The sequence below is a fragment of the Rhodnius prolixus genome, unplaced genomic scaffold, assembly GCF_049639745.1.
Source record: "Rhodnius prolixus isolate KJV_2025 unplaced genomic scaffold, Rpr scaffold_9, whole genome shotgun sequence".
Taxonomy (NCBI): Eukaryota; Metazoa; Arthropoda; class Insecta; order Hemiptera; family Reduviidae; genus Rhodnius; species Rhodnius prolixus.
The window spans coordinates 17257722-17523149 of record NW_027411604.1 but is presented as its reverse complement, the minus strand read 5'-3'; the positions used below and the strand labels follow the sequence as shown (position 1 = coordinate 17523149).

Here is a 265428-nt window from a genome sequence, read left to right as displayed (position 1 = left end):
CACTTTTAGTATCGGTATATGACTTTATGTATTTATATGACTGACTGCCAAGGACTCTATACTTTACACTACAAGAACAGAACAGACTGACTGACGTGGCTAAACGATGTGTACAACTGAAGTGTAAGACTTTGAACAGAATTACAGAATCTCCGAATCTCCGAATTGAATATATATCTCACTGAATTGAACATCTAATTGAATCTGAATATGATGATTTTAATTGAATCCTCTTTGACTTTCCTCTTGTTCTTATATACCTTCGCCGAGCCTCCCTTCTCTGTGTGCCAAGGGGGTCTGTCCCTTTCTCTCTGGCTAGAGTGGGTGAGTGGTGGGGTTTCACTACCCCTACGCTAGAGTGGATGAGTTGTGGGGGTTCACTACAGAGAAGGGAGGCTCGGCGAAGGTATATAAGAACAAGAGGAAAGTCAAAGAGGATTCAATTAAAATCATCATATTCAGATTCAATTAGATGTTCAATTCAGTGAGATATATATTCAATTCGGAGATTCGGAGATTCTGTAATTCTGTTCAAAGTCTTACACTTCAGTTGTACACATCGTTTAGCCACGTCAGTCAGTCTGTTCTGTTCTTGTAGTGTAAAGTATAGAGTCCTTGGCAGTCAGTCATATAAATACATAAAGTCTTATACCGATACTAAAAGTGTTATTTTATCCGTCAACATCCACAACCAACATCTCTCTCTCTCTCACATCTGAACCCATTACAAAACACTCCTCCATCAATAAAAGAAACAGCAGAAAATGTAATAAGTAATGTAAATACGTAAGTAATGTAAATAATTGTAATATGACAATAAATGTTTATAATAAATAAATTACTTTTTGTAGACTGTAAAAATGAAATTTTTAATTTTATTAGTTAATAAATGGTTGCAGAAAAAATATAATATTTAACTCGAGTGTAAAGTATTTTCCTCACACTCGGCAATTTGCACTTGCACTCGCCTAGCTTCCCTCGCTTGTGCGTGCAAACCCTACCTCGCGTGAAGAAAAGTACTACTTTCCACACTTGTTAAATAAATAACTATTAAACAAGGAAACGAAACGAAAAATATTAAAAATTTGGTTGGAACACGCAGTGCTAGGCAATATTGTTGAAACGTAGCTGGAATGTCTTTCCTATATTTCTGAACGGTTTCAGATTTTCAAGTACCATCAGAGGTTGCTAAGTCAGTTTGGCTTAGAGAATTCAACTTTTTTTTGAGTGCAGTGTAGTTGTACAGATCTGATGCTATATAAATGTAGACTGACAACTTTTGATGATTAAAATGGGTGAAAAAAATATTAATTTTTATTATAATTGTAATTATATTCTGTAGATTTGCTTAGGAGTAAACCAATTTTAATTGGAAGTAAGATTTTGTACTAAAGTTTTCGAAATTGTCTAAAAAAAAAAAAAAATGGCGTTTATAAGACTTGTAGTTTAATTGCTTTTATAAAATGCACTTATATATGCACTTCAGTTTCCTAATTAGTGCAATCTAACTTGGACGGATCAGTGTACCTAAAAGAAAGGTAATAATACTGTTATTAGGTAAGGGTTGAAATTAATGGGTGATAGATTATAAATAATAGATCTTAAGCAGCAATGCAATAACAATGGCGGAGTAACAATAACTGTTTGCTTGAACAACACTAGGATAGTGGCTACTGCAAACAGACTGGCTTGTTCAATTATTTACCAAACAATTTTGTACATAAGCCAGGGTGTTGTAAATAAAAATGTGAATTCCAACTTGTTCTACTGGTAGATACATTGTTAGATGTGAGATTTTGTACGGCATTTTATGTTGGGTACCACTTTATCATTCCAGCTTCCAATTTAATCTGGCTCCGTCAAACTGCCACCTCGTCTACTTCCTTTAGTTTCATTGAACGTTATCTCAAGGCCTTCTTTGAAGCTGTTATTCCATTCTTTATAACTATAATTTTGTTGCAACAATACAGATCTTACACATTTCGAGAAAAAAGTTACTGAAAATGAGCAAATACGGCATTTTCAGAAATTGTTCTTGTTGTTACCATTTTTGTAAAAAAACGTAGCTCCTAAATGCACGAACTGATTTTCATGAATGAGGTGTCATTCGATTCGGAATTTTATGTAGATGTGCATTTTGAGAATCATGACGCAGTAGTCGAGCGGGAAAAGAGTTAGCCCTATGTATTAGGTTCCCTCCAAAATTATTATTGCAAAACTTCAAACTCTTATATACCTTTTCATAATGATCTGATTTTAATGAACTGTTTACAATATTGTAGAGAATAGTTAGCTGCATAATCGGTATAAATAGCATTTCTCTAATTGTACGAGTAATAGTAAGTGAGATATAGATGGTTAAAGTTTGGATGTTTTCGATGTAAGGGTTCAAAGTCCTACCAATTTCAAACGTTTATATCTCTTTTCGTACAGTTGGGATTTAAATGAATTCTTCACCAAATTGTAGGGAAAAGATGGCTGTATAAGAGGTATAAATTGCGTTGTTCTAGTCCTATCAGTTATTGTGATAATTAAGGTTAAAGTTTTAAGCTTTTCATATTCGTTCAAAACTTCAAATTCTTATATCTCTTTTCATATTGATCAGATTTCAATGAACTCTTTACCATATTTTAGAGAATAGTTAGCTGCATAATCGGTATAAATAGCATTTCTCTAATTGTACGAGTAATAGTAAGTGAAATATAGATGGTTAAAGTTTGGATGTTTTCGATGTAAGGGTTCAAAGTCCTACCAATTTCAAACGTTTATATCTCTTTTCGTACAGTTGGGATTTAAATGAATTTTTCACCAAATTGTAGGGAAAAGATGGCTGTAAATGAGGTATAAATTGCAATGTTCTATATAATTAAAATAAGCCGCATTAGTGTCTGTGTCGCCTAATAAATTCTAAAATATATCAATGAAAAGTTATTACAGCAAAATTACTCAAATGATATCAATGACTCGTATTAATGAAATGTTAGATACTTGCTGATCTGCGTACTTTTTAGCGTTTAATCTACTATTGAAGCTGTAAGTTTTTGTTAAAGAGATTATAATATACAAAGATGCTGCTATTCGTAATTTACAAAAGATTTTCGTAAATTATAGACTACAAAGTAGCTTCCGTTAGCTTGTTTGTTTGTTTTTTAATGGATTACGACCTCTTATTTGGAAATGGTTTTTTTTCATTCATTAACTAATATTAAACAGGCAGACATTTATTTCAATGAAAAGAAAAAAAAAGTAAAATAAAATTGAAATTAAAAAAATATTCCAACGGCGAACATTGCTGCATTCTGATGAGTGCATCTAAAAGACAATATTCATTTAGCAATCAAAATTTCTAAAAGAGTACAATGCAACCATTTGTATGCACATCTGCTCAATCGCTAAGTTAGTGAGGGGGTTAAACGTACGTTGCATACTGTACGCACAATTTAATTATATTATCACAAAGTGAAAGAATGCGCCAGATACATTATGCACTTTTAATTTATTTTATTTAATTATAATAAAAAAAATCTTTAAATTCTGTCCAGAATGTAGAAATAATATCTTTCTTCAGAAGGCATTCCTCTCCCAAATGCTTATGAAGCTAGGAAAGTAAATAAAAATATTTGGGTCGCATCTACCAAGTCTTCATCAATGGACGTTTGCTTTAGATCCTAAGTATTGAAATGGGCAATGAAGGCCCTCACAAAATAACCTAAAAGTATTCGCAGAATAGTGCAACGCAAATTATATTAAAACTAGTGAATATTAGATAATATTATTCCACAGACTAGGAAACACTACACTGCGTAGATATTCACTTTACAATATAAACCAACTACTATTTATGGAAAAAGAGAAAAAAATTGTCAAAGTTGGGTGTTTTTCAACGTTACGCTTTTTCGTGCACTTTTTGACGATCAACCCTTATACAACTATCCTACCGGACCAAAGAATTTAATCATATTTGACATAGATTTGTCTGATATGTTACTCCTTTTTCAACTGTCCGGGAAACAAACTAATTCTTTACTTAAATATCTTCAATCTTGACCAGAGACTAATATTTTGAATACATTCATCTTATCAGAGGTTACACACTATACTGAAGACCACAATTATATTTTCGTTCGATCCGCTACTTGTCGAGGGCCACATAGGTAAGGTTATACGAAACCTTAATGCGACCAGTCCTGACGTACGGCGCCGAAACGTGGACCCTTATTGCTGCGTTGCAGTCTGAAGATATACGAACGGAAAATATTTGGTCCAGTTTATGACAATGATACTGATAGTTGGAGAATTCGAAAAAACTGCGAGCTCTATCAGTTGGTACAAAGACATCTGCTTAACGCACTTTATAAGAGTCCGGACGAATGGAGTGGCTGGGTCACGTGGAAAGAATGGGTGAAAACAGAATGCCGCGCAGATTACTGTTTGGGCAAAAAAAGAGTTGGAAGACCACGTAGGCATTGGCTCCAGGAGGTTGAGGAAAACTTGAAGACCGTTGAAGTGGATGACTGGAGAGGAAAAGCAAGAGATAGGAATCTCTGGAGTGACATTATTAGAGAAGCCAATGCCCACACCGGGCTGTAGAGCTACTGCAAGAATAAGAAGAAGTCAAGTATATGTTCTACAGTTCAAATTGATAAAATAATCTGTCAAATTCATTGACCATAGAAGAATTAGAATTCTAGATGGGACGGGACCTAAGCCCCACGGCACCGCAGCCACAAAAGACTTGTTGTGCCAGCCCCTTCTTAGTTCTAGTAAGCGAACCCTCCTCTCCTAAAGAGGTTGAGGATTTTCCCTACTAGTTCTTTTTTGCGCTACTATCTCCTTCGGCCTCAGCGTTCCAAAGGTTTCATAGCGCAAACGCTCGATTGCAACGCAATCGAACAACAGGTGAGAGGCCGTTTCCTCCTCTTCCTGACATAATCTGCTCCGAGCTGATAAGCCCCACCTTGCGCAGATGCTTCTTGAACCTACCGTGCCCCGTGAATAGGCCTGTAATCAGAGTAATCTGATTTCTACCCAAGCTCAGGGTCTCTTTGGTTCTCATTGACCATAAACCACCATAAACATTAGTTTTGTTTTCAATGATAACTATACTAAATCAAGAGAAAATTATGGAGCTTAATAATAGGTAATAAATTGAAATTCAAAATAAAATTCGCGGAGATCCTGGGTTCGAATCCTTAGATTTTTTTTGCTTCTGAATTGGAGGCTGGAAGCCAATCGCTGGAACAATGCTCTGGGCGCCAAGCCTCAGATGTTAACGCACTTTAAATTAGGAGAAAGAAGTATTATTGGATTTTACATCCATATCTGTTTCGAATTTTATTTCAATTTTTCTGATTATTATTCTGTATATTTTCTATTTTCAGGCTCCTTTCTCACAGCATTCCAGGATTCTAGGGCACGAAGATGTCGATGAGGCACATATTTGAATCCTAGGTTTATTACACCAAGAAATTTGTTACAAAGAGTGGATGATAAGATTTTGAAACTTGGATTAATATTACAGCATTAGATCAATTGATTTTGAAGTTGGTAAACAAAATGTAAGCTAAAATTAAACATTCTCTGAAATAATATTCTACTGTTTGTATAAAATTAATATTCATTGTCAAGTTTTAAAACTATATAATTAATTTAATAAAGTTTTGGAAACTAAAACTTGTGCACTCTAAATACAGCTGCACAAGATTTAATTCGTTCAGACTTAACTTCTTATATGTTATTGTTTGTTCAGCTTCTGGGATGATTCTCACAGATTATGGACGTAGGAGTGGTGATACTAGTGCTACTGTATATGTAAATTACTTTGTTGGAAGCAATTTTCTTGCTCTATTATTAAATGTTTTGTTATTAACGTGGAAATTGTAAAATAGATAATTCTGTATAATTTGGTCACATTTAAATACATGGCATTTAACTGGGTTCAAACGCTCAATGCTAACCCTTTACCGCGATATTATTCTATTGTTACAAACAAATAGATAAGATTGTGATTTGTTCAGTATTGGACAAAAAGTAGGTTACGGTTTGAAGATCTAATATAACCTAACAAACCGTCAGCTTAAAATGAACTACCCGAAGAATTAAATAATATTAATTTCCAGTGTTTATTTCACTAATACCTACTTACCTGCGCTAAATTTAACTAGCCCTTTTCCCTTAAAAAGTCAGGATCCAATAAAGCAGCAATTTTAATTTTATTGTATTTTGAGAGCCACACACATCTTTTTAAACGAGAAGTCAGTTTAAGTAATTGAACTTACCAATTTGTACAAAGATATAGGAACCACTTTCGAAGAAATTTCTGCAGTAAATAGCACTTTAGATCACCTACGTTTCTTCAGAATTGATATTTTGATACATATTTAAACCTAATTAATATTTAAGAGCCACTGTAGCCGAGCAATTATAGGCGAGGCCTCGTATAGCTAAGTATGTTTACAGAAATCAGTACTAATTTTAGTACATAATTAAACTTTAAAGAATATTTAATTAGGGTGAAGGGACCAGTAATTGACTGGGCACCAGTAATTGACATACCAGAAATAGACTGGTATTATAAGGGATATGAGCCGTTTTTAGTGGTGATTCTTTCAGTTTCGTTATTAAGAAGCCTTTGGGCAGCAGTTCCAGAAAAAAATTAATTATTGGAAGGTTCCTTGGTATCAGTGGAAGGTTATTTGTGTTAAAAGTTCAAAATCAAGGAAAAAACAAGCCGTTGCTAAGGAGGATTGATAAGAAAATAATTTTTCTTTTTTCTTATTTTTCGTTTATTTGTTCATATATTCGTGAGGTTATCAATGTTCTGTTATAATTAGTATTACTTGTAGATTTCATTTATGTAGTTTTTTTTTTAATTATAAGAAGCATTGAGGATTAAAATTGGGCTGTCAATCACTGGTCCTTGAAACGGCAATCTGCCCAGTAATTGACATGTATGTCAATTACTAGTCCTACAGCTTTTTTGTTTGAGACCAGTGATTGACTTCCTGGGAAAATGATAAGATAGGTTGATAAATTTTATTATAATTAAAAATTCAATACATTGTAAAATAAAATCATTGATAAAAATCGGCAAAATAAATAGTAAAACTTCCAACAAAATATGTTTAAATTAATGAATTAGCAAATGTACGCCTTATTTCAAGAGGGCATGCAGAATGATTATTCTGTAGAGAACAACAATCTATGAACAACAAACTGGAATAATCGTGATCGCCGAACAGCTTCCGAGGCCTACGTGATTGATAAAAACGACGCCCACTTATCGGAGTTGGAAAATCTCTCATTCTCCCTCAGTTTTGGGTCCTAGCCACATGACAAAGAAGAAAGGGAGGAAATGGCTAAACCATAGAATTCCTTCAAAGGAAACGGCCAGAGGAAAAGTGAAGCTTCCTCAAGAGAAGTACCAGGTGCGAAATCAAACATACGTGGAGAGTTGGTGACTTTGTGATGTTACACATTAATAACATAAAAAAGATTGTAAGATCTATTGTATTTACCAATTGACAGACATTTTGACCGAAGACGAATATATAGCATCCCATAGGCTAAATAGGCTAAACTGTATTTTAAAAAAATGAAATCGGTATGAAAACCATTTTTAATTTCTAAACACGTGAAGGTTGGATCGCCCTGTACTACTTTATGGAGAACGTTACCAATTTAATAAAACCGTTGATGTGTGAGGTTTTCAAATGGCTTGTGATTTCAAGTGGCTAATTATCAATTACATAAGATATATTATGATGTTCATTTCCTTATGGATTCCGAAAAAATATTTTGTTTTTTCATTCATTTTTTCTTTTATGGTGTGCCTATTTTAGTAACACATATTTTTGTCAATTGGTTACCTAGTTATGTGAATATCAGTGGTTTATTTGTAGGTATGTGTATATTAATACCTATCCTTTCCAAGTTAAAGAGTCAATAACAGATATATATTTTTTAATCTAGTTTTTTTTTCATTGACGTTTCATTTATTTATTACTGTTATAAGTGCGAATGCTTACAACCTGTGGCGGGGCGCGATGAACGTGCACACAATGTATATATACATGTGCCCAAGAGGTAACTCAGTAATAATAAACAATAAAATACTGAATAGATGCAGAAAGTAAGAATGACTTACATTCAGATAGTTTGGTTTCGAAGCAAATGACACTGGCAGCACAGATTGTGGAAAATATTAGCGAAGCGCTCCAAAAGAAGGGAAGTGTAGGAGAAATTTGGTTTACTAGAAGGCACCAACAACTCGAACTCAAAGACGCGTAGATACGATCGGTAGCAGCGTTATAGGCGGAATGAATGAAACAAGGATGTGACCACATAGTCTAATCGGAAGTAGAGAGTTTGGTAAAGTGAGAACCAAAAAAGTTCCCAAAAAAAGGTTTAAGTAACAAAATATTTAGCGGAAACTTGAAAGGATAAGAGAGCGGAGAGAAAGAGATAAAAGCGAGCCGACAGACATTGTGTGCGATCTAACAAGTAAGTTAGCTAATATCTCCTTGGTACTATTGAAAGTAAGGGCTGTTATTCAAATTACCTGTCTTGGTTTGGACTTAATTAAAACTGTCCAGTAGGAGAGTTGTGTTAGGGTTGATCGTCAAAAACTGCATAAAAAAGGGTAACGTTGAAAAATATTAGATTATTTAGGTTTGCCTATTTAAAAACTGATTGTAATGAATTATGAATAAGACTGATTTTTGTTATAAATCTAATTGAAAAAGTGATTTAGGTGATTTAGTGATTTATTTAGATTTAAAAGTGATTTTGAATGCATACCTTATGTCGTTTCATGAATATATTTGTATGTCAATTACTAGTCCCACCCCATGTCAAACACTGGTTCCACCGAAAATTCGGTATGTCAATTACTGGGTCATTGACATATTTTCAAAAAAAATTATTTTTGGTTGACATAAAGATCGAATTTACTGCTTTTAAAATATTAATAAAATAAAATACATCCTACTGGAGCGGTACAATTTTACAAAATACACCTGGAGTCAAAATAACGGAAGTTATTCTATCTTAAACTCGAATTTTTTCTTAAGCAGTCAATTACTGGTCCCTTCACCCTAGGTAAACATAGGTGAGAGAAAATCGTGTGAGTGTTCACACCAAATTGTTATATTTGCCTGAAAACTGTTCAATTTTTCTTACTTTTCTTTTTTTTCCCCAAAATGGTTATAAAAAAAAAAGATACAAACAATTGGTAAGTTTAGAGAGTGTTAACATTGTTAACCAATAATTGTTAACATTTCAGAAAAAAATTAGGCGATATCATCATTTCTTGATAGATTTGTGTTAATAAAGAAGGCATACTGTAAACGTATGTGCATCATGATCTAAATTGCCTAATTAGTTTTGTTGGGAGTATCTGGGTATTGTCCAGACTCACTTGGAAGGCGCAGTTAGATAGAGTTACACTAAGGGCTAAACAGGCTCTTAGTGGAATAACTAGAACCTGTGGGAAGACATGGGGTCTTAGCCCAAAGATGACCCACTGGCTCTACACACGTTCAGTCATACCGATCATCACCTATGGTGCAGTGGTGTGGTGGAGGAAGACTGAACAACAGACGGCCATTAAGGCTCTAGCAAGGGTGCAGAGACTGGCCTGTTTGATGATCACGGGGGCCTTTAGTAGTACCCCTACTGCTGCGCTGGAGGTACTGCTGGGGTTGCCTCCGCTTCAGCTTGTTATTCAGGCGGAGGCAAGGGTCAGTGCGTACAGAATGGAGGCGTATCAGCTCCTGCATTGGCCATATGAGTATTTCAGATAAAGTCGACCCTGGGCCGGTTATTGACATGGCAGGGGACAGTATCTGTCCTAAATACAGTTTCGAGACTCCTTTTCAGGTGTGTATTAGTCCGAGGGCTGAATGGACCAGTACCGGACGAGAGGCATTTGGTTTACCGATGGCTCCAAGATGGACTGTGGGACTGGGTCTGGAGTGCATGAGGTTAAACCCGAGGTACTCATTGAGAGTTCTTCCAGGCCGAGGTTTTTGCTATTAAAATATGTGCTGAGGAAAATCTGCGGATGGAACCTAGAAATAGGGAGATTCGTATCTTTTCGGACAGCCAGGCTGCACTGAAGGCTCTTGTATCCTTCAGAATGACCTCTTCCCTGGTCATTGCAGGAAGGCCCTAGAACTACTGGCGCGGCACAACAAAGTTCGGTTGGAATGGGTGCCGGGTCTTGTGGGTATTGAAGGGAATGAAAAAGCTGATCATCTGGCCAGGAATGGAGCTAACACTCCTTTCATCGGTCCGAAGACTGTCCTGGGGATCACCAGGGATTCGGTTCGTGCGGCTCTCAGAGATTGGATCTGGAGGGAGCACGAAAAGAACTGGGTGATGTGTCCTGGGGTTAAACACAGCAAGACTATGATGCCTTGGCTGTGTAAGCAAAGAACCAAAGAGACCCTGTGTTTGGGCAGAAATCAGATTACTCTGATTACAGGCCTATTCACGGGGCACGGTAGGTTCAAGAAGCATCTGCGCAAGTTGGGGCTTATCAGCTCGGAACCATTGTGCAGATTGTATCAGGAAGAGGAGGAAACGGCCTCTCGCCTGTTGTTCGACTGCGTTGCAATCGAGCGTTTGCGCTATGAAACCTTTGGAACGCTGAGGCCGAAGGAGATAGTAGCGCAAAAAGAACTAGCAGGGAAGGTCCTCAACCTCTTTAGGAGGGGAGGGTTCGCTTACTAGAACTAAGAAGGGGCTGGTACAATAAGTCTTCTGTGGCTGCGATGCAGTGGGGCGTTTCAAAATGAAATGCTACTGACATTTAGTTATTCCTTACTAAAACACATTATAACAAAACAGAAATAGTTAGCAAACAGCTTTAATTTTCTCTTTTGGTTGTAAGCGAACTTGTTTGCTCACATTAAATTTCCCTTGAATATGAAAATATTCTAGTTGTTATGGAATCTGTAGCTATAGCATTTATTATTTTATTTAACGACAGCAGACTAAATAGAGAAAATACTTGAAAGCTCAATGCCAACTAACATTAAATGTAAGCACACATTCACAATACTTTTGTGTACAAAGTTACTCTTAACATTCAAGCGTATGCATACTAACCAGGTCAGAAATAAGTTTCAACAACCAAGCTAATATGTATTTCAACGAATGAAGTGAAATTAAATTATTCACAGGATAGAATAAGCAAATTAGTCTGCAAGCACTCAGCTATCCCTTTACCTGTTCGCGAGAATGGAGAAGAAAGAACAAGAACAGGTTTCAAAATGAATAAAGAAAAATGCTTGAAATCGAAAAATAAAGGCTTTTTCGTTCATCATGAATCTGCATATCATTACCAATAAGCTGAATTGCAAGCTCTTAATATTAAAGTAAAAAATATTTAAGAACGAAAATTAGCGTTCATTAGAGAAAACCATCCACTTATAAATGCATTGCTATCAATTGTAAATTAAATGCAATAATACTTTGTTCTAATTATTGCAACGCTGATAAAATTAGACTTAACGTGCTTCCCCGTAATTAGTGCAATCTTTTCAATAAATGGTTATTAAAATTTATATTTATTTAAAATTTCCCACCAGCAATACAATAAATATATGTGTACAATAAATCGAGAAAAAAATCTCAAATAATTTTTGCTATCAAAAGATTTTCACAGAAACGCTACTATGATCAAATTTCTCACGCAGTAAAATAACTGTCATTGCAGCTAGCTACAGGCTTTGAAAACATCAGGAACAACAATGTATTTATTTTCTTCTTAACGATCTTTTACTCATACAATACAATGCATATTGAATGCAGTATTTTAGAAATTCTCTCAAAAACTTAATAAGTAAATTCAAAATCAAATTATACTTACAGTGTACTTTATGGGTACTTATACGAAGGTTTCAATTCCAGCACCACATTTGAGGATTTAATTTTGGTAACACTAAATTTATAGAGAAAAAAGTTTTTTATTACCAATTTTACACATTTATCAACTTACAATCAAAGCGTCTAGATCTTAAATATATAAGTACAAGTGTTTTATCAGTGCAGAAGGCGATGACGTCATTAGAAAATACCAACGAATCTGGAACAAAGTATGTATTAGAAAATATAAATAATTACAATTATTACTATTATTATATCAATTAATTAAACATTTTAATTGATATTTAATTTTTTAAATTACTCAAAAAGAAATTAAAAATCAAGATGTATTCAACTAATTTCTAGCTAAATTTTAATATATTGTACTTTTTTATTTTATTTTAAGGAATTAATGAGTAAACACTAAAAAATTTAATATTTAAATTTACAATATTTAAATTAATCCAACAAATAAATTAATAGAAATAGTAGGATATCCGGATTGATGGACCATAACATAAGTATGGCGTCTGACGTGATCTGTGGAGATGAATGTAAACCAAGTTTTCGTAAGTACAATTAAACTTAATTAAATTAAGAGAACATCAATTTACATATAATTTTTAGTTAGAATTCATTTAACTGCTGTTACACATTGCATCTTTATCATAGTTATCAGCTTTTATAGCGGGATTAAGTATTATCAACATTAATGGGATTTGGGATGCTGCATGAACAATGCGGTAAAGAGGGGCAAGAGAGAAGATTAGAATTAATATAATTTTAGGATTAATACTAGTAAAGTATTATTAAAAAATGTATGGATTTTGAAGTAATTAGATTTATTAAATTTTCATTCATGAACAATTGGAACTGCCTTAAGATTCAATATGTCTTAGTAGATCTTTTACCTTATTTCTATAACAATTACATTTAATGGTTTTATTAATTTATTAAATTTTGAATGTAAGAAATGATTTATTGGGTTTGCAAATTTTTCTATTATAAAGTGAAACGCATACAACTATGTTTAACGAACTTGTAAAATAATATTTTGGATTTGTATAAGGCTTTAATGGTGTTTCTATGCACAGTTTTGATTCTTTAAGTATTCCAGAATTCTATTAATAATAAATTATTTATTACACATACCTTATAAATTTAATCTGCAATTTTTTGATCACTGCACTTGTGCTGATCTAATCCTCTTTATTTCTTTCAAACAAGCAACTTTGCTTAAATACCATTAATTATAATCAATTAACTCTTTGGGTCTGTATTGTCTATTAAAACAAAAATGTTCTAATTTCAGGCGAGTGATTGTGACAGTGTCCTGTAAGGGGAATATACTTAAGAAGCCTAAAAAAGATTGTCAAGGTAAGCCATTAATGTTTTAATTTAAGCAATAAACAAATTCATTTACGTACTGCTTTTTTTGAGGCATACATTTCAGTTTATTTGGTCATCCAACAACAGTATTTGGAAGTGCTTTAAACTTAGTAAACCCATGAATTGATAAGCATTACAATTATTTTTTCAAAACATTCCACCACATTTGAACACTCATAACCTGAACCTAACCTTTCCCACTTAAACTTAGGTCACACGTAATGAAAGATGTTCTCCCCACTTCTAAGTAACAATACTGCATGTTTGGTTAGAATTGAATTATTTGTAAACCAAGCAAAGGTTCTATTCCTTTAAAACCGAAGTGAACGTTCTTTGGTGTAACTTCGCCAACCAATTGTTTTTTTATGCCTACAGCCATTACTGTTTCAGTAGGAGAAATTATTATTTTGAACATATCAAAAGCTCTAGATTTCCATTTTGAATGTAAAGTATTTGAAGTTTTTTTTTCATTTCTTGGATGATATCCATTATCCTGGATTTCCTTTCATCCTCAAAGTTTACTTCAACAGGTTTATGCTAAGGTAGGGAATACAGGTGGACTACAATATATTGAACTTTATAAGTTGAAGTCATATTTTTTCAGACCTTAAGACACAACCTCTAAAGGTAATTAATATCCAAAGCTGGTTAGAAATAGTGAATAAAAGAATGTTGATGGACAAATAGGTGATGCCCCTTAGGGAGTGGACCACTGTATTCCAGACTGCGTTTTTGCTACCTTCTGTTTCAAATGAGAGACTTACAATTCCCCTGATGAAACAGGTTTATATTTGTTCGGTTAGTCTGTGTTGGGAGGCGCTAAACTCTTGTGTTTTCTCCTCCAGATATGTTGGAATGTTCTATCAGATTATTTTTGGCTGGGTCATATGGGGATTTTGGGTAACAAGAAGCTGGATTGGGCCAGCCCAATCGGGTGTTTTACCCCTTCATGGGGGTCTCGAATCAGCTTATTACCGTGTCATTTGTTGCATGTATGTTGTTTTCAGGCTTGGACATCATTCATTTACATACTTAAGTTGTGTCGGCTGTTTACAGACCAAAATTTTGATTCGAGGCCCGTCTGACGTCGTTGGGAGATGATGTAGAATTGTATTGTTGGCCTCTTTAGTTGGTTCCCTCACAGAACATTGTGGTTTAAGGAAACATCTCTACGAAATGAAGCTCATGGCCGATCTATTCTATAGTTTGTAAGACAAAGTAGGTAACTTCCATCCTTCTTGTGACTGATTGTTAAGAGATTGAGGAGGCTAGGTTTAAGATCTTTGATAGGAATAGGTTGACGTAGGGAGAGCTTGGGATGATCCCCTTTGAGGTATAAGACATATTAATATTCCCCTTTTTTTTTGTAAGAGCTTTACTTAATTAATAATTGAAGAGCTTTAAAACTTGCATTAAATGAATACTTAAATAACAAGCAGTTATCAGTTTTGGGGTTTTTGAGCGTAATACTCTTGAATACAGTAAATTTAAAGCTTAAATCGTTAATGAAATTTAAAATAAGTTTTTATAACCTGTACCAGTGCTTTCAGTACCTGAATATTTTAAAACAAGAATTAAATTAAAAAGCGATTCCCAGCAGCTTTTACTGATGTTACAGTTTATAAAATTTTAGTAGTAGTCTTTTTGTCTACCGATTTGTCTAATTTTTTTTTTTGGATTTCTGGATAAAGTGATATTTAAATTCTGGGCATGGCCTTTAATGAAATGAATTTTTAGAAGTTATGGGACTCCGAAATTATATTAAAGAAAACAAAACACCTTAAGACTGTAGAAAAATTATATTAAAAGTGGAGGGTTTACATATTGACCTTCTTTTTGGAAATCTTTGAAAAATTAAAATCAACACAGGGAGGAAAATATTAAATATTAATACCCTTCCATGCGGGATAAAACTGATTTTCCTATTATCAGTTTTCAAATTATGGGTAGATAAATTCTTCGACTACTTTTTCGAGTTTATTTTTATTTTATTTTTAAATAAAAAACGGATCAAAAATCCAATTTACAGAAACAATAATAATAATAATAATAAAGGGAAGGGATTAGCTATGAGGTTACCATACTGGACTCCACGCGGAGGTCCCGGGTTCGAATCCAGCAGCTGACCCTTAGATTTTCTCTTCCTAGGAGCTTCTTACAGCTCACTGTCCGGTGATGGACAGTGTTGTCTGTAACGAGAGAACACTGTCCGGAGGCCGGCAGTGCACTGGAAAAAGCTCCGGGCGCTAATGACCTCAGCTGTTGATGCGCCAAAGAAAAAAAAAAAAAAATAATAATAAACACTTTTATATTACTTATTTTTTACTGATGTTCTATGTTACTGATTCTCTAAATTGTTTGTATTTGTGTATTTGTAATATCCAGGCCCTGAAGAAGACAATATATTTGTCGAAACGTTGGCAAAAAAGACGAGTTGTTCTTTATTTGACCGATTCCTCGCCAAGTTTGAATCTTTAATTGAATAATTTACGGTCACGAAACTTTTATATTCATGTTTATAATTAGGCTTTAGCATTTTATTTTACCTTTTAGAGGTTATTATAAAGATTTATAGGAGGGTCGTTTGAAAAGTCCGTGCAAAAATAAAAACTACTTAATTTTTTGGGGTAAACCTTTTTTATTTTTCAACATAGGCTCCTTTTAGGCTTATACACTTCGTCCAACGCTGCTCTAGTTTGTTGATCCCTTCCGAATAATTGGATTTGTCCAAGTCTGAAAAATAGCCATTCGTTTCTGCAATCACCTCCTCGTTTGAATAAAATCTTTTTCCCGCCAGCCATTTCTTCATATTGGGGAACAAATAGTAGTCCGAGGGAGCCAAGTCTGGAGAATAGGGGGGATGTGAAACGAGTTGGAACCCTATTTCCATTAATTTTGCGACCACAACTGCTGAGGTGTGAGCTGGTGCGTTGTCGTGATGGAAAAGGACTTTTTTGTGGGCCAATCGTGGGCGTTTTTCTTGCAGCTCGGTTTTCAAACGGTCCAATAACGATGAATAATATGCACCTGTAATAGTTTTACCCTTTTCCAGATAGTCGATGAGGATTATTCCTTGCGAATCCCAAAAGACAGTCGCCATAATCTTTCCGGCCGAAGGAACGGTCTTCGCCTTTTTTGGCGCAGATTCCCCCTTGGTAGCCCATTGTTTAGATTGTTCTTTGGTCTCAGGAGTGTAGTGATGTATCCATGTTTTATCCACAGTGACGAAACGACGCTTAAAGTCCTGTGGATTCTTCTGGAACAGCTGCAAACCGTCCTTGCAACACTTCACACGATTTCGTTTTTGGTCAAGCGTGAGCAATCGCGGCACCCGTCTTGCGGATAGCTTTGTCATGTCCAAATGTTGATGCAAAATATTATGTACCCGTTCATTCGAGATGCCCACAGCACTAGCAATCTCACGCACTAGCACTCTTCTGTCATCCATCACCATATGATGGATTTTATCAATGATTTCTGGAGTAGTAACCTCAACAGGGCGTCCAGAACGTTCAGCGTCACTTGTGCCCATATGGCATATGGAACTCCGAAAATTTTGAAACCACTTATAAACTGTTCTAATCGAAGGTGCAGAGTCACCATAATGTTTATCAAGCTTCTCTTTAGTCTACTCAGGCGTTTTGCCTTTCATAAAGTAGTGTTTAATCAACACACGAAATTCTTTTTCGTCCATTTTTTGAAAATCACTCGACTTCCTCGATTCAAACGAATGCCAAACACAAAGAAATAGACCGATCTGGCTGAAACATGGTGTGTGTTCTTCCAAGAGATGCTACTAACTAAACATAACCTCGATACGCGCCAGTAGTGCTATCTCTCTGACTTTGCACGGACTTTTCAAACGACCCTCGTACAATACAAATAATTTTAAAGAAATCTAAGTTAAAATGATTGGCTGACCGCATCATACGAAAGATAGGGAAGTAAAAAACGTAATTATGCTTGCAGTACGGTACATTGAATGGAGAAGAATGTAAAGTAAAGTAATCGCCTATTTTTTCAGGCCGGGCTTAACGTCCAACTACCATTTACTAGGTGTCGTGGACGGAGGCGACTAGCAAACATACTTTACTATTACTCATTTAACCATTAATTAAAATCCAAGGCAGTGACCGGGAATCGAACCCAGTACCACAATGCAAATAAGCTTTGCAGGTCTCGCCTCTTAACCCGCTCGGCTACCGTGACGCCTAGAATGTAGAAGAATGTCGTGTAGTATGGGATGAGATATTAAAAGAAATTAGAGAAAGAAGGTCTACTTGAGAATGGAGAAGTTTGCTGAGGAAAGAGAGGTCATAATAAATTACATCCAAATCCAATCTCAAAAAAGTATCTTTCTTTTCAAATACTTTATCATAGCCTTCTTCTGATCCTGTTTCTTTTCAATTCTAATCAGCTGCTGGATTCGAACTCTGAATGAAAATCAAGTACTCATCCCTTTTTTAAAAAAACTATTGTATTGAATACTGCATCTATAATAAATATATATTTTATTCAATTGAAATATTTTCAAAAGTAGGATGGTACAATTATAGTGCTCTTTAATTAGGTTATAGAAGGTCGCCATTAGTTTATTTTGAACTCAATTCAGATTTTGACAAATTATAAGTTGTAGCTTATGTTAAACATTTATAAATTCAACTAATTACACATCAACTTTAAATTTAGCCAAGAATAAGATCTGTAAAGGTCAAAAATTAATTACCAATTTGTTACTAATTGAGCCTATTTATTTAAACTAATAATTTAATAATAATAGCTCCAGAGGGAAGGGATTAGCTATGCGGTTAGCGTACTGGACTCCCACGCGGAGGTCCCGGGTTCGAATCCAGCTGCTGACCCTTAGATTTTCTCTTCCTAGGAGCTTCTTACAGGTCACTGTCCGGTGATGGACAGTGTTGTCTGTAACAAGAGAACACTGTTCGGAGGCCGGCAGTGCACTGAAGAAAGCTCCGGGCGCCAATAACCTTAGATGTTGACGCGCCATAATTAAATAATAATAATAATAATAAATAATGGTTCCATTTGGCAGCTCCTAGGGACCAGATATAACCTTTTACTCGAATACAGTATTTTCTTTCAACCATCTGAGTACCTCCTTGATGATAATCAATTTTCTCTGAACACTGCATTTTCTCTTTAACATGAGAATAAAATAGCGAAAAAATGAATGAATTTTTCAATACTTTAGTCCAAGGCTACCAATGCCCTAATACTCCCTAGGACTTGCCATAATTAAAAAGCAAAAAATCTACTCACCTTACATGATACTAAGTTTTTAATTTTTAAGATGTACAACTAATAAATCCATTGATATATATATCCATTGATTCCAATACCTCAAAAACCTTCAAATTGTCCCTTACGTATAATACATGGTCATCTTACAGATAGTGAGGAAGGCACTCTATTAGTGACTGCTAATTATAACAGTTTTTAACTTGCTGGCTAACTACCAATAACGTCTGTGCACGTATGTCTGGCAAACAGTGTTGCACCTGAGTTCCGCATTGAAAATATTTAATACTTTCGTTTGCAAAAACATATTAATTTTACTACAGATTCATTTCTAATTTTAAATTTAAACTATTATTTTAACCATTTAGTTATTTATTTATTTCTCTGTTTTGTGTTTTTCTTTTTTTAATTAAGACTTTTAATTGTATTATTGCGGCTAAAACTGAAACTAAAAGCCCCTTACTGGGAATCGACTTTATTAAATCGATTTTTCAGTTTTTTTTTTATAATATTTTCAAAAATTGTTTTTTGGATTTTCATTAAACTTGGTATTCTTAGCATACTTCTAAATCTAAAACTTTTGTTCAATACATTTTTGGATTATAAACCACTTTAGGTCACAAAATTCTGGGGGAATAGAGTAATTAAAGTTCAGCTTAGTGGTAAGATACACTATTAGCTGGCACCGGATTTAGATTTACGAGGGTCGTTTGAAAAGTCCGTGCAAAGTCAGAGAGATAGCACCACTGGCGCGTATCGAGGTTATGTTTAGTTAGTAGCATCTCTTGGAAGAACACATACCAAGTTTCAGCCAGATCGGTCAATTTCTTTGTGTTTGGCATTCGTTTGAATCGAGGAAGTCGAGTGATTTTCAAAAAATGGACGAAAAAGAATTTCGTGTGTTGATTAAACACTACTTTATGAAAGGCAAAACGCCTGAGGAGACTAAAGAGAAGCTTGATAAACATTATGGTGACTCTGCACCTTCGATTAGAACAGTTTATAAGTGGTTTCAAAATTTTCGGAGTGGCCATATGGGCACAAGTGACGCTGAACTTTCTGGACGCCCTGTTGAGGTTACTACTCCAGAAATCATTGATAAAATCCATGATATGGTGATGGATGACAGAAGAGTGAAGGTGCGTGATATTGCTAGTGCTGTGGTCATCTCGAATGAACGGGTACATAATATTTTGCAACAACATTTGGACATGACAAAGCTATCCGCAAGATGGGTGCCGCGATTGCTCACGCTTGACTAAAAACGAAATCGTGTGAAGTGTTGCAAGGACGGTTTGCAGCTGTTCCAGAAGAATCCGCAGGACTTTAAGCGTCGTTTCGTCACTGTGGATGAAACATGGATACATCACTACACTCCTGAGACCAAAGAACAATCTAAACAATGGGTTACCAAGGGGGAATCTGCGCCAAAAAAGGCGAAGACCGTTCCTTCGGCCGGAAAGATTATGGCGATTGTCTTTTGGGATTCGCAAGGAATAATCCTCATCGACTATCTGGAAAAGGGTAAAACTATTACAGGTGCATATTATTCATCGTTATTGGACCGTTTGAAAACCGAGCTGCAAGAAAAACGCCCACGATTGGCCCACAAAAAAGTCCTTTTCCATCACGATAACGCACCAGCTCACACCTCAGCAGTTGTGGTCGCAAAATTAATGGAAATAGGGTTCCATCTCGTTTCACATCCCCCCTATTCTCCAGACTTGGCTCCCTCGGACTACTATTTGTTCCCCAATATGAAGAAATGGCTGGCGGGAGAAAGATTTTATTCAAACGAGGAGGTGATTGCAGAAACGAATGGCTATTTTTCAGACTTGGACAAATCCTATTATTCGGAAGGGATCAACAAACTAGAGCAGCGTTGGACGAAGTGCATAAGCCTAAAAGGAGACTATGTTGAAAAATAAAAAAGGTTTACCCCAAAAAATTAAGTAGTTTTTATTTTTGCACGGACTTTTCAAACGACCCTCGTACATGCGGGTGCCCCCTCTTAACTCTTAATCGCATTCATTTGAGTTATTCCTTATACTACATCGTTTTAAATCCGATCTCAATTAGAAGGAACTGTTTTTGATTTATCGCCAGTATTGGTGCAATAACCATGAAAGATTTTGTGAGAATCCGAATGAAGGATGCTGTGGAGAGGAACAGGAGATGATCACTAGGATCTATTAATGAGCGAAAGATATTTTAGAGCAGCATTTTCCAACTATCTTTGACCGCATGACCCAACATACTTCACTGAAGTCGTGTCGCTACTCAATTGTTTAGTAGTACACTTATAATAAGTAAAGTAAAGTAATTGCCTATTTTTTCAGGCATGCTTTACGTCCAACTACCAAGTAGGTGCTGTACCATTAAAATAAAATCCAAGGCCCAGAGACCAGGAATCGAACCAACAATACATCTTAGCTCTTTACAGGTCAGAGCCTCTAACCTCTCGGCTACCATGGCGCCTTAGACTTATATTTTATAATTTAAGAGTTCAGTTAAACCATGATTTTGTAATAAGCAATACATCATTTCTATTCAACCAAAAAATTATAAAAAGAAATTATTCAGAATTTAATTAAAGGTATATACAGGGTGAAGCAGTAAGTATTGTCTATAGGCTTACTGTGTGTAGTACATCTAAAGTGGAGTTCAATGACGTATTGGCCAACTTCACATTTTCCACTGTTCTTGAGTGACGTCGCTTTTAATTTTTTTTCTAAAATCATTACTTTTTGCAATAAAAATGTTATTACTCAGAAAGTTTTAGTCCGAATTCGATTCTGATAACACGGTTAGAAAGACAGATAAATTAAAAAAATAAAATAAAATAAATAAATTAAATAAATAAATAAATAAAATAAATAAATAAATAAATAAAATAAATAAATAAATAAATAAAATAAATAAATAAATTTAAGTGCAATTTGTAACCTTTGACTTCCTTATTTTATGACAGCCTACATTAAATTGACTATTGGTCCATCCAAAAGGGTTTTCAATGACTTAAACTATTTGATAAACTAACACTTTTGAGTGCTTGTGAACACGTTTTCTTGTAAAACAAACGTAATTTCTCATACAAAGATAAAAAGAATCCTGGAAAATGATATACCGTTTGAAAGCCCATTAAACAAGGAAAACTTTTACTAAAAAGTGCCAGCACCTAGGTCTGATAATGATCACGTAAGGGCCTAATGAGTTTTCTTCAAAAAAGTTCGATTAATTTTAATTTTTCCAGCATCCGGAGGAAGATTGAGGCTGTTTGGAGAATAACTTATGCTTTGAAATGTTATCAATTTTTAGAAAATTTATCTGTCTCTCTAATCGTGTCATCAGAATCGAATTCGGACTTAAACTTTCTGAGTAATAACATTTTTATTAGGAAAAAAGTAATGATTTTAGAAAAAAAAATTTAAAGTGACGTCACTCAAGAACGGTGGAAAATATGAAGTTGGCCAATACGTCATTGAACTCCACTTTAGATGTACTTCACACAGTAGGCCTATGGACAATACTTACTGGTTCACCCTGTATATGAAAAATAATATTAAATATTAGCATATTTTTTCCCATATCGGTAACGTTGCTTTGTACTCTTCAAACAACACACATTTGTCACATAGTGTCAAGTTGATATCTACATTTATCTGAATCACATTTCAATTACCAATTTAAGATTAAAAAAAAAAAAAAAAATACTCGTTATTCCCTCTTAATCCACGAACTGTAAAATGAAATCCATTTTCCCTCTTCATCAAAAATGAAATTTATTAAAAAATAAGCTTTTAAATAGTTGGTTTTTTTAATTTTATAGCCGAGAAGATGATTGAATAAACAATCAAATTGAGTAAAAATGCAAGACTAACTATAGTAATAAATAAAATAGGCTATTAAAGAAAATGATGAAAAATTTGAATTACATTTATTAAATACTTTAAATTTGAATTAAGAAAATAAAAATGCCACATAAATATTTTATGGCTTTGTTATTGTTGCTTATTTCCCATTAAATTATAGGTTTTTGTTTAAATTAATAAAAAGCTAAATTCATTGTTGAACTAACATTCAGTCGTTTTATAAATTTATTGACAAATTGTTGAAAATCCTCTTTTAGGTAAATAAGTTTTACAAATGAAAAATAATTTTATAGCTTTTCCATTTGACGTTAATAATATATTTAACCTGAATTTTTAATAAAAATTTAGGCAGATCCTTCATCTTTTTTAAAACTTTATTTCTAATTTTTTTTTTTTACGAGGGTCGTTTGAAAAGTCTGTGCAAAGTCAGAGAGATAGCACTACTGGCGCGTATCGAGGTTATGTTTAGTTAGTAGCATCTCTTGGAAGAACACACACCAAGTTTCAGCCAGATCGGTCAATTTCTTTGTGTTTGGCATTCGTTTGAATCGAGGAAGTCGAGTGATTTTCAAAAAATGGACGAAAAAGAATTTCGTGTGTTGATTAAACACTACTTTATGAAAGGCAAAACGCCTGAGGAGACTAAAGAGAAGCTTGATAAACATTATGGTGACTCTGCACCTTCGATTAGAACAGTTTATAAGTGGTTTCAAAATTTTCGGTGTGGCCATATGGACACAAGTGACGCTGTACGTTCTGGACGCCCTGTTGAGGTTACTACTCCAGAAATCATTGATAAAATCCATGATACGGTGATGGATGACAGAAGAGTGAAGGTGCGTGAGATTGTTAGTGCTGTGGGCATCTCGAATGAACGGGTACATAATATTTTGCATCAACATTTGGACATGACAAAGCTATCCGCAAAATGGGTGCCGCGATTGCTCACGCTTGACTAAAAACGAAATCGTGTGAAGTGTTGCAAGGACGGTTTGCAGCTGTTCCAAAAGAATCCGCAGGACTTTAAGCGTCGTTTCGTCACTGTGGATGAAACATGGATACATCACTACACTCCTGAGACCAAAGAACAATCTAAACAATGGGCTACCAAGGGGGAATCTGCGCCAAAAAAGGCGAAGACCGTTCCTTCGGCCGGAAAGATTATGGCGACTGTCTTTTGGGATTCGTAAGGAATAATCCTCATCGACTATCTGGAAAAGGGTAAAACTATTACAGGTGCATATTATTCATCGTTATTGGACCGTTTGAAAACCGAGCTGCAAGAAAAACGCCCACGATTGGCCCACAAAAAAGTCCTTTTCCATCACGACAACGCACCAGCTCACACCTCAGCAGTTGTGGTCGCAAAATTAATGGAAATAGGGTTCCAACTCGTTTCACAACCCCCCTATTCTCCAGACTTGGCTCCCTCGGACTACTATTTGCCCCCAATATGAAGAAATAGCTGGCGGGAAAATGATTTTATTCAAACGAGGAGGTGATTGCAGAAACGAATGGCTATTTTTCAGACTTGGACAAATCCTATTATTCGGAAGGGATCAACAAACTAGAGCAGCGTTGGACGAAGTGTATTAGCCTAAAAGGAGACTATGTTGAAAAATAAAAAAGGTTTACCCCAAAAAATTAAGTAGTTTTTATTTTTGCACGGACTTTTCAAGCGACCCTCGTAATCTCTAAAATTCCATTAATTTCTAATTAAATTATATGTACGGTTCTATTAAAGGCAGTATTATTTCTTTATTATTCTATGAATAAAAAAAGACAAAAATCATTATCGTTAAAATCTTCTTTAAACGCCATCGCGAACCATTAACTATTGTAACATTATCGAAAGGTTTAGAAACACTACTGTAGAACACTAGGGGACGGACCTAAGAGATATTTCTTTCACGCATACCGACCCTGTCTAAAATGTTCGATGTGTTTTTAGAATGAAGGACTGCCATACTAAATGGTAAAATGGTAATGAGTACTGTTTCAAATGAACGTGACAGTGAAGTCAGTAAATTTTGGCAACTTATTTAGTAACTAATGTTAGTTTAAAGTTTATTTTTATATTTAAAATGCCTTCAAATGATTTTTTTAAAAAAATGTTATTACCTTCAACATAAAGTGACAATATCTTTAAGATTATAATCATCTGCCTCCTGTTTGTGGTGCGTTACTAATCTTGAATAATTAACTAATAATAATTAAATTAATAATATTAATAATTAACTATCTGGAATAACGTAACATAAAAAATCCATAATTAAATGTTTTTTCCTCACTTCAAGATTAAACCCAATCTGATGTGAACACTAGCATTATTACTATTATTATTATTATTACTTTTTTTTTTATGATTTAAGGCGCGTCAACATCTAAGGTTATTGGCGCCCGCAGCTTTTTTTCAGTGCACTGCCGGCCATTACCGGACAGTGAGCTGTAAGAAACTCCTATTATTATATTATTATTATTATTATTATTATTATTGCTATTATTATGATTGCTATTATTATTATTTTATAATATTTTCAATATTGCACAAGTTCACTTCAATAAAACATTACTATTTAAAGAATACTAATATGATTGCATCTTTAGGATCACAGCCTATTCTCAAACAAAACTTTTCAAACCAAGCTGTAGATGGACGTTTTACATACGTTTAGCCCTCGTTTAAGTAAATCTCTTTGGTAATTGCAAAGAAAATTATGGAAAATCTTTCTGTAGAGATTTTTCCGGAGTTGTGATGTTCTTTTTAGTGAGAATTTTGAATCCTTTTCCACATCTTACTTAATATAGTTATTGTCTAGACCAGAGGTCGGCAACGTTTTTAATTTAAAGAGTGAAATACTAAATTAAAAATTCATGGCGGGCGCCAACTATTTTTCGAAAAATGGAATTACTGATTCTAACGGTAGAAAATTTTGAAATCTCGAGGAAAATTCGATTATTAATGTATCAATGGTTTTTATGTACGATGTAGTGTCAAATTCATCAACACTCAAATTTAAATTAATTTTCAATTATTCGTTTGACATTTTGAAAGTGAGACAAGGAATTTTTCAACAAATGCGCTTTTAACAATTCCAACTTACATTTGAAAGAATTAACTGCGCTAATCATATCAGCAATATGGGAACTCTTTTTTTCACTCGGCATTGAAATAATAAGTACGTTTTCTTTTCGATGAGTCCATAATAGGGATGGCATAAACCTGTGACAAACTCTCTTGATCTATGCTCTCTTGTGTACTGACTACTACTGACATGATTGCTCAGTTCATTTCAGTTCAACGCGTAAGCGCGTCACCGTTGACGTACAGTAGATTCAAGGAATTTTAAAATTTACGTTTTGAATTTCTTGTCTAAATTAACAATAGTTTAAGGGCGCACTAAAATTTATTGAAGGGCGCCGCGTTGCCGACCTCTGGTCTAGACGTTTAGTATTATTATTATTATTATTACTACTACTACTACTATTATTATTATTATTATTATTTTTGAATGATTTAAGGCGCGTCAACATCTAAGGTTATTGGCGCCCGGAGCTTTTTTTCAGTGCACTTCCGGCCTCCGGACAGTGTTCTCTCGTTACAGACAACACTGTCCATTACCGGACAGTGAGCTGTAAGAAGCTCCTAGGAAGAAAAAATCTAAGGGTCAGCCGCTGGATTCGAACCCGGGACCTCCGCGTGGGAGTCCAGTATGCTAACCTCATAGCTAATCCCTTCCCTTACTACTACTACTATTATTATTATTTAGAAACATAGAATACCTGCTTCTAGTAAACTACCTACTTAAGATATTCTTGAAAATTCACCTAGGAATTGCTTTAGAAGATGGCGAATTCAATTCAACTTTTTTCGATCTTTATAGATTTTAATTTATTAATTTTTTGGGGAAAAACAAATATATTTCTAAAGACGGTCTTTTGGTTCTTTAATTGGGTAACAAGAGCGATTGACGAGGAGCAATGGACTTAACGCACGGTACCCTAACTGGCACCCGCCTAATTTGGATCATACCATTAATTTTAGTGGACTGAAATAATAGTGGCGCCACAATTACTCATTTATTTGGATTTAATCCAATCTGGAATAATTGTTTTATTAGCAAAATAATTAGTTAATTTTTATTTTAGTTTATTTTTTTGTAAAAAGCTATCTTGAAATTAAGAAAACCGTGGCACATACTAGAACTGTTTGCTTATATTTTACAGTTAATTAAAAAAGAAATCGTAATTCAATTTTTCAAGGCAACATCTTCGGCCATTATTAGTCCCCACCTCTCAGGTATTCTATCTCGTTTTGGAAACCTCTAGCGTTGGATTGGTAAAAAATAAACGATTCCAAATTTTTTAAAAATGTAATAAAAAAATTATTATAATCACGTCTATATTGTATTTCACTTGAAATAACATGATTCTCTTGCCCGTATATTAGGATACCCTAAGTTGGCAGTACTGTATTTAACACTCTCCGGTAAAAACTTCGAAAATTTGTTACCAGTCCTGACTCCAAGGTTTTCAATGAGTAATTGTGCTCTAAATTGTGTTGGCAACAATAACTTGACTAGGAAGCAGTTGTTAATCTCATGAATTTATAGCATCTCTCTAGCATAGACGGTGGCCACCATCTGTTTTAAACCCAATTCTCTGTTAGTCTCTCAGTATGGCAATCGTTTTTTTGTACTGAATGTCTGGTCTATTTTGGCTGAAAAACGGTCTTCACATGTCTTGTAGCCTTTTCACTCATTCCATTTTGTAACTAGTCTTGCCCAGTTACACGTCAATTACTCGTATTATCGTTATGTTGCTAAATTGTGTATCTTTACACCTGCTTTCTAACGTAATATCTGTGTTTACCCAAAAGAGTAACTACGTACTGTCCTGAAATAATGTAATTAATGCCCAGAATCGAATCATATAAAAATTCATTTCACCAGAATGCTTAGGTTCTAACTCGTAAATATTTGGGAATTTTATAGAAAAAGAGAAACAAATTATCACTTATTCGTGCAGTTTTTGACGAACAGCCCTTAAACAACTGCTCCTACCGGACAGTTTTAACACTTTAATTTTAAAAAATTTGAGTCATATTTAATAATTACCAACTTCATATAGTTTATAAAACCATACATTACACTCAAATGTAATCTTACAGAGAAATACTTCCTTTTTATTTCGAGAATTTCCAAAACTGGAAGAATAATCGTTTTGCTAGAAGTTATCTACTTCCATTAAATCGTGCATTCTAAGGACCGAAACCATTCTTCCTTGCAAATTATCGATTCTATCGGGAAAGTTTTATTGGTTAGTCTTAAAAATTAAATGACAATATTTATACAATTGCTACTTCTTTACTCGGGCAACGCCAAAGATTGCTTTTTGTATGGGTGATAATAGTGGCAACTAGATATTAAGTAAAAGATTCAAGTTTGAAAATAAATGGTTAGTTAACTTCACAATAATTAAGGCGCCACGGTAGCCGAGCGGTTAAGAGGCGAGACCTGCGAAGCTAATATGTATTGTGGTGCTGGGTTCGATTCCCCAGTCTAGGCATTGGATTTTATTTAATGGTTAATAAAAGAAATTTACAATAAAGTATGTTTGCCAGTCGCCTCCGTCAACGACACCAATTGGTAGTTGTGAACGTTAAGCCCCACCTGAAAAAATAGGCGATTACTTCACTTAGTTCACAATAATTAAAGTAATGGAAAAAGACATGGCGGTTTCTGGGCAGGTGATTATTTGAATGGAATGCGAACAAATGATTTTATAAATAAACTGGATAAACAAATAAATAAGCAAACAAATTTTAGTCAGCTGTTTTGTTGTGACAAGTTGCCACAGCCAGCCAGATATGTGTTGCCAAGTTTTTGTATATTATATATATATAAATAATTCCCACAAGCCAACTTAACACACCTCTTATCATTATTTTAATAGCACCTGGCACCTTTTAAGTTTTGATAATTTTCCTTACCTTTGATAACTATTTCTGTTAAATTTAATCGCTGTTATAGTCACTTTTTCTATGGTTTGTTGTAATTATTTCTTTGTAACTTCAAAAAAAATGTACTAAACCTTTTTCTAACGAATATACAACACACAGAAAATGACTTGGTCTTGGGTAATTAAATAAGACAAAAATACTATTATCTTCCCACCACCTTTGAACATTGTAATTCTTCGCCAAACAAAACGATTCTAATGAAATAATTCATACTTATCTTAACATTCCATTCATCAAACTCAATTACACTGCAGGTGTAAATTTCAAATCAATCAATCAACCAGAAGTAAACAAAAAAAAAGTATTGATTTTTACAAACAGGAAAAAAAAATGATAAAAACATTTACTGGACTTTCCTCAAAGTTTTCTTTAAATTACAAATAATATTAACATCAATAATTAAGAAAACTTAATTGCATTTATGTGTATTTATTTGTAATTTACAAATCATAAACTCTAGGACTGTGTACATAAATAATCATCAAACATCTTTGGAACATTGTTCCAGTAACTTTACATTCATATTAATTACCATTAAATGAAAATAAACTACTAAATCATAGCAATTACTATTACGTAATAAATCTATTTAAATACTAAAGAAATAAAACTTAGTAAACAAAAAAAAGAGTGTAGAATACAAAATGTAAATAATTTTAAAGAAGAGTGTTGTAATTGGTAGTTTAGTTGTAAACATGGCAATAGAGATGAGCGGTCGGTCTGTTTTCATTATTTCTAACTAATTTACCTACTACAGCTACTTTTACGCTCACTTGAACACATATTGTGGCGCGTCTGTATGTTCTCTTTCTAATATTACCTTTCTTAAACACGGCCACAAATAAAGGGGGTATTAAATAGATATACTCTTTAAATGAAACATATTTTTATGTAGCATATTTTAATGCTACATACTATTTACAGCTATTACATTACAAATACCAACTAATTCAAATAAAAATGCTCAATGAATATGAATTAAAGTAGAACATCCGGTAGGCTAGTTTTTTCCTCTAAGGTAGGTCATGGTCAGTATTACGTCACTAGCAACAAACTTGGCCAATTTTTCTTCTATATTTATGTTTACTATTCCCCCTCCACCAAACTTTTTGTAAATGATATATTTATGATAATTTTATTATTATTCAAAGTTTATGACCTTCATCTAGTTTTGCTCCCTAATTAAAAGTGACACAAATCAGTTAAAAATCTCCTTTCATTCAATGTTCACTTGTTTCGCAGAAATATATTTATTTAGCGAATACTAGATCCTAACGCGGAGATCATGGGTTCGTATCCAGCTGATGGTGTTTAGATTTTTTTCTTTCTAGGAGCTTCTTTCAGCTCACTGTAAGGTGGCGTATAGTTTTGCTTGTAACGAGAGAACACTTTGCGGGGACCGGCAGTGCACTGAAAAAAAGTTTCGGGCGCCAATAGGCATAGATATTGACAAGCTTTAAATAATATTATTTTAAAAATTTATTTCGTTATTTACATTCTGTATAATATAATATACAATAAGTAAATATGTAGAATGAAGGATAAATGGACGCGTGAAAGGCAAGAGGAAAGAAACTGCCCAACGGTAGCACTCTCTACAGGATATGATGTTTAGGCCTTCAGACTGCGAGGGAGTCGCGGGGCCACTGGCGATTCAGTCGGCAAGGAGGATTGTTAGAAATGTCAGAGGAGGTGAGAGACAGTGCAAGAGGATTAGAGCTAGTCGAGAGAGCAGTATGGAATTTTTGGTATTTAGTCTTGGCGAGTTGGTCTATGAAGGGAATGTTGAGGTCGGTGTGAAGAGTGAGGTTAGTCACATAGAAAGTAGCATCAGCTATCTGTCAGAGTAGTTTTGACTGAAATGTCCTGCACAGTCCGTATGTTCGTAGGTTTGGCTGAACCCCACAGCTCTAGTCCGTAAGTCCACATAGGTTTGAGAATAGTGTTGTACATTAAGCGTTTGTGTTCTAAGGGTAATTAGGTGCGTCGTCCAAGTAGTTTGTAAAGCAGTTTCGCACGATTCGTCATTGCTTGTCTTTTAAGTTTAGTATGTGGGTTCCACGTGAGTCTTTTGTCCTATAAAGAGCCCAAGGTAGCGCACCAGTTCTGTACAAGGAAGAGGATTGCTGTTGAAGAGGATCAGGTGGACAGGAGCACCACCGGAGCTTTAAATAAATAAATAAAAAAAATGATAATTTCATCTCAAATATTAGGCCTTACGGTATGAGTCTAAAGGAGCTCACAAAAATCCCTGTAAAAACCGTTTCTCAGCATCCCCGAGCTTCTAAATCCCCAAATCATTCCACATAGACGCAGCTGAGCAAATCTCACACATGTTTAAACTTGCATGTTGCATGTTTTACTGTTTTCTTTGCAAGATTTTACTTATTTACGAATTTGTTAAATTATTAGAATATCACATATTCATTAATAAGTTTAATAATTTTTGTTTTCTAGTTCAAATGAAATGAGTATAATTTCGTGTTTTCTGCTTGACTTTACGCGCCTCACTCCTAAAGTATAGAGTACGAGGGTCGTTTGAAAAGTCCGTGCAAAAATAAAAACTACTTAATTTTTTGGGGTAAACCTTTTTTATTTTTCAACATAGTCTCCTTTTAGGCTTATACACTTCGTCCAACGCTGCTCTAGTTTGTTGATCCCTTCCGAATAATAGGATTTGTCCAAGTCTGAAAAATATCCATTCGTTTCTGCAATCACCTCCTCGTTTGAATAAAATCTTTTTCCCGCCAGCCATTTCTTCATATTGGGGAACAAATAGTAGTCCGAGGGAGCCAAGTCTGGAGAATAGGGGGGATGTGAAACGAGTTGGAACCCTATTTCCATTAATTTTGCGACCACAACTGGTGTGAGATGGGTCGTTGTCATGATGGAAAAGGACTTTTTTGTGGGCCAATCGTGGGCGTTTTTCTTGCAGCTCGGTTGTCAAACGGTCCAATAACGATGAATAATATGCACCTGTAATAGTTTTACCCTTTTCCAGATAGTCGATGAGGATTATTCCTTGCGAATCCCAAAAGACAGTCGCCATAATCTTTCCGGCCGAAGGAACGGTCTTCGCCTTTTTTGGCGCAGATGGTAACCCATTGTTTAGATTGTTCTTTGGTCTCAGGAGTGTAGTGATGTATCTATGTTTCATCCACAGTGACGAAACGACGCTTAAAGTCCTACGGATTCTTCTGGAACAGCTGCAAACCGTCCTTGCAACACTTCACACGATTTCGTTTTTGGTCAAGCGTGAGCAATCGCGGCACCCATCTAAAATACTTCGAACTATTGTAAACGCTCCATTTTATGTCTCCAACCTGGACTATACACACTGACCTTAACATTCCTTTTGTCACACTAGTTGCTGAAAACACGATACAGAAACCCCCAATTCCGCCTGCAATCCCATATAAATCCTCTAGCTCAAAAATCTTGCTTCAAGAACTCTTCCTGACAACCCGGACAAGACGTCTTAAAAGACAGTGGGCCTCGTGATCTCCTCTCCAGTGAAGAGTAGTCCAATATTTTGGAGTGTAACCACTGGGTAACTTCTCCACTCGTTACCTTATCATTTGTTACTCGGTTATCGCTGCTACTTATAGCGCCAGCGCGCTAATTGTAGCATAAATAAACGCAAAAAAAAAAAAATTAATTCGAGGTAGTGAAATCAAAGCACGAGTCACCACTAGGTATATGTTTTAATATTTTGCAAATTGTGTGTTTAAGATTCATAGCGTAGCAAAATCAATAATACATTCTAATAAATTTCGGTAGTGTTTAACATTTGAGAAAGAACAGTGAACAAAATTTAAAATAAAAGCAACCAAAATCAGAACAAAATCAGAACAAAAACAGAAAATTGAAATACATGAATCTCATCAACATTCAATGTAAGGAAAATACATTTGAAATTCTCTCGCGTTCATAAAAAAGAGAAGAAAAAATCCAAAATGTGAGTGAAGTAAGTCTTTGGTTATTGTAAGGGACTGGGGGGGGGGGGGGGGTAAGTTTTCAAAGTAAAAAAAACTGTGTGAGATAGGGCGTGGCTTGTTGTAAGAGAAAGGGCAAAAAGTGCGACCTAAAGTGCGGAGAGATTTGTTAGGAGAGTCACGTTGCTACGTGATCCGCCCACGCGACGACCTACTCTTTACGACATGAGCTTCGAATCTTTAGTCTAAAACTTCTTAAATAATTTAACAAGTTTCAGGCCATAATAACAGAATTTTCACTTAAAAAAGAGGGCGGAGAAGTACGAGTATAATAAGTTTTTTTTTTTGCATTATTTATTGAATTCTCGACTTACACGCTAGAAGACAAGAACTCAATAGACGATACGGACAACTACGAAGACTGCTTGGGCGGAGATCAGCCATGAACGTATAGAACAAACTGAGTCTACACAAGACACTACCAAGACCCATCTGGACTTGCGGAGCTGAACTGGGGGGCTTTGCGAAGCCATCCAACATCCAAAGAATCCAATCCTTTCTATTCCTAAAGTCCTTAGACATATCATCAACGATCCTTATTAAGTATCCAATATAAACCTCCACACAAACCTCAATATCCCTTTTGTCAATGATCTAATAAATCCCACAGCACAAGCCTTACCTACAACAACTCCTCCACAACGCCTGAAACGACATTGGCCCCACGACCTTTTATCACATTCCTAACCTTCCATACAACCTCCAGAGAGTTCCAGCATTGGCTGGCTCCTCTCAACATGGCTTCTCGATTGTGGCGCTGAATCCATCACGATTTAGCAAACAATCTGTGTTTACTCGAAATAGACCACTTTACATGTTGTAGATTATACAGGTTGTAAATAAGTAAATAATAACAATAAAATTTATTGAATTATTTTTAAAAATTAACATTTGATTAAGAACTTTTAATGGAACTAATTTTTGAAGCAGGCGCTGAGCAGGCGTAGCCGAGGCGAGACCTGCAAAGCTAATATGCATTATGGTACTGGGTTCGATTCCCGGTCTTAGGCCTTGGATTTTATTTAATGTTAAATATGAGAACTTTACAGTAAAGTATGTTTGCTAGTCGCCTCCGTCCACCGACGCCTAAGTGGTAGTTGGACGTAAAGCCCCGCCTAAAAAATAGGCAATTACAAAATAATTTTCGGAGCGTTTGGGCGAAGAATCTGGGTTCTGGGATCCAAAGGAGAAATTTTCTAGCACCTTCCAAGCGGAAATACACGCAATAATAATGCAATAATGTTCAGTTTAATCTTGTCCAGGAACTATAGAAAAAAGGTGAATGTAATCGCTTAGTTCCTGTTCTTATCAGATGGAGAATGATTTGGAAGTAGTTTTTTTTTTTTGCAAAGTCAACAGCCTAGAGAAGATAAAAGTTTCCTTATTTTGGGTGCAGGGGAATGTTGGCGTGAAAGGGGAATGAAATGGGTGTTAGTTACCACAAGCTCTTCTTTGCAAGGAAAACGATGGTTTCCTCCGGAGGCAATTCAAAAAGGAAGATGAGATCTGAGGCAGCCGAAGATCTGTCTGGATGAGTTTTGTTTCCACCTCTTTTGATTTATAAACAATAATTTCATTTAAAAATGCATGGTTTAATGCATTCATTCCTAAAATGCACTTTCACGTAATAGGTACCTTCTTCTTCTGATTTGGCGCTTCAGTCTATTAAGGACTTTGTCCTCCTCTAAAATCTTCTGCCATTTCTTGGCATCCTGGGCATTTGTCTTCCATTTTTCACCTTCACTATCTTCCATATCTGCTCAAATAAACTTCCAATATCCCAAGTAAATCCGTACAGTTCGTTCTTAATTGAGATTTCGTTACAGTTGAGGATAATCTTGTGGGGAATTGTTCATTTATTTCAATTTATAGTGAGGTTATTTATTTATTTCAAAAATATATAAATTTTAAGGATATTTTTTAAGGACTACATTTTTACTTCCTTTTGTGCATTTACTTTAAGAAGCTTAAACTTCCTGTCCTTTACTGTGTCAAAATAGATTGAACCCTTCAAAAGATTTGACAAAAATATTCCAATTTTAATTCTGTGTCATTTATTGGTGGTTATATTTATTTTTATCATAAAATTTTATTATTAAAAAAAAATAAGTATTGCTATAACAGCCAGCGAATAGAGAGGTGGTATTGTATACATTGTGGGCACATTCTTTTGGTAAGATGACACCCCGAGGGGCGCTTCTGAAGTGGGCGTCTTTTTATGACGTGAAGAATCACATTTATCTTAGGACCAACATGGTGTCAACAGCCTCTAGGATCAGAGTCGCTAATAAAAACAATAATAAAATACGTAACTCTCCATAAATCTTGGTAGTGATAGCCTAATTCATTTTTATCTCAATATCAAATTTAAAAATTTCATTTAATCCAAAAAAAAATGTGTACCAATTTTCGTTGACCATGAATAAAGATTGTGTTTCATATTGTGTAAGTAATTAACACTGCATTGTCATTCCGAAGTTTCCCCAAATCTCATAGCTATCCAGAAATGCTCTTTAGATTATTGCCTAAATGCTTATTTGATAAATTTACATAGTTTTCATAGAAAGTATCAAGGCTCCAAAAAAAGCCTCTTTCTAGAATTGATTTTCTGTCCGAATTGCAGCAAAAACTTGCAGCTAATTGGGTAATTTCCTGATCCGTGTCAACAGCGCACTGAAAAAATGAAAATGTCCCTGATCAGAAGGCAGTCCAGTCAGGGTTCTACAAAATACTGAAATTACTGCGATCTTAAGTTGAAGTTAATTCCTTCTGCGTCGATTTGTGGACAAAATTCTGTTTTTTCGTTCTTAATTCCTATTCTTTCTCATCCTTTAATGCAAATTTTATTATTAAAATTGAAATCAATGTAAAAAAAAGATAAAAATAAATTATGGAGGCAAAATGAATCCACATTGGCAATAACTGGACTAAGTTCGAGCATTGGCAATGCAGTGTTAATAACCATTGAAAGGTAGTGGGAACATCTTAAGTCAAGTGTTCTTAAATTCCAGAATTTCTGGTTTAATATAAAGTAAAGTAGTTGCCTACTTTTTCAGGCGGGCTTTACGTCCAACTACCAAATTAGGTGTCGTGGACGGAGGCGACTAGCAAACATACTTTACTGTAAATTTCTTTTATTCCGGCCTCTAGACCGGGAAACGAACCCAGTACCACAATACATATTAGCTTCGCTGGTCACGCCTCTAAGCGCTTGGCTACCGTGGCGCCAACAATACAACAAAACCAACTTTTATTCATCGAATCCCAGTTGTTGTCCCTTAGATTTTTTCTCTTCCTAGAAGCTTCTTACAGTTCACTGTCCGGTGATAGACAATGTTGTCTGTAACGAGAGAACACTGTCAGGAGGCCGGCTGTGCACTGGGAAAAAAAAGCTCCGGGCGCTAATAACCACAGATTTGTTGAGGGAGCCTTAAATACAAATAAAATTTGTAAAAAAGTAAATTAAAATTACTATAATATTTACTAAGTAGTTGTTCGTCCATTTTGTTTCTCAGTTCTCAAGGAAAAATAATGTCCAGAAATTGCTACCATTTATAGCTTTACAGTGAGTTCTGTAGTATGGAGTGTCTCCCAAACTCATGGGCTAATGATCTGTATGATTACAGATAAGTCCTCGATATTTGAAAAGAATTAGAAGTCTTAAGAGAAGTAAAAAATCAATAGTCACTCGGCCCACAATCTACTTAGATAAAATACCACGCTACGCTACAGCCCTCCTCACAATCGTTTTGCCAGCTTTAGCCCTTCAAGGAATTTATCCTTATGATTTTATTTTCTAAAAACCCATTTCGCTGGTGGGTTATGAGAAAAATAAATTGTTTCAACGAGAAGATTGATTTCAAACAATGAAAAAACCCAATCCATACAGCAGCGTTGGGTGGCCTCCCAGTGCTTCTCTGTGATGACGAGACTCATGTGCCAGGTTGACCCAATTTTATTGGTTCTGCAAGCTCGCGCATGACCATGGAAGCTAATCGCGTTTTGGCGTACGGAAAAAGGAAACAATAAAAAAATTCATTCTTAAAATCCATTTTGAACATTAGTTTACATTATTACCAAGTTTTGTTTAAAATAGTAAAATAAGACCATTCTCTAGGCAATAAACCCCAATTCTAACCTGATCATTAAGTGGCAACGCCCTTTCTAACCATTAAGTTAACCTTCACCTACATCCTAACAGACCTTTCTGAACATACACTTAAATATTATATACTGTAACCATTGATTTAATTATTAAATGCATTAGGAAAAGTGCATTACTCAATAATATCTCATAAAGAAATCATAAGACCTTGAGGAATGATGCGATATTTAATTGTTCGTTATGGTTGTGAAATAGAAATGTTTACCATTGTAAATCACGTAACAAGAGAAACCATCTTTTCTATTTTGAATTTACGTGCTTTATCTGAATAATGTAAACATTTGGATGATTCCAAAATGTGCATTTATGAAGCAAATATTTGCATGCGGTTGATTTTTTTTTATTATTAAAAAATTTCCATACAACTATTACTTGTGTTAACTTTTGTTTAACATGACGCTAACAAGTGTTTCAGTTACGTCATGCCTGGTTTGTTCTTGTGTACAAAACTTAAAAAACAAATCTTAATACGACAGAATGCCTCTAAAAATCAATTTTTCATTTTAGAAAAAGACCCTACGGGAGATTGATATTAAACAAAAATTTACATTTAAGACTTTGAAAGGATTGGGGAGGAAGACCTCAGGGCTTGCTAGCATTTAGTTGAATCCCTTAGACAGAAATTTCTAAGTGCAATACTTAAGAACTAATTTTGAATTATTAAAATTTTTATAGTTTTAAGAAAATCTTTAAATTAGAATTACTGCTTCAATTGTAGTAAGATTTAAAGCAGGGGTCGCCAAACGTTTTTGATCATGGACCCCTATATAATTTTTCGAAATCTCCATCGACCCCCGATAAAAGTAATTTTCAGATAATTAAAATAAAACTGTCTATTAGGTACTGTGTTTGTACATTTATTAAAGTAATTTTAAATTGTGTAACAATAGTTTTATGAAAAATACCTTAAAGATGAAATTTAAATACTTTCATATTTATTAAAAAATAAGTAATTATAAATAAGTAAAGTTACCACAGCTTCTTAATTAACACTGCATTGCCAATCCGGAGTCAATTTGACTCCAAAAAAATAGGAATGGTCTCTGTTTCCCCACATCTCATAGCTATCCCGGAATGCTCTTAGATATGCTATCCCCACTCTCTCACCATTTGATAGTCACGAGCTGAAGACCATGGAATTGTTAGTTTCTTTTTGCAGAATAGTTTACTTGAATCATAAAGAGTCATTTTGACCACAGATTGGCATTGCACGTAAATATATCGGTGTCATTTCAACTCCTGATTGGCAATATAAGTAGATTTTCTGTTATTAACTTAACTCCCAGATTATTGCCTAAATGCTTATTTGATAAATTTATATAATTTTCATAGAAAGTATGAAGGCACAAAAAAAAGCCTCTTTCTAGAATTGATTTTCTGTCCGAATTGCAGCAAAAACTTGCAGCGAATTGGGTAATTTACTGATCCGTGTCAACAGCGCACAGTAATTGAGAAAACAGTGAATTTAATTAAAAAAAATGAAAATGTCCCTGATCAGAAGGCAGTCCAGTCAGGGTTCTACAAAATAATGAAACTACTGCGATCCTAAGTTGAAGTTAATTCCTTCTGCGTCGATTTGTGGACAAAATTTGTTTTTCCGTTCTTAATTCCTATTCTTTCTCATCCTTTAATGCAAATTTTATTATTAAAATTGAAATCAATATAAAAAAAGATAAATTATGGAGTCAATATGACTCCACATTGGCAATAACTGACTTAAGTTCGAGCATTGGCAATGCAGTGTTAATGAGATGGGTGTGCCTGGTGTTTCTGTGTAAGGTTTCGCTATATTGGGTTCGAAATTGTTAAACAATTTCGAACCCCCTGGCTCAGATCGACCCCTACTTTTGTTAAATAGACCCCTGGGAGGTCTATACAGGGAGGAACCGGATAAGTGACGAAAATGTTTTTCTGTTAAACTACATTCAAAATGTAGTAGAACGCCGCCTGAACGAGTGTTCTATCTCTATCTGTTAGAAAGTTATGATTTTTTCAGGTTTTTTTCGACTAAACCCGACCTTACGTCATAAAAACACTATTTCTCAACTGCATCATGTTCTCAAAATGCCGACCTCGATTCCTGACGCATAACCGAGCGCGTTTTTGCATTGCTCCCACTGTTGTTGAACCTTCCTCACAACGTTAGCAGAAATTTAATTTATTGACAAGATGGAGCTCCACCTCATTATTCGGTGAACGTCAGAAGATGGTTGTCTCAACGTTTTCCTGAGTGGATAGGGCGAGGTGGAACTACCGCGTGGTTACCGAGATCTCCTGACCTCAACCCTATGGACCACTTCGTATGGGGTTTTCTTAAGAGTGAAGTCTACAAGGTTGAGGTCAACAATGAAGAAGAGGTGAGAAGTCGGGTAATTGCTGCTTCAGAAAAACTGAAAGAACGATTATCATTTTCAGCAACAGTGGGAGCAATGCGAAAACGCGCTCGGTTATGCGTCAGGAATCGAGGTCGGCATTTTGAGAACATGATACATCAATAATTACTAAGTAATTATGTATTTTACATGCTTAAAGAAATGATTTTGTTAATAAATAATCATTTTGATATGCGAGTACGCTTCATCCAGTCCCCTTTGCTTCCTTCGCTAACACCGTGTTTTTCAGCACTTTCTCAGTAATAGACCAAAGAAAACAGCTATTATTCAAACTGATTATTATACCATTGGAAAGAGTATTAAAAGGAGCAGTTTTTGGGAAATTTGACAGCCTCTAAGACCAATTTTGTCGAAGAGGCTAATTTTTGAAAATTCATGAAAATTCTAAATTCCTAAAAAAAGTAACGTTCTTATTGTAATAAATGAATCTGATTAAAGTTAAATAACTACGAAATTGATCTATTATTACAGGAAATTTAATGCTGAATCCGAAAATGAGGTGAAAAATGTAAATAAGTGAGGTACAAGTTGAGAAATAGTGTTTTTATGACGTAAGGTCGGGCTTAGTCGAAAAAAACCCTGAAAAAATCATAACTTTCTAACAGATAGAGATAGGACACTCGTTCAGGCGGCTTGTACTGCATTTTGAATGTAGTTTAACAGAAAAAAATTTTCGTCACTTATCCGGTTCCACCACTTACTCTGATTTAAAGTAAGTGAGTGTTTCTTGTCAGATTCACAACTTGAAATTTTCCATCCTTTGATCCTCTGGTGATGAATGAAAATCCAAAACCGGTCTGAAATACTAAAAAAAAAAATGCGTGCTACAACTGATAAAATTAGCGATTTTATTATTTTTTTTGAAACCAAAACCAAACTTAGAACAAGATGAACAATGACGTTAAGGCCATCTAGAAATTGACTCATCTATTATTGTCACTATTAACGACGAAACGACCAGAAGCGTTTTTATTCCTGTTTTGGCCAAAACACCAACAAAAAAATAATTAAAATATACGAGAATTCGATATTAACATTTTTATTAATTTTTCGCCATTGTTATATGTTCCTTGAATAATCTTTTGTTAGATACTTCTTTATAAAATGATTATAAACTTCCATAATGAATGTAACATTTTTTTTTCTTTTGTAAAGATATTAAGAACATTAATCGAGAGCATGCGTAACTAATAGCGTCATATGTAAACTCATCACTGTTTGGTTTATATTTACGTCTTTATTTTCTGGTTTATTATCAGACTGGAGATGTTTTTACAGTTCTATATATTTATTTTATTTTTATAGTATTTGATTTCTGGTTTCTCTTACGAGGGTCGTTTGAAAAGTCCGTGCAAAGTCAGAGAGATAGCACTACTGGCGCGTATCGAGGTTATGTTTAGTTAGTAGCATCTCTTGGAACAACACACACCAAGTTTCAGCCAGATCGGTCTATTTCTTTGTGTTTGGCATTCGTTTGAATCGAGGAGGTCGAGTGATTTTCAAAAAATGGACGAAAAAGAATTTCGTGTGTTGATTAAACACTACTTTATGAAAGGCAAAACGCCTCAGGAGACTAAAGAGAAGCATGATAAACATTATGGTGACTCTGCACCTTCGATTAGAACAGTTTATAAGTGGTTTCAAAATTTTCGGAGTGGCCATATGGGCACAAGTGACGCTGAACGTTCTGGACGCCCTGTTTGAGGTTACTACTCCAGAAATCATTGATAAAATCCATGATATGGTGATGGATGACAGAAGGGTGAAGGTGCGTGAGATTGCTAGTGCTGTGGGCATCTCGAATGAACGGGTACATAATATTTTGCATCAACATTTGGACATGACAAAGCTATCCGCAAGATGGGTGCCGCGATTGCTCACGCTTGACCAAAAACGAAATCGTGTGAAGTGTTGCAAGGACGGTTTGCAGCTGTTCCAGAAGAATCCGCAGGACTTTAAGCGTCGTTTCGACACTGTGGATGAAACATGGATACATCACTACACTCCTGAGACCAAAGAACAATCTAAACAATGGGTTACCAAGGGGGAATCTGCGCCAAAAAAGGCGAAGACCGTTCCTTCGGCCGGAAAGATTATGGCGACTGTCTTTTGGGATTCGCAAGGAATAATCCTTATCGACTATCTGGAAAAGGGTAAAACTATTACAGGTGCATATTATTTATCGTTATTGGACCGTTTGAAAACCGAGCTGCAAGAAAAACGCCCACGATTGGCCCACAAAAATGTCCTTTTCCATCACGACAACGCACCAGCTCACACCTCAGCAGTTGTGGTCGCAAAATTAATGGAAATAGGATTCCAACTCGTTTCACATCCCCCCTATTCTCCAGACTTGGCTCCCTCGGACTACTATTTGTTCCCCAATATGAAGAAATGACTGGCGGGAAAAAGATTTTATTCAAACGAGGAGGTGATTGCAGAAACGAATGGCTATTTTTCAGACTTGGACAAATCCTATTATTCGGAAGGGATCAACAAACTAGAGCAGCGTTGGACGAAGTGTATAAGCCTAAAAGGAGACTATGTTGAAAAATAAAAAAGGTTTACCCCAAAAAATTAAGTAGTTTTTATTTTTGCACGGACTTTTCAAACGTCCCTCGTATTAGCTAAGCCAAAAATATTGGGATCAAGACGATATTTTCAAAATACTGAGTTTCAACCAAAAAATACCCGATTTGAGGTCCCGAGAGTTCTAAAAAATGATTTTAGAAATGGTCTGTGTGTACCAGGACTTTTCTATTGACAGAATTTACAACTTCTAAGAGTCTATTTTGATTAATAAATACGAAAAGCAGAATATGAGAATATAAGTAGAAGATAACTTTAAATAAATATCAGAATATCAATTCTCTGACTATAAAGATCAGACATACTTAAATAAAATTTTGCTTAAAATAACACCTGAACTTGACTGAGTGACGAAATATGGAAGACTGACTTTTTTGGCTGGGGCAGTTCCTTCCTTTTATGTTTTTGCCCGCGAATGCGACAAGTGGCCACCTTGATAGCAGCTTTTATGCGGGGTTGTTAAACTTTACCCTTTTTCTGATATCATGGTCACCTCTCTTGCTTTATATCTGTTTTAAAAATGACAAAAAAATATATAAAATAATTGTTCTTACATTTACTAATTAAATTTTATAATTTCTGCTAATGTCTTCATTAATTGATTGGCTAATTGAATGTTTGGTGCAATGACCTACGTTTCAAGATGATAAAATGGGTCTTTTTATTTTTTATTTTAAGGCGCGTCAAACATATTGAGGTAATTGGCGCTTTAAACTTTTTCCAGTGGTGCACTGCTGGTTTCTAGATAATCTTCTCTTGTTACATTGTCGATCTCCAAACTCTCTGCAGCTAAAAGTTAGTAGGAAGAAAAAATCTAAGAGTGATAGCAGCTGCATTCGAATCTGCGATCTTTGCGTTAGAATCCAGAATACGCTAACAACTGAGCTACTCTTCTACCTTTTATATTGCGTATTTTAGTCTATCTGAAAATATTCTTAGCTTATCCAAATAGATAATGATTGAGACGTAATAATTCTCTAAAGATTCAAAGCTGACTGGTTTTAAACCGAATTTCAGGCGCCACGGTAGCCGAGCGGTAAGAGGCGAGACCTGTAAAGCTAATATGTATTGTGGGTACTGGGTTCGATTGCCGGCCTTAGGCCTTGGATTTTATTTAATGATTAATAAAAGAAATTTACAGTAACTTTACTTATGTCTACTAGTCGCCTCCGTCCACTGACACCTAATTGGTAGTTGGACGTAAAGCCCGCCTGAAAAAATAGGCGTTTACTTTACTTTACACCGGATTTCCGTCCGTAAATGAAATTATATGGGTGGCAAACTTGCAGGTGGTTAGTCTGCTTCATCAAGAACTCAGGCTTTTCTGCAGCTAACCCCTATGCTTTTCTGCAGATAACACAGGCCTAAAAATACAAACAACTTTTATATATTGACGGAGCGCCTCAATATAGGTTGATGTTTTGTGTGTAGCGTGCGTAAAGAAGCCGAGTACAGAATTCCTCCCCTTAGAAACAATAATACTTGACTCCAATGTTTATGATATATAAAGGTTATTTCGTTATTCTGACTTGCACGAAGGGTTCCATTGACCCAGTGGGTCCGAGCGGTCCTTGTGTCCATTGTCTTCGTGTATAATATTATGATTAATCACATTGTGGTATTTATTACTGATTATTACGATATTACCATGTTTACGATATATAAAGGTTATTTCGTTTCGTTCGTTTCGTATTACTTGACTTCCAAATACTTCGGCCTTCACTTTTTTTTTAATGGTTTAAACCAAAATATTATTAAAAAACAAAAATGTTAAAAACAAAACACCATAAAAGTGTATACTAACTTACACACAGAGCAGATGTCATTGTCCCACATTGTTATCAATTTTATTTATGGGAGAATGACCGGTCGGTGTCATTTATTAATCACCGAACGGGTCGCCCGTGTAATTGTATGGGACAAAAAGCGACAATAATGTCATTCTCATTCAATCAAACGGAGCTATCTATCCTATTGTTTTATTTTACTCAATAACAAAACACGATCCAGTCAATTTTGCAAAATTTACTTATTCAATCCATATTTTGAGATTCACTGAATACGCAGAATGTAGTCTCTGGCGTGAAGTGCATTTTATTAATTTTCTCTTATTTCTTAATATTATTGAACTTACTAAATCGACCTTAGTGTATTTCTCTGGCTGCCGTTGTTGGAGGAAGTATTTTGAACTTGCGTTTTTCTATTGGGTATTCACCAAATGTACAACTCTGAAAAACTAGCTGTTGAGAAGGGGATTGGATGAATAATAGCAAGCATAAGGGAAGGGATTAGCTATGCGGTTAGTATGGATTCCCACGCGGAAGTCCTGGGTTCGAATCCAGCTGCTGGCCCTTAGTTTTTCTCTCTTTCTAGGAGCTTCTTACAGCTCTACTGTCCGGTGATGGACAGTGTTGTCTGTAATGAAAGAATTCTGTCCAGAGGCGGGCTGTGCACTGAGAAAAAACTCCGGGCGCCAATAACTTCAGATGTGGAGGCGTCTTAAATCATTAAAAAAATATTTTAAAAATAACACGTATTAATCAATATTCCAGCATGGAACAATCATTTTAAAAATTAATCTAATTTGATATTTACTAACTGCTAGAGGAGTTGATCTCCTGCAACCGGTAAAGAGGGTTATCATGCTCTGATATGTGAGGAGCCATCTCCAGGTGCGGTATTTATTTAATGGTTCCCATCGCCGTGGAAATCATAGGGCTAATGCCTCTACAATCGTCAAATAGGGTTGCTACGAAGGGATACAGAAGGTAGTGGATGAATTAGAGAATTGGAATGATCAGAAGGGAAGAATGAATTTTTTTCTTTTGTAACAAGCTGAGATAAATGGTACGTTTAGATCCTAGTGGATAACATTTGCAAATTTAACGAAGTATTTCGGAATTTAAAGATTAAAGACGAATCTACAAACCTACAAACATACGGACTGTGCAGGACATTTCAGTCAAAACTCCTCCGACAGATAGTTGACGCTCCTTTCTACGGTGACTAACCTCACTCTTCACACCGACCTCAACATTTCCTTCATAGACCAACTCGCCAAGACTAAATATCAAAAATTCCATACTACTCTCTCGACTGGCTCTTGTACTGTCTCTCGCCTCCTCTGACATCCCTAATACTCCTCGCCGACTTAATCGCCAGTGGCCCCGCGACTTCCTTGTAGGCTGAAGAACTAATCTCTCCTCTCTCCCACTCATATTCTCCTCTTCACATTCTTTTCTCTCCTATAGAGAGTGCTACCGCTGGGTAGCTTCTCTCCTCCTGCTCTCCTTCCGCAACAGTTCATCTCATTCACCTCCTATTTACTTTTTGTATATATTTATACAGATTGTAAATTACAAAATAAATTTAAAAAAATTAATTGTAGTTTAAAGGGAAGTTATGCCATTGTTTCACACTTATTCAATTAATCTCTTTTTACCAGCAGCCCAACTCCACTGTGTCCATCCTTGACAGGGACCAGAAGCCATGTATCCCGCAATTCTGTCGCTATACCATTCTCTTTTTATTAAATTGAGAGACAATTGCCTCCAAAGAGCATCCTGAAGAACCTCCTGCTGGCTTCTTTGGCGCACATCCAGCTTGTCCTCCTCCACCTACTTCTGTAACCAATGATGACACTAAACCTACTGTTCCCCCATGGCCTTATCTTCTGTCATTGAAATTTATCTACCTTTTTTCTTTTTTGGCCCCGTGCCCTATATCTGGAATCTACCTCATTTCCGATATCGATAGTAGGGTGTTGATTTATATTTCCTCAGCACAAGTGCAAAGTTTGATTTTACGGTGATTTTTGGCAGAGGCATTAAATAAGTATTAAGTAGATGTTCAACAAAAAATAAAAAAAATGTGGATACTTGATTTAAATAAGTGCAGTGTGTGCATTTAATTTTTATTTTAAAAATTACTGGGTAATATTTTTGATAGTTGAGCTGATTGAACGCAATGAAATGCATCATCTAAAATCGGTTATCTAAAAAATCTAAAAGTCAAAAGTCGTGTTGGAAATCTGATTAGATCCTCAGTACTGTATAGTATAGTTTACTTTAGTCCTTGTAGTACGCATGCGCTAACATCGGTTGTGATTAACCGAACTGACAAATTAATATGATAAAACAAAATAAAATCTGAAAAAAAGTCAATTAATATTGTTTGTCTGTTAAAATTGATCAATTTAGACACATGAAGCAGTAAATATATGATTTTTTTATCAATTATCACAAAGCTTTCTTCATCTTAAAACTGCTCTAAAAATTGATAATTTTGATCTGATATAGTTTTGTTTACATAATATGATGTTTTATATGTTTTCATTAACAAATATCTTATTGTGGTAGAGATGTAATTAAATAATGAAAATCAATTTAGTACAAAGTCTAGCGACATTAAATAAACTGTGAACTACTCTTTCAATTCTGTGTTAAAATATTGGAAATTTCCATTTCAGTTATTGATTCACACTACTCTGTTGTTTTCTTTGCATTTTTAATTAATTATTTATTGTTTTTCGATTTCAATATTTATTTAAAACATTATTAAACTGTAGTTTTATGTAATCGCGCTGATTTTGTACGAGGGTCGTTTGAAAAGTCCGTGCAAAAATAAAAACTACTTAATTTTTTGGGGTAAACCTTTTTTATTTTTCAACATAGTCTCCTTTTAGGCTTATACACTTCGTCCAACGCTGCTCTAGTTTGTTGATCCCTTCCGAATAATAGGATTTGTCCAAGTCTGAAAAATAGCCATTCGTTTCTGCAATCACCTCCTCGTTTCAATAAAATCTTTTTCCCGCCACCCATTTCTTCATATTGGGGAACAAATAGTAGTCCGAGGGAGCCAAGTCTGGAGAATAGGGGGGATGTGAAACGAGTTGGAACCCTATTTCCATTAATTTTGCGACCACAATTGCTGAGGTGTGAGCTGGTGCGTTGTCGTGATGGAAAAGGACTTTTTTGTGGGCCAATCGTGGGCGTTTTTCTTGCAGCTCGGTTTTCAAACGGTCCAATAACGATGAATAATATGCACCTGTAATAGTTTTACCCTTTTCCAGATAGTCGATGAGGATTATTCCTTGCGAATCCCAAAAGTCAGTCGCCATAATCTTTCCGGCCGAAGGAACGGTCTTCGCCTTTTTTGGCGCAGATGGTAACCCATTGTTTAGATTGTTCTTTGGTCTTAGGAGTGTAGTGATGTATCCATGTTTCATCCACAGTGACGAAACGACGCTTAAAGTCCTGCGGATTCTTCTGGAACAGCTGCAAACCGTCCTTGCAACACTTCACACGATTTCGTTTTTGGTCAAGCGTGAGCAATCGCGGCACCCATCTTGCGGATAGCTTTGTCATGTCCAAATGTTGATGCAAAATATTATGTACCCGTTCATTCGAGATGCCCACAGCACTAGCAATCTCACGCACCTTCACTCTTCTGTCATCCATCACCATGTCATGGATTTTATCAATGATTTCTGGAGTAGTAACCTCAAAAGGGCGTCCAGAACGTTCAGCGTAACTTGTGCCCATATGGCCACTCCGAAAATTTTGAAACCACTTATAAACTGTTCTAATCGAAGGTGCAGAGTCACCATAATGTTTATCAAGCTTCTCTTTAGTCTCCTGAGGCGTTTTGCCTTTCATAAAGTAGTGTTTAATCAACACACGAAATTCTTTTTCGTCCATTTTTTGAAAATCACTCGACTTCCTCGATTCAAACGAATGCCAAACACAAAGAAATAGACCGATCTGGCTGAAACTTGGTGTGTGTTGTTCCAAGAGATGCTACTAACTAAACATAACCTCCATACGCGCCAGTGGTGCTATCTCTCTGACTTTGCACGGACTTTTCAAACGACCTTCGTATTTGCCGTAGTGCTGAACTATGAATTAGATCGACTTTTGGCAGTTATTAACTTAAAATAGCGTAAAAAAAGTAGGGTGAATGAAACCAAAGATTGGTGTTGTGAACGAAACCGGATTTTGACCATTAATTATTAAATATAAAATTTAAATTGAATCACAAACTGACAATTTACAAAACACTGTTAAGACCCATATGGACATACGGAGCAGAAGTGTGGAGCTCAACCAAACCCTCTAACTCCAAACGCCTGCAGACACTACAGTCTAAAATCCTACGGAAAATCCTGAATGCTCCTTACTACATTTCTAATCTTACCATACACACCGACCTTCAAATCCCTTTTGTAACCGACCTAATAAAGTCTCGCTACTGCAACTTTCACAGCCTCCTAGCTCTCTCAATCCTAATCCTTTTGTGCAACAACTCTCCTCACCTCACCTTTCCGACAATCCTCCTCGTCGTTTGAAGCGGAGGTGGCCTAGGGATCTACTGTTGTGACTGAGAAAGAGTTCCACCAATGGGTGGTTGCTCTTACATGTCTTTCATGTGAAAATTTAACCAGTTTCATCAAATTTACTTGATGCAACATTTATTGTAGGTGTAAATATGACAAATAAATTGAAAAAAATAAAATTTAAATCTCTTTTTTATTTATTTATTTTGTAATTTACAATCTGTATAAATATATACAATAAGTAAATAGGAGGTGAATGAGATGAACTGGTGCGGGAAGAGCAGGAGGAGAGAAGGTACCCAGCGGTAGCACTCTCTATAGGAGAGAGGAGAATAGGAGGAGGAGAGAGGAGAGATTTATTTCTTCAGACAAAGTCGCGGAGCCACTGGCGATTCAGTCGGCGAGGAGTATTAGGGATGTCAGAGGAGGCGAGAGACAGTACAAGAGGATTTGAGCTAGTCGAGAGAGTAGTATGGAATTTTTGGTATGTAGTCTTGGCGAGTTGGTCTATGAAGGGAATGTTGAGGTCGGTGTGAAGAGTGAGGTTAGTCACCATAGAAAGGAGCTATCTGCCGGAGTAGTTTTGACTGAAATGTCTGTACAGTCCGTATGTTAGTAGGTTTGGCTGAACCCCACAGCTCCAGTCCGTAAGTCCACATAGGTTTGAGGATAGTACTGTATATTAAGCGTTTGAGTTCTACGGGCAATTTGGAGCGTCGTCCAAGTAGTCAGTAAAGCAGTTTCGCACGTTTTGTCATTACTTGTCTTTTAAGTCTAGTGTGTGGGTTCCACGTGAGTTGTTTGTCTATAAAGAGCCCAAGGTAGCGCATCAGATCTGTACAAGGAAGAGGATTGCTGTTGAAGAGGACAGATGGACAGGAGCTCCGCCGGAGAGTAAACTGCTGGCATTTCTGTGGGTTCATTTTAATCCGCCACTACTTTGTCCAGCAATTTAAATAACTTAATACAAAAATAATAATTATAAAATCTAGAACCGTCGTACACTATTTGACATTTCCAACCCTTGTATTGCCTTCGAGATTTTGAATGAGACCCGCCCACAGACGTCTGGATATAATGCGTATGTTGTGACTTAGGATGTCCGCTTGCGTATCCTTATGAATGAATCCTTTTCCATTTTTCTTGGTCAGCCAATTTTTCTAGTCCTTGAGGTCTCTGAGGCGGGATAGATTACTTGCTAATGTTTTGTTCTAGTTTTGATACTGTAAATGTTCCATAAAATAATTGGGCAATAGATAATATTATTAAATAGCAACTTTAGGTTTAAAAGATAACATTTGATCTAGTATTTTAAATTTACTGTAAAACTGTCTTTAATGGTGTTTTTTTTTTTCTACAAGATTACGATTAAACAAAATATATCATCTTTTTTCTTTTGAAACAGACTTGCGATTAGTGTAATTAATATGATGGTTCATTTTATTATATTTTGATTATCTTTCATTGATTTGTACGAAGTGTTATCTGTTTTAAAAATACTGGTTAATCACTGATGTTGTAATCACGCGATCTGGCCGGATATCACAATATCATTCTTTTGAGTTAATAATTTAATACCCTGATGCCAACGATACAGTAGTTTTTTTTACGTGTTAATCTTGACTCGTTTTAAAAAAAAATCTTCTAAAAATTGTAATTGCAATTGGTGGCTCCATATAATTGTGGCTCCATATAATTGTGGCTCCATATAGTTGTGGCTCCATATAATTGTGGCTCCATATAATTGTGGCTCCATATAATTGTGGCTCCATATAATTGTGGCTCCATATAATTGTGGCTCCATATAATTGTGGCTCCATATAATTGTGGCTCCATATAATTGTGGCTCCATATAATTGTGGCTCCATATAATTGCTTGAAACAGCCTTGAAGTTAGGCCACAAATTGAATTTTTCAAATAAGTGGTATTATTTATTTTGAAAATTTTGAAACCAATCTAACAGATAAGTTTTCAACAGAACAAATTTTCTATTGTACCATATTTGAAACTAAGCAAATTAACCTTCGATTATAAAAATAGCACTTGTTCGAAAAATATTTCCTAACATTTTCTCAAATATTTCAGAGAGTTTAGAATTTTTTTTTTTTGCAAGTGCAATTTGTAACCTTTGACTTCCTTATTTTAAGACAATCTACTGTAAAAATTGACTACTGGTCCATCTAAAAGAGTTTTCAATTAATTATTTAACTTAAATTTATTTATTTATTTTATTTATTTATTTATTTTATTTATTTATTTATTTTATTTATTTATTTATTTTATTTATTTATTTATTTTATTTATTTATTTATTTTATTTTTTAATTTATCTGTCTTTCTAACCGTGTCATCAGAATCGAATTCGGACTAAAACTTTCTGAGTAATAACATTTTTATTGCTAAAAGTAAAGATTTTAGAAAAAAAATTAAAAGTGACGTCACTCAAGAACAGTGGAAAATATGAAGTTGGCCAATACGTCATTGAACTCCACTTTAGATGTACTACACACAGTAGGCCTATGGACAATACTTACTGGTTCACCCTGTATACGAGGGTCGTTTGAAAAGTCCGTGCAAAGTCAGAGAGATAGCAGTACTGGCGCGTATCGAGGTTATGTTTAGTTAGTAGCATCTCTTGGAAGAACACACACCAAGTTTCAGCCAGATCGGTCTATTTCTTTGTGTTTGGCATTCGTTTGAATCGAGGAAGTCGAGTGATTTTCAAAAAATGGACGAAAAAGAATTTCGTGTGTTGATTAAACACTACTTTATGAAAGGCAAAACGCCTCAGGAGGCTAAAGAGAAGCTTGATAAACATTATGGTGACTCTGCACCTTCGATTAGAACAGTTTATAAGTGGTTTCAAAATTTTCAGAGTGGCCATATGGGCACAAGTGACGCTGAACGTTCTGGACGCCCTGTTGAGGTTACTACTCCAGAAATCATTGATAAAATCCATGATATGGTGTGATGGATGACAGAAGAGTGAAGGTGCGTGAGATTGCTAGTGCTGCGGGCATCTCGAATGAACGGGTACATAATATTTTGCATCAACATTTGGACATGACAAAGCTATCCGCAAGATGGGTGCCGCGATTGCTCACGCTTGACCAAAAACGAAATCGTGTGAAGTGTTGCTAGGACGGTTTGCAGCTGTTCCAGAAGAATCCGCAGGACTTTAAGCGTCGTTTCGTCACTGTGGATGAAACATGGATACATCACTACACTCCTGAGTACAAAGAACAATCTAAACAATGGGTTACCAAGGGGGAATCTGCGCCAAAAAAAGGCGAAGACCGTTCCTTCGGCCGGAAAGATTATGGCGACTGTCTTTTGGGATTCGCAAGGAATAATCCTCATCGACTATCTGGAAAAGGGTAAAACTATTACAGGTGCATATTATTCATCGTTATTGGACCGTTTGAAAACCGAGCTGCAAGAAAAACGCCCACGATTGGCCCACAAAAAAGTCCTTTTCCATCACGACAACGCACCAGCTCACACCTCAGCAGTTGTGGTCGCAAAATTAATGGAAATAGGGTTCCAACTCGTTTCACATCCCCCCTATTCTCCAGACTTGGCTTCCTCGGACTACTATTTGTTCCCCAATATGAAGAAATGGGTGGCGGGAAAAAGATTTTATTGAAACGAGGAGGTGATTGCAGAAACGAATGGCTATTTTTCAGACTTGGACAAATCCTATTATTCGGAAGGGATCAACAAACTAGAGCAGCGTTGGACGAAGTGTATAAGCCTAAAAGGAGACTATGTTGAAAAATAAAAAAGGTTTACCCCAAAAAATTAAGTAGTTTTTATTTTTGCACGCACTTTTCAAACGACCCTCGTACTTATAGAGAACTTTTGAAATAACTAATTTAATAAGAATAATACAAATACAGAAAACAGGTACGATAGTCGAGCGGTTAGAGGTGAAATGTATTTAAGTAATAGGTTCGATTTTGGTCTCAGCTTTAAATTTTAATTAATGTTTAATATAAGAAATTTATAGTAAAGAGCGTTTTCTAGACACGCCTCCTTCTTGACATCTACTTTGGTAGTGTAAATCCCAGCTAAGGAAAAAAAGCATTGCTTTAACATTATTCAAATATAAAATTAGTTAAACAAAGACAACGGCTAGACAAATTGGCAAAGATACAGCGTAGTTTTAGCATTGAATTTTAGACTCTATCTGCAGGCAGTTTTCTGGTTTTTAAACAAGTTGGTATTTTTGGTTTCTTCTTTTGTGGTTACACCCTTGGAAAAACGCTCAGGTTGTTGGGTAAATCCATTTTGTCTTTTGTCTCTTTAATAAAAGCATCAAAACTTTATGTGATTTGTGATTTTTTTTTTTTTTTAAATTATTTTCAATCTCTAAAATCCCATTTCAAATTCTCAGCTTTTCATTTGAGTTTGTTACTATCGCACGATTAAAAGGGGTGATGCTGCAAACATCTTTTAAGAGTGCTCTTTTATCCAAAAAGTTTTCTTGGACAAATTAATATCTATAAAACTGTATCATTTGCGTGATCCTGTGTAGTAAAGTTCAACAAAAATTTACTTTGCAATATTATGCATTTTTATAATCTCGTACAATATGTTTCAATAGATATAATAATTTCTGTACTTACATAGATTTGTGATAAGAAAATCGAAATGTTCGTACAGTAATAGCATTCTAATTTGGATCAGGTTCTTTTTTATTCTTCAAAAAAATAATTAACAATAATAATTCAAACTTTAGTAATAATATATAACTTAAACTTTCATCTGTATGAATCACCAGTTAAATTTTGTTTTAAAAATATTTTGGAAGCCCGCCGAATTCTCTGGTGTAATTTTAGTTTGGTCAATTAATTTTACAACTCTAAGCGCACTTAATATTTTACAAGATTTATTTATTTTTTGAAATAAATATACGTAGATTTTGTTTGTGTATTAAATATTTCTAAATGTTTTTATTATGCACTTCTTATTCTACACTGTGCACAATTTGAACAGCCTGTTAGTCAGGCGTATCTACCATTTATTCTGGATCTGTTATCTAATAGTCATTTGAGCTGTCTGTACCATGTGTTCATTTCTTGCCGATTAAGTCGAGTGTAAGGGTTTCGATGTTAGTCTTCTATCGATGAACAGCCCAAGGTAGCCGACAACATCATAGAGGAGGCAGTATTGTTTTTCGTAGAGGGAAAGAAATATGCAGATACTTCCTTCCGGTTAGGTTGGAAACGTAATACGGAAATGTGTGGTATAGTGCTGCAAGAAGTTATTGGCCAACAGCAGACTGGATTTCAAAAAAGAAAAAAGTAAAGTAATTGCCTATTTTTTCAGGCAGGCTTTAAGTCCAACTACCAATGTCAGGATGGAGGTGACTAACAAACATACTTTACTATAAATTTCCTTTATAACTATAAAATAAAATCCAATACCTAAACCGGAAATCGAACCAAGTACCAAGCTTAGTGGCCCTCGCCTCTTACCGCTCGGTCGTCGTGGCGTCTTGCAGATTAGTTTATTTAATAATAATGACCTTTGATGAGGAAAATGGTCAAATTAGCAGAGAAAAACCTTGTTGCTATTGGTTGGTTCAAAAGGAAGTTTCCAGACACTTTGTTGATGTGGAAAATTTGTAAAGAAGTCGGATTTTAAGCTTACTGGAAAAATTGTGAAATTTTGAACTTGAATTCGTTCCAAATGTTGTCTTTACTTCCTACAAATTGCTTTAATGGACGCAAAATTGGCCCAGCATAAAGTTTTTCTTTGCTTCCAACTAAAAAAAAAATTAAAACTGTCCTGTAGGACAGTTGTATAAGGGTTGATCGTCAATTAAAACTGTCCGGTAGGACAGTTGTATAAGGGTTGACCATCAAAAACTGCACGAAAAAGCGTAACGTTGAAAAACACCCAACTTTGACAATTTTTTTTTCTCTTTTTCTATAAAAGATAAAATTCCCAAATTTTCTTTAAATCTTACTCCAAACCCTCCTTTATAACTGTAATTTTTTTGCAACAACCCAGATCTAATAGGTTTCGAGAAAAAAGTTGCCGAAAATGAGCAAAAACGGCTTTTTCAAAAATTGTTCTTGTTCTTCTTCTTGTTACTTTTTTTTGTAAACAACGCAGCATAATGTTCTATGGCATGTAATCAATTCTAAAAAATATTAATGATAATTTTTTTTTATTTTTTTTTTGTTTATTTATTTTGCAAAAGAGATGAGTGATAAGGATAGCACAAATACACATGCACGCATATATATATGTACATACATACACGCGCACATGCATGTGCGCCAAGGGCGTGAGGGAAGCGAAACGACGACCATCCAGTGATGGAAGCCGTTAGTTTGCGACGGTGGCAAGCTTACACAGCAACCATCCTAGGAGGTCGGCTTTATATGTTGAGATGATCGCGTGGACACCGCCGCTTTAGTCTGCGTTGAGGATTAGAAGGAAGTGTTGTGGTAGACATGTTGTGGGTTAGAGGGTTGTAATGACTGTAGATTTGAGTGGAGTTTTGTGTATCAAGATTGGGCTATTTCCAGAAACGAGAGGAATATTTAGATCAGTGTGTATCGTATTGTGTGATTGGAGACGTAGAAGGGAGCGTTAACTATTTTCCTTAGAATTTTTGATTGTAAGGTCTGAAGTCGATTTTTTAGCACTTCCGTAGAGCTGTATTCCGTACGTCCGTATTGGGGCAAGTAGAGCGGTATATAGTGTTCGTTTGTTCAGTCAGGGTCAGTTTTGATCGCTTGTCGAGTAGTCTTTAATAATAATTTAATACAGTAAAATTACTTAAATGATATAAATTGTTATAATACTCGTAATTCCACTAAACACATGCTTTTTCGAATGTTTCTATATGACTGAAATTACGAGCTGAAGTATAAATGAAAAAGTAGGTACTTGCTGATTTGTGTACCTTTAGGCGTTTAATCAACCCTTATACTTAACTTTTTTAACTACAAGTTTTTGTTAAGGAGATAGATTAAAGTATTTCATGACGTGTACTTTAAGTATGCCATGATCTTCTTTGACTCGTAAAGACCAACATCCTGTAGCTACTAATTGCTTGAGCTATAGTAATTAAGTTTGAAAATTTTACAACTTCACTGAAGTTGAAGCAGGAGAACAATAGAATATACCAATTTCTATCTACAATTATTCAAATTTTGGTAAATTTATAATTAAATTTAAACACTCATACTTTGTGAATCATCGGTTAAATTTATACATAAAAGTATTTTGGAACTACGCCGAATTCTCCGGTATATTTTTGGTTTTTGTGAACATCCAATTCCAAGCGTACTAAGAGACTAGCACAAATAGAGAATCTAGGTGGGTGTATACACGAACTAAACTAGCTTCAATGCCACCACACACCTTCAAGGTTTTTCTATCTAAATAGCGGCGGGTATGGGTTTGCAGCTGGTCTAGGGTGAGATTACTGCGAAAGGGAAGATCCAGTTGGCGTGGTTTACGCTGTCGCTACCAAAAATCGATACTACCGGAAGTCATGGGATATATCATTGTCAGGAAGCGAACAGCTAACACTGTGGGCCTTTAAAATAGACATTCTGGCGGGAACACCTCACAAGACTTCAATTTTCGAGTAAAAATTAATTTTCCCTCAAAAAAAGTATTCAAATAACAACTGTTAAAGTAAACATAAATTTTAGTAAAAATGAATAAAACATTCGAAATCTACGGTTTAATTAAAAACTGGAAAAACGAAGTAAAATAAAGGAAAAATATGTTTTTGTAATGAAAACTTTCTCATCATGAAAATATATTTCCTTTAAAATAACAACTTTTCTCACAGACTCCAGTTAGCGAACTAAAATGGAAAACGTTAGCGAGAGATATGGGTCAATCGTTTTCTGCCTAACCAAACTGGGAATGAATTCTGTTTGGGAAACTACACAGCCGCCAGGGGGCGTAATGAAACAAGAGCGGGTAGTTTACTGTATTTGCCGTGTATCCAGAATGTATTTCTGTAGGTTTGTATGTATGCAGGTGGGCGGTACGCTGGATAGATCAATATAGTGCTACTTTAACTTTTCATCTAGAAAAGTTATGTTTTTTTTAAAAAAAAATAATACCGTCTCTGTGGTAATAATTTCATTTTTGTTTGCGGGGGTATACTGCACTGTATCTTCTTAGATCATCAGAGCCCTTGATGATCAACTGCTCTGCCCGTCAGTCATTAAGGGAATTGGTGTCTCCTATATCCCCGCCACAAAATGTCGCGTACCAGATCGAGCTTATACAGGGTGTCCATCAAGTCGAAGTGCTCCGTATGGAAAATGAGCAGTCTACTTTTACTCACGCTGAGGTAAGACTTAGATCAAATCGTGTAATAATTGCCCATTGCAGATCCGCTGCTTTAGTCCTTTTTAAGATAACTAACGTGTTAATATAAATTATCAATTTAAAGATAATAGAATAGAGCTGTGGGGTTCAACCAAACGCTCCAATCTCCAAAGGATTCAATCTCTACAATCTAAAATATGTACTTCGAACTTATTTAAAACGCTCCATTTTATGTCCCAACCTGACTATACACACTGATCTTAACATTCCTTTTGTGACCCAAGTTGCTAAAACAAGATACAGAAAACTCCACTTCAACCTGCAATCTCATATAAATCCTCTAGCTAAAAATCTTTCTTCTAAAACTCTTCCTGACAACCTAACAAGACGTCTTAAAAGACAGTGGCCTCGTGATCTCCTCTCCAGTGAAGAGAGCGACTAATAGCCTATTTTGGAGTGTTACCGCTGCGGTAACTTCTCCGGTATTCTTCTGTTATTTGTTGTTACTGTTATCGCTGTTACTTATAACGCCAACGCGCTGATTGTAGCAAAAATAAACGCAAAGAAAAGAAAAAGAAAGATAATTTAATTGCGTCAACTATCTAAAGACAACGTCGTTCTTATACTTCGTTTCTAATTCTTTAATATTTTAAATATGAATAATATTTCTCACAGACAATGTAAAATATTACATACTATATACAGGAACCAATTTGTAGCAATAAGAGAAGCTGTAAATGACGTAGGAGAAATGGAAGTTTGGTACCATCATTTTGTCTACTGGCTTACTCTGCTTTCATTGGTCATGGGCGTGGCCTATTTGATCAGGTCGTGGTCAACTAAGTCCGCCTACATTTCACGTATCACGCAACTCTATTGTAATTGGTCAATTGTTTATTACAAATTTTATCTACCAAAAACTCTAGTTAAATTTTTCTTAATATTTTTTCTCCTAAATTATCGAACTACGCAATAAATTTTGTTGTATAAATAATATACATTACTTGATGATCAGATCATGTTACGAACAACTGTACAAATAGAGATGCAAAAAAAATTGATAATAAAAAAATTGGTAAATTATGAATATTGTAATTAGAAAAATACTTGTAAATTTGCACATAATGATTCTACGGTGTCAAAGTTTACTTATTGTGTCTAACAAATTTAGACACAAACTTCTGAGTTGATATTTAAATTTCTTTTTGTAATTTACAAATCTCATAAATATCTTATTTTCTCTTACCCCCTTTCAAATTTTTGAAATTAAGTTGTGTTCCAAAGTTTGTTTTGTGTATTGTACAGTATTATAATAGCTCTCCTTGGTACCCATTTCGAGTTGGTTTCCGTTGGTCGAATTGTCACATCTAAATCACATAATGTTTGTATAAAGAATTTTTTTTTTTTTTTTTTTTGGCATTGGCTTTCGCCATACAGCCAGCATCGTCCAGGTGCTTATCACTAGAATATCACTTACTCTCCATTCTTACCTACAAATACATTCGCTTCACACATTCATCCCTCTACTATATACAACTATTTACATAAACTACTGCTAATGGATGGAGCAGCACTCTGTGCTCCTGCCATCCTTATAGCTTAACCAAAATTAAAATCACGTAATCCTTCTCTAAGCATTTTCTTCCATTCATTCTAATTCGGCTATAGCTTTTAAATACATTCATATTTCATTGCTAGCTCTGCTATCGACTTAAGCACATAAATGTTGGTGGAGAATATAATGTCTTCGTAGCGAAATGGTGCATCTAAATACCTGTATATATCGTCAAACATTCGTTTCCTTTCTACCACATAACGTGGACATATCATTATTACATGTTTGAAATCCTCCTCCTCATTGCAATCTACGCAAAGAGGAGAGGACCTTTTGTTGATCCTGTGTAGATACGATCCGCACCTAAATAATATACATTACTTGATGATCAGATCATGTTACGAACAACTGTATAAATAGAGATGCAAAAATTGAATAGATTCACGCTGTTCTGGCCGAAAAGTATGACGATTTAGTGAACAGAAAAGTGTTTCCCAATGCGAGTCCGCATTCTGCGGCAGAATACTTAAAACAAAATTAATGAGCCGTCGTTTATTCTTCGTCCCAACCTCACCAGACCTCGCACAATCTGACTACATCTTATATTGAAAATTATTCACTTCTTACGAGGGTAAAGATTGTACTATTGGAAAGGAGATGAAAGCGAGTAATATTCAATTCTTTGCTTCCAAAAACAAAATTGGACCACACAGAGGAATTACTGGCAAAAAGATTGATTGATTGATTGAAGTGACTAATAACAATTGATTGTAGTTCAAAGAAGGAAGTGGAATGACCACATTCCGCATGCATATTGATTTCGCGTTTAAAATTATATTGCTATGTCATGGTTTACTCAAATCTATTAAATTTATTTCCGCTTTTTTTTAAATTTCTGCAGAAATCTTCACAAAATGTTCGGTTTTAGTTGATTGATTTTGGCCCCGTTCTCTACACAGACATACCTGTACAACCCTCTACACTACTCTGTATGCAGACGATACAGCCATACTAGCCACAAGTACACATCCTTCATCAGCTTCATACAAGTTACAGATACACTTACATAAAATAGAATCCTGGGCCAAGAAGTGGCGGATCAAAATAAACCCACAGAAATGCCAGCATACCAGGTTTACTCTCCGGCGAGGCTCCTGTCCACCTGCCCTCTTCAACAGCAATCCTCTTCCTTGTACAGATCTGATGCACTACCTTGGGCTCTACACAGACAAAAGACTCACGTGGAACCCACTCGCTAGACTTTAAAGACAAGCAATGACAAAACGTGCGAAACTGCTTTACTGACTACTTGGACGACGCTCCAAATTGCCCATAGAACTCAAACGCTTAATATACAGTACTATCCTCAAACCTATGTGGACTTACGGACTAGAGCTGTGGGGTTCAGCCAAACCTACAAACATACGGACTGTACAGGACATTTCAATCAAAACTACTCCGACAGATAGTTGACACTCCTTTCTACGGTGACTAACCACGCCCTTCACAACGGCCTCAACATCCCCTTCGTACACCAATTAGTCAAGACTAAATATCCAAAATTCCATACTGCTCTCTCCAGTTGCTCCAATCCTCTAGTACAGTCTCTCACATCCTCTGACATCCCTAACAATCCTCCTCGCCGACTGAATCGCCAGTGGCCCCGCGACTTCCTTACAGCCTGAAGAACTAAAAATCATATCCTATAGAGAGTGCTACCGCTGGGCAGTTTCTTTCCTCCTGCCTTTCACGCATCCATTTATTCTTCATTCTCCATATTTACTTATTGTTTATTACAATATACAGATTGTAAATAACAAAATGAATTTAAAAAAAAAAGTTGATTGATTTTACCAAAACAGCGATGAATCTTGACTTTGCCAAGTCACCTTATTGTTTTATGGAATTAATGAGAATTATTACAAATTAAGAGGCTTTGTATGTTAAGTAATGGTCAGGGTGGGTTTAACTATAAATTAGGTATCGTGAACGGGGTTGAAAGTACACATTTTATTATTGATATTTATTCTAAATAATCAAAAGTAGCCAAACACAGGATTTGATTCTGCTATTTACTATTCACGCTTCTTAACTCGCCCTAATTTTGTGTGTTAATATTTGACTGCTGACGTTTTCTTTCTTATTGAATCAAATCTAATCCGCACTCGGAAGAAAAGAATCAATTCCTTAGAGTCATACAAACAGTTATTGTAACACCCAGTGGTGTGAATGCTTCATATTTGCACATCAGACGTAAAGTCTCTAATTTTAATTAATTAAAAACTCTTTCTGTGATGAATAGGAAAGTTTAAAAAAAAAGATAAAGCCCAGCTGAACGCCCGATAACTACGTGCAATAACTCAAAACTAAATAAAGAAAAGTAGATTAGCAAGTATGTCTAGATAGGGAAATTGGAATAGAGCTGCAGAACTGGAGTTGGCGGAAAGGGGAAGAAATTTATTCCAGAATAGGACAAGGAAGGGCGGCAAGAACTGGAGGGATGGTAAAGTGCAGCCCACGTTCTGGCTGGGCCTGGTACAGATTGGAAGAGTTATATCGACCCGACACCCCGTTACAAACTGTCCGTCTATCTTGCTAGTTCCCAATCCTATTTATTATATCACCATCTAACAGTGTCCCTTATTGAAACCTAAAAAAATAATCCACTTATACCAAAATGGCTGAAAATATTTGGGTTTGGGTTTGAGTTCAATTAATAACTGCGTAGTGTTATGATTTTCAGGACTAATTGGCTCTGTGTTCGATGGGAAGAGGATAATGTTAACACCGCTCTTTATTAAGGATATGGAAGGATAATCAGACAAGCTCCAACTAGATTCAATCAGCTTCTACAAAAAGGTTGTCCAGAAAGCCAATGCCACCACGACATAGAGGCACCAAGTTGGAGCTCCCGCTACAGTCCTATCTGTTTGACTGAAGATACAGGAGTCTCTTAGTGAGAAGCTCCTAAGCAAAAAGGGGTCCATTTTACCTCCCTGGAGCTTCTGCTGGCCCTTCGATTTTTCTCTTCCAAGGGGAGCTTCTTACAGCTCGCTGCCTGGTAATGGAAAATTGTCTGTAACGAGATAACACTGCGCAATTCCCGGTATTGCACGGAAAAAAGCTCCGGGCACCAATATCCTCAGATATTGATGCACCTTAAATAAAAAAAAAAAACAAAAACCAACAGTTCAAGAAGAAATTAATGAACGAAGTTTGATGAACAATTTTGACGTGTCAAACAAAATCTCTATTACGGTGCGTTCGACGTGTATTGTCGTTGTGAAAAATATAAAATTGCCATCAACTATAAAAACTCGAAATTTTAATAAAAAAACAATAAGAATATTATTTGGTGGGATGTTTCCTTTATCTTACCAATAGAACTGCCAAGTATTTTATACGGAGGGAGGTGGAGGGAGCCAGCCAAATGATAAGTGGTTGGTACATGTTTGGTCTCTGCATTAGAGATTGGGAATTAGGCACACAAATAGAAGCTCTCAACCCTTGTGCAATGCCGTTTTTATCTTGGATAGAGATTCAGACCTCTCATTAGGAGCATGATTTCATTTTACACAGAATTCAAAGCTCTTTTCTTCCTTGTAAAAGCTCTAGCGTCCCTAGTTAACTAGAGCAATGCATACGTGAAGCTGTGCATGATTTTGAAAGAGCACAGAATGCTCTGGTAATCTCAAGCCCCAGAAATTGCAGAAAAAGTCGCTTGCAGTGACTATTATGACTATTGTAAACTTTTAGTTGTTTTGCCCTGCGTTCGACGTGTATTTTAATTCCGCACACTGTGTTTTTTTTTTTTTTTTTTAACTAAATTCCACGCTTAACTGGTTAAGAAAGCTCATTTCAGCTTACTGCTGGTAACGATGCGGATCCCATTGAATTTCTAGCCGACCAAGTCCAGACATCTGAAATGGCAGCCCTCTAAACACAAATAAGTTTTTGGGCAGATAATAGCAGCAAAAACGACCTGATTAAAATGCCTGCACCTTCTTGATGAGCTATGATTCTGCAAAAAGTTAAGACTTCTTTTACTTTTCAGTAAGAATTAAATCTAAATTCTTGCTCAATTTTCTAATCTAATCTCTTACCTAATTCAACATACTTTTTTCACTTAGTAAATAATCTAAAATATGACCTTTTTGTTGCAGGAGTATTATAAAGAGGAGCAACTCAAAACAGCATCAGCCTCGGTGTTAAACTTCACTTCAGCAATACACAAGGTAAGCTGAACGTCAAGTAAAATTAGCTTAAAGCAGAATAAAAACAAATTATCTAATTATGTTTGAAGGGGGATACTTTCTTTTATATCTGTACATGATTCTCCGGAGTTAACTTATCCTTCGTGTTGTGGAGTTTAAAGTGTAAAGAAATAAATAATTCCGTTTATTTGATGTTGTCTTCTTGCTTATTATCAGTTCGGTTGGCAACATCTGATCTAAAGATGGAATTTATGAAATTTTTCATTTTTGAATCATTCTCGTCATACCATAAGGAATAATTTTGTTTCGCTTTTATTTCTGCTCCAATCAGCGGATTGGCGCTGTAAATAACAACAGTGGACAGTAGAGGTAAACGAGTGGAGAAGTTACTCAGTGGCAACACTCCAAAACACTGAACTATTAGCCCACTCTCTTCACTAGAGAGGAGATCACGAGGACAATGGCTTTAAAGACGCCTTGTTGGGATGCCAAGAAGGGTTGTAGAAGAAATAGTGGACAGTAGAAGTAAACAAGTGGAGAAGTTACTCAGTGGTAACACTCCAAAACACTGAACTATTAGCCCACTCTCTTCACTAGAGAGGAGATCACGAGGACAATGGCTTTAAAGACGCCTTGTTGGGATGCCAAGAAGGGTTGTAGAAGAAATAGTGGACAGTAGAGGTAAACGAGTGGAGAAGTTACTCAGTGGTAACACTCCAAAACACTGAACTATTAGCCCACTCTCTTCACTAGAGAGGAGATCACGAGGACAATGGCTTTAAAGACGCCTTGTTGGGATGCCAAGAAGGGTTGTAGAAGAAATAGTGGACAGTAGAAGTAAACGAGTGGAGAAGTTACCCAATGGTAGCACTCCAAAACACTGAACTATTAGCCCACTCTCTTCACTAGAGAGGAGATCACGAGGACAATGGCTTTAAAGACGCCTTGTTGGGATGCCAAGAAGGGTTGTAGAAGAAATAGTGGATAGTAGAGGTAAACGAGTGGAGAAGTTACTCAGTGGTAACACTCCAAAACACTGAACTATTAGCCCACTCTCTTCACTAGAGAGGAGATCACGAGGACAATGGCTTTAAAGACGCCTTGTTGGGATGCCAAGAAGGGTTGTAGAAGAAATAGTGGACAGTAGAGGTAAACGAGTGGAGAAGTTACTCAGTGGTAACACTCCAAAACACTGAACTATTAGCCCACTCTCTTCACTAGAGAGGAGATCACGAGGACAATGGCTTTAAAGACGCCTTGTTGGGATGCCAAGAAGGGTTGTAGAAGAAATAGTGGACAGTAGAAGTAAACGAGTGGAGAAGTTACCCAATGGTAGCACTCCAAAACACTGAACTATTAGCCCACTCTCTACACTAGAGAGGAGATCACGAGGCCACTGTCTTTAAAGACGCCTTGTTGGGATGCCAAGAAGGGTTGTAGAAGAAATAGTGGACAGTAGAGGTAAACGAGTGGAGAAGTTACTCAGTGGTAACACTCCAAAACACTGAACTATTAGCCCACTCTCTTCACTAGAGAGGAGATCACGAGGACAATGGCTTTAAAGACGCCTTGTTGGGATGCCAAGAAGGGTTGTAGAAGAAATAGTGGACAGTAGAGGTAAACAAGTGGAGAAGTTACCCAATGGTAGCACTCCAAAACACTGAACTATTAGCCCACTCTCTTCACTAGAGAGGAGATCACGAGGACAATGGCTTTAAAGACGCCTTGTTGGGATGCCAAGAAGGGTTGTAGAAGAAATAGTGGACAGTAGAGGTAAACGAGTGGAGAAGTTACTCAGTGGTAACACTCCAAAACACTGAACTATTAGCCCACTCTCTTCACTAGAGAGGAGATCACGAGGACAATGGCTTTAAAGACGCCTTGTTGGGATGCCAAGAAGGGTTGTAGAAGAAATAGTGGACAGTAGAAGTAAACAAGTGGAGAAGTTACCCAATGGTAGCACTCCAAAACACTGAACTATTAGCCCACTCTCTTCACTAGAGAGGAGATCACGAGGACAATGGCTTTAAAGACGCCTTGTTGGGATGCCAAGAAGGGTTGTAGAAGAAATAGTGGACAGTAGAGGTGAACGAGTGGAGAAGTTACTCAGTGGTAACACTCCAAAACACTGAACTATTAGCCCACTCTCTTCACTAGAGAGGAGATCACGAGGACAATGGCTTTAAAGACGCCTTGTTGGGATGCCAAGAAGGGTTGTAGAAGAAATAGTGGACAGTAGAGGTAAACGAGTGGAGAAGTTACTCAGTGGTAACACTCCAAAACACTGAACTATTAGCCCACTCTCTTCACTAGAGAGGAGATCACGAGGACAATGGCTTTAAAGACGCCTTGTTGGGATGCCAAGAAGGGTTGTAGAAGAAATAGTGGACAGTAGAGGTAAACAAGTGGAGAAGTTACCCAATGGTAGCACTCCAAAACACTGAACTATTAGCCCACTCTCTTCACTAGAGAGGAGATCACGAGGACAATGGCTTTAAAGACGCCTTGTTGGGATGCCAAGAAGGGTTGTAGAAGAAATAGTGGACAGTAGAGGTAAACGAGTGGAGAAGTTACTCAGTGGTAACACTCCAAAACACTGAACTATTAGCCCACTCTCTTCACTAGAGAGGAGATCACGAGGACAATGGCTTTAAAGACGCCTTGTTGGGATGCCAAGAAGGGTTGTAGAAGAAATAGTGGACAGTAGAGGTAAACGAGTGGAGAAGTTACTCAGTGGTAACACTCCAAAACACTGAACTATTAGCCCACTCTCTTCACTAGAGAGGAGATCACGAGGACAATGGCTTTAAAGACGCCTTGTTGGGATGCCAAGAAGGGTTGTAGAAGAAATAGTGGACAGTAGAGGTAAACAAGTGGAGAAGTTACCCAATGGTAGCACTCCAAAACACTGAACTATTAGCCCACTCTCTTCACTAGAGAGGAGATCACGAGGACAATGGCTTTAAAGACGCCTTGTTGGGATGCCAAGAAGGGTTGTAGAAGAAATAGTGGACAGTAGAGGTAAACGAGTGGAGAAGTTTCTCAGTGGTAACACTCCAAAACACTGAACTATTAGCCCACTCTCTTCACTAGAGAGGAGATCACGAGGACAATGGCTTTAAAGACGCCTTGTTGGGATGCCAAGAAGGGTTGTAGAAGAAATAGTGGACAGTAGAAGTAAACAAGTGGAGAAGTTACCCAATGGTAGCACTCCAAAACACTGAACTATTAGCCCACTCTCTTCACTAGAGAGGAGATCACGAGGACAATGGCTTTAAAGACGCCTTGTTGGGATGCCAAGAAGGGTTGTAGAAGAAATAGTGGACAGTAGAGGTAAACGAGTGGAGAAGTTACTCAGTGGTAACACTCCAAAACACTGAACTATTAGCCCACTCTCTTCACTAGAGAGGAGATCACGAGGACAATGGCTTTAAAGACGCCTTGTTGGGATGCCAAGAAGGGTTGTAGAAGAAATAGTGGACAGTAGAGGTAAACAAGTTACCCAGTAGTAATACTCCATAACACTGAACTGTTAGTCATTCTCTTCACTGGAGAGGTCACCAGGCCATGTCTTTCAAGACGTCCTGTTGGGTACAAGGAAGAGTTCTAGAAGAAATAGATTAAGCTAGAGTATTTGCGTGTGATTGCAGGGGGAGTTACCTGTATGGGGTTTTTGGCGACTTGGTTGATAAAAAGAATGTTAAGATCTGTATGTACAGTCCGGTTAGAGACATAAAATGAAGCGTTCACTATGGATCGAAGTATTCTAGATTGATGAGATTGAATCCATTCGCCCAGATGGTTCTTTTAAAATAGAAGCACAGTTTAGATCTATCGTCTAAGAAGTCTTTTATGTTGTCAAAAGCGCTTGATTAGTCTGTCTGTCTTTTGAGTTTTAATTCGTAAATAGCATTTTTTCTTTATCCTTTTTGCTCTCAGATCAAAAACTCAGCGCTACTGCAATATTTCATTACATTTAAAAAAAGAATTTAAAAAATTATTTTAATATTTTAATCAGAATCGTAATAAATCCCGTAAAGTTATGGGGAAGTCTAATGGCAATATCTGGCAAAAATGCAGTTCTTTATATATTACTGGCTGTATTAAAAAAAATTAAATGGGGTTGTCTTTATAAAAAAAGTTATCGCAGTTAATCTGAAATTCTAATTTTATGTTCTTGGAATGATAAAAAAGAAAATGTAAATTTAATATTTTTATAAATTTAGTGGCAATATTGGAGGAGGGAGATCCTTTTTAAATGGGTAATGTAAGCTCGAGATCGCCACAAAATGGTGCCTAATATGGCGCTAAAATGGTGGGGAAGGAGAGGCTTTAAAGAGTTTCTTCAGGAGCAAAGAAGTTACTGGCGGTCTCCTTGGAAACAGATGGAGAACTCTACATTATTATACTATGGGCTGGCTTTTTTTAAATAAACATGAGTGTAATACCAATGCTGTGTGAAGCAAGGTCGGCGAAGGAGTAAATCGAGGTTGCCAAATTTAGCTAGAAAACTGAAATTGCCTTTGGAAAATTGTAACTCGTCAGCCATGAATTTAAAAATAAATTTCCCTAATTAATGATTAAATATTTTTAATGGTAAATGAAAACTATAATTACACGATTTAGATAACTGAGGAAGTAACTCTTCAACTATTCCTTATCTTCTTTTATTTCCGTTTCCTCATCATTACCTTCATTATCAGGTTATAAATTTAAAACAAAAATTTGGCCGTAATTTCCTCTTCCATTGAGCGAACACTAATTGATAGCGATGTTCCCAAATAAAGTTCCTAATTGAAACTTAGCGTAGATAAATTTTTATCCATTATTTATGGTAGTATGTTACTCTGAAATTATTTCTCTGAGTTAGGGAGAGTTTGAACCAAATACCTATACTTTTGCGCAGCTACTCTGAGCCTATTTGATGAACCCTGGAGGCAAAAAAAGTTTGGTTAATATGAACAAAATTCTATGGCACAACCCAATAATCTTTATAAGATTTCGGTTTGTAACGAATTCAGATTTAGGAAGCCATGTGAAGTGATAATTTCCATTTCAAAAAAGAAATGTCCAGTGTGCATTCACAAGGCTGTGTCTTACTAAATAAACGATTGTTTCTGACAAAAATCGGAATTTAGATTTAGAATCAGGTTTCGATTTAGATTAGAACGCTGAGCAGAAGTGTACAGTTCCACTCTGAGTCTTAGTAAGAAGATGGAAAACAATCCATTGTGGACGTAAATTAGGATTTTCTACAACTTTGTTGTATTATTATTATTATGATAGCACAATAGATTTTTTTCTAAAAATAGTTCCATTTGAATGTATTTTGTAATTTAAGGTAACTACTATTTGGTAAACATTTTAGTTGATAAGAAAACCCAACTACATTGGTAGTGGTTAGAGAAAGTCGTGTGAGTGTGCATAGAAGATGTTAAATATTAAATTGGAAATAAAATTAATAATCATAGAGCCAAAAGTTGCCGACAAAAACCGACCGCATTCGGTTTGCTTGAAATAAAGTAAAAGAAAGTCGTATGAGTGTGCATATTAGATATTAAATATTAAATAGGAAATAAAATTAATAATTATGGTCAATAGAGCCAAAAGTTGCCGACAAAAACCGACCGCATTCGGTTTGTTTGAAATAAAGTATAAGAAAGTCGTGTGAGTGTGCTTAGAAGATGTTAAATATTAAATTGGAAATAAAATTAATAATCATAGAGCCGAATGTTGCCGGCAATAACCGACCGCATTCGGTTTGTTTGAAATAAAGTAAAAGAAAGTCGTGTGAGTGTGCATATTAGATATTAAATATTAAATAGGAAATAAAATTAATAATTATGGTCAATAGAGCCAAAAGTTGCCGACAAAAACCGACCGCATTCGGTTTGTTTGAAATAAAGTATAAGAAAGTCGTGTGAGTGTGCATAGAAGATGTTAAATATTAAATTGAAAATAAAATTAATAACCATAGAGCCGAATGTTGCCGGCAATAACCGACCGCATTCGGTTTGTTTGAAATAAAGTAAAAGAAAGTCGTGTGAGTGTGCATATTAGATGTTAAATATTAAATTGGAAATAAAATTAATAACCATAGAGCCGAAAGTTGCCGACAAAAACCGATCGCATTCGGCTTGTTAGAGAGAAATATAGTATTAAAAAGCACGGCTAAGGCTGGATGGGTTACAGATCCAGTGATTCCTGGAATTCTGCTCTTTTTCTAACTAATTTGCTGTTCTCTAACCCATCGGTCTTTAAATGGCATAGGTTTGGACTGACTTTACTGCTCTGCAGTCAGTTTATCCACTATATCTCGGGAACGGATGATCGCAGAAACTTCAAATTTGATATTTCCTTCAAGTGCCACCAGCGGAAGCGACAATAAATTTTTGGTCAAAATAGCTCTAACGGAAGTACCACTTTACTGAATAGATTTTTCACTTTTTTAACTTTTTCTCAAAAACCACTTCTTGGATTTTCTTGAAACTTGGTATAATTATAGCTTACAAATAGTTCTACAACTTTTATAGGAAACATTTTTCTGAAATAGTTCGATTAAGGGCACTTTTGGGGGGAGGGGGTGGTTGGTTAAGCCGGAAGAATGCCATTTGGCTGTAATATATGGACTTACTTCCTATTAAACATTAATTACAATTAATTAAACAAAAATTCTATATTTGAAGAAAATGGTAAACCGGAAATACGATTTCATTAAATCGATTCTGTACCTATAGTACATAAACTGAAATCGATTCTGTAGCTTTTGTTATAAAACCTTTTTTTCTGAAAAACTTCGGCCCTTTCGGTGGGAAAGGATTGATGGCCATTCTCGTAAAGCTCCATCTACTGTAATCCATGGACTCACCCGTTAAATATTAATTTTAATTAAATTTTTAGCAAACATTCCATATTTGGATAATTTCGTCACCGGAAATACCACTTTATGGTACAAATTTTTCAAATTTTACTTTTTCTTTTTCTATTAAGAGTATTATTTGTTTTTAATTTGTATACTAGTTGCATGTGTATAGAAGGCAATTTTAAATTAGAAACATTTTGCCTTCGACTAAGGTGTAATTTTTAAAGAAAATTAATTGTTTGGAGCGTTTCCCAGCCTGTGGTACGCGAGTTGCTGGTTGGTGGCACGCGAAAAATAATCAATAATGGCGGACATTAAAAATTAAAGAATAAAAATATCAAAGAAACCTTTTTTTCCTTTATAATACATAAAAATTATTTTAATTAATAATATTATACAGTAAAGTTGTTAATATGTACAGCAATAAGGTTGGTCTGTCTCAAGATAAACGAGAATATACAGGGTGACCAAAGTTATATGCTCCACCCACTTTTTTTTTAACGGCGGGAAATTTCGAAAAAATAAAAAACACGTATTTAATCATTTTTAGTCTAGTTTATTTTCAGTGATTGACCCATTTTTTTAAACCCCTGTATCTCGAGATACAGCATCCAACTTTTGTTTTTCAAATGGAACGTTATATTTTTTGTTGCATATTTTTATAGTATTTGGGCTCCTAAAAAAAACAACAAATTTTTTTTTGAAATCGGTTAGGTTTTTCAAAAGTTATGGTAATTTAAATTATGAAAAACAAATTTCAGTTTATTGTCAAAATTACGTTATTTTTTTTTAAAGAATCTGTTCAAACTGGGCACAATTAACGGATAGGCAAGCCAAAACTCTGGACTACCACGCTTTGCTTGTAGCAGCACTTATGGTGGCGAAGTCAAGATCCAAGGTAGGCTAGAATTATTCGACGTTTCAGATCATCGACTGAAGCCACGGGATTAAGGTTACTGTACACTTTATTTTTTAGATATCCCCACAAAAAATAGTCCATTGGGGTTAAGTCCGGAGAACGAGGTGGCCATTGGATGGGACAATGAGTTCCTAAGCACTTTTCAGCATATAACTCTGGTCACCCTGTATAATAGCAAATTTAACAGGATTAAAATTATCTTTCAAGAAGTATTTTCCAAAACCCGAAAACACAATTGATAATTGGATTTCAAACCCCTCCTATAAAGAAAATTTAGGAAAGCTACATCATTATCGATAAAAGATAAAGAAAATTTAATACAATTATCATGTGACAGAACTTAAATGATAACTATGTAAAGATCTGCCTAAACAGACTGGATTGTAATGGGTAAGTTCTATCCAAGCAACATTAAATTTAATTGGTACTTACAGGTAGCTGAATGCTTAAAAGAAATTAATTTAGAAGATTTGGGCACAAATATAATAATCCTAAAGAAGAACTTTGTAAATTAATTAATAATTTTGAACAGAAAAATATGTACGCAATTTTTAATTATTTAAAAAAGGTTTTAAAACTAAGAGATCTTACACTTTACTAAGTTTATAAAGTGAAGAACATGAACTTGGAACTCCTTTGTAACAGATACATTGTATCTCTATACAAATAAAGGTAATAATAGTAAAATAGCACACTCGGATTAACAAATTTCACGAAATACAATCATTTTTACGAAGTGGTACAATTTAGCATGATGTACTACCAAGTGGTACACGAGCCAAAAAAGGTTGGGAAACGCTGCTCTAGAGGATTGATTTTGAGTAAAATATCTATTAACGAAAAATCCAATATCTGAAAAAGTGTAGTACGAGAATTTTTTTGGAAATTGTAATTGAAAAGCTTCGTACGAAATATTATCAAAAAAAAACTTATGTAGCAAAAGCTCTGAAAAAATTAATTTAATAAAATTATAAAATTGTCAGACAAAATGTTTATATTATTTAAAATTGGTGTCTGGCAGGACAGGCTTCAACCTGGCTACATGTATGTCAAGTAGGTTAGTATTGAGCACTGGCTGCACAGTCCTGGCCTCCCACTCTTGAGTACTGATCAACGCCACCAATCTAGCACGAAGCCCTTAGCGTTGTAAATTGTAAAATATGATGTTATGTTTTACTAGATTTGCACGTCCAGTAAATCTTAAATTTTGTATATTAAATAGATTTAAAAGAAAAATAAATAAATAATACAAAAAAAAAAAGTTACAAAAGAGGGGGGTAGGCCCTAACGTAGGTGGATGGGTTTAGCTGTAGTGACGTCACTACGGCAAAGAGCTTTAACGTTGATGACGTCAAGCTTGGAAGCTTGCTTTTCGTTTGGTAGTGAGGTGGTGGTGGTGGTAAAAACTGGTGGTCGCTAAGCAACGCTACGTCATCGCCTATAACCATATATACCCCCCACCAAAGGCCGGCCGTGAACACAGTCATACAGCAAGCCTAGCCCGCTGCGCACCAAAATTTTTTTCTATAAATTACACGTTTTTTGAACGTATTTTTATTTTTTCATATTTTTTTACCATTTTTTTATTATACACGGTAATTGTTAGAATAATATAATACATATATTAAAAGAAACAGTTTTTTATATGAGTAATATTTTTATAAAAGTCGTCTTAAAAAATAAAAACACTTTTGCTTCATTTTTTTGTACTTTTATATTTTTATACTTTTATAATTTTATGTTTTGTTTTCAACTTTTATAAATAAAAAAATAGTATTTTATACTTAAGCGTGCATAGAAAGAAGTTTTAAGTTTACCGATTTAATTTTAGTTTTCATTTTTTACCGTTTTTAATCTCATCACACGTATCGTATTGTGGAGTTACGAAGACGACATCCAAATTTCACGACAAGTTTTCTATTGCTTTCATCCAAGTGTCAAAATTTTGGTGAGTAGAATATACTTTATATATTTTTATTTTTAAATTTTACTAAATAAAATTAGGAGAAAAAAAATAGTGTTAAATATTATGTTTGCGATAAGCATTGGAAGCTATTTGGGAAAGGATATTGTCTCCTTTTTACAGTAGCGCGTCAGTTGGTTTCAATTGCATATTTCCGGGGATGAATTTAATCGCAAGGTTAATAAAATACTCAATATGTCACTTCCTGTCTTGTGTTTTCTTTTTTTAAAATTACATCCTTTGATAGATTATTTATTTTTGTTTAAAAAATGACTATATTGGATTTGTGTTGTAATTTTTATTTAATGAATTAAAAAACAGCCTATCGGAGCGCAAAAATTTGTCAATTTTATAAAAATAAACACTCGGTGTTCTTTTATGAAAAAATAAATTATTTTTAGCTTCCTTTATGTGTGAAAGAATTTAAAGATATAAGTTTATATATATATAATGATAAAAGAAAAATTATTTAGTGGGGGTACAGAAAGGGGCTTCTTTTTTTCTTTTTTTTTGCGCCACGCGTGCGACGTAATTGGAAAAACAGCTGGGACGAAGTGGGTCGAGCCTGCGCTGTATCATTTCAGGCCCTTTCACAGCCATAGTGTAGAGTTGCTTTAAAGAAGGGCGTTCCCGGGCTTCGCAAAAACCTCCCTTATATAGGTCATACATACTTTCAGTTTCACCCTGGACCCGGACCACCCCATTTTAACTAGGGGTCTTTTTACTTTCCATAAAATTGTAAGTAATTTATTTATACAAAAATAAATAATAATAAATTAGGAATATTTTATAATAATTGTGAATTAATAATAATAAAAAAATTAATACTAATTATAACTTAAAAGATATTTATATATTATTCAAAATAATAATACTTAGAATGTAATTAAAAGTTTAATTTGTTTTCCTTTAAATAAGGAAAGCCAATGGTAACTAAATAAAAGTAATATAATATACATACATATATTTCGCTTGATGTGCACTTATTTTCGCCCTAATCAAACGGGAAAAACCTTGCGCCTCTTGTGAGAAATAATAATAAATGAAATTAAATAAAATAAAAAAATCTATCGTAAGGTAGATTGTGCTGACAAGGTTCAGTCTAGTGGGGGGTAATAGACTAGCGTGACCTTGTTTATCATCTGGGGGATCTTTTAGTTTTAAAAATTGGTTACATTAGAACAGGTTATTTTACTAATAATAATAATAGATAAATATAGTGCCACCTTTTTGTTTGGATTTTAAGTTTTCTTATTGATTTCTTTTTAATGTTTACTTCCGATAATCTTATTGATAACGGTTGTTACTACCACAAATGATATTTCCGGCTAACAAATCTTATTGCTATTATTATTATTGTTGTTAGTTTTCCTTTTTTCAAATTCAGTTTTAAATTATATTACTCAGCAATTGTTTTCTTCCCTCAATTGGAACAAACTGCCGACTCTTGGATTATTATTTCTTTTTGTTTGCTATTAAGAAGAAAATAAAATATAAAAACCTTGTAAAGTAATAAATCAATTAGTGAAGCATAATTTCATCAAAATGGTGCGTAATAAACTTCTTTTTTTAATGATATTTTTAGTAAAAATTAAATCTGTTAAAAATATTGATTTTTTTCTTTTAAAGTATTGGACGCAATTAAAAGTGTTTATTTTACTTTCATTTTGTTTTTGCCTCACATTTTTAAAATTATAACTTGCAATTTTGTTTGTTTTTATGGTCGATAAAGTTTACTTTAACTTTTTATCACAATTTGCCGAAGCGATAACGACTCTTTTTTTTTTGTTTCGTTCTTTATTGTGTACCATCATTTACTCAGAAACTGTTGAAATCATTGTAGCTAGCCAACTTTCTTCTTTAAACTTATTTTATTTATTTCAATTACGAAAATATTTAATTTATGATTGATTATATTAGCAACACTTAAAAAGTATTTCAAGATATGATTCAAATGTTTAGGTTAATTTATAGGTAATTCGCTCTGTTTTCTTTATTTGTTTTTTTAGGCTTCTTATCTTGTTTCTGATTCAAATGAATCGTTTTCCATTGAGTCATCAAGGGTTTCATTTAATACTTTTATTCTGAGAAAAAAAGAAAAACAATAAAAAGGGCATCTACAGAAACTAAAGTTTGTTTTTAAAGAATTAATGTAAGTTTTTAAAATGGAAAAAAAAACGGGGAAGGTTCGACAACTAGCGTTTTATGTCTTCGGCTTTGGAAAAAATCGAGAATTTCAAACAGAACGGAGTTCTCTTATTAATGAGCAACTTGATGGAAGATAGATCAATTACAAAAAAGTAAGGGAACGTTGTTGTTGGTTAAAACAAATAATAATGGAGAGCGTTTCAAGGTATGCACCCAAATTAAATGATTGGGGGAAATATTGGCAATTTTGTGCATCACTACCAGTTTTAGGTAAAAAGTGCAGTTATTGCATTGGATTCCTCATTTACTGATGCACATTTTAGGCATCATCGTGGTGACCAAGTGTCTTTTCTAGATAGATAAATTTCCAGTCACTTCTGTTGCCTTCTAAATCAGCAGTTTTCTCCAGAAATTCTGGACAGAGGAGAACAGTTAATTTGGAATAGTAGAAAATTTTGTAACTGCGTCATAACCGTCTTTTGCCTTACTTTCAAACCACAACTGTTTAGGTGTTTAAAGCCACTTTCAATGGGGCTCATATTTATAGAATTTTCAGCTTAACCTGTTAAGTGTGTTCGACGTGTATACTCGTTGTGAAAAATATAAAATTGCCATTAACTACAAAAACACGAAATTTTAATAAAATACAATAAGAATATTATTTGGTGGGATGTTTCCTTTATCTTACCAATAGAACTGCGATGGGAGTCAGCCAAAGTGGTTGGTACATGTTTGGTCTCCGCATTAGAGATTGGGAATTAGGTACACAAATAGAAGCTCTCAACCCTTGTGCAATGCCGTTTTTACCTTTTAGATAGAGAATCAGACCTCAGTAAGAGCATGATTTCATTTTGCACAGAATTCACAAAGCTCTTTTCTTCTTTGTAAAAAGCTCTTGCGTTTCCTAGTTAACTATGTGCAATGCATACGTGAAGTGGTGCAAGATGAAGTGATGCTCTGTAATCTATAAGCCCCCAGGAGATTGCAGAAAAAGTCGCTTGCAGTTACTATTGCGACTATTGTAAACTTTTGGTTGTTTTTTGCCCTGCGTTCGACGTATATACACGTCATTGTCTGATTTTAAGTCCAAATATTTCCAAAAATCACTGTGAAACTTATCAACAAATGAACGATTTAAGGTGTCCCAAATGTGTTTCGTTTCCATCAGCTTTGGTAAAGAATTTGACATCAACTATCTTGCTGTCACACTAGCTGACTAAGTGAATAAAGTTACTTTTTCTGCAACCATTTAGGAATGCACTCATTACTCAATTAAAATCAGCTGTGTAATGCCCAACTTTACCTCACTCGTGGGGAAAAATTCCTATTAGTGTCACTTTCCGCACTAGTGTATGGAAAAACTTTATTGTGCTTCCTTGATATAAGAAGTTTTGTTATTAACATAAATATTTTCTGTAAAACTTTAATAAGCTTATTTAACGTAACTAAATAATTAAAAAACGAATATTAAAAAATAAAATAAAAATTGAAAGGAATATAGAAATAAAAATAATATTTTAATAAATAATTAGATATTTTTAATTATAACAGTTAAAAAGGTTATAGTGTTACCTTATAGAAATTTAAAATGGATTCTAGTGATGCCTGTTTAGAAAACACTCCTCCATCAATAAAAGAAACAGCAGAAAATGTAATAAGTAATGTAAATACGTAAGTAATGTAAATAATTGTAATATAACAATAAATGTTTATAATAAATAAATTACTTTTTGTAGACTGTAAAAATGAAATTTTTAATTTTATTAGTTAATAAATGGTTGCAGAAAAAATATAATATTTAACTCGAGTGTAAAGTATTTTCCTCACACTCGGCAATTTGCACTTGCACTCGCCTCGCTTCGCTCGCTCGTGCGTGCAAACCCTGCCTCGTGTGAGGAAAAGTACTACTTTCCACACTTGTTAAATAAATAACTATAGTTTGGTTTATGTGATTCTAAAATTGTTTTCACACATTAAAACAGTAATTGGAAAGCCGATATTTCCAAGTTTCAGAATTATCACCTAGTCTGAGCAAACAGATGCTTCTTAAATTTTGTTCATTCACTAAATTGTTTTTCCCATTCAAAAGAATAAAAACAAAAGTGAATAATACGTTAAAAATAAAGCCAAAAGGAAATAAATTATTATTTTGATTGATCCTCAGGGACAGATTCTAAACATTGTATTTTTTTTTATGACATTGCTTCTATACGTAATTATATATTTAATGTCCTTTTTATTATTGAATATCGTTTGCTTAATTTCACCTTAATTAACATAATGACGTCGGGAAAAAATCTATTTGTTCATCAGTTTTGATTTAAACAAAATCTCCAGCAGCTATTGGTTATTTATATGAATTATTTTTTATTTATTTATTTATTATTATTATTTTTTGGCGCATCAACAGCTGAGGTTATTAGCGCCCGGAGCTTTTTCCAGTGCACTGCCGGCCTCCGGACAGTGTTCTCTCGTTACAGACAACACTGTCCATCACCGGACAGTGTTGTCCGTAAGAAACTCCTTGGAAGAGAAAATCTAAGGGTCAGCTGCTGGATTCGAACCCGGGACCTCCGCGTGGGAGTCAAGTATGCTAACCTCATAGCTAATCCCTTCCCTATGAATTATTATTATTGTTATTATTTTTAATGATTTAAGGCGCGACAGTATCTAACTTGAGCGTAGAATACCGGAAGATGATATTGTTACGGTTAGATCCTTTCGTGTAGAAGAGTTATAATTAAAAATTATGGCTTTGATTTATTTTAAAATAAAATCCTTTATTATACAATTGGGTGTGTTCATGAATTAAAAATCACATTACTGGGCGCCAAAAAGAGAAGTCGAACAGTTGTGCGGAAGAGGATTTTAAAAAAAAATAAAAGACAACAAATTACGTTCGCAAGCAAGCGTGTGCAGGATTATGAAGTTGATATTTCATTAGGCTAACAGCTTCTTTAAAAGATGTTAAGGCTGTTGTAAAGTATAGACAGACACTGCTTTTTTTTGCTTTTCTTTTTTTTGTAATAGTAATCAAAGGTTCTATATTTTTTTATTTGACCAGTTAAGCGTGGAATTTAGTATTAAAAACTCCCCAGAAGTGTGCCGGAATTAAAATGAGACAATGACGTGTTATACACGTCGAACGCAGGGCAAAAAACAACCAAAAGTTTACAATAGTCGTAATGGAAAAACTGCAAGCGACTTTTTCTGCAATCTCCTGGGGCTTACAGATTACAGATTCTGTGCTCATTCAAAAAATCTTACACCGTTTCACGTTATGCATTGCTCTAGTTAACTAGGGGACGCAAGAGCTTTTTTACAAGGAAGAAAAAAGCTTTTTGTGCAAAATGAAATCATGCTCGTACTGAGAGGTCTGAATCTCTATCTAAGGTAAAAACGGCATTGCACAAGGGTTGAGAGCTTCTATTTGTGTACCTAATTCCCAATCTCTAATGCGGAGACCAAACACCTACCAACCACTTTGGCTGACTCCCATCGCAGTTCTATTGGTAAGATAAAGGAAACATCCCACCAAATAATATTCTTATTGTATTTTATTAAAATTTCGAGTTTTTGTAGTTAATGGCAATTTTATATTTTTCACAACGAGTATACACGTCGAACACACTTAACAGGTTAAGCAGAAAATTCTATAAATATGAGCCCCATTGAAAGTGGCTTTAAACACCTAAACAGTTGTGGTTTGAAAGTAAGGCAAAAGACGGTTATGGCTAGCTTATTCATAGTGATTTAGACGCAGTTACAAAATTTTCTACTATTCCAAATTAACTGTTCTCCTCTGTCCAGAATTTCTGGAGAAAACTGCTGATTTAGAAGGCAACGGAAGTGACTGGAATTTATCTATCTAGAAAAGACACTTGGTCACTACGATGATGCCTAAAATGTGCATCAGTAAATGAGAAATCCAATGCAATAACTGCACTTTTCACCCAAAACTGGTAGTGATGCACAAAATTGCCAATATTTCCCCCAATCAGTTAATTTGGGTGCATACCTTGAAACGCTCTCCATTATTATTTGTTTTAACCAACAACAACGTTCCCTTACTTTTTTGTAATTGATCTATCTTCCATCAAGTTGCTCATTAATAAGAGAACTCCGTTCTGTTTGAAATGCTCGATTTTTTCCAAAGCCGAAGACATAAAACGCTAGTTGTCGAACCTTCCCCGTTTTTTTTTCCATTAATTAAATTAAAATGAGACAATGACTGTATACACGTCGAACGCAGGGCAAAAAACAACCAAAAGTTTACAATAGTCGTAATAGTTAGTGCAACTGTAATCTCTCTAGGGGCTTACAGATTACAGAGCATTCTGTGCTCTTTCAAAAATCTTGCACCGCTTCACTTTATGCATTGCCTAGTTAACTATGGATGCAGGAGCTTTTACAAGGAATAAAAGAGCTTTGAACTCTGTGCAAAATGAAATCATGCTCGTACTGAGGTCTGAACCTCTATCTAAGGTAGAAACGGCATTGCACAAGGGTTGAGAGCTTCTGTGTGCGTAATTCCCCAATCTCTAATGCGGAGACCAAACATGTACCAACCACTTATCATTTGGCTCGCTCCTCCCATGGCAGTTCTATTGGTAAGATAAAGGAAACATCCCACCAAATAATATTCTTATTATATTTTATTAAAGTTTCGAGTTTTTTTAGTTAATGGCAATTTTATATTTTTCACAACGAGTATACACGTCGAACGCACCGTAATAGAGATTTGGTTTGACGTGTATACACGTCATACACACTTAACAGGTTAACTCTATACAGTTTTCCTCAACATTTAGTCGGCTAAAAAAAGATGGCAAAACATTGCATAAATTATCAGAAGGAAGGAAAATTGAAATTCGTGTAGTTTTACGTAGTTCTTCTTCTATTACGTCTAATTTCCCTGAAGATACCAGGGTTTTCCTGTAGGTTAGGCAATAGCCTATATAGTTGTATTATGAAGGCCATGTGTGTTGCATGCTAAGAGCTTAGTTGCATTGCTGGACTCATCCTCAAGAGAACAGAGAGAACCATTGCTACATTTAAAGCTGGAAAGCTTGCTTTGAAAATAAATCGAATTATCGTCTATCTATTCAAGTGAGCTTTGCGTCTCATTTCTGATCAGGTGGTCATCAGGTGTCAAGAGATGGTCAACATTCTTTACTAAAAATCTTATTAACATCCTAGCACAATATACAAAGCGAAGACCGGGAATCGAACCCGAATTCAAGGATTAAGAGGCGAAATTCCGCTGGTAGCCACCAAAGCTTCGTGTTCGCGAAGATATTGATCAACGCAACCGTTCTGCCACTGATTGCCCCGCGGAGATCTCCATTTCTTAGTGTCTGCTCTCAGATTCTCTCTTTCTAGAAACCTCTTACCGTCCTCATAGCCTTCTTACTCTTACAGTTGTAGTCTGTAACGGAAGAATACTACATATCTGGAAGACGGCAGTTCTCTGACAAAAAAAATTGCTCCGGGTTCCAAAACCTTTAGATGTTGACCTTTAAGTTTAAAAAATAATTCGGTTTGAATTTTCTGTTATCGACGGTTACCTATTTAAATAATTTTTTGTTACAAAAAACTAAAAAATATCTATTTTGTGAATTTGCCATCTTTTTTTTTCCAAATTTGAAATTTTTGTTATATATTTAATTCTTATTAATAATTTAGCAGATGATTAAGACGTGTCATTTTCGGTGATTACTCGAAATCTGAGAGAATTTGACACTTTTCTCACCAAAATTAGTGATAACTATCTCTTATTATAGCTATCTAACTTCCGATAGATGCTGCAACTAATTCTTTCTTGATTTTTCTCCTATTGTCTTCCCAGTTTAGTCTCATTGAAGTCTTTTATCATTGTGTTCATTGTCTTGCTTTTAGTGAGTTCTAGATTATGCTAAGACCCAATTCTTTTTTTACTTGTTTGCATTGTACGCGTTCGTTTATTGATCTATCAACAAACTAAATTAAAAAAATCACAGCATCTATTTTTTTTTTAATTATTGTATTGTAAACATATCGACTCTGGAGTTCCACAGGACAGCATTCTGGGTCCTATTCTCTACTCCATTTACACTTCAGACATACCAACAGATCCTAACACCACACTTCTCACATACGCAGACGACACCGCCTTACTGTCCACTAATCATGATCCTGTACATGCTCACAGAAATCTACAGTCACATCTCTCCTCATTAGAACAGTGGTTCAAGAGATGGGCTATTAGGCTTAATGAAACCAAGTATGAAAACATCACCTTCACTCTTCGGCGCATTACTCTTCCTCCAGTCTTCTATAACCTAACACCTCTACCAAGTAGTGAACGTTGCCCGCTACCTTGGGGCTTTACTTAGACCGAAGACTTTCTTGGAACACCTACACTAGACTTAAAAGAACATAACTGAACAGACGCTATCGACTACTTAAAAGACTCTTAGACGATAGATCAAAACTCTCTCTGGACAACAAAAGACTAATCTATACATCTATTTTAAAACCCATTTGGACGTATGAAATAGAACTGTGGGGTTCAACCAAACGCTCCAGTCTCCAAAGGATTCAATCTCTACAATCTAAAATACTTCGAACTATTGTACACGCTCCATTTTATGTCTCCCAACCTGGACTATACGCACTGACCTTAACATTCCTTTTGTCACCGAAGTAGCTAAAACAAGATACAGAAAACTCCACTTCAGCCTGCAATCTCATATAAATCCTCTAGCTCAAAATCTTTCTTCTAGAACTCTTCCTGACAACCCGGACAAGACGTTTTAAAAGACAGTGGTCCTCGTGATCTCCTCTCCAGTGAAGAGAGTGACAAACCATCTAGTATTTGGGAGTGTTACCACTGGGTAACTTCTCCACTCGTTACTTATCATTTGTTTCTCGGTTATCACTGCTACTTATAGCGCTAACGCGCTGATTGTAGCATAAATAAACGCAAAAAAAAAAATTATTGTATTATTGTATCGATCTAGTACTGGCGCCTATTGCCGTTTAACGAATCTTCCCGTGCGAAGTAATAATAGTATCATAACCTGCACGAAAAGCACCTCTGGGGAATGATGCAGCCATTAAATTGGCCAGAACAATTATGCAAAAAAGAAGTTTATTTATTCTATGAGCTTTATATAAATAAATTTATGTTGGAACATAAGTTTATTGCAACATATGATCGATCGTGCGTACGGGAAGGCAATAAATTGTAGTTCTTGCCAAAAAAACGCATTGTTGGACTAAATCCAGTATTTTATTTTACAATTTATTTCAAACCTTTATAACTATATTAAAAGGTTTTTTTAAAAAAATTTCAATGATGTTTGCGTAATGAATTGCTTGCAATCCATGGATAAACATACAACCTCTACTTTGATCTAAGATACGATAAATGCTATAAAAACAAGAAACAATGCGTTCAAAAATTTTCTTTCTCTTTAAAGCAAAACAAAAAAACTTGATAAAGAGAAGGTTATACTATTATGAAGGCCGTTGCATTTTAATGTTTTTATTGTTTAAAAAGAGAAATACAAAGAGAAAAACAAATTATATGAATAATAAATAAGTGCATAACTAACAAACCAAGTTAATCAGGTCACCCATTGAATGAAGTGCATTAAATAAATTTCCCAATTAATATTCATTATTCTATTTAAATTGTCCTACGTGTATATTATAGTGTTTGCTTCAATTATTTATTTTATTCCTTGCTTATCAACTAATTTAGGAATATTGTTTTAATTTTTATTAAATTTCGCTGTTGATTATGCGTTTTTATTCATTTAAGCTCCGCAGATTATGAAATGAGTGTTTTTACGAATTGATTTTGTTTGTCCCGCAATTAGTTCATCTGTCAGTCGGAATGGGTGGTCAGTAAAACTCCAAAACGGAGGATAATAAGTGTTTAACTTAGAAGACCGCATTTCTAAGGTTCTTTGGTCCAGAATAAGAACTTTCAAAAGAAACGGTGCTTGGGATTTTTACAGTCAGAAGAAAGAACTAAGACTGGGACCAATTCCTTCAGTATTCTCGTACCATTCTTTTGATATACAAGGGCTCCCTATTCTTTGGCTACATCTTTAGATCTGTATATTAAGCGGTGGTAGATTAAGTGGAATCTTTAAGGCCACAGTTGGTGCAGACTTTTCATTGGCCACCTTTCACGCTCTGTGCGCCATGGAGAGTGCTCTGATTGCCGCTTACAGCGAGGTCTTCGCTTCCACCAAATCAAAGCCGTTGGTCTAATCATACTGGAATATATCCATCTAGTTGTCCTAGGGAGGCTTAAACCAGAACTTTTTCTCTTACTTTTGAGTGATCCATATTTTGTTGACAATGTTGTTGAAGTGTTGGTTACAAGTATGGTTTTGGTTAAACAAATTTACACCTAAATACTTGGTCTGGAAAAGAAAAAAGTAAAGTAATGCCTATTTTTTCAGGCGGGTTGCGGGTTTTACATCCAACTACCAATTAGGTAACAAACATAATTTACGACAAAGTTCTCATATTAACCATTAAAGGTATATAAGTAAGGAATATAGACTAGTACCGCAATACATCTTAGCTTTGCGGGTCTAGCCTATAACCCACTCGGCTACCGTGGTGCCTTCCATCCTAGGTCTGTATTCCAAGGAATTCTAGAACCCCTCCCTCTCAAGAGAGAGAGCTGCTTCTTTACACCTTTTCTTTAAAAGGGTTTCTTTGCTTTGCGAAAGATATAACCTAGATCTTTATAGAAATTGGTAGACAAAGTCTTTCAGCCCTACACCATCTATCAGCTATATCTAGGGTTTTCCTGAGTGGCGCTGAAATAGTATATCTTGCAAAAACGCTTCCTGATCATGTTGGCCAAAAGCGTCAGCAGCAAAAGCTCTCTATAGAAAGTCTGGCTAGAATATCATTGGCTTAAAGTAAGTAAAGTAAAGTAATCGCCTATTTTTTCAGGCGGGGCTTAACGTCCAACTACCAAATTAGCTGTCTTGGACTTAGGTGACTAGCAAACATACTCGTACTTCACTGTAAATCTCTTTTATTAACCATTAAATAAAATCCAAGGCCTAAGACCGGGGAATCGAACCCAGTACCACAATACATATTTTAGCTTCGCAGGTCTCGCCTCTAACCTCTTGGCTACCGTGGCGCCTTTATTGGCTAAAAGTATCCAAAACAATGTTGATAGAATAGTCTCTAAAGTCTTCATTCGTGACGCGTCCAGTAAACGCTTAGTGCTTCACCTCATATTGGCCACCTTATCGTCTTTGACAGAAAGGAAGTCTCATTTAAAATCACGATTACATGATTAATTTAAAGAGTTGTAAAGTGGGGATTTAAAAAAACAAATACGCCAACTTACTACGAAATACTAGACAATTGGCAACACTGACTTCCTCACATCCAAGCACACAAAAACAGATCACACTCAGTCCATGAGCAGACAAGACAGAAGACAAACCAACTCTCTAATGATGTAAAATATTACATTGTAAATTAGCCCTGCAGATGATCTAGTCCCTAGGTTGAAAGCTCAGCGTAATAAAGTTTATAATGACTGAAACTGGCAGTTATTATTATTTTTTTAAATCTTTTATTGGAATTTACCACTGCAACGGTTGTTGCAACAAGCAAATATGGCACCTGATGAAAAAAATAAGTGAAAATCACGAGTGGAGAAGGCGAAGACACCCAGTGGTGTCTATACTGCTCTCACGATAAGAGTAGAGCACGAGGCCATCTTCTCTTCAATCTCCTTGGAGGATCACCTGGTAATGTGGTGGAAGATAGGTGTTCTATGAGAGGGTTAGAATGAGCTGCTGTAGAGTGGAATGAAATTTGAAGAAACGAGTGTTAGCAAGATCTGTAATGAAAGGGATTTTGAGGTCATTATGGATAGTGTGAGGTTTAGATACATAGAATGGAGCGTTAAGAAGTTTTCGAAGTATTTTTTGACTGTAATGCCTGGAGGCGTAGTGAGTTGGAACGCTTAGTCGATCCCCCATACTTCGATGCCGTATGACCAAATAGGTCGCAGTAACAGTAGATATTAGTCTTTTGTTATGTAGGTTAAGTTTCGAACGTTTGTGAAGTAGTCTGGCGAGAAGTTTGTAGCGTTGGTTAGTTTCTTGTCTTTTCAGTCTAGTATGGGGGAATCCATGTCAACCGTTTGTCTATGTGCAGTCCAAGGTAGCGTACTTTGTCCACAGTTGGTATAGGAGTTTGGTTCAAGATGATGGGAGGTAGGATTTTCCGTCTGAGAGTAAATACTATAAACTTTGACTTCGTAACGTTGGTTTTGAAAGTATTTAAAAATAAATATTTTGAATTTTAACTTGTTATCTACCCTATTGTATAGCGTATCTATAAATAATGGGTTTTTAAGCAAAAATAGGATGTAGGCGTTTTCTAGTAACACATATTTCTGAAGGTTATGCCTTTTTAAAAATAGAAGAGGCTCACTTCTTACAACTATTTGAATAGACTGGCATAGACGCGCCTTATCTAGTAAAACTGGGAATAACACTTCTTCTATTTTCCTGTCATCCTTCATTCCTGTTTATTTCTTCCTCAGAAATTGTGTAATTACACAATGGAATAAACGACTTTGTAGAAATAATACAGGGAGATGTTGCTGCTAGTAGTAAAAAAAAGAGCATCTTTTCTAAACACGTAATAAACAATTTAAAAAGCACATACATATACAAACGAACAGACCTTGATCAAGGTTAAATCCCACAGAGTCTCATTCAACTTGATTGGGCCGGCCTTGTGATTACGTCACATTTTCCCCTAACTCCATCTGCCCCGCTTCTCCTATCATCATCACCATGAATATACGTTCATGGACGTACATGTTTCCCATTTAAACTACATTTAGTTTGGTTTTCTTCACTATGCCATTTTTTTACTCCCTCTAAATACTGTCCAATCATTTAAAGTTTAATTTAAATTAAAAAAAAAAAGGTACCATAATTGCATAATTAACCTGTTAATGCATGTTCGAGTTAAGATTCTCAAAGAATAATAGCAATCTTTTCCTAGTGCATTGCAGTTTTCTCCATCTTTATCACAAAAACAAAATCTGCAATCCCAATACATTTCAGACCCAGCCCTCTCTGGGTAAACAATACTCCAATTGAAGAGCTTGGTGCAAAAAGGAGTTATCTACAGTTTTTTTAGAAATTTTTAGTAGGGACAAAAAACTAAATATTCCTTAAGATGTATTCCTTATGTTGTGTCTGCTGTAAGGATTAGTTAATATATTGTGATGGGGTCATTTGGGGCTTAATTTGAACTTTCTAGGGCATTTTTTAAGCTTGCTATAAAGCAAAAGTAATTTTGCAGTTAACTCTTTTTTTTTTGCACCAAAATCATAATTTTCAGTAAAACTTGAGTACATATTAAGTACTTTAGTCAACAGATTTCTTGTTTTTGAGCTTTTAAGTGGCATTTTGTGTCTTGTCGAAGCGAATGTTAGGATATATTATTATGCCTGTCAAAAAGGAAAATAATAATATCTACCAGGGAAGGGATTAGCTATGCGGTTAGCATACTGGACTCCCACGCGGAGGTCCCGGGTTCGAATCCAGCAGCTGACCCTTAGATTTTCTCTTCCTAGGAGCTTCTTACAGCTCACTGTCCGGTGATGGACAGTGTTGTCTGTAACGAGAGAACACTGTCCGGAGGCCGGCAGTGCACTGGAAAAAGCTCCGGGCGCTAATAACCTCAGCTGTTGATGCGCAAAAAAAAATAATATCTACCTAATATAAACATTAAATAAACCTAATACAAAAATTTTTGTTTGATTGATGGCGTCATCTTTTCTGTTTGGAGCAAAATAAAGTTATCTGCAGTAGAAAACTCATTTTTGCTCCAAATCTAACCTAGGTTAGAGAATAAGTAATAATAAAATGAATCTGCATAAAGACTCGTTCATGCACCAAAAGATGCAGAATTGAACATACAATAGGGGCGCCACTAAACAAATTTTCTGCAAAAAAATTTAGATAACTCCTTTTTGCACCAAGCTCTTCAATTAGGGAACCAATCAGTTTATTGTAACTTCTCTGCCGACAGCCTGTTGGTTCCCCGTGTAGGCTGTAGTCCGATATTTAGGCGGTATGCATCATTCTCACTCCTGATTCATCTTCTTCAGAACACTTTCAATTCTCATTGCCCCTATCTCTTAGTAAGTATTACGTAGACTGAAGATTACCTCAATATTGTCTCATGTTATCCTGTTCCTAGAATCAGTTGTCCTGGATTTACCATGAGGATTTAGAGATAGGACTTAGCTCCTTTTGGATTCTCCTTACATAACAGTACGAAGATTAACTGCAAGTGGGTTTTTTTTTTTAGTAGTCTTATCTTCAATAGCAAGATTGTTTAAGACTGAAGTGGTTTTATCGTGCGCTTATCAGTACATAAATACGTAATGTTAGTGATCGATGACACATCGATTTCTACTAATAACACAATTGTTTTATTGTTAAATTTCTCTGTCAAATAAATATTTGGGCTCCCACTTAAATCCGATTGCTTTTTTTTTTGCAGTTATTTAATTTTTAACGGGTAAAAAAAATCGAGAACAAAAGGTTCTTTCCTCTTTGCGTAGATTGCAATGAGGAGGAGGATTTCAAACATGTAATAATGATATGTCCATGTTATGGTGGTAGAAAGGAAACGAATGTTTGACGACATATACAGGTATTTAGATGCACCATTTCGCTATGAAGACATACGAGGGTCGTTTGAAAAGTCCGTGCAAAGTCAGAGAGATAGCACTGGCGCGTATCGAGGTTATGTCTAGTTAGTAGCATCTCTTGGAAGAACACACACCAAGTTTCAGCCAGATCGGTCTATTTCTTTGTGTTTGGCATTCGTTTGAATCGAGGAAGTCGAGTGATTTTCAAAAAATGGACGAAAAAGAATTTCGTGTGTTGATTAAACACTACCCACAAAAAAGTCCTTTTCCATCACGACAACGCACCAGCTCACACCTCAGCAGTTGTGGTCGCAAAATTAATGGAAATAGGGTTCCAACTCGTTTCACATCCCCCCTATTCTCCAGGCTTAGCTCCCTCGGACTACTATTTGTTCCCCAATATGAAGAAATGGCTGGCGGGAAAAAGATTTTATTCAAACGAGGAGGTTATTGCAGAAACGAATGGCTATTTTTCAGACTTGGACAAATCCTATTATTCAGAAGGGATCAACAAACTAGAGCAGCGTTGGGCGAAGTGTATAAGCCTAAAAGGAGACTATGTTGAAAAATAAAAAAGGTTTACCCCAAAAAATTAAGTAGTTTTTATTTTTGCACGGACTTTTCAAACGACCCTCGTAATATTCTCCACTAACATATACGTATTTGCTTAAGTCTATAGCAGAGCTATCAATGAAATACGAATGTATTTAAAAGTTATAGCCGATTAGAATGAATGGAAGAAAATGATTAGAGAAGGATTACGTGATTTTAATTTAGGTTAAGCTATAAGGATGGCAGGAATATAGAGTACTGATCCATCCATTAGTTGTAAGTTTGTATGTAAATAGTTGTACGAGTATACAGGGTGTTCAGCATAAGACTACGGTAACTTCGGGAGGCGATTCTGGGCATCATTTTCAACAAAAAATTCCATATAAACTATGGCTCGATTCGGCTCCGTTTTATAGATATTTTTAATTTTATGTTTTTTCAAGGTATCACTACTTTTTAGCAAAAAGTTGTCTATATTTCTCAAACTATTAAAGCTACAGCTATTTTAATAAGCTCATTAGAAAGAAGGTTAAATTTCCTTTTAAATAAGCTAATTTGTATTCCAAAATAATAATATTAAGTATTTTACTTTGTGGCCCAAACAAAAGAAATAGCAAGTTTCTAATTTTTTCCAAAAACTTTGACTTCATTTTACTCAAAAACATTTTATATGAAAAAACCGTGCACTATTCAGAAAAAACATCTACATACGATCATCTTTCGAACGGTATACAATAATTGGGGTTATGTTATAAATTGATGCTGGAATCTGTGATTAATTGCAAAAAAGTAGGCCTCAAAACAGCGTCGGCGTTATGAAAGGAATTCACCTACCATAAGAATATAACTGATCAGAATCATCAAATCCAGTACGATATTTTGCAAACGTGTAATTTAATAATTAATTAATTTAAGAAGTATATTCAAAAATATAAAATTTACATTATAAATAATAAAATAAAATAAAAAGAAGAAAAATGAATATGATGTTAATTGAGTGTTAGGTACCAATTTCAAAAGAAAGGATTTTCGTTTAACGAGTTTAGATCTGTGTGTTATTCTTTAGTTAATTAAAGAAATATGCTAGATAATGTGAATAAATCATCATTTTGAACTACTCAATAAAATTTTGGAATTAACAGGTTGTGAAGAGCTAATGAATAAGCCAAGAACTTATTACTCGCTCTGATCCCCAAATTAAATAATAGTGGATGGAATACTTCACCGGACCACCTGTACACCTCCAAGATCGGCTTAGCGTTCGGATCACCCTATCAGGAAAACATCTAGAATCCACTATTCCTATCTACGAAACCGTAGATGCATAAACTTGCTATTTCTTATGTTTGGGCCTCAAAGTAAAATACTTAATATTATTATTTTGGAATACAAATTAGCTTATTTAAAAGGAAATTTAACCTTCTTTCTAATGAGCTTATTAAAATAGCTGTAGCTTTAATAGTTTGAGAAATATAGACAACTTTTTGCTAAAAAGTAGTGATACCTTGAAAAAACATAAAATTAAAAATATCTATAAAACGGAGCCGAATCGAGCCATAGTTTATATGGAATTTTTTGTTGCAAATGATGCCCAGAATCGCCTCCCGAAGTTACCGTAGTCTTATGCTGAACACCCTGTATAGTAGAGGGATGAATGTGTGAAGCGAATGTATTTGTAGGTAAGAATGGAGAGTGAGTGATATTGTAGTGATAAGCACCTAGACGATGCTGGCTGTATGGCGAAAGCCAATGCCAAAAAAAAAAAAAAAAAAAAGATGAAAATAATAGTTATATCCGGTTTCGTCACCTGTTTTAACCGCGAACAATCTTACCTTAATTTAAATATCCCCTTTGGATTTTTAAAGATCATATGTCCAGGTACGGTTAATGAGTAAGAAATTCCCAAGTATAATAATAAATAATACAAAATATGATTTTAAACTGGCAAATAATTGCGCCCTGTGCAGTTCAGATAACGCTAATGGTTCTATTGAACATCTTTTGCTGGATTGTGCCTTCTTTACTCATTGCAGATTGAAATATTTACAGCAGTTTGATTTGACAGGGAAACTTTCAGAATTAGATAAATTAGATATTGTACTGAATTGTACCAGTTTGGATAAGATTAGGCGTATCTGTTTATATTTGAAAGTTTGTTTAGCCTTGAGAAGGGAAATTGAGCCGTGGTTGTCGAATAGAAGCTGAGTTTGCCTTAAGCATCTTAATGATAATAATTAATAAATAAAAGCCAATGCCAACAGCTAAACTCTGGCTGTGAATTGTAATTTTGAAGCCAAATAAATAATTTTTTTTAAAACATTTTATCTGCTACTTAAAACATGAGGTTCCTTCAAGAAAGACCATGAGGGTTCCTAAAAAGGGCAAAAGGTTTCAAGACCTCTGACTTAGACCATTTCTTATTTTTGTTTTTCGGACCCCTCTGAAAGTAAAAGGGGGGAGTTTAAAGTTACTTCTCGAAAGTTGCTTTAAACTTATCGATTTCAAAAAAAAAACCTGCTTTTATCGAATTCAGTAATTTTTGTGCGAGAAAAAAAAAGTCTTTCAATTCTTTAAACGCATTTTTCCCAACTAAGGGGAAGTTTCTTTCAGTATTGTTAGTTTCATACTTCTGTTTGCAAGAACATTCGATACAAACCTTTTTTAAAAAATTTTGATTTGTGGGAGGTAGGTTTTAGTGCTGCACGAGACCGAGACGAGGCGAGACTTTATGCAGTCTCGATCTCGGTCTCGGTCTCGTCGAGATATCTCGGTCTCGGTCTCGGTTTTTTTGAATTTTTGTTTAAGTATTAAAAGCGGTTTGCTATTAATAATCTTTTCAAAAAATGTTATTATTTTCTATTAATTATTTTAATTTATATATTGGTAATGAAAATGTGTGTAAAAGAAGACAACTACTTACACTTCAATGCATCATATATTACTATTACTGTTATATATCTTTATATAATTTCAAAAAGATGTTAAAAACGCGCCAAATGAAAGACCAAAATAACATATCTGCCTGCTATAACAAGTCGATTCGTGAAATAAAAAATACACCTCCCAACAAACTTCCCGCTCCATTAGTTATGGCTGTTGGTGAAGATAAAGAATCTGATGATTCACCTTTTGACGACGACGACGACTGCATCAATATTTTTGCGCCATTTGCTCAAAAATCAGCAAATATCACCGAAGCATGGAAGACAGAAATAATTAATTACACCAAATTAGACCAAGCACAGTAGACGTTGACATTTTAGAATGGTGGAAAACACTTGAGAATTCCTTCAAAAATTTGTCTAGAATGGCGAAAGATATTTTTAGTATCTGTGCAACTTCAGTGCCATCGGAAAGATTATTTTCGCAAGCTGCGATGATAATGACCAACAGAAGATCTTCTCTAACTTTTGACTCAGTAAAAGCTCTTTTATGATATGAATAGTGAAATTTAGTGAATTTATGTGGTACTGGGTTCGATTCCCGGTCTTAAGCCTTGGATTTTATTTAATGGTTAATATGAGAAATTTACAGTAAAGTATGTTTGCTAGTCGCCTCCGTCCGCGACACCTAATTGGTAGTTGGATGTAAAGCCCCCCTGAAAAAATAGGCGATTACTTTACTTTGCTTACTTTACTTATGTAATTCGAAGTCAAACAGATGTAGCAATATTGAACATATATAATAAAATCGTATCTTTTAATAATTAATTCAATACACGTAATGATTATTTATTAATAAAGAACACAATTTTATAATTTTGTAGCTAAAAATTAATATTTGAAAAACCGAGACGAGACCGAGATTTCTCGACGAGATATATATCATGTCTCGGTCTCGGTCTCGGTCTCGGTTGCTCAAGTCTCGTCTTGAAAAACCGAGATTTATCTCGTTTCTCGTGCAGCACTAGTAGATTTTAGTCTCCCCACTTCTACAAATAGCAAAAAACAACAAAAATACAAACAAGTATTTATACGTAAATAACATATACATTCACCATCATTTACATATATTAACGGCTGTTTTATAGCGGCTCAACCAAATCAAATATTTCTTTTTAACATTTGACTATTTGTTGACACAACTTGTTTGTTTAAAAATTTGTTTAAATAACAGAATTTGTTAGATAACGTTTTTTATAAGTTTGTATTTTTATATTTTTGTTATTCTATGCCACCTGAATTAAAAGATTTGCAAAAATGAAGTAGCAGTGAGTTAAAAAGATGAGAGAATAAGTCAAAATATTTATTCATTATATAATCTTTAATGTATTTGCATAAGTTGTGAATTTGATTGCTTAACTCTCCTTTTGTATTTTTCCATTAATAGTAGATATGTCCTTCTTAGAGTGGCCGCTATTGTGACGAGCTTAAAATTAATTTATGACGTTAATGTTCTATTTACACTGACTGTAGGATGATTTTTGAGTAATGTGGGTTCTATTATTTACAATTTTTTCTTTCCTAGATCAATCAAATCTTAACCTTAGGTAGAGCTCTTTTATTACTAAAGGTTGCAACTCCTTGCTCCTGCTGATTGCCATTTTATAGATTCCTTCTTTTCAGTTATTAATGTGCCAAAACTTTGTGGTAATTCCCAATTATCTGTTAATTCTTCAGCGCAGCATCTACAACAATATCATTGCTCCTATGTGCAAGCTTTAATTGATCGTAGCTCATATTTTTTTTTTTTTTGTATTCCTAACCGGCTTTGAATTTTTTCACCGTTATTTCACCCACCTAAACACCCTTTCAGCCTTCTTATAAGGCTCCATCTCGCTTGATCTTTTATGGCTATTTAACGTGATCATCAATCATGATGGATTTGAGTTGCTACTTAAGCTTTTTTTCTTTTTTTGATGCTGCAAGAGCACATTACTCTTTGATATAGTTAGCAGATATTTTTCTTTACCTGTTTGCTCAATTACCGCTTGAAATTACACTAAAAATAAATATTTTTTAAGTTCTATGAGCGCGCAAAAAAAAGGGGTTTAATCAGTCTCCCGCACTGTTCTTTAATCGACTTGTGATTCCCTCGAGTGAAACTTTATGGGTATCTTTTTCTTCGGACAATGCTATCACTGGGTCGTATCTCCTCTTTTTTAATTAAGTGTAAATCAGCTAAATCTCAGCCATTTTGTATTCACCTATTTTAAAAGAAAATCATAGCTGACCGTTTGTTGAGGCTTTGCCCCTCCCATAAAATCACATTTTATTACCTCCATTGGGCTCCTTCATAAGATAGGAGGGCTTCTCTATGGTCTTTGTAACTCTTACTTTGAATTCCTATTAATGCAATCTAAAATTCTATCTTTTTAAATGTTCTTTTCTCTTTTATAAAATTTTTGCGAACCCGTCTCCGTTAATACTTGTGTACTCGTTCATGTTCAAGTGCATATACAGAAACTAAAGTTTGTTTTTAAAGAATTAATGTATGTTTTTAAAATGGGAAAAAAACGAGGAAGGTTCGACAACTAGCGTTTTATGTCTTCGGCTTTGGGAATTTCAAACAGAACGGAGTTCTCTTATTAATGAGCAACTTGATGGAAGATAGATCAATTACAAAAAAGTAAGGGAACGTTGTTGTTGGTTAAAACAAATAATAATGGAGAGCGTTTCAAGGTATGCACCCAAATTAACTGATTGGGGGAAATATTGGCAATTTTGTGCATCACTACCAGTTTTGGGTGAAAAGTGCAGTTATTGCATTGGATTTCTCATTTACTGATGCACATTTTAGGCATCATCGTAGTGACCAAGTGTCTTTTCTAGATAGATAAATTCCAGTCACTTCCGTTGCCTTCTAAATCAGCAGTTTTCTCCAGAAATTCTGGGCAGAGGAGAACAGTTAATTTGGAATAGTAAGAAATAGTAACTGCGTCTAAATCACTTTGAATAAGCTAGCCATAACCGTCTTTTGCCTTACTTTCAAACCACAACTGTTTAGGTGTTTAAAGCCACTTTCAATGGGGCTCATATTTATAGAATTTTCTGCTTAACCTGTTAAGTGTGTTCGACGTGTATACTCGTTGTGAAAAATATAAAATTGCCATTAACTACAAAAACTCGAAATTTTAATAAAATACAATAAGAATATTATTTGGTGGGATGTTTCCTTTATCTTACCAATAGAACTGCGGTGGGAGTCAGCCAAAGTGGTTGGTAGGTGTTTGGTCTCCGCATTAGAGATTGGGGAATTACACACACAAATAGAAGCTCTCAACGCTTGTGCAATACCGTTTTTACCTCTTAGATAAAGATTCAGACCTCAGTACGAGCAAGATTTAATTTTGCCCAGAATTCATAAAGCTCTTTTCTTCTTTGTAAAAGCTCTTGCGTCCCCTAGTTAACTAGAGCAATGCATAACGTGAAGTGGTGCAAGATTTTTTGAATGTGCACAGAATGCTCTATAATCTCAAGCCCCAGGAGATTGCAGAAAAAGTCGCTTGCATTGACTATTACGATTATTGTAAACTTTTGGTTGTTTTGCCCTGCGTTCGGCGTGTATACACGTCATTATCTGGTTTTTAATTCCGCACACTGTGGGAGGTTTTTTTAAAAACTAGATTACACGCTTAACTGGTTAAATAAGCTTTCAGACCTCTACAAGTCACTAGATCACCATGACTTGTGAGCGGATCACAAGTCAATCTCAAAATTGTCCAATTTTACTGCTTCAAACTTCAAGGAAGCTAATTGAAAATTCCATTTTGATATTGAAGGATCGTTTTTTCTTCAAGATTTTGCAATAGCTGGGTTTTTTTCAATAGCTAATTATTAAGTTCCGAGAAATCTTCATCTTTTTTTAGCAAAATGTCTGCGACTAGTTTTAAGAAGTCGCTTATACTAGCTGAAGAAAGATTTCCTTACAATAAAATTATACAAACAATTCTGAGATTGTGAGATAATTATTAGATTAGTTGTAGTCAAATCTAGCTAAATAAAAATACTAAAATTGTAAGTTATAAAAAAAAGTTATAACTACTGGACATTTATTCCATCTCAGTGTAATCTGTGAAGATGAGATTTTTTACTTCCATTGTCCCATCTTTCTGGTCCATTTTCCATCCAGAAGTAAAAACTTTAGGATATTTGGCATTGTGTCAGAATCCTGAGCCTGAGCCCCACTTTTATTGCAATAAAAGAAATTGCAGGTACCTTATTTTTAGTGAAAGAGAGAAATATTTTTCAAATTTTTTTGTTTCCCAGCCTGCAAAGTTAGAGATAGTGGATTTTTTTAGGTCTTATCGTCCCACTATATCAGCTTTAATTTCAGCTTCAAATATTTCACGTTATTAAGTCAAATCTCATCCAATTCCGATTAAAATAGATAAATATGATTAGCTCCATTTGTAAATTTGGTACCAATTTTTAATGTTTTTCACACAACAAGCGAAGAATTTTAATTATGTCTTTAAGTTGGGGATACCATTGCCACCTCTCTTGAGCTAAAGCAGTACTGTCCAGGAGTTTTCCTGGATGTGTCTCAAGCCTTTGACAGAGTGTGGCATGAAGGACTTTTGCTGAAGCTCAAGAATGTCCTTCCAAGTACCTACTACCTTATCCTGAAATCCTATCTATCAGAAATGCTTTTTCCAAACTGTCCAAGGCATGTCCTATTCCGCTATCAATCCGATCCTAGCTGGAGTCCCGCAAGGAAGTATCCTTGGCCCCCTTATTATACACTGTCTACACGGCTGACCTTCCTCTTCATCCAAATACGAGCATTTATACCTTCGCAGACGATACTGCTATCCTCTCCCATAACATCGATCCGGTTATAGCCACTAGATCCCTCCAGGCCCATCTTAACATCCTTGAACCCTGGTTCCGTAAATGGAGAATAAAGGTAAACGGAAATAAATCCCGCTGCATATGCTTCATTCTCAACAGAAAAATACTCCCTCCAGTATATCTGAATCACATTCCGATTCCTGTAGCGGATAGCGTTCGTTATCTTGGAATATACCTTGACTAGCGACCCACGTGGAATCCTACATACTAGACTCAAACGACTTGAACTAAACCAGAGATATCGAATGCTCAAAAGACTACTAGACAAACGGTCAAAACTGACTCTTACAAACAAGAAACGACTATACACAGCCCTACTCGCTGCTATCTGGACTTACGGACTTGAACTGTACGGAACAGCTAAGCGTTCGAACCTTAACAGAATCCAAACCCTCCAGTCAAAAATCCTTCGAACCATCACTGACGCACCCTTCTGTGTAAGCAACCATACCATCCACACCGACCTGCGTCGGTGATTTGAAGTTGGGGGTTTGATAATACAAGTAGATAATTTTTTATCTTTATTCTTCTTTTTTTTTGAACTTTTTTGGCGTCTACGGCATGCCATCATGATCACTCTAATGAGATAAATTAAAATTCATTAAATTTTTTATACAGTTTATTTTTATTTTTCATTTTTTGTGAAGAAAAAAGAAAATTTATTAAAATCCACGCGAGAAAAGTGTTTTTACTACATCAATTAACTGAAATTCTCTTTAAAATATTAATAATTCCAAAAAATTATCTCAAAAAACTTTAATTAAAGAAAAAAACAAAAGAGTAATTTTTGCAGATTCTTCTTTTTTTATTGTTTCATATTTTTTAATCAACAACCCTGTTGTAAGATAAATGAAAGTGGGCGGAGTTAGAGCTAATGACGTCAGCGGGGGCCCCCGTGTTACTATAGCAACGTCAAATTTACTTATGCATTTTATGTTTGCGAAAAGTTCTTCTAATACAATGGCATACAAAACGGACATCGCTTCTTCTTCTCTACTCACCACAAAGTTAATCGCCTACTATATTGTCAAGGGAATTTAACCAAATAGAAACCTTCTATCTCTTATTACTATGACGCCATTCTACACGTAATATGTTAACCTATTCCACGGAATGATTTAGATTAAAAGAAAAAAGAAGAAAACCAAATCGATGACGTAGTTTGATACACCTGGGAATACCCCTTTTTGGTAAACCTGTTTATAGTCGAGTTTTTTCAGTAGGTATACCTAGAAATTTAAAAGATGATAACTTCAATGGAATTCTGCGGTTCCTCAATAATATTTTTATATTGTTTAACGTGTATTCGAAATATTGTGATTGTGTCAGCCATTTGCAAAATAGGCATTTTATTTCGAAAATACCATTTTTGTGGTTCTTTGAATTGGAAAAACATGTTTCTTTTTATCAAATTAGTGTTCTCTCACTTTGAACCAATTTTTTACCATATTTTGAACAATTGGGCCCATTTTTTTTTTTTTTTACTTCATAATCCATTTTAGAAGGAGCTTAGAGCATCCATTAATTTATTTTTTGTAAAATGCTTATTGATCCATTTTTGTAACTTACAAACAATTTTATCCCCACATTTAATTTCCTGATTTAAATCGTTAACGATTCTCTAATGCAGCGTTTCCCAGCCTGTGGTACGCGAAAAATAATCAATAATGGCGGACATAAAAAAATTTAAAAAAAAAAAAACATAAAAATATCAAAGAAACGTTTTTTCCTATAATACATAAAAATTAATTTTATAATTAATAATATTATAAAGTAAAATTGTTATTATGTAAAATTATAAACGTTAGTCTGTCTCAAGGTATACGAGAAAATATAATAGCACATTTAACAGGATTAAAATTGTCTTTCAAGGAGTATTTTCCCAAAACCCGAAAACACAAATGATAGTTGGATTTCAAACCCCCCTCCTATAAAGAAAATTAAGGAAAAGCTACATCATTATCGATAAAAGATAAAGAAAATTTAATAGAATTATTACGTGAAGAACTTAAATGATAACCATGTAAAGATCTGCCTAAATAGACTGGATTGTAATGGGTAAGTTCTATCCAAGCAACATTTAATTTAATTGGTACTTACAGGTAGTTGAATGCTTAAAAGAAATTAATTTATAAGATTTGGGCACAAATATAATAATCCTAAAGAAGAATTTTATAAATTAAGTAATACTTTTGAAGATTTTGTTTTTAAAAAAGTTTTAAAACTAAGATCTTACACTTTACAAAGTTTATAAAGTGAACATGAACTTGAACTCCTTTGTAACAGATAAATTGTATCTCTGCACAAATAAAGATAATAATAGTAAAATAATACGCTCGGAATAACAAATTTCACGAAATACAATCATTTTTACGAAGTGGTACAATTTAGCATGATGTACTACCAAGTGGTACGCGAGCCCAAAAAAAGGTTGGGAAACGCTGCCCTAATGTTGTGGACTTCAGACAGGTCAAATGGTTCCTCCAAAATTTTATTTTTCGACTTGCATCCTTCTTACCAGCAACTACCCAGCCATCTGATCCTCCCAATCTTCGGGCTAGTCTTCCACATCTTTTGTGGATTCCACTTTCTCATCATCTCTGGGGGGCCATTCTTCTAAAAGTGTCCACAACATTTTTCATCGTTTTCTCTCTACCTTTTTTTTTTGCTGCTCCATAATCTCGCTTAACATTCTGCTTCTTCCTCAAATCTTACACTTTCCTCACCTCGATCTATTTTTCCAAACACCTTGTGAAATTCAAACTGAGTAGATTGGAGGAAATTTATTCGCAGGCGGAAAAATATAATAATAAAAAATAAACGAATAATGAGAAATTAGTTATATTTGTTTTTTCCAATAGTTTCTGCATCTCTAGTGTTTGATTCATAAAACAAAATCTTAAAAAGGTCAAAACTGATTCGATTATTCGCATCGTTGATTTTAAAATGAATTATTACAGACTTAAATAGCTTTTAATAATACAGTGGCGATACTCTACTGTGAAAATGATGGAAATTATCGTCTTTTAAGCCAATCACCTCCTTTCATTTTGTGCTTAAAAGTAGTAGGGGTAGAATATATATATATATCCAGTGACTCCCATTAATATTGGGACACCTATTACAAAATGATTTAAAAGGAAAATGAAAACAACAGACAAAAGTTTGGAATTTTTTTTTTTTAAATTACATTAGCAACATCTGTGGAAATTATATATAAGTATAAATCGATGAAATTCCAAACTGTTAGGTAGCACTTTTTGAAAAAGTGTAAAATAAGGCTCTCAAAAATATTGGGACACCAGAAGTGCTAGTGTTTAAACGTTCAATATTTAAAATCTCCTACTATTTAATAATTGGTTGGTAATAATTTAATAATTGCTTTTTGACTTACAATAGCCCTCAAACGATCAGGCATAGGTGAAACAAGTTTTTGGTTAATTCAGGTGGTGTTTTTTTCCCATTCTTCCAGGAAACATCGTTTTAATTCATTTTTGTTAGATATTACTCGTTTGCTTAAAGCACTAGCTAAATATTGCCATAATTGTTCAATGGGATTAGGATCTGGTGACTGCGGAGAGGTTTGGAAAACTTTTCGGCAATTATATAACAGTCACTGACGTATCACCCAAGCCGTAGGTTTGGGGTCGTTATCTTGGTAGAATTTAAAAGACCCTAAAATACCCAATTTTTTGGCACTTTTTCCAAATTATTTTTTAATATATTACTATAAACTATTTTGTCCATCATTCCATCAATAAACACTAATTCTCCAAATCCTGATGCGGACATCCAGCCCCAAACCATAACTGACCCACCTCCACCCAGAGGTGGAGCTTTAAAACCCTTTAATGTTGGCTGTAAATTCTTCTTTTCGAGCTCAGCATTCGCTTTCCTCCAGCCCATAACCCTTCCATCTGACTGAAAAACATTAAATTTTGATTCATCTCTAGAGTATATCATTCCAAAAGTCACTATTTCCATTAAAACATTTTTCGGCAAATTTCACTCTCTTAACACGATTTATCTTACTGACAAAAGGATTCTTCCAGGCTACTCTACCATGATAGTCGAGTTTTCTTAGCACTCTCCGAACAGTTTCTGCCCCTTTTTTGCTTTCTAAACATGTCAAAAATTGCACATTGAAGTTTTGGAGCACTAAGTCGGTGATCTTTTTTTAATTCTTTTAAGAGAGAGCAGTCGAGCACGGCCTTTTTGTGGGGTTGAAACAATTCTTTTTTCTTTTTGGTAACGCTGAATGATGTTCCACGCAGTAGATGTTTTAGGTCCGATCAGTTTTTCTGTCTCTCTAACACTTTTTATTGTCTTTGTGCAAAGAAATTACAATTTTTCTTTGTTCAATCGTTGTATTTGTATTTTTGCGCGACATGTTACACCTGGCTTGATTTATATAAACTAATTTAATTATTAATTTCATATTGAATATATGCTTAAGGTAAATATTTAAAATTGTATAAATATTCGGGCAAAACCTTGGACAAACTATAAATTATAATAGTGTCCCAATATTTATGAGAGGTAGAATTTGCACTTATTATAATATATATTATTATAATATAATTAATAGTAATTATAAAATGAAATGAATTTATAAAAATTTGAATAAATGGGTGCCACTTTTAATTTTCGTCAATTTTGAACTTCTGTATGTACTGTCCCAATATTAATGGGAGTCACTCGTAAAGTACATTGTCCCCAGGATAAATGGACAATGTTATCTGTTGTAAAAGAATACTGCCCGGGGTCCGGTAATGTTAAAAAAATATAAAATAACCGTTATTTAAACTATCTGGTAGTTGTATAAGGGTTGAATGGATTGTATTTAATATTGGTCGTTTGATAAATTATTTGTTAAATACATAAACGACTATCTATGAAGAAAAACATTTTATTAAGTAATAATAATATCTATATAAAGTTATCTTTTTGCAATAATTGATAGAACACATTTGTCTACATTGTTTTTGTTTTAAATTACCTTAAAGCATTTTTTATTTTTGTTTGATTAAAAAGATTCCCACTTTGGGAATTTCCAAAGTGTTTTACGCAATCTACTTGCGATAGTAGAACCAAGACATCAAAAAATAATAATAAAAAAGATTCGATTAAATAAAATAAAACAAATACAGGTTTACAGTAAAATAAATGAATAATAATTCTGATCAAATAATTTTTGTTTTTAAATTAAATTCTGCGAATTACACTATCTAGAAGGCACCTTTTTTTTTTGTTATTAAGTTAGCCAGCATCTGTGACGTCACACAGTGCCAAATCGATCGGTTAAGTTCACTCTGTGGTCATGTAACCCACATGTGTTTATTCTACAAAAATAACTCCAATTCCTTATTAAATGCTATGCGTGCCCGCTGGCTGTTAATACTCCGCGTTAATCATTAACTTATTTTTTCACTTCAATGGCTAACTAAAATCAGCCCATTGTATCACCAGATTTAGTGGAAGAAGTTCAGATTACAATCAATGGTGATTGGGAAAAAAAATTGCTTTCTATCTCTCCTTTTTTTTGGCACTGTTGCTATTTGTGCTCAATGTAGCTAAGTTATTAGCGTACTGGACTCTCATGCGGAGATCTTGGGTTCGATTCCAGCTGCTGGCTCCTTAGATTTTTTCTTCCTAGAAGCTTCTTAGAGCTTCGACCATTCCTAGGCAGTGTAATCTTTAATTATGACGGCCTTAGATTTTGACGCTCCTTAAATTTAAAATACATATATAACCTAATAGAAACCTTCTCATTTAGATATCTAACATCTCCATGCTGCAACAAATTTCACGCGAAAGTAATAATTATTTTTCTGAAAATTTTCTCGATCTATATTACTTTTTCCTTAGTTCCATAAATATTAAGAACCATTTCTTACGTTTATCTAAAACAAATAGTCCAGAAATAGTTGACCTTCTAATCATGTAACACAATAATAGTGTAGCAAAGATGGCCTAGCATTGGAAACTAGATTTTTAAGTCGCCTAAACTCGCTCCTTGACTCGGAGATATTTAATGTTATGTGTTTTTCTTGACATTACTTCTAATTATATAGGATTATTTTGCTGACCAGACAAAAGGTAGCCTTGTAACTTATGTAAACCTAATTACTCACTTGTATTAAAAAAGATTTACAGCGTTTAATTTATTTAATTATTTTTAATTTTTTTGAGTGAATAGAACGGAATCAAACTGATCTTTAAGTCTTTTAACTTTAAATCATACATTATTCTTTTTAACATATAAATCAAAGCCGTATGTATCACATTCAAAGTTTATAAAAACAAATTTGTAGGGAAAACTCTCCAAAAACTACCACCAAAATCCAAAAAAAAATCCATTTAGTCAAGAGTCATTAGTGGAATCTTTTTTATTCAAACTAAGGATTTTAGTCAAAAATTCAACTCACCATAAAAATATTCAAGAAGTAGAATCATCATCAAATAAATTTTGGTTATAATATGTGTATAAATGAATTTGTAATTAGTATAATTTTTTTTGAATTCTTTTTAACAGAAGTTAGTTTCAAGTAAACGGTGAGAAAAAAGGTAAATATCCACTCAGTAAAGTCTCAGTTGCAAGAATTTTAATCTTTTTAATTGCAGTTGGCTACCCTGGTTAAAGTTTCATCTTATTGAGATTTTTCTGGGGAGGTTTCAAATATTTTGTAAACACTCAAATACCCACAAAACGGTAGAACATTTTCTCAAAAAATCTCTTTTTTTAAATTCAAAAAAACTTTGAAATACTCATCTTTTTCTGCAACCATGTAGGGAAGTTCTCATTACTCAATTAAAATTAGCTGTGTAATGCCCAACTTTACCTCACTAGTGGGGAAAAATTCCCATTAGTGTCACTTTCCTCACTAGTGAGTGAAAAAACTTTATTTTGCTTCCTTGATATAAGAAATTTTGTTATTAAATATTTTCTGTAAAACTTTAATAAGCTTATTTAAATTTATTTTATTTAAATAATTAAAAAACGAATATTAAAAAATAAAATAAAAATTGAAAGGAATATAGAAATAAAAATAATACTTTAATAAATAATTAGATATTTTTAATTATAACAGTTGAAAAGGTTATAGTGTTACCTTATAGAAATTTAAAATGGATTCTTGCGATTCCTGTTTAGTTTTTTTTTTTAGTTAATAAATCTAATGGTTGCAGAAAAAATATAATATTTAACTCGAGTGAAAAGTATTTTCCTCACACTCGGCAATTTGCACTTGCACTCGCCTCGCTTCGCTCGTTCGTGCGTGTAAACCCTGCCTCGCGTGAGGAAAAGTACTACTTTCCGCACTTGTTAAATAAATAACTATTTCCTAACAAATAAGAGAAGGAGTGATACGAAAAAATAAAATTACAATTTAAACAAAAAATTAAAATAAATAAAATCAAAAAATCTACGATGGAAATTTTATAGTGGCAGTCTGGGGGAAAACGGTTGCGTTACCTTACTGACCCAGTCTCTGGACATCTGCCACCTGTTGTTCTGCGCCCAGCCATTGAAGTTCTGTTTAGTGTAGACGGCGCGCCCTACATAGGCTTCTCTGTAAGGGCTTTCATCTATGGTAGAGTTTCTCCCTTACACGCCCTATTTTCTTATACTCGCTAGTCTTTCTTATATTAAACAGCATTTTTGGTTTAATCACACCATTTTGTTCACATTCTGTAGTCTACAAAAAAAGCATCCAATAAATAGAAATTTAGTTAGTTAATTCTTTTTTGTTTTTTTCGAAAATTTGTCAGTTTATCGTTTAAACCAGTGGTACCCAAACTTTTTTGACCCATGGACCACTTTTTATAGTCAAAACTTGCCCATGGACCCCTTTTTATAGTCAAAACTTGCCCACGGATCCCAAGTGAAAAAGCTACATAAATGCATAGTGTAAAAATTACAAATTTAAAAAAACATTTTGTTTAAGAAGTTTTCATTGAAAAAAAATTAATAATTTGGATGAACGTTATGAGTTGTTATGAGTTTATTTATATCCGGCTCAATGTTAGTGAGTAGCTACCGCAAATCCCCACGAGTAATCTTTGGTCCAGGTCTGCATGAAGAGCCGTTAAGTGTTCCGATAGTGAGCAAGCAAATCTTCATCTCTATTTTGCAATTTCGAAAAATTTGGAAACTGAGAACGTTCTCCTCTTCCCCAGTTTTGTTGTTACAGAAAACGTTTTGCAACAAACGCAGATATTACGCTTTTAGTTTTGATTAAATTTAATTGGTCACATTGTTAGTCTCTAATTTCCATAATAATAAAAATGGATCACAGTTTTATTATTTTATAATGAACCTTGCGCGGACCCCCTGACGTTGTTCAGGGGCCCCCAAATCAATTTTAATTTTCCACGGACCCCCTGAATGATACCGGGGACCACTTTGGGAACCACTGCTTTAAACGAATTAATTTTTACAAGTTTTTTTTTTTTATTATTATTTATTTTGTAATTTACAATCTGTATATTTATACAGATTGTAAATTACAAAATAAATAATAAATACGAGTATATACAAAAAGTAAATAGGAGGTAAATAAGAAGAACTGGAGCGGGAAGAGCAGGAGGAGAGAAGCTACCCAGCGGTAGCACTCTCTTAGGAGAGAGGAGAATAATGACGTTTAGGCAAGGAAGTCGCGGGGCCATTGACGATTCAGCCGGCGAGGAGTATTGTTAGGGATGTCAGAGGAGGCGAGAGACAGTACAAGAGGATTTGAGCAAGTAGAGAGAGCAGCATCGAATTTTTGATATTTAGTCTTGGCGAGTTGGTCTATGAAGGGAATGTTGAGGTCAGTGTGAAGAGTGAGGTTAGTCACCGTAGAAAGGAGCGTCAGCTATCTGACGAAGTAGTTTTGACTGAAATATCCTGTACTGTCCGTATGTTTGTAGGTTTGGCTTACCCCACAGTTCTAGTCCGTAAGTCCAATTTTTACAAGTAAAAAATAAATCAGAAATAGTCTTATGATGAAATAGGTTAAATGAATCGAATATAAATGTCAACACAGATAGACAAGTCGTTGCTATTTGCAGCCGACATCGACTAGCAACCTAATTCATTTAACCTATATATTGATAAACCAAGTATTTTGTGCTATGAACTAAAGAAATTTATAAAAATAAATGATTTAATTGCAATCTGTACAAGTAAATTTGTATTTCTATTTAAATTGATTAAATTTGGATTCAGTTTCTTATGCAATAATGTGTAGATTATCGCTTTTTAAATATCTGTAGAACTAAGACAAAGGTAATAAGTTTGGAACAATTTGAAATTATAGCATGTCTAGCTGCAGCGAATTTAAAAAAAATGTAGAATAACAATTTACTGAATAAATAACTTAAAAATAAGATAGCTTGTAGGCGCGTGAAGACGCCTACACCCAGAAGCGGAAAACGCGATAGTTTTAGAGAGGGTTAATCTCTAGTGCCCTTAGTGCGTAAGTCCCACCACCACGACAAGGTTGGACACCAAGTGGGGGTCAAGGCCTGAAGGGCCAGGGCCATAAAGAGGGCAAACAAAAGACATCGAGATAACCCTGCAGATGGAAGATGGAGAAAAACTGATGCTGAAGAGAAGTGTATAGTAAAGGATACAGTAAGGCGGTTGTTGCTCCTTCTTCTGGCCGATGAACGAGATGCACTGTAGCCTGGAAAGAAGAGAAATGAAAACACAATGAAGGTTACAAGATGCGAGGCTACAGAAGTTTGGCGGCAACCAAAACGCGGGAAAAGCATGGCGGGAAATTTGAAAAGTGAGGGCGCCAAGAAAAGATGAGTTCGACTGAACTTAGCTTGATTGATCCATCAAGCTAATTATAAAGGTAAACAGAATCAGTTGTAACCAGCTGGAGAAGGTTTCGGCCTGTCGGCAGAATGGCGCTCGATGCTCTCAGCTCCCCTATCTTAGAACCTGATTGATTGAAATTTTCTTTAGCAGGTTAACAACAAAATTAACTCGCGTAATTTTCGGCAGCAATTATTATTACTATTATTTTGTAACCTTCCAAGAAAGTAGGTTATCTATTTGCTTTGCTTTATTTAAAAAAAAAGGTACATCTTTAGGTCCAACTATCCACATTAGGTATCGTCGACGGAGGCGATTAGTAATTAAAATCTAAAAGCAAGGCGAGGGATACAAACCCAGTACTGCAATACATCTAAGCATTGCGGGTCTAAAGTATTGACTAGCGTAGCGCCTACTTCTCCATATTTAAATAATATTTCCAGATTAACCCATTTGTGGAAGTTTTATTTCTATAAGATTATATTATATAATGATGGCACTGAAATATTGTGACGTAGCAGTAGGTATCTCTTTGTAATATACTACCGAAATGCACATCCTTCTAGTAATTAGCTGTTACTTAAATTTGAGAGAGACATGTTAAATAGTGTTAATAGGCTTCCTCCTTATAAATTATTTACACTCAAACAATTAGTTCTTGTTTTTACTTTGTAAAAAGAAGAAGAGAACTAACAGAAACCTTGTAGCCACATTATCATTAACTAGCCTCATTTGAATAACTAGTTATGTATTATTTTTTTTTGTCATTTAGTCCATTGTTAAACTGCCATAAACGGCGAAAAAGAGCAGAAATTATTGAATAATTGTGGCGAAATTCATTAGCTGTTCAAACAAATACCAATTTTTCGATATTATAATTAATATATTGTATAATTTCGTCCAGTTCTTGTAATATATCGATTTGGCGTTTTATATAAAATCACTGGTGTCCTATAATTTCTTATAAATTTTCTTATAATTTCTTAAAACTTTTTTAAATGGGAATTTAAATTTGTTCAGAATAAATTTCAAACAAATATGTACAACCACTTGGGGAAAGAGAGATTGTAGAAGTTCAAAAGGAAATCGATTAGAGTCATTATGCAGCAATTGAAAACAAAAATCATTGAAAAATCTACTTTTTAGATTGTCAGTTCAAGTTTACAGATTTTGGCTGGGGTTCCCAATTTTTTGTCGGTAATTATTCATAACATGTTGTTTGAAGGGAAGGGATTAGCTATGCGGTTAGTGTATTGGATTCCCACGCGGAAGTCCCGGGTTCGAATACAATTGCTGACCCTTAGATTTTCTCTTTCTAGAAGCTTCTTAAGACTGACTTGGAACCCGCACACACGACTTAAACGGACTGAAGTTCACAGGCGCTATCGACTACTTAAAAGACTACTAGACCAACGATCTAATCTTTCACTTAATAACAAACGACTGATTTACACTTCTATACTAAAACCCACCTGGATGTACTGGTATTGAACTGTGGGGTTCAACGAAACGCTCCAATCTTCAAAGAATTCAATCTCTTCTAGTGCTGCACGAGAAACGAGACAAATCTCGGTCTCGGTCTCGAGACTTGAGCAACCGAGACCGAGACCGAGATTGAGACATGATATATATCTCGTCGAGAAATCTCGATCTCGTCTCGGTTTTTCAAATATTAATTTTTAGCTACAAAATTATAAAATTGTGTTCTTTATTAATAAATAATCATTACGGGTATTGAATTAATTATTAAAAGATACGATTTTATTATACGTATATGTTCAATATTACTACATCTATTTGACTTCGAATTACATAAGTAAAGTAAGCAAAGTAAAGTAATCGCCTATTTTTTCAGGCGGGGCTTTACGTCCAACTAACTACCAATTAGGTGTCGTGGACGGAGGCGACTAGCAAACATACTTTACTATAAATTTCTTTTATTAACCATTAAATAAAATCCAAGGCCTAAGACCGGGAATCGAACCCAGTAACACAATACTCATTAGCTTCGCAGGTCTCGCACTATTTTCGTTTTTAAGATACTCTTTGCCCAAGCATTGATACATAAACGAGCTTTTACTGAGTCAGAAGTTAAAGAAGATCTTCTATTGGTCATTATCATCGCAGCTTGCGAAAATAATCTTTCCGATGGCACTGAAGTTGCACAGATACTAAAAATATCTCTCGCCATTCTAGACAAATTTTTGAAGGAATTCTCAAGTGTTTTCCACCATTCTAAAATGTCAACGTCTACTGGTGCTTGGTCTAATTTGGTATAATTAATTATTTCTGTCTTCCATGCTTCGGTGATATTTGCTGATTTTTGAGCAAATGGTGTAAAAATATTGATGCAGTCGTCGTCGTCGTCAAAAAGTGAATCATCAGATTCTTTATCTTCACCAACAGCCATAACTAATAGAGCGGGAAGTTTGTTGGGAGGTGTATTTTTTATTTCACGAATCAACTTGTTATAGGAGGCAGATATGTTATTTGGGTCTTTCATTTGGCGCGTTTTTAACATCTTTTTGAAATTATATAAAGATATATAACAGTAATAGTAATATATGATGCATTGAAGTGTAAGTAGTTGTCTTCTTTTACACACATTTTCATTACCAATATATAAATTAAAATAATTATTAGAAAATAATAACATTTTTTGAAAAGATTATTAATAGCAAACCGCTTTTAATACTTAAACAAAAATTCAAGAAACTGAGACCGAGACCGAGATATCTCGACGAGACCGAGATTTGAGCGACCGAGACCGAGACCGAGATCGAGACTGCATAAAATCTCGCCTCGTCTCGGTCTCTTGCAGCACTAATCTCTTCAGTCTAAAATTCTCCGCACTATAGTTAAAGGCTCCATTTTACGTTTTAAATCTAACTATCCACACAGACTTGGAAATTCCGTTTGTAGGTCCGGTTGCAGGAACTCGCTATAAAAGTTTTCATCAGAAATCTCTCATTCTACAATCCTCTAGTCCGCCATTTATCATCTCCATCACCTCCCAGGCCTGCAGCCTCACGATTTTCTCTCTTCTGAAGAGAGTAGCTAATCCTCGGAGACGACTTAGAGAGTGTTATCACTGGGTAACTTCTCCCCTCAATTAGTGAGTTTGTAGTGGTGTCAGTTATTGTCATTGATACTAATAGTGCATCTAGCGCTGGTGTAACTTAACATATAAACTTAAAAAAAAAAAAAAGAAGCTTCTTACAGCTCACTGTCTTGGTGATGGACAGTTTTGTCTGTAACGAGAGAACATTGTCCGGAATCTACGGGCGCCAATATCCTGTTTGACATGTTCACGACATCAGTCTATGTTTTTTTTTAAAAGTACATTGAATGCATAAAGTTACAGCTTCTTTTACTTGTACTTGTACTTTCCTATGAGTTTAATAAAGTATTAAAAAAAAAAAAAAAAATTGTAATCATTTGTCTTTTATTCCAAAAAGTTTTATTAAATGAATTTGACTTGGAAAATTTCCCTTTTCCCGGTGTATAAATATTGTATTTTGCAGGAATTTTTCTCATTTTTGAAAAGTCCCATTCCCTTCCACAAAAAAACGATGATTTATTTGTTAAGTAAGCTTTGAAATGCGAGAAACACCTTGTTTTTGACTTATTTTGCTCAAAAATTTCTTTTTAATTGATTTTGAATGTCGAAATTTCATTTTTATCATTTATAAAAAAAAAACAATCTGTCCGAAATTCCCTCAGCTTCAAAATGCATGCATTGGTTTTGCAAAAAACTGCATTGTTTTTCCTTATTAAGCTTAACAATGCAAAAAAAAAGCCGTTTTTTGACCTAAAAAATTAAAAAATTAAAAAAAAAAAAATCCGCAACGTAAACCGATTTGGTTTTCAGTGAATTTTGGTTAGTTTTGACCCAAATAAAATAAGGAGAAAGAAAAATTTTCTCATGTTGGTGAACTTTTCAATTAAAATCGTTCTAGGCGAACCGTGATATACCAATTTTTTTTAAATTTTTTTAGAAAAATTGTTTACAGCAAAGTATGTGCTTCCGCCTCCCAGTTCACGTCACCTAATTGGTTGTTAGACGTTAAACACCCTCCTCAATAAATAGACGATCACTTTACTATCAAAGAAAGTTAACGAAATGCTTATTTCTGCTATAAATTTTGAATAAAAACGCATAAATCTTACGTAAAATTTTATATCTTAGCTATAATTTAAATAGATCTACTTGAAATTTGTATTTTGGCCCAATTTTACTATTTGCTGTTTTGATTTATATAATAATTCGCATATTTTTAAATCTCGGAACGCGTGTACCGACTGAATACTATCACTAGTTGTAAAATTTATTTTCTCATGTTGTGATCTTTTAAAAAATATTATTTTTTTGCACTTTTTTGATAAGATTAAAGTATAATACAAGAAAATTTATATTTTTTATTTCATTTTTCTCCATTTTCCACGCGAACCACCATTTTTCTAAAAAAAAATCGAGTATCTTCTAATTTCACGATAAATGTTAAATTATGTTTAAACCAAAAAAAAAATATCAATAAAACCTTTAAGATCAAAATTAAAAAAAAGAAAAGAAAAAGGTAGGTTCAAATTTTTATAAACGTGCGATCCGTCCGTCTTTGGCCTTATCATATTTGATTGTAATTCTAGACAAGTCTAGATGGCATTGGGGAAGGGATATTTTTGAGTGGGGACACTACGTATCTCGTGTTCACTTTTATTAACGGAAATAACCTGCTAGTGTCAGTATTAAACTTTAACTCTGTTCGGAGGTTATACGTGTTTAGTCAGCGGTCTATTTTTTTATTTTATTTTATACATTATATATTTAAAATTTCGTTGAGATTAATTTTTTGTATTAAATTTGTTATAGTTTTTTTTGTACTGAATTTATTTCAAACTTAGGTAAGTTTTTTTTATAAAAAATATTATCTATTAAGTAGAAAACTGACAGGGAACTTTACCGGAATACTGATAGTACTTAACACATTTTCAAATATTATGTGATAAGCATTTCCGCTTCACTTTTCTAACCTAAACTCACCGAAAATTAATTATACCTACAATATGTATATTTCTATTAGAAAAATTAGATCTAGATGAGAAATGAAGTGTGCTAATCATTGGATATCTAAAGAAATTTTTGGTTTAAGGGACTGGCTTCCGGAAGCAAGACTTCGCTGCGGGTATATCCGGCTAACATTATTGAAGGCTTATATCTGATAACCCCAAAACTGGTGTATAATACTTGCAATATCAATTGCAAGTGTATAACCAAAGAATTTAGCCTAGTCTTCAGGTTATCACTTTCAAGTTCATTTAATGAAGAATAAAAGAGACCTAATTTTTTTTGGGATTGTCACCCTGACCATTAATCGGAGGATCAACTTCAGATCTTTTACGCCCAGTTTATTTGTTATCATTGTTCTTCTCCCTTGTCAAGTCAAATCACTATTAATATCATTTTAAGATATATTACTGTCACTAAGTAGTAATGTAGCTATGTACAGTCAACCCTCCTATAACACGGTGAGTGCGTACCGCGTTATATGGAAACCGCGCTATAAGAAACTCGGATTTAACTGTACAAACCAGGCTAATTCGTAGCGCGTTGTATGGAAACCATCTACCGCGTTGTATGGAAACCGCGCTATAAGAAACTCAGAATTAGTACAAATCACATCATTCGTACCGCGTTATATGGAGACCAATAAATACAAAAGAGTTCATATAAGGAAATGTTAAAAAAAAATTAAACAAAAATTGAAAGGAATATAGAAATAAAAATAATATTTTAATAAATAATTAGATATTTTTAATTATAACAGTTAAAAAGGTTATAGTGTTACCTTATAGAAATTTAAAATGGATTCTAGTGATTCCTGTTTAGTTTTTTTTTTTAGTTAATAACCCTAATGGTTGCGGAAAAAATATAATATTTAACTCGAGTGTAAAGTATTTTCCTCACACTCGGCAATTTGCACTTGCAAACCCTGCCTCGTGTGAGGAAAAGTACTACTACTTTCCACACTTGTTAAATAAATAACTATATTATTATTATATTAGAACAAATGAAGAATATTACTTGCAGTATTGTGTAATGTTGTCCAATTATAAACCACAAATAAACCGTTTGAGTGCCACGGAGCGATTTTGCGCTTCTTCGCTGTCGCTAGAACAGTGCCAGCAACAAAATTTTAGAAAGAATTGGTCACCAACGAAACGTACTGCGAAAGAGCTCGTGTACTGAAACCGATGTCGTAAATGGCTAAGAGATAAGCTTGAATGTTTATATAAACATATCCAGTTAAAATCATTCATTGGGTGCACGGAAAGAACTGATGGGACGTTATTGAATGGAAACCACGCTGTAAGAGTACCGCGTTATAGGAGGGCTGTCGCAATTTCAGCTCCGCGTTATATGGAAACCGCGTTCTGAGAGTACCGCGTTATAGGAGGGTTGACTGTAAATAGGCAATCGTTTGATTAGAAAAAAACATTCTGTCTAAATGATGGTTTTGGTTTTTTCGACCATTGTTGTTGGATGATTTTTTTTTTGAGGAATATCGAGGTGCGGTCATCAATAAAAACAACTGCTTTATACCAAACGTTTGGGTAATTTTTTACTACCTTCTTCTGGGTATTGTAAAAAAAAGTTTGTGAAGTTTAATGTACGAGGGTCGTTTGAAAAGTCCGTGCAAAAATAAAAACTACTCAATTTTTTGGGGTAAACCTTTTTTATTTTTCAACATAGTCTCCTTTTAGGCTTATACACTTCGTCCAACGCTGCTCTAGTTTGTTGATCCCTTCCGAATAATAGGATTTGTCCAAGTCTGAAAAATAGCCATTCGTTTCTGCAATCACCTCCTCGTTTGAATAAAATCTTTTTCCTGCCAGCCATTTCTTCATATTGGGGAACAAATAGTAGTCCGAGGGAGCCAAGTCTGGAAAATAGGGGGGATGTGAAACGAGTTGGAACCCTATTTCCATTAATTTTGCGACCATAACTGCTGGTGCGTTGTCGTGATGGAAAAGGACTTTTTTGTGGGCCAATCGTGGGCGTTTTTCTTGCAGCTCGGTTTTCAAACGCTCCAATAACGATGAATAATATGCACCTGTAATAGTTTTACCCTTTTCCAGATAGTCGATGAGGATTATTCCTTGCGAATCCCAAAAGACAGTCGCCATAATCTTTCCGGCCGAAGGAACGGTCTTCGCCTTTTTTGGCGCAGATTCCCCCTTGGTAACCCATTGTTTAGATTGTTCTTTGGTCTCAGGAGTGTAGTGGTGTATCCATATTTCATCCACAGTGACGAAACGACGCTTAAAGTCCTGCGGATTCTTCTGGAACAGCTGCAAACCGTCCTTGCAACACTTCACTTCGATTTCGTTTTTGGTCAAGCGTGAGCAATCGCGGCACCCATCTTGCGGATATCTTTGTCATGTCCAAATGTTGATGCAAAATATTATGTACCCGTTCATTCGAGATGCCCACAGCACTAGCAATCACACGCACCTTCACTCATCTGTCATCCATCACCATATCATGGATTTTATCAATGATTTCTGGAGTAGTAACCTCAACAGGGCGTCCAGAACGTTCAGCGTCACTTGTGCCCATATGGCCACTCCGAAAATTTTGAAACCACTTATAAACTGTTCTAATCGAAGGTGCAGAGTCACCATAATGTTTATCAAGCTTCTCTTTAGTCTCCTGAGGCGTTTTGCCTTTCATAAAGTAGTGTTTAATCAACACACGAAATTCTTTTTCGTCCATTTTTTGAAAATCACTCGACTTCCTCGATTCAAACGAATGCCAAACACAAAGAAATAGACCGATCTGGCTGAAACTTGGTGTGTGTTCTTCCAAGAGATGCTACTAACTAAACATAACCTCGATACGCGCCAGTGGTGCTATCTCTCTGACTTTGCACGGACTTTTCAAACGACCCTCGTAGAGCTATATCATCATAGCTTTTCTGATGAACCATTCATCAACTGTTATGATGATATAGCTCTAAACATCGCAAACTTTTTTACAATATCCTGTATTCCTCAAAAAAAAAAAAAAAAAAAATCATTCTGTCTAAACTTATCACTTCCAATATCAGAAGAAAATCCGACAATATTTAATGATATAGGGGAAGGTTGTTTAAGTCGTACCACCTAAGGAAAATTGGTCCAAAACAGAAGAATTTGTTCGCAAACACAGGTTATAATTTTTATTGGGTACAGCAGTATAGCATTAAGTATATTTACAAAAAAAACGTTGTTTACATTTTCTTTAAAACATTAAAATGTAAAAAAGTCCAATCGGTACGACTTAGGAAACCTGGATCTTAAGTTGTACCTCCTATTCCCTAAGACGTATCGTTAGCTAAAATTAAGACTTAAGCAACCTTCCCCCTATACTACAACTTTTTAGGAGAAAAATGCGAAAAATCAAAAATAAAAATAATTTAAAAAAAAATAGAAAAATCGAAGAGGAAGTCCAGTCAAGAAAGTTTTCGGCAAACACATTTTTTTCAAACACAAATTCAAAGGGTACCTTAGGCTGAAGCGTTAGCCCTAGCTCTTCACTCGTCCTGAAGTGCCCCGTAGTGGGAATATTCTTTGAAAAAATTATTATAGAGTTTGTTTATTAAAATTTGGGCCATCAAATATTTGTATTCGTGAGAAAGGTTTTTTTTTATTTTGATTTGATTCACCGGAAATGGCCCCCATAAATCAAGAACAAGAAAATTTCAATTTTTGATATTTCTATAGCTTTATGGAGATATTCTCCAAAATGGCCGCTTTAAACCGGAATGTAATATTTTAATAAAAATAAATTTTAAATTGAAACATTTTTTCCAGGAAAATCCGATTAAGAAGGGCACTTTTGGGGGGTTGGGAGAGGGTGAGAGACAGGGGGTTATCAGATATTCCTCTAAAGTGCCAATAATGTTTGTATATTGCCACTTATACAATGTTTATCAGGACTAAATTACAAGATATTTTCTTGCGAACTGATAAGGATTATTATTTGTTATTAAACATTCAGAGTATGAAAAAAAAAGAATTCTTCAATCCAAAATTTCCCCTTACAAAATGGATTTTTCACTTCCCCCCCCCTCTTTAGTTATACTGTTCCGGTTTTCGTTCAGTATAATTTTTTACAAACTTTATTATGTTGGTAAGAATGGTTAGAAGACAATTTGTGAATTAGAACTTTGTAAGTCGTGGCGGTATTGGTTTTCTCTTGATGGAATCACTGATGTTTTATTCAAATATTTATGTATTGAAAACTTAATTAATTAATTATTAATTATGTATCCAAAACTAATTAGTTTTATTTTCATTTCCAGGTAAGTTGTAGCTGAAGCTCAATTCTGTATGTAAGTTAATTATTATTTTGTAATATTAATGGCGTGTAATATTGATTCCCCGAATATTATTTTATTTTCTAATAAAATTTAATATTAAAATATGCAACTACTAATTTAGTTTAAATTTATAAAGATTCTGAGTGATACGAATTTACTACAAAATGAAGTGTGAAATATTCACAAGATTTACTCGAATACTCTCAGTTCTCGGTGATAATGTTGGGAATTTCAGCATTTAGGGGAATTTAGAGAAAATTTGCTCTTACCATAAAAAAATGCAATTTAATCATAATCTTTTAATCTTAAATATAAACGTCATTTAATTCTCGTTAATTTTTTTGTTATAAGATGTACCATAATTTGACGCAATTGCACAATTGCAACACTCCATCCATCTTTTTACAAATTAGATAAAATAAATAAAATAAAATGAAATTTTAAAGGTCGAAATTGAAATATTACACGCCATATTCATTTATCTGAATTAATTTTTATCAAATAGATAAACAGTATGACCTAATATAGTGCGTGATTGCCATTAATTCGACCTTTGAATTCGACTAATTCTTAATGGAAATATTTTCGATCTAATTTTGAAATTTTATATTGTTCATTTGCCCTAAAAGTTAGTAGTTACTTAAGAAAATTGCTCTTTTACGAGTAATTTGTAAATGAAGTTTTCCTGACAATCGTAGCGGACAAATTATACGAGAGAAACTGCAAAAAAAAAAAGTAAAATGCAGGTAAAATCTACCGCAATAGATTCATCTTACCGATAAAAGATTCTATTTTGGTTTCTACAAAAATTTAACCAGACATGCCGATTGCAATTTTACTATAATTAAAAAATGCAAATATAACTACAATACAGTTTAGCTTCCATTATTCGTAGAAGTACAAATAAGATTCTCGTCTTCTCTGCTTAAATTTAAATAGTTTGCAAGGAATTTATTATTTGCAATTTAATAATTAAAGTAAAAAGGAAAAAACGCTTTGCTATACCAGAACTTTGTCCGAAGAATAGATCCAAGTTTATTATAATTTAATGAACATTATTTATTCGCTAGAAAAGGACTAGAAGGTCAATGGTTAACGTAGTGGATTCTCACTTAGAGATCCCAGGTTCGAATCTTTGCTGCTGGTCATTGGTATAATGTTTCTCTTTCTAGAAGCTTCTTATAGCTTCTATCCGGTGATGGACACACTATTCACCGGCCTCAAGTTCAACTTAAAGCTCCGGAAGCTAATGACCTTAGATGTTATCCATCTTGAATGAAAAAAAAAAAATAATTGCAATTTTTATGTAAAATATAACTTTTTGGGGTGTTTTGTTCCAACGTAGGATTTTTTTATTTTTATTACTGAAAATTAAAACTATAGAACGAAATATTGCTTTTAATAAAATTGAACTGAGATATTAAATATTAAAATCAATTAAATATTAAACCAGGTCACATTATCTGTCCTCTAGAAATGGCTTCGCTACTATTTTCTCTGCTGACTAGATTTAAATTGCCAATTTATATTCTTTTTGCAATATATGAAATATATCTTACCGGCCCATCATAGTTCTGTTTTTATATTTGCTTGCACTAGTGGTTTGCACTATTTCCTTATTTTAGTTCATCTACAATTCAAGGCCATTACTAGTGGAAGAAATGAGATAGTTTAGTGAAGTAGTTGATGGTTGAAAAGAGGAGTTGCTATTTTAAGATTTAAATTGAGAAACTCTGACTTTGGCAGAGTTATGTTCAGCCTGTTCCGTTTGAGACCAATGTTAGAGACATTTCAATAAGAGCAGAGTGAAATCGTGCTCCATAGTTTTGATTTAAAAAAAATAATAAAAAAAGCAACGATTGAACACTTAAAATGACATTATAGCCCCCAAAATTTTATACACCTTATCAAAAATATTATATACAGGGTGATCCATTTAAAACACACCAACCGCTAATAACTTTTTAGGAAAGCGGAATTTCGAAAAAACCCACGAAATAAACTATATGTTTTGTTTGGTCTAGTTTTCAAATTTTTCACCCCCGATGCTGTACCTTCATTTTTGGCGGAGATACGGCCAAAACCCAAGTGGGGTTTCATAAGGACCACTGGTTTTGACAATGATTGCGAAAACTACATAAAAAACTGTGGAATATGACTTTAACCCGGTTTCGATATCCCTAATATTAGTCGAGATATTTAAGATAAAACTTACAATTTTATCTATTCGTGAACGGTTTTCGATATTAATTTTCCACCAGAAATACACGTTTTGGGAGGTCCTCTGTCTGCAAAAAATGTTATTTGTGACGCGAAGAACAAAATCAATAATAATTAAAGATTTTATAAAATCTAGTGCAACGTAATGGTTGCGGGAGAATCAGGATAAATTTGTTTTATCATCAAATAAAAGTAACCATTGCATCATTTTAATGTACTCCGTATTCTCCGTATGCAAGACTTCTTGAACTGTGATTACGGTAAGAATATCTTGCCAGGGTGTTGGTCTAATGTTCAAGAGCGTGGTTTTGTAAGTGGGAGATCCCCAGTTCGAATCCTTCGTATGACTACATTTTATTAAAAAAAGTATTATGATGTATTAAGTATTATGAATAACTGCATAAGCGGGATTCGAACTGGTGATCTTTCACTTACAAAACCACGCTCTTGAACATTAGACCAACACCCTGGCAAGATATTCTTACCGTAATCACAGTTCAAGAAGTCTTGCATACGGAGAATACGGAGTACATTAAAATGATGTGATGATTGCTTTTATTTGATGATAAAACAAATTTATCCCGATTCGCCCACAGCCATTACATTACACTACATGTTTTAAAATCTTCAATTATTATTATTTTTGTTCTTTGCGTCGCAAATAACAATTTTTGCAGTCAAAGGACCTCCCAAAACTGGTGTATTTCTGGTGGAAAATTAATATCGAAAACCGATCACGAATAGATAAACTTGTAAGTTTGATCTTAAATATCTCGACTAATATTAGGGTTATCGAAACCGGGTTAACGTCATATTCCACAGTTTTTTATGTAGTTTTTGCAATCATTGTCAAAGCCAGTGGTCCTTATGAAACCCCAATCGGGGTTTTGGCCGTAACTCCGCCAAAAATGAAGGTACAGCATCGGGGGTGAAAAATTTGAAAACTAGACCAAACAAAACATATAGTTTATTTCGTGGGTTTTTTTTTCGAAATTCCGCTTTCCTAAAAAGTTATCAGCGATTGGTGCGTTTTAAATGGATCACCCTGTATATAATCAAATACCTTTTCTTAGACGTTTCTCTCAAATTGGAAGCTAGCGCTACCTTTTAATATGCAAACTGAAAATACTCCCATTACGTGAAATTATGAGTAGAATTTTCTATAAAGTATTCTTTGATTTCATTTTCAAATAAAGCCAAAATCTCTGCCATACACAAATAGAATAAATAATTCAGTAAGAAATTAATTTTCCACCTGCTTATAATTAAAAAATTAAACAAGTCGTATGGAAATTGCAGATAGGGGAATCTATCATTAATTCTCAAACAGGAAGAAATAATGGGCCCAGAAAAGAACTATGATTATGTTTACTTCCTTTTTTTAAGGATCAGAAAATGCTCGTCATAAAAAAGTTTAGAAATATTTCAGATTTTTCATTTAACGGAATATGGCCGAGTATTCACTGAAAATGGCATCTCACGGATTTTTTTTCGAATGAATAGCTCCAAAGTTTTGACTTTAAACCGAACTAATTACTTACGTGTTACGTACAGATCTATTACTGTTATTTAAAAAAAATTTCCAAAGTACAGCCAAGAAAGAACATAATTAAGAAGTGTTGAATTTATGAATAATAATTTTCTTTTTAGGTTAAAAAATAAAACTTTTTACGATATTGTACACATAATTTAAAATTTAAATGATAATGCACTTGCTCAAGGTTAGCTTGTTCTTTTTAAAATAACCTTCTACAAGGAAAAATGTACTCATTATATTCTTCAATTAAATTTAAAAAAAAAAAACTTCAATAAGTCTTGACAATTTAAAAAATAAATTGTGAAATCATTTAAATTATTATCTTTTTTAAATTAAAAAAACAAAAAAAAACAAGCAATTTTTAGATATCGTTGTTTAAATGATAAAAGTTTATAGCGATAATTTTTTAGCGATAAACAGCGGTTTAAAACCACCTAATTTATTGTAAGTAAAGAGTTCATCTCCATTCAACCACATTTCTTCAAACTTATATAGAATTTCGCTGAAATATTTCCTACAAAATGTTACTGCAGCGATAAAATGTTCAGCAGTTCATTATTCTTAAGTAACATTATCGTTTTTTTTGAGAGATTCACGAAAATTCGATTTAAATAAAATGCCATTTTCCTGTGGCGGGTATCTATTCCAAATAATATCTGGTTAGAAATCATGCACCATTATCATAACTTGTAGCATCCTCAGAAGCCTACAAATATAAAATATTTCTGAGAAAAAGTTACAAACTAAAGTGATCATCAACTGATTAATCAAAAGTCGATTTCAACGATGTTTCTGATCAAGTGAGAGAGGTTACTATGTGTATTCTTCAGCTCTGCGAACCCATTCTAATTTCCAACTTTTAGCTGTTGTCTAAGTAGTACAGCTGGACTTCTATCGAGACTTCATTGATCTTACTGCTTTAAGTAATTGCCTATTTTTTCAGGAGGGCTTTACGTCCAACTACCAAATTAGGTGACAGTGGACGGAGGCGACTAGCAAACATAGATAGATTAGACTAGGGAGGCCTCAAGGCCTACGCCACTGCGACCCCTTTGGATCTATTGTGGCTCACCCTCCAGACCTGTCCTTTTTAATCAGACTCTTAATTCTGGAGAGCGACTCCTAGGTAAAGCTCACCAGGCCTTGGTTTTTTTCCTCCCCCGAGAAGTAACATCCTTAGCCCAGTCGAGCCCCTCACACTGACACAACACGTGCAGTGCCGTTTCCTCCTCTTCCTGACAGAACCTACAAAGGCTAGCCATCTGCCTGGCCCATTTCGATGCATTTGTTTTCTGAGCCTGCAGTGGCCCAGTTAATAGGCCTACAATCATACTTATAGCCCCACGCAGCCTTGACGGATTAATTCTGCAGTCGACTAGCAAACATACTTTACTGTAAATTTCTTTTATTAAAAATTAAATAAAAATCCAAGGCCTAAGACTGGGGAATCGAACCCAGTACCACAATACATATTAGCTTTACAGGTCTTGCCTCTAACCACCACTCGGCTACCGTGGCGCCTTACTGGTTTAAGTAAAATCAACAATATGTTCGGAATTAAATATATCATCCAATCAGAAGGTTTATACCAAAATATATTGGCTATTTAGAGATTGATTGGTGCAGTACAGTTGATAGTATTTGATTAACGAATGAAGATTACTTATTGGTTAAATTTTGTTCATTTATTTGGCTGGAAAAACAGCTAGTGAAGGCGGCAAGGCAAGCCAATGGTAAGCGTGGGGTAGTTTGGTAGGACTGCAAAGTAAAAATAGGTCTACTGCCGACCTAGATGTTAGTAAGCATGCGCGTAGAACTTGTTCCCCATCGATCCAGCAAGTAATGGCCCTCTTTCTACAGCCCTCTGTGTTCTTACTTGTCTCTCTCTCTTTTACTTTATCCATTCGCTTCGCCCCTTACCTCGGAAGAGCCCCACCATTTCCACGCACCAGTTACCATCCTCCCGACGGAGGCGGCAAGCCATCCGCTTTCCAGCTCACTCCAGTGTACTGTGTGGCGGCTATAATAGAATGGAGGTTGTTTTTATGCGGCCCGCCCGGCCGTCGTCATCGTTGTTAAGCGAAGAGCTAGCCCGACTCCATTGACTACCTCAAACCAGACGCTGTTCCTTCATACGAGCATTTATATATATATAGTAGCTTAGTATATGTATACTATATGCAAACAATTCACCACTAACAAAAACAAACCTTTAGTGAATATATTCTACCAAATATATTCTGTGTAGTAAAGCTCCTAGATGATAGGGGATATCGCGATACAAACATTATCCTATCGTTTTTATTTTATTTTACTCTTTTTCAATTTTTATTTATTTTACAATTCCCTTACAACATGGAGAGCTAGCTAACTTACCAAATGTTTTTAAATGAGTTTTCAAAGTCATTAAATTATAATAACTTCTTTAAAACTAAATATATTACATGTTTTAATAGTTTTTCAGTCCCGTTTTTACAAGATGGTCCATTTGTGGCCCAGTATCAGCAACTATTAATATACTGGGTGTTCATTTTAAGACGGCTCAAATGCATTTCATGCTTAAACGGTACTGAGCAAAAAATGGTAGAGGAAAAATTTGTTGCCCGTCACCTCTAGTTTCAGAATATGTGACTTGATTTTAGATTCCTACCCGCATACGCGGCTGACGCGCGACCAAAAGTAAGAGTTTGCTGTTGACCCCCGCTTTCATACACATACTTTTAAAGTGTATAAAAAGTTATTAAAGAAACCGGAAACCTCAATTCGATATCTTTAAAATTAAAGGTGCTAGGCCTTTTCAAAATCTGGTATTTATTAATCACATTTCAATTTTTTAACTTGTTATCAAAGAGAAAGAAGAGCACGCGATAGGTCATTTTTATGTATTTTTTCATCCCCTTTCTATTAAAAATATTGCCAAGGCAGTAAAGCTAGTATTTTTCTTAATATCGGGAAATAAGGTAGTTTTCCGAGTGATTGTTTCTAAGAAAAATCAAATGTTACGAGCTTTAGATGTTCTCAAGCATACACAAAATGGCTAAAAATTAATTTTACATCTGTTACAAACAAGAAGGTTTAATAATTATTTGGTAATTTTGGGAGAGTTGCGTTTAATTACCAAAAAAATTGGAAACCACCCGCCACATACGAGTATTTAAGTGATCAATATCTTTCATGTAAAGGATCAAACTTATTCCTTAATTTATCAAAAATAATACACTTTACGCAACTTGTGAAGCATGAACTGTGCCTTCAAAGGTGCCTCCTCAGATACAGAGAGCAGTTGATAACCTCCTGGCTAATCTGGCTTGCTAGCAACAATAACAATAAACTTTTAAGGAAGGGATTAGCTATGCGGTTAGAGTATTGGATTCCTGGATTCGAATCCAGGCTGCTAGCCCTTAGATTTCTTCTTCTTCCTAAGAGCTTCTTACAGCTCCACTGTCCGGTGATGGGAAGTGTTGTCTGTACCGAGAGAATACAGTCCAGAGGCCGGCAGTGCACTGGAAAAAGCTCCGGGCGCCAATAACCTCAGATGTTGGACGCGCCTTAAATCATTAAAAATAAAATAAATAAACTACATTCTCTTGGTTTCTGTTATTATAATTATTACAATTTTAATTTACTAATTATATCGCCTAACACCATGCATCATGACACCATCAAAGAAGTAGATTTTAATTATTTCTATCGCCTCTAAAATTCCCTTAAAATATATTTTTGTTTTTCAAATTCAATGCTTCAAATGAAAGTGGTTGTTTTTTAAAAATCGGTAGAAAGTAGAATTTTAATATCAACAATCGATACATCCAAAAAGATTGGACAGGAAGTAGAGGTCTGAATGTTCTAGCCGGAAATTACAGTTTTTTTTTGCAGCTTTCTCAAAATTGGGCCACCTCTCGATTTCCCTAAAATGTCTAAAGTAGCGCTTTCACTTTTATTTGTAAGATTTTTCCGATGAAAGGCTACGAAAGTTCTGTTATTTCCTGATATTTATTTAAGGAATGAAAGAAAAAATAAACTGAAAATTTTTCGAGAAATAATGCTTGATATTATTTTAAAGAAGCCATAATAATAAAAATTGTTATTTTATTCTTCCAAATGTTATTTATAACTAACTAATCGATTATTTAAATTATTCAATAATTTGTTATTTATTGATTGTTTTTGTATCTTTGTTATTTTTTTTTCTTTAAATTAGATTTTCTAAATTTACATGTTTACTTCTAAAAAAAGTTTGTTTCATCTTTTTGATCAAGCTTTTACTAAATTTATCTTCTTCTTAAGTTTGTCCCCCGTACTCGATAACTGATATTTAGTGGATCTTTGTTCAATAAGTTTCCTAAACTTTAGCATCTTTAGTGTCTCTCGCTTACAACATCTAGGAGAATATATGGCTAGTATTGTTGCCAACATAAAGTTTTCATCCAAGGAATACATAAATTTGAAGGAGTGATAACGATTTGTTTTATCTAAAAAAGTTCTTAACATATGTTTTTTCCTTTTTCTTCTTGAAATGAATTCACACCTATACGCACATCGATTTTTTGTAACTCTCTTTATTTAATTTACAACTGCCTGTTGGCAACAAGTAAATCGGATTACAATACTTAGATAAAAATGGTTTGAAAGATTTGAATGAGTGGCCATCCAACGATAACCATCATGAGTCGACCAACACAAGATGCCGTTGAAGTGAATTCGAAGGATGCCCTTTCTTATCATGCGATCAGGGTGATCGCGAGGCCATCGACGCTTCAGTCCTCGGCGAGAATTTTGAGGGAAGAGTAGTTTTGGGATAGATTGTTTATGAGCGGGTTGAAGTGTTGGGAAAGTTTGGAATGAAATTTTGATGTAACAGGGATTTGGCTAGGGCACATCGATTTAAGGTGCGGTTATCGATTTAAGTGGTCAAGAGAGGTGGTTTTGTAAGTGGGAGATCCCCAGTTCGAATCTCGCGTATGACTACTATTTATTAAAAAAAATGTTTATAGTAAAGTTTGGGCTTCATTCCACCGACACTAAATGGTAGTTGGACGTTAAGCAACGCTTGCAAAAAATAGGCGATTACTTTACCACTCGATTTTACAAATTTTATTTATTTGGACTAAGGACGGGGTGCTTTTTTCCAATGTAACGCAGCCAAGATGCTTACACTTTAACACAAAACCTCCCGACATTTATGCATAACTATTCCGTGACCGGTCAAATGACCGGTCTTTAAAATTACATAAATTTCTTATTATAGAATAAAGATAATAATTATTTAACTATGAAAATGCATATTTTTTTTGTTTAAAAATAAATCTCGTAGATTTTACTCTTTTTTGCGCCATTTTTTTTATAATTATTGGATTCTTTCCCGCACATTTCCCGCATACGTATTTTTTACAGTTTAGACAGCATTTTTTAGTCTTATTGCCTTTGCAGTATCTTATTTGGCTATTTTCCGACCACTTGTTCGTGTATTTGTCATGCTTTTGCAATGGTAATAACACAAAGTTTTGCCTTGAAATTTCACTTACGGTAGTTTTTGATACAAAATCCATGGATTTATCCCGGGGCTAAGTCTAGGATATTGAAGACTATTTGTTGAGGCCATCTCCGAGATTTTCCACGGTTATATTTCTTCCACGAGCTGTATACATTTCTGCTAATTTCAGAGCGACAAACTCCCCAAGCGGAACTATAAGTTCTCTGCTTTCACGTTTTCCCAAAAATGGAAAGCCTTTTATCGCATCGAACGCTAGCCAAGATTTGATACCAAATTTGTCCGGTTTATTTGGCATGTACTGAGTAAATCTGCATCTTGACTTTGTTGGGAACAAATGTCCTTGGAAGAGATATATGCTCTTGGTTATAACAGTTTTGACTGTTCTCTACGAATTTGTTCCAAAATTTAGAAATCAAAGCAAATTTATCGGTTTGTAAACGATTATTTCTTTGATCCAATCGAATAAACTTCACGATTTCCGTCTACACATTTCTATTCACAGTGTTTGAGAAGAACGCTGGTCCCTATTTTTAGTTCCGTAGAAAAGGGCAATATCTTACATTTTTTGCCTCATATGCACCACATGCAAACAATAATCCGATATCAAATTGAGTTTTCGAGAGAATTCTGTTACAAAAATAAATAAATAAATAAATAAAAATATTAAATCATAAGTAAATAAAATGAAAATATTCAGCCGGTCAAATGACCGGTCGCGGTAGGTTTAGTGTTAAGCATTCTCTTTATTAAAAAAACTTTAGGCTTTGAAAGTTTACACCGACATTCCTTTACTGCTACTCTCATGGTTTTAGCACGAAACTTTTCTTGAAGTTTGTAACCGTACCTTGAATAGTAACCTTACTAGGAAACTTAACCTCTACTCCTCCCCAGAAACTACTCTAAAACCTTATAACAGCAACCTCTTTTGGTATCAAAGCCTTCTGCGTTTACTATTTTATCGAGATATCGTCAATAATTACAAAGACAATCTCTTAAACAAATAAAAAACTAATTTGTGAAGCCATTTGTTTTAATTTATTTTGAGGATGACACTAGAAAAAGTTTTAAATAAAGTGAACGGTAATTTTTTTGGGTGTCACAGTTTGATAGCGCTTATTATTTTAGAAGTGGCCCATTGATGGCTGAGTATATTCAGGAAGTGAAGACCTAAATTCTCAATACCAAGGCCTTGTCTAACTGGATGAACGCAAACATCCTTTCATAAGTTTTATAATAAACATATAATTGCTATTAATAAAAATGCTAACTATTGTTGCAATTTAATGTTATATAACCAGTTGAACCGTTATTCGTTTTGATAACCAGCTCTGCGAACTCATCTGCCAAAAATTGTTGGCATTTTTGGAAAAAAAAAAGAAAAAAAAAATCTTTCGTAATTTTATTGTATTTTCTTTTACGTTCTCAAAAGTTTGGTTACATAACCGATGCTTTCCAAGGTTTCTTATGAAGCGTGCAGTAAAATGTAAAACCGCATTATTAATCATACTGCCTATTTATCTCTAACTGGCCAACTGGAAAAATATTTTGATTTTATTTTTAAATTTTGTTTTCACTCTTCCTTTTGCTTTGTAATTTCAAAAAATAGAAAAAAAAAAAAAAAATGATTGGATTGCCTTTCTATGACAAAAAAGGTTCTTAAAACTAAATAACTAAGTAATAATTTGACAGGGAACGGGTTAGCTATGCTATTAGCGTATTGGATTCCCACGCAGAAGTCCCGGGTTCGAATCCAGGCTGCTGACCCTTAGATTTTTCTCTTCCTAGGAGCTTCTTACACTGTCCAGAGACCGGGCAGTGCACTGAAAAAAAGCTCCCAGGCTACCAATAACCTCAGAAGTTTGACGCGCCTTAAATCATTTAAAAAAAAATAATAATTTGACATTAACCTTCTACTAAATCGCTCTTGTCATTTCATTCATCAAATTTAGTATTGATATATCTTCACTTACGAGAGTCGTTTCGTGCAAAGTCAGAGAGATAGCACTACTGGCGCGTATCGAGGTTATGTTTAGTTAGTAGCATCTCTTAGAAGAACACACACCAAGTTTCAGCCAGATCGGTCTATTTCTTTGTGTTTGGCATTCGTTTGAATCGAGGAAGTCGAGTGATTTTCAAAAAAAATGGACGAAAAAGAATTTCGTGTGTTGATTAAACACTACTTTATGAAAGGCAAAACGCCTCAGGTGACTAAAGAGAAGCTTGATAAACATTATGGTGACTCTGCACCTTCGATTAGAACAGTTTATAAGTGGTTTCAAAATTTTCGGAGAGGCCATATGGGCACAAGTGACGCTGAACGTTCTGGATGCCCTGTTGAGGTTACTACTCCAGAAATCATTGATAAAATCCATGATATGGAAATGGATGACAGTAGAGTGAAGGTGCGTGAGATTGCTAGTGCTGTGGGCATCTCGAATGAACGGGTACATAATATTTTGCATCAACATTTGGATATGACCAAGCTATCCGCAAGATGGGTGCCGCGATTGCTCACGCTTGACCAAAAACGAAATCGTGTGAAGTGTTGCAAGGACGGTTTGCAGCTGTTCCAGAAGAATCCGCAGGACTTTAAGCGTCGTTTCGTCACTGTGGATGAAACATGGATACATCACTACACTCCTGAGACCAAAGAACAATCTAAACAATGGGTTACCAAGGGGGAATCTGCGCCAAAAAAGGCGAAGACCGTTCCTTCGGCCGGAAAGATTATGGCGACTGTCTTTTGGGATTCGCAAGGAATAATCCTCATCGACTAACTGGAAAAGGGTAAAACTATTACAGGTGCATATTATTCATCGATATTGGACCGTTTGAAAACCGAGCTGCAAGAAAAACGCCCACGATTGTCACACAAAAAAGTCCTTTTCCATCACGACAACGCACCAGCTCACACCTCAGCAGTTGTGGTCGCAAAATTAATGGAAATAGGGTTCCAACTCGTTTCACATCCCCCCCTATTCTCCAGACTTGGCTCCCTCGGACTACTATTTGTTCTCCAATATGAAGAAATGGTTGACGGGAAAAAGATTTTATTCAAACGAGGAGGTGATTGCAGTAACGAATGGCTATTTTTCAGACTTGGACAAATCCTATTATTCGGAAGAGATCAACAAACTAGAGCAGCGTTGGACGAAGTGTATAAGCCTAAAAGGAGACTATGTTGAAAAATAAAAAAGGTTTACCCCAAAAAATTAAGTAGTTTTTATTTTTGCACGCACTTTTCAAACGTCCCTCGTATATATTTCAATGTAGATTGGAATTCAAGGTGTTACCTTTATGCTCATTGAAGGTAACCTTATACTGTGATTAATTAATACTGTGATTTGGGATTCCCAAAGGTGGTCAGAGGGAGGAGGACATGTTTTGGTAGTTTCTGAGATTTTTGGCGGTCCCTACGACTCGTATAGATGAAATCTTAAGGTCAATGAGTAAAATCTTTGTCTCTAGCCTACCACTTAAAATTTATTCAAGTGTCTAACGCTTTAATGATAAATATTATTATAATAATATTTTGTTATTTATAAAATTAATTTTTAGAAATTTTGCTAAGGCTATCGATCGCATTTATTGTAGGTTCACCACAGGAAATATACAATTCCTCCTTTAAGCACCCCTGTTTCTTTAAATGCGATCATGAATATATATAACAGCTTCAAAATAGATCAGAAAACTTGTCTATGAGCTTTCAATAATCAACTCTTAACGAGATTTATTCCTTCCTTATTGCGCCGACTATGGGATCTTTTATAAAATAGCCAATGTTGACTAGATTTAGTGTTATAAAAAGAGCGAATCCTATTACAAATAGTATGCTATAGTTTTTAAAGTAAAGTATACTTTATTTTTTATATTTATTTTAATTTATTTTTACATTTTCAACTTTTCACACTTCGATATTTTATTATAATAACAATTAGTTTTATTGACTGATTACGTGTTTTTTTATGGCGTATTTAATGTGAAAATGTTCGATTTTCTAGTTATTTATGGGCACACATAAATCGCGGATGTCAAACCGAGGATGTGCGCAGTTAGTTTCAATAATTTAACTTGTTCTGACCTTGAAAATTTGTTCCTTGCCAATTTGATTTGTTCTCTTTTTTTTGGATATTTTCCTAAATTATTTGACAAGGAAATATGTTATATGTTTTTTCCCAAATTTTAATAGACAGGTATTTGTAGTTTTTAAAGTAAATTTCTAAGGGTTTAAATTTTATTGTAAATCCAGAATTTGAATTTAACATAAAATCACTTCACTAATTTATCCCTAGTACATTTTTAATTGTCATTTTGCTGGAAATTACAAAATTTTCAACTGTTTCACAATTAAATGAAATGATTGCTGATTCATATTGTGTAATAATTTAAATGAATGTATTTGTCACCTGCTATTAATGAGTACTGTAGCCTTAATCTGCAGTTTTATGCAATTATTAATTATCTTATTTCTTTTTACTTTTCGGAAAGACGCCGGATAAAACCCCGAATTTGAATTTCAGATATCAATGGAAATACACATTTTTTGGGTTTATTTGTGAAGAGAGAATCTTCAATAAAATTGTGTAGAAAAAAAAATTATCTAAAAGCGATTACCTCGTGTAAAGCTACAATGGTGATCTATCACAAGCTACTTGTCACTTCTTGATTTAAATTTTGGACTAAGTACATTCAAATGTGACTTCACAAAATGTTTTTCTTGAAATTTTTTCACGATTTACTCCAAATCTGTTTCAAGGATTTAGAAAAAATAAAAATAAATAATGGATTCTGTGCGCTTATCTGCCAATTCTAAAGTCTATTATTATAAAAGTTTTCTAAGAGAATTTGAAAGTCAAATAGAAGCTTGCCATTAGCTTTATTTTGGTTGCTAGTTTTGTGAAAACGTTGTCTACCTCCAAGGGTTATGGAAATTTCGTCCTCTACCTAACACGTTACCACTTAATCCACCAATAAAGGAAACGAAACGTTGTTGAAATCTTTATCAGTCAAGTTTATTCCTTAGAAAAGAACTTACTGTTATCGCCCTTTTTAGCCAATTCTTCGTTCGTCGTTTCATGCAAGGTGATTGATCTAAAAAAATACATTTCTTCAATCTTCAAGCGGCTGTCCAACTATTAACGGCGGATTTTCTGAATTAATGATAAATCTTGACTTTTACAAGATTATTATTAGTCCCTCACATTTTTTCTTCGTCAACTTTTGGCCCGATGAAAGAGTAAAGATTAAAGTGCGTTCTTAAATTTTATGATTTCACGATGGGTGGAACGAAATTAGTCAGCTAGAGGATCATACAGTCGAGGCCTCCCATAAAGGACAATCTCAATAGCGACCACCTCCATTTACGGGCAGTTTTTGGATTTTAACGTTTTACCCCTATACACTTTCTGTATAAAAGAACCTCCGTCTAACGGACACTCTACATATCGACCGCGGACAATGATTTTGGGGAACGGATAAAAATAATTATCCCCTCTCAAGTTTTTCTTTTTTTTTCTGTTTTTTCCTAAAGTTTCCTAAATAAGCTCCCATACATCTTGTTCCATCTTAATCATTTTTCAATATTACTTTGGACGAACAATATTATTTTTTCCGATATGTCTCTCAAACGAAAGTTGGTTAACTCTACAAGAGAAAATTAAATGTGTTGGAAGATTCTGTAAAAAACAAAACGGATAATTAAGAAAAATTTTATGCGTATCATATAGCTAAATAATTATGCAATTACGAGGGTCGTTTGAAAAGTCCGTGCAAAAATAAAAAATACTTAATTTTTTGGGGTAAACCTTTTCTATTTTTCAACATAGCCTCCTTTTAGGCTTATACACTTCGTCCAACGCTGCTCTAGTTTGTTGATCCCTTCCGAATAATAGGATTTGTCCAAGTCTGAAAAGTAGTCATTCGTTTCTGCAATCACCTCCTCGTTTGAATAAAATCTTTTTCCCGCCAGCCATTTCTTCATATTGGGGAACAAATAGTAGTCCGAGGGAGCAAAGTCTGGAGAATAGGGGGGGATGTGAAACGAGTTGGAACCCTATTTCCATTAATTTTGCGACCACAACTGCTGAGATGTGAGCTGGTGCGTTTTCGTGATGGAAAAGGACTTTTTTGTGGGCCAATCGTGGGCGTTTTTCTTGCAGCTCGGTTTTCAAACGGTCCAATAACGATGAATAATATGCACCTGTAATAGTTTTACCCTTTTCCAGATAGTCGATGAGGATTATTCCTTGCGAATCCCAAAAGACAGTCGCCATAATCTTTCCGGCCCAAGGACCAGTCTTCGCCTTTTTTGGCGCAGATTCCCCCTTGGTAACCCATTGTTTAGATTGTTCTTTGGTCTCAGGAGTGTAGTGATGTATCCATGTTTCATCCACAGTGATGAAACAACGCTTAAAGTCCTGCGGATTCTTCTGGAACAGCTGCAAACCGTCCTTGCAACACTTCACACGATTTCGTTTTTGGTCAAGCGTGAGCAATCGCGGCACCCATCTTGCGGATAGCTTTGTCATGTCCAAATGTTGATGCAAAATATTATGTACCCGTTCATTCGAGATGCCCACAGCACTAGCAATCTCACGCACCTTCACTCTTCTGTCATCCATCACCATATCATGGATTTTATCAATGATTTCTGGAGTAGTAACCTCAACAGGGCGTCCAGAACGTTCAGCGTCACTTGTGCCCATATGGCCACTCCGAAAATTTTGAAACCACTTATAAACTGTTCTAATCGAAGGTGCAGAGTCACCATAATGTTTATCAAGCTTCTCTTTAGTCTCCTGAGGCGTTTAGCCTTTCATAAAGTTGTGTTTAATCAACACACGAAATTCTTTTTCGTCCATTTTTTGAAAATCACTCGACTTCCTCGATTCAAACGAATGCCAAACACAAAGAAATAGACCGATCTGGCTGAAACTTGGTGTGTGTTCTTCCAAGAGATGCTACTAACTAAACATAACCTCGATACGCGCCAGTAGTGCTATCTCTCTGACTTTGCACGGACTTTTCAAACGACCCTCGTATGTACGTTTGTAAATCTATTAATAATAAGCAATTTTTAAATAGATGTTTGGAAAAAAAAAACCCATATTTTTTCATTATGAAACTTGCCAATCTCCTTCTAATGGCCACCTCCAAGTAGCGGCCACTTCGCTTTCCCCCGCCAGTGTCCGTTATTGAGAGGTTCTACTGTATATGCATTTACAGAAGAAAAAGTGAAACCTAAGAAATTCTGCCAATTTTTTTAAGTTAATGCATGCAATACCACACTTAGCTCATTCCAATCAAAAACGTTTTATTAATAAAATAACAATAATAATTCTCTTTAAAATTTTAAAGAAAACATAGTAACTCCCAACTATTTGGTTAATATTAGTTTTTTATTAGAAGCAACATGAATAGTTTTGGTAAAAATAGTATAGAAGTGCAGCAAACAGCAGGGTTCCCAACATTTACATTTGGAATGTTTACAAGTTTTTTTGTTCTTTCTTTATCTAAAAGGAAAAAGGAGAAATCTTTGAAAGTTTGTCAGAACGACACCTCCGAGCAGTCATCGAGTTTGGCAACATTTGGCACGATTCTAATTTCATGTTACACACTTCTCCTGTTTTTTATTTTATAAACGCTAGATTTCTTTAAGGTGCGACTGACTTTTGGCATCTCTCATATCTGTCGAAATTACCCAGTCCTCCATTTCAATTTAGCTCTTTTTCTAAACTTCTTCGTTTTTTCTTTTCTTTAAAACCGACTTATTTGTTTGCTTTGATAATCTCTTTTATACAAACACAGTCAACAACTAATGGAGTATTTTAAAGAGACTGACACATACATATGACGTCATATCTAGTTTACTTTTTTTTCTTTTAGATTACCTCTCGTTTCCGCCTCGAAACATATTTACACAGTTTACGCATACCTTGAATGAATGTAAATCCAAAAATACATCCCTGCAAAAATATGCGTATCTCTTGCAACGTAATACACTAATAGTTGTGACGTAGTTCGATCGAATTGTGTTCATTTTTTTGTTGATATTATCATCGTCTCTTTTTATTTGTTTTGTTGGAATCATCATCTCTTTTGGGTTTTGTTGATATATATTATCATTTTTGCTTTGTTAATATCATCATATATTCTTTGTGTTTGTTGATATTCTCATTATCTCTTTTGAGTTTTGTTGACATCATCTTTTCTATGCATTATTAATACCATCATCTCTTCTATGTTTTATTGATACCATCATCTCTTCTATGTTTTGTTGATATATTTTCTATGCTTTGTCATTACCATCATCTCTTCTGTGTTTTGTTGATACCATCAACACTTCTGTGTTTATTTGAAATCCTCATCTCTTCTCAGTTTTGTTGATACCATCATCTCTTCTAAGTTTTGTTGATACCATCAACACTTCTGTTTATTTGAAATCCTCATTTCTTCTCAGTTTTGTTGTTACCATCATCTCTTCTAGGTTTTGTTGATATATTTTCTATGCTTTGTCATTACCATCATCTCTTCTGTGTTTATTTGAAATCCTCATCTCTTCTCAGTTTTGTTGATACCATCATCTCTTCTAGGTTTATTTGAAATCCTCATCTCTTCTCAGTTTTGTTGTTACCATCATCTCTTCTGTGTTTTGTTGATATCATCTTTTCTATGTTTTATTTACACCATCATCTCTTCTTTGTTTTTTTTTTAATTTCATACTATCATCTCTTCTGTATTTTATTAATACCATCATCTTTTCTGCATTTTGGTTAAAATCTATCAATTGCGATATATTTTTTTAAGGCTTTTTTGTATTATTACACTAGCATCATAAATGTGCACACTTGATCTTGCACCCAGACACACAATAGCTCACCCCAGCGGTAACACTCCCAATTTCTTAGCTAATTGCTCTCGTCACTCAGGGAGGAAATCGTGAGCCCACAGGAATTAGAATGAAATTGCAGGGATTCATTGAATCATATTTACTCTTACTTTTTAAGTTATTTACTTAAAAATACGAGTACCTCCGTCAATTTGCTCCCATCACTGAACATGTCACTTCTCTGAGTAGATTTGTCAGTATTATTTTTGGAAACTTATCTCTTTAAATTTTCTGTAATCTATCTACAGTTCTAACACGGTCAATAATACAAATAAAATGACTCAAGTTACCCAACTTCCGCATTTGATCTGCTTTTTGCGATTGCATTTACCAATTTACACATTTTAAAGGCGTTAGCTTATCCTTTTTCATCCGAGGTGCAGTTTATTAATAAAAATTTCGGATGTGATGAAAATTTATAAGTTAGAACTTTGAAAATTGCATCCAAAAAATTTTAAAAAACGAGAATTGAGAAACAGAACCAGTTATGAGAGTGCGTAGAGTCAGGTTAATTTTGCATATGTGCGTACGAATGGTAGAATTATCGATTTGATTATTATACGTACATGATCAGTATTTTGTTAATGAGTACATCGACCTATACATGTGATGTCAAACATTATACTTCTCCCTATACTACTTGCTCAATGCTCGTTGTAATAATAGTAACATTTTGTGGCGCTGCATATATAACCACCACAAATAAATAACCTTACTCATTCTCTATCTAGAAAGTTTCTTTTGTCTTACTCCTATAATCACTATATTAGAATCGAGTGAATTTATAAGTGTCATCGATTTTACAAATACAACCGTCTTGTGATAATTCCATAAATTTTCAACTCTTCGTGTGAACTAAATACATGTCTACGCACTAATATGCCTGTTTATAATCGCAAGATATAATCACTTACAGCCAATAACTTACTATTATTAGGAACAAATTGTGTATATTTGTTCTAATTGTTTCATCTCGCAATAGGAATTCTCTTATTGACTTTTAAATAAATAACTCCCACTTGTCTGCATTAATGACTAGTCATGCTAAATAATTAATTGTTCGTAATTTCTATTCATGTTGCATATCTTGACGAAATTGACGGTTTGTTTTCTTGAATTTACAATTAGTTTAGTTGAAATTAAGAAAAATGGGGATTCCCTTCCATCTGTTTTGATGGAACGATTAAAATTTTGGTCACCACTGTAAATGTCAGATGTTATTATTTTAATACCAAAAAGTTTATGTAAGTTATGTCAGAAATGAAAAATGTTAATTTTTTTCAAAGTCAGCATTTTTACAACCTTCTCTTTATGCTCAGAAATAATAGATAATTGAGCTATAGGAAAGTTATTGTCGCTTCAATTTTTAGATTTTTCAAAATTTTAAGAATGAGAAAAAACATTTTTTTTACTCAGTTTTGCCAACATAAGCTCTAGCTAATTTAACAGCGTCAGTTGTAAAGAATTATTTTACAAATTTGCAAAATATTGGTATGTATACAGGTTTGGCTATTAAATAACGAGATTGATATTGCTACAGAAGAACTATGCATGCGCCAAATCTTAACGACCGACAGCTGTGCAGCGTAAAGCCTTCTCTTTCGATTGCATCGTCTCACGTGTTTGTAGAGAAATCTGTCTGGCCGGAACCTGACGTGTTTGTGTAAGAGGTGTTAGTTTCGTTTTGCCGAAAACACGGTACTACACATGTAGTAGAGTAACGAATTGTCGTGAAATTTCACATCAAAACTTGGTAAAACCGCTACCGAATCTTATCTTTTATTAAAAGAAGTTTATGGCGATGAATGTTAATCACGTACGCGAGTTTTTCAGTGATTCAAGCGCTGCCAAGATGGCCGAGAAGACGTCGGAGATGATGACCGCCCGGGTCGCCCTTCCACGTCCAAAACGGATGAAAATATCGATTATAATTAATCAACATTACTACCATGAGGTGCTTGCTCAACTCCGTGAAAGAGTAAGGAAAAAAAACGACCCGCTTTGTGAAAGAACAAGTCACAGGGTTCTCCATCAAGACAACGCGCCGGCTCACACTGCATTGTCTGTCCAAGAAGTTTCTAGCCAAGTACAACATCCCAGTTTTAGGCCATCCGCCTTATTCGCCTGACCTGGCCCCCCCATGTGACTTTTATCTGTTCCCCTAAAGTCAAATCTGCATTAAAAGGAACATGATTTCAGTCCGTTGAAGCTGTGAAAGAAAAAGCGGTACGCGTCATGCAGAAGCTCATAGAAAAAGACTTCCAGCACTGTTTCGTGCATTGGTAAATTCGCATAGAACGTTGTAGGGATAGGGGACGGGTGTATATTGAAGGTGATAATAACTAAATATGTATAAATTTAAACTAAAATGTTTTACAGCAATAGTCTCTTTATTTGATAGCCACACCTCGTATGTGTGCAATTATTACGTCTTAGAATGCACATCATAAAAATAAAATGCAGAATATTCTTAGCTTCGAGTATGAAGCTCTGTTTGCGAGAGTCATAATTAAATAATATTTTTAATTAAATTAGATTAAAAAAAAAAAATCAAAAGCGAAATTTAACACTTTCGAAAATATGAGATCTAATGATCGTAATTCTGGAAAATTTAAATTCCAATTCTGGTACTATCGCTGCGTATTTTTTTGTAAAAAAAGGAGTCAGAATTAGGAGGTTTTAATTTACTCAAACGTAATTTATATAATCTTCTATCTCATTCCAACTATTTAGTAATTTAATAATAGATTACTGAGTTATATTCTCTATGTTGTGAACTCTATTCACTAGATTGTGAACTCTATTTACTACTTTGTGTTTGGTGTTCTAGTTGTTTATGTTGGCAGTAATATCGGACAGCCTGCACCGTATATAACACTGGGTAACACATGTCCTCTAAATAGATGTCTGAGATTTCATATGAAGAGTAGAAGAGGTACCTGAAGGCTATTCATAGTTGGCCCTATTCATTTAGTATTTTGATATCTTCTATGAATGTCTGCAGTATGTCTTGGTTATTACTAAAGTTGTTTGCATTTAAGTTTAGCCCAAGTTCGATATTAACCGTTAGATTGAAAATATTTTGAGATATTTTGTTTACACCATATACTCGTAAATGCAGTCATACAGCGCAATACATGATCATTGAGGAAGTGTTTGGAAACGCTTCTTTGCAGAAAACATATTTACTAATAAAAGATCACAAAGAAGTAAACACCAGAGGGAAATCTAAACCATATTTCTCCCCCAAAACTGGGTCAAAACGAATAATCCTTGAACAATTATGCAAATAATTAAATTAGTTTCAATCTTATAGGGGTGGGTGTTGGTCTAGTGGTCAAGAGTGTGGCTTCGTAATTGGGAGAAATTTAAATTGATAAATTTAAAAGTGTTCGAGATTCAAAAGAATTTTGGAATCTGACCCGCGTATTTAGAACCAATAGCTTTAAATTGGATAAAAATATTCTACCTTCAGAATGGTTTCAGTATTTTAAAAACCTATTAAATCCTCCCTTGAGCCCAGACAGAATAAATTATGCCGAACCATATATAATAAATGATTTTCTTGATGCAGAATTTGATTTCTCAGAATTGTTATGTGTTCTTCAAAATTCTAAAAATAATAAGGCACCCGGTTTAGATCGTATTCCATATGAATATTTTAAAAATACCCCTGAGATTTATTTAAAAAAAGTATTATCAGTTTTTAATAAGATTTTTGAAAAGGGAAGTGTACCTGAATGTTTTAAAAGCTCTATTATTTTTCCCCTTTTTAAAAAAGGTAACATGCAGGAGGTTAGTAATTACCGGGGAATATCTTTCGCAAATACGATCGGAAAAATTTTTACAGGACTTCTGTTAAATAGATTAACAGCTTGGGCGGAAGTGAATAATGTCATAGGGGAATTTCAGGCAGGTTTCCGTAGGTCGTATTCCACCATAGATAATATCATGAATTTGATGAGCATAATCAGCATCAGGTTAAACATAAAAAGAAAAAAAGTCTATGCGTTTTTCATTGACTTGTCTGCAGCTTTTGACAGTATTGATCGTCATGCATTATTCTATAAATTATTAGAAATGGGTATGTCTAGTAAAGTTATACGGGTGTTAAGAAGTTTGTATACAGGTACGAAAGCAGCAGTATGGTGTCGAAATGGCCTAACTGAATGTTTTGAAACTCATATGGGAGTAAAGCAGGGTTGCCTTTTTATTTTCTCTTTTTATAGCTGATTTGGAAAATTATATTGAAGGCGGCGTGCAGGTTAAGAATACTGTGGTCAAGTTGTTGGCTTACGCGGATGACCTCGTTTTACTTGCTACTGATAAAATTGCATTACAGCAAATGATTGATTCTTTTAGTAAATATTGTCAGCAATGGAATCTGAAAGTAAACATAGGCAAATCAAAAATAATGGTATTTAGAAATGGGGGTAGACCAGCAGGGAATGAAATATGGCATTATAATAATACAAAAATTGAAATTGTGAATTCTTATGGGTATCTGGGTATCACGCTCACTCCTAGGTTATCTTTGGTTAAGCATTTTAATGACAGAATTCCGAAGGCCAAATATGCGCTTAACTCTTTTAATAATTTAATATTTAATAAAGATGTACCTTTTTCCTCAAAGTTGCAAATTTATAATTCGGTGAGTAGAGCTGTAGTTTGCTATGGGGCACAGGTGTGGGGGTCGGCTTGGTACAATGAGGTGGAAATATTGTTGAAATTTTTTATTAAAAGAACGTTTAATTTGCCAGTAAATACACCTGACTATATTCTATATCTTGAGACTAGAGTGATGCCCACATTTCTGTATACCTTGAAACTGCACATGAAATACCTACGGAGGTGTTTGTCATTGCCGGAAGATAGATGGCCCAATCTATTTTTGAGAGAAGTTATTGAAAAAAAAGTGTTTATTTACAAAGATTGGGAAAAAATGTGTAATACGTTCGATATCTCTCTTTCGGATTTTATAAGCAGTAAGATAGAAACAAATGTAATTTTGGGGAAAATTAGAAAGGTATTAATGAACAGGTACAAAGAGTTAGTGCAGAATAGTCAGACTCATATTTTATATAATATGTTAAATTCTGAAATTAATGTTATAAGTAATAATAAATTAAACATGAATTTTGTTGGCTGGATTATTAAACTTAGGGGCGAACTGCTTTATCTTAATAAATACAGGTATGGGAATGAAAGTAAACTTTGTTCTATGTGTAACTTAGAGGATAGAGAAGAAAGTATTTATCATTTTGTGGCCATATGCCCTATACTAGCTGAATTTAGGTTAAAGTATTTTAATAAAGCTAAATTAGTTAAAAATGAATTTATAGACTACTTAAATGGTAAATGCTGGAATAGCCTTGTGAATTTCGCTAAAGAAGCCTGGAAATATAGATTTGAGCTAATTAGCGAATTTAATTATTAATTAATTATTTTGGTTATATTTTTATTTTTATTTTATTTTATCTTATTTTTTCAAAAAAGGCAAAAATGTTTTTATTTTATTCAGACAACCCCTCTGACGTTCGTATGACCAAGAGTATGGTCTGTCAGTTGTTTATATTTTTTGTATGTATTATTATTGTATTTTTTCTTTTATAAATAAAGGCTTATTATTATTATTATTATTATTATTATTAATTGGGAGATCGCCAGTTCGAATCCCGCGTATACCCTACTTTTTATTTGTTAGACAAAAATTGTTTATAGTTAAGTATGAGCTTCCGCCCCCGTCCACGACACCTAATTCGTAGTTGGACGTTATGCCCCGCCTACAAAAAATAGGAGATTACTTTACTTTACTTTTAAATCTAGGCGAGCTAATTCCTCCTAACCTATCTAGGAACTTGCATGCTTCCATCCCTTTGTTGGACTTCAAGGATTCACACAGTTCATGAACTAATTAAGTAAAAGTAAAGTAATGCCTATTTTTTCCAGACGGGCTTTACGTCCAGCTACCACAATTTGTGTGTCGTAAACGGAAGCGATTAGCAAATCTGCTTTATAGACTACCTTCTTTAGTTCTCGTATTAACCATTAAATAAAATTCAAGGCCTTGACCAGGGGGAATCGAACCCACTAACCAGCAATACATCTTAGCTTTGCGGGTCTAGTCTCTGACCGCTCTGCTACCGTGGCGCCTTCATGTACTACTAGTTATTGGTAACTTCGTCGGAATCACATGAAACAGAGTGAACCAGTAAGTATTGTCCATAGGCCTACTGTGTGTAGTACATCTAAAGTGGAGTTCAATGACGTATTGGCCAACTTCATATTTTCCACTGTTCTTGAGTGACGTCACTTTTAATTTTTTTTCTAAAATCTTTACTTTTAGCAATAAAAATGTTATTACTCAGAAAGTTTTAGTCCGAATTCGATTCTGATGACACGGTTAGAAAGGCAGATAAATTAAAAAATAAAATAAATAAATAAATAAAATAAATAAATAAATTTAAGTTAAATAATTAATTGAAAACTCTTTTAGATGGACCAGTAGATGGCAATTTTAAAGTAGGCTGTCTTAAAATAAGGAAGTCAAAGGTTACAAATTGCACTAAAAAAAAATTTATACTTTCTGAAATATTTGAGAAAATGTTAGGAAATATTTTTCGAACAAGTGCTATTTTTATTATCGAAGGTTAATTTGCTTATATGAATATATGACGGTATGAATATACCGTTTGAAAGCCCATTAGACAAGGAAACTTTTATAAAAAGTGCCAGCACCTAGGTCTAATAATGATCACATAAGAGCCTAATGAGTTCTCTTAAAAATTTCGATTACTTTTATGTTTCCAGCATTCGGAGGAAGATTTAGGCTGTTTGGAGAATAACTTATGCTTCAAAATGGTGTCAATTTTTAGAAAATTTATCTGTCTTTCTAAACGTGTCATCAGAATCGAATTCGGACTAAAACTTTCTGAGTAATAACATTTTTATTAGAAAAAAAGTAATGATTTTAGAAAAAAAAAATTAAATTGACGTCACTCAAGAACAGTGGAAAATATGAAGTTGGCCAACACGTCATTGAACTCCACTTTAGATGTACTACACACAGTAGGCCTATGGACAATACTTACTGGTTCACCCTGTATAAAGGGCAATTTTCTAAGAGAAATACTGCCATTATTCAGTAAAATAATAATATATTCAGCAAATTATTTTTTAATAAAATAATAAATGAAATGGAAAAAATAGACCTTGTACGCAAATAACTTTCTGTAGATGGAAAACCTTAATACCGGCGATGGTTATCAGTGATCAATCTAGTTTACAAGGCCATTATCAGTATTCAGGAAGCTGTGGCTGGAGAAAGGTGTTTATAATTCGTCTCTTCAATGGTGTTTCTGTTTCTGAATGGACCGCTGAAGGAAATATCCTATTTTTATTAATACAATAATTCTTAATGCACTGTCAAGAATTAGCAATCCTCTCTACTTTTTTATTACGCCATTAAATTATTATCGCTCACCATTCTCTCCAACCACCATATTCTGGTTTCAAATCATCAATATGGATAACGTATTTTTTTCTTTCCTCAAGTTTTTTGTTTTTGATAAAAGATAAAATAACTCGTATGTAACATCAGCTATGATGAAACCGAGCGGATGTAGTATATGACAAAGGATGACCTACTATCTAAACAGTCGGTATTTCCTGTAAAACTATTTTTTTTCCTTTTGTACCAAAAAGTGAATAATGCTTAGAAAAATAAAAATAAAATGAACAATATTCAAAACTAGCCTGGTAGTTTAGTTTCCACAATGTATACAATACATTGAATATTCCCTTTATGATTTTTTTTTTAGCCACCAGGGCTCTCTGTGTTCTGGTTTCTTTCTTCGCATAAAATGGAACAGCAGTAGGAATTAAAAGAGTGACAAGAACTAGAGGATGCAACGCCTGGACCCCCCCAAAAAAATAGTCTATTGACTTCCGCCGAATCAATTGAGTTCCGATTTAAAGTAAAGCCTGATGATACGGAGATTAGGGAAGCGAAAAATCGCTTCAGTGTCATGATTTAAATGGGAAATGGCTGTCGTATTTAAGTTGTTAATGAGCAAGCGGATAATCTGACTGGTGAGAGGACTGTCAAAGCCTGCTTTAGGTAGCCCTGGAACTTGATCCTCATCTATTGGTGAAAACACAGAGCTTAGTCCTTGTGTCCCTCACAAGGATAAAACTCTTCTATAACCTTTTATTATATAATTGCTTAAACTTTGAAAAAAATGCCAGGTTATAAATCTAAGAATCTGCCAATATTTCCCTGATATTAGAAAAAAATAAAAAACTTAGCATATGCTCGTCAGATTGGCACGAATATCCTATAAAGGATATCTTGGGTTGTGGAATTAATTAACACAGAAACCCCTTTAACTGTTGTTGATTGGCCGGCGATTGATTCTTTGATTCAAGTGAATGGTGCCTGCAATCAATGACATATCCCTTCCTCTTAGGATGATAACGTCAGAACGATCTTCTTTGACAAGGGAATGGTGACTGCAATCTTATGACTTCCTCTTAGGATGTCAACGTCGGAATATCCAGACATCGATGGTAATGAGAAAATAATTGGAAATTGCCTCTAGACGTAAATTAATTAAACCAATTGCATCCATGGGCTGTAATTAATTGGAAGTAAATTTAATTATCTACTGTTTTGTTGAATATTTTTTTATAATAGAAACATGTTTAAACATGCTTACATGCAAGTGAAAACAGAAGTATACACATACACAAGATATACACACGCACATTCGCATATATCCAGAGATGGGACAATGAAGGTCGGTGAACTAGACAGTATGTAGGCACCCTCTGGGCAGTATTACACCAAAACATATTGCAACGTTATTAATTATAGAAAGCGACACAATTATTATTAGGTTCAATATTTAGTGCTCCTATTAATTACAAAAAGGTGGAAGATGATACGCGACTTATTTTAATTAAAACTGAACTATGTTTTAAATTAAAAATAATAATAACTGTAAAATTATCATTTTCAAAAATTAAACTTTTAGATAAAGTTTACTAATAGAATATTTAAACAACTTTAGGAAATTGCAGCTCTAAGACTAGATTAAGTGGCTGTATTCTACTCAAAACTCTATTAGATAACAGCCCAAGTCTATCACTGAGAATATGCAATTAAAACTTGAGCTGAGGAAAAGCTGTGAATGGATCTTAGAAATAAGGAGATTTGCCAAGCTGCACTGAAGCTGCCCTTACTTCCTTCAGAACTACCTCTCCTTGGTTTGGGAATGTAAGAAGAGCCTGGAACAACTGGCTCAGCACGATAAAGTTCGGCTGGAGGATCAAGGGGAATGAAACAGCCGATCAGCTGGCCAGGAACGGAGCTAACACTCCTTTTATTGGCCTGAAACCTGTCCTGGGGATCACCAAGGGTGTGGCTATCAGAAATTGTATCTGGAGAGAGCATGAAAAGAACTGGGTGATATGTCCTGGGGTTAAACATAGTAAGACAATGATGCCTTGTCTGTGAAACCAGATTACTCTGATTATAAGCCTGTTCAGGCATGGTTCAGGAAGCACCTGTACAAGGTGGGGGCTTATTATCTCGGAACCGTTGTGTAAATTGTGTCAGGAAGAGGAGGAAACGGCCAAGAAGTAAGAACTTGTTGTTCTACAATTGAGTGGTTGCGCTATGAATCCTTTGGTTATTTGAGCCTAAAGGAGATAGTAGCGCAAAAAGAACTAGTAGAGGAAAATCTTCAACCTCTTTAGTAAGGGAGGTTTCGTCTACTAGATCCAAAGGGGAAGGCACAAAAAGCCTCTTTTGGCTGCGGTGCCGTGGGGCATAGGTCCCGTCCTGCTTTCTAATCCTTCTAATCTAATCACTGGCAAATAAATGTCAGATTCAATCAACTCTTTATGGAGTCCTGCCAAGCGGTCTAACCTCCAAAGAATCAAAACTCTTCCTCATAATTTTCTTCCTTTTAAGTGTCCAACCGAACCATTCAATTTGACATCAATATTCCATTACTGTCTGGGATAACCTGAATCCGCTATATAAAACCAGCACATCTATCGCCTCTTTTCCAGTAAAATTCCTGACCAGCCTCCGAGACGTCTTAAGCGCGAATGGTCTCGTGATTTGCCTGCTTAAGAAAATTGCTTTTAGACTTCTTATCCATCATTAACAGTGCGCAAAGTAAATCCATCTAATGGATATTGTAAATTTTAATTACATAATTTGGACAAATTATTATTTCACTAAAAAAAAGAAAATGCTTGTACAAAGATAGCAGGAAATGAACTAAATACAAAATTGTAACTGAATTAGTTGGTAGAGACAAGTGGGATGATTGGGTGCCATTAAAACTGGCCAATATATGCAGCCAACTCCGTGGGGTAGCTGTTGCCCCTTATCTCCCCTTCATCATTACATTAGCGACCTCTTATTTGGCAGATCTTATTCGATTAGTAAATTGCTACAATAATATGGCTCCTCCCTTTTGTGCGCACGATCTATCTGGAGGAATCAATTTGCTATTATCCATTAACACTTTCTATTATAACTATTATGCAAACCATTGCAATAGCCGTTTATTGAGGACAATGAACTGCAAAGCTTTCTTTACTAAAGCAATCTGTACAGCAGTTGAATATTCGTAATGAACTAGGGATTTGTCAAGTCAGTGACAAGTTTGGGATTGGTAATTTAGATTTTGCTAGGGTTGACCAAGAAGTCTTATCCAATGGGTCTTTTGTGGCGACCCCTTAATTAGAGCAACTCTTCCAGTTCTGTCCAATTAATTAGACTTAAGAGGTCTGATGAGAGGCTCCTGGGCAGAGAATGAAGGCGTGGATATTTCTTCTCTGATGAGTCCGAACCCTTTAGCTAAACCAATCCTTCAAGCTGACACAACAGTGCATTGTCGTTTCCTTTTCATTCTGACAGAACTTACACAGGCGGTTCTCCGCCTAGGCCTAAACGAAGCACTTGTTTCTGAAATGGTTTATTACAAGGCCTTCGATCATCCGAATTGCTGACCATCCTTCTTGTATAGTAAGTTAGAACTGTCTAAGTATGAAGTTAGTATTCCATACTTTGTCCAGGAACTCTTACCAGACTACTAAGTCTAATAAATTGGACAAGACTGGAAGTGGTGCTCTAACTGATCACTACCAAGTAGTAACTCGGCTACAAATGGCGACAACCTATTTCATCCTATTTTATTTGCAGTCGCCAGATTTTGTGCAATGCAACCAAGTGGTCTGCATTCCGTAGAAATTCTACAGATTCCCTAAAAGAGCCAAGCAATTCGTCACCTTTATATCTCGATTGATTGGACAACCAGACGAGAAAGACCGTATTCTATCTACCAATTCTCGTCAGATTCTCTTCAATCTACGCATGTTGGAGAGATGCCACATCCCTTTTATTGCCTTCTCCAAGATGGTTGTGAAATTCTCCGTTATAGCGCAGAGGAAAATGCTTTGTTTAATAACGCACATGTTTAATACCAGAGTAGTTAGTACTTGTGGATATATGTTTAGTCATTTATGGCACCACAAATTGATGATGAGTCATTAGAATGAAAATGATAGATCGCTGCTTGTTCAGCAGGAATTATTATATTTGTTTTTTGTTTTAAATGATTTTACCATTTTTTCCTTTAATTTACTAAAAATTTATTTCAACATAAATATTTACAAAAGTAAGAATAACATGTAAAAAATTAGAATTGATCTCACGTGTGGTTAAGCGGCCGGAAAGTCCTTAGCCAGATGTACTCCTTAATTACAATAATGTACTGCTTATACGAGGGTCGTTTGAAAAGTCCGTGCAAAGTCAGAGAGATAGCACCACTGGCGCGTATCGAGGTTATGTTTAGTTAGTAGCATCTCTTGGAAGAACACACACCAAGTTTCAGCCAGATCGGTCTATTTCTTTGTGTTTGGCATTCGTTTGAATCGAGGAAGTCGAGTGATTTTCAAAAAATGGACGAAAAAGAATTTCGTGTGTTGATTAAACACTACTTTATGAAAGGCAAAACGACTCAGGAGACTAAAGAGAAGCTTGATAAACATTATGGTGACTCTGCACCTTCGATTAGAACAGTTTATAAGTGGTTTCAAAATTTTCGGAGTGGCCATATGGGCACAAGTGACGCTGAACGTTCTGGACGCCCTGTTGAGGTTACTACTCCAGAAATCATTGATAAAATCCATGATATGGTGATGGATGACAGAAGAGTGAAGGTGCGTGAGATTGCTAGTGCTGTGGGCATCTCGAATGAACGGGTACATAATATTTTGTATCAACATTTGGACATGACAAAGCTATCCGCAAGATGGGTGCCGCGATTGCACACGCTTGACCAAAAACGAAATCGTGTGAAGTGTTGCAAGGACGGTTTGCAGCTGTTCCAGAAGAATCCGCAGGACTTTAAGCGTCGTTTCGTCACTGTGGATGAAACATGGATACATCACTACACTCCTGAGACCAAAGAACAATCTAAACAATTGGTTACCAAGGGGGAATCTGCGCCAAAAAAGGCGAAGACCGTTCCTTCGGCCGGAAAGATTATGGCGACTGTCTTTTGGGATTCGCAAGGAATAATCCTCATCGACTATCTGGAAAAGGGTAAAACTATTACAGGTGCATATTATTCATGGTTATTGGACCGTTTGAAAACCGAGCTGCAAGAAAAACGCCCACGATTGACCCACAAAAAAGTCCTTTTCCATCACGACAACGCACCAGTTCACACCTCAGCAGTTGTGGTCGCAAAATTAATGGAAACAGGGTTCCAACTCGTTTCACATCCCCCCCTATTCTCCAGACTTGGCTCCCTCGGACTACTATTTGTTCCCCAATATGAAGAACTGGCTGGCGGGAAAAAGATTTTATTCAAACGAGGAGGTGATTGCAGAAACGAATGGCTATTTTTCAGACTTGGACAAATCCTATTATTCGGAAGGGATCAACAAACTAGAGCAGCGTTGGACGAAGTGTATAAGCCTAAAAGGGGACTATGTTGAAAAATAAAAAAGGTTTACCCCAAAAAATTAAGTAGTTTTTATTTTTGCACGGACTTTTCAAAGGACCCTCGTATATGCTTAATTATATTTGTTTCCCTGTCTCAGCGTATTTATCATCAATTTTTTCCTGTTTCGTTTTCGAAGTTACAAAAATTTTTAAAACAAACCTATTTTTATCAATTATCAAATATTATAGAGCTGTTTTTAACTTAATTTATTTTTTTTATGATGAAATAATTAATAAACTATTAGCATTGTTCTTAGTATTATTAGTTTTTTTAGTACATTTAACGGTGAACAGACAGCTTTTTTTATTTTATTTATTAATTTTTTTATCTAGAACATTTCTTAGGGAACGGATTAGCGAATACTGGATTTCCATGCGGAGATCCCGGATTCGAATCCAGGTAGCTGACCCTTAGATTTCCTACCAGCTTCTTACAGCTCACTGCCCCTGAGATGTCTAAAAAAAGCTTCTTTAACCTCATATGTTGACGTGCCTTAAATTAAAAAGAAAAACAAATTTGAGATTACAAATAAATGAATTAAAAGACAGAATTGCATTTATTATTAACTGCAAATATGACTCCGATAGAAAAAGGTATAATCCAGGAATTAAAATTAATAAATCAACCTTAAATATAGGAATATTTCCCTTTCGATTTCATTTTAGAGAAAGGAGGCTAAAAATCCAATATATTTCTCTATTGACCTATCTTCCTGAAGTTGTGAATTAAATTTAACAGAAAGGTTGTATTACGAAATGAGATTTCATGAAATCGTATTTCATATAACTAAAATAAATGTGATTTAGTTCTAATTCTGCATTCTGAAAACTTTCAAATGTTTTATAATGATTAATTGGTTTTGAAAATTAAAAATGAAGCCTTATTTCCGGTAGGTTGTCCCATACCTTTTAAGGAAAGGTACAATCTCTTGTGAAATAGAAAAGACATTAAGAGAGAGGAGACGATATTGGTTGCATTGGAACAGTTATTAACTGGGTATTCAGAATATCAACCAATCAGAGCTATTATCTAGGCATGTTCTAGGGAGAGAAATAATTGCCGGTGATTGGAAAAAAAACCACTGGCTAGAGCCAATCTTTAATCCTCATCCATTGTTCTTTCTAAATATTCTGAGGAACTGTTTCTAAATTAAAGTTAACGATTCCAGTTATGATATATATCACTTGGTAACTATCCGGGCTCTTCAGGGATTCTCCAAGAAGGGTGGAGTGCTTGTATTTAGGGATAAACTCTTTTTTTTTTTTTGGACGTGTGTCCTGTAAATCAAGAAGTAATCAATTGTGAAGATTCTAAGTAGGGCAAACCCTCTCCTCAACTCTGATTACCCCCTCAGGCTCCCTAGTGAAATCTCCTTGGATTCATGGAACCAGCTAATTGCGATAACCACTCCTAATCTAATCACCCCTTTCTTCCATAACCTGGTAACTATGCAGGCTTTTTTTGAGAATGTTTATATACAAAAGGGAGAAATAGAGCCTTTTTTAGGCTACTTAATCTAAGTGGGCGTCTCGGAATCATCCAACTAACACAGCTATCCCTCCTTGGCCAAGAGTTCTTCTGGCTCTTGGATTGTTTTGAGCCAGTTTATTTGTAAATTTTAAGTGGATTTGCATATGTCAACTATCTCTGCAGGACTGAGTGACGGTTAGGGTGGTCGTTATTGTGCGTTGTTAAGGGTGGAATGCCGCAAGAATTTCAAAATCCCCTGATGAAGTCACATATCCACTTCTCGCTAAGGGCGATAAGATGTATTAATTTCCAAAAGGTCGTTTGGATTGCAGATATAATTGGAAAAATTGGTTGTTTTGATATCGAAGGTAATTTTGGAAAGTTATTTTTCAACCAAACTGAAACCGAAAATTAGCCCTTTCCTATAATATGAAACTTCAGTTTAGTGATTTCATTTCTTACGTAAGAGAGATTAAGATTTTAATAGGGTGGCCCTTAAGGACTACGCCACTACGACCCCTTTGGATCTATTGTGGCTTCCCTACTCTAGAGCTCGCCCTCCAGACCTGTCCGTTTAATCAGACACCTAATTCTGGAGTGCGACTCTTCGGTAAAGCTCACAGACCTTGGTTTTTTTCCTCCCCGAGAAGTAACATCCTTAGCCCAGACAAGCCCCTCACACTGACACAACACATGCAGAGTGCCGTTTCCTCCTCTTCCTGACAGAACCTACAAAGGCTATCATTTGCCAGGTCCATGCCGATGCATGTGTTTTCTGAGCCTGCAGTGGCCGGTGAATAGGCCTACAATTATCCTTATTGCCCCACGCGGCCTTGACGGAATTTCCTACGTAAATAAGAATTAATGAGGTCTGAGGTTTACAAAATCTCATTTTGGTTATATAAACTCGGTACTCCTTATTTACCTAAAATAAAAAAAAATAGTCAAATTGCAGTAAAATTGAAAACTTGAATTCTCCTTGAAAAATGAAAATTTTCTATTCAAACCTGGTTATTTTCATAATTTTTTCCAGGTTACTCTTTATAATAGTGTTTACATCCGGTAGAACAATCAGTCATTCTAATATCAGAATCTAAAACTGCAGTATAATTATTTTGATTGCTGCATAACAATTAATAAACCAACACTTAGTAATGAAATTGTCCTTGACGATTTTATAGCAACAAATTCTATAAAATCCCTTGGCTTCATATTTTTTATATATTTTAACATACTTTAATTCTGTATTCTAAATGAATTTAAAAAAAAAAATATAGAGCGTAACTGTGATAAATTAACAGTAATTGAATGGTATTGATGTAACATTTGCTACACGAGACGTCACGTTGCTACGTCACGCTAGATGGCTGCATGTGAGGGTCATCCAGTCCAAAGATCTCTTATTAAGGAAGCAGAAAATCTTGAATTTATCTTCAAAATTGTTGACAGTTATCTAATCTAACAGCGGAAAAAAAAAAAAAATTATATATACAGGGTGTTCATTTTAAGACGGCTCAAATGCATTTCATGATTAAATGGTTGCATGTACTGTGCCTTCAAAGGTGCCTCCTCAGATACAGAGAGCAGTTGATAACCTCCTGGCTAACCTGGCTTGCGAACCAGAGGAGGCACCTTTGAAGGTACAGTACATACTTCACAAGTTGAGTAAAGTGCATTATTTGATGAATTTGAATAAGTTTGATCCTTCACATGAAAGATATTAATTACTTAAATATGTGGCAGGAGGTTTCCAATTTTTTTGGTAATTAAACGCAACTCTCCCAAAATTATCAAATAATTATTAAACCTTTTTGTTTGTAACAGATGTAAAATTAATTTTTAGCCATTTTGTGTATGCTTGAGAATATCTAAAGCTCTTAACATTTGGAAAACGACTTATTTCCCGATATTAGGAAAAATACTAGCTTTACTGCCTTGGCAATATTTTTATTAGAAAGGGGATGAAAAAATACATAAAAATGACCTATCGCGTGCTCTTCTTTCTCTTTGATAACAAGTTAAAAAATTGAAATATGATTAAAAAAATACCAGATTTTGAAATGGCCTAGCACCTTTAATTTTGAAGATATCGAATTGCGGTTTCCGGTTTCTTTCATAACTTTGTATACTCTTTAAAAGTATGTGTATGAAAATGGGGTTCAACTGCAAACTCTTACTTTTGGTCGCGCGTCAGCCGCGTATGCGGGCAGGAATCTAAAATCAAGTCACATATTCTGAAACTAGAGGTGACGGGCAACAAATTTTTCCTCTACCATTTTTCGCTCAGATCAACCATTTAAGCATGAAATGCATTTGAGCCGTCTTAAAATGAACACCCTGTATATAAATATCTAAAATTTTCATTCTCTTACTGAGGATAAAAGGAAAGTGTAGCGATCGTGACATATTTTCGACATTTTTGAACATAAAAATAGCTTTTTAGCTCAAAATACCTGTGTGTAAATATATATCAAATAATTAGCCAAAAGTAAATATCAGGGCGAAATATCAGTTCAATGGATATGCTACTTTTCGGTACGGCTTTTCTAACATTCTGTAATAGTCTATATCAGTGCACTGGCTGCCTTCGGACAGTGTTCTCTCGTTACAGACAACACTGACCATCACCGGACAGTGAGCTGTAAAAAGCTCCTAGAAAGAAAAAAAATCTAAGGGCCAGCAGCTGGATTCGAACCCAGGATCTCTTCATTGGAATCCAGTGCATTAACCTCTTTATTACTTTATTACTGTTTTTGTGCCGATTTTACTCTAATTTGATTGTTTGTTTTGCAAAAAAAAATCGTTTTGCAAAAAGATAAAATCTTCTACGAAGCCTGATCAGTCTGTAAAAGGTTATCAATGACTCTACTACGTAATCCCCCCTTTCTATTTCTTCGCAGCGTTTAGCGCACTACAAGCTGTTTAGTTATTTATAGGTTAGTTCTAGTATGAGATCTCGCTGGTATCTGCTGGTTTAAGAACAGCCTAGCCTCATAACACGGCCAGAACTAGACATAACCAGCGCATCTATTTATATATGTTACTTATAGCAGAAGTTTAGTGCTGTAGAAATGGGGTACGGTAGCGGGGTATTTATATGAGAGCCAGAGTTGCGAAGGCTGCGTCATCGTTATGAGCACACTTCTCCCTCCAACCCCTGGCCAGTACCGCCTCCGTTTTTGGAGCCAGTTGGTGAGCACTGCCTAAAGACACGTTTCTGCGATTTATACTACAACAACCGTCCGCCTGGCTTTCTGCCAATGCATTCTTGCAGCTTCTTCTTGCTAGATCATTTTAGAATTAACATCCCACCTCTCACCACTCATATGTTTTATTTTAGATTCTCCATTAATTAAAGAACAGTAAAAGATGGTTAATAAATCATTGGGCAAATTTCTTTATTGTAAAAAGTGGGTTACTAACAAAGGTACACGTTTCGTTACTTTGCAATGCTCTTAAGATATATAGAAGTCAACTAATTAGCCTTCTTAAGAATCTATACAATTAAAACTCATTATCAAAGTTATCTTTAAAACAAAATATATATATAGGGGGCAAACAGGGTTAAGGTTACACAAGGTTACCTAGTTCCCATATAAGTGACAAGAAGGTTGGGAATTCCATTAGAAATGGTCACACAATAAGTTATTGTTTTTGTGAAATCGTGAGTTTTTGATCAGTTTATAAAATAATAACTCTTCACGCCAAACTTTCGAACTATATTTAGTGACATCTTCAGGGTTATAAAACAAAAAAACCGAGAGACCAGGTTGTTTACAATTTTCTCACGTTGCGTAAGATATTATTCACAATTGAACTCAAAAATATTCTTCTTTTTTTTTTTATTTCTAAACTGACCAAAACTCAAATTTCGTCAAAAACAATGCCTTATAAACAACTGGTCCAGTTCTGCTCCCATATTATTTTTTAATATGATGCTGTTAGAAATAAAATTAGTGATGATTAAAACATTCATTCTTAGCCGTGTAGAAATCATAACTTAATTCTATCGAATTAAATATCTTTCGTTGAGACATCATCAGGGGATGCTACGATAAGGTTTAAATTAAATAAAAATAAAGTAATGCCAATATTTCAGGCAGGCTTTAAATCCAACTACCAAATTAGGTGTCATGAACGGAGGCGATTAGTAAAACATACATTTCTGTAAAGTTCTCATATTAAACATTAAATAAAATGCAAAGCCTAGAGTCTGGGAATCGAACGCAGAACCACACAATACATCTTGGCTTTACAGGTCTTGCTTCTAACCGCTCGTCTACTGTGGCCCCTAAATTTATAATTTGTCCTAAGCAATACTTCATCGATATTACTCCCATGTTTCTGTTGCCATTTTTGTTTGATAATAAATAATAAGAGCCAAATGTGTGACGTCAGGATTTTTAAATTTAATGAAAAACATCTTTCCGGGAAAGCCGAACAGATTTTCATAGTTTTCAAGGATCTTTTTCGTTTTTATTCGAAACCTTTAAAGTGTATAATATGGAACTCCTATACTTTATAGTTTTGATAAAAAATCAATCCAAAAAAACTTTTACACATCAAAGAGGTGAAGAAATAAAAAAATCAGATTTGATACCCTGAAATTGAAAGTTACCACCAAATAAGTTGGCTAAAATTGTTGACCTCCTTTACAGCTAGTTCATCAACAGATGACCTAGTGCCACCAAAAAAAGAAAACAAGAGGAATGTCAAATAATTAGCCTATACAGGATAGTAGTTGAACAACTGACGTAACATTTTATTGTATTCGACACATTGAGGTCACAAAATTAAGAGCTGAAATAGTTCTGCAAGCCAGTAGTTGTACATTGATGATGTATTGCATGCTTATTAATTGTATAATGTCTCTTATTTCTGTTCAATCGGGTGAGATTTATTATTTGTCGCCTGTTCACTTACTTTAAGGTAATTCCAACGGATTATTATACATTTTTTGGGGCTTCCACATAACTTTTTTGATGGCAAAAATTCTGAATTTGGCCTTTTTTACCTTATTTTAACTCTTTTTTACAAACTTAAGGTGAATACAATCCTCAGGGCAAAATATTTTCAAAGTTTCCTGATGAAAAACACTATTTGTGATCAAATCTTGGAGAAATAACAGGAATAAGTTCATTTCCGCCTTTCGGACATCTAATTCCTTCTTTTGTTTTGGCCTTAATCAACTACTGTCACTTTCACTGTAAATCCAGCAACTTATATTTGAAACAATAATCAGTAACTATTGCATAGAATGATGTTTTTTTGGCGTTTATTTATGCTACAATCAGCGCGTTGGCGCTATAAGCAACAGTGATAACAGAGTAACAAATGATAAGGTAACGAGTGGAGAAGTTACCCAGTGGTAACACTCCAAAACGTTAGGCTACGTATTAGTCGCTCTCTTCACTTGATAGGAGATCACGAGGTCATTGTCTCTTAAGGTGTCTTGTCGGGTTGCCATGGAAGAGTTCTTGAAGAAAGCTTTTGGAGCTAGAGGATTTATAATATATAAGATTGCAGGTTGAAGTGAAGCATCCTGTATCTTGTTTTAGCAACTTGTCAGACAAAAGGAATGTTAAGATCAGTGTTGGGGACATAAAATGGAGCGTTTACAATAAGTTGGAAGTATTTTAGAATAATGAGATTGAATGCTTTGGAGATTGGAGCGTTTGCTTGAACCCTACAGCTCTTATTTCATACGCCCAGATGGGTTTCAAAATAGTAGTACAAAAATCAGTCTTTTGTTGTCCAGAGAGAGTTTTGAACTTTCGTCTAAAAGTCTTTTTAAGTAGTCGATAGTGTCTGTTTAGTTCTGCTCTTTTTAGTCTAGTGTGGGGGTTCCAAGAAAGTCTTCGGTCTAAGTAAAGCCCAAGGTAGCGGGCAACGTTTACTACTGGTAGAGGTGTTAGGTTATAGATGACTGGAGGAAGAGTAATGCGACGAAGAGTGAAGGTGATGTAATGAGACTTGGTTTCGTTAAGCCTATTTCTTATAAAATCAAACATTTTAAGAAGCTTCTAGCATAAAAATATGTAACGTAGGTTGGACTGGACCACAGGATTTCCTTCAGCGTTCGACGTCCAGTACACCTACTGCTCAGCTGATCCTTTGTCTTCCTTAATCCTGTTCGTAGTAGAGCGCGGAGGACGTACTCACCAAAGGATTTCATCCAAACAATGTTCTGTGAATATCCACTTTGTTTGGATAAAAAAAATGAATAAATAAATAAAATACTACGTAATTATTTTTCACTAATAAACTCATAAAATATAAAAAATATATATAATAAATTTCCCATGATTGAATGATAGATCAATTTGTATAAATAATTGCTGAGCAATTTATATAAATATTCAGCTACTTTCTCTAATAATAACCATTGAATCTGTGAACGTATTAGTGGGATTGTAGTTCTTTTTTGTGTTGCCAGGGTGGTACGTTAGATACATGGCCAGCCTAACTGAAAGGACGAGTTATGTGGTAATGTGAACAGTTCTAAACATGAACTGCAGAGAAATAAGATGGGCGCGCCCCGATCTTGTTCTCCTCTAGAAGGCACCACTACTTCAACACAACTTGCGACACCTGTACATTGACCGTACTTTTTTTTAAAATTCTTTCGTATGCATTATCTAGCCCAACTTCGACAATCTAGCTGTTTCCAGATTATTTTTTTATAATTTTTACCTTATCCTAACTTATACTAAAGAGAGAAGGTAATTGAGCTTAAGCAGAGTGTAGATTTTGAGTTTTTGCTGAAAATAACTCAGTCCACTGAGTTTGAAAAAAGATTTTTTACTAAAAAGCTCTGAGTACACGTGGTGGGTCACCTTAGCCTAAAAAGGTTAGCACAACTTAAGATATGGCGCCACGGTAGCCGAGTGGTTAGAGTCGAGACCTGCGAAGCTAATATGTATTGTGGTACTGGGTTCGATTCCGGGGTCTTAGGTCTTGGATTTTATTTAATGTTTAATAAAAGGAATTTACAGTAAAGTATGTTTGCTAGTCGCCTCCTACGATTGGTAGTTGGACGTGTTAAGCCCCGCCTGAAAAAATAGGCGATTACTTTACTTTACTACTTACTTTACAACTTAAGAAAACCAGTTAATCGAACTTTTTATTTACAAAAAACAAAAATCGAACATTTTTTTCTACAACCATTATATAAAAACCGAGGCTTAATACCGGGAATCGAACCCCGTACCAAAATACATATTAGCTTTACATGTCTCGCTTCTTAACCGCTCGGCTACCGTGGCGCCTACAATATTAGATAATTTCTGATGCAAATTCAATATTTCACTAATTCCGTACAGTGTTGTCTCGTTATGGACTGCAATTTCGGACTGTGATTTCAAGAAGAAAAAAAATCTTAGAACTGACAGCTGGATTCGAACCCCAGAATTTCCGCATGAGAATCCAGTATGCTCTTCATTGAGCTATTCCCTTTCCTAATATTAATGTATAATTTCTGAATCACTTACTGTAAAAAAATAAAGTAAAGTAATTGCCTATTTTTTCAGGCGGGCTTTACGTCCAACTACCAATTGCCGTGGACGGAGGCGACTAGCAAACATACTTTACTATTCGTTATTATTAATATTACCAAGTCTAAGTGCTTATTTTGTGCACATAACGTCGTAAGATTGCGAATTACAAAAATCTTCTATTTCTCTCTTTTTTTTTTTGAACAAGTTACATCATTATAAACGCAAGTAAACTCTCATTGGTTTTTATCAGCTCATTTATTTTTTGCTGTCCAATGGTGATCAAGTTCTACAATATGTTGTTGCAAAACAATTTATGATTGGTCAATTAAATTTTTGAATTTTTTTTTTTTTTTTTTAAATCTTTTATTGCAATTTACCACTGCAACAGTTGTTGCAACAAGCAAATACGGTGAAAGGGAAAAGAAATAACGGGAAATCATGATTGGAGAAGGCACCCAGTGGTGCCACTCCAGTAACGTGCTTAAGATAAGAGAAGATCACGAGGCCATCTTCTCTTCAATCTCCTTAGAGGATTACCTGGTAATGTGGAGGAAGATAGGTGATCTATGAGAGGGTTAGGATGAGCTGCTGTAGAGGAATGAAATTTGAAGAAACGAGTGTTAGCAAGATCTGTAATGAAAGGAATTTTGAGGTCATTATGGATAGTGAGGTTAGATACATAGAACGGAGCGTTAAGAAGTTTTCGAAGTATTTTTGACTGTAATGTCTGGAGGCGTAGTGAGTTGGAACGCTTAGTCGATCCCCCATACTTCGATGGGCCGTATGACCAAATAGGTCGCAGTAACAGTAGATATAAGAGTTTTTTGTTATGTAGGTTAAGTTTCGAACGTTTGTCAAGTAGTCTGGCGAGAAGTTTGTAGCGTTGGTTAGTTTCTTGTCTTTTCAGTCTAGTATGGGGATTCCATGTCAACCGTTTGTCTAGGTGCAGTCCAAGGTAACGTACTTTGTCCACAGTTGGTATAGGAATTTAGTTCAAGATGATAGGAGGTAGGATTTTCCGTCTAAGAGTAAATACTATAAACTTTGACTTCGTAACGTTGGTTTTGATTCTCCAGTTGAAATTGAAAATTTTAACACTTTTTTTGATTGATTAATTAAATTTAAGTTTTAAATGATTTTGCTGTAGGAATTTTTTGTAAGGTGATCAACTCCATTTGTAAAGAAAAGTTATCTTAACAAAATCTTTTTTAAGGAAGTTTAGATAGAGTGGGGGGTAATGGATTGACGAACACTAGGCATACCCAAGCTAAGTAAGGTAATTGTTCCTTTAGCCAATAGACAATTTTCTTTCTACCCTTCATTCAATAGAACTTTTATAAGTTGAATAATTAGAATTCAATTTAAATAAAATACAAAAGAATACGCTATAACATTTATGTAGAATATTTTGACTCCCATTCAACAAGTTTTTGTCACATGTCACTACACTATCTGACCGCAGTTCTAACCATAAATTCAACGTAAAACAAAGTACGAGTAATGAGTAAATGAGTGTGGAAGTTTGTAAAAATATTTAAATAAATAAAATGTTTGTCAAATTAATTTGTAGTGATAAGATAACGTCAAATTATTTCTGAAATGAGAATGACAGTATTTAAATTTACCTAACCTTAAGAATAAAATAATAATTAGAATGAATTAAACAGTTATTGTTTTCATGTTTTATAATTACTAGTTTTCTTCCAAAAATACTTATCTATTGTCTATTATTAACAAAAAATAATTGTAGTATCGGTCAGTTTAATGGATAATGACGTTAGTAATTAGAAATGGCCATACTCAATGGTTAATAATAAAAACTAATACGTCACGATTGTGATAGCGAATACATAGAATTTAGTACAATAACCTTTAGAAGAGGGTCTCCCGTTTGGTGGCAAGAGTATACTTTGTGAAGGTCTTCCATTTTGTGGGTGTGTGTGTAATTATCTGTTCAATGTATGAGTGTCTCTATGAATGGCCCAAATCGCGCATGTTTGCTTAGACCAGGGTTATTGAATATCTGTTTATATTCAGGTACTGTCGAATAATATCGGTTACAGATCAATTCAATTGACCAAGAGCCTAAAGTTCAAAATAAAAGAAAATTTATATATTTTGTAAACATTTTAATTTGCAATACAAACATAAAATAAAGAAAACAATGCTTACTATGGTAAAATTGAAGCCAAATTCGAACTAGGTATCTCCTACTTACTCCTCATAACCACTAGACTAAGCACCCCACTTCGGCAAAATGAAAGTAAATAAGTTAGTCTTTCCCACGCTTATTGATATCAGCACTTTCGAAACTGGTAACTATGATATAGACCTGCACATTTTGTATGAAAAAACTATTAATTCATTTGAATTTAGCGAGCTTAATATTTGTATTTCAATTGGCGCTTCTGAAAAGCCAAAAAAGAAGAAAAATTTTTATTTAACAAATTCACAAAAAGCCTTAAGCCATGCTTTAGAGATGGAACAAGGCACTAAAAAGAAGTGCTCTAAGGCATCAGTTTTGTTCCTTTTGTTCTCATTTATTTCATATTTTATGAGCACAATTTGTCATAAAAGTTCATTTAGAATTTGTTTCTATTATTTCTTTTTGTTGCAAGACATCAACAATTTGTTGACACAGCCTCGCATGAAGAGACTAGGCTGCCCTCCGGCTATTTACTTGTGTTGCAGAAACAAAATGTCATAAGAGAGCTTAAGCTGTAGAGTTCTAAAAAAAAAGAGAATATCTGCAAAGTCGACATCTCTCAATCTCACCAAATCAATAAGCCAACGTTTATTTCTTACTTTAAGAAATATTTTTTTCTCTGCAATCGTTAAATCGTTAAATTCTACTAAATTTAGTGAATAAAAATCAACTGTTTTCAGTGCATTTAACCAGTTTACATTTTTACAATCATCACTCCACATAAATTAATGTAATATTATAAATCTAAATAGATATTTACTCTCCGCCGCATCACTCTTCCTCTGATCTTCTACGAGGTGTGTTCAAAAAGTAACGGGAATTTTTAAATTTCGCGGGTTTGGAGAGTCTGATTGTAAATTTTTTTTTTTTTATTATGTTGGTACACATGCCCCTGAAGTACGATAAAATTTTCAGTAATATTCATTGTTTACTTCTTAAGTGGCAGCCGTTAAGGTTAGACGTGTTTTTCGAGCTTGGCGATTTTTGTTTGTTAAAAAAAATGGATCAAAGAATTTGTATTAAATTTTGCGTAAAAAATGAAATAAAGTGTGTGAAATGTTAATAAAGGCATATGGTGAGTCTGCTATGAGTAAAACAAGGATTTACGAGTGGTATAAGCGTTTCCAAGATGGCCGCGAAAACGTTGAAGATGACGAACGACCTGGACGTCCAAGCACATCAACAACCGATGAAAACGTGAAAAAAGTGAAAGAAATGGTTATGAACGATCGCCGAATCACAATCAGAGAAGTCGCTGATGATGTTGCCATATCAATTGGCTCATGCCATGAAATTTTTTCGGATGTTTTGGGTATGAAACGTGTGGCAGCAAAATTTGTTCCAAAATTGTTGAATTTCGAACAAAAACAGCGGAGAATGGAAGTTGCTCAAGAGTCACTCAATGAAATCGACAACGATGCGGATCTACTGAAACGTGTTATAACAGGTGACGAAACATGGGTTTACGGATATGATGTCGAAACTAAGGCTCAATCGTCCCAGTGGAGGCATTCTGGATCGCCAAGACCGAAAAAGGCTCGACAAGTGCGGTCGAATGTGAAGGTTATGCTCACTGTGTTCTTCGATTTTAATGGCATAGTGCATCATGAATTCTTGCCACAAGGTCAAACAATCAATAAGGAGTACTACCTACAAGTTCAACGCCGTTTGCGTGAAGCAATCCGAAAAAAACGCCCGGATTTGTGGCAAAACAATTCATGGATTTTGCACCACGATAATGCACCTGCTCACACTTCATTGCTTGTTCGTGAATTTTTGGCCAAAAACAAAACTTTAACGATGCCCCAGCCTCCATATTCGCCAGACATGGCTCCATGTGACTTTTTTCTATTTCCAAACATAAAGAGAACATTAAAAGGCCGTCGTTTTACAAGCATAGATGACATTAAAAGCGAATCGCTGAAAGAGCTGAAAGCTATCACAAAGATCGAGTTTCAGAAGTGTTTCGAGGATTGGAAAAAGCGCTGGCACAAGTGTATTGTATGCGAAGGGGACTACTTTGAAGGCGACAATATTAATGTAGATGAATAAATAAATATTTTTTTCAAAAAACGAAAATTCCCGTTACTTTTTGAACACACCTCGTATGACTCAATTCCAATTCCTTCTGCCAATGTTGTCCGTTATCTTGGGCTTTATTTAGACAAAAGACTGACTTGGAACCCGCACACATGACTTAAACGAACTGAAGTTAACAAGCGTTATCGACTACTTAAAAGACTACTAAGACCAACGTTCAAATCTTGCACTTAATAACAAACGACTAATTTACACTTCTATACTAAAACCCAGCCTGGATGTACTGGTATTGAACTGTGAGGTTCAACGAAACGCTCCAATCTTCACAGAATTCAACCGCTTCAGTCTAAAATTCCCCGCACTATCGTTAACGGCTCCATTTTAGGTTTCAAATCTAGACTTGGAAATTCCTGGTTTGAGGTCAGTTTGCCTCGAACTCGCTATAAAAGTTTTTTATCAAAACTTGCACTCTCATTCTACAATCCTCTTGTCCGCCATTATATCGTCTCATCACCATCCAGATCATCCTGCCAGACGATTAAAATCAGTGGCCACGCGATTTTCTCTCTTCTGAGGAGAGCAGCTAATCCTCGGAGACAACTTAGGGAGGGTTGTCACTGGGGGTAACTTCTCCCCTCAATTAGTGAGTTTGTAGTGGTGTCAGTTATTGTCATAGTTACTAATAGTGCATCTAGCGCTGGTGTAACTTAACTAATAAATTTTGAAAAAAATAATAGATATTTAAATTTAATTTCGAAATTAAAATTAAAAATTATTAAGTATTAATAAATTTTAAATATTATGTATAATTTTAGACCTCCCACTTCTGTAATCTAAGAGAAACTTCTAACCTCATAATACGATATCTATTTTCATGCGATAGTGATTGCATATTTTTATGAAAATGCTATAGTTAAAATTAAACAAATCGCAGTCAACTAATAAGTATCTTATTTAAAACTTACTAGCGTAGTAGTGGTTAATAATCAACAATCAGTACTTAATATTGCAATATTTGGAACCTATTGTAAAGTAAGAGATACGTCAGCAAGGCTCAGTGATTAGTGTACAAGAACAGCTGCCGGCTCTTAGATTTTCTCTTCCTAGGAGCTCCTTACAGCCCTTGAGGACAGAGTTGTTTGTAACAGGGGAACACTGCCCGGAGGCCGGCAGTGAACTGAAACAAAAAATAGCTCAAAGCGCCAGCGACCCTAGATGTTGTTGTTAAAAAAATAATAAATAAATCATCGATATATACAAAACTAAATTGTAAAAAATGTAATTAAAATATATCTTAGCAATTTTCATTTTTGGGTCTAATCTTTTTCACTTCAAAGTTCCTGTTAATTCAATATTCTAAATTCAATTCTTCAGCTGATAGAATTTTTTTAATTAAAATGATCTTTTGAATTATTGAATCGATTGCAGAAAAAAGAAGTTTAATTTAGAACAGTTGAAGAAATTATTTGTACATTTTACTTCAAAAGTACACTTGTACAATAAATACCATTTAGGCTTTGATAGGCAACATTCACTTAAAAAGAAAAATGGCGGATTTCGGCAAAATTTATCGGCTAAACTGTTATAGTTCAGTTAATGAGAAGTAGATTAAATATTTGTTTATTTATTTGATAAATATACATATATATGTATCAAAAAAAGAGACGGAGATATTTTAAAACAGTCGCGTTCTTCTAAATTAATTTTCGCATAAAGTCAAAATATATAAATGGGTACAAGTAACCTTAAAAAACTTCAATAAGATTACCACACACACTTAATTTAATAATATTGATGTCACCTTAATAATAAATAAAATAAAAGAAAAAATGAATCGAACAGACGAAAAGTCACCAGTTGGCCTTGTGAACCAGTTCTTCATTGCTCCTGAACTCCAGAAAAAAAGTTCGTATATCGCCAGCAAATTTCTGTATATCTGTAGATTAATTTTTGAACGTATATATATGTATATATTTAGTTAGCCTTGAACAGTGGTTTCTTTTAATTAGATGACTCGTAACCGTCTTTTCAATTATATATGATACATAGTGTGCTAATTGTTATTGAAATTTTATAAATTTCAGAGAGAATAAATAGTGTGCAGGTATTCGCATGAGTTATGCGGATTTTCGGACTCAAAAGTTTTCACAATATTTTTGTTTTTTTGGCGGTTTTGAGGTCTCTTGTGTCCATTTTATTTTTCCTTCTCACGAAGTTCAAAATATATTCCGATTATTACATCTCACCATGGGGTCTTATTAACAAGTTTTTGGACTTTCGTCAGACAACCAGAACTGTCACTACTAAATAAAATAGCTTAAACTATTTCCCATTAACTTCGTTTTCCCAGCTTTATAATTTTTATTCGCAACATTTTCCGCAGAAAATGCTTCTAAAGCAGTTTTGGAAGGGCTGTAGTAACTGAGTAAACTATTCATAGGATTATTTAAAAATATTTAAATAAAATCCCAAATTTGAAGTAAATTTAATGAATTTAAAGAAAATTTTATTACTCAAAATTCCTCAAGATAAATTCGTATAAAAGTTTCATGTATCATTTTTTTAATAATTATAAATATGTACATAGTTGTAATTGTGAAATTTTATTTTATAATGATTTATTGTTTTTAAGCACTTTTGGTTTAATTTCAAAATCTCTTTTGTTACAGATAAGAAACAAGGAAGGCAAATCTCTAAGTAAGTAGCCACAATTTTTTCAAATTTTTGTATTGAACTGAAATTTGAGCCGTTTACTGCACACAACTCGATTAACTCCATAAAACCAAAAAATGGAGAAATGCGATGAAATAATGTACATTGTTTTTTTAAAATTCCTGTTTATAATGTAAATTCAAATCAATTTACTGTTATCATTCAAGCGACTGTCACTGAATTTGAGTCGAATTATTTGCATCGTTTTACATTAGAGTTCAGAATTAATCAAAATGGCTTCTGTAATACGAGGGTCGTTTGAAAAGTCCGTGCAAAGTCAGAGAGATAGCACCTGGCGCGTATCGAGGTTATGTTTAGTTAGTAGCATCTCTTGGAAGAACACACACCAAGTTTCAGCCAGATCGGTCTATTTCTTTGTGTTTGGCATTCGTTTGAATCGAGGAAGTCGAGTGATTTTCAAAAAATGGACGAAAAAGAATTTCGTGTGTTGATTAAACACTACTTTATGAAAGGCAAAACGCCTCAGGAAGCTAAAGAGAAGCTTGATAAACATTATGGTGACTCTGCACCTTCGATTAGAACAGTTTATAAGTGGTTTCAAAATTTTCGGAGTGGCCATATGGGCACAAGTGACGCTGAACGTTCTGGACGCCCTGTTGAGGTTACTACTCCAGAAATCATTGATAAAATCCATGATATGGTGATGTATGACAGAAGAGTGAAGGTGCGTGAGATTGCTAGTGCTGTGGGCATCTCGAATGAACGGGTACATAATATTTTGCATCAACATTTGGACATGACAAAGCTATCCGCAAGATGGGTGCCGCGATTGTTCACGCTTGACCAAAAACGAAATCGTGTGAAGTGTTGCAAGGACGGTTTGCAGCTGTTCCAGAAGAATCCGCAGGACTTTAAGCGTCCCTGCTTCTCCTGAGACCAAAGAACAATCTAAACAATTGGTTACCAAGGGGGAATCTGCGCCAAAAAAGGCGAAGACCGTTCCTTCGGCCGGAAAGATTATGGCGAGTGTCTTTTAGGATTCGCAAGGAATAATCCTCATCGACTATCTGGAAAAGGGTAAAACTATTACAGGTGCATATTATTCATGGTTATTGGACCGTTTGAAAACCGAGCTGCAAGAAAAACGCCCACGATTGACCCACAAAAAAGTCCTTTTCCATCACGACAACGCACCAGTTCACACCTCAGCAGTTGTGGTCGCAAAATTAATGGAAATAGGGTTCCAACTCGTTTCACATCCCCCCTATTCTCCAGACTTGGCTCCCTCGGACTACTATTTGTTCCCCAATATGAAGAACTGGCTGGCGGGAAAAAGATTTTATTCAAACGAGGAGGTGATTGCAGAAACGAATGGCTATTTTTCAGACTTGGACAAATCCTATTATTCGGAAGGGATCAACAAACTAGAGCAGCGTTGGACGAAGTGTATAAGCCTAAAAGGAGACTATGTTGAAAAATAAAAAAGGTTAACCCCAAAAAAATTAAGTAGTTTTTATTTTTGCACGGACTTTTCAAACGACCCTCGTAAATTATTTGTTATTCAATGGCCAAAAATATTGTTTGTCGTTTAATCTTTATTATTTAGGAAATTTATTTTAAGCTGCGACTGAACCAAGTGCTTTGGCAATTAAATTTAAGATATTTCAAAAAGTGGAGTTAATCGATTTGTGCGGTGAACGGCTCAATTATCTATATATTTTTTTTAAATAAATTTTTGAAAGCGAGTTGTTAATTTTCAAAACAAGCAAAAAAATGTTTTGGGGAAAAAGACTGTTTTGAAAATAGGATTTTTATTTCTTAATAGTTAAAAATAGAGAATAGAAACGCCTCGTCCATGTTATAGCAGGTGGTAGAAATGAATCATTTGAGTGGGTTACAAGATCTTGATAGAGAGAGTCTATAGAACTAAAGAACTATGACAAATGTTCCTCTGCAACTGTTTAGCATATTTTATTTTTCGATAAAGAAAAATGGAGTAGCCAGATCGAACTGTTCGATGTGAATTCATAAATCGACCTGTGAATATAAAACAGTCAGCGTTTGGATGCGCTCATATCTCTTGTTGCTGTCTGGAGGGGAAATTAAGGTTAGTGGAATGAGGGCAGCAATGCTGGGTTCGTCTCTTGACACTAAAAGCCGTTTGTCAGAAGTCTGTTTAACCTGTTGCACAATAACGACCCACCTCTCTGTGCACAACAGTTCACTGCACTACCTCTCCCCTACAGGGCTAGGTCCTTCAAGATTGGATGGACTCATTAAATCGTTAGTGGAAACAGTATTCGTATTTCCATCTTTAAATAAAGATAAATTTGAGAAATAAATGTTTTAAAAGAAACAACTTAACATAATTGTAATTTGAGAGGATGGCGCTAACGATCACTAGCTTGAGATAGTCTCAAAACTACACTATCTCAAGAAACATGGGCAAACTAAAAACATTATACTAAAATAGCACTTTAGAGAGAATTCGTTAACTCTTTCTCTCTCCCAAAAGTTCTTTTAATAGAAGAATTGTTTCAATAAAAGTTATTTTTTATAATCATTAACTTTAAATAAACTTTAGAAAAGTTTAAATCAGTATTACTAATTGTAGAATTCTGTTGCTTTGAGTTCCATGGCGTCATAAATAAACTTTAGAAAAGTTTAAATCAGTATTTCTTATTGTAGAATTCTGATGCTTTGGGTTCCTTGGCATCATCCTAAATAAACTTTAGAAAAGTTTAAATCAGTATTACTAATTGTAGAATTCTGATGCTTTGGGTTCCTTGGCATCATCCTAAATAAACTTTAGAAAAATTTAAATCAGTATTACTAATTGTAGAATTCTGATGCTTTGGGTTCCTTGGCATCATCCTAAATAAACTTTAGAAAAATTTAAATCAGTATTACTAATTGTAGAATTCTGATGCTTTGGGTTCCTTGGCATCATCCTAAATAAACTTTAGAAAAGTTTAAATCAGTATTTCTAATTGTAGAATTCTGATGCTTTGGGTTCCTTGGCATCATCCTAAATAAACTTTAGAAAAATTTAAATCAGTATTACTAATTGTAGAATTCTGATGCTTTGGGTTCCTTGGCATCATCATAAATAGACTTTAGAAAAATTTAAATCAGTATTTCTGATTGTAGAATTCTGATGCTTTGGGTTCCTTGGCATCATCCTAAATAAACTAGAAAAATTTATATCAGTATTACTTATTGTAGAATTCTGATGCTTTGGGTTCCTTGGCATCATCATAAATAGACTTTAGAAAAATTTAAATCAATATTTCTGATTGTAGAATTCTGATGCTTTGGGTTCCTTGGCATCATCATAAATAGACTTTAGAAAAGTTTAAATCAGTATTTCTAATTGTAGAATTCTGATGCTTTGGGTTCCTTGGCATCATCATAAATAAACTTTAGAAAAGTTTAAATCAGTATTTCTAATTGTAGAATTCTGATGCTTTGGGTTCCTTGGCACCATCATGTTTTTTATCTTATCTAAAATACAATATTTTTGTCAACTAGTTAAAAAAAAATTCCATGATATTGAAGATAATCAGTTTTGTATCGTAATGCATCAAATTAATTGTCGATTTTAAGTAATTTACAAAAATCTGAAAAAGGAATTTTTAATGATATTGAAATTAAACAATGTAGATTAATGTAATCCGTAATCCGAGTACAGTTAGTGGATACCTAATTAATTCTAAATATTTTTTATTTAAGAAGCAATGAGAAAAAATATCTAAACTTGAATTTGTGAACCTCCATTGAACTTTTATTTAAAAGGCTATTTGTTTAATGTATTACAATAAAATGATTATTTAAAGTAACTGATTACTACGATCCAGTAAATAGATTTCATTTAAATCATGATTAATGTAAATAGTTTTATCTATTTTGTAAATAATAATGTTGTTTTCATGTAATTGTAAATAGTGATTTACAGTTTTGGATCTTGTAGAATTTGTTTTTATTTATTATCTTTTTGTTTCCAATTTCTTAATCTTATCTGTCATTTATCTTCAGATAATCGAGGGGAAATATTAGATAGTTATAATTTTTATAATCTATACTCGAATGTAAACAGTTATGTTTTCAAGTTTATTGGTACGTATAATATGAATTCCAACAGTTGAAAATCTGGTAGAATGTTTGAAAGTGTTTATTATCGGTCGAGTTATTCTGATGGCTTTTGGCCAAATACAAATTGATTTTAATTTAAGGTTATTTTATAAATAAATATTAATTAGTGACTTAAACTTTTTGACAAAAATTTCAAGCAAACAGAATCTTCTATTTATACACTAATTTGAAATCTCGCCTAAAGTGCAGCTTGATCCCAATTCTTCTATATATTTATTAGTCTACATATTACTGTAATTGAGGTGCCACGATAGCCGAGCGGTTAAAGGTGAGACCTGTAAAGCTAAGATGAATTGTTGGTTAGTAGGTTCGATCCCCGGTCTAAATCTTGTTTTTTTTTATTTAATGATTTATATAAGTAATTAATAGTAGAGTACGGTTGCTAGTTTTGCCTCCGTCCACGACACAACTAATTTGGTGTATTTGGACTTGAAAGTCTGCCTTAAAAATAGGCACTACTTTACTTTCTTTATTACTGTGAATACTACATTGCGTCACTTTACTTTACCGGAATGGAAGCCTAATTTCATTACAGTCATTTTCGGTATAGTCCTGCTCAGAGGTGAATGTGACGTCACTGTAGAGTAAGGTTGTCTGTCCTTCCTTAAACGAAAGCCAGAGAGGTAAATGACCTTTCAATGATAAATAAATAAATAATGTAGTTATTTCTTTCTAGAAGTTGCTAAATTCAAATAGATTAGTTAGTTTCTCTTGTTGCCGATTTTAGTAGCGTTACGTTTGATCAGACTTTTGTAACTTTGTGTTCATTAATTTAAACTTAGTCTAGGCTTATTGCCCTGTGTAATCATCAAATATTTCTATTCGCGATTTATTTTATTTATTTACTTGTTAATTCATTTTAGGAAATTCTGTGATCTAATATTTTCGTATACAAATAGTTGTAATCTAAAATTTGAATGATTGTAATACTTTGTCGTACCTTACAGTCCCAGAAAGTAAGGCAATAAGTTATTTTAAACTGGATGGCGAAGGAGGTGGCATAAAGTAAGGATTACATCCAAGTTTTGTGGAAAACATATTGAGTCTTAACGGATCTGAAGAGATTTTCCAAAGTGGGAAGGGACGAAAGAAAAAGGAAAATCTAGGAGAAAGCCAAGTACCTAGAGTACGGTCTAGACATCTAATTAGGTCGACACGTGCACTACATCTCCATTTTATAGAAGACCTATTCTCCCCCATTGCTTTATATAGCTAGGACATAACAGAATGTGGATTAAAGCTAAAACGATGTACCCTACAAGAGTTAGAAGGGTGGTAGTAATACATTGAACCAAAGGGAAAGGTCCCAGTTTTCCACCCCCTAAGGGCTAATTTATCAGTCGCCATTTTTGCTACTCTACCATGTATACGTTCTCTGCCCTCTCAAAATACATGCACACCCACCCACAACTTTTGCGTAACAACAAATTCTCTCCTAATGTTGGCCTATATTCCTCAGCCACTCCTCTGCCGCTGGTATTAACTCACTCTTCCATGTGTGTCACTCTTCCATGTACTGCGGCGAGCACATGAATTATACATATAGACATCAACCCCTCCATCTTCTACAATTCTATTTTCTTGTTGTTTCCGTTCATTCTATTTTTGTTCCTCCAGCAGATAATGAAAATTGTTTTCCTATCTGATTTACAACTGGATTACTTTTTTTAAAAACAATAAACAGTTTTAGATCTTCTGACGGAAATCTAGAGTGTTCAAGATAAGGAAATCGCCCTTATCTAATATCAATTACTTTCGTAGTTTATCCTAGTTTTTCGTTTAGTTTAGATTTAGATTTTATTTTTATTTATTATAATCGTCTATGAATATTTCATTAATAAACAGACTTCAAATAGTAATGCTTCTACCATACATGAGTTCAGTATGTTTTAAGTTAGCTAAAGCTATTGAATAATTACTGATTTATTTTGTGAGTAGTCGTGTTCTTGAAGAAGGAAAAAATCCTTAATGAAGTACAAACAAAATTTTAAAGGGATGTGTTTGTGCAAATCAAATTATGCTGTTCTGATTAATCACCATTTGTATTTGTAAATAATATTTACTTTGTTCTTTAAAAGTTAGTTGGTTATTTGTATTTGTAAATAGTATTTACTTTGTTTTATTTGTCATTTACAAGTTAGTCGGTTACTTGTATTTGTACTCGTAAATTAAATTATGTTGTAATAAAATCAAAATCAAAATGTGTTTGTGTAAATCAAATTATGCTGATCTGATTAATCACCATTTGTATTTGTAAATAATATTTACTTTGTTCTTTAAAAGTTAGTTGGTTATTTGTATTTGTAAATAGTATTTACTTTGTTTTATTTGTCATTTACAAGTTAGTCGGTTACTTGTATTTGTACTCGTAAATTAAATTATGTTGTAATAAAATCAAAATCAAAATGTGTTTGTGTAAATCAAATTATGCTGATCTGATTAATCACCATTTGTATTTGTAAATAATATTTACTTTGTTCTTCACAAGTTAGTTGGTTATTTGTATTTGTAAATAGTATTTACTTTGTTTTATTTGTCATTAACAAGTTAGTCGGTTACTTGTATTTGTAAATTAAGGTAAATTCAATTAAGTTGGTTAACTAACTTGTAAATAACAAATAAAACAAAGTAAATAATTTTATGTTAGTTCACTTTGTTTATCTAGGCAGGCTAACTTTTTTTGTACAAAACACTGTTGGAGATCGATCTGGACTTATGGAGCCAAACTGTGCAACTCCTTGAAACCTTCTAACATTCAGTGAATCCAATTCAATCCAATATGAAGCGTTTCGTCATGCCTACGTCACTAATTTAATACGTGTTCAAACATAATTACGCAAAATGTTTCACAAATTGATACAATTCTTCATTTCTGAATTTTTTTTGGGGGATACCTACACATTTTGACAAATAAAAGCCTAAAAAAAAAAATAACCCTTTCATATTTTTTTTTTTTTTTTTGTATAAAGTAATCTAGCATAAGTTAAAGTGACAGGATTTCATACTCTGCCGGTAATATATGCATTCATATATCAAGTACATATTGTTTTGTGTGACCCGCATACAAACGGTAGGTGGCATTTAATGTTTGTATATAGAATGGGCATCCCCCTCAATTTTTTTTGGAGGTGAGGGTAAGGTACAGGACCTTGTGTATTGGGCGGGGCTGCCGAATCAATATAGTGAAATTGGAACATCTATTTGAACAGAATACATGTTTGTGAATGTATTATTTACCAACGTCACACAACCTGTGTTACACATAATTGTTAAAAATATTTAACTAGAGCTCCGGTTCTTTCTTTCTATCTCTCTCTATATATATAGTCCATGTCAACTATTGCGTCATAATGGTAACGCCTCCACTAATTTACAATGTATATACACATAATCAAGGTAACAGGCGCACCTTCTTGTTTGGCATTTTCAAAAAAAAAAAAAAAAAAAATTAAAAAATAAAAAATAAAACAGACAGAAAGACTTACGTATTGGGTGAGGTCGGCTTGTCTACCTCGTGCCCGAAATACACATTCATTGATCTGTTACTTTACACGTGTCTCAAGAATTATTTTCTTTTTTGCTCTAAACTATTCCCTCTCTCACTCACAGGCTACGTGTCGGTCGTTATCCCAGACTCTAGCATACTAAGTGGCCTCATTACGTGACTATATCGCGACGTGAAAAACTGTACAACACATTTATCTACAGCTATATCTTTATGGCAGGAAAAAAAGAAAAGAACATATTACAGATCTGTATGTAATTAAACTTAACAACACAAAGTGTGCTGAAAATATTTTTTAAAATAAAACTCTGTATTTAGTTTACTGAGTTTTCCAGTATTAGATAAAAGAATGGAATTCTCTTACTCTACTGTATGGTAGTATTGTAATCGTGCAGACTTTGAATTTTGTGTTTACACCGAAAATATAAATTTTTAAGGGCCTCCCAGACTTTTTTTTTTTTTAATTTTCACAAAAATCACTCCAACGTTATTTATTATTATTATTATTATTTTTTTGGGGGGGGCGCATCAACAGCTGAGGTCCCGGAGCTTTTTCCAGTGCACTGCCGGCCTCCGGACAGTGTTCTCTCGTTACATACAACACTGTCCATCACCAGTGAGTTGTAAGCAGCTCCTAGGAAGAGAAAATCTAAGGGTCAGCACTGGATTCGAACCCGGGACCTCCGCGTGGGAGTCCAGTATGCTAACCGCGTAGCTAATCCTTTCCCTTATTTTTTTTTTTTTTTTTTTTTTTTTTTTTTTTTTTTTTTTTTTTTTTTTTTGCGCATCAACAGCTGAGGTTATTAGCGCCCGGAGCTTTTTCCAGTGCACTGCCGGCCTCCTTTCCCTTATTGTTATTATTATTTTGATAAAATTTGTACTAGTTTCATAAACGTTATGTAGCCTTGTCTGTGAGTTAAAGTTAACTTACTTGTTTACAAGCTCATAATTTTTTTTTTTTTTTTTTTTTTAAAGTAATGCCTATTTTTTAAGGCGAGCTTTACACCAAATTAGGTGTCATATTTGGAGACGAATAACAAATACACTTTGCTAAAAGTAAACTTCTCATATTAACCATTAAATAAAATCTAAGTCCTATCGACCGGGAATTGAACCCACTAACCTACAATAGATCTTAGCTTTACAGGTCTCACTTCTAACCGCTCGGCTACTGTGGCGCCTTAATTACTTCTTTAATTTATAAAACCCATTATAAATTGTAAAATACTTAATATAAAATATAACTACAGGATGACCAAAGTTATATGCTCCACCCACTTTTTTTTTAAACGGCGGGAAATTTCGAAAAAATAGAAAACACGTATTTAATCATTTTTAGTCTAGCTTATTTTCAGTGGTTGGCCCATTTTTTCTTAAACCCCAATTCCCGAGATACAGCATCTAACTTCTTTTTTTTTTCAAATGGAACGCTCTTAAAAGAAAACTTAGATACCTTGCACCGTTAAGTTCTCTCTTAAGGAGTATGAGCCAATTAGTTGATTTCCTAAAACTCCACACCAAACGTTCTGTAGAGGAAAACAACCTGAACGTCGAATTACTCTAGCCTGCCTAGATCTTGTCTTTGCCACCATGAGTGCTGCTACAAGCAGAGCGTGGGAGTCCAGAGTTTTGGCTTGCCTATCCGTTGATTGTGCCCAGTTTGAACAGATTCTTTAAAAAAAATAACGTAATTTTGACAGTAAACTGAAATTTGTTTTTCATATTTTAAATTACCATAACTTTTGAAAAACCTAACCGATTTCAAAATTTTGTTTTTTGTTTTTTAGGAGCTCAAATACTATAAAAATATGCAAAAAAAAAAATATAATGTTCCATTTGAAAAACAAAAGTTGGATGCTGTATCTCGAGATACAGGGGTTTAAAAAAATTGGTCAATCACTGAAAATAAACTAGACTAAAAATGATTAAATACGTGTTTTTTATTTTTTCGAAATTTCCCGCCGTTTAAAAAAAAAAGTGCGGGTGCAGCTTATAACTCTGGTCACCCTGTATACTTAACATTTTTTATTTACGATTTTTTATTTTTAAAATAAGTAAGTATTTTTGAAAGGAACGTGAGATAAATAGAAAGAGAAGGCGTCCCTATAAAACGCCATTTAAGCGTTTTATACAGGTTAACAAACTGTAAAATGTTGAAACAAAAATTAAATATCTTATTGTACACGTTAAAATTTTGACAATTTTAGATAGTCATGTTAGAATTAACAGCAGAATTTTTAAAAATAATATACTACATTATCATGAACTGTTCAGTTTTTAGTTGTACTAAACAAGTCCTTATCAAGCGCCGATAAAACTGAACATCCTTATCACTTTTTTATTTAACTTTTTAGTTTATTTATTTCAAAAGATATTTTATCTTTTTTTAGAATCAATAAAGTTTAAAACTTTATATTTTGTGTTTAGAAAACCTTAAATACAGTGTATAAAACCATTAAGAATCTTAAACAGTAAATTGTCGTGTCAACTAAACATCACGGTCAAACTAAACTCGTTGTCCTATTTTTTATTCCTAATTAAAATATAATTGCAGGGTTTGGGCAGTAATCACGCGAAAAACCTCTAAAATATAACAGACTTTTCACATTACTAAAATAAACAATAAAATTTGTTTCCAGTAGTATTCTAAATATTGTATTTTGAACAGAGCTGAAAGATTATCACGTGGACAATACACGTGGACATTACACGTGGACCTTATCCCATCCATAAAGCATTATTCTACTTTTAATCTTACAACTTCCTCTAGTTAACTACATAGTTATTTATAATCTATTATTTAAACTAAATAGGGAGGATACAAAGATGAGAAGAGCCCTCTGTTGACATCCTACTGAACTAATAGTGTTGGCATGTAGATTGAAAACAATACATTATTATTATTATTATTTCAGCCATTATCTTTCTTAATTGTCTTCATCTTTAGAACAGATTAATATCATTTTAAATAGATATCTGTTTGGACCAAAAAGAGGTAACCTACTAATTAAGAATAATATTATTATGTGGATAAATTTCAGCATGAAAAGAAATTTTAAGCGTGTGAATCATTCACAGAGGGAGTCTGTGAATCCTCTGTATTACTATTATTACAATTTTAAATTGTGTAAACTTAGTAAAGCATTTAAAGAAAAGATATATCTCCTACGACTGACGGCATAACTTTTTAAAGGCGCGTCAACATCTTAGGTCATCTTTTTTGCAGTGCTTTGAGGAAGAATTTATCACCTCATATATCCTTCATAAGTACAGCCTAGAAAGCTAGAATTGTGTACAAAGATATACCACTAATAGGACAGAAGATGAAAAAGAAGATGGAAAAAATGAAGAAAATGTAAAATTCCCAAATTTTGTCACCTTATATTTCCGCCAAAAATAGTGGTAGAAAGCGGGAATTGTGCACAATTGAAGAAATCGATAAGTACTATAATTGTTCATATTTTCGCAATCATTGCACTAATAGGACAGGAGCTACAGCAATTCGAAATTTGAAGGAAATCCAAAACTCCCAAAACATTAACACCTTATATCTCCTTCATTAATACAGCTAGAAAGCTGGAATTGTGCACAATTGTAGAAGTAAACGGGAACTACACTTGTCCATATTTACGCTTTTATTACACTAATAAAACAGGATATCTCAGAAATTATAGGTCTAGCAGGGTATTATCAGCAATGTGAAATATGAAGGAAATGTAAAAGTCCTCAAGTTTATCACATTATGTTTCCTTCACAAATACAGCTAAAAAGTGGGATAATTCTGGAAAATTGTAGAGGTAGATGAGTTCTACAAATGCCCATATTTTCGCCGAGATTATACCAATAAGAACGGGCGATACAGGAGAAATTTGTGCAATTCAGAACATATAAGAATAAATTACTTGCATAATTAATCTTGCACGGCGTAAGATATCCATCAAATCTTTCGAAGTTTAAGGGAACTGTCACTAATAAATGGGTTGTTACGACAATAAGCAGGCTGAGAGCGAACCACGCGGTGTGCGGATCTTACCTTCACAGGATCAACAAAAGGTCCTCTCCTCTTTGCGTAGATTGCGATGAGGAGGAGGATTTCAAACATACAATAATGGATATGTCCGCGTTATGTGGTAGAAAGGAAACGAATGTTTGACGACATATACAGGTATTTAGATGCACCATTTCGCTACGAAGACATAATATTCTCCACCAACATCTGTGTGCTTAAATCTGTAGCAGAGCTAGCAATGAAATATGAATGTATTTAAAAGTTATAGAATGAATAGAAGAAAATGATTAGAGAAGGATTACGGTGATTTTAATTTCGGTTAAGCTATAAGGATGGCAGGAATATAGAGCACTGATCCGTCCATTAGTTGTAAGGTTTATGTAAATAGTTGTATTTAGTAGAGGGATGAATGTGTGAAGCGAATGTATTTGTAGGTAAGAATGGAGAGTGAGTGATATTCTAGTGATAAGCACCTAGACGATGCTGGCTGTATGGCGAAAGCCAATGCCAAAATAGAAAGCAAAAAAAATCTTTCGAAAGAAAAATGGACCCAAAGGTAATTTCATAAAAGAAATTGGTATTCATATTTGTTAATTACGTAAAAAAAAACTATATTTAGAAAAATACATTAACTGCAACAATTTTCTGTAGACTTTTCTATTCTTATCATAGTTTTCATAATTTTTCACGTACATTCATTCTAAGAAAGACATAATTCATAATTTTCTTTTACTTTGCATATAATTATCGTCTGATTTTTTTATTATTATATTTTCTTTTTTTTGTGTTTATATACGTGTTTTGAAATGTTACTAGTACTTGAAATATTTTATTTTTTTTTAAACCACGTATTGTATGGCTGTTTAAAAGTGAATAAAAATTACTATCGGAGTCTTTTACTTTCCATTCATCTGCTTTATTACTTTAACGACAGACATAAAATAAGTACATTGTTCACCTACGTCATTTCTTGTTAAGTTTTCAAATTTAGTAACCGTGCTGTTCTGGTTCTTTGCAGGAGAATTGCTAGAGAGTAGAGGAATATAACCGGAGGTAAATAAATACATTTTTAAAATATTTGCCTTTAAATTTTTTTAATATTTCTATATAATTTGATTAAGTTCAAGAAAGAATTAAATAATATTTTTCTGCAACCATGTAGGGAAGTTCTCATTACTCAATTAAAATCAGCTGTGTGCCCAACTTCCCACACTAGTGGGGGGAAATTCCCATTAGTGTCACTTTCCTCACTAGTGAGTGGAAAAACTTTATTGTGCTTCCTTGATATAAGAAGTTTTGTTATTAAATATTTTCTGTAAAACTTTAATAAGCTTATTTAACGTAACTAAATAATTAAAAAACGAATATTAAAAAAATAAAATAAAAATTGAAAGGAATATAGAAATAAAAATAATACTTTAATAAATAATTAGATATTTTTAATTATAACAGTTAAAAAGGTTATAGTGTTACCTTATAGAAATTTAAAATGGATTCTAGTGATTCCTGTTTAGTTTTTTTTTTAGTTAATAACCCTAATGGATGCAGAAAAAATATAATATTTAACTCGAGTGTAAAGTATTTTCCTCACCCTCGGCAATTTGCACTTGCACTCGCCTCGCTTCGCTCGCTAGTGCGTGCAAACCCTGCCTCGCGTGAGGAAAAGTACTACTTTCCACACTTGTTAAATAAATAACTATTTTTGAACAAATGTTACTTAAATTATTTTTAAGAAAACACTCGTAAGTGTCCCCAGATTTACACTAAACTTTCCTCATTGTTGTCTTAGGCTATCATTATTTATTAGAAAACTTATCTTGGAAGTTTAGACCGCCATTATGAGTGCGATAGCGTGAAAATGCTGGCAATTCAATGTGCCATATTGATTTATAAGTTCAGGAAAATTTGGCTTTCACAATTATTACGTAATAATAACTTCCTAAACCAATATTTGATTAGAAATGACATAATATTAATAAGTGGGCACCAATAAGAATACATTATATAATTGATTTAATCTATCTAGTTCTTAATTATCATTTATTAATCTCGCTAAATCCTTGTATTTTATCCCTTTTTTTTTTGTAATTCTTGGAAATTATATATAAAAATTCAAAAATTGAGTTAATGTACGAGTTTTTGGAGCTGTAATGTTGTATGTAAACATTTTTTAAAGTAAATATTTGGCAACAAATTGTAACGTTTATCTTAATAATTAAAGATAGCCCCTTCTCTCCGAACTCAGACAATGTAGGGGATCTGCTCTGTTACACTTCTCCCCTCCAAATTAAATTGTGATATTTTTACAATGTCATCTGCCAGGAATTTACTACGTAATTTGGATCATAGAAAAAAGAAAAATGTCAAATATGTGCACATTGTTTTACAATTTGTTATTTGTAAGTAACGGTTGTTTACTAATCGTTAAAGAATAACAAAACTTATAGTTGAAATAACTAGATATTCGCACTATTTACAGATTTGCTACAATTTAAATTAAAATTATTTTTTAATCCAAATTTTTCCATATTTTTAATGGTTTTCTGAATTCTGTTGGCGAGGTTGTCACCCTGTCACGAATTCCACTTACTTTGTGAGCAAAGTAGAAATTTAAATCTATGTTTTGAACTGAACTGTTGCTTGTGTTTCGCCAGTGAGCTTTCAATTTTATATTATCTATAACAAGGATGAGCAAAACGCGGCCCGCCAAGCATTTCTAAAGTTGAATTTATTTTATCGACTTTCTCCCATCAATATATTGTTATAAAATTAATTATAATAAAATGGCGAGTTACTTGTCGACGACGTTTTTAAACATGCAATACGAACGCGCCGCGTCTGCGCGATGATTTTTTTTGTGACGAGATACACACTTGTCGGTGACTTGTTCAAACATGCAATATGGACGTTTCGTAAATTATTAATAAGAGTTAAATCTATGTGCGGTCCGCCAAAAAAAATAAAATTTAAATTTAAATTGGCCCATTGATTAAAAAGGTTGCTCACCCCTGATCTATAATAATAATGAGTAACATCTCTGTAAATGGGGGAAGGATTGTCTCATTGGTTAGCAAATTCGAATCCACCTGTATAATAGGCAGTGATTGAAATGAGAAAACACTATTTGGAAACCGATGTAGCACTGAACAAGAAGTTCGGGCGCCATTTACCTTAGCTATTTACGCGCCTTCAATTATTATTTTTTGTAAAACTATAAATTCATTTGATGTTTAATTTTTTTAAAATATAGGTTCTAAAATGAGCTTCAGTATATATATTTTTTTTGTTTTATCGTTTATTTAGTTACAATCAACGCATTTTATTGCGTTATAAGAAACAATGATAATAATATACAACATTCACACATATCAGAGTGGAGAAGTTACCCAACGGGTAACACTCCAATAACATTCTAAATTCTACTGACTCTCTTCATCAGAGAGGAGATCACGAGGCAACACTGTCTTTTAAGACTGTCCTAGGAGTGTTGTCTGGTAATGTTCTAGAAGATAGATGTTGTACAAGTGGATTGTGATTAGATTGAATGTTAAGATGGAATTTTCTGTATCGTGTTTTTGCAACTTGTGTGACGAAAGGAATGTTCAAGTCTGTGTGAATGGTTTGATTGGTGACGTAGAAAGGAGCATTTACTATAGAGCGAAGAATTTTAGACTGCAAAGACTGGATCCTTCGCAGATTTGAGCGTTTGGTTGAACCCCACAGTTCGATTGGCCATTAGCCTAGACTTGCTTTAATATACTTACAAATAAGTCTTTTGTTATCTAGAGTGAGTTTTGATCTGTTGTCGAGTAGTCTTTTCAGTTGTCGGAAGCGTCTGATGAGTTCTGTTCTCTTAAGTCGTGTATGAGGGTTCCATGTAAGTCTTTTGTGGAGGTAAAGCCCAAGGTAGCGGACTACGTTGACTGCTGGTAATTAAATTAATTAATAATAAAATTTAAAATTACAAAATTTACGCGCTCTTCTTGTTTAATGCTGCCCCATGAAGAACTGTAGCCTCCCCAAAAATAGCCAGTTTTTTCGATCCTAGGTAGCCTTTTTTGTCATCTTTTCACCTTCAAAGACTTGATACAAACAGCGCCAAACCAACTCACTAATGGCTTCCGCCAATATCTAGCTTAAGATAACCTTGGTCTTTTAACGATTCTCTCTTTTCTCGTTTTTGCGTTCCTTGACTTGGAAAATTCCTGTTTCTCATCGTTCATTTGCCCTTAAAATGAATCGAAGATCTTGGTTGTAGGTGACTAGTTGCCACCCAGAACTGTTTCTTTTTGGGATGCCACCATTTACAATATTTCAATTTTTTTTTTTGGATTTTTCACAAAGGACCTAAGCCTCTTCTTACTAATCTAGTTTGTCTCAGTGAAAAAGCGTGTTCACCAACTAGTCGCGTAATATGCTCCAGCCCAGTCGAGGGCTCAGGAAGTGAAAGAAAAAATCGTTGAGGACACCATCAACTATAAAAATCATTCATAATTATTTAATAGTTTTTGGAGAGTTACAAAATCGAAAATGCACAATAAAAATCTACATCAACTCCATGATCGTGAATTAAATAAAGCCATTTCTAAAAATATTTATTGTATAATGTATTCACTAATCATGTGCTATTTAGACATTAACTACGTTAATGAGGATAGCTCTATTAACTGTCACCTTGTAATACCGTTATCTATGTATACATAAGTATAATACATGTCTACGTGCTATGTACGTCGACCTGTGAGTATGTACGAGGTATCTTGCCCAAACACTCGTAGCATGTCCTTCATTCTTTTTTGTTATCAAATTAGGTTGTTACGAATTTATATAACCAAAATTTAAACAATAATAAATTGTAAAACAAAAAACTTTTAACTTCCAATAATTTAGAGAATATATTTTTTTTTTGTAATATTTTTGAGGTATAGAATAATATTTTATTATTCTATAAGATAGAAATTCTTTAAGATGCGTCTATTTAAATTGTTGATTCAACAGTTATTTTCTCTAATTGTAAAACCGGATTCTTAGTTTGTAATGTCCAAGAAACAATCAGTGTGATTAGATTTAAGGATCTTATCAGCAGAACATGATGAAATGCCCTTGATATCCTTAGCGTTCAAAAAAAAAAGCGATACATTGGTGTCTTCAGATGACTAAAAACTTCGAAAATGAATTTTTGCTGATTTTTTCCTCACAAATAAAGTACCGGTCCTTATCGCAATTCTTAAATTAACTTCGAAAATACTCCTTCACTAAAATACCCACTAAAAATAAAGTTTATTTATAGAAATATTTAGCTTTAAAATAAAATAAAAAACCAGTTAACTTATTTTTCTCGAATAATTTTGTAATTTTAAAAATCTGTAAAATATTTTATCTTTAATCCAAACACACAGCTGTATATTTAAACATTTCTGTCTTATAAAATCATTTTTATGGATATAGAAGGCGTTGCCCTCAAATTTTATTAATATATTTCTATTAAAATTTATATATCTTCTGCCATGTTTTTTTTACTTTTCCATTTCTCTTTCTACACAGATTTTATTTATGTTTAAAAAGCTATAAAATGGGAACTTTATTATGAAAGATGAGCTACACCATGATGTAATTGAGATTTTTGCCGTCACTGGATATAATAAATATTTTGTATTGAAGTGGTTAGCTTCCTACAGGATTCTAAACACGAATTTGCATTAAAGAATTTGTTAATGGAGAAGCTAATTTGAATAATAATTTGTTGCGGAAGCGATTAGGTCAATAGTTAAGTGTATTTGACTCCCACTCAAAGATGTCTGCTTCAATCCATTGCCAGTTCTTAGTTTTTCTCCTTGGTAGAAGTTTGATGCTGCACTTCTTCTTGGTAATGATCTGTGACGTTTGTAACGGTAGAGAATTCGTTATAAAGTAGTCTCTACTGACTTAAAATGAAAAGATTATAATTAATTTTTTAATTGAAATTGATGCGTTTAAAGCCACCAAAATAAGATTCACCAAAATAAGATTTATTGTTGTGCTGGGTTCGATTCCCGGTCTTGAGTCTTTGTTTCTTTCATCTCCCCATTTGTCTACGACTCCTGATGGACAGTTTTTCGTAAAACCTGTCTGAAAAAATAATATTTCAATTGATAAAAACCACTGTTTTGGTTAAATTCAAAATGAGAGAGAGCCATCCTCCTCACTGGCGGATTTCCAAAATAGAATTAATCAAATAATGGCCATCTAGAGGCTCTTACGCATATTTAATCGATTAAATCATTAACTATTTGCATTTAGGGTAGTTGCAGTTGGATATTTCCAATAGTGTATGCATTTAAACTTCACCAAAAATATGCTGCTATTGTGGTAAGAATTTGCCAGTAGCAGCATGTTGCAATTCATCAGGTGTGGAATATGAATTAGCCTAACGTTCTTGCTGGAAACCAAGCCTTCTGTATTGTATTTAAATAAATTCCTCGTCAAATTGCCTCCAATAAAATTTTGTAGCCCTTACTACATTGTTTGGATTTGTCGCAGATAAACTTATTTAAAGAAATTATAAGATCAAAATCAAATTTATATTTTAGTGTTAGCTGGAGATTTCAAAACGACGTTCGACTCCAGCGACTATTATTAGGGACAAAGAGATGAGTTCACTTTAGGACATTCTATAATATACGAGTATATATGCATAAATATAAACAAATAATTTATAGCAAGCGACATATATAGTTATTCTAAAAAAACGTTTTGTCCCTGACACGGTTGAAGTGTGCTTGGCCTAGCTTTTATAAATACATAAACCTTTGTAAACTTAAAAGGCTTTATTTTCAATTCAGCACAAAATAAATTTTTTTTTTAAAGTTGAATCACTAAATTTTAATAAATACTCCTTAGTGTTGTTGTAGCGCTAAATTTTGGTTTACTTTACTACGAAAAATTCATCTGAGCTAGAATAAAGTATTTTTAGCTAATATATATCTAATAATAAAAATTGCAGTTAACTTAAACGTGGTTTTAAATAATTGAGAGAAATAAGTACAGTTTTCTGAATCTGTCGATATTCTGCGCAAGCATTCGAACCTCATTCAAACTCTTGGACAATGTACCAATATAAAGCCGGTTTTTTATAAAACCAACCAGTTGGTATCATTATGTCTATATCTTAATCAAGCACCTTGACCTACACAGATCCTTATATGTGTTTTAATTGATTTAATTATTAATATTATATGTATTAATGACTTTAATTAATACATTTTTAGGAGCTTTAAATCAATTAGTATTAAATGAGACGCCGCAACTTGTCATTTAATAAAGGAAATTTTTTGTTCATTTTATGTTCTCTAAAAATAAAATAAGTAATACCTAACAATAATAATTAATCTTCGTTTAAGGAATATGAAGGCATTATTGAACAAATCTTTAATCAAGGTAACAATTTGAAGACTAATATAATAGAAAATTTGGTACGGACATTAATATAACTTTTCTGACTTGAAATTTTACAATTTTTTAAGTACATACCTATTTTTTAAGGCAGGCTTTACGTCCAATTACCCAATTAGGTGTCGTGGATGGAGGCGACTTAGCAAACATACTTTTCTTCTATTGTCCTCATATTAAAGATTGAATAAAATGCAAGACCTACGACCGGGAATCGAACTCAGTATCCACACAATGCATCTTAGCTTTGCAGGTCTTGCTTCTAAACCGCTCGGCTGCCATGGTGCCTAAATTTATTATTTGTCTAGGGTTGTCGCCAACTGCCCTTTTTTGGAAAGGACTGTCCTTTTTTAACACCTGGTTGCCCTTGTCCTTTCTTAAATTAGGAAAGGACGCCTTTGGTCCTTTTTTCAGATATTATTCACACAAATCTAATCTATTTTATTGTATTTTTGATTTAAGTTCTGACTTTCGAGACTTCTTCATTTGACGTGTTGTTTTTCTGTTCTAACTGAACTGAATAGGTCAACAGGTTATTGATGTAACGATGAACAAAATGCAAAAAATGGTACTGGATTTGATGATTTCTGATTAATTATATTCTTATGATAGGTGAATTCCTTTCATAATGTCGACGCTGTTTTGAGGCCTACTTTTTTTGCAATTAATCAGAGATTTCTGCATCAATTTTTCAAATAACCACTATACCTTTGTATACCTTTCGAGAGGTGATTGTATCTAGATGTTTTTCATGAATAATGAACGTTTTAAACTTATATAATATTTTTGAGAAAAATAAAGTCGAAAGTTTTTGGAAAAAATTAGAAACTTGCTATTTCTTATGTTTGGGCCACAAAGTTAAATACTTAATATTATTATTTTGGAATACCAATTAACTTATTTAAAAAGAAGTTTAACCTTCTTTCTAATGAGCTTATTGAATTTACTGTAGCTTCAATAGTTTGAGTAATATAGGCAATTGTTTGCTAAAAAGTAGTAATACCTTGAAAAAAACATAAAATTAAAAATATCTATAAAACGGAGCTGAATCGAGCCATAGTTTATAATATAGAATTTTTTGGTAGCAAATGATGCCCAGAATCGCCTCCCGAAGTAACGGTAGTCTTCCGCTGAACGCCCTGTATATTCCCGGGCCATAAAATCCTATCGACGTCCCTGTATGTACCTAATATTTTTTCGGTGTCCTTTTTTGGAACTTTATAGAGTTGGCAACCCTAAATTTGTCCTAAGCAATAGTTGACCTATATTTTTCGTTCTGTTGCCACCATATTTGCGCTTGTTCTAGAAGCTTTACTTTACTTTTAGTTACATACGTATATTTAATCTTTATTAATAGGTGATAAGTTAGAGCTAATTGCCAAGCTGTAGCTGCGCTGGGGGTCTGGAGGAAGTTGATAAGGGCTTAAATTACTTTGAAAAGGGACTTTAGAAGTTAGAAGGAAGCCCTATGAAGTCACCCGCTCAGAATTGTCTAAAAAGAATTGAGACTAAAGAATCATCAGTGCCGTTTTCGAATAAATTTCAAAAAATAAATAAATCCCGTAATTTTTTAATCTTTTGGCTGATTCTTTCCAGAACTCATTCCTGGGACCGATGGTAGCATTTTGACACAACATTTGCTACTCATGATGCAAGTATGCAGGAAAATAAATATGGCACATGTTTAGTCGCAACTGTGTCAACAGTCTGATAGATTAATAATGTCGGGCGTTATTAATGAATTTGCTTAAATTTTAAATTCAATTAAAATTTAATCTAGAAGACAGATTAAATTAACAATTGATGATGAAATGCATACTTAACTAACTAATTCCTAAAATTTATAATGAATAAATATGTTATTTCTCTCCTTTTTACACCAAACTTAGGCTGCAGAAAACAGTGTGACGCAATATTCTCTTTTTTAAATAGAATTTTGTTTATTTTTTTGCTTTCCGACACCAAATTGTTTTTACAACCTGATAGTGGCCCGCCATTACTCTTATCTGGATTGGTCGCTTTCAGACAGTAATTAAGAAAATAATAATATAAGGAAAAATGGCGCAATACTCCATTTTTGCGGCGCAATTAAATTTTTATAATTAAAATTTCAAATTTTCCAAATATTTTAAAATTAACAGTGGAAAAAAACCTTTATTTAAAGAATATTTATAGAAAACAGCTTTTACTTTAATAAACAAATGAAAAATACAAAAAAAAAAAAAATGAAAACATTAATTTCCAGAGAGAACTGTATAAATCCAAATTACAATTTATGTGTCCCGTGACGCGTAAGGAATGAGGAATATTCAAAGTTTCTTCCATTTATACTTCCATTCAAATGAAGAAATACGTTCACGTATTTTTTAAAAAGTTTTGAAGAGAATAATAAGAAATAATAATAATAATAAAGAAATAATGTAATCACACAGAGTATAAAAAATAAATAATACAAAATTTAATAATAGTAATAATAATAAAGAAATAATGTAATCATACAGAGTATAAAAAATAAATAATACAAAATTCAAGAATAATAATAAAGAAATAATGTAATCATATAGAGTATAAAAAATAAATAATACAAAATTTAATAATAATAATAATAATAAAGAAATAATGTAATCATATAGAGTATAAAAAATAAATAATACAAAATTTAATAATAGTAATAATAATAAAGAAATAATGTAATCATACAGAGTATAAGAAATAAATAATACAAAATTTAATAATAATAATAATAATAAAGAAATAATGTAATCATATAGAGTATAAAAAATAAATAATACAAAATTCAAGAATAATAATAAAGAAATAATGTAATCATATAGAGTATAAAAAATAAATAATACAAAATTTAATAATAGTAATAATAATAAAGAAATAATGTAATCATACAGAGTATAAAAAATAAATAATACAAAATTTAATAATAATAATAATAATAAAGAAATAATGTAATCATATAGAGTATAAAAAATAAATAATACAAAATTCAAGAATAATAATAAAGAAATAATGTAATCATATAGAGTATAAAAAATAAATAATACAAAATTTAATAATAGTAATAATAATAAAGAAATAATGTAATCATATAGAGTATAAAAAATAAATAATACAAAATTTAATAATAATAATAATAATAAAGAAATAATGTAATCATATAGAGTATAAAAAATAAATAATACAAAATTCAAGAATAATAATAAAGAAATAATGTAATCATATAGAGTGTAAAAAATAAATAATACAAAATTTAATAATAGTAATAATAATAAAGAAATAATGTAATCATACAGAGTATAAGAAATAAATAATACAAAATTTAATAATAATAATAATAATAAAGAAATAATGTAATCATACAGAGTATAAAAAATAAATAATACAAAATTCAAGAATAATAATAAAGAAATAATGTAATCATATAGAGTATAAAAAATAAATAATACAAAATTTAATAATAATAATAATAATAAAGAAATAATGTAATCATATAGAGTATAAAAAATAAATAATACAAAATTTAATAATAATAATAATAATAAAGAAATAATGTAATCATATAGAGTATAAAAAATAAATAATACAAAATTTATCGTTTTCTTAATATAGAAGTGATGGTGATTTTCATAAATATTTGAAATATAAGTTTTTTTCTAAGTGAATAACTATTTCTTTGATGAAGTGTTTATTGATAATATAATTTTCCAAAATGAAAAACAGGTTCTAAAAGATTTTTCTATAATATTTACCAGATATTTCTTTAAAAATATATAATTGGAAAAATTATCTAGTTCAAATTGAAACCAGTATTGAATAAAGCTGCTGGAATTAATAATAATAATGAAAATAATGATCACTTTTATTTACTCTAAATGAAAGTAAAAAAAATTCATTTTCTGTTTGAAATAAGGAAAAACTTAAACAAATGAAACCACTTTGGAAAATCCATTAATAAAAAGTTTTCTTTTTCTGTTTTTTCTTTTACTTTGTTAAAGTAGAGTGGCATTACGTAGGCGGCCGGTCGAGCTGAGAGGATCGATTGGTTACCATAGAGCTCGACAAGGGAATTAGCATCACGTTGTGGTCTTGGCCAGCTCTCTAAATTTAAACATTTTTTATTTTTTTTTGTACTAAAATAAAAAAAAAAAAAAAGATAAAAGAAATCCTCTCATGAATATATATATGTATTTCTTTTCATTATTGAGGAAAAACGAGATTTCCAAATTGTTTTCCATTAGTCCTTTCGCTTCCTCTTCAAAAAAAAACACTTTGCCCTTAGAATGATTTTTCCCACCGAACGACCTTCAAGCCCTCATGAGGAAACCTGTCAGTTTTCGAACCTTATTTACACTAAGCCTGAGGCTCGACTCAAATCTATGCCACTTATAATCCACCCGGACAAGTATCTTGGCCTGCTTCAGACCTGAGAAGTTGGTGTCGAGCCTGGCTTTTAAAAATCTCTCACAACAACGCACACAATTTGTTACAAGGGTGATTTTATTTCTGTTGAGGCCATTTTGTCGCCATTTTCAGAGGCTTTAATGACTGCTCTGGCTCTCACTATCTCCTGATAAACGATATTTTCCTGTCGCGGAAGTTAAAACTGAAAAAAGCATCATCCAATCAAGCGGATTTTCCTCCCAGTAAGTCGCTAGAAGATTTTACCCATGGTTTCTGACTACCTGGTTCTGCAGCCCCAATTCTATGAGGAGTCTTCGCCCGAATAACACACAATTGTAAAACCCCTTTAAATCAGAAAAAAAAATTAACTACTCTAATTTTTCTTAACGTTTCATCTTCAAGAACAAATTTTCCGACTAAGCTGTATCTTTTTCCATCAATGTGGAAGTTCTGAAGAAGGTGGATCGTACAGGGAGTCCATTGTTACAGTTCGGAATATTCCTGTTCCCATAAAACATACATTTCATTTCAAAAATTTGCCTACAAAACATTTATTTTTTGATAAAACCGACAAATTCGCATTACCAAGATATTTGTAAACAAATTGCTAAATATTGATATCTATTTTTAAAACATTGGTTTATCTAATATCTTTAAAAATAGATTTAAAGATCTTGGAAATATATTTTGTTACGAAATACTGTAGTAAATAAATTTTCACTTTGTGACAAATATCATTTCTTACATAAAGAGAATCTATAAATATAATCCCTGGAAGTATAAATAAAATGATTACCTACCATCACCTTGAAGGTATTATCCGGAATTAGTTTACAATTGTCGCACGTTTTTTTCAATTATTATTTTATTAATTGTAACAAATGTTTTAATGAAACCACTTTCTAATTTTAGTACTAATTTAATGTTTATTATTAATAAGTTGATTTTTTTGTTTCAATACTATAAGTATATTAAAGCACGTAGATTATCAGTACTAATGGCAAGTCTGTTATAATCGACCAAATTAATTGAGGCACCCCTAAATCCAAATCAGATCACAAGGGCCAAAGTGATGTTCATTAAACTTTCAGATAAAAAAGCCCTTTGATAACAAATAACTCGCAAATTTTAGAAAAATCCATGTGGTTCTTTTGATTTGAATATAATTAAATAATTTTAAAAATACTTTACATAACGCTTTTATCGCCCAAAAACCGCCAAAACGCGATACAGAAAACTCCACTTCAACCTGCAACCAAATGGCAAATCCTTTAGCTCAGAATCTTTTCTTCAAAAAACTCTTCCTGATAACCCAACAAAGAAGTCTTACACATTATCTTTTTAAATTTAGGAATTGAAGATTGGCGAGGAATCGGTAAAATAAAACAACTCCATCTTTTTTGCCAACGTTTCGACAAATATATTGCCCTCTTCAGGGCCTGGATATTACAAATAGAAAACAATTTACAGAGTCAGTAACATAGAAAAAACAGTAAAAATCAGTAATACAAAAATAAATACAGTCGACTCTCGATAAATAGAAATACAAGGGACTACAAGAAAAATTCGAATTATCGAGAAGTTTGAATTATCAAGAAGGGGGAAAAAAATTCGAATTATTAAGAGTTTTTATTATGTATATATGTATGTACATACGTATATTGAAAATACGTATGAGCTTACCTAAGTTTTAGACATATATAGCCTCAAGTAAAAAAGTAAAAATAATGAAAACGACAAAAAAGAACAAAAAAATTACATATGTATTAACATTTCAATAAATAATAATATACATATGTACCTAATTAAAAAAATGAAGAACAGTTTTTTGTTTGAATGTGGTTTGACTTAGAATTGTAGAAAGCGTTGATGGTGGAATATTGAGAGTTTTGGCGATATCTTTTTCTTTCGAACCACTTTCCACGGCAGCGATAATTTTTTCTTTGGTCGGACACAGTAAGGGAGACGTACTTCCCATCGTGACAAACTAAGAAAGAGAATTGGAAAGTTAAACTGGGCTGAAAGGAGGGAAACATTACGCAGGAAATGGACAAATAAGCGGAAAATGAGAAGTAAACATTACTAGGGAAAATTCGAATTATAAAGAGGGGAATTATAGAGCCTTCTCACCCCCCTGTTGTTAAGAAAAGAAGTTCGAGTTATCGAGCGTATCAAAATACACTGCATTTTTTCGATTTACCGAAGTTAACAGCTGAAGAGTTCGAATTATCGAAAAATTCGAATTATCGAGAGTCGACTGTAGTAAAATACAAACAGTAAAATATTTTGTATTTGCAATATCCAGGCTCTGAAGAAGACAATATATTTGTCGAAACGTTGGCAAAAAGACGAATTGTTTTATTTGACCGATTCCTCGCCAATCTTCAATTCCTAACTTTAACAATTTACGGTCACAAAACCTATATATTCATTATCTTTTTATTTATTTCCATTTTTTTAAAAAAATGAAATCTCGACTAAAATCTTAGTTCACCTGAATCAAGGATGTACCCCAAGGATTGTAAATCTGTAATCTAAATTAATAAAATTTAAAAAAATAATTATAAATAAATGAATTAATTGAAATGTAAATCATTTTATTTAATTTCTAAGGAAATTTCAAGGCCGCGATACTTCACGGTTTAAACATATATTTAAATAATTCGAAAAATTAATTTAAAAAACAAAGTGTACTTACACAAACTTATCACTTGAAACATTTAATGACTCTTTGAAAGTTATTTGAAAATGAATAAATGTATACATATATTTGTTTAAAGTAGATATATGAATCATATATTAATTATTGAATAAAAATATGTATAAGTTCAAAGATCTATGTGGCAGCGCTGAATACACGTGACTCGGTGCTTTATAAAAACTAATTCACGCCTTTTTTTTATATGTTTACATTTTACATTTAATTAATCAATTAATTTATTTTTATTTATTTAACGAAAAGGAAAAGAACAAAAGTAAAAAACTAATTTTTTATTCCTTTAAAGAAGGGGGGCCGGATAGGAAATTGACATGGTGAGGGAGGGGGGGTGATGACGTCAATACAATAGTAAGTAATGTCCTGCTATAACTCAACATTACATTTAATAAAAATGCAATCGTGTTAGCTGCACACTGTCGGCAAGTTGTCCGCTGCACGTGTTGTTCTGTCACCTTACATCGAACTGGCTGCCCATACCTCGGCTGTTTGTTGCTTGGTTGGTATTTATTTCAGTTTTAGTGCACGCTCGGTTTGTATTTTATTAACCACGGTTTAGTAATTAATATAGCAAGGTAATTTCTCTATTTAATTTTATATTTATTTTTTGTATTATTACATTCTACCAGTTAGAAAAAGTAACTTGTAGATCCTCTAAATGTGAACAAAAAGAATGGTATACACAAATTGATCTGTGAAAGTCTACAAATCAACCGCTATAATTCAAAAGCCAAACAAAATTACAGAAAAATGCAATATTTGTTGTTTCGCTCAGCAGAGACACGATAATAAGATATTCGTCAAAATTGGTCGACCAATTTTCTGAAAAGATGTTACAGAATTTGGATTTTTATTCTTTTTCAAAGACGACAATTAGGTTTTTTATTTATTTTGTAATTTACAATCTGTATAAATATATACAATAAGTAAATAGGAGGTGAATGAGATGAACTGGTGCGGGAAGAGCAGGAGGAGAGAAGCGGTAGCACTCTCTATATGAGAGAGGAGAATATGAGTAGGAGAGAGGAGAGATTTAGTTCTTCAGACTACAAGGAAGTCGCGGGGCCACTGGCGATTCAGTCGGCGAGGAATATTAGGGATGTCAGAAGAGGCGAGAGACAGTACAAGAGGATTAGAGCTAGTCGAGAGAGTAGTATGGAACTTTTGGTATTTAGTCTTGGCGAGTTGATGGGAATGTTGAGGTCGTTGTGAAGAGTGAGGTTAGTCACCGTAGAAAGGAGTGTCAGCTATCTGACGAAGTAGTTTTGATTGAAATGTCCTGTCCTGTCCGTATGTTTGTAGGTTTGGCTGACCTAACAGCTCTAGTCCTTAAGTCCACATAGGTTCGAGGATAGTGTTGTATATTAAGCGTTTCGAGTTCAATGGGTAATTTGGAGCGTCGTCCAAGAAGTCTGTAAAGCAGTTTCACAGCATTGCTTGTCTTTTAAGTCTAGTGTGTGGGTTCCAAATGAGTCGTTTGTCTTTGTAGAGCCCAAGGTAGCGCACCAGATCTTATTAGGAAGAGGTTTTTGCTGTTGAAGAGGACCAGGTGGACAGGAGCCCCGCCGGAGAGTAAACGTGGCATGCTGGCATTTCTGTGAGTTCATTTTAATCCGCCACTTCTTTGCCCAGGATTCTATTTCAGATTTTTTATTTAAATTTTGTTTAGTGATTGCAAAAACATAAATTTATTATTATTTGAGAAATTTTTGCAATGCTGTTCAGTGTTCATTCTTAGCTCCTACATAAAATTTCCAAACCTTTCACATCATTTTATTGAAATTATTTTTTTTTTTAATTTTCTGAGAATTTTTCAAAATGGCTTCCAGCGAGTTTTTTTTTTTAGTTTTCCTTTTAAACTACTTATTTTTAATTAAAAGTTGGTACTTGAATGATTTTCGTTTTGAGAAAATTTATTTTGAGGTGTAAATGATATTATGATTATAAAGTGTACTATACCTGTAAGCTGTTAAGTCTTCGTGTGATCCAGAACAACGGTTTGGGAGAGAAAAAATTTCTAGGATGTCGAGAGTTTTGGAATATAAAGAAAAAAACAGTGAGCTCATTGAACTATATACGACGCCAGACATAGTTGCAGACATTAAAGGAAAAAAAAAAGAGTTGATTGGCTAAGGACATTGGGAGCGTATGAACAGGGATAGAATAGCCAGTAAGTTATATAGAAATAAACCCGAAGAAAAAAAGTAAGGAAGATAGACCGAGATGAAGATGGATTGATTAAGTTGTAGAGGATATTGCAAAGCTGGGTGTAACCAGATGGAGGTTATAGGGTTAGAGGGACGAATAGGGGGGAAAATGACTGAGGAAGGAAGGTCCTGTAAGGGATGTACACCTAATGAAAAATAAAATTACTTTTTCTTTGTTAAATTGTTCATTTTGGATATTTTTTTTTTTTTGGAAAATTCTGATTTCCGGGCATCTTCAGGATTTGTATTTTTAGGTTTTCCTTCCAGGTACTGTAAAAGCCTATGAAATGCGCTGTGAAATCCGAGCGTTTTATCCTTTACAGGACATTGCTCGAGACCACTTAGGTAGGCTTTTTATCTTTTAGAGTTGATTCTACCACTCCAGTTAGGGGCTATCAAATCTCCAGGTGGTTGTTTTCAAACTAAGAGGCGAATTGTTGTATTTAAATTAGGTACCCTGGATTGGCAAAGTTAGTTATAAAGAGAAATGTGCATTGTGCAATTTAAATATGGAGTAGAGAAGACTTGTACCATTTCTTCTGTGAGTGCTCAATCCTATCTGAATTTCGACTAAGATGACTCGGTGTGAAATTCTTGTCTCCTACTGAAGTACTGACGTTATAGAAGCTTTGAGTAATCAGGACATTAGCAGAAATTTCATTGGGCTTTGTCAGGCAGAAATGGATGTATCAAGACATACCTGTACGCTACACTACTCTGTACATATGCAGACAACACTAGCCACAATTACACATCCTTCATCAGCTTCATACAAATTACAGACACACTTACATGAAATAGAATCCTGGGCCAAGAAGTGGCGGATTAAAATGAACCCACAGAAATGTCAGCATGCCACGTTTACTCTCCGGCGGGGCTCCTGTCCACCTGTCATCTTCAAAAGCAATCCTCTTCCTTGTACAGATCTGGTGTGCTACCTTGGGCTCTACATACCATAGACAAAAGATTCACGTGGAACCCACACACTAGTCTTAAAAGACAAGCAATGACAAGCAGTGCAAAACTGCTTTACAGACTTCTTGGACAGCGCTCCGAATTACCACATTGAACTCAAACGCTTAATATACAACACTATCTTCAAACCTATGTGGACTTACAGACTAGAGCTGTGGGGTTCAGCCAAACCTACAAACATTCGGACTGTACAAACATTTCAGTCAAAACTCCTGCCGACAGATAGCTGACGCTCCTTTCTACGGTGACCAACCTCACTCTTCACAACGACCTCAACATCTCCTTCGTACACAAACTCGCCAAGACGAAATATCAAAAATTCCATACTACACTCTCGACTAGCTCAAATCCTCTTGTACAGTCTCTTGCATCCTCTGACATCCCTAACAATACGCGCCGACTGAATCGCCAATGGCCCCGCGACTTCCTCGCAGTCTGAAGACCTAAACATCATATCCTGTAGAGCAGTGGTTCTTAACCTTTTCATAGACGCGGAACACAATTATATGTATATATTTTTCTCGCGGAACACCAACATTAAATAATTTGAAATTCGGTATTTAGCAAGAACTTAGAATTAAATTCAAATTAAAAAAAAAGGAACTATTTTTTGTTTTCGTATCATTCCTAAGTTTCTAAATTTCAATACATTTAAAATTGAAATTTCGCGGAACACTTGGACCATATTCGCGGAACACTGGTTAAGAACTACCGCTTTATATCTTCCACATTTATAGATCTGTGCACAAAATAACCATAGCTTAAAATTGAGAAAAACAAAGTGTACAAGAGAACAAAATTTCATACGAATACGTGGTTCACAGTGGGAGATATAAAACGGCCATAATTTTACAGAATTTCATGACCCAAAAAATTTTCAACCCTTTATATCTTCTACATTTATAGATCTGTGCACAAAATAACTATAGTTTATAATTGAGAAAAACAAAGTGTACCAGAGAACAAAATTTCATACGAATACGTGGTTCACGGTGGGAGATATAAAACGGCCATAATTTTACAGAATTTCATGACCCAAAAAATTTTCAACCCTTTATATCTTATACATTTATAGATCTGTGCACAAAATAACTATAGTTCATAATTGAGAAAAACAAAGTGTAGAAGAGAACAAAATTTTATACGAATACGTGGTTCACGGTGGGAGATGTAAAACGGCCATAATTTTACAGAATTTCATGACCAAAAAATTTTCAACCCTTTATATCTTCCATATTTATTGATCTGTGCACAAAATAACTATAGCTTATAATTGAGAAAAACAAAGTGTATAAGAGATCAAAATTTCATACGAATACGTCGTTCACAGTGGGAGATATAGAACGGCCATAATTTTACAGAATTTCATGACCCAAAAAATATTCAACCCTTTATATCTTCTACACTTTTAGATCTGTGCACAAAATAACTATATCTTATAATTGAGAAAAACAAAGTGTATAAGAGATCAAAATTTCATACGAATACGTCGTTCACAGTGGGAGATATAGAACGGCCATAATTTTACAGAATTTCATGACCAAAAAATTTTCAACCCTTTATATCTTCCATATTTATTGATCTGTGCACAAAATAACTATAGCTTATAATTGAGAAAAACAAAGTGTATAAGAGATCAAAATTTCATACGAATACGTCGTTCACAGTAGGAGATATAGAACGGCCATAATTTTACAGAATTTCATGACCCAAAAAATATTCAACCCTTTATATCTTTCATATTTATTGATCTGTGCACAAAATAACTATAGCTTATAATTGAGAAAAACAAAGTGTATAAGAGATCAAAATTTCATACGAATACGTCGTTCACAGTGGGAGATATAGAACGGCCATAATTTTACAGAATTTCATGACCCAAAAAATATTCAACCCTTTATATCTTCTACACTTTTAGATCTGTGCACAAAATAACTATATCTTATAATTGATAAAAACAAAGTGTACAAGAGAACAAAATTTCATACGAATACGTGGTTCACAGTGGGAGATATAGAACGGCCATAATTTTACAGAATTTCATGACCCAAAAAAATTTCAACCCTTTATATCTTCTACATTTATAGATCTGTGCACAAAATTACTATAGCTTATAATTGAGAAAAACAAAGTGTACAAGAGAACAAAATTTCATACGAATACGTGGTTCACAGTAGGAGATATAGAACGGCCATAATTTAACAGAATTTCATGACCCAAAAAATTTTCAACCCTTTATATCATCTACATTTATAGATCTGTGCACAAAATAACTATAGTTTATAATTGAGAAAAACAATGTGTACAAGAGAACAAAATTTCATACGAATACGTGGTTCACGGTGGGAGATATAAAACGGCCATAATTTTACAGAATTTCATGACTCAAAAAATTTTCAACCCTTTATATCTTCTACATTTATAGATCTGTGCACAAAATAACTATAGCTTATAATTGAGAAAAACAAAGTGTACAAGAGAACAAAATTTCATACGAATACGTGCTTCACGGTGAGAGATATAAAACGGCCATAATTTTACAGAATTTCATGACCCAAAAAATTTTCAACCCTTTATATCTTCTACATTTATAGATCTGTGCACAAAATAACTATAGCTTATAATTAAGAAAAACAAAGTGTACAAGAGAACAAAATTCCATACGAATACGTGGTTCACAGTGGGAGATATAGAACGGCCATAATTTTACAGAATTTCATGACCCAAAAAATTTTCAACCCTTTGTATCTTCCACATTTATAGATCTGTGCACAAAATAACTATAGTTTATAATTGAGAAAAACAAAGTGTACAAGAGAACAAAATTTCATACGAATACGTGGTTCACGGTGGGCGATATAAAACGACCATAATTTTACAGAATTTCATTACCCAAAAAATTTTCTACCCTTTATATCTTCTACATTTATAGATCTGTGTACAAAATAACTATAGCTTATAACTGAGAAAAACAAAGTGTACAAGAGAACAAAATTTCATACGAATACGTGGTTCACGGTGAGAGATATAGAACAGCCATAATTTTACAGAATTTATTGACCCAAAAAATTTTCAACCCTTTATATCTTCTACATTTATAGATCTGTGCACAAAATAACTATAGCTTATAACTGAGAAAAACAAAGTGTACAAGAGAACAAAATTTCATTCGAATACGTGGTTCACGGTGGGAGATATAGAACGGCCATAATTTTATAAAATTTCATGACCCAAAAAATTTTCAACCCTTTATATCTTCCACATTTATTGATCTGTGCACAAAATAACTATAGTTTATAATTGAGAAAAACAAAGTGTACAAGTGAATAAAATTTCATACGAATCCGTGGTTCACGGTGAGAGATATAAAACGGCCATAATTTTACAGAATTTCATGACCCAAAAAATTTTCAACCCTTTATATCTTCTACATTTATAGATCTGTGCACAAAATAACTATAGCTTATAATTGAGAAAAACAAAGTGTACAAGAGAACAAAATTTCATACGAATACGTGGTTCACAGTGGGAGATATAGAACGGCCATAATTTTACAGAATTTCATGACCCAAAAAATTTTCAACCCTTTATATCTTCCACATTTATAGATCTGTGCACAAAATAACTATAGTTTATAATTGAGAAAAACAAAGTGTACGAGAGAACAAAATTTCATACGAATACGTGGTTCACGATAAGAGATATAAAACGGCATTAATTTTACAGAATTTCATGACCCAAAAAATTTTCAACCCTTTATATCTTCTACATTTATAGATCTGTGTACAAAATAACTATAGCTTTTAACTGAGAAAAACAAAGTGTACAAGAGAACAAAATTTCATACGAATACGTGGTTCACGGTGAGAGATATAGAACAGCCATAATTTTACAGAATTTAATGACCCAAAAAATTTTCAACCCTTTATATCTTCTACATTTATAGATCGGTGCACAAAATAACAATAGCTTATAACTGAGAAAAACAAAGTGTACAAGAGAACAAAATTTCATTCGAATACGTGGTTCACGGTGGGAGATATAGAACGGCCATAATTTTATAAAATTTCATGACCCAAAAAATTTTCAACCCTTTATATCTTCCACATTTATTGATCTGTGCACAAAATAACTATAGTTTATAATTAAGAAAAACAAAGTGTACAAGTGAATAAAATTTCATACGAATCCGTGGTTCACGGTGAGAGATATAAAACGGCCATAATTTTACAGAATTTCATGACCCAAAAAATTTTCAACCCTTTATATCTTCCACATTTATAGATCTGTGCACAAAATAACTATAGTTTATAATTGAGAAAAACAAAGTGTACGAGAGAACAAAATTTCATACGAATACGTGGTTCACGATAAGAGATATAAAACGGCATTAATTTTACAGAATTTCATGACCCAAAAAATTTTCAACCCTTTATATCTTCTACATTTATAGATCTGTGCGCAAAATAACTATAGCTTATAATTGAGAAAAACAAAGTGTACAAGAGAACAAAATTTCATACGAATACGTGGTTCACGGTAGGAGATATAAAACGGCCATAATTTTACAGAATTTCATGACCCAAAAAATTTTCAACCCTTTATATCTTATACATTCATAGATCTGTGCACAAAATAACTATAGTTTATAATTGAGAAAAACAATGTGTACAAGAGAACAAAATTTCATACGAATACGTGGTTCACAGTGGGCGATATAGAACGGCCATAATTTTACAGAATTTCATGACCCAAAAAATTTTCAACCCTTTATATCTTCTATATTTGTAGATCTGTGCACAAAATAACTATAGTTTATAATTGAGAAAAACAAAGTGTACAAGAGAACAAAATTTCATACGAATACGTGGTTCACAGTGGGAGATATCGAACGGCCATAATTTTTACAGAATTTTATGACCCAAAAAATTTTCAACCCTTTATATCTTCTACATTTATAGATCGGTGCACAGAATAACTATAGTTTATAATTGAGAAAAACAAAGTGTACAAGAGAACAAAATTTCATACGAATACGTGGTTCACGGTGGGAGATATAAAACGGCCATAATTTTACAGAATTTCAAGACCCAAAAAATTTTCAACCCTTTATATCTTCTACATTTATAGATCTGTGCACAAAATAACTATAGCTTATAATTGAGAAAAACAAAGTGTACAAGAGAACAAAATTTCATACGAATACGTGGTTCACAGTGGGAGATATAGAACGGCCATAATTTTACAGAATTTCATGACCCAAAAAATATTCAACCCTTTATATCTTCTACACTTTTAGATCTGTGCACAAAATAACTATATCTTATAATTGATAAAAACAAAGTGTACAAGAGAACAAAATTTCATACGAATACGTGGTTCACAGTGGGAGATATAGAACGGCCATAATTTTACAGAATTTCATGACCCAAAAAAATTTCAACCCTTTATATCTTCTACATTTATAGATCTGTGCACAAAATTACTATAGCTTATAATTGAGAAAAACAAAGTGTACAAGAGAACAAAATTTCATACGAATACGTGGTTCACAGTAGGAGATATAGAACGGCCATAATTTAACAGAATTTCATGACCCAAAAAATTTTCAACCCTTTATATCATCTACATTTATAGATCTGTGCACAAAATAACTATAGTTTATAATTGAGAAAAACAATGTGTACAAGAGAACAAAATTTCATACGAATACGTGGTTCACGGTGGGAGATATAAAACGGCCATAATTTTACAGAATTTCATGACTCAAAAAATTTTCAACCCTTTATATCTTCTACATATATAGATCTGTGCACAAAATAACTATAGCTTATAATTGAGAAAAACAAAGTGTACAAGAGAACAAAATTTCATACGAATACGTGGTTCACGGTGAGAGATATAAAACGGCCATAATTTTACAGAATTTCATGACCCAAAAAATTTTCAACCCTTTATATCTTCTACATTTATAGATCTGTGCACAAAATAACTATAGCTTATAATTGAGAAAAACAAAGTGTACAAGAGAACAAAATTCCATACGAATACGTGGTTCACAGTGGGAGATATAGAACGGCCATAATTTTACAGAATTTCATGACCCAAAAAATTTTCAACCCTTTGTATCTTCCACATTTATAGATCTGTGCACAAAATAACTATAGTTTATAATTGAGAAAAACAAAGTGTACAAGAGAACAAAATTTCATACGAATACGTGGTTCACGGTGAGAGATATAGAACAGCCATAATTTTACAGAATTTAATGACCCAAAAAATTTTAAAGCCTTTATATCTTCTACATTTATAGATCTGTGCACAAAATAACTATAGCTTATAACTGAGAAAAACAAAGTGTACAAGAGAACAAAATTTCATTCGAATACGTGGTTCACGGTGGAAGATATAGAACGGCCATAATTTTATAAAATTTCATAACCCAAAAAATTTTCAACCCTTTATATCTTCCACATTTATTGATCTGTGCACAAAATAACTATAGTTTATAATTAAGAAAAACAAAGTGTACAAGTGAATAAAATTTCATACGAATCCGTGGTTCACGGTGAGAGATATAAAACGGCCATAATTTTACAGAATTTCATGACCCAAAAAATTTTCAACCCTTTATATCTTCTACATTTATAGATCTGTGCACAAAATAACTATAGCTTATAATTGAGAAAAACAAAGTGTACAAGAGAACAAAATTTCATACGAATACGTGGTTCACAGTGGGAGATATAGAACGGCCATAATTTTACAGAATTTCATGACCCAAAAAATTTTCAACCCTTTATATCTTCCACATTTATAGATCTGTGCACAAAATAACTATAGTTTATAATTGAGAAAAACAAAGTGTACGAGAGAACAAAATTTCATACGAATACGTGGTTCACGATAAGAGATATAAAACGGCATTAATTTTACAGAATTTCATGACCCAAAAAATTTTCAACCCTTTATATCTTCTACATTTATAGATCTGTGTACAAAATAACTATAGCTTTTAACTGAGAAAAACAAAGTGTACAAGAGAACAAAATTTCATACGAATACGTGGTTCACGGTGAGAGATATAGAACAGCCATAATTTTACAGAATTTAATGACCCAAAAAATTTTCAACCCTTTATATCTTCTACATTTATAGATCGGTGCACAAAATAACAATAGCTTATAACTGAGAAAAACAAAGTGTACAAGAGAACAAAATTTCATTCGAATACGTGGTTCACGGTGGGAGATATAGAACGGCCATAATTTTATAAAATTTCATGACCCAAAAAATTTTCAACCCTTTATATCTTCCACATTTATTGATCTGTGCACAAAATAACTATAGTTTATAATTAAGAAAAACAAAGTGTACAAGTGAATAAAATTTCATACGAATCCGTGGTTCACGGTGAGAGATATAAAACGGCCATAATTTTACAGAATTTCATGACCCAAAAAATTTTCAACCCTTTATATCTTCCACATTTATAGATCTGTGCACAAAATAACTATAGTTTATAATTGAGAAAAACAAAGTGTACGAGAGAACAAAATTTCATACGAATACGTGGTTCACGATAAGAGATATAAAACGGCATTAATTTTACAGAATTTCATGACCCAAAAAATTTTCAACCCTTTATATCTTCTACATTTATAGATCTGTGCGCAAAATAACTATAGCTTATAATTGAGAAAAACAAAGTGTACAAGAGAACAAAATTTCATACGAATACGTGGTTCACGGTAGGAGATATAAAACGGCCATAATTTTACAGAATTTCATGACCCAAAAAATTTTCAACCCTTTATATCTTATACATTCATAGATCTGTGCACAAAATAACTATAGTTTATAATTGAGAAAAACAATGTGTACAAGAGAACAAAATTTCATACGAATACGTGGTTCACAGTGGGCGATATAGAACGGCCATAATTTTACAGAATTTCATGACCCAAAAAATTTTCAACCCTTTATATCTTCTATATTTGTAGATCTGTGCACAAAATAACTATAGTTTATAATTGAGAAAAACAAAGTGTACAAGAGAACAAAATTTCATACGAATACGTGGTTCACAGTGGGAGATATCGAACGGCCATAATTTTTACAGAATTTTATGACCCAAAAAATTTTCAACCCTTTATATCTTCTACATTTATAGATCGGTGCACAGAATAACTATAGTTTATAATTGAGAAAAACAAAGTGTACAAGAGAACAAAATTTCATACGAATACGTGGTTCACGGTGGGAGATATAAAACGGCCATAATTTTACAGAATTTCAAGACCCAAAAAATTTTCAACCCTTTATATCTTCTACATTTATAGATCTGTGCACAAAATAACTATAGCTTATAATTGAGAAAAACAAAGTGTACAAGAGAACAAAATTTCATACGAATACGTGGTTCACAGTGGGAGATATAGAACGGCCATAATTTTACAGAATTTCATGACCCAAAAAATATTCAACCCTTTATATCTTCTACACTTTTAGATCTGTGCACAAAATAACTATATCTTATAATTGATAAAAACAAAGTGTACAAGAGAACAAAATTTCATACGAATACGTGGTTCACAGTGGGAGATATAGAACGGCCATAATTTTACAGAATTTCATGACCCAAAAAAATTTCAACCCTTTATATCTTCTACATTTATAGATCTGTGCACAAAATTACTATAGCTTATAATTGAGAAAAACAAAGTGTACAAGAGAACAAAATTTCATACGAATACGTGGTTCACAGTAGGAGATATAGAACGGCCATAATTTAACAGAATTTCATGACCCAAAAAATTTTCAACCCTTTATATCATCTACATTTATAGATCTGTGCACAAAATAACTATAGTTTATAATTGAGAAAAACAATGTGTACAAGAGAACAAAATTTCATACGAATACGTGGTTCACGGTGGGAGATATAAAACGGCCATAATTTTACAGAATTTCATGACTCAAAAAATTTTCAACCCTTTATATCTTCTACATATATAGATCTGTGCACAAAATAACTATAGCTTATAATTGAGAAAAACAAAGTGTACAAGAGAACAAAATTTCATACGAATACGTGGTTCACGGTGAGAGATATAAAACGGCCATAATTTTACAGAATTTCATGACCCAAAAAATTTTCAACCCTTTATATCTTCTACATTTATAGATCTGTGCACAAAATAACTATAGCTTATAATTGAGAAAAACAAAGTGTACAAGAGAACAAAATTCCATACGAATACGTGGTTCACAGTGGGAGATATAGAACGGCCATAATTTTACAGAATTTCATGACCCAAAAAATTTTCAACCCTTTGTATCTTCCACATTTATAGATCTGTGCACAAAATAACTATAGTTTATAATTGAGAAAAACAAAGTGTACAAGAGAACAAAATTTCATACGAATACGTGGTTCACGGTGAGAGATATAGAACAGCCATAATTTTACAGAATTTAATGACCCAAAAAATTTTAAAGCCTTTATATCTTCTACATTTATAGATCTGTGCACAAAATAACTATAGCTTATAACTGAGAAAAACAAAGTGTACAAGAGAACAAAATTTCATTCGAATACGTGGTTCACGGTGGAAGATATAGAACGGCCATAATTTTATAAAATTTCATAACCCAAAAAATTTTCAACCCTTTATATCTTCCACATTTATTGATCTGTGCACAAAATAACTATAGTTTATAATTAAGAAAAACAAAGTGTACAAGTGAATAAAATTTCATACGAATCCGTGGTTCACGGTGAGAGATATAAAACGGCCATAATTTTACAGAATTTCATGACCCAAAAAATTTTCAACCCTTTATATCTTCTACATTTATAGATCTGTGCACAAAATAACTATAGCTTATAATTGAGAAAAACAAAGTGTACAAGAGAACAAAATTTCATACGAATACGTGGTTCACAGTGGGAGATATAGAACGGCCATAATTTTACAGAATTTCATGACCCAAAAAATTTTCAACCCTTTATATCTTCCACATTTATAGATCTGTGCACAAAATAACTATAGTTTATAATTGAGAAAAACAAAGTGTACGAGAGAACAAAATTTCATACGAATACGTGGTTCACGATAAGAGATATAAAACGGCATTAATTTTACAGAATTTCATGACCCAAAAAATTTTCAACCCTTTATATCTTCTACATTTATAGATCTGTGTACAAAATAACTATAGCTTTTAACTGAGAAAAACAAAGTGTACAAGAGAACAAAATTTCATACGAATACGTGGTTCACGGTGAGAGATATAGAACAGCCATAATTTTACAGAATTTAATGACCCAAAAAATTTTCAACCCTTTATATCTTCTACATTTATAGATCGGTGCACAAAATAACAATAGCTTATAACTGAGAAAAACAAAGTGTACAAGAGAACAAAATTTCATTCGAATACGTGGTTCACGGTGGGAGATATAGAACGGCCATAATTTTATAAAATTTCATGACCCAAAAAATTTTCAACCCTTTATATCTTCCACATTTATTGATCTGTGCACAAAATAACTATAGTTTATAATTAAGAAAAACAAAGTGTACAAGTGAATAAAATTTCATACGAATCCGTGGTTCACGGTGAGAGATATAAAACGGCCATAATTTTACAGAATTTCATGACCCAAAAAATTTTCAACCCTTTATATCTTCCACATTTATAGATCTGTGCACAAAATAACTATAGTTTATAATTGAGAAAAACAAAGTGTACGAGAGAACAAAATTTCATACGAATACGTGGTTCACGATAAGAGATATAAAACGGCATTAATTTTACAGAATTTCATGACCCAAAAAATTTTCAACCCTTTATATCTTCTACATTTATAGATCTGTGCGCAAAATAACTATAGCTTATAATTGAGAAAAACAAAGTGTACAAGAGAACAAAATTTCATACGAATACGTGGTTCACGGTAGGAGATATAAAACGGCCATAATTTTACAGAATTTCATGACCCAAAAAATTTTCAACCCTTTATATCTTATACATTCATAGATCTGTGCACAAAATAACTATAGTTTATAATTGAGAAAAACAATGTGTACAAGAGAACAAAATTTCATACGAATACGTGGTTCACAGTGGGCGATATAGAACGGCCATAATTTTACAGAATTTCATGACCCAAAAAATTTTCAACCCTTTATATCTTCTATATTTGTAGATCTGTGCACAAAATAACTATAGTTTATAATTGAGAAAAACAAAGTGTACAAGAGAACAAAATTTCATACGAATACGTGGTTCACAGTGGGAGATATCGAACGGCCATAATTTTTACAGAATTTTATGACCCAAAAAATTTTCAACCCTTTATATCTTCTACATTTATAGATCGGTGCACAGAATAACTATAGTTTATAATTGAGAAAAACAAAGTGTACAAGAGAACAAAATTTCATACGAATACGTGGTTCACGGTGGGAGATATAAAACGGCCATAATTTTACAGAATTTCAAGACCCAAAAAATTTTCAACCCTTTATATCTTCTACATTTATAGATCTGTGCACAAAATAACTATAGCTTATAATTGAGAAAAACAAAGTGTACAAGAGAACAAAATTTCATACGAATACGTGGTTCACAGTGGGAGATATAGAACGGCCATAATTTTACAGAATTTCATGACCCAAAAAATATTCAACCCTTTATATCTTCTACACTTTTAGATCTGTGCACAAAATAACTATATCTTATAATTGATAAAAACAAAGTGTACAAGAGAACAAAATTTCATACGAATACGTGGTTCACAGTGGGAGATATAGAACGGCCATAATTTTACAGAATTTCATGACCCAAAAAAATTTCAACCCTTTATATCTTCTACATTTATAGATCTGTGCACAAAATTACTATAGCTTATAATTGAGAAAAACAAAGTGTACAAGAGAACAAAATTTCATACGAATACGTGGTTCACAGTAGGAGATATAGAACGGCCATAATTTAACAGAATTTCATGACCCAAAAAATTTTCAACCCTTTATATCATCTACATTTATAGATCTGTGCACAAAATAACTATAGTTTATAATTGAGAAAAACAATGTGTACAAGAGAACAAAATTTCATACGAATACGTGGTTCACGGTGGGAGATATAAAACGGCCATAATTTTACAGAATTTCATGACTCAAAAAATTTTCAACCCTTTATATCTTCTACATATATAGATCTGTGCACAAAATAACTATAGCTTATAATTGAGAAAAACAAAGTGTACAAGAGAACAAAATTTCATACGAATACGTGGTTCACGGTGAGAGATATAAAACGGCCATAATTTTACAGAATTTCATGACCCAAAAAATTTTCAACCCTTTATATCTTCTACATTTATAGATCTGTGCACAAAATAACTATAGCTTATAATTGAGAAAAACAAAGTGTACAAGAGAACAAAATTCCATACGAATACGTGGTTCACAGTGGGAGATATAGAACGGCCATAATTTTACAGAATTTCATGACCCAAAAAATTTTCAACCCTTTGTATCTTCCACATTTATAGATCTGTGCACAAAATAACTATAGTTTATAATTGAGAAAAACAAAGTGTACAAGAGAACAAAATTTCATACGAATACGTGGTTCACGGTGAGAGATATAGAACAGCCATAATTTTACAGAATTTAATGACCCAAAAAATTTTAAAGCCTTTATATCTTCTACATTTATAGATCTGTGCACAAAATAACTATAGCTTATAACTGAGAAAAACAAAGTGTACAAGAGAACAAAATTTCATTCGAATACGTGGTTCACGGTGGAAGATATAGAACGGCCATAATTTTATAAAATTTCATAACCCAAAAAATTTTCAACCCTTTATATCTTCCACATTTATTGATCTGTGCACAAAATAACTATAGTTTATAATTAAGAAAAACAAAGTGTACAAGTGAATAAAATTTCATACGAATCCGTGGTTCACGGTGAGAGATATAAAACGGCCATAATTTTACAGAATTTCATGACCCAAAAAATTTTCAACCCTTTATATCTTCTACATTTATAGATCTGTGCACAAAATAACTATAGCTTATAATTGAGAAAAACAAAGTGTACAAGAGAACAAAATTTCATACGAATACGTGGTTCACAGTGGGAGATATAGAACGGCCATAATTTTACAGAATTTCATGACCCAAAAAATTTTCAACCCTTTATATCTTCCACATTTATAGATCTGTGCACAAAATAACTATAGTTTATAATTGAGAAAAACAAAGTGTACGAGAGAACAAAATTTCATACGAATACGTGGTTCACGATAAGAGATATAAAACGGCATTAATTTTACAGAATTTCATGACCCAAAAAATTTTCAACCCTTTATATCTTCTACATTTATAGATCTGTGTACAAAATAACTATAGCTTTTAACTGAGAAAAACAAAGTGTACAAGAGAACAAAATTTCATACGAATACGTGGTTCACGGTGAGAGATATAGAACAGCCATAATTTTACAGAATTTAATGACCCAAAAAATTTTCAACCCTTTATATCTTCTACATTTATAGATCGGTGCACAAAATAACAATAGCTTATAACTGAGAAAAACAAAGTGTACAAGAGAACAAAATTTCATTCGAATACGTGGTTCACGGTGGGAGATATAGAACGGCCATAATTTTATAAAATTTCATGACCCAAAAAATTTTCAACCCTTTATATCTTCCACATTTATTGATCTGTGCACAAAATAACTATAGTTTATAATTAAGAAAAACAAAGTGTACAAGTGAATAAAATTTCATACGAATCCGTGGTTCACGGTGAGAGATATAAAACGGCCATAATTTTACAGAATTTCATGACCCAAAAAATTTTCAACCCTTTATATCTTCCACATTTATAGATCTGTGCACAAAATAACTATAGTTTATAATTGAGAAAAACAAAGTGTACGAGAGAACAAAATTTCATACGAATACGTGGTTCACGATAAGAGATATAAAACGGCATTAATTTTACAGAATTTCATGACCCAAAAAATTTTCAACCCTTTATATCTTCTACATTTATAGATCTGTGCGCAAAATAACTATAGCTTATAATTGAGAAAAACAAAGTGTACAAGAGAACAAAATTTCATACGAATACGTGGTTCACGGTAGGAGATATAAAACGGCCATAATTTTACAGAATTTCATGACCCAAAAAATTTTCAACCCTTTATATCTTATACATTCATAGATCTGTGCACAAAATAACTATAGTTTATAATTGAGAAAAACAATGTGTACAAGAGAACAAAATTTCATACGAATACGTGGTTCACAGTGGGCGATATAGAACGGCCATAATTTTACAGAATTTCATGACCCAAAAAATTTTCAACCCTTTATATCTTCTATATTTGTAGATCTGTGCACAAAATAACTATAGTTTATAATTGAGAAAAACAAAGTGTACAAGAGAACAAAATTTCATACGAATACGTGGTTCACAGTGGGAGATATCGAACGGCCATAATTTTTACAGAATTTTATGACCCAAAAAATTTTCAACCCTTTATATCTTCTACATTTATAGATCGGTGCACAGAATAACTATAGTTTATAATTGAGAAAAACAAAGTGTACAAGAGAACAAAATTTCATACGAATACGTGGTTCACGGTGGGAGATATAAAACGGCCATAATTTTACAGAATTTCAAGACCCAAAAAATTTTCAACCCTTTATATCTTCTACATTTATAGATCTGTGCACAAAATAACTATAGCTTATAATTGAGAAAAACAAAGTGTACAAGAGAACAAAATTTCATACGAATACGTGGTTCACAGTGGGAGATATAGAACGGCCATAATTTTACAGAATTTCATGACCCAAAAAATATTCAACCCTTTATATCTTCTACACTTTTAGATCTGTGCACAAAATAACTATATCTTATAATTGATAAAAACAAAGTGTACAAGAGAACAAAATTTCATACGAATACGTGGTTCACAGTGGGAGATATAGAACGGCCATAATTTTACAGAATTTCATGACCCAAAAAAATTTCAACCCTTTATATCTTCTACATTTATAGATCTGTGCACAAAATTACTATAGCTTATAATTGAGAAAAACAAAGTGTACAAGAGAACAAAATTTCATACGAATACGTGGTTCACAGTAGGAGATATAGAACGGCCATAATTTAACAGAATTTCATGACCCAAAAAATTTTCAACCCTTTATATCATCTACATTTATAGATCTGTGCACAAAATAACTATAGTTTATAATTGAGAAAAACAATGTGTACAAGAGAACAAAATTTCATACGAATACGTGGTTCACGGTGGGAGATATAAAACGGCCATAATTTTACAGAATTTCATGACTCAAAAAATTTTCAACCCTTTATATCTTCTACATATATAGATCTGTGCACAAAATAACTATAGCTTATAATTGAGAAAAACAAAGTGTACAAGAGAACAAAATTTCATACGAATACGTGGTTCACAGTGGGAGATATCGAACGGCCATAATTTTTACAGAATTTTATGACCCAAAAAATTTTCAACCCTTTATATCTTCTACATTTATAGATCGGTGCACAGAATAACTATAGTTTATAATTGAGAAAAACAAAGTGTACAAGAGAACAAAATTTCATACGAATACGTGGTTCACGGTGGGAGATATAAAACGGCCATAATTTTACAGAATTTCAAGACCCAAAAAATTTTCAACCCTTTATATCTTCTACATTTATAGATCTGTGCACAAAATAACTATAGCTTATAATTGAGAAAAACAAAGTGTACAAGAGAACAAAATTTCATACGAATACGTGGTTCACAGTGGGAGATATAGAACGGCCATAATTTTACAGAATTTCATGACCCAAAAAATATTCAACCCTTTATATCTTCTACACTTTTAGATCTGTGCACAAAATAACTATATCTTATAATTGATAAAAACAAAGTGTACAAGAGAACAAAATTTCATACGAATACGTGGTTCACAGTGGGAGATATAGAACGGCCATAATTTTACAGAATTTCATGACCCAAAAAAATTTCAACCCTTTATATCTTCTACATTTATAGATCTGTGCACAAAATTACTATAGCTTATAATTGAGAAAAACAAAGTGTACAAGAGAACAAAATTTCATACGAATACGTGGTTCACAGTAGGAGATATAGAACGGCCATAATTTAACAGAATTTCATGACCCAAAAAATTTTCAACCCTTTATATCATCTACATTTATAGATCTGTGCACAAAATAACTATAGTTTATAATTGAGAAAAACAATGTGTACAAGAGAACAAAATTTCATACGAATACGTGGTTCACGGTGGGAGATATAAAACGGCCATAATTTTACAGAATTTCATGACTCAAAAAATTTTCAACCCTTTATATCTTCTACATATATAGATCTGTGCACAAAATAACTATAGCTTATAATTGAGAAAAACAAAGTGTACAAGAGAACAAAATTTCATACGAATACGTGGTTCACGGTGAGAGATATAAAACGGCCATAATTTTACAGAATTTCATGACCCAAAAAATTTTCAACCCTTTATATCTTCTACATTTATAGATCTGTGCACAAAATAACTATAGCTTATAATTGAGAAAAACAAAGTGTACAAGAGAACAAAATTCCATACGAATACGTGGTTCACAGTGGGAGATATAGAACGGCCATAATTTTACAGAATTTCATGACCCAAAAAATTTTCAACCCTTTGTATCTTCCACATTTATAGATCTGTGCACAAAATAACTATAGTTTATAATTGAGAAAAACAAAGTGTACAAGAGAACAAAATTTCATACGAATACGTGGTTCACGGTGAGAGATATAGAACAGCCATAATTTTACAGAATTTAATGACCCAAAAAATTTTAAAGCCTTTATATCTTCTACATTTATAGATCTGTGCACAAAATAACTATAGCTTATAACTGAGAAAAACAAAGTGTACAAGAGAACAAAATTTCATTCGAATACGTGGTTCACGGTGGAAGATATAGAACGGCCATAATTTTATAAAATTTCATAACCCAAAAAATTTTCAACCCTTTATATCTTCCACATTTATTGATCTGTGCACAAAATAACTATAGTTTATAATTAAGAAAAACAAAGTGTACAAGTGAATAAAATTTCATACGAATCCGTGGTTCACGGTGAGAGATATAAAACGGCCATAATTTTACAGAATTTCATGACCCAAAAAATTTTCAACCCTTTATATCTTCTACATTTATAGATCTGTGCACAAAATAACTATAGCTTATAATTGAGAAAAACAAAGTGTACAAGAGAACAAAATTTCATACGAATACGTGGTTCACAGTGGGAGATATAGAACGGCCATAATTTTACAGAATTTCATGACCCAAAAAATTTTCAACCCTTTATATCTTCCACATTTATAGATCTGTGCACAAAATAACTATAGTTTATAATTGAGAAAAACAAAGTGTACGAGAGAACAAAATTTCATACGAATACGTGGTTCACGATAAGAGATATAAAACGGCATTAATTTTACAGAATTTCATGACCCAAATAATTTTCAACCCTTTATATCTTCTACATTTATAGATCTGTGTACAAAATAACTATAGCTTATAACTGAGAAAAACAAAGTGTACAAGAGAACAAAATTTCATATGAATACGTGGTTCACGGTGAGAGATATAGAACAGCCATAATTTTACAGAATTTAATGACCCAAAAAATTTTCAACCCTTTATATCTTCTACATTTATAGATCTGTGCACAAAATAACTATAGCTTATAACTGAGAAAAACAAAGTGTACAAGAGAACAAAATTTCATTCGAATACGTGGTTCACGGTGGGAGATATAGAACGGCCATAATTTTATAAAATTTCATGACCCAAAAAATTTTCAACCCTTTATATCTTCCACATTTATTGATCTGTGCACAAAATAACTATAGTTTATAATTAAGAAAAACAAAGTGTACAAGTGAATAAAATTTCATACGAATCCGTGGTTCACGGTGAGAGATATAAAACGGCCATAATTTTACAGAATTTCATGACCCAAAAAATTTTCAACCCTTTATATCTTCCACATTTATAGATCTGTGCACAAAATAACTATAGTTTATAATTGAGAAAAACAAAGTGTACGAGAGAACAAAATTTCATACGAATACGTGGTTCACGATAAGAGATATAAAACGGCATTAATTTTACAGAATTTCATGACCCAAAAAATTTTCAACCCTTTATATCTTCTACATTTATAGATCAGTGCGCAAAATAACTATAGCTTATAATTGAGAAAAACAAAGTGTACAAGAGAACAAAATTTCATACGAATACGTGGTTCACAGTGGGGGATATAGAACGGCAATAATTTTACAGAATTTCATGACCCAAAAAATTTTCAACACTTTATATCTTCCACATTTATAGATCTGTGCACAAAATAACTATAGTTTATAATTGGGAAAAACAAAGTGTACAAGAGAACAAAATTTCATACGAATACGTGGTTCACGGTGGGAGATATAAAACGGCCATAATTTTACAGAATTTCATGACCCAAAAAATTTTCAACCCTTTATATCTTATACATTTATAGATCTGTGCACAAAATAACTATAGTTTATAATTGAGAAAAACAATGTTTACAAGAGAACAAAATTTCATACGAATACGTGGTTCACAGTGGGAGATATAGAACGGCCATAATTTTACAGAATTTCATGACCCAAAAAATTTTCAACCCTTTATATCTTCTATATTTGTAGATCTGTGCACAAAATAACTATAGTTTATAATTGAGAAAAACAAAGTGTACAAGAGAACAAAATTTCATACGAATACGTGGTTCACAGTGGGAGATATAGAACGGCCATAATTTTATAAAATTTCATAACCCAAAAAATTTTCAACCCTTTATATCTTCCACATTTATTGATCTGTGCACAAAATAACTATAGTTTATAATTAAGAAAAACAAAGTGTACAAGAGAACAAAATTTCATACGAATACGTGGTTCACGGTGGGAGATATAAAACGGCCATAATTTTACAGAATTTCAAGACCCAAAAAATTTTCAACCCTTTATATCTTCTATATTTATATATCTGTGCACAAAATAACTATAGCTTATAACTGAGAAAAACAAAGTGTACACGAGAACAAAATTTCATACGAATACGTGGTTCACGGTGGGAGATATAGAACGGCCATAATTTTATAGAATTTCATGACCCAAAAAATTTTCAACCCTTTATATCTTCCACATTTATTGATCTGTGCACAAAATAACTATAGCTTATAATTGAGAAAAACAAAGTGTACAAGAGAACAAAATTTCATACGAATACGTGGTTCACAGTGGGAGATATAGAACGGCCATAATTTTACAGAATTTCATGACCCAAAAAATTTTCAACCCTTTATATCTTCTACATTTATAGATCTGTACGCAAAATAACTATAGCTTATAATTGAGAAAAACAAGAGAACAAAATTTCATACGAATACGTGGTTCACAGTGGGAGATATAGAACGGCAATAATTTTACAGAATTTCATGACCCAAAAAATGTTCAACACTTTATATCTTCCACATTTATAGATCTGTGCACAAAATAACTATAGTTTATAATTGAGAAAAACAATGTGTACAAGAGAACAAAATTTCATACGAATACGTGGTTCACAGTGGGAGATATAGAACGGCCATAATTTTACAGAATTTCATGACCCAAAAAATTTTCAACCCTTTATATCTTCTATATTTATAGATCTGTGCACAAAATAACTATAGTTTATAATTGAGAAAAACAAAGTGTACAAGAGAACAAAATTTCATACGAATACGTGGTTCACTGTGGGAGATATAGAACGGCCATAAGTTTACAGAATTTCATGACCCAAAAAATTTTCAACCCTTTATATCTTCCACATTTATAGATCTGTGCACAAAATAACTATAGTTTATAATTGAGAAAAACAAAGTGTATAAGAGAACAAAATTTCATACGAATACGTGGTTCACAGTGGGAGATATAGAACGGCCATTATTTTACAGAATTTCATGACCTAAAAAATTTTCAACCCTTTATATCTTCTATATTTATAGATCTGTGCACAAAATAACTATAGTTTATAATTGAGAAAAACAAAGTGTACAAGAGAACAAAATTTCATACGAATACGTGGTTCACAGTGGGAGATATAGAACGGCAATAATTTTACAGAATTTCATGACCCAAAAAATTTTCATCCCTTTATATCTTTTACATTTATAGATCTGTGCACTAAATAACTATAGTTTATAATTGAGAAAAACAAAGTGTACAAGAGAACAAAATTTCATACGAATACGTGGTTCACAGTGGGAGATATAGAACGGCCATAATTTTACAGAATTTCATGACCCAAAAAAATTTCAACCCTTTATATCTTCTACATTTATAGATCTGTGCACAAAATAACTATAGTTTATAATTGAGAAAAACAAAGTGTACAAGAGAACAAAATTTCATACGAATACGTGGTTCACAGTGGGAGATATAGAACGGCAATAATTTTACAGAATTTCATGACCCAAAAAATTTTTATCCCTTTATATCTTTTACATTTATAGATCTGTGCACTAAATAACTATAGTTTATAATTGAGAAATACAAAGTGTACAAGAGAACAAAATTTCATACGAATACGTGGTTCACAGTGGGAGATATAGAACGGCAATAATTTTACAGAATTTCATGACCCAAAAAATTTTCAACCCTTTGTGTCTTCCACATTTATAGATCTGTGCACAAAATAACTATAGTTTATAATTGAGAAAAACAAAGTGTACAAGAGAACAAAATTTCATACGAATACGTGGTTCACGGTGGGCGATATAAAACGGCCATAATTTTACAGAATTTCATGACCCAAAAAATTTTCTACCCTTTATATCTTCTACATTTATAGATCTGTGTACAAAATAACTATAGCTTATAACTGAGAAAAACAAAGTGTACAAGAGAACAAAATTTCATACGAATACGTGGTTCACAGTGGGAGATATAGAACGGCAATAATTTTACAGAATTTCATGACCCAAAAAATTTTCAACCCTTTATATCTTCTATATTTATAGATCTGTGCACAAAATAACTATAGCTTATAATTGAGAAAAACAAAGTGTACAAGAGAACAAAATTTCATACGAATACGTGGTTCACAGTGGGAGATATAGAACGGCAATAATTTTACAGAATTTCATGACCCAAAAAAATTTCAACCCTTTATATCTTCTACATTTATAGATCTGTGCACAAAATAACTATAGTTTATAATTGAGAAAAAGAAAGTGTACAAGAGAACAAAATTTCATACGAATACGTGGTTCACAGTGGGAGATATAGAACGGCAATAATTTTACAGAATTTCATGACCCAAAAAATTTTCATCCCTTTATATCTTTTACATTTATAGATCTGTGCACTAAATAACTATAGTTTATAATTGAGAAAAACAAAGTGTACAAGAGAACAAAATTTCATACGAATACGTGGTTCACAGTGGGAGATATAGAACGGCCATAATTTTACAGAATTTCATGACCCAAAAAAATTTCAACCCTTTATATCTTCTACATTTATAGATCTGTGCACAAAATAACTATAGTTTATAATTGAGAAAAACAAAGTGTACAAGAGAACAAAATTTCATACGAATACGTGGTTCACAGTGGGAGATATAGAACGGCAATAATTTTACAGAATTTCATGACCCAAAAAATTTTCATCCCTTTATATCTTTTACATTTATAGATCTGTGCACTAAATAACTATAGTTTATAATTGAGAAAAACAAAGTGTACAAGAGAACAAAATTTCATACGAATACGTGGTTCACAGTGGGAGATATAGAACGGCAATAATTTTACAGAATTTCATGACCCAAAAAATTTTCAACCCTTTATATCTTCTATATTTATAGATCTGTGCACAAAATAACTATAGTTTATAATTGAGAAAAACAAAGTGTACAAGAGAACAAAATTTCATACGAATACGTGGTTCACGGTGGGAGATATAAAACGGCCATAATTTTACAGAATTTCATGACCCAAAAAATTTTCAACCCTTTATATCTTCTACATTTATAGATCTGTGCACAAAATAACTATAGTTTATAATTGAGAAAAACAAAGTGTACAAGAGAACAAAATTTCATACGAATACGTGGTTCACAGTGGGAGATATAAAACGGCCATAATTTTACAGAATTTCATGACCCAAAAAATTTTCATCCCTTTATATCTTTTACATTTATAGATCTGTGCACAAAATAACTATAGTTTATAATTGAGAAAAACAAAGTGTACAAGAGAACAAAATTTCATACGAATACGTGGTTCACGGTGGGAGATATAAAACGGCTATAATTTTACAGAATTTCATGACCCAAAAAATTTTCAACCCTTTATATCAGTGGTTCTTAACCTTTTCATAGACGTGGAACACAATTGATATGTATATATTTTTCTCGCGGAACACTAACATTAAATAATTTTAAATTCGGTATTTAGCAAGAACATAAAATTAAATTCAAATTAAAAAAAAAAGGAACAATTTTTTCCTAAGTTTCTAAATTTCAATACATTTAGAATTGAAATTCCGCGGAACACCGGTTAAGAACCACTGCTGTAGAGTGTGCTACCGCTGGGTCGTTTTCTCGTCCTGCTCTTCACGCATCCATTTGCCCTTCATTCTTCTTCTTTACTTATGGTATAGTGTATTATACAGATTGTAAATAACAAATTGAATTAAAAAAAAAAATCATTGATTTTAAAAAATTACTTTTTTAATTTTAATTTAATGGTTTTTAAAATTTACTTTTAAATTTTCACTTACGGTATAACTCCGTAGTTTTAAGTTAGGTTTCTGTGTATTATTTTATTTATGCCATGTATGATTACCGATTATTTTTATATAATTTATCAAGTTTTTCTTTTTAATTTTGTTACCAAACTCTGGCAGACGGCGTTAGCCACGCCTTTTACACATTGTAAAACGATTTAGTGTACTATAATTTTTTAAATAAATGTCTTATTATTATTATTTTTTTTTTAATGATTTATGGCGCGTCAACATCTAAGGTTATTGGCGCCCTGAGCTTTTTACAGTGCACTGCTGGCCTCCGGACAGTGTTCTCTCTTTACAGGCAACACTGTCCATCACCGGATAGTGAGCTGTAAGAAGCTCCTAGGAAGAGAAAATATAAAGGTCAGCAGCTGGATTCGAACCCGGGACCTCCGCGTGGGAGTCCAGTATGCTAACCTCATAGCTAATCCCTTCCCTGTCTGTTATTATTATTATTATAATTATTAATGAAAAGCCAATATTTGCCAGTTTGGATACTAGAATTTAAATAATATTCTTTGTTGATTACTTTTCTTCTGTAATTAAAAGTTTCAGTTTTTTAAATTAAGTTTTCAGAATAAATTAGCCAAAGTTCTGACGTGAAGCTCATTAATAAAATTGTAATTAGGATCGGCCTTCAACTGATCAATTATTGGAAACAAATTCATTATATATTTAATGAAACTTTATGTGAATTTCATTTAATGGTAATTTTGATTGTTCTAAATATTCTTCTTCTTGTTATTTTTTCGGAATGAAGCTAAAAGTTTTCATCAAAGTTGACCTTCAAATGTCTTAATTAAATCGAATGTACAGTATTTCAATTATTAGCTTTTAGGCGTAGAAGTGATATGAACAATTTACGACTATTGTAATTCGACAAAGAAGCTTCTAGGTTCATATAGCTCCTCCAAAGAAAGATAATTAGCAACCGAGTCTAGATCGCAAACTCTATCCAGAGGGCCAGAGCTATCTAAGATTCACACTGTTTTGAACAAAATCCAGGAGCCATCTAGTCCAATCAAAAGCCAGTAGTACCTAAATAATATAACATCGCAACTCAATCAGTCATTAATAGATCGGTATTTCCTCCTTCATCTTACAAACTCTACAGCGAAGATCCAGCTTAGGCATGACGCTCCATTTTGTAAAGATGTTACGTTAAACCACAATGTCCTGTGAGATGAATCAACCAGGTGTGTCTTGAGGAGAGGTCCATGAGATACTCGACAACATTCTTGATTGATAACAGCCCTATAAGGGTCTCGATATAAACTCGGAAGCCCCGATGCAATCCAGCCAACTTGTTGAGAAGAATATCCTCAGCTAGCTCTACATTTCTCTTTGAACATTCTATCTACCAGTCTAGCGGTGAAAACACGTAGAGTTCTGGGCCTGCAAAGCAACGTAGCAGTCAAAACAACCTCTTTTTACCGCAATGTTGACTACTAGAGATTTCTTGACTATCAATTTCATGTAATCTGTGATTTAGTTCTAGCCTAATGTTGACGTCCGCAGGTTTCTAATTTTGTTTTGTTTTTTCCTTTTTAAAATTTAAGTCGACTTTTGTAAAAATCTCAAATGTTTAGAAAACTATTCAGCAATCAATCGATCTTCATACATCAATTACGCACAATCAACTTTGTTTCAAAATTTACAATATATTAATTATTTTAGAGTTGCGTTTTATTTCAGGACTTCAGAAATGCTTTATTTTAAAAAGTTTTTTTTTTTTTTTTAATTCTTAAGGAATCAGTTTTTCCGTACAAATGTTTAAAATAAGAGTGAACATAAATTTCAGACAATTGTATCCAAAAAGCAAGTCCTCAAAGTCCATGTCCCGGTTAAACGGATTTTTACGAATGATGGAATCATCAGACTTCTGATTTCTTCCTCATTCTGAAATCTTGACTATTACAAAAATCATTTTTACACACGAAGTTGAATAATAATAATAATAATAAAAATTTGATTGAAGAATTTACTTATTAGACCACAATAAAAATAACATTCTCTGATTCATAATGATCCGGATGTTTGCTATTTATTTACTCCAATAATAGACCGGATATATTGCTTTTATTTATTCTCTAATCTGAATAACCTTTTATTAAATATATAACCTACTTTTTTTAGTATCTTTTTATTTCGTAGTTATCAGAGTTAACACATTTTTTTGGCAGAAAAAAAAAATCAACAACATCGAATAGATCGATTCAATATTTGAGAGTATTTATTTTAACGCCTGTGCAAACTTTTGCTTTTTATGGAGCTTTATTATACAATACTCGAGTTCTTTAAAGTTCTCAGGTACCAAATTTTATTGTAGTAAAAAAGACCAGTTTTCTGAGATATTTAAAATATTTGCATGATATGGGTCGATGCGTCCAAAAAAAGATAAATCACATAAGCATTGTTTTTTTATTTTTGTTTGTTTTTGTTTTTCCAAATATTTGTGCTGAAGAGTAAGATTTTAAAGAAAATCAATCCGTTTGAGAAAACTGATTTTCTTTTGCTGAGGATTTTAAGGAAAATCTATCCGTTTGACGGTACTGATCTTCTAGTGCTGAAGAGTTATATATTAAGGAAAATCTATCCGTTTGACCGTATTGATCTTCTGGTGCTGAAGAGTAAGATATTAAGGAAAATCTATCCGTTTGAGAGTACTGATCTTCTGCTGAAGAGTAAGTTTTTAAGGAAAATCCATCTGTTTGACAATTTTGATCTTCTGGTGCTGAGGATTTTAAGGAAGTTCTATCCGTTTGACCGTATTGATCTTCTGGTGCTGAAGAGTAAGATATTAAGGAAAATCTATCCGTTTGAGAGTACTGATCTTCTTCTGCTGAAGAATAAGATTTTAAGGAAAATCTATCCGTTTGAGAGTACTGATCTTCTTGTGCTGAAGATTTTGTGGAAAATCCATCTGTTTGACAATATTGATCTTCTGGTGCTGAAGATTTTGAGAAAAATCTGTCTGTTTGACAGTACTGATCTTCTAGTGCTGAAGAGTAAGATATTGAGGAAAATCTATCTGTTTGAGAGTGCTGATCTTCTTCTGCTGAAGAGTAAGATTTTAAGGAAAATCTATCCGTTTGAGAGTACTGATCTTCTTCTGCTGAAGAGTAAGATTTTAAGGAAAATTTATTTGTTTGACTGTTCTGATCTTCTTGTGCTGGAGATTTTGAGAGAAATCTGTCTGTTTGACAATGCTGATTTTCTTGTGCTGAAGATTGTAAGGAAATTCTATCCGTTTGAGAGTGCTGATCTTCTTCTGCTGAAGAGTAAGATTTTAAGGAAAATCTATCCGTTTGAGAGTACTGATCTTCTTCTGCTGAAGAGTAAGATTTTAAGGAAAATTTATTTGTTTGACTGTTCTGATCTTCTTGTGCTGGAGATTTTGAGAGAAATCTGTCTGTTTGACAATGCTGATTTTCTTGTGCTGAAGATTGTAAGGAAATTCTATCCGTTTGACAGTACTGGTCTTCTGACAGTGCTGAAGAGTAAGATTTTAAGGAAAATCTACCCGTTTGACAGTACTGGTCTTCTGACAGTGCTGAAGAGTAAGATTTTACGGAAAATCTATCCGTTTGAGAGTACTGATCTTCTTCTGCTGAAGATTTTTTGGGAAATCTATCCATTTGATTGCGTTCTCTCTGACAGTTTTTAAAAAAATCGATTCATCATATTTCATAGGTGAATTATATAAAATAAACAGCTAGAACAGAAAACAAAGGTGTCGCACGTGACACCAGTATTTTAGCTGCAGTACGAAAATTTGTTGCGCTACTTTCGTAACCGTCACTAAAGTAACTTAACACCTGGTTTTAACATTTTTCTCTTTATTTTACAATTTACTGAATTTCTTTTTTTCCCTTGCTTTATGTAATTTATTTATTTACTTTAATTTTCTATCGTAGCGTATTAAATGTTGTTCTATGTGTAAAGAAATGGATTCCCCTAATTTACCTGGAACAGTTCCACTTTAGCGCGTTCATGCATACTTGTACTTGTCTTTCTTGCACCATTTTTCATCTTTCCTTAATGCGCATTGCTGGCTCTTAATTGTTTTCCCAAAAATTTTCAAAATACTTGCTTAGTGTCTTGTGAATAGAAAAACAAGTTTTTTAAGATTTATGTTACCAAAAAGAAATGGCCACTGTGAGCTCAAAATTTCATGCACCAATTAGTTAATTATCAAAACAATTTATTAAACAAGGTTCCGGAAGTGCTATCACCAAAACTAAATTTCATCTTTTTTTGGCGGCTATTATATTTTTTTTATTGAAAAAAAAAAAAATATTTTGAAGATTCCAGACGGAGAAAAATCATGTGTTTCATTGGGAAAAAAATTTACTTTTTTCGTACTCTGACTGAGTAAAAATAAATGTACTGTAATCGCTTTTGAATATCCACTGAAAATACCCACTTAGAGATTCTCAGAGCTCGAAAAATAAAATAAATTGTTTTTAAATTTTATAAAATTGGTGGAAAAACTTAGTCCTTTATATCCAGTCGAATAATTTTTTTTTTTCACTTAAGATTTTTTTGTTTTCGAAAACGGCTTTCTGTGCCTCAAAAGTGCTATTTCTGGGCAACTTACTAGCTTGGCACTTGTATCAAATTAATAAGAAACAAATGAGAAACTGTATTTCTAAATTGGATGGAAAGCGGCAGAACGGAAGTACCATTTTTTCGAAAAGAAAATTTCCCATATTTTAAGGTATTCTCAAAAAGCGGGCTCCAACGATATTATTAAAACTTTAATATTGATTATTAATAAAAAAAAAAATCTACAACTTTTAACAATAAACTTACCGACATTTATGCATCCACTATACCTACCATGAGCGGTCAAATGACCGGACTTTAAAATTACTTAAATTTCTTATTTTAGAATGAAGATAATAATTATTTATCTATGAAAAAGGGTAGTTTCTTTTGTTTAAAAATAAATCTCGTAGATTTTACTCTTTTTTGCTTCATTTTTTTTATAATTATAGCCTTCTCAATTGCAAATTTCTCGCATACGTATTTTTTACAATTTATACAGCATTTTTTTTAGTCTTATTGCCTTTACAGTATCTTATTTGGCTATTTTCCGACCATTTGTTCGTGTACTAATATTTGTCATGCTTTTGCAATGGTAACACAAATTTTGCCTTGAAATTTCACTTCCGGTAGTTTTTTTTATACAAAATCCATGCATTTATCCCGGGGCTAAGTCTAGGATATTGAAAACTATTTGTTGAGGCCATCTCAGAGACTATCAACGGTTATATTTCTTCCACGAGCTGTATACATTTCTGCTAATTTCAGAGCGACCAACTCCCCAAGCGGAACTGGAAGGTTTCTTTGCTTTCACGTTTTCCCAAATATGGAAAGCCTTTTATTAAATCGAACGCTAGCCAAAATTTGATAACAAATTTGTCCGGTTTATTTGGCATGTACTGAGTAAATCTGCATCTTGACTTTGTTGGGAACAAATGTCCTTGGAAGAGATATAAGCTCTTGGTTAGAACAGTTTTGACTGTTCTCTACGAATTTGTTCCAAAATTTAGAAATCAAAGCAAATTTACCAGTTTGTAAACGAGGATTACTTTGATCCACTCGAATAAACCTCAAAATTTCCGTCTACACATTTCTGCGCACAGTGTTTGAGAAGAATGCTCGTCCCCATTTTTTGTTCCATAGAAAAGGGAAATATCGTACATTTTTCGCCTCATATGCACCACATGCAAACAATAATCCGATATCAAATTGAGTTTTCAAGAGAATTCTGTTACAAAAATAAATAAATAAATAAATAAAAATATTAAATCATAAGTAAATAAAATGAAAATATTCAGCCGGTCAAATGAGCTGTCGCGGTAGTTAAGACGGACTACAAATTTTTCTCAAAAATCAAACATTAGGAAAAGAAGTGAATATTAAAAAAACAATTGTATACATATTTTAGGAAAAGTCGTGAAGTTTAATGGCGGTATGATGACGCTGTAATTAGAAAATTTAAACCAAATTTTAAAAAAACCGTCAATTGACCGGTCGTGGTAGGTTTAGTGTTAATGAAAAACGTTGTTTCCTGAAATTCAGTTAATTGGATGAATAGATTTTTATTTAAGTGATCAGATTCAAAACTCAAACGTTTAGAGTTCAAAGAATATTTTTTGAGTTCGAACTTGAAGAATAAAAGAAAGAGAAAAAAAGATAAGATAATAGATGGGACGGGACCTTACGCCCCACGGCACCGCAGCCACAGAAGACTTATTGTGCCAGCCCCTTCTTCTAGTAAGCGAACCTTCCCCTCCTAAAGAGGTTGAGGACCTTTTTGCGCTACTATCTCCTTCGGCCTCAGCGTTCCAAAGGTTTCATAGCGCAAACGCTCGATTGCAACGCAATCGAACAGCAGGTGAGAGGCCGTTTCCTCCTCTTCCTGACATAATCTGCACAATGGTTCCGAGCTAATAAGCCCCACCTTGCGTAGATCCTACCGTGCCCCGTGAATAGGCCTGTAATCAGAGTAATCTGATTTCTACCCAAACACAGGGTCTCTTTGGTTCTTTGCTTACACAGCCAAGGCATCATGGTCTTGCTGTGTTTAACCCCTGGACACATCACCCAGTTCTTTTCGTGCTCCCTCCAGAACCAATCTCTGAGGGCCGCACGAATCGAACCCCTGGTGATCCCCAGAACAGGCTCCGGACCGATAAATGGAGTGTTAGATCCATTCCTGGCCAGATGATCAGCTTTTTCATTCCCTACAATCCCCACATGACCCGGCACCCATTCCAACCGAACTTTGTTGTGCCGCGCCAGTAGTTCTAGGGCCTTCCTGCATTCCCAAACCAGGGAAGAGGTCATTCTGAAGGATACAAGAGCCTTCAGTGCAGCCTGGCTGTCCGAAAAGATGCGAATCTCCCTATTCCTAGGTTCCATCCGCAGGTTTTCCTCAGCACACATTTTAATAGCGAATACCTCGGCCTGGAAGACTGTGGCCTATCTCCCAAGAGACCTCTCAATTAGTACCTCGGGTTTAACCCCATACACTCCAGACCCAGTCCCACAGTCCATCTTAACCAAATGCCTCCCTTCCGGTACTGGTCCATCCAGTTCGCCCTCCATTCAGTCCTAGGTTTAATACATACCTGAAAAGGAGTCTCGAACCTGTACTTTGGACAGATACTGTCCCCTGCCATGTCAATAACCGACCCAGGGTCGACCTTATCTGAAATACTCAAGAGAAAAGAAAGTTAATATTCAAACCTGATGGGTCCTTTTTTAAAAATGAATTTGAACCATTTTTGTTCTCTCAAATTGACAAATACGAATATAAATAATTCTTCTTAAATATTTTTCGATTAATAATGTCTATCTATTTAAAAAAAAAATGTATTAAGGAAACGTTTAATTATATACACGATTTATATATACAATATATCTCTTCGTTAAACATTCATTAGCAAATAGAAATCAGAACAGAGTTACAGCTAATAAACGAGGTCGATATTTAAATTGTTAATAGTATTAATAAATAAATACATAAATATAAGTAAGAAAAAAAAAACTAGTAAGATGTACATTATAGACAAACAAAACAATAACAAGAACAGGTTACGTAACAAAATTATACGAGTGCTGAGAGGGAAGGTTATGAAGCCAGACATAATTATACTAATTTTACCGAATTATTATGTTTACTGCTACAATTGTTTGGGCATGCGCACTTCCATTGTGCCAGTTTGTTCAATTAGATAATAATATATGGGTCCCTTTTTTACGTTTTTGACTTCATTAAACGATGATAAAGAGTTTTTTGTTTGTGTTTTTAAAGGCTTATTATTTTTATTTAGTTTGTAAAACTTGTCAGTAATTATTTTAAATGGACGAACATTTAAGTTTTAAAAAAAAGAAATGTTCCACAATTCTTCACCACTCAAACTAGGTATTACTAATGATTTTCACTTAAACTAATAGAAAATGCAATCTTTTTGGTTACTAATTTTAATGTCTAAGTATAATGTCTTTTATTTACACTAAAATAATGGTGAAGTGGATTAGAAATCGTATCAAAACCTTTTATAAAACTAACTTTTCAATTAATATTTTTGTTTTTTCTTTGAGGCGCTGCAAGTATAACAGCAATATAGTTTGTAAAACCTTCTTATTAAATGAAGAAATGAAAAAAACGATACAGAAAAAGTTGTATTTCCAATTGCTAAGTTTAATGTTGGCCCCCCTGGTGGGACCAGATCGAACTATAACTTCTTCTGAACACCTCAATACTCACACTTATTAGCTAAGGAACGGATTTTTATGTATTTAAAAATGCCAAATATTTAATTAAAATATGCATTTATTTTCGTCAATTATGTGGAAAATATGTGATTTTCTTAAAATATTTTCTGGAATATTTAAGTAAAATGGACATTTTTTTTTTATGAAAATGGAATTTTTTTTGGGGGGGGGCAAGTTATAATTATTTATACAAGAAAAGAACATTTTTACAATTTATAATAATTTATTAGGAACAAAATAATTTGTTTTTACAAGTTATAATGATTTATACAAGAAAGAACATTTTTACTATTTATAAAAAGATGTGTTAAATTCAATTTTGAAAACTTCACTCTTCGAAATTGTTTGCAACCACATGAAATTTCAAATGTTGGAACGTGAAGTGACGACGATCTGGGCGTAAGATGGACTTGTAACGACTAAAAGATCGTTCAACATCTACAGATGTTATAGGTGCCTTGCAGAAAGAAGTTATCTCGTTGGTTGTAAAGGGTACACGATGTTCTGAGGTGACTTCTGTACCACTGATAATATCAGAAATCTGGCAGATGGTCTCCCACCCTTTGTTCTTGCTCAGTACTTCTACCAGGTTTGATCTGATCAGATCTCCCTTACTCCCAGGTATTCCTTCCACCTTTTCGATGACTTTTTTAATGTTGGACACGTTTTCTGTCAGTCGAACATTTTGGGACTCAAGTTGGGTAATGGCTTGTGCAAGAAATACGCAATTGTCAGAAATGAATGCAAGGTCGTTCCTTAAATTAGGTTTCTCGAATAAAGGCTGTATTTATCGCTACTGCTTCGTCTTCGAGATGTGAAAGGACATTCTTGATTTTATTGTAGTTTTCATAGTAATACTGAGCTGCTTCCAGCCAAGTACCCCATCTTGTCAATATTGGTTCTGGTGGAAGGCACAAGTCTGGATAGAGATCTTTTAGCATTTTAATGCGACTTGGTGCTTTTAAGAACACTTTTTTAACCGAGGAGATTAAGGAATCTACGTCACTAATAATATCTATGTACATATTTTGATTAAATATGTAGAAATATTTATTTATTTTAATCAAATATGTATAAATATGCGATAACATCCAAATATGTGGAAATATGTGAAATAAAAGTAGACTCAAACGGCTTAAAAAGTGTCAGTATGAATACTTCTAGTTGAAAAACGTCTGTAAATTGCCTAGAAAAAAATATGTAAATACATACGAATCCGTTCCCTAGTTATTAGGGTATAAAAGTAAACAAAATACTTTACTCACGCGTTAAATTATACAAACAAAAATAAAAGTAACATTATTGCCAACTTAAGTCATATTTCTTTATTTTTTGAAGAAATCTTTGAGGATTGTTTAAAGTAGTGTGACTTTTTATACCATATTTTAATTCCAGCTACCTTAAAAATGCTTCAAAAACGTTTACCGCTATAATTTTATAAACACCAGCTACCGTAGATTGTTTTTTTATTTATTTATTTATTTTAATTGATATAAATATTAAGAATATTTAGTAATCAGCGATACAATACAAACCTCATGGTCATCTGTGATTGGCCATTTGTAAACATATTACGTTTTAAAATAGAAATAAATAAAACAGGAAATTCCCGGATCTTCTTTCCGCCATTACTTCCCCCTCTCTTTCCTCAAAATACATTTTTTTTTTAAAAAAAAAAACAAATTCTTAGTTATTTATTGTCTTTACTAAATTATTTAAATATTACACAATAAAGCTATTCTCTCGCCTTTTTCCTTCTTGTAAAATATTGCTGATATTTTCATTGTATTTGTTTTGTAATTGTGGGTTATATATTACGTTTTTTTTATTTAAATGTTTTTTTTTTTTGATTAGTAAACCTTGAAAGTAGGTTGTAGTATTTTTACTGTTTATATAAACACAATCTTCAGTAAAGTGGAGATTGTAAATTTTATAAAAATGGAGCTAAATATTTTTTTTAAAAAAAAAAAAGGTGTGCGTGTGTGTAAGAAATAAAGGAATAAACAAAATTTGGAAAGCCACTGTCACATTTAGTAAAAATATAATATAAACTTTCAGGGACATTTGCAGGCTTCATTATTTACCATATAAATTAACTGAGCAAAATATTGAAAAGTGTTTAGGAAACATCTTATTAAGCCAATAATCGAAACTGTCCATTTCTCTTTCAATTTAATTTGCTCTCTGTCTCTCTTGTTTGCCCGAAAATTAAGGTACAAAGATGGCGACAATGTCATCCATAACTTTTTTTTGTTTTAGTCACACTAGCGCACTCATACGACTACTCACTTAACTACAACTTTGTAAACACGAATAGCCATGAAATCTAAGATCAATGTTAATAGCATTAATTTGAAACAATAATCATTTTAGCTAAAATAAAAATTTCAATATAATAAAAGAAAAATATGAAGCTATTTTTATTTAAAAATGTTTCAAGGTCTTATTTAAACAATTGTATGATAATAAACGATTTTGTAACATTTAATTATGGTAATAATTCTCTCGGCACCATTATAAAAACCATCAAACAATCAGTGAAGCGTCTGCTTTTCTCCATGTTTGTTTTTTAAAATTAAATACCAACAGATATGCATTATAATTCAAGAATTTATTTAAACAATTGATCAGCAGAATTTTAAATAAAATTATTTTAAAAAAAAAGAAAAATTGGTACCCAGATTCTCTGATCAAAACCTTATTGGAAGCGTCAGTTGATGACGTCAACACTATTACGTAATTTATTACGAAGAGCAAAGGAAAATAAAAAAGGACTAAAATAGAATTAATTTAGTCGAAGTAATAAAAATATTTTTTTATGGCGTAATTTATTGCTAAAGTTCTCTTGTAATAAGTATTAATGCTACAGAATACCTAAAGTATCTTGCAAACTGTATTACTGCTTTGAAGACAGTTTTTTTTTTTTTTCTTAGCTTAAGAATTTTATAACAATTTATACTAAACTAATTAGCAAAAACTTTAACTTTGTTTAAAAAGTTTAAGTATAAGGGTTGATTAAACGCCAAGGGTACACAAATCAGCAAGTAACATTTTATTAACCCAACATTTTATTAATACTTGGTTAATTAATTAAATTACTCCCCTATGTGAAGGCCTACATATTTACATCAGAATGGTTCAATGAACAATTATTTATATCAGTGTAGTTTTATTTTGTCTTATTTGAACTGAGCGATGGATATTTATTTGTGTTATTATTTTTCTGTAAAATATGTAAATAAAGGCTTATTATTATTATATTATTATCACATACGATTAGTATTAGTATCATATTTTTTAGAATTTATTAGATGTCACAGACCCTTGTGCTGGACCTTTTATCACCCATAAATATTTTTCTGTTAAAATAATAAAAGATGTATCTCATAATCATAGTTAGTATTAAAAAGGTACATACTTCATTTTAACTCTATTCCAAATTATTCTTGTGATTTATCTTTATTCTGAATAATCATCACATTCACTCGCATATTATAAAGGAAAAGGGAAAGTTAGAGTTGATCTTTTACTGCTGTAATTTGAATTACGGAGTTAAAACGAAATTTCAGTCTTGAATTTGTCTTACGGGAGCACAAATTACATTGTTAATGACAAGTAAAAAATACTTGTAATTATAATTCATTCATTTTCAAACTTTAATTTAATGTAGCCCTTTAATTGAGTACTTGTTGTAAACAATCAGATGTCAGAAAATAAATGAATTCAACAAAAACTTTATGTCAAAGATAAAAAATCCCTTGAAATAAATTCATGCTTAATTAATTGGCCCTTCGTAGATAATAATAATAAGAGAACGGATTAGCTGAGTGGTTAGCGAATGCTGGATTCCAATGCGGAGATCATAGGTTCGAATCCAGGTGCTGGCCCTTTGATTTTTTTCTCTTCCTAGGAGCTTCTTACAGCTCTATTGTCCGGTGATAGACAATGTTGTTTGTAACAAGAGGCCGGCAGTGCACTGAAAAAAAAAACTTGGGGCGCGAATAACCTCAGATGTGGAAGCGCCTTAAATAAAAAAATTTAAAAAAATAAAGCCATTACCTAAACATTATATAATATATACGATACAATAGACTTAGTACATAAAATTTCTAAATCAGCCTCAGCTTTGGCCACTTAAGTAGATGAATTAGTGTGCAAATTAAGGGACCAACCAATGCAGACCATGGCGACAAATTGTAAAATTTATGAACAGTATAGAAATTTGGGACGATAATATTAATTTTAATATTTTCAATCAGGCATGAAATAGTTGTGACAATTTTGGTTTTATAGATCGTATTTCTCTTTTTATTATTATTGTTTTCACTTTTATGATTTAACAAGTAATTATATAACTCTAATTATGGCCAATGGTTTAATTGCCCATTAAAACTTTTAAACTCAGAATAAAACAACTCGTGTGGTTAATTATTTATGACCCGATAATTTACTCTCCCAAGTATTATGTATAATACTATTTAATTAATTTCATATTTAAATTTAAAGTATCGTATTTTACAAATTTTTAACAATAAAAAAGCTGTAGTTATTTTATTTTTTCATTTTTCTTTTTTTCACTCTCACAGTTTTCCTTAAAATGTAAAATAAGAGTTAACAAATTTTCCGCTTTCCATGGAACTGATCAAATTTTACCAATGGTGCCATGATTTATCTATATATTCTTATTTTATAAAAATTATTGGTGGGGTGGATTACACATATCTATTTCTATATAATATATTTGTAATTTTTGAAGAATTTATTTCTGCATGTCCCCAGATAATTTGCTAGAGCGGCCAAACTTTCTTTACTCAACTACAGTGCCATCTAGATCTTTTGTAATAGAATCAGTAGCTTTGCTTCCTTTTTCCGCCTCCCCAAGGCTGTGCTTGCCCAAAATATTTTACGAAAAAAGAAAATATTGCTAGTAATTTTCTTTTATAACTGCCTATAAAGTGATCGCCTATTTTTTTTTTTTTTTTAGGCTAGGCTTAACGTCCAACTAAACAATTAGGTGTCGTAGACAGGGACAGAAGCTTATACTTTACTATAAACAACTTTTTCTCACAAATAATAAGTAGCTATAGGCGGGATTCGAACTGGGGATCACCCATATTAACCCTCTATATTTCAGCAAAAAATTGCTGATCGATGATAATAATAATAACCTTGTAAATTTCGAGATCTTCAAATAAACGAAGTTTTTTATACTAAAGGCTGTCACATTTCACAGCCACCTGCACTTGCGCAGTTTTCCACTCTTCGAAATTATTGCTGGTCTATTTTTAAGGGTCCAATGGATAGCCTTTCGGCTATTTTCGGCTTTGCTCGTAAAAAAAAAAACAAGGCATACACCGAATTTAATCATAATCATTGAATTAAAATGTTATTTTATATATCTAGGCAGAAAATTTGCCTTCCAATGTCGTACAATTGTAAAACTGTTCCCTTTCTGCATTAATGAGGTTTTCTTAATGTAATGTATGCAGTTGCATAATGTGAAGTTAGTGCAATTGCATGACTAGGATCTCAGTTTTGAAGAAAATCCGAAGGAAGTTGGTATTTCTGATTTTGTTTTCTTCAATATTTTGAAACTTTGTATCATTGTTTTCCTATTTTATTTAACCCAAAATAAGAGGCATGCATTTTTCTATTTTTTCCAGTAACTCAACACGACTAGCTTTTTACATTCGTTTCCCAACTTTTTATAAAATTACCATCATTTCTAAACGGCCTGACATAAGGAATAGTTCCATTTGGCATAATGCCAAAAACGTTCCTACCTAGGCTTACATAAACACTTGTTACAACTTAAATATTTCTGTATCATTTACTAGTTGATTAGAAACTCAAAGTGGCTCCGTACACATAATTGCGGTTACAATGATGACATTTAATGCACCACAGTAGCCGAGCGGTTAAGAGACTAGACCCGCAAAGCTAAGATGTATTGCTGGTTTAGAGGGTTCGCTTCCCCTAGGCTGTGTCTGATTTTATTTAATGATTAAATTTTAAGAAATTCGACTCACTTGGAACCCACTCTCTAGACTTAAAAGACAAGCAATGACAAAACGTGCGAAACTTCTTTACAGACAGACGACGCTCCAAATTGCCCATTGAACTCAAACGTTTTACATACAACACTATCCTCAAACCTATGTGGACTTACGGACTAGAGCTGTAAGGTTCAGCCAAACCTACAAACATACGGACTGTACAAGACGTTTCAATCAAAACTCCTCCGACAGATAGCTGACGCACCTTACTACGGTGACTAACCACACTCTTCACACCGACCTCAACATTCCCTTCATAGACCAACAAGCCAAGACTAAATACCAACAGTTCAATACTACTCTCTCGACTAGCTCTAATCCTCTTGTACTGTCTCTCGCCTCCTCTGACATCCCTAATAATACTCCTCGCAGACTGAATCGCCAATGGCCCCGCCACTTCCTTGCTGTCTGAAGACTTAAAAGCCATCCTTCTCCTATAGAGAGTGCTAACCGCTGGGTAGTTTCTCTCCTCCCGCACCAGTTCATCATAATCTTCTCATTTACTGATTGTATAAATGTATACAGATTGTAAATTACAAAATAAATTTAAAAAAAAAATAAGAAATTAACAGTTGCTAGTCGATTTCGTTCACAACACTTACTTAGGTAATTGGACGTAATACTCGCCTGAAAAATAAGCACTTTAACATTTTACCCATTTTCCAGCAACATTTATTTAATAAAGGGTTTGATTGGCTTTTCCAATTAACAAAAGCAACGGAAGAAAATTTATTTTGTAATCAACCGGACGGAATTAAAAATATATTTGGATAAAACTTGCTCGAGTAAACCTTATTTACTTTACAAGAAAGTTTTAACAGCTTGATGTTGGTATTGATTAAAAAGATGGCGAGGAGCTGACTCCCTTCAGCCTTGGCCGTCGCTACCCAAGATTAACTTCAGAACTTGGTATAAGAAAAGAAGTTACGTTAGCCTTTCAAGGTAATTCATGGCCACCCTGAACAAGCATTATAGTACATTTAACCCTGCTCACAGTTAAACTAACTGCCGACAAAGCTTGTTGAATGACGTTAGCGCTGAACTTTGTTCTTTCTAATGAGGGAGAAGTAAGTGAGGAAATTGGTAACTGGTAACTTTCAGTCAGTTTGCCTAGCAATCCACGAGTTTGGCCGAATTATACAGCTAAGAGTGTCAGATTCGAAGTGACAGACATAATATTATTATGTCGCCTCTAATTTCTCTAAGCAAACTTTTTCTGTTTTTTCGCTGGGTGATATTAAGAGAAGTCTGCGATGTGCTGGCAAAGAATTAGCGAAGCATTCAAATGAATTTACATAGTTTCATTATCTAAAGGACTTGCAGTATCCACGAAAATTCTTAACCGGATAAATAATTTTTTGTATTTTCTTTAACTTTTTCGAAAAAATTGTTAAATTTTAGAAATTTTATTTTCAACAAATCTTTGGTCCAGGCCAGAAATTTGCAAAAAGCGAGAAAGAAACATGATTTTTTCGGGGAACTTAACGTCGTAAATTTGACTAGATTAAATATCACCTCTAAAGAAATAAGAGACATTAAAAATAATTGTTTAAATACTTCTAAATAAAAGTAGGAAAGAAAAAACGAAAACGAAATAAATGAAGCAAAAAAAGAAAAAAAGAACTACAACAATATTGAACGGCGCTGACTGTATGAAACTTTGCCAGTAGTTTAGTTGATTAGTATGGCAGTGGTTTGGCTGTAGGCCAGCTGTTGACCTAGTTTTAACGCTTAGTTGATGCGCGCGCACATATAATAGCAGCACTTGAGAGCCGAAATAAGACATCGTTGCATTGAAATACCAACCTAATGAATCAATGTATATTAATATTTTTTTTTTTTTATGACTAAATTTACTTTCAGATATAACAGAATTATGCAAAATTTGTAAATAATCAAGTATGTAATTATAATAATTTAAATAAATCTCTTCGTAAATATATGTTTTTGAAAACTTTTAGAAGAGTCCATTATTGTAAAAAGCGAAAAACAAAAAAGGAGATCAACAAATGATTATTCCATGTAGTGTTTATTTTTGGCAGACAGTTGGTCAGACTGTGTTTATATCCCTTCCACCACTTAGCTGTACAAACTATTTTAACTAAATTTAGAAAAAACTTATAACAGCGAAAACTGTTTACTTAGTTCTGTTCATGGCAAACAGTTAATTTTGATCAGTAAAACTTTTAACAGAACGGCTTACCTCCTTCTCGTAACTACCTATCCCCTATTTAATAGAGTTGAACGTCAAATATGGTCTCTCCTAAATTTTATTAGTTATAGTTAGAATAAAAGCAGTCATGTGTAAGAAAATTTCGTGTAAGGATAACAAAGTAGATTTTTTTTGTTAAAATTAATTTGCAAACTAAAAAGTTAATTCTTCCATTTTAAGTTACCATTAAGTTAGTGCAAGAAACTGTATTGTAGATTTTTCCTAATTCCACATATAACCGCTAGACTGCACTAAACGTCTAACTCAAGTTCACCTTGACCGATTGCTTGTGATTACCTTTATCGATTTGTTTATTTATTGCTATTAATATTGATTATTATAAGTAATTTTTTTTTTCTTTTAACGCAAAATGCTCAGATTTTAATCTCTTGAACTATAATTTACTAAATAGAGTATTATTATAAATATTATATTTTATTACTATTATTATGATTATTAAGGAATTGAGATTATTGGCGCCCGGAGTTTTTTCAGTACAGTGCAGTGTTCTCCCATTACAGAAAACATTGCCTATCACCGAACAGTGAGCTGTAAGTTGCTCTCAGAAAGAAAAAAAAATTTGAGGGCCAACAGCTGGATTCGAACCCTTGATCTCCGCGTGGAAATTCAATACGATAACCGCATAGCTAATCCCTTTCCTGTATTATTTTAAATTTAATTGATTTTTAAATTCTAAGTTAATAATTACAATTTAAATTTACAATTAAATTCTTTTTAAATATTACATGAAATTTTAGACACTCTGTAACTATTCATTATAGTTTTTTGTCTACAAAATGTTTTTTAATTTTTCAATACCCTCCTTGGATTTTTACTTAATTTGAATATACATATATACACATTAGTAATGACCTATATTTCAACTACATGTCAAAGAATCCTTCCAAGTATTGTTACCTTAAAATAAACCAATTACCAGTGGCTACTAGGAGGTGTACATGTTCCAGTTTCAGGTTCATTACAATAGTTTACGTAATAAGCTGGGTTTCCAAATTAAGGGGGTGAATCGCTTTACTTGAATTTCACCCCTTTGAAAAGACGTATCACTCCTTGTGTAAAACTTGAACAAGTGGGGAAAGTTACATCATTTTTAGTTTGTCTATCTGTTTTAGCGATATATTTAGGTTAATATTCTTAAGGATGTAACTCGACAGCAACATCTAGTTAACGCCTTAGTTAAATTTTCTTATATAGGCCTACAATAATTTTCGCTAAAAACGCACATTGTTTTGGTAAAGTATTTTATATTAAAGAATTTTATTACTGACTTTTTATTACACTTTATTTACGTCATTTATTTTCCTAATCTGTTTTCTTGGCGGTTTATTTTATATTGTTTTTGAACGCTGGCAGACATATTTAGCCAAAGCTAAATATTAGTTACTGAATATTTTGTTCTTTCTCATCTAAATTAATTTATTATTGTTGCTTAAATAATTGTATTTCTCATGTAAGTCGAACAATTATACTTCTCTTTTTTTAAATTATAATTCAAAAATGGAGTAAATTGTATAATTTCAGCAAGATTACTAACTGAGAAACAAGTACAAGACGTCCTCCAGATAAATATTTTCAACGCTTCTGTATCAAGCTCTCTGAAGTGATTTGCGAGTATTTTTAAACGTTCTTTATGAGGTACGGTTTGGAGGGGCAGTATTTAGGTTTACAGTAAACAATAGACCCATCAAATGATGCCTCCTTAATTTCTATAATAACTCATAAAATCAATGTTCTAAGGCAAATTTTCCCAACTAACTGGCTGCATTTGTTCATGAATACGTAGCGGTAATGCGGGTTTAGTATATCCATTAAAAATTGATTTGTGTTGTACAATATCTTGAAGATTTTCATCTACCAAACATAGCGCACTTCTGGACTGTAACGAATTTTCTTCCATCAGTAGTGGTTACATGAAACAATTTTTTAAAGAAAAATACAAACTTTCTCTTTATTAATTTTTTTTTAATAATACATTTTAAAAGTATCTTGTTATCATTCCTTAGAATTAATTTTGAAGTTCTCTCAGTTTAAAAAATAAGTAAGTTATCAGTGCACCTTTTATGTCTATGCACATCTAATTACCCTTATAGAAAAATACTCCTTAAAGCAGTTCTGGGGAGAAGAAATAGGCTGAACTTGCCTCTAACGTATCAATTAAGTGTAATGAACGGCCTCATATTTTAAGTTAGTTTAAAAAATAAAAAAAATATAAAATCAACAATGATTTAGAAGGCGTATACCTAAATTATAATTTAATGAAGTACTACCTATTTAAATATATAGAACATTAGAAGATCAAAATAAATTTAGCCCGCTCTGTGGTGTTCAACAACGTCTTTGGCTAACTATCAATATGGCACTGGTTTGTCGTATCTTCTTGCTATTGTTATTGCCAAAATACCGTGTATATATTGTTGAGTCTATACTTGTGTCTGTCTAATAGTTTAATCATTCTGATATTATTTTTTTATAATTACTTAATTGCTTTTTATATTTAGTACATTGATTTTTTTTAAATCTAAGTTCTAAATGAAAGAAATTGACCACGAAAAAGTCAGTAGATTTACTGACGTCATGAGGGCTTTCAAACGATATATACGATATATACTCGTAATATATGAATAAATTTGTATGAAGGGTAGACAATTTGAAATTACACTGCCTAGTTTTGTTAAATTGTTTTCTTAATATTAGATGGTACTATTGTTATAAAAAAAAGTATTTATTCATTTTTATAACAAAATCAAGCTTTGATAAGAAGGTTACAATAACCACAGAATTTATAGTAGTAAACAATAAATAAAATTAACCTATTAAAATTGCAATCCCTAAAATAATGAACTTAATTATAACTAACTAAAAAAAACATATTTGAACTATTTAAAATTTGAGTATAAAATATAATGACGCAACATATAACACTATGACATTTAAAAATAAATAAATAAAACCAGTCCAACCATGTTGAAGAGGATCCTTTTAAAATTAACTAGTGCCTTTTTAATAGTAGGTATAAAAAAAAATATGAAAATGTTCCTTTAAAGATTTTTAGTATAATTTATAAAGATTATGCATGATTATATTCCAGTAAATAAATATTCGTTCGTTCCAGTTAGCAACAGGATCTAGTTTTTTTTTGTTTTTATCCACTGCCAATAGTATTTTACAGTATTAAGAAGGTTATCTTATACTGAAGTTATAGATTAAAATATCAGCTGTTTTAATGGAGGTGTAGGAATTTAAAAAAAAAGAGAAAATCTATTAAAAATTGTCAGCTTTTCAATTATTTTAAATATACATACTCGTATATATGTTGTATAAACTGTATATATACACATATGTACTCTATATAAAAAGGTTATAATTTTTGCTCCTTGCGGATTCTATATTAAATTCAAATATTTGAATTAATTTTTTTAAAGACATTTTGAAAGGACTACCGGAAATAAATATTATTGATTTTTAGAGAATCTATTATGAGGTACCTTAATCTTAGGGATTTGGATCTAAGAATATTTCATTTCACATACTCTGGCATTAGTCAGTTTCTATGAGACCGAACTACGGTTAAATATATTCTTCTAATAAAGAGTGGTTCTATTAAAAAGCAATGGTAAAATAAGTCTGCTGAACAAAGTAATGGCTGCTAAAAGAAAAGAAAGCTGCATCAACTGCAGTCATAAGTGTGCAGTTTAATTTCTCTAACAACAATTCAGACAAAGCGGATTGTACTTGTTGTCACGTTTCTTTTACGTTTTCATGGAAAATATTATTTAAATTTAAGTGGTTTAGAAGTGCACTATTCCCATCTGAAGCTATTAAAATTAAATTTTGCTTCTTAATATTAAATTAAGCTGTTTCACTCATTAGACTGTTTTTCCATTTTGTTGCAGACTTAACGACAAATCTTACCAGAGAAGATTTGTGCCAAGTGAGGAAGTGACCGTAGCGGGCTGCAATAAAAAAATTCCACCATCATATTGATTTCGAAATAGTGATAAACGATAAGAAAACGGGGCAAAACAGGCCCGTTCTATGCGATAACATATACAAGAGGAGAGATACAGATCTAGTGAGTTACATAAATAGCAAGAAAATGCATCTAGAAGTGCAAGTGGCATTGAACTTTGTCATATCATATCTATACAACAAATTACCGAGGAGAAGGGTGAATATATTTGGCGAAGAATTGGAAAAAGCTTTAAAAGAGAAATTCCGTGGCCATTGGTATCCTGAGAAACCTTTTAAAGGATCAGCATTTAGATGTTTGAAAACCGGTGACCCAGTGGATGCTGTATTTGAACGAGCAGCACGTGAAAGTGGTGTACCAATCACAGATATTTTAGAAAATTTACCACAAGATTTGGCCGTCTGGGTTGATCCTGGTGAGGTTAGCTACAGAATTGGTGAGAAAGGTACAATTAAAGTGTTGTACAATGAGACCACAGATGTACATGAAGAGGCAAACGCTGACCGTGAAGTTATAAAAACATTCAATCCTGAAGCGCAATGTTTCAGGCCGATTGACGCTGTACTTGGCGCTTTAAGCTTGTCACCAAAAGGTTCGCCACCATTACCGTCGGATGTGTCGCCAACAGTTGGCTTTAAAGCACCCGGCTCGCCAAGTCCCGTAGGGCCAAATACCACCTTCATACCAAGATCTACGGCACCGCTAACATTCACTACGGCTACCTTTGCCCAAACCAAGTTCGGCAGCACCAAGTTAAAGACGAACAGCAAGCGAGCAAACAGGTGAATGGAAATTCTATTTATTATTAGAGTTATTTTCAGCTTTCAGCTTGTTTTTTAAGCAGCATGTGCTTACGCACAGAATTGATCGGTAATCTCTGCATTAAGATTAGAAACCATTAAGTTCACCAGAGAATAGCCATTAAATAACGGAACTTACCTCTCGATAATCTAGTAGGTTACTAAAAATAGTTCTCTTAAAACTTACTTTTATAAATTTCTCTAGAATTCTTCCAAAAAATAGAATAGTAACGTGAGAATTTAAATTTGACTTGAAAAGAAAACAGAATATTCTTAAGATGTTTTAGTGACATCATATCCTGCTTAAAATAATTTCCAGTATACAGGGTGTCCCAAGTTATATGGATAACGACTTTTTCTCGGAAACTAAGGTAGCTAGAAAAAAACTAAAAAATACGTGTTCCTTTAGTTTTTTTTTAGAAATCCAAATTTAATTTGTAAATTTTTTTCGGTGCTTCCAGAAGCGAGATACAGGCACCAACTTCATTTTTTCAAAAGGGGAGGTGCGGTTTTTATTTCAGAAATAGATTCCTCAATTTTTTTAAAGAAAAATTTACTTGAACGGTTTTTTTCTCTGAGCGATATTTTACAAGTTATGAATGAAAACATGATTCTTATAAGAAATGTCAAAATGATAATATTATAACGGTTTTTTGATAGAATAAGAAGAAAAGTACTATTTTATTATAAATTTTACTGCTCATTAATATTACAGATCATGCTCGAACTGGCCTCCACCATTAGAGATGCATAGACATGCTCTTTCCCGCCAATTGTCCCTTACTGCCAAAGAAATAGATTCGGCTTTAACCGAGTTACAGGCATCTATTATTCTCTGTTTTAGTTCATCTACAAATGCAATCCCGGCTTGATTCTGATACACCTAGATTTAGAAATGCTTTTAGATAAGCAGAAATAAGGAAAGAAAGAAAAAAGTTATGAATAATCACCTTGTTTTTCGGGTATCTCCAAAGGAAATAGTCCATAGGTGTCAAGTCCCGTGAACGAGGTGGCCACTGAATCGCGCCCCATGTCAATATAACACCATCAGGCATATGAAGAGATATCTCGATAGGCAATTTGATGGGCGTGTTATATCGACACGGGGGGCGATTCAGTGGCCACCTCTCTCACCGGATTGCAAAAAACTTATTACGCTTAAGGTGAAAGGTTGGGATAGATTGCCTATAAAATACATTAATGTAATTGTTGCCTTTAGAATAACTTTAAAGACGATCAACCCTTATACAACTGTCCTATCGGACAGTTTTAATAGAATCTGGCACTTCTTTTTGGAGGTCTTCTGTCACCAGGCAGGTCCTCACTGCTCTGCTGCATCGCTGTAGCAAATCTGTAATCGATCGTTCCATGCTGTGTGATATATTTTGTTTATTCAACAATCAAAGATCCGTCCTCGTGCGTATTTATTTGAAACTGATGGTATTGTCGCGAATACGAAGAATGGGAAATAATTTATAGAAACGCTGGCTTCCAAGCCAAAAAATGTTCGGCTGTAAGTTAGCTGCACAGATGCAAGTAACCTAGATCTATTTTTTCCTCTCTCTTTCTGTTCCATGTGCAGAATGTCGCCAACTGAATTCTCCAACTATATCAAACAGAGAGCGATGCAACAACAACAAGGAGGCGGTGGTGCACATCATCATGGCGGTTCTGCGGCGGTGGCAAGCATGCAACAACACAATGGCAACTCTCCAGGGCGTTCATTGTCGCCAGCCGCAGTCAATCCACAGGATTACATGTATCCACCTTACTATAGGCCTACACTATTTGACAGCTACCATCACAGTGACCTGTATCCTAAATTGTCGTACCTGGAGCCGTCGCAATACTATCCGGTTGCTTCAAACACTCCGCCGCCTTCCACTACCACGCAAAACCAGCCGAATACACAACAATCACAAGAGAACAAGCAGCAACAATTGCTCGACACGTTGACTAATTTCTCCACATATTCTCCTAACCAATACCAACACTTGTTGGTGGCTAATTAAACCACTGTCAAATAGTTACAAAACAAAGTACGCAACCTGCTTCTAAAGAACCTTCACAATAGTAATATTTCCTATGTTTTGCCTCACTATTTGTAGCCAACTATTCTTTACTTTTGTAAGAAAAACAAAACAAAAAATTAAACTCCGAGATACAATTTCTTTACAAAATCACAGTTACATGACGTACTAATAGAACTTACACGGATCTCATAATTTTTACTTATAAAATTAGTTGTATTAGTAATAAACGCAAAAACTTACAAAATAAAATATCAACTATAAAAAAAATTAGTTACCACTATAAAAATTCTTTTAAAACTAGTGATTATCACGATTTAAATTTTAACGTGATAACACTTCTTTTAAATTCATAATTATTACAATTAAAAACTATAATTTATGCAGAATGATTAAAAAAAAATAAGTAGAAAATTTCGGAGTTTATCTCACGTTTCAAAAACCTAAAATTTAATTATAAAACAACTAAAAACTTATAATTCAATATTTAAACCAGCAATATCACTATAAAGATCTTTTAAATTCTATGTTTATCATTGTCAAAAAGTTTTTTAAAAGTCACGATTATCACCGACATTTTGTCTTTTATATTTTGTGTTTTTTTTTTCAAACTTAAATTCTTAATATCATGATAAATAACAATAAAAGATCTATAAAATTAAAGTTTAAAAGATCTATTAAAATCTATTAAAAAAGTGATCGCCAAAAATTGATTTGATTAAATTGAAAAAGAAAAATGTTGCTTTAAAAGAGAAGAAAATTTAAATAACTCGGACAGATTTTTTTAATTTAATTTAAATATATTTATTGATAATAATTGTTGGTCTCAAATTGGAAAAAAATAAATAAATAAAAAAATGAAACAATAAAAATAAATTAACTTAATTAAAAGATGGCGAAGTTGCGAGCAAAGGGTGAATGACCAGAAAACAAATAATATTTTTGGTCCAAATTATTAGAAACTTCTTCACTTATTATTAAAACTTGTTTTCGAAGTAGTTTCATTTAAATTACTTCAAAAAAAAAACAAACTCGTGGGAGGGCCTTAAAGACAAAATCACTATATTTGTTTATTACTAATTTTGATAGAAAATGGCTGGCCCAAAAACAAAATGCAGATTTTATTTATATTTTTTTATTAAATTTTTCTATTTTTTTTATGTTTAAATTATTTGTTATTCAAAAGTTTATAAACAAAATTAGTATTTTGTCTAAAAAGTTAACTTCCCCTCCTCCCTCTTTAAATAGCTCTTCACGCCCCCCTTTAAAATTAATTTCACTTTTTTAATTAAAATACAAAAACAAATAATCTGTGTGCTATGGTGAAAACGTGAAAAAAGGGGAAAAATTAAAGTAGAGAATTAATATAAATAAAAATATAATAATATAAATGATTTATTTTTTCACAAAAGGTAAATAAGAAAAAAAAAAATGTGTAATTTGCAAAATAGTTCAATTATGTTAGTGAGATTAAATAGTATTACTATTGGTGGAATACTATGTTATGGTGTAAATAGCGATATTTTTTCACAACCGTATTTAAAAACAAGAATATAATAAAAATGAATGAAAACTTTATTTTTTTTAATTTTATTTTTTAATTATGAGTTAAATTTGTGTTAATTATAAAAAGCAAAACAAAATGGGAGACATAACTGCAACTTTGTGCAGTAAACAATAAAATGTTTTATTAAAACAAAAAAAACGAATAAAAATAGGTAAAAAAAGAGACAAATGGATTTTGTTGGGTTCTAAACGATGGCTTTGTTTGGATGAAATGAAAATGTTGTATCGCTATTCGATAGCGCTATTCGATCACCCAACCGGCAATTACGATACAAATTGTGTGCGAATTCTTAACGATGGCTTTGTTTGGATGAAATGAAAATGTTGCAACTTAAACGCTATTCGATCACCCAACCGGCAATTACGATACAAATTGTGTCCGAATTCTTAACAATGGCTTTGTTTGGATGAAAAGAAAATGTTGTATCGTAAATAAACGCTATTCGATCACCCAACCGGCAATTACGATACAAATTGTGTCCGAATTCTTAACGATGGCTTTGTTTGGATGAAATGAAAATGTTGCAACTTAAATAAACGCTATTCGATCACCCTACCGGCAATTACGATACAAATTGTGTCCGAATTCTTAACGATGGCTTTGTTTGGATGAAATGAAAATGTTGCAACTTAAATAAACGCTATTCGATCATCCAACCGGCAATTACGATACAAATTGTGTCCGAATTCTTAACGATGGCTTTGTTTGGATGAAATGAAAATGTTGCAACTTAAATAAATGCTATTCGATTACCCTACCAGCAATTGTCTTGTAAAAACCCATAATACTTTTGTCGGCCATACTTACCAGACAATGTCATTTGTTTTCTTATTATACGTTTCCATAAGATACTTCTACTTCTCAACCGCACTTACGTTCCATTTGTTTCGAAGGAGGGCCTCCGTTTTATGTAAATCTAAAGATAATCAGCTTCTCTCCATTTATTCCAGTGACTGCTTACATTAAACAGTACCACCCATTGGGCCTCTATATAAGCATCTTCAAAAACAAAACATACTAGATCAAAATGTCGTTTGAACTATGGTTAGGCCGATTGTAGGATTCATGCATATCTTAAGAAGGTGGAGAATAATATCACAACATGCCTCTTCCACATTCAATGTAAGTTCTTAATATCCTGCAAAGAGCCACAGTTAAAGGATTCATTTTTCCATATTTTTCTAGGAAACTCTTCAAAAAAAAAAGAGGAAAAGGAAAAGTGCTCCTATTTAATAGATCCTTGAGATGCAGCGATACCTTTTCTATTTCCAAACTCACTATGGGCCCAAATAGCAAAAATTGTGAAAGAGTTTAAGTGATACTGAGCTAAGTGTTGGTTTGTGGAAATCAAATACTTACATTTGATCACTACAAGACCCTGTATGCAATATTGAATGTTTGAAGCGCTAGATTCATGTTTTTAGCTAGGATAACCGCAGGGACTCCCAGATCCAGTAACACACATTTCCTATCTTAATTTTTTTGAAGACTATTTCATAGTTTTGAGGTTTTTAAAGTACGGACAGAAGCTATATCTGATCTCTAAAAAATTATCTTATACCCACAAAGAAACGATTCTTTGAATTTAAGTCAAGCAGGGCGCTAATGAATGTTTAGAAGTCTGTAACAGAAAAAGTACCATTCTCAAAAAATCTTTCGCATCCATCATGATCTCTCTCATCTCACCATCGAAATTTTTAGTTCAAGTTTTTGGCTTTTCTAACCAATACGAGGCCACACTCTTCAGGGCTCATTTCTGTTTACTCCAATCTTCGATTCCTACTGTTCGATTTGCAAGATTTCAGGAAGCACTTTCTTGCAGAAAAAATCTAAAATTATCATTCATCCGATCGAAAGCCGATTAATAAAAAAGTAAATTAAAAACTAAAAAACTAAAAAAAAAAAATCAACTAGTTTTTCTCTCCTTAAAAGAAAATTGAATGAGTGAAGTGAATACCGTCACCATCCTAGAAAATTTTAACAGTACCTGACAAGAAATTAAGAAAGAAATAAAATAAAATAGAATTAATCCCTTAATTCTCGATTAAGAAAACTAAAGCCACACTATCAAGGTACCATTGTGTTTGGAAAATAAAAACAATAAAGACCCAAAATAAAAACATCTCCCTAAAAAGAAAACGCCTAAAAATAAACCCACCCTATATCCTTCCTCCTTTTAAAAACTATAACCTCAAACATTGTTATCTATTATGTGCTAATAATGCTAGAAATTGGAATAATAGCTCTACCATTGATGCCCACCAATTAGTTGTTCATTGGTTCAGTATTTTTTTGGTTTTTCCAAAAAAAAAACAAAAGAAATGCGAATGACCTTTTCTTGAATACACAAAACATTTTGGCGCTGATATAGCCAAATATTAGGCGCTATTTTTGGCGTATTCAGTTAGATTAATATCTCTCTTAACACTTCGTCCTTTTATTCACAATAATTTTATATTATTAATAAGTATTAAAGTACATAATAGATGATTTTCTTCTTTTTTTTTTTTTTTGTTTTCTAAAATATATTTATTTAAATAAAAGTAAACACAAAAACAAAACAAATTTTTTCATAATATTTTGTATTGTTTTTATAAAAAAGAAAATACAATTTTATATAAATATACATAAACAAAAAACAAAAAAAAAAAAATATTAATAGGCACGGTTAAAAATGCCATTTTTTATATTTTTTGGTTACAAAAAATTTTTGTATTACTTTTTTATATAAATATTATATATAAAATAAATATATATATATATAAATAATATATATCTTGTTAAAAAAAAAATGTGAAACCGTTTTTTGTAGGCAAACTCGTTTTTTCAATATTTTTATACTGTCGGTTACGATACTTTTTACATTTTAGATGCTAGTTTGTATATTATATAAATAAATATAATTATATAGCAATTAAGATATAATTATGCGATGATCAAAAAAAAAAAGTAAAATTTTTTTTTTATAGAAATTTAGTATATTTATTAAAGAAAATAAAGGGAAGTCAAATTTCCATTTTGATTGGATCTAAACTGGTTCTCGGTAATTTTCCATTTTTTATTTTTTTAACACGAATAAAACGCCACTTTTGCTCCTTTAACTTGATGGTAATCTTATTTCACGATTTTTTAAAAAAAACTTTCAAAAAGAATTGCATATGAACATCTTTTTATTGAAACTATCTTCCAACCAGAATCAACCCTCTAAAGACATGTGCTAGAATGTTTTATTATTTTATTTCTTAATTATTTTTAGAATTTAATAATAATAAAATCAGATTGTGGTCACTTATTTTAATAAATAAATTATAATATTCTACTTAATGATGTAGAAAAATATGCAAAAAGTAGAGAAAACTGTAGCAGCACTTCTACTGACATTCTTCATAAAAGAAGAGCTACTTGGTACTTTCTCTTCTTTTATTAAAAAATATTTTTTAAAACGTATTTCTTCATAATAATAATTAAAACTAACATTACATTAATTATTCTTCCAAAAAAAAAAAAGTCAAGTTTAATAAAATTATAGTGATAACAATAAGGGAAGAGAATAGCTGAGTGCGTAGCGTATTGGACTCCCACGCGGAGATCCCAGGGTTCGAATCCAGCTACTAGCCACTTAGATTTTTTCTTTCCTAGGAGCTTCTTACAGCTCATTGTCTGGTGATGGACAGTGTTGTCTGTAACAAGAGAATACTGTCTGGAGACCGGCAGTGCTCTGAAAAAAAAAAAAAGCTCCAGGCGCTAATAGCCTGAGATGTTGACGCGCCTTAAAGAATTAAAAAAATAAATAATAATAATAATATTAACAGCTACACAGACAGAAATGCGGATCATTTTTCAGAGAACTTAATTTAAATAACATTTCTAATTACCTGTTTCCATTATAGTTGCAAAGAAATTCTCTTTAGGAGATCGTCCTGTAATTCAGTTTGGTTATTTAAAAACCAGAAGCGATAAGCCATTACGTTCAGAAAGTGTAAGAGTAGTTAATTTGGATTATTACTTTGTAAGATAGGATTTAGGCCATCTGATGAACTTCCAGGTATATTGAAGTAGAAAAAGAAGACCAAAGCTAAATAACAGGTTCTAGAAAGAAAGAGACCTTCCACGAGCTTAGGTTTTGGGTTCGAACTTGTCCTAACAGGAAAGCGGTCATTAAAGTGAAAATCTCTAGGGAAAAATTCCTGACAGTTATAAAAAGAATTGAATACTATATTCACTTTTAAATCAATAGAAGGCCGTGGGGTTTGTAGATCAACCCGCGATGAATCCATATCCTAAGATTGTTAAGATTGCCAGTTCATTATAAATCATGGGATATGATTTACAGAATTTCACATCATCTTGTATTAATTATATCAGAGTTTGATCATCGGCTGTGCAGGACAAATTCTGTTTAAAGATACATTGTTTTTATTTTTAGACTTTCTGAAGTTGGACTATCGCACGAGAAATCACTGGATAAAAAAAAAAAATAAAGATACCCCATCTCAGAGAATAGAGAATCTTTGATGTATTTCCGGTCGTTCTAAATCACTATGGTAGGGAAATTCTTTTGAAGTTTAAAAAAAAGGAGATAAAATTTCTTATTTCCAGGTCATATTTTTGAGGAATGTCACAAAAGAAAAAAAGAAGATTATTTAGAGCCACTCGACTTAATCACTCTACATAACTAATCCAAATCATCAACACTTAATAACAACTCATCAAAACAATACACCTAGTATTGAAAAACGTAATCAATTAGAAAATACATTTTAAAAATTCAAACTACTGAAATAGAAAACTGATTACTAACCTGAATACAAAAGGATTTAGCTTAATGGTGGTGCACTGGACTACAACGCGGAGATTGTGGGTTCGAATCCAGCTGCCCACCCTTAATTTTTTTTTTTATTTTTGCCTCTCCTAAGCTTAATTATCCGGTAATATAGAACAGTGTTGTCTTTAACAAGAGAACGCCGGCCGGCAGTGAATTGGAAAAGGCAATTGTTTTGCGCGCCTTAAATTATCTTTTAAAATAAAACAAAACAATCATTCAGTTACCTTCCTAATTACATAACCTTCTTTTCTTTTTATAACCATAACATTAATTCTTCATAAATTGCATGTACCTTAATCGTATAAAAGTTCAACGTGATTCTAATATAATTGTTTCCTGGCATCCAACCAAAATATGCGTATATAATTTTAAAATTATATTAATTATACATAAAAAGAACTAATAGAAGATTTTTAAAAAGAAAAAAAAGAAGTTAATAAAAGAATCATTATATTTTCTTAAATATTAAGCAAAAATAAACTAATATAAGTAAGCCCAGTACGTACTGCACTATGTTATTCAATGCATGGATATTTCATATGAACATATTTCTTTTTTATACAATAAATTTTTTATAAAATATAAAAAAAAAAATTACAAAAAAAGTAAAAAAAAAATTACAAAAAAAATCAATAAAATTAAAACTTTTTTGAATATTTGTACTTTAGTATTTTTGTACTGTGACATTTTATATTAAATAAAAAAGAAAAAAAAATTATTAGATCGTAAGTTATAAATAATTATTTACACATGTGTATGTATGTAAACATATGAACATCATTGTTTTCTTCTTTTTATTGTGGTTGTGTTCCTTTTTAATTTTTTTTAAAATAACTTTTTTATTGTTTCTAAATTTTTATCTTTTTAGTTTCTTTCTTACATAAAATAAAGTTAATATTTAAATGCTACAGTTTATATTAGAAATTTCCCTTTATTTTAGAGAAAGAAATAAAGCTTTTCTATTTTTCAATAAATCGCTATACAGAGCTATTTTGATGTCCTTTTTGATGTGAAATTAATTATTAAAGATTCTTTTTTTTTTAATTCACAAAAGTTTTTGTAATTATTATTAATAAAAAGGAAAAAAAGAAAAATTTTAAAAAATGGTTTGTTTTTTAGTATAATGTATTTTAGTAATAAATGTTCTTATGTTAGTGTATAATTTTTGTACACTTTTTAGTTTGTTTATAACTAAAAAATAATTTTTTTTTTGCTATTTTTATGTTTAGAACGTTCATTGTAAGGGAAGATTTCATTTAATTCTATGATACTTAATTCCTTTTTTTTTTTATTTCCTAAAGTTTTCAAGTTTAAAAAAGTAATAATAAAAGGTGAAAGTAAATTAATAAGGATAAATTATCTGAACCTTTTTTTTTCTTCTGAATTAAAGCGCAACTTGGAATCAGATTAAACAAAATATAATTAGTTTTCATGTCATAGCTGGAATGAGAATTAGAACAATTTAAATAATTCATAAAATTCTCTTTTCCTCTAAGTAATGTGTAATTGTTAATCTCGTAAAACTGAAACTACTTTATTTCTTAGTACAACTAAATTTAATGAACACTCGCGACCTTGATTGATTCGTTCAACGTGAAGTTAAAGTCGAGTTTTGCCTATCGTAGCCCATTTTGTTTTTTTTCTAACTAATCTTTCCCAGAGTTTTCCTTATTACAATTGCTAGTGTCAATACAAATTTCAACAATTACTAGTCGAATCAAAGAGAATTATAATATCGGCTTTTTCCTGCCCAATTTAATCACCATATCCAGAAAACTCTATCGATAACTTTTTTTTTCTTCTAATGGGATATAATAATAATTACACATTTCTTACCCTATCTCTTCACCTAGAGTTGGACAACTTCCTCATTGTAGCTCACACAATATAGAGCCAAACCTTTTTTAAAAAGCTAGTTCCTTTCTTACATGAAGAATAATAAGTTCTTCATTGTTGCCAACATTATCATCTGTTTTCAACCAAATTGTGAGATCTCCTAAAAGTATATTGAATATCCAGGACTTACTTTAAGGGGCTACCTACTTTAAAGTCCGTTTTAAAATGCAAAGAAATTTAAAATACATTTTAATTTTTCTATAAGAATTAGTTTCACCTACGAACGAACATCTTATACTAGCATTTTAAAATCAGCCAATATTTCTAGATAATTTACTTCTTTTTATTTATGATTCATTTTTATTTTTTATAAATTTATATTTTTCATTTTTATATATAAAATAACTTATTTCAATTTAAATACAAAATAACCCATTTTGTAGAGTGCGCTGTTTAAAATAAAAATATTTGTATAAAAAACATGCAAGTGCCACTAGTCAGTTGTTTAATTTCAAAGAAATATGTGATATAAAATGTCTAGATTATTTTAATTTTGTTTTTCTTCTTCTTTTCATTAAGGGAAGGTTATTTAGGGTTTATGTTAATTGGCGGCAGGTTATTATATATAAATATATATATAAACTTTTGTTTTTATTTAGTTTTCCCTGTCGGTGAGAAAGTTCCAAATAGGTAATACTTTTTCTTTTCTATTTTTTTTTTTTTAATACAAAATATTGATTTATATTTATCTCACTTTCTCAAATATTTAGTTACAAACATTCTTAACATTCCTGCAGAAATTTATTTTGTATAAAGTTTGGTTATTATTTTAAAAAAAAGTTATCTAATTTTGTATACAATAATAATATAATTATTTTTAAAAGATCAATAAACATACAATGGACGTTCAACAAATTATTTTTTTTTTAGAGTTTTTGTGTATTTAATTACTGTCAGGAGACCAATGCGGTGTAAAAGTTACCTAGAAGGATTGTTTAAATACATCCATGTAGTTTAAACAAAAAAAAATAAAACTATATATACATTTTTTAATATAGTAAAAATTGAAACAGTGTTTAATAAAGTATATATATATATTAATTAAAACATTAAATAAAATTTAAATTTTGAGATCACTATCACAATCTAAACGATGTAAATTTTATATGTATAGCTACAGAGTTCGTATTTTTTTGTCCGCAAATATTAGTTACTTGTATGGTTATAAAATTATTTGATCCGTTTGTTTGGTTTTCTATTTTAAATGTATATCATTATGTTTAAGTATAAAGTATAAAAACAAAAAAAAGAAGTATAGTTTACTTTTTCATATAGTGGATTTGTTATTATTTTTGTATAATTGTATTTTTATCATTTTTTTGATTTTTATTTTTATTTTTTGAATAAAATTTATATGTTTGCAATATTTCCGTTTTATTTATTTATTTATTTTTCCTTTTTATTTATTTAAAATTTTATTTCGTTTGAGAATAATCAGAAAACAAATTCAGGGTGGCCAACTTTGTAATTTGTTTATACTAAAATTGAATGTATATTACTATTTAAAAATAGCGAATAGTCTGCTAACATAAGAACTTCAAGGTAATAGACCGTTTTATAAACATTATCCCAAGGATTTAAGGCTGTTCTCTCTTTAATTACCATTGTTTACATTTAATCGTATTGTTGGGTTTTGGAATGAGCTAGCCAACAAAGTTCGATTAATATCACGTCAATGCACAATCTCCTAAGGCTGGTAGAGATTGTTAGTGTTCATAAAACTTCCAAAAAAAAAAAAATTGTTTATCAGACAACGATTAACATTTTTTGTGATGATAACCATGAAGAAATAAAACCCTCTCCTCCACCATGTGATCTTTGGAAGGAAAAGAACGGTGGCTAGGAGGATGTGGTTTTAAAGAGATGTTCGCTGCCATTAAAATGGATTTTATTGCATTTATTAATTAATAATACACATTAACTGCAAGAATAGTGATTCTTGAGTGAGAATGAGTGCATTATTACTATTGATGTGAACAGATAATACAACTATACCAATTAGTTCGTGTTTTGCGATAACTCACCGTAAAACAAAGAGGACATGTTGAACACTACGAACTGGGTTAAAAAGAGAAACAATAAAAATACCGCGGTCATCGTTTTACCATTCAAAAATGACACTTTATAAGTGACAGAACTTTAACTATGTCTATGAGCCTTCAATTTCATGCTTTTCCGTTAGAGGAGTCACATTATAGCAAAATTTCATTTTTGCTTCTCACCTCCTGCGTATTCGTAAAAAGGTGGAAAGATAGGGGTGGTGATAATTAAAAGCAACCAGATAAGCTTATACAAATTTATATTGATAAACAATAAAATAGGGCAGCATCTAATAGAAACCTGTGCTAACAGTATCCTAGAACATGGTGAAGGATAGTTGAAAATAGAAATAAGCGGATATATGATTATTTTGTCCCTTTACGATATATTTGAGTGAAAATAACTATAAAATCAGGGAAAAGTTGGCAACCCTGCTTTTGTTTTGTATTCTTTAATTAAATAAATTTGGAATTTTGTTGCTTTTGTTTTGTTGTTTTTTTTTTAACCAAGTTATTAATAAAATTATCACGTAAACACCTATTTCATACATTAAAATATATAATATATACACTTATAATATATGCAATCAAAAGAAAAGTATATTATTTATATAATCTGTAAATGTATTTATAAAAAAAAAAAGAATAAAAAAGTTATTAGTGTTATTAAAAGATAGCCACTAAATTTCTAGAAAGAACAGATCTTTTATTTTAAAAAAAAATTTAAAAGTATAATTTTTTTAGCTCAGAATGTTAGTCATTTTTAAGATTAGTAGTTGTTGCCTATATTTAGAAGTGTTTAAATAAATATTGAATATATTTAATGAATTAAAATGAAATAAAACAAAAAATCTGTTTTTTAAAGTCAGTGTAGAGTAATTTAGATTTGAGAGCTGTGATCTCCCCGGCAGCATCCCAAAATTAAAAGAAATCTGACTATTAACATGAACATACTAAGGGCCTAAAATAGGGGAAAATTCGTATACCTCTTCTAATAATTAAATTTAAATTTTATTCTATTTTCATTTTTAACCTGGAAAATGTCATTAAATTTTATTCAAATTATTCTTTGTTTTGTTTGTAATTTAAATTAATTACAATCTGACTTAATTTATTTCTTTTAAATAAACACAACGAAGCCGAGCTTAATGAAATTAAAGCGCAGTAATATTATTTTCTTGATATATATATATATTTTTTGTTTTTAATTTAAATAAGAATGCCTTCAAATGTTTATATATCTTTAAATTATTTATTATAACCATTATTATCACTTTAGTATCTGTCTACCCCGTCCATTTTTTTTAAAAATAATTGGAAATTCCAAATTTCTATAAAATAAATGGGAGATAGAAAAAGATGTAGTTCTCCATAGATCTTTCAGATTGCAGCAGTTGTCAGGCTCATGATCTTGGCCAATGTTTCCATTCTTTTGCATTGGTAAAAAATATTTTCTATTCAAAACTAGCTCAGAAATTGATTACGCTAGATCAAAATTATGGTTCTTGAATCAGAGATGGGTAAATAGATATGTGTTTGCACTTTTCAAGTGTTTTGATTTAAATATCATGTAATTGTTAGTAGGTACCAGTTAATGGACGTTAGAGGAGTTTTGCGGATAAAAATTACATTTTTTTTTTATTTAGCAGTTTACAATTCGTTTATAAATATATACAATAAGTAAATATTGATGTAAACTGAAGAGCAGGAGGAGAGAATCTGCCCAGCGGTAGCACTTTCTGCTGGAAATCGATTAGACGATTATCTTTAGTTTTCAAGGAAGTATCAAGGCCAGTGAGGATTGAATCGAGGATTGTTAGATGAGGCGAGAAATGAACGGAAAGATTAGAACAAGTAGAACAGTATGGAACTTTTGGTGATATTTCGTCTTGACAAGTTGTTGTACGAATGGGATGTTGAGGTCTTTGTGAAGAGTAAGATTCGCCGCCGTATTATCCATTACAGCTCTTACTGTATTTGGCTAGTTGCTTACTTGATAGACTAAATCGCAGCTTAGGGAGGTCTACAAACTATAAGTGATGAATGGTGGCGACAATCATATTTATTCTTATCAAACAGAAATATCTAATTCCCATCACTTGATTCAAGAGACACCTGGCGTGCTTCTAAAGAAACACAAAATAAAAATGATTCAAGTCGTATTTTTTTACAGAATTCCCTCTATTAATTGAAACAAACTTAAGATAATATTGCCAAAAAAAAAAAGAAAAGCCAAGTGAGCTGTTTAGGAACCCAGTGTAGAAAAGAATTATTCCCTCCAGTTCAGATTTGAAATGTATTTCAACTGCACAATCTACTTTGAAAGATCTACAATCTCTTCCAATTTCTAACTTTGTAAAGAGAAATTTAGCTAAAACTTAACATTTTTTATACAAAAAACAAAAAATTAGAAGTTTATTAGTTAATAGAATATAATATAAACAAAAATATTGTTACAGAATTTAGTGGAATTTAGGTTTGGAAGAGATGTGTATTGTTTTACGTTTCTATTAATTCCAGTGATATAAAAACATAAAATTTTATTTTAAGTAAAAAGTAATAAAAAGAAACACAATCAACTCTAGCTGATTACAATCAAACATTTAAATAAATCATCTGATTACTAAATAAAACGTTGAATAATAGAAGAATTGAAACAAGACGTTTAATTCAAATTGCGCACATAAAAAAAAATCTAACAACAATTTCTTAAATATAATACGTTTAAGTATATAAAAAAATATTTAAGAGATTGCTACCATTAAATAAAGTAAATTTAAAAATAATAAAGAGAAGTTCAGTTAAAGAAACAGTTTTTTTAAAAATTTTATAGCCACCATTAAATTTAAATAAAATTGGCCATATTTTTAAATGTAAGTGGCATTTTCTAGAATTGTGTAATTACCCCTTAATAGATGTAAATTCTCTTATATTCTCTCTTTTAATACTTAGTTTATAAAACACAATAAAACTAACAAGAAAACAAAAAACATTTTTTTTAAATTATATTCATATTCATAATTGTGTATAAATGTGTATATTGTATATGTATATATGATTATATAATTTTTCATATTGTACTTTAAATACTTGACAAAATTTTTAAGTTTATATTAAAAACAGAAGGTGTGTTTGAAACAGTCTTAGTAAATACTTGAATAGTTTATTTACTCACCCACTCTTAATTTCTCATTTTTCAAAACAGAATCAATGATATGGACCAAACTTCTTTCTCAAAGTTGGGTGCGTTCCACTTGGCGACCACAACGACCACGACCACGACCGCGATTTTGGCCGTTCCACTTGCTTGTGGGCGTTGCGATCGAAAACCCAAGTGGAACGGTCTGTGGGCGTTTTAACCGTTCATGTAAACATTACATATGGCGGCCTCGAAAATAAGTTAGTAGCTTGAAGAGGTTATTTTTTAATTTTAACCCCGTTTATAAGCAGTTACAATAAACTTTATTAATTATTGGTAAAGTTGACTTATGTTAAAAGTATATATATAATTCAATTTTTTATATTACATTTTGGAGTATTTATAAAATTTACGTTTAAATAAAATTAAAGTGTCTTTTGTGGCAACAGTTGGATATTTATTAATAATGCTTTAGAAAGTTCTTTATCTAGTTCCGATGAAGAGTGGAATGCAATTTTACAAAATCGCAATGATAAAAAGCGAAAACTTAGGCCACGTATTATTAGCTATCAGTGTAATAGATCTTTATTCAAATGAAGAATTTAAAAGTTATTTCAGGTAAATGATTTTGTGTTATTCAGTGATTTAGTATGTAAAGGGATAAGTAATTATTTATTTATTTATTTTTTGTAGACTTTCGAGAAACACATTCTATTATTTACATGAAATAATACTTTCATTTACATGAGATAATTTTTTCGGTCGCCATATTTTGTTTTAAAAATTGCGCCAACTCTGAACGCCCACTTCGACCCAGCTCTTAATGGGTGCGTTCCACTTGGCGACCACAACGACCACGACCACGACCGCGATTTTGGCCGTTCCACTTGCTTGTGAGCGTTGCGATCGAAAACCCAAGTGGAACGGACTGTGGGCGTTTTAACCGTTCATGTAAACATTACAAATGGCGACCTCGAAAATAAGTCAGAAGCTTGAAGAGGTTGTTTTTTAAAAAAAAATTTAACCCCGTTTATAAGCAGTTATAATAAACTTTATTAATTATTGGTAAAGTTGACTTATATTAAAAGAATATATATAATTCAATTTTTTATATTACATTTTAGTGGAGTATTTATAAAATTTACGTTTAAATAAAATTAAAATGTCTTTTGTGGCAACAGTTGGATATTTATTAATAATGCTTTAGAAAGTTCTTTATCTAGTTCCGATTAGAGTGGAATGTAATTTTACAAAATCGCAATGATAAAAAGCGAAAACTTAGGCCACGTATTATTAGCTATCAGAGTAATTGATCTTTATTCAAATGAAGAATTTAAAAGTTATTTCAGGTAAATGATTTTGTGTTATTCAGTGATTTAGTATGTAAAGGGATAAGTAATTATTTATTTATTTATTTTTTAGAGACTTTCGAGAAACACATTCTATTATTTACATGAAATGATACTTTCATTTACATGAGATAATTTTTTCGGTCGCCATATTTTGTTTTAAAAATTGCGCCAACTCTGAACGCCCACTTCGACCCAGCTCTATAGATGGGGCGTTGTGGTCGTTGTGTGGGCGAAAATAGTGACGTCATTAGTGACGTTTTCGCCACGACCACAACGACCGCGGTCGCCAAGTGGAACGCCTGAAAGTAGGTTTTGGTCGTTGTGGTCGCCAAGTGGAACGCACCCAAGGTGGGGCGTTGTGGTCGTTGTGTGAGCGAAAATAGTGACGTCATTAGTGACGTTTTCGCCACGACCACAACGACCGCGGTCGCCAAGTGGAACGCTTGAAAGTATGTTTTGGTCGTTGTGGTCGCCAAGTGGAACGCACCCGTCTGAAATAAACTACTCATTGCAACAAATTTGGTAACCCAGTTCAGTGTTCTGCAACCTTTTTTCAATCTGTTGTAAGGCACGAAGTGTTCAGTTAATTGAAGGAGATGTTCTACAAATTTAGGGATCTAGTTTTTAAATAGTTATGTACTTATATTTTGTTGTCGTGGGATTCTATTTTACTTTACTAAAGCAAAAATGTTACAACCGTACTTAGGAATTCTCCACATTAACGGTTTTTTCCTTGATGTAGCTTATAACGGCCAAAACTGATCCATTAAACTCAGGTCTAATGAAACCACTGACCCAATAGCTCCCTCAGGGGATGTAAACACACACCTTGATCCTCTAGGCGGGAGCTGGCAAGCAACTGGATGGATGCTAATTCAAAGTCCATTTCTTCTTAGAGAAAGCTTTAAGAAGAGCAGGGAGCCGCTAGTTGAAGATTTCCTTTTGGCAAACACATTCGTTCCATCAACGATTGGTTATAAAGCAGTCAGATAGTGAACTCGAAAAGAGAGATGGGATGAAAGTTATGTTGAAATCTGCTACAGCCACACCAAAAAACAAAACAAAAAATATATTCCGTTGAATAAATAATGTATTTTAAAAGAAAATCACTTCCTCAAGAAGTAGCATATGCTTCCGTAACTTTGGTATAGGTTACAGTCGTGTGAAATATCCAAACATTGCAACAAATTTGGTTGTGAAGATTGCAGTCGTCTAAAACATTGGCATCAACCCTGCTTATCAAAATTGATCGTACGATATGAGTGTATATGTCCAGGCTACAATAGAGCTTGCATTAACCAGAAAGGAAATAACAGAAACCAAACTTAATGGCCTGCATGAAAGGTTAAGGGAATTCTATACATTACTTTTAACTCAGCTGAACTTATCATCAGAAAGAGAGCAAAGCTTCTGAAAGTAAGTACTTTTGTCAATAGAACGTTACAGATTGATGATTGTTTCAAGCCAGCAATTATGGTGTTGTAAGCAACATATCACAAAATAAGAAGTTATAGCAATAACATAGGCATTATATTTTCGCTGTTTATTAAATATTCTCTTAATAACAAAAGTTGTATAGGAAAGAAACGCGATGCATATAATTCTATTTTATTTTAAATTTAGAATAACAATTAAAACAAAAACTTGTCTGATTTAAAAAATAAAACAATATCTAGTAAATGGTGAAGCTGCTGGAAGATGAAGTAATTACAGAGAGCTGATAGATAACAGACTGTCGGAGGTCCACCCATTTAGATAGCACCTCAAATTAGTTGTGTTATCACAGATACAACTGTTCTCTGTTTGTACACTGGCCAATTTGTCTCCGCAACATGTCACACACAATTAGCCAATGTTATAAACAAAATGAAACATTTGGATTTTGTGTGAATTTTGAATTTTTAGTAATTATTTTTATGAGTTAATTAAATAATTTTATTGTGAATCATTCACACGATTTTATCGCTGCAATTCTCTTTCACCTGCTGTTATCGTCAGAGGCAAAACAAACAAGGGTAGCCTTCACTTGAAAAATGAAACGTAAAATACAAGGAAAACATTGAATTGCCTTCTAGTATCAAATATTTTTTGTTTTATAGGCCAAAGCAAAAAACAAAGGGTAAACCTCATTTTGAAAATGAAAGGCAAGTACATTGGAAAAATACCGCATTGGTTTCCAGATCATCTAAATTTCTTCTTGTTTTGTCACTGTTATCTAGTTTCGAGGGCAAAGTTAAAATATACATGAAGGGTTGCCCTCATTTGGAAAACGTAAGGTAAATAACAACGGAAAAATATGAAATTAGGTTCCAGTTCGTCAGATTTCCACATGTTTCGTCTCAGTTATCTAGTTTCGAGGGCAAAGTTAAAATATACATGAAGTGTTGCCCTCATTTGGAAAACGTAAGGTAAATAACAACGGAAAAATATGAAATTAAGTTCCAGTTCGTCAGATTTCCACATGTTTTGCCTCTGTTATCTAGTTTCGAGGGCAAAGCTAAAATATACATGAAGGGTTGCCCTCATTTGGAAAACGTAAGGTAAATAACAACGGAAAAATATGAAATTAGATTCCAGTTCGTCAGATTTCCACATGTTTTGCCTCTGTTATCTAGTTTCGAGGGCAAAGCTAAAATATACATGAAGGTTGTGAACACTCAGTCCATGAACAGACCAAACAGAAGATACACCAACGCTCTAATGCTGTAAAATAGTACATTGTAAATTAGCCCTGAAGATGACCTAGTCCCTAGGTCGTAAGCTCGTCATAATAAAGTATACCATGATTGAAAACTGGCATTTTTTTCATCCTAGATATTTATTTTTTCATTCATTATCACCTGCAATTAAGGACAAAGCTAAAATTTACATAAATGATTGCCTTCGTTTGTAAAAAGAAAGATAAAATACAAGGGAAAACTGCAGGTTGTCATTTTGTTCGGCAAGAGTTTTACTTTTTCCGTCCATGTCATCTTCTTTTGTGGCCAGGGCTAAAATAAAGATGAAGGTGACAAGGGAAAAACACTGAATTATCGATAAAGTAAATGAACTAAATGAAGTCAATTAAAAGAGAAAGTATTTGAATAAGATTTAAAAAATAATAATAATATCAATCAATCATTTCAATGATGATAACATTGAGTTCATGATAGTTAACCAATTTATAATTAGTCGTTCTTATTAAATGATTAATTAGCGCTATCATTGTTTTACTTGATTGAGGCAACCATTCTGAATAGCTGCTTTGCAATTTCATCATACATTATGATATAATACGTAATTCTGTAATTAGATGCTTTTACTGATATATTTATATATTATAACTTCCTTCTGATTTAATTCTTCCTCTGCTCTATTCAGATTGGCTAATTTCATTCTAGAGGGGAAGGCATTGAAGAATTAAAGGAAGTGGGGGCTTGAAAGCTGTTATACAAGAGGTTTTTTTGATGATAGGATAAAAAGTTGATAGCGGAATTTGATCAGATCGGACTCCAAGAGAATGGTTAGATCATTATGGTGGGTTTTATTTGAGACAATAATAATAAACTGCTCCACAAAAAAAGTGGCGCACTTTGAAAAAAGCGTTTATTTTTTGTTTTATCACATTTTGGGAAAAGATTATTAGTTTTAATTATTTTCATAAACTGTCAGGGAACAATTAATCGAATCAAGCCCCAAAGTTTCTTGTAAATAGAGAAGCAATTCCTCGTTTAATCCCCTTCGGTCTTTTTGTGTAAACAACAACATGAACTTTACCTCAACAGTAAATAAATTTATTGACCTCTACAGTTGCGTTTCGACTTTTTCAAGCTGAAAGCATTGCAAATTCTCAGAAAATGGTGATTACTGCAGAGTAAGTGGCCCGTATTATTGCAATAGTTGAGGATGGACGGAGTCAGCTGTCGCAGCACGAACGTTAGGGTTGCCTGAGACCACCGTCCGTAGAGCCATCCATCGTTACCGGGAGACAGGCCTCTGCACTCGCAGACAAGGTTCGGGTCGACCAAGAGCCACAGAAACACTTGATGACCGATTTATTAGAATTCACACTCTGAGAAATCGTACATCAACTCCTTCTGAAACTGCTCAAACACTGTTTACTGTTCGTGGAGTTTCAGTCAGTGCCGAAACTGTACGAAGAAGGCTCGCTGAAATGAATTTACGCCCTAGGAAGCAAGCCATAGGACCATTGCTCACCGTAGACCATCGGAGAGCCCGTCTAGAGTTCGCTAGGGAACACCGCAACTGTCTGAGAACGATTGTAGAAACGTTCCCTCTTCAGACGAGTCCCGTTTTGCTCTCTACGCACCTGATGGGAGGCGACGAGTTTACCGAAGGCCTGGGGAGCGCTACGCTCCGTGCAATATTTCTGGTAGACTACCATTCGGAGGTGGTTCTGTGATGGTGTGGGCTGGGATTTCTATGGGGGCTTAAACTGAGCTCCACGTGTTCAACAGGGCAATCTTGAATGCAGATTTGTATGTGAGGGAAATTTTGCAGCAATATGTGATACCCTATGCACCATTTATTGGGGAAAATTTTATTTTTATGCAAGATAATGCCAGACCACACACTGCCGCCTGTGTTGTTCAATAACTCCACGATACTGGCATTCGTATTCTGAGATGGCCAGCACGCAGCCCGGATTTAAATCCAATTGAACATCTTTGGGATGAGCTGGGTAGACGATTAAGATGGAGAAATAATCCCCCCAGGAGCTTAGAAGAGTTGCGAGGTGCTCTGGTGGAGATATGGGAGGAATTAACACAAGATTTCGTGAGAAATTTAATAAGGAGTATGCCGAGGAGATTGGATGCAGTAATGCGAGCAATACACGTCACTAAAATTCTTTTTCTCTATTTTTAATCGGAAGAAATACTTTTTTTTTCAAATTCATTTTTTGCCGAGAAGTACTTTTTTGTTAAATTAAAGGTTTTCATTTCTTTTAGATCATTTTTTATTTTATTTTAGCCCTCCCGTAACTTTATAATTCTTATATTTGCTAACTAAAATAAAATGTAGAATAAAAAAGTTACAGAGAAAAAAAAATAACGCATTTTTAAAGTGCGCCACTTTTTTTGTGGAGCAGTGTAATAAGAGTATTGAGAATTTTTCGAAAAGTTTTGGATTGTAAGAATAAATTTTAATGGAGTCCGGTAAAGGTTGGAATGCTTAGAAGAATCTAACATCTCTAGTTCGTAGGTTCATACAGGGCTCAGCAGAGTTTTAAGTAAAGTAAGATTGTTTTGTTATGTAAATAATTAGTAGGCTTGATACATTTAATAATTCTTTTTGAAGATTAATATTTTCAAAATGAAGAGTGGGAAAAATGTAAAAAAAGTATGTCATTTATAAATGTCAAAATATCCGTGGACAGAGATGAAAAACTGCGATGTATCGAAATGCCACTACTTAGCTAGAAATTCTGGCAGTGACCCCAAAAAAATAAAATATTTGGAAAAATCCTCAGCATTTCTTGTTGTTCAGAAGTGTTTTGTTTATCTGACTCGCAGACCATTACCTGCGTTGAATCATGAATACTTAACAACGTCTAGGTCTCGGTGTGCAGTAAGTAGCTTTCAGTTTTACTGGTTACCCCAATCGCGTTTTCCACAACAAAGATTATCAGGTATTTTATTCTTATTCACTTCATGTATTTAACAAAAAAAGTTTTAAAACTTAATAAGAAATAATTTCAGTAAAGGAAGTCTTCAACTAGAAAGTACATTCATTAGAATTAGAACGTTACATTATTGATCAAATAGTATTTGGGTCCAAAAACACTCTTACAGATGAATAAAACAGAGGCTGGAGAGTATGGAGGTGGTTAGTGGGCCCTGGGAGCGTTTGGAGGCGCGTGTCTCGGCTGCCGGCGGGGGCGGTGATCAATATATATACCGGTAGGTAGCTTGGGGGCTGGGTCAAGGGCACTGCCGCCCTACCTTTCCTTTTCTACCACTATCACCTCCTAAAGGTCACCTGTCACCCTTCTAGGTTTTTTTTACCCTCTCGTTTCCTTCCACTTCTGCTTCTATTCTATCCCACATATAACAGAAATGGCACCTTTCTAATATTCACATATCGAAGGAGAAGGACATTCAAAGATTTCATCCAAATTTTGCAAAATAACTAAATTTTTCAATCTTTATCGATTATTTCGTTTATTGTACTTCAATAATATAATAGGGCAAGTTTGGTCTAGTGGTTATAAGATCGGACTGAGTGGAAGATCCCTAGCGTGAGCAACGTTTTATTGAATTGCTTGCATCCAAGCGTCCAAGATATCTAATTTGGTTGATAGACGTTAAGCCACACCACCCAAAATTGGCGATTACTTTATTTTTTACACCAAAATACCTCAAAATCGCCAATTCAAATTTCACTGTCGTTGACTTCTTTAGGTTCTGGACACTAGACTGACGGATGGCGAGGGTTAGGCGAGGATAACTGGAAACCGATGCAAACCGTGTTACTTTATAGAATCAGAATCATGTACAAGACAGTGATCCGACCAGTAGCCATGTAAGCACTTGAGACATAGACCCTGATCAAAGAGGCTGAAAAGTCTTTTCTTTGGTCCAACTAATATTAGAAACGAGGATTGGAGGAACCGCACGAAGGAAGAATTTCGTGATTTCTTTACCGTCTGAAGAAAGTATTCCCAGAAAGAAGCTTTACGGATGGCGAAAGTGAAAGGCTTGAAGACCTAGACTTAATCCTAATTGAAGGATGTCGAGGTCGGCCTCCAGAAGCTGAGCGTGTGTAGTTGGCGAAGAAAAGCGAAAGATCACCACAAGTAGTTTCAGTTTTGTAACTGAGATCATGTTTCTTCAAAAATCACTGAGCCAATTAGTAACTATTCACTATGCATTAAAGGTAGGATAATTGTGGTAAGTTAATCAGTAATCTGCTGTAATCAATCTTCAACAGCCTGTAGGATGAATGAACGTTCCAGAAATGAGGATATCTGTAGATGGTACTAGTGATCATCGCCACAACGTATCGCTGCAGAGGGTTCCCGAACGGTTTTTAGCCACAGAACTGCAAACTCAAAAAATTGGTAATCTAATCATTTTCTCTGTGTGTAGCAGAGAATGCAAGAAGAACAGCTGCAGGAAGGACAAAGGATTAGGCTGTACCAAATTATTGGAGTTTGCCGGACAGAATAAATCGGCGATGAGTCTCGTTTCAAAATTACAATAAGAAACAACCTCCAAGACATAGGTGATGTTACTAAATCTACTATTTTGCACATGACAAAAAGGGGTGATTTTGATACTTTTTAGAAAAGTAACCCCATTTTTATTTACGTCGAAGTTGCTACTTCTTCTTTAGGATGCCATTTTTAATTGCTGGAAGATTATTTAATAGATTTAAACGGCTGCTCCAATAAAACCATTATAATGCTAACAGCCTGCGGATCCTGCAGTATTCCTACTTCCTTTACAGAATTACCGATCTCTAACATTTCTTGCATCAGAATTTTTGTGGAGAACATCTTGAGCAATCACTCTATTAACCAGGGAAGTAACTTTAACCGCTTTAAGAACTTTAATAAGCCGCTGGGTAATCAATAAGTGTAATTCTAATCTCCTTGCAAGAAATCTGTGACGAGACTTAAACAAAACATCATGTCCTTCACTTTTTGTTTATGAGAAACACAGAATTAAAAACCTCACACAGAAGAAATCGTAAAAAAATATCTTTAGAATACGGCGCCATTAGTAATTAGACTAATTAGTATTCCTAATTGGCAATAAAGTTCTTGTAATTTTGTTTTAATCAATAAATTATATTATCTTCTTTGTTATTCAAGGATTGAATTGAAGTTTAAAAATATAGATGTGCTGAAAGCATTTCTCTAACTTTCCTTCCTAATTGGAAATGAATTAATAAATAGCCAAAGTTAGTAGCAGCTCTCAGAGGTTAATTACTGTACGAACATCAGAGCATTTCAAATATCGTTTTTTTGTTGCGTTGAATGCTTGCAACGGAACAATATTTAATGTCAACTTTTGGTTGATGTCTATTCATTACAAATTTTCATCGTGTTGAATTCTCTTATGAAACTTAGACAGAATATCTGAATGAATCTAGAGGAATAGAGTTTGAGGAACCTGTATTGTTTAAGCTGGAACAAGGGAGACTCTTAGTTGACATTTCCGATCTAGACTGACATAATCTCATGCCACTTTTTTTAAAAAATTTTCTTTAATTTACGTGTAAGACATCATACAGTTTCTGTTTATTGACATTAAAAGATCGAATTGATTTTTTTTATGGTAGTCAAGGCAGTTACAAATCCTATTTAACACTATAACACTTATCATCTCACCCCAGATTAACATTCGGATTAGACTTAATAGAAAAACTGCTGAGAATAAAGTAGATATGAACGTTTTTGCAGCATAATTGATATATGTACATATTCCAGAATGTGATTTCCATTTCGGATTCCACAAGGGACCTGATAAATTGAGTAATAAGTTTTTTTTGTTTAGATTCCGACGTCCTATCTTCGGATATCAGATAAATACCCCCCAGATGGAAGGTTATGTGCGATAACACACGTTTTCACTCATACTTCCAGGAGTTCTAAGATTTAGCTTCCATAGACCCAAAAACGTTCGCCCAGGTTCAACAGCCTCATTTTAGAAGATTATATCTGGTCCTCTATTGATGTCCTGTAGCCTGATCTCACTAAGAGCCAAGTATTTTGCTACACATAGTTTGATTTATAATCACTATTAAGTTAAAATGTCAGAGAAATGGTGTAAATATCGATGTAAGTTCAACTTTAAAGTTTAAACTATGGCAAGATGGCAATATATTCTTTTCCATCTTAAATAGAAACTAAAGGAGCGAAAACGTGGCAGTTAATTACTATTTTTTTTTATTGACGAACGAAAATGGCAACCAATTATTGACTCGCTTTACAGTTAAAGAGCTCCTTTGACATTTGTTCATTTGGAATTTTCATTTTAAATATTTCTCATTTCAATTAGTGCAATCAACTGGAATTATTTTCTTTCACTTCCGCTTTTATTAACGATTATTACATTCTTTTACTTCTGGAAAATGGTGTGATCGGGTGAAAATTTAAAAATAAATAAAGTTTTCATCAGAAATTTATGGTTAGAAGTCCTTTGAGTTCAAAGAGATTGGTTTTATGTTGAAAACAATTTCTCCATTGATTGACTGACAATCCATTCAGATATTATACGAGTATTTCTTGCGTGTAAAAACTATACTTAAAAGTAATACTTAATCGCTCGTTCAAGTCATCAAATCTCATCTTACTTTTTTACTTCTTACTTCAGAGCCCGATCGAATTACTTCCACGGATGTGATTTAAAGTAGGAGACCTCTCTTTTTAGTATCTCTGCCAGAAATAACAACAAGAGTTTTAAAAACAAATTCTTACGCACATGGTGTGCACAAATGATGGGGTGATTTTACAAAAACAAAGCCTGATTTCTCCGGTATGTTGCTTGGGATTGGAACAAGCAGCGTATCGGATGAGCCTAGACGAGAAGTAGCTGATGACTTTAAGGGAAGATGAAATATTTCATCGGTCTCTTAAAGCATGAGTTCAAGACGGCGGACTCCTTTAAGTATCCTGGACACTAAATTGACGGATGACGAGGGTTAGGCTTATAAAGTGACTGGAAACCGATGCAAATCGTGTTACTGTATAGAACCAGAATTATGTACAAGGCAGTGAGCCGACCAGTAGCCACGTAAGCACTTGAGACTTAGACCCTGATCAAAGAGGCTGAAAAATCTTTTCTTTGGTCCAACTAATATTAGAAACGAGGATTGGAGGATCCGCACGAAGGAAGAGTTTCGAGATATCTTAACGGTCAGAAGAAAGGACTCCCAGAAAGAAGCTTTACGGATGGCTGAAAGTGAAAGGCTTGAAAGGCCTAGACTTTCCTAATTGAAGAATGTCGAGGTCGGCCTCCAGAAGATGAGCGTAAGAAGTTGGCGAAAAAAAGCGAAAGATCTCCAGAAGTAGTTTCAGTTTTGTTACTGAGATCATGGTTCTTCAAAAATCGCAGTGCCAATTAGTAAGTATTCACTATAGCGCTCGCTATAGATACTGGGTGTTCCAGAACGTCCGCTCTTTGAAGGTAAGTATCAAGGCACAGGCTTTAATTCTTTCTTAGTATCTCACCAGCATTAAAATTGATTTGGATTAAGAAAAAGGTTTTTCTTGGGTCTTGTCGTCTAAGATAAATTTCATGATTTAGTTTTGCACAATTTTTAAAAAGAAACTTATTTTAGGAACTATCAAATATTTATAGTGAATAATAGATTATTTGGAAATTTGATATTGTTGCCAATGGCTTTGTAGAAGTTAAATTAGGAATGGCACCTATATCGATCTGTCAGGCATATGGTGGAAGACTTGGGGGGAATTGGGTTAAGCCCTCCACTCCACAGTAATCATTGAAACTTTAGAACAGATTCCATTCAATACCAACAATATTAAACTTCATTTAAATTGTCTAAAAAATAAGTAATATTTGTTTGCGTAAAAACTACACAGTACAGCAACTAATCTAAGACAGAAAGTAAAAATAAAACGGCAGTATCAAAGTAATAAAAGTGTTCCTGAAACAACTCTGTAGTAATTTTAATAATAATAATAATAAAGCCTTTTATTTTTAGAAAAAGCAATAAATACAAAAGTAATTTCATTCTGAACATAATAAATAAAAGACGTACTGGGTCCAAAAGACCATCCGTGGAATTGTTGCCTACAATAATATACTTAAACATCACAAAAATTACTTTAAACTTTAATTATAATTTAAAAATCACAAAAATATTACAGAATATATTGCATTACACCATTATTTATTAGAATTTAATTGAATTAGATAATTGTGACGGGAATTCCAAGCATATTTACAAAAATTTATAATTGGCTTCCCTGTAGTAATTTTAACACACTCGAATTAATTCAACAAAACGCTGAACTTCATCAACCAAAAGCAATCATACAGAATTCAGAAACGATTCAAGCGACAAATCAAAGCAGCCACCATTATCATTGCTAAGATTGAAGCACACAAATACTTCTTGTCCATGAATCCTACAGCAATCTGAGAGCGCTTTCCTGAGTCACTTTGCTTGGATCACAAATTAGTTCAATTTATTTTCTTGAATATAAGTTCCCATTTGAGCCTAAGTTAACCTCAAGACATTTTTTTGTCGTCAATATTTAATAAAATTTAATGTATAAGTAAACAAATATTTAATTACAGTTTCAAATCCCTCTTCTTGACAATATTACTTCTCATACTTCACCAGCTTACTTCTCGGTAAAAAAAATAATTGTCTATGACGTCTGTAGTGACAGAAAACAGTTCTAATATTGGAAATCCGGGCGCCAATGACGTCAGATACCGGCGCAACTTAAATGACCAATCATAGTATGGTTATTGTTTGGTTTCTGCCAACTAGAATGACGGTTTTAATAAAAGTAAACATGTTTTAGTAATATTGCTGAGTACAATTTTTAGGAATTAGAGCTTCACAAAATAGAGAGAAAGGTAAGTATCCCATGGCAAACTAATATCCACCAGCCAGGTTGATACAAGCGTTGTTGACTGGGTCACGAGGGGAAACTGTTTTCGTACACATACAGAGTGAGGGATTCGTAAGTATGAGAAGACGCGGTAATGGTGTGAGGCTGAACGGGGTGGAGCCTAGTCGATACAAGGGCCCAGTGTTACCATAGTTACAACGGCCCACAATGAATCCCACGCACTAACAGAGTGCCTTGCATAGAGCCAAGGTGAACTCAGACAGGCTCAGTAGGCAGGCGCTGTTAAAGTAAACCTTGCTGATCAATGCTGAGCGCCAGTCAGTACTGACCTACAGACCACTCTGGTCTTAAATCATCAATCTTTCTCTACAAACCAATACAAAAATATAAACTGGGTTATTACTGTGGAGTCGTAGCTGGTGATAAACATTGTATAAGAACATTTTGCTTGTTCTCATTAATAAAATGGTCTCCAGTGATTGGTCTGTTTGTACCTGGTTTTTTAATTAGGAATTTATATTTTTGGAAGGAATAAGATACTATTCTAAGCCCAATTCGATCAGGCTGTTGTTCAACATGGCGACACTTCCTTATTTTTTTTAAAAAAATACCAACAGTCGATAATTATCTTTCGTTTAAAGTTCTTCATCAAATAATTTTCTCCAAATTCTTAATTTAGAAACATAGCTGAAACAGCTAAAAATAAAATTTCCCTTCAAAATATTTAAAAAAAAAAGTTATCGCTCATTAGAACAACATTTCGTATAATAAGTGGAAAGAAAATTGTTAAAGAAATGTTTTGAAAACATAACGAACGAAAAATCTGACTAATCCATTCGTTGACAGAACGTCCAGAACTCTTGGAATGGCTAATTGAATATTTAGGCTGCAAAAGAGACGCAGGATAGCCTGTAATTACCTGATGAAGCAAAAGAGACTCTCAAAATGCAAGAAAACCTTCCTAGTAACTCTCTATGAGATCTTGGTTAAGGGTTATTGATGGAAAATAATAATTAATAAGAAAAATAAAAAGTATCAATTACAATTAATAAAGTATTTTTTTTTGCAAAAGTCGTTTAAATTCTTAAAACAAAGAGTATTAAACAAACGGCGAGTGATCAGAGAAAATGAATTCTATTTTGCAACAAGCTGGTATAAAATCTCTGATGAATGATATGTTCAGGTCATGTTAAATTGGGCACATAGTGAAGCTAATTGATTTATTTTACGAAGAATTTTAATCGGTAAATATTGAAGACGATTCACATTAGAACACTCGGCTGACCTCCATTGTCCAAGTCAACGAGTCCAGATCGATTTCAGAAGTGGGTATAAATCAGTAACGTGTGTTTAAAGAATGGTCTGCCTCGCAGTCATGCAACAAGTGGAACGTTTTTGAGTCTTGAATGATGATTTCAAGTCAGTCGTACTGTATTTATGCAAGGAATGGCAATCTGATATAAGACTAAGAGTGAACGATTTGTTAAGATACTTTTGAATATTAACTTTGACGAACCATTGCTTTAGAGATGATGTTTGTACTACAAGAAGCGGGTTCTAAAATATCATTAAGTTGAGAGAGAATTTAATTTTAAAAAAGATTCCACAAAAACAATAAAGAAAATAAAAATAAAAAAAAGAAATAAAAAACTTAATTGAATGGGTGTTAAACAAAAGGCGGAGATTAGTTACGACAATAACCACCACGTTAAATAATGGCGCTCACTTCCAGCTCCATGATAGAGGAATTGGAAAATATCCTCCTACTTGACTGGAGTTCCAAGAGACAACAAAGAAACTGAGAAACGCCGAAAAAAAGAACACTACAGGGATGTTGAGAGCAATCACATCCTTTGCGTTACACAGCTACAGTTACACTTCCTTTATCTTCTTAGAGACAGCCGCTGACACCACTTGGCCCCCTAACACCATGTGTGAGCGCTATATTCTTTCAAAAGTATTCCTTTATTCACGCAATCTTCTTTCATGTTCAGTGTCTGGTATTCAACTCTTCGTATTAATCTTTTTTCTTTTATCACTCCTATTGTTTCAATACTCTTTCTTTTAGTTCTGTAAAACAATGAATTCTAGTAATAAAAAAGGAAAAAGGTGTAATTTCAACATATTAAAATGATTTGATGAAATATCTGTTTAGACCAGAGGGTTGCT

At 33.4% G+C, this 265428-nt stretch overlaps 1 protein-coding gene and 2 long non-coding RNA genes across 7 annotated transcripts; 1 reads left to right on the top strand and 2 right to left on the bottom strand.

Annotated features, from left to right (window-relative positions):
* Positions 1 to 11952: 11952 nt before the first annotated feature.
* LOC141454325 (uncharacterized) lies at positions 11953 to 13710 on the bottom strand. 2 transcript variants are annotated; one of them, XR_012458628.1, is made up of 3 exons: positions 13299 to 13710; positions 13024 to 13230; positions 11953 to 12091 (listed from the first exon to the last, which is right to left on the bottom strand). It is a non-coding gene; the product is annotated as an uncharacterized lncRNA (long non-coding RNA). The 2 variants fall into 2 exon arrangements; XR_012458626.1 differs by having other exon boundaries at positions 13318 to 13681.
* Positions 13711 to 39672: 25962 nt separating this feature from the next.
* LOC141454326 (uncharacterized) lies at positions 39673 to 72745 on the bottom strand. Its single transcript, XR_012458629.1, has 3 exons — positions 72677 to 72745; positions 41889 to 42064; positions 39673 to 39771 (listed from the first exon to the last, which is right to left on the bottom strand). It is a non-coding gene; the product is annotated as an uncharacterized lncRNA (long non-coding RNA).
* On the top strand, positions 71213 to 246538 carry LOC141454324 (protein Tob1-like). 4 transcript variants are annotated; one of them, XM_074128433.1, is made up of 5 exons: positions 71213 to 71700; positions 161144 to 161171; positions 173832 to 173866; positions 233978 to 234836; positions 236437 to 246538. In XM_074128433.1, the coding sequence occupies exons 4-5, from the start codon at positions 234181 to 234183 to the stop codon at positions 236864 to 236866; spliced, it is 1086 nt and encodes a 361-aa protein (XP_073984534.1). In that variant the 5' UTR covers positions 71213 to 71700; positions 161144 to 161171; positions 173832 to 173866; positions 233978 to 234180; the 3' UTR covers positions 236867 to 246538. The 4 variants fall into 4 exon arrangements, with proteins under 4 accessions (XP_073984534.1, XP_073984537.1, XP_073984535.1 ...); XM_074128436.1 differs by lacking the exon at positions 71213 to 71700 and adding an exon at positions 72144 to 72453; XM_074128434.1 differs by lacking the exon at positions 71213 to 71700 and adding an exon at positions 106571 to 109633.
* The last annotated feature ends 18890 nt before the right edge of the window (positions 246539 to 265428 follow it).

What these genes read in the sequence shown, in the direction of transcription:
- LOC141454324 (XM_074128433.1), top strand. Translation starts at nt 234,181, where the DNA reads ATGCATCTAGAAGTGCAAGTGGCATTGAACTTTGTCATATCATATCTA. An exon ending in AACAGCAAGCGAGCAAACAG is followed by an intron (nt 234,837 to 236,436) that starts GTGAATGGAAAT and finishes TTCCATGTGCAG; the next exon opens with AATGTCGCCAACTGAATTCT.